This window comes from Pogoniulus pusillus, chromosome Z (genome assembly GCF_015220805.1).
Source record: "Pogoniulus pusillus isolate bPogPus1 chromosome Z, bPogPus1.pri, whole genome shotgun sequence".
Lineage (NCBI taxonomy): Eukaryota > Metazoa > Chordata > Aves > Piciformes > Lybiidae > Pogoniulus > Pogoniulus pusillus.
Window position 1 is genome coordinate 88,233,816 of NC_087309.1, and position 284,198 is coordinate 88,518,013.

General features: G+C 48.8%; 2 protein-coding genes across 2 annotated transcripts; both read left to right on the forward strand.

The window, feature by feature from the left end:
• Positions 1–2,125: 2,125 nt before the first annotated feature.
• On the forward strand, positions 2,126–210,738 carry MYO5B (myosin VB). Its single transcript, XM_064176833.1, has 40 exons — positions 2,126–2,296; positions 42,544–42,654; positions 49,414–49,585; positions 53,057–53,201; positions 74,534–74,690; positions 76,568–76,711; positions 78,176–78,257; positions 86,126–86,233; positions 89,420–89,529; positions 92,704–92,969; positions 101,760–101,841; positions 104,424–104,564; positions 111,542–111,664; positions 113,940–114,023; positions 120,832–120,981; positions 121,677–121,774; positions 128,367–128,453; positions 141,782–141,893; positions 143,510–143,721; positions 150,423–150,579; positions 154,319–154,558; positions 162,908–163,147; positions 168,889–168,973; positions 171,288–171,436; positions 172,034–172,153; positions 175,329–175,466; positions 176,903–176,965; positions 183,358–183,591; positions 184,417–184,514; positions 192,264–192,341; positions 194,940–195,138; positions 196,672–196,765; positions 199,232–199,375; positions 201,432–201,583; positions 201,692–201,781; positions 203,718–203,868; positions 205,273–205,558; positions 206,873–207,047; positions 208,360–208,440; positions 209,207–210,738. Exons 1-40 carry the CDS (start codon positions 2,270–2,272, stop codon positions 209,357–209,359), a joined length of 5,538 nt encoding a protein of 1,845 aa, XP_064032903.1. The 5' UTR covers positions 2,126–2,269; the 3' UTR covers positions 209,360–210,738.
• Positions 210,739–215,080: 4,342 nt separating this feature from the next.
• On the forward strand, positions 215,081–235,619 carry ACAA2 (acetyl-CoA acyltransferase 2). Its single transcript, XM_064140371.1, has 10 exons — positions 215,081–215,176; positions 219,313–219,479; positions 220,471–220,599; positions 222,331–222,447; positions 223,732–223,879; positions 226,011–226,186; positions 228,081–228,210; positions 231,784–231,854; positions 233,282–233,436; positions 234,993–235,619. Exons 1-10 carry the CDS (start codon positions 215,161–215,163, stop codon positions 235,075–235,077), a joined length of 1,194 nt encoding a protein of 397 aa, XP_063996441.1. The 5' UTR covers positions 215,081–215,160; the 3' UTR covers positions 235,078–235,619.
• The last annotated feature ends 48,579 nt before the right edge of the window (positions 235,620–284,198 follow it).

Here is a 284,198-nt window from a genome sequence, read left to right on the forward strand (position 1 = left end):
GGTAATGCCAGTCCCCAGTCTCACCACCCCAGAACTACACTGGGTTTGAACCCCCCCAGCACTTGCCAAGGCTTTAAGACCTTTCTGCACCCACCCATCTGCTCACAGGGGCTTTTATACTGGTCCCAGGAGTTCCCAAAGTAATGCTTTTGGCCACCAGGCCCCAAGCTGGAAAGTGATTTCTGGTGCCCTGTGGTGCAGTGCCGGTTTGATCCACACTGTCTGAGGCTGGGTTGCAGGAGCACCTTGGGGCTGGGGGCTCACTGCAAAGCCACATCCACCCTGGGACAAATATCACGTTTACCTGCAGGAAAATCTTTCTCAGTTACTGATTAATTTATTTAACACCTTCATTAATTAACAGATAGGAACACTTGTTGCAGAAGCAGCCAGTGCCCAGAGTATGGTAACACCACAGCCCCATCCAGACCTGAGGATCATGCCCAAATGTAGCGTGTGGTGAATTCTAAACAGCACAGGAGGTGGCAAGTCCAGCTTAGAGGCCTTTGGGACAACTCCCTGTGCAAAATATTTAGGACCTATATTGTGTTTAGCAACAGCCACCTTGGTCCTGATGACTTTTGTCAGTGTCAGCACTGATGCTCTAAACCTTTCCTTGCAAACCCCCATACAGATGCAGAGAGCTTGAAGATTTCACTGCAGATATGCTGGTTTGTACTTCCCTTCTCAATTCAGTGGCAAACTTCACTGCTGCTATGCCTACGTACAATTCCAAAGCTGATGCACAATGATGGGGTGCCTGTTGCACAAAAGGTAACTGCTCCCAGCCTCTAGCACTGGCACCCTACCTACCATGCTGAGTCCCCCAGAGCCCTTCACTGCTCCATGGCCTCACCCATCCTATCCACCCACACCTGAGGTTTCCATGTGTTGTCACAACATGGGAAGAAGTCTGGGGCTTGTGAGGAGCACCCAGGATCCCAGCAGGAGAAGGGGTGGAAAGGAGATCATCTAGTCCAAGTCACCTGCTAAAGCAGGGATATCCACAGCAGCTTGCCCAGCATCATAATGGCCAGCTGGGGTTGGAAGCTTTCCACAGAAGGAAACTCCATAGTCTCTCCGGTCAGGCTGATCCAGGCCCCTAGCACCCTCACAACAAACAAGTTTCTCCCCATTCAGGTGGAACCTCCTGGCTTCTAGTTTGTGCCCATTGCCCCTTGTCCTGGGCACCACCGACAAAGAGTCTGGTCCCATCCTCTCGCACCTCTGCCCTTTATCTCTTGCTGAGCATTGATCAGATCCCTTCTCAGGCTGCTCTTCTCCAGGCTCAACAAGCCCCAGGGCTCTCAGCCTTTCCCATGTCAGAGAGATGCTTCATCCCTCTCAGCACCTTTAGAGCCCACACACCCCAATGCCTATTGTTTTTCTTGAATAACTTTCTGGTGTGTTCATGTGGGCAACACTGTCACCTCAGACACAGGCAAAGGCCACCCCATTGAAACAATTTCTTGCACCCCAATATATGTGTCATCTTCAATGGCTTGGGGGCCGGTGGGAATGACAGAGCCCCAAAGCATCGAGGGACATCACCTTGGGCTTAGTCTTCCGCGGGAAAGGCAGAAGAATAGGAGAACAGAAGGCAACCCGCCAAAAAAAAATACAACAACAAACACATTGAGTTCGAGTGCCGCGGGTGGAGGAACCAAGGTGGCTCACTCAGGGCGCTCCCCAGAGATGAGGGCAGGAGCCGAGGCTGCTACTGAGAAATCCTGGGGAAGTGCCTGGGAAGCAGGAGAGGAAGCAAAAAAAATGTATAAAAAGGACTTTTTTTAAATTTTAAAGAACTAAACGAAAATGAAATAAGGCGACGCAGACAGTGGAGCAAAGCGCTGCCCCAAGCCCCGCCACTGGCCCCGCGGCGGAGGGAGAACGGACGGCTCTTGGCGGGCAACCGAGCCGAGTTCAGCCGAACCGAGCTGAACTGAGCCGAGCTGAAGAAGAGTCCAGCCGGGCTAAGCCGACTCCGGCCGTGCCGTGCCGTGCCGAACCCAGCCCAAGCCCAGACGACCCGAGCCGAACTGAGCCGAGCGCAGCTGAGCCTCCCCATACCTGAGCGGGGCGCGGCGGGGGCGGAGCGGTTCTGCCTCCTCCTCCTGCACCCCCCACCCGTGCCGCGCCGCTCCCTTCCCGGTGCCCCGGCCGGCAGCAGCGGCGGGTGTAAAGGTCGCTCGGTCGGTTGCTGTGTCCAGCGGCGTCGCTCGCTGGCTGCCGGCCTCATGCCCCGAGCCTAGCGCTGCCCGCCCCGGCCATGTCTGCCGCGGAGCTCTACACCAAGGTGAGTGGGGAGGGGGCGCGGAGAGGGACGTGTGTGGGGTTTCCGCATGTGTTGAGGGAGGTTGTTTCGCAGTCGTAGGAGAGACCTTGCAACTTTCCCCGCAGACCCCGGGACGGTACTCACGAAGCAGAGGGGACCCTTTCCCAGCCGCCCGCGAGTCGCCTTCCCGCCGGTATCGGCCTGCCTCGGGAAGCCGGGACGGGTCTCCCCTCGTCCTCTGCCCCTCTGGGTGAACGGTCTCTTCCGGGGCTCCAGGCAGAGCGACGCGGCCGGTTTCGTGCGGGGAAGGGGGAACTTCGCCGGTGGGTCGGGGCGTTGTGACAGCTTTGGCCTCGTCCTTCTTGAGGTCTGCCACCTGAGCGGAGAAGCACTCTCGAGCTTCCCCAGACCCCCCGCATATATTCTGAAATAAGAAGGTAGAGGGAGAGGAGAAAACAGTGCTTAGAACCGCCGTAACTAACCGCAGTGCTCTTAAGGTGCCCGGTTTCCGGAGCCCTGTTTTGTTCCCCAACTCCCCCGTGCAGTCCCTGGGCAGGTGTAGGGCTGGACTCGCTGCTTCCTCATGGCAGGCGGGGAAGGGAACATGGCTGGTGACCTGGCAAGGGTGCTGCGCACCTTGGTGTGCCGGCCAGGTGGCATCTGGCTCCCCTCCCGTCGCTTCCCGGGGAGAAGCCCAGATTTCCTCTGAAAAAGTGGAGGATAGCAAGCTTGGGTGCTGATTTTTAAGCACAGCCTGTTACTTAGGCAAGGTAATACCTTTTTTTTTTTTTTTTTCCCGCCCCTTTCCTTTTGTTATTAAATTATTTGGTGGCTGTGGGGTACTTGGAGCTCAGGGTATAGGAGTACCGTGGCCAAAGTGAGCTGGGAATGGACTCCACATGGCTTGCGGTTTTATGTCCTCATCCCAGTGAGAGGTTCGTGTGGAGAGATCTCTGCTGTTTGACTCGGCTTGATGCAATTGCTCCTCGCACACAGCGGGAGATCCACAGCAATAAGCGATAGGGAGAGAGCCCTCTCCCTGCACTCCGCATCTTCCCGAGGCTTTCCGGGAGCGCTGCGGGCAGCCGGGATCCAGGGAATGTGCTCAGTAAAAGCCATCAGTGATGCTAGGCAGAGGCTCATCAAGAAAAGTGCTTGGGCTTCAGAACGGGCTTTGCCGAAAGGCTGTAAAATGCCAGCATCATCTACTGTAATATCGAGAATTTTAGTGTTCTAAATTTTAGTGTTCTAATGGAGATGCTGCCAGGTTGGCACTGGCCCTCTTGGTGCCAGTCTCCCAGGCTGAACTTTGCTGCAGATTCCTCCTTCTGTAGCTCGTTTTCCAGACAGGTTTTATGTAATACTGGGGGCTGAAACTTGTTTCTTTGGCTGCCAAAATCAAATGGATGCAGGATGAAGTGTGAATCTGCTTTGAACCTCTGGGAATTTAGGAAGCCCTTGTCCATGAGCAGGCTGACCTCAGTCCTTTTTGGGAGTGCTTCAAAAGCAAGGGCTCAGGTCTGGAAAATCTTTTCCCTTGACAAACTGAATGAGAGCACAAGGAAAACTGTGGCTGAGCAGCTTTGAGGTGCCAACCACAGCATCTCATCAGATGAGCACATGGAAGCGATGGGTAGCTTCCCTGGGGAGGAGAGAGGCAGCCTGTAAGTGCTGAGTTATCCCTATCAATGGGCTGATTGTAACAGCCAGGTTAACTGATTCTTAACTTGATGATCAAGTAATTGACCTGTGTCATGTGTTTGTGTGACCTTGGATGGGTTTATATTCCTGTTCCTTTGTTGAATGGGTATAAGATATCCTATTCTTGTGCCGGTACTTGTGGGTGAGAGGCTTTTGGGAAGCAATCAGGACTGGTGACGATCTGTGTATATCATTATTTTTTAGTACCAGCAAATATTGATGAGAGATGGTGTTTTAGCACTGGTCCTTCTTCTGGTGTCATCCTGTCTTGCAAGGACATTTTAGGGACACAGCTGGTAGAATAGATGGTAGGGCCATGGATGGTGCATTCAACCCATATAGGTCATAGTTGGGGCTGAGCACTGGTGTTGCATTGAAATTTAGGACTGTCCTGCTGATTTTTTCTTCTGCATGGGGCTTCTGTGCCACCTTTGGGCTTTGAAGCAGTAGGAAAATTAAAAAAACCCAACACAACAAACCCAGTGGCCCTCATAGAGTCAGGGAGTCATGTTGGTTGGAAGAGACCTTTAAGATCAAGTCTAACTCTACCAAATCTGTTGCTAAACCGTGTTGCTCAGCACCACACCTGTGTGTTTTGAGCACCTTCAGGGATGGGGATTCAACCACCTCACTGGAGAGTCTGTTCCAGTGTTTAAGAACCCTTTCAGGGAAGAAACTTCTTCAGATGTCCAACTTAAACCTCCCCTGGTGCAACTTGAGGCAGTTTTCTCTTGTCCTGTCTCTTCTTTGGGAGAAGAGACCAAGCCCCTACATTTTCAGAGAGCTGTAGAGAGCCAGAATGTCTCCCCTCAACCTCTTCTCCAGGCTAAACAACCCTAATTCCCTTAGTTGCTCCTTGTAAGACCTGTTCTGCAGACCCTCAGCTGATAAACCTGATGGTGCCAGTTGCTGCTGGAGATCACTAAGATGAAGCAGACTTGTTCCTCTCTAGCCTAGTTTTGCAAGGCATTAAGGAGGATCCTGGTGCTTACTTGGACATCACCTTTGGGTATGTGGTTGCTGGGCCTTGTGGCCTGCACTCTGCACTTGCATCTCATACTGGGTGGAGAGCACAGTGCGGAGAAGATAACCTGCTGCAGAGGGCTGCCCTGCCCTGAGCAGTTGGATGTTGAGGCACTCTCTGCACACTGGTGCCAGAAGATGATATCACAAAGTGACTCGGCATGATGATGAGTTGGGGAGAGGAGTGGAGAAGAGCAGGAGAGCCTCAGTGGGGTGTTATTGTTCGGAAGATGACTTTCCACGAGCACAGGTGGGGTTTCCTGGCTCACCTTGTCGGCAGGATGAGGCTTTCTGAGGGAGGATGCAGAGGGAGAGAGGGCGGATGATCCGGCTACCCAGAATCAATACAGCTGTCTTGCTAAAAGCATATTGATCTGATGTGCAAATGTTGCATTAGCACAGCCACAACAATACCTCTGTTGGGGCCCTTCCTCCTGCTTGAACCATCCTGGATCAAGCACCTCAAAGTGCTGAGGAGCTGCTTTGGCTGCAGTGGAAGCTGCTGTGTGTTACGTAGATGGCCCTTCACTTGATGCAAAAGATCTCCTGAATCCTTGCAGGGCACGTAGTATTTTCTTGGATGCTTAAGTTCATGCTTGTTAGGTCATGCTGATGAATTTGCTACGTTAAACTCCACACCACCCTGAGGAGCACTTAAACTGGAGAGGAACCCACCATGCAAACACCAGCAGCTGTGAGTTGCTGGTCTGCACCATGGGATGGCTCCCTCCATGGGATGTCTCATCTGGGCCACTTTAAGAGCAGGCATGACTGGTGTTTAATAGCTTGCTTGACAGGGGGTGGGGGTTAATTAATGTCAGTGCCTAATTATGAACATGAGAATAGTTGCAAAGCTGCATCAACCTTCAAGCATGTAGGCTGTAAATAGTTATGGGGAGACCACTGTAATTCTCTTGGAATCAGACTGGTTTGGGTTGGAAAGGACCTTTAAAGGTCACCTAGTCCAAACTCCTTGCAGTCAGCAGGGACATCTGCAACTAGGGCAGGTCATTCAGAGCCTCATCCAACCTCACTTGGAATGGTTCCAGGGATGTGCCATCTTCCACCTATCTGGGCAACTCTTCCCATTTCTGATGCAGCTCCTGAGGACTTGGGGATTGTCTGGCTGTGGATTTTATTTCGTTACAGAAGTGGACGGGAGTTTGGTGTGACTTCTGTCCCAGCAGAAGAGCAGTTGTATGGTGAAGGGTGGTTCTGGGTCCATTGACACATGCAAGAGGACTAGGGGATATTGTGGCATGGACTACTCTATCTTCCAAAAGCCTCTTCCAGATGGAGAAGTGGTGGAGCATTCCTTAATGTGTGCACCACAAGCAACTTGGGGCCAGTTCTACTTCTGCCATCAACTTGAGGTTCCAGCTGGAGTGTGGCAGTGGTGGGATGTGCCCAACTGAATTGGTTGCAGCTGGGCAGGGAAATTTCTTTAGGTGCAGCAGGAGGTAAAGGCAGCTGCCTGCTTACCATGCTCCAGAGCCCTCCAAAGAAACCTATTGCTGATGCAACTGAACTTATAGCCAAGGTAGCCACAGTCCAATGCTTGTAAGCCTGTGCAGATGCCATCAGTAAGAAAATAATGGAGCTGCCCTGATCCTGTGACTCGAGTGCTGGGCAGCATGAAGAGAGGATGCAGCCTCATGCCATCTCCAAGCAATGATTTCATTTACAGCATTGAAGTGGAGTTTAGACTGGTTTACATGAGTAGCCTTCATTGTGGAGAGGTGAAGCTCCAGCTCTGTAGCTCCCCACACAAAATAGATGTGGCTCTTTTGGAGAGGGTCCAGAGGAGGCTATGGAGATAGTCAAAGGGACAGAGCACCTCCCACATGGGGACAGTCTGAGAGACCTGTGGCTGTTCAGACTGGAGTAGAGAGGGCTTTGGGGTGACCTTAGACTTCCTTCTTATACTTGAAGGTGGCTACAAGAAAGCTGGGAAGGGACTTTTAACAAGGGCTTGTAGTGACAGGATGAGAGGCAATGCCTTTGAGCTGAAAAAGGGGAGACTGAGACTGGAGATTAGGGGGAAATTCTTTACAGTGAGCGTGGTAAGACGCTGGAATGGGTTTCCCAGACAAAGCATGGATGTGATCCCTGGAAGTGTTTAAGACCAAGCTGATTGAGATCTTGAGCAACCTGGTTTAACAGGAGATGCCCCTGCCCATGGCAGGTGCATTGGAAATAGACGATGAGCTTTAAAATCCCCTCCACCTCATGATTCTTCATGTTGCTATACCAGATAAAATTATCTTCTGGATAATTCTCTCTTAAAGGTGCTTTATAAAATATGTCAACTGCTCATTTAAGTAAGGGAAAAGTGCTTCTGCCACTGTGGGAAACAAGCTGTGCCTTTTTTTTTTTTGTCTGCTTCTGGGGTGTTGTGCAGCTCGAGATAGACTCCCCAGAAGGCTGCAAGCTCTGGAAGAGTGAGAAACCTGAGTATTTATTTCTGATTTTATTTCTTTTCCTCTCATAGCGCAAAGTAGCTGGTGTGGTGTGTGGGTGGGTTTTGTTTTGTTTTTATTAAGGATTTTTTGATAGGCTCTAGGACCTAATGCATTAAAAAAAAAATCCTTTTCTTTAGCATTGGGTGTAGAAAAACTCTGGATTTCACTTGAAGTTGTGTTAAATAAAGTAGGTGGAATGAATTGGTGGTTTCTGGCCCCGGGGAGAAGCTTTTCAAAAGCAAATAAATATTGCCAGTGCGATCCACTTGCTGAATGAGTCAATGAATTGGCAGAAACCTTCTGGCATAAAACCTTCTGAGAATGATTTATTCACGGCTCAGGGAGGATTCATCCTTAGCCTGTGTGCTGGTTTGGGGTCGAGCAGCAACTAGGAAGGAAAGAGATTTTCTGAGCATTGTGTAGAAAAAAAGTGGTGAGGGTAAGTGTAGGGGAGAGTGAAAGTTTGGGATTCAGTCACAACGTCCATGGGAGCTCTGCCCCAAAGCTCCTGAAACCTTGTTAAGAAAAGCAGGCTGTACTTGAAGGTTTTTGGGCTGGTTTTCCCCTTGATTTTAGATTATGGGAACATGTCTAGATCACACCACAATGGGCAGGGACAGCTCAGAACCCATGCTGGGATTTTTATTTAAGGATGGAACTGCCTTGCTGAGGGAGCTGGATCTGTTGGTGTACTTCAGTCTCCTCCTGATCTTGCCTTGTTATTATCTGTAGTGGCAGAGAGGGAAAAAAAAATCACTGAAATGTAAAATAATGATTGCTCCAGCCTTCTCTCTGCAGCTGGGGACTGTGCCAAGGGCATGGCTACCTCCACAGCAGCTTGGAGACTTTCTTAGCTTCCAAGACAGCATGGAGGAGAGAAAAACAAAGCCAAAGTTGGGGGTTTAAATACTCCTCTGGTTATAAGGCTTTGAGTAGATAGGAGAGGGCCTGGCAGACATGTGTCCACCTTGGTGGGCAGGAGATGTCTGAAGCCACCCCCATGCTGTCCTGCTGCAGTGCAGGTGCACATCCTGCTGCAGGGCTTTGTGTTGGAAAGAATTCCTGCCTTGTTCCTGCTTTAGGAATGTGAAATTGTGTGCGTGAAACCCCGATGCACACACCCTGGGTTGCAGACATCTGTTGGGGTAACTCCAGGGTGAAGGACCAGTAGGGCCTGGCTCTTCTGGAGTGGGATGGGGTGAGTCATTCTTAGTCTTTTTTTACTTAAACGAAGGAGTTTGACTGAGGGAATTTGTCGTGTGCTGACTGCTGTTGAGGAATTTATTTACAAGAGGGAGTTTTTGATTCATTATTCACCTCTGCCACCAAATAACTAGGTCTAGGAAGTAATGACCCTAAATGTGTTCTTCTGCATCCCTCTGGTGACCAAGGAAGAGAAGGCTGCATGTGTTAGTATTTAATCTGTACTCACATTTAAAGCTGATCTTGGTCATCACAGTGCAACAAGGGCACGTTGGACTTGCAGTTTACACCAGTTGATAGCTCTGTTGAAAACAGGAGTAGTTTACCCTCACAGTCATAGTTGTCCGTGAAGGAAGGCACAGGAGTAGCCTGAGTTTAGCACGAAGGTGGACTCTGGACCTTCTGGGTTAGATGGCAGTGTAGCATAGGTGAAGCCCTGAGCTGGGTTTTCTTTTTTTTTTCCTGTCGTGTTATGGGCTGTTCTTTGACCTGTTCTGCAAACAGGGACGTTTTGAAGTGGTTAAAGGAATATCAGCATGAACTGCAGCCCAGGTCAGGAAGATGACTTGTTTTTGTTGCAGCAAGACCTCCAGCTCCAGCAGACACCTGAAACATTTGCAAAACATCTTGGTGAAGAATTTGCTCTTCAGCAAATGGAGATTAAAAAAAACTCCCTGTGAGCTTTATGTGGTGTGAGGTTGTTGTGTAAAGCAATGCCCTTGTGTGCCTCCCAAGACACATCTTGTGAGGTTGGGTTTGGACTTAGCCTAGTTCTCGAGAAGGAACTAAGACTTGTTAGGAGTTTGCGGCAAGGGTGGGAAAGACCAGAGGTTGCTGAGTGATGGACTTCATGTAGCCTGTAGTTTCAAATGGTCTTTGGTACCTGGGTCGTGGTAAACTAATTTTACTAATGAGCCTATTAGGGATTTGACCTACCTGCTTTTTACCTTTCCTGGAGAGGAACATCCCTACAGGAGAGGGCTTGCAGTCTGGGAATGGGACTTTTTTCTCCATCTGTGCTTTCCTTTTGCTGTTCATTTGCCTGTGTCCAGAGTATTCTCCAGCCGATTGAAACCTGTGAGCTGTCAGAGTGGTGAGACGCTGTAACAAGTTGCCCAGAGGAGTTGTGGGGGCTCCAAGCCTGGATGTGTTCAAAGCCAGGCTGAATGGGGTGTGGAGTAACTTAATGTAGCAGGAGGTGTGCCTGCCTACGAGGCGTGGCTGAGGAGCTGGAGTTGTTTAGCCTGGAGAAGAGGAGGCTCTGGGGGGGACCTTATCACTGTCTACAAGTACCTGAAAGGAGGTTGCAGCCAGATGGGGGTTTGGTCCCTTCTCCCAGGCAACCAGTGATGGAATGAGGGGACATAGTCTAAAGCTGTGCCAGGAAAGCTTTAGGCTGGATATTAGGAAGAAGTTCTTTACAGAGAGAGTGATTGGCCATTGGAATGGGCTTCCCACGGAGGTGGTGGAGTCACAGTCCCTGGAGGTGTTCAAGAAAAGCCTGGATGAGGCACTTAGTGCCATGGTTTAGTTGACTAGATAATATTGGGCGGTAGGTTGGACTTGATGATCTACAAGATCTTTTCCAACCTGATTAATTCTGTGATTCTGTGCTCATGGTGGGAGGGTTGGAACTAGATGCTCTTTAAGGTCTTTTCCAACTCAAACCATTCTGAGATTCTGTCAGATGAATTGAATTTGTCTAAGGCTGTATTGTAGGACAACAAGAACTATAAGCAACAGAGGTCTACAAGCCCTTACTATAAGGAGTATTCAAGCTCGTAGTTGCAAGGTATGGCCAAACCTGTGGCTGGTGCAGGATGGTGGGATGGTGGTGCAGCTCCTCCAGCAGTATGTTCTTCTGATCTGCTATGCCATATTTCTTCACCACTTTTAACCAAATCCAATTTGATTGTTTAAAAATGTGTTTATCTCTTTATTTTCTCCTCCACAAGATGGGTTTTGTTTAGGCTTCTGTGCTTGTGTATCTGAAGCAAATGGTGCTGTTAGTACTTTAAGAACCTGCTCTGGACCACTGATGCTGTGTAATAAGTCTCTGTGCCTGCCCTACCAATAGTTTTGGTTGGAAAAGACTTTTAAGATTGAGTCCAACTTAATCTGGTGTGGAGCAGGTTGCAGGATATCCTGACCCTGTCCTCCTTACTGCACACTCATTGCCACCTCCTTTACTCTATATTTCCTGGTCCCTTATGGTCATCGGTGGTGGTACCAGTGGGGTGGTTTTGTGTGGTCTGGATGTTAGGTGCAGATGTGCTTCAAGCATTGGGTGCTGATATGACTTGGCTCCCCAGTAGGAGATAAGTGCTATGTCTACCTGTCTATCCTGTATTTTGGATGTTCCCACTGGGTCTCACACATCCTTCTGCCCTTGAGTCTCTGCCAGCTTAGTTCCTCCTTGAGAACATTTTTTTGTGTGCTTGAGGTTGACTAAATCCTGTCAGTGTATGCTCACTTCCCATCCTGCTCAGCACTGGGCAGCCCCGTGGGGCTGGCAGGCTTTGCAAAGAGATGTGTTTCGCTTGGTGCCTCCACTGAAGTGTGGAACCAGCACTTAAACCTAGCTACTCCACGCCTTCACCCTCCTGTGAGTCATTACTAAGGCTCCCTTATCATGGTGCTTCTGAGGTGTGAGGTGCTGGTAGGATGTGCCAACCACCAGTTTGCAGGGCTGTTGAGGGCAGGATGTGTTGCGGATGAATCACGGCCACTACTCATTAAAATGACATGTTACATTTCAGGGACGTGTCCTGGCGAGTCACCACTCTTCAAGGCAAAAAAGACCCTTAAATAATTTAAAGATGGCTCTTAAAAAGCATGGGGGACAGTGAAGGGAACGTCTGGTTTCTTCTGAAAGCCCCGCAGGGATGATCTGAGGTGGCTCAGGCAAACCTTCAACTGCCAAGTCCTCGAGCACACTGGGCACGGGAAGGCAGCTGAGGGTGCCAATGTGTGTCTCAATAAATCAGTGCTGAAAACTGTTTGAAATAAACCAACCTCCCCCCACAAAAAGAAAAAAAAAAACAACAACCAACCAGAAACCCTGACTGGTGTGACTCATGCCTGGTGTGAAGCTGGTCCTTGGTGCTACACCCCAAGCAAGCAGAAAGCCAGTGTAAGCATATCTCAGTGAGTGGACTCAGACACTGAGATGATGTACGCTCTCATTTTCAGTCTAATTAAGTTGAGTAACTCCCTCCTGGATTTATGCTTCTTAATTACTTTGAGCTCAGATAACATGGCTTTCACGTGACAGCACTGTAGTACTGTGATGTTGGATTGGTCCCACATCTCCTAGTAGGACCATGTGTACTGTTTTAGAGATAAGGTGGAGGAGAGCATCCATCTCCAGATTGACACAGACCTCAAAGGGAAGTAGATGTGTGTGTATTGGTGTGGCACTTGCCAGCCTTCCCTGTGCTTGTGGAGTGTCCATTTCTTGTAACCTACCTTTACTACCACGTTCAAAGGTTGGAAGTAGTGAAGGAAATAAAAGGCCAAGTCCCCTTCATGCAGTTGGTGTCTTAACATTGCTGTGCTGTCCCCTACTGTGCTATCTCTACCTGGCCTGTGAAGAGGTCAGCTTGCTACTGGAATAGACCATGAACACCTGCACTACCACAGACTGGTTTGGAGGGGCCCTTTAAAGGTCACCCCTGCAGTGAGCAGGAGCATCTTCCACTAGATCAGGTTGCTCAGAGCCCTGTCCAACCTGACCTGGGGTGTTTTCAGGGATGGGGTACTGCCCATCTTGTAGTTAATGATACCAACAAGTCAAGTTTTGGCTGAAGCAAGACCTTCAACAGCGCTGAATGCTCTATTTTTGGAAACCATATCTACTCAAAGTGTGAACATCTCACCTGTGAGCTGGTGAGGAGCTGCCCTCAGGAGTGTCTGCTAAGACTTCCCTCCTCAAATATTGGGATTTTCTCTCCCAGATGATGTTGTGGCCAAGAAGCAATTTGCTCCTCTTCTGCCTGGTCATGGGAGCTGGAACACATTGTTTGTGGCTAATTCACTTTCAGAGCATGGAGGTCTTTGGTTGAAGGACTTGCTTTTGAGCTGGACCTGCCTTTGGCTCTCTCATGGACTAATTTATGGCCGGGTTGTTATAAAGATCCAGGCCAGAGAGACAGAAAGTTCATGGCTGGCTTCTGTAGAGCCTCAAATTACCAGATCTGAAATCTTTCTCTCTGTTTGTTGCCTTTTTCTTTTCTAAAGCCTTTGATTTTGTTTGGACCTGGCCAGTAAGTCTGAATTTCAGAAAATACTGATGGTCAAGATTAAAGGTGCATTGGTGCAGGTGGTGACAAGAGCAGCTGTGGATTCCAGCCTCACACCCCCCACCCCTGGGGCTGATTTCTGCCACCCAGCCCCTTGCTTTCTGGCTGGGAGCTGCTTTGAAGCTTGTGTGCTCTTTTGGTGCCAAAATAAACTCTTGAGTTGAGGCTGTCGGAGCTAATCTTCATCCTTTCATGTTCTGCCCTCCTTGCTGCTGCTGCTGCTGTGGTGGGTGATGACTGTGTTCACACCTGCTTTGGAGTTCTGTCCCCAGCATGGAGACTGTCCCCATGCTGCCAGATGGACCAGAGCAGTGCTGTCCACCTTTGAGAAGCATGAAATACTCCTTTCCTTGACCATGGAGGTGGGCTTAAATCATATTTAGGAGCAAAATGTGCTTCAATTTAGCTTTCAGCAGTTCACACTCCATGCTGAAGAGGGTGGGAAGGATGAAGCTGCTTCATGTTGCACAGCTCCACACAGTCCTCAAAGAGTGAGCCACCTGAGCATGAGTGCACTGATGTTTGCACCCCCTAGTCCACTGTCAGCCAGAAAAAAAAACCACTGGTTTACCCAAAAGCAGCTTCCCTGAGCCTCCTTTTTTTTTGTGTCCTAGAAACAATGTGGTGCCCACATTGATATATATTTTAAACCAGTCTGTTCTCAGAATATTCACTTTGGCAATTGCTGAAAGTCTCAACTCTCCATGATTTCACTATCCTTTGTTTGTTGTTTTTGTTTTGTTTGGGTTTTTATAGATATATATTTTTTATGTTTCCCTTTTTTTTTTTTTTTTACTGAAAAAGAGGTGCTATTTTCTGTCAGCCTTTGCTCCAGTACAAAGTGTCAGTGCTGGAAGATCATGTGAAGTAAATCAGCAGAATGCAAACCCTGCTCTTGCTAAACTTTGCCCTAGACTCACTGACCACTGACCTGAGAAGTTCTTAAGCTCTTCATCTGTTTTTCCTGCAAGAATGGATCTCAGTCTCAGATGGGTGTCCTCCCTTGGCATCCTCCTGCTCCGAGGGATGATAGTTGTGAATGCTGGTTCTTAGGAAGGTGTTCTTCAGTATGAGGGTGATGAGACTCTGGTGTAGGTTGCACAGGGAGGTTGTGGATGTCCCTTCCTGGGGGGTATTCGAGACCAAGCTGGATGAGGCCTTGAAAACCTAAGTCTAGTTGGGATGTGTCCCTGCCTGTGATAGGGAGGTTGGAGGAGGTGATCTCTGAAGTCATAGTAGTATCATAGTATCATCAGGGTTGGAAGGGACCTCACAGATCATCAAGTCCAACCCTTCACCACAGAGCTCAAGGCTAGACCATGGCACCAAGTGCCACGTCCAACCTTGCCTTAAAGTGCCCCAGGGACGGCGACTCCACCACCTCCCCGGGCAGCCCATTCCAGTGCCCAATGACTCTCTCAGTGAAGAACTTTCTCCTCACCTCGAGCCTAAATCTCCCCTGGCGCAGCCTAAGGCTGTGTCCTCTTGTTCTGGTGCTGGCCACCTGAGAGAAGAGAGCAACCTCCTCCTGGCCACAACCACCCCTCAGGTAGTTGTCCCTTCCAACCTAAGCCATCCTGTGCTTTGGATGTAAGTTATATCTGCAGCCTACTCTGGGTGATTCTGCCTCTACAATTCTGTGATTAAATTGGTATTTTCTTTTCTGAATATCAGGCTTACTGGTTTTTATCCTTTTTCTTTTTAGTTTCAGAGGAATCCACTTATTAATATTTGATCATTTGCAAGGCATTACCTAAGTCTAAGCTGTTGTTGATCACAGAATCCCAGCATGGTGGGCATTGGAAAGGACCTCTGGAGATCATCCATTCCAACTCCCCTGCTAAAGCAGGGGCACCCACAGCAGCTTGTCCAGCATCACAATGGCCAGCTGGTGCTGGAAGCTTTCCGCAGAAGGAGACTTTGCAGCCTCTCTGGCCAGCCTGCTACAGGCCTGCAACACCCTCACAACAAACAAGTTTCTCCTCCTGTTTAGGTGGAACCTCCTGGTTTCCACTTTGTGTCTGCTGCCCCTTGTCCTGTCCCTAGGCACCACTGAACAAGAGTAGTTTCTTGTCTCTCTTCAACAGGGATGCACAGAACCCAGGGCTCCAAATGTGGCCTCCTAGAGCCAAATAGAGGGGGAGCCACACTCTTCATGCAGCCCAAGAGACCACTTGTCTTCTTGGCCATGAGGACACATTGCTGGCTTATGGTGACTTGTCATCCACCAGCACTTCCAGGTTGTTCTCTACATAGCTGCTTTCCAACAGCTCAACACCTGAGTTGGTCAGTTTTTAAACAGATGTAAACTACAGCACAGGAAGCTCTACCTTGACATGAGGAGGAACTCACAGTATCACAGTGTCATCAGGGTTGGAAGAGACCTCACAGATCAAGTCCAACCCTTTACCACAGAGCTCAAGGCTAGACCATGGCACCAAGTGCCACGTCCAATCCTGCCTTGAACAGCCCCAGGGACGGCGACTCCACCACCTCCCCGGGCAGCCCATTCCAGTGTCCAATGACTCTCTCAGTGAAGAACTTTCTCCTCACCTCAAGCCTAAATCTCCTCTGGCGTAGCTTGAGGCTGTGTCCTCTTGTTCTGGTGCTGGCCACCTGAGAGAAGAGAGCAACCTCCTCCTGGCCACAACCACCCCTCAGGTAGTTGTAGACAGCAATAAGGTCCCTCCTTTACTGTAAGGGTCACAGAGCACTGCAACAGGCTCCCCAGAGAGGTTGTGGAGTCTCCTTCTCTGGAGACTTTCAAGACTCATCTGGATATGTTCCTGTGTGACCTGTGCTACATTCTATGGCCCTTCTCTGGCAGGGGCTTGGACTCAATCTCCAGAGGTCCCTTCCAATGCATCCTGGGATCCTGTGAATCTCCAACATGGTGGCTATGGCCATTCCTGTGTGAAGAGCAGGCTGGATGTTGCGGCTGATGCAGCATCTCTGGGATTTTGGTGCACGGAAATGTTTTTGCCCCTCAGTCCATAAGTTAGTGTGGTTTCATCCTTTTTAGCCCGTCTGGAGGCAGTTTGTAATCTCCCCATGTTCAGTGATAAGGGCTGAATGTTTCTGATGGGAATTAAAAGAACAATGTCTTCCAAATATTTTTAATTCTCCCCAGCAGCGCTTTGGGGACAATCTGTTGGTGACCATTTTATCTGGCATTCTGTCTCTTGCCTTATAAGCACTCTTTGATGTGGCTCATTCAGGGAAGAAATGGCATTACCCACTGCCTCCATCACTCAGATGTCAGCTGGGAGATCACCTTTGACTAATCAGGGGAAATTTGGGAAGATTTAGTAATGCCAGGAGACATGACCCACTTTCAGATAAATGCTTTTCAGACAATAGAGGTTAGAATGTGGTGGGGGAGGGGGAAACCTTCACAGGGTGGAGAGAATTAATTTTTTTTTTTTTGGTAATTTTAAAGTGTTCCTTTGTCTTGGTAACTCTTTCTTGGGTTCAAGATAGATTTGTTTTGTTTTCTGGTGAAACAGAAGACACTGGTACTTGCAGCACAGGGGTGGCTGAGGGGTGGTGTGGTACTAAATGTTGTGCTGTAGTTTTGGTACACCTGTGCTGTGGTCCACCTGTGACCATTCTGCTGTGGCTTTGGTCTACCTGTTGGCAACCAACACAAGCTGAGGAAGCCATGAGTTTGCTTTAAGTGTCCTAGCTCGTGAAGGTATCCACTTTGTGCAGTACATCTAAGAGAAGAATATGAATCCATGAAGCCAGGTTTCTGTGTGTTCTTCATACCACAAACCTTACATATGGTTGATCCCTGTTCCAGGGCTCTTGGGGGAGGGCTCTGACTGAAACAGCAACAGAAGCTGCAGAATTGAAGCACTGTGATGAGGGCACAGAGTCTGCTCAGCAAGTTTGCTGATGGTACCAAACCAGGAGGCTTGGCTGAGACACCTGAAGGCTCTGCAACCATTCAGTGAGACTTGGACAGACTGGAGAGCTGGGCAAAGAGGAAATTATTGAGGCTCAACAAGGATGAGTGCAGAGTCCTGCATCTGAGGAGGAATAATAAACTGCACCTGTACAGGTTAGGAGGGGATCTGATGGAGAGCAGCCCAGTGAAGACCTGGGAGTCCTGGTGTGCGCAACAAGTTCTCCATAGGACAGCAATGTGCCCCTGTGGCCAAGAAAGCCAATGGAGTCCTAGGGTGCACTAAGAGGAGTGTGCCCAGCAAATGGAAGGAGCTTCTCCTCCCCCTCTACTCTGCCCTAATGAGGCCTCACCTGGAATATTGCATCTAGTTCTGGGCTCACCAGTTTAGGAGGGACAGGGATCTGCTGCAGAGAGTCCAACAGAAGGCTACGAAGATGGGGGACTGGAGCACTGCCTGATGGGGAGAGGTTGGGAGCCCTGGGGCTGTTTAGTCTGGAGAGAAGGCTGAGAGAGGATCTAATCAATGTCTATAAATATATGAGGGGTGGAGATCAGGAAGGGACAGACACTGCTCACTTGTGCCCTGTGATAGGACACGGGGCAGTGGATGTAAACTACAGCACAGGGACTTCCACCTCAACATGGAGAAGAACTTCTTTACTATAAGGGTCCCAGAGCACTGGAACAGACTGCCCAGAGGGGTTGTGGAGTCTCCTTCTCTGGAGACTTTTAAGACCAGTTTGGATGTGTTCCTGTGTGACCCATGCTAAATTCTATGGTCCTGCTCTGGCAAGGGTGTTGGACTTGAAGATCTCCAGAGGTCCCTTCCAACCCCTGCTACCCTATGATCCTTTGAGTCTGTGATGTTACACAGCTGTGAGAAAGCCAGACTGATGCTTAGCTTTGTCATGCACAACCTTTTTGTTCTTCAAAGACAAGACAAGAGAACATTCTTCCAGTAGTAGCCACTTAATTTGCAGCACTGCAAGTTCTGTCAAGCATCTTGAGGCCGTTCTTTTGTGCAGTGTTATGCCTTTGCTGAGCCATACCAGCTCCAGCTTAAAACTTCTTGTAACCCCTTATTAAAAACAACTTTGTCATCTTTCCAGAGTATGGCAGAAACACTTGCCTCTTAATTTCACTTCGGAGCTAAACTGTCTCTTGCAATTTGCCTTGCTGGTATCAATGTCCAATGTGATGGAGCAGTGTCAGAGCCCTCATCAAAATGGGAAGATGCTGCATGGAAACTCTTTTGTGGGGAAAAACTCCACTTCAGAGGTGTGTTGAAACTTCTGCTGGATCCTGGAAGGTTGTCCAGGGTTTCAGCCTGTTACTGTTACTTGGAACACAATCTTTTTGAGTGATCATTCAGCTGTAGGTGTTTTCTGATGTTCTGCTTTTGCTTCTGGTCATCGACTCCACTGCTTCTTACCATACTAAAAAAACCCAACCTACTCTTGTTTTCTGAGTGGTTTCCCAAATTCTGTCCTTGTAAGAGACACATTTATAATAAGCTTCAGGTACTTTTTCCATTTGTCTCACAATGAGGTCTTGCATCTTCTGCCTTGAAGCTTTGAAGGTTGTAGACTGACAGGTTTTTTGAGTGCATCTCTGCTGGCAAACATTACTTTCACACGCTGTTAGTGATAGATGGAAGATGAGTATCCCTGGTTGCTTGTCTAGATAAATCCATTTCCTTTGAACCTTCCCCTGGGTGAATTGGTCGCTGGGGTGGCAGACAGGTTGTCCAGAGAGGTGCAAATGCCCCATCCCTGGAACTATTCCTGGTGCGGTTGTTTGGGGTTGTGAGCAAACTGCTCTAGTTGCAAATGTCCCTGCTGATTGCAGTGGGGTTGGAGTAGATGGCCTTTAAAAGTCACTCCCACCCAAAATATTCTGTGTATCTGTGTTTATGTGGTCTCTGAACTCCAAATTATCTATGTGTCCTGTGAAATACTCAAGTGGAATTTGAGGCATTAGCAGTGGATGTTGAAGCCCTGATTGAAATGTGATGCTGAGAGCTGCTGTGATCTTTGGATGACTCAGGAGTGATGGTGTGCTAGTTTGAAGCAGGCTAGAATGTTTTGGTGAGAAGAACTAGATTACAGTCTGTGGAAAGAAAACAATGGTGATGTCTACTTCGCTCACAGGCTTGCTGAGAAGTATAGGAACAAGAAATAAAAACATTAGATAATCACTCTCACTCTCGACATCGCTCTCACTGGGGCTGCTGGCTGAGCTGCATCTCTCTAACCTCACCCTCCACTTTGGACTAATCTACTTTGCTTCCTAACCCCCTGGCCGAACCTCTGTTCTTCCTTGGGACTGAGGTAAGGTTGAGAGAGGCAGGGGGAAGGTGCAGGGGTGGTTGAGAGCCCCTCCTGGGGACTCAGGTTTCTGAGAGGGCTGTTGTGTTTCTATATTACCTTTTACCTTGTATATTTCTGTCTATAACTATATATACTGTAAATATCTGCTTGTATATTGTGCTAGCTCTAGCTATAAATAAAAGCTTCATTCATATTTCCAGAGCCGGCTGAGTCTAGTCTGGGCGACTTCTAAAGTGTGGAGGGGGAGGAAGGTGGTCTTGCCTGCTTGCTCTCACGTGCTGAGGAAGCAGCTGGAAAAGTTGGGAAGAGCTTATAATATATCTGGGATATTGCCAAACCTGTCCTGCAGTCAGACAAAACTTCAATGTATTTAGTTTGTCTGGGAGTGAAGAGGCCATTTTGGGAGGACTTGGCTTCACTCCTGCTGCTAGCACAAAGCTTTTGTAATTTAGCAAGTCAGGACAGAGCAAAATGCAGTGGCCAGAACTTGAAAGAGCCAGCCCCAGCCCAACAGCTAGATGTGCTGGACGTGAATGTAGATCTGAACCATGGCTCATTGTGTGAGCAACACCCAAGAGATGTTTCAAGAGGAGGCTCTGTCTACATCCACTTTATCTATTTTAACCCCTTAAACAGCAGTCTCCTTGTGTCTTACAGGCTTTGTAGACCACAGAATCATTTTGGTTGGTAAATGACTTTTAACATTGTTGAGTCCAACTGTTAACCCAGCTCTGACGGGTCACAACTAAACCATGTCCTGCAGCACCACATCTGCATGGCTTTGAAAGGGGAGGACTTTCAAAGCCTTGTAGATGTGATGCTGAGGAATGTGGTTGAGTGCTGACCTGGCCATCTATGTCTGCTCTAAACGTTGGCTGCTGCATTAAGACAGTTGTCCAGTGTCCATGAGTCAGGCTTGGAGGAGGCTCTTGGGAGTCACAGCATCCATCTAAAGGATTCACGTCACTGGTTGAGTTGAGTGTGTTAAGGACATTGTTTTATGGAAGGGGGCCAGTTTAAAAATGGAGAGTTGGCTGCTTTTTCAGCCTTGTTTCCAGGCAGAGATTAAGAAAAGCTGAAGCAATCAGAGAATCATCATAGAATCATGGAATCATAGAATGTTTAGGCTTGGAAGAGACCTCTTAAGCTCTTTTAGTCCAACACCTCTACACTCACCAGGGACATCTGCAACCAGAGCAAGTTGCTGAGTGCCCCATCAGACCTGACCTGGAATGGTTCCAGAGATGAAGTGTCTCCTGCCTCCCTGGGCAACCTGGAACAGGCTCTCACCTCTCTCAATGTCAAACATTTCTTCCTTCAATCCAGTCTAGTTTTTCCCCTTCAAATGAAACCAAACCTTTTGACATTGGAAAGTGGATGAGAAGGTTTTTTTTTAGAGCAGGCTGAAATACTCTTTCAAACAAGTTAAGCAGCTTTGCTCTGAAAAGAGCTGTTGTGAATACCAATCCCCTGGGGTTTCTCACTGGGATGTCAGTGCTGGCACCTGAAGTGAGCTCTTTTTGTGTCTGTGCTGTGCCTATCCTGGTGACAGACACATTATCCCCTGCCCCTGTGTTGCTTGCAGACCTTGCAAAAACTTAGGGTTTAACTGAGATGGCCTCTCTGAAGTGCAGTAGGCTGGAGCTCAGATCCATTTTCCTGTGGCTGGACATATCTGAAGGGGACCTACAGGAAGACTGGGGAGGGACTATTCAGAAGAGTTTGTAAAGCCAGGATCATAGAATCCTAGAATGCCTTAGGATGGGGTGATCCTCAGAGATCATCTACTCCAACCTCCCTGCCATGGACAGGGACACTTCTCAACTAGATTCAGCCTTCCCCAAGGAGGAGGCATCCACAGCATCCCTGGACAGCCTATTCCAGAGTCTCATCACCCTCGCACTGAAGAGCATCTCCCTAAGCTCCAGTCTAACCCTGCTCTGGCTCAGCTTCAAACCGTTTGCCCTTGCCCTGCCTCTAGACACCCTCATGGAAAGGTTCCTCTGAAGCCTTCCTGCGGCATCCCTTCAGCTATTGGAAGGCAGCTCTAAGGTACCCCTGGAGTCTTCTCCAGGCTGGACAACTCCAGCTGCCTCAGCCTGTCTTCATAGCAGAAGTGCTCCAGGCCTTGGTTCATCTCCTCTGGACTCCCTCCAACAGCTCTGTGTCCTCCTTCTGCTGGGGACAGCAGTGCTGGAGCCAGCATTGGAGGTGTGGCCTCAGCAGAGCAGGGCCAAGGGGCAGAATCCCCTCTTGTCCTGCTGCCCACACTCCTTTCTGTTTGGCCTAGGATGAGGGGCACTGGACCAGGGTAGATTTAGATTGGACCTCAGGAGGAAGTTCTGCACAATAAGGGTGTGAAATACTGGATGGGGTTGCCCAGTGATGTGGTGGAGGCCTTGTCCCTGGAAATGTTGAAGATCAGACTGGAAGTGTCCCTGGGCAGCCTGATCTACTTGCAGATGTCCCTGCTCACTGAAAGGGGGGGTTGGACAAGATGACCTTTGAGGGTCCCTTCAAAATTGGCGCAGTCTGTGTATCTGAAATGCCATCAGTGAAGGGTCAAGGAGATAATAGAACAAGGGGACACAGTCTCAAGTTGTGCCAGGGAAAGTACAGGCTGGATGTTAGGAGGAAGTTCTTGCCAGAGAGAGTGATTTGCCATTGGAATGGGCTGCCCAGGGAGGTGGTGGAGTCACCATCCCTGGAGGTGTTCAAGAAAAGCCTGGATGAGGCACTTAGTGCCATGGTCTAGGTGACTGGATAGGGCTGGGTGCTAGGTTGGACTGGATGATCTTGGAGGTCTCTTCCAACCTGGTTGATTCTATGATTCTATGATAGGGGAACGATTGAAAGCATCAAGGACAGGTGACCAGCAGATTGCCTGGGTGTTAGGCTGAGCTAGTCTTACTCTGCAGGGTAGCTTGGCTTGTGGCTTTCCAGTTGATACTGGGGACATCCTTCAGCTTTGCTCCTGGAGTGACCCCAGTTTGCAAATACAAATCAGGGGGAGAGCAAGGAGAGCAAATATTTGCATTTATCTTGGTGAATGCATCTTGCCCTAATAGGCCCTATTCCCCTCTCTTCTGAGTCTCTGCACTTGCTGAGGTGTTTCTGCATGTCCTCTTTGTTGACAGAAAGCTGGTTTTATCCCCAGCGTGGGTGGGAACAGGAAAGCTGTGCTTTGGCAATAGCTTTAGTAAACGTTCTGATAAGGGCTTGCAGCCCTCCAGCTCAGTGGGGAGCAGCAGGGTGAGAGGTGCTATGGAGAGGATGGCAGCAATAGTGGCTAGGACTGGTTGGTGTTTATCATCCTGCTTGGCTGTGGATGGGAGAGGTGAAGAGGCTAGTCAAAGAGTTGGGTTAAGGATGCAACTACACAGAATTCATCTCAGTTTCCTGGCAGAAGGAGAGGCAAGGAGGCGACTCCTGATCATGGATGAAACTCAGTGGCTGTTGTATTCTTCAATCAGTAGTTTGAGGTTGCTTTACTCCTCAAGTGCTAAAGCAGAGCTGAAATTGCTCCAGGTGTTTTCACAGAGTTGCCTAAACTCTGGGGATTGTGGGGGCTTGGAGAGAAGAGTAGCAGAATCTCTTTAAGCCAAACTGCTAGTGGAGTGTAAATGTCCAGGAATGGAGGAGTCATTCAGGCTCAGCGTATAGGGAAGAAGATACCTTTTGTTCTCCCAGGGAGCTTAGTGACATTACCACAGAAAACAGCCTCAAGTTGCACCAGTGGAAGTTTAGGTTAGACATGAGGAACAATTTCTTCCCCCAAAGGGTTGTCGAGGCCTGGAAGAAGCTGCCCAAAGCAGTCAGTGCTGGAGTCCCCATCTGTAGAGGGGTTTCAAAGCTGTGTAGCTGTGCTGCTGAGGGACATGGTTTAGTGCAGACCTGGCCACGCTGGGTTAATGGTTGGGCTCAATGATATTTGGAAATCTGCTTTATTTTGTCCTTCTGTGTTGTGTTTTTTTTTTGCTGTGTGGACACTTCCTTGTTTCGTGGGAGCTGTGTTTGAGCTGCATGGGAGTGTGTGTTTGTGTGCTGCTGTGGCAACCACCCATCTGAGTGGAAGAGATAAACTTGGATTTGCCTAACTCATGGGGGATGTTGCCAAGTCATGGATGAAATTCAAGCCCTAGAGGTAATGGCTAGAGAGAATGAATTGAGCCCTTCCTGTAGAACACAAACAATCTTTAGGTGTAGAGGAGACTAAAGCTTACAAAAGGCAGGATACTGGAAGACACATCTCCATCAGTCCCTGAATTTTGAGTTGCAGGAGAACATTAAGAAGAATTTCTTCCCTGAAAGGGTTGTCAATGCTTGGACCAGGCTGCCCAGGGCAGTGGTGGAGTTCCCATCCCTGGAGGGGTTTCAAAGTCGTTTAGATATGGTACTGAGGGATGTGGCTCAGTGGTGACCTGGTAGTGGTGGATTCATGTCTGGACTTGATGATCTTTTCCAGCCAAAATGATTCTGTGATTGAGGGGATGGTTTTCTAGGGAGCTGCTGTGAGGTATTGATGAGAGGCTGCAGGATATCAGTTCTAGAAGAAGTGGAAAGTCACAATCTCAGTACTTTAACTGGACAGCTGTTAAGGACGTAAGGAGGAAAATGTGGCCACCTGCCTGTGCTGTATCCCCTGTTTTCTACAGTGAAAAAGAATCCTTCCTCAGTGAGTTTCCTCAGCTGTGTGACACTGGGCTTTGTGATGCTGGGCAACCTGCTGTGGGTGACCTTGCTTTAGAAGGAAGGTTGGACTGGGTGATCTTCAGAGGTCCATTCCCATCCTTGCTCTTCTGAGTTTTGAACCAATTTCAGCTTCTTTTGCTTGTTGTCTTTGTCTCACTGGAGAGAAGAGACAAAATATGTATATTAATATAAAGTAACTCGTCAGATAAGTCCACATCTGTAGTCTGACACATAGATGGTCCTGGGAGAAGTGGAGCCAAGCTCAAGTCACATTCCCAGTGACCTGGAGATTATTGCAATATCCTAACCCAAAGCTACCCTGCAGGAGACCCTATCTCAGCCCCCCATTCCTGAGCAAATAATGGTGTGTGAAGATTTGTTCACTGCTTCAAATACTTCATTTATTCCAATGAAGGAAAAGTACAAAATCAAAGGATACTGGTGAAGGACCCCTTAAGTTTCACAAATACAGGGCAAAACAGACCAGATGCACATTCTTGGTTAAGGTGTAAGAAGGTATTTGTAGTAAACAGTTATATTATGTAACCATAAATATCAAGCTTTGTAGAAGTGGTTATAGCAATTAATTGGAGGTTTGTAGCAGATAACCTTGAAAAGTCCAGGCTTGGATTTTTTTTTTTTTTTTTATGGCTAAAAAAAGCAGTGCAGAGATAAAGAGGAGCTGAAACATCTTGACTAAAATCTAAGGAAACAATTAAGGGAAGCCAGCTGCAAAGTCTGACTGAGGGTGAAAAGTATGCTGTGAGGAAGACTGCTGGCCTTCATCTCAGGCGACCACCAGAAGACCACCAAGAGGGTGGAACTGGGGCAGAGAATGGGAGGACACCTGTGTTAATGAGCTCCAGGAACTAATTTTAATAATCATCACACCTATTGTAAGAAATCATTGTAATAACCCTACCTCTTACCATGAGTGTATATGCTTTTCTAACACAAATTATGGCATCTGCAGGCTTGGTGTAGCTATCCTCTCTGTACCCAACATTGCAATCATAGAATCAACTAGGTTGGAAGAGACCTTCAAGCTCATCGAGTCCAACCTAGCACCCAGCCCTATCCAGTCAACTAGACCATGGCACTAAGTGCCTCATCCAGGCTTTTCTTGAACACCTCCAGGGATGGTGACTCCACTACCTCCCTGGGCAGCCCATTCCAATGCCAATCACTCTCTCTGGGAAGAACTTCCTCCTAACATCCAGCCTATACCTCCCCCAGCACAACTTGAGACTGTGTCTTCTTGTTCTGTTGCTGGTTGCTTGGGAGAAGAAAGCAACCCCCACCTGGCTACAGCCTCCCTTCAGGTAGTTGTAGACAGCAATGAGGTCTGCCCTGAGCCTCCTCTTCTCCAGGCTAAACAACCCCAGCTCCCTCAGCCTCTCCTCATAGGATTTGTGCTCCAGGCCCCTCACCAGCCTTGTCGCCCTTCTCTGGACACGTTCCAGTACCTCAACATCTCTCTTGAATTGAGGAGCCCAGAACTGGACACAATACTCAAGGTGTAGCCTGACCAGTGCTGAGTACAGGAGCAGAATAACCTCCCTTGTCCTACTGGCCACACTGTTCCTGATGCAGGCCAGGATGCCATTGGCTCTCTTGGCCACCTGGGCACACTGCTGGCTCATCTTCAGCCTACTACCTACCAGTACCCCCAGGTCCCTTTCCTCCTGGCTGCTCTCCAGCCACTCTGTCCCCAGCCTGTAGAGTTGCTTGGGGTTGTTGTGGTCAAAGTGCAGGACCCTGCAATAAACATGCTTGCTTCACAACTCCCTATGAGTTGTGAGATAGATTCTTTTCCACAGATCAGTTCTAGCTTTGTCTCTTGGCCACTGTTGCTGTTCTCCAGGCAACTAAAATCTCACTGACAAACTTTAGTGTAGGAATTTTTTAATTACAACCAAAAAACCGTTGCTTGCTTATATCCTTGGTAATCAGTTTGTTTTCCTTCAGTTCCTTAGAAATGAAGAGGACAGGGAGGTAGCCCTAGAGGGTCTTGCCCACACACCCCTCTGCTTAGAAAGTGCTGAAGAAACATCCCATAAATCAAAGTCTAGGTGTGATGGTTTGGGTGTTCCCCACCTCCCCACACTTTATAAATCACCCAGACTAGACTCAGCCAGCTCTGGAAACATGAATGAAGCTTTTATTTACAGCTAGCACAATATACAAGCAGATATTTACAGTATACACAGTTATAGACAGAAATATACAAGGTAAAAGGTAATACAGAAACACAACTCCCCTCCCAGAAACCCGAGTCCCCAGAAGGGGCTCTCAACCACCTCTTCACCTTCCCCCTACCCCTCTCAACCTTACCCCAGTCCCAAGGAAGATTAGAGGTTCAGCCAGGGGGTTAGGAAGCAAAGTGGATTAGTCCAAAATGGAGGGTGAGGTTAGAGAGATGCAGCTCAGCCAGCAGCCTGAGTGAGAGCAGTGCCAAGTGTCTTATCTATGTTTTGACTTATGTTTTTATACATCTCAGCAAGCCTGTGAGCAAAGTAGACATCACCACTGTTTTCTTTCCACAGCCTGCAATCTAGTTCTCACCAAAACATTCTAGCCTGCTTCAAACTAGCACACTAGGTCAAAAGCCCTTTGAATTAAGCATGCACAGAGTGGTGCTCCACAAGGGTTTTTGATGCTCGAGTTCTGGCTAGGTGAGGACTAACTGTACAGTTTGATTTATCTACTTCTTTCTACTAAGGGTGAAAATCCAGCTGTGGATGTCTTCCTCTGCTATTAAAGGGAGATTTAGATGGTGGTGTTTAGGCATAGCAATGTCTGGTAGGGAGGACGACTTGATCTCTTGAGCAGCAGGTGAGATAATATCTACTCTGAATTTCAGAAGGTGTATGTGACTCAAGAGATGCTACTTCTGTTGTCACAGTTATGGACTAGGAGTGGATCCTGACTTTCACTTTTCCAGGTGAAATCGCTGCTTTTCTCCTTCCTGCATCCCATGGCTGTGGCAGCCTTCTGCTACTGATCCTCACTCCTCCCAGGATTATTTTAATCTTAAATAATATATGTTGATGTCAGTGATCTCAATGCTTAACAATATCTGATGGACAGGTGTGAAGAGTATGGGACCAGATGCTAATTATTGCGGCCCAGTGACAGGACAAGGGGCTATGGACAAAACTGGAACCCAGGAGGTTCCATCTGAACAGAAGGAGAAACTTATTTGGTGTCAGAGTGCTGGAGGCCTGGAGCAGGCTGCCCAGAGAGATTGTGGAGTCTCCTTCTCTGGAGAGCCTCCAACCCCAGCTGGCCGTTGTGATGCTGGGCAAGCTGCTGTGGGTGCCCCTGCTTTAACAGGGGGGTTGGAGCAGATGGTTTGCAAAGGTCTCGCCCTACAAGGGAGGCTATTCTTCCCCTGTACTCAACACTGGTCAGGCCAAACCTTGAGTATTGCATCCAGTTCTGGCCTCCTCAATTCAAGAGAGAAGTTGAGATACTGGAACATGTCCAGAGAAGGGCAACGAAGCTGGTGAGGGGCCTGGAACACAGCCCTGTGAGGAGAGGCTGGGGGAGCTGGGAGTGTTTAGCCTGGAGAAGAGGAGGCTCAGGGGTGACCTCATTGATGTCTACAACTACTTGAAGGGAAGTTGTAGCCAGGTGGGGGTTGGTCTCTTCTCCCAGGCAACCAGCAATAGGACTAGGGGACACAGTCTCAAGTTGTGCCAGGGAAAGTACAGGCTGGATGTTAGGAGGAAGTTCTTCCCAGAGACAGTGATTTGCCATTGGAATGGGCTGCCCAGGGAGGTGGTGGAGTTACCATCCCTGGAGGTGTTCAAGAAAAGCCTGGATGAGGCACTTAGTGCCATGGTCTAGTTGACTGGATAGGGCTGGGTGCTAGGTTGGACTGGATGATCTTGGAGGTCTCTTCCAACCTGATTGATTCTGTGATACACCCACTAGTCTGTGATTCTGTGATAAAGTCATTTAATAGAGGGTGGTGACATCACTGTAGAAGGGATGTGATCATTAGTCTCCCTAAAGCATCACAAGGCTGCATTATAGATAGAAGACTGAGAAAACCTGGGATAAAAGGGCATTTTTAACTGCTTAACTGAAACCCAAAGGGCCTTTTAAAACTGCTTTGTTGGTAATCAAATGTACATGATGTATACTGAGCATGTTTTTGAGCCAGCTTCTGTTCATCAATATGCTTATGTGTAATTCAGCTGATAAACAGGGCTGCAAAGACAAGATGCCACCAGAGCACTGCTCAAGGTTTTGTTTAATTGAGAATTAGGCTAGAGAAGAGTAATTAGTGCCAATCAACCAGGATTTGAAGAAGGTAACCTGGAAGGAATTAACTTCTGCAGTATGACTGACTGGTGAAAGTCATATTCTGCAGGCACCTGACCCCTGTGCAGGGGTTTTAATTAAAAAAGGGAAAAAAACCAAGTCTGTAAAACCCCAGTAGCACTGGGAAAGGAAAAGGTGTCTCCATAGTGGAGTTAGGACTGTGGATCTCATCCTGGTTCCCCTTGAAGATTGTGTCAAGGGTTTTTTTTTCTTCATCCTGTATAATGCAGAAACTTCTTAATCAATGATTTGTTAAAATGATAACAAGCACAGGAAGAGCTGGATCAGGTAGGTGGTGCTGGACTGTGGCTGTGAGTGTCCCCTGTTTTCTGGACACGGGGAAGTTGCTTGGGAAGGGGGTGTCTAGTCCTCTGCTCCAAATTGTTGCTTCCCTGATGTCTGCAGTTCTTGTAGGAGCAACTGCAATCAAGTGCCTAGTTAGGGCTTTTCAGTACTTAAAACAGCCTGTAAGAAAGCTGGGGACAATCTGTTCATTGGGGCCTATGTTGACAGAGCAAGGGATGAGGTCTTAAAAACATAAAAGAAGGAGATTCAGACTGGGGAGAAGGAAATGCTTGAGACTGAGGGCAGCGAGAGCCTGTCCCAGGATGGCCAGAAAGGTGGGAGATGCCCCATCCCTGGCAGCATTCCAGGTGAGGTTCTTTGGAGCTGGGAGCAACCTGCTGTGGTTGCACGTGTCCCTGCTGAGTGCAGAGGGGTTGGACTGGATGAGCTTTAAAGGTTCTGTTCTGTGATTGTGTTGGCTTTAGCACCAGACTTTCTGTGCTTCAGTAGGGACTTTGCAGGAGTTCATGGATGTGTAGAGCTTCTGTCTTTCTGGCAGCATGGCAGAGGCTGAGTGGTGATGGTGAGTGTCTTGAGGAGCAAATGGTGAGTTTAGTGACATGGTTTACTGGGGGACTTGGCAGTGCTGGCTTAATGGTTGAACTTGACGATTTTAAATGTATTTTCCAACCTTAACTATTCTACGGTTCTGTCCTGTAGAGATGACCCATGATGGATAGAGGATGATTGGTGCTTGGTGGGACAGGGCATCGAGTCAGTCATCAGCAAGTTTGCAGATGACACCAAGCTAGGGGCAGATGTGGCTGGGTTGGAGGGCAGAAGGGCTCTGCAGCGGGACCTTGACCGCCTGCACAGATGGGCAGAGTCCAATGGGATGGGGTTCAATAGCTCCAAGTGCAGGGTGCTGCACTTTGGCCACAACAACCCCATGCAGAGATACAGGCTGGGGTCGGAGTGGCTGGAGAGCAGCCAGACAGAGAGGGATCTGGGGGTGCTGATTGATACCTGCCTGAACATGAGCCAGCAGTGTGCCCAGGTGGCCAAGAGAGCCAATGGCATCCTGGCCTGCATCAGGAATGGTGTGGTCAGCAGGAGCAGGGAGGTCATTCTGCCCCTGTACTCTGCACTGGTTAGACCACACCTTGAGTCCTGTGTTCAGTTCTGGGCCCCCCAGTTTAGGAAGGACATTGAGATGCTTGAGCGTGTCCAGAGAAGGGCAACGAGGCTGATGAGAGGCCTTGAGCACAGCCCTATGAGGAGAGGCTGAGGGAGCTGGGACTGTTTAGCCTGGAGAAGAGGAGGCTCAGGGGTGACCTTATTGCTGTCTACAACTACCTGAAGGGTGGTTGTGGCCAGGAGGAGGTTGCTCTCTTCTCTCAGGTGGCCAGCGCCAGAACGAGAGGACACAGCCTCAGGCTGCGCCAGGGGAGATTTAGGCTGGAGGTGAGGAGAAAGTTCTTCACTGAGAGAGTCATTGGACACTGGAATGGGCTGCCCGGGGAGGTGGTGGAGTCGCCGTCCCTGGGGCTGTTCAAGGCAAGTTTGGACGTGGCACTTGGTGCCATGGTCTAGCCTTGAGCTCTGTGGTAAAGGGTTGGACTTGATGATCTGTGAGGTCTCTTCCAACCCTGATGATACTGTGATACTGTGACAGGACCTAAAGAAAAGTCTCTTACACAGCAGACTGGTGGTGTCTTATGGCACAGATCTCCAGTTCTGTTGGAGGGTTTGGCGGGGCCTTTGTCAGGGTTTGTTACAAATCAGTGGAACACATGCTTCAAATTTGGCTTTAGACATCCATCCCTGCCTTGTACCCCATGATTTTATCCCAGTTGCACCCTCACAGCAGGCAGCCTGTCCACTTGGCTTCAAAGCAAGCAAAGGTTCTAGTGCTCAGCCTGTAAAGGCACTGCTGGAGGAGGAGTCAGGCAGCCAGACCCCAAGTGCTGCCAGTTCTGATTAAAGAGGCACAGCTCTCCTGCTGTAGCATCTCAGGCTGCTGTGTGATGGTTCGTTAGCGCAGCCGCAGCATTTGTAACCCTCTTGGATAGGTCTGGATCTGTTGTGTTGAGAGAGCAAAGGAGCAAAGTGACAACCTAAGGTTTCTTGCACTGCCCAGAGCAAATCCTGTTCTCTCAGCCCGTGAGGAAATTTCTCTCCATCCCAGGACAAGCTTTTCCTAGGTGGTTTGTGCCATCCCAAGGTGCTCTACCTGTTTTTGAAAACTGGGGTTACTGCAAGAGGAGTTTTGCTTCCCAGTCCGTTGCTGTGTGGAGAACAGGACTGTGTGTGCCCAAGACCTTGGCTCTGAACCTGTCAGTCTTAATTAAGCCTGCAGTAATGAGCACTGCTGGGATGTGACGGAGAAAGGATAGAGGAGAGAGTGGAAAGACAGGAGTTGGCTGTTAGGTATGTGTGAGACTATTGATTAGTTCTGAGCCAGCAATGTGTCCTTGTGGCCAAGAAGGGCAGTGGTCTCCTGGGGTGCATTCAGAAGAGTGTGGCCAGCAGATGAAAGGTTCTTGTACCCCTCTACTCTGTCCTAGGGAGGCTATACCTAGAGACTTGGATTCAGTTCTGGGCTCCCCAGTTCAAGAGACACATAAAACTACTGGAGAGAGTCCAGCAGAAGCTACAAAGACGCTGAGGGGCCTGAAGCATCTCTGTGATGAGGAAAGGATGAGAGCCCTGGGGCTGTTGAGCCTGGAGAAGAACAGCCCCAGAGAGGTGATCAGTGCTCAGCAAGAGATAAAGGAGCTGAGGGGTGAAAGAGGATGAGGATGGTGCCAGACTCTTGTCAGTGGTGCTCAGTGACAGGCCAAGGTGCAAGGGGCACAAAGTGGAAGCCAGGAGGTTCCATCTGAGCAGGAGGACACCTGTTTGTTGTGAGGGTGCTGGGGACCTGGAGCAGACTGCCCAGAGAGGTTGTGGAGTCTCCTTCTGTGGAGAGCTTCCAACCCCAGCTGGCCATTGTGATGCTGGGCAAGCTGCTGTGGATGTCCCTGCTTTAGCAGGGGGATTGGGGTGGACGATCTCCAGAGGCCCTTTCCAACCCCTAGAATCCTGGGATTCTGTGAAATCACTCTGGAAATCACATTTGTTTAAAGCCTTCAAGCGTATCTCCAGTGTTTGTATCCTTATATTGAAACTCCTGGCACCTTGCCTGGCACCAGTTTTACCTCTACCCATGGTGACTGGAAGCTGGTGCAGTGATGAACCAAAGCCATTTAAACCCCTACTTGATTAGAACTGCTGCTAGCAAGGCAGCACATAAATGCTGCAGATTCTGCTTGTCCGAGTCACTGCTGTGACACTTTATGCAAATCATCATTGGAGTTAATTTGAGCACTGGGAATAAAACTCAGTAATGAGAAATAGAGCAGATTTAGTGCTGGTGGGAGATGTGGAGTCATCCGTCAGTGTCATAGCTCTTCTGGGCAGGCGGAGGAAATTATCCCTGGACCTTGGAGGCACCAGCAAGGCGTGTGCTTTGCTAGCACAAATCTAGGATGTGTCTGGATGAGCAGAGATGCTCCCCCATATTTAGGAGCCCCAACTTGACAGGGTCATGGTCTGGGGGTGTGTTTGTGTGCGTTCCCTGGATCTGTCACTGAAAGTGTGAGGAGGGTGGGGACTGTGAGGCATGATGTAGATGAACTCCTCTGCCTTGGCTGTTTGGCTTTGTATGTTTTTATCAGCCCTGGGCAGCACAGAAATTGCTTCTCCTCTCACTGAGGAACTGGAGATGTTTCTGCAGTGTGCTGTGGTCTTTCCTTTTGTATTTAGCACTCTGTGAGCTACATTTGCATTCTGTGGCTCTAAACAATGGTTTGGTTTTTTTTAGCATGGAACAACTCAAACATAATACTTGATTTTGTTTTTGCCATGCTCCTTGAGTGTGTTTGTGTCACATATGTCTCTTGTTGGCTGTTGAAGTGTTGATCTGCCAATCACAGCCTCTCCCTTCAGCATTTTTTGGTGTGGTTTTTTTTTTTGAGGGGAGAAATAATTGGTCTTTTCCTATTAGAGATCTTTGTGGGTATATACTCTGGGGCTAGGCTGGAGCTTCTGGGCTCTCACAAACATCCCAGTGTTGCGTTCCAGTGCAGCAGTATTAGGGGTTGTAGAGATGAGAGAGCTGACCTGCTGGAAAGCATCCTCATGGAGAAGGCCTTTGGAGTCTGGGTGGACAGAAGTGTAGTCTTGTGGCTAAAAGGGCCAGTGATATCCTGGGGTACCTTCAGCAGAGTGTGGCCAGCAAGTCAAGGGAGGTTCTCCTGCCCCTGCACTCTGTCACAGTGAGGTGACACATGGAAGACTGGGTCCAGTTCTCGGCTCTGCAGTTCAGGTGGGACAGAGGGACTACCTGGAGGGGGTCCAGCAGAGGCTACAAGGATGACCAAAGGGCTGGAACATCTGCCTGATGAGGAAAGACTGAGAGACCTGGGGCTATTGAGTCTGGAGAAGGGCAGATCTGACCAATGTTTGTAAATATCAGCAGGGTGGGCGTCAGGAAGTGGCCAGGCTCTTGTCAGTGGTGTCCTGTGATAAAGCAAGGAGCAGTGGGCACAAACTGTAACCCAGAAAATTCTGCTTCAACATGAGTAGAAATTTTTTTACTGTGAGGCTGCTGGAGCCCTGGAGCAGGCTGCCTGGAGAGGTTCTGGAATCTCCTTCGCTGGAGATTTTCAAGATTTGTCTGGATGTGTCCCTGTGTGACCTGCCCTGGGTGATCCTGCTCTGGCAGAGGAGGTTGGACTCCATGGTGTCTGGAGGTCCCTTCTGCTGCTCCTGTGTTTCTGTGATTGAGGCAGTAGAGGTACATGCAGCACTGGAATGTTCCTGCCTGCTCTGTCCCAAGCAGTGAAACCCTCTGCCATCCCCTTCTGACCCTTGTGAAGGTTTGGTACCCAAAGAGAACAGCCAGCTTAGGGTTAGATGCAGGGGTCAGTGGGTCTTGGGGTCACGGCACAGCCTGGGGAGCTCTGACCTGAATATGAGCTTTCCTTGTCTGTCAGACAGACACTGCTGGGATGAAGATTTCATTCAGAGTATGGGAGGGGGAGGCGGGGGGGATTATGATTTGACATCTGCCCTGATCCTTTATACTGTGAGCAGTAATATCAAGGTTAAAAGCTCACAGGTCCCTTAGAAAAGGATGGTCAAGCACCTCGCCTGTGCCTTGCTGCATCACAAAGATATTTTTTTCTCCTGAGTCACTGCCAAGTGGGGCAGAAGGGATTTTTAAGGCTGCAGGAGCCTAGGAAAACCCTGCAGCTGATGCTTTTCCATGCCCTGCTGTTGACAGCACCCATGGAGCAGCTTTTCCTGGCACAAGCAAACTTGGTGGATGGCACAGCTCAGTAACTCCATCACTAACTGCCTGCTAGTCGTGAGGGCATGGAAAAAGAGAAGTAACATCCAAATTCTCAAGTGTGTGGTCAGGTGTGGTCTTCTGATTTGAAGCAGAGCTAGTGTTTCACTCCTTTTACTTGGGAAAGGGCAAATTTTGGAGCACTGTAACTGTGGTAGGAGATGGTTTGTGAGAGCTGTTGGGTAATTGTTGGCCTGGTTCAGATTAAGCTGGTGAACCATTCCTATGCTGTATATAGAATGTAAATAATCTTGGTAAGCCAGGACTGAAGCTCATGATCTCTCCTCTTCTATATGTATTTTTGTCCTCTTCAAGAGCATGCAGCAGTACTGCACCATGTTATGACTCTGAAGAGGTTGGAAACAAACCCACTGCACAAAGCAGGGAGAAAAACGCACAGGTTTGTCCCAGTCTTCTCCTGGTTTTTAGCTGATAGGTGTTCACTTGGATTTCTAAGGTGCACATCACCATCTCTAGGAAACGTGGTTAAGACAGTGAGGTTGAGACCTGGCTGAAGGACAAAGCTCAGAGGGTTGTGGTCAGCAGTGTAGGGTTTAATTGGAGGCCTATAGCTCGTGGTGTTCCCTAGGGGTCAGGACTTGGTACAGTCTTGTTCAACATCTCCAGACAGTGACCTGGATGTAGGGACAGAGTGGACCCTCAGCCAGTTTGCTGATGGTGCAGAACTGGGAGCAGTGGCTGACACCTCCTCAGGCTGAGCTGCCATTCCCTGAGATCTGGGCAGGCTGAGAGCTGGGTGAAGTTCAACAAGGGCAAGTGTAAGATCCTGCACCAGTACAGGTGTGAGGGATTGAGGTGCTGGAAAGCAGCTCTGTGCAGAAGGACCTGAGAGTGCTGCTGAACAACAAGTTCATCATAAGCCAGTAATGACTTCTTATGCCCAAGGAGGCTAGTGGTGTCCTGGGGTCTACTAAGAAGAGTGTGGCCAGCAGGTTGGGGAAGATTCTTGTACCCCTCTACTCTGACCTAGGGAGGCCATACCTGAAGTCCTGGATGCAGTTCTGGGCTCCCCAGTTCAAGAGAGACAGGCAACTACTGGAGATAATCCAGCAGAGGCAATGAAGATGCTGAGAGGCCTGTAGCATCTCTGTGAGGAGGAAAGGCTGAGAGCCCTGGGGCTGTTAGAATCAGAGAATCAGCCAGGTTGGAAGAAATCTCCAAGATCATCCAGTCCAACCTAGCACCCAGCCCTAGCCAATCAACTAGACCATGGCACTAAGTAAGTCTTTTCTTGAACACCTCCAGGGATGGCAACTCCATCATCTAACTCCCTGGGCAGCCCATTCCAATGGCAAATCATTCTCTGGGAAGAACTTCCTCCTAACATCCAGCCTATACCTCCCCCAGCACAACTTGAGACTATGTCCTCTTGTTCTGTTGCTGGTTGCTTGGGAGAAGAAACCAACCCCCACCTGGCTACAGCCTCCCTTCAGGTAGTTGTAGACAGCAATGAGATCACCCCTGAGCCTCCTCTTCTCCAGGCTAAACAACCCCAGCTCCCTCAGCCTCTCCTCATAGGGTCTGTGTTCCAGGCCTTTCACCAGCTTTGTCTCCCTTCTCTGGACACCTTCGAGCACCTCAACATCACTCTTGAATTGAGGAGCCCAGAACTGGACACAGTACTCAAGCTGTGGCCTGAGCAGTGCTGAGTACAGGGAAAGAATAACCTCCCTTGTCTTACTGGCCGCATTGTTCCTGATCCAGGCCAGGATGCTATTGGCTCTCTTGGCCACCTGGCCACACTGCTGGCTCATCTTCAGCCTACCAGTACCCCCAGGTCGCTTTCTGCCTGGCTGCTCTCCAGCCACTCTGTCCCCAGCCTGTAGTGCTGCTTGGGGTTGTTGAACCTGGAGGAGATCTGATCAATGTTCATCAAGAGGATGGTGCCAGACTCTTGTCAGTGGTGCCCAGTGGCAGAACAAGGGGCAATGGGCACAAACTGGAACCTAGGAGGTTCCATCTCAATACTTCTTTGGTGCGAGGATGCTGGAGGCCTGAAGCAGGCTGCCCAGAAAGGTTGTGGAGTCTTCTTCTTTGGAGAGCTTTCAGACCCATCTGGCTGTTGTGATTCTGGGCAAGCTGTTGTGGGTACCCTTGCTTTAGCAGAGGAGTTAGAGTGGATGATCTCCAGAGGTCACTCCCAGCCTCCACCATCCTGGGGGTCTGTCTCTTATTGTGCTCAATTTCTTTCTGAAGTTTTCCTTTAGCTGTGTGGAAGAGTCTTGGTTGTGAGATACTGAATCTTCATTACTGAATCCTTGATTGCTGGGCAGTTGGTGCTGTTTTATTGACAGTACTTGTGGGGTTTCTGCCCAGCAGTCCACTTTGAAGGATGCTCCTAGAGAAGGGACATTGTAGCCAGGTGGGGGGTGGCCTCTCCTCCCAGGCAACCAGCAATAGGACAAGGGGACACAGTCTCAAGTTGTGCCAGGGGAAGTATAGGCTGGATGTTAGGAAGAAGTTCTTCACAGAGAGAGTGATTGGCATTGGAATGGGCTGCCCAGGGAGGTGGTCAAGAAAAGCCTGGATGAGGCACTTAGTGCCATGGTCTAGTTGACTGGCTAGGGCTGGGTGCTAGGTTGGACTGGATGATCTTGGAGGTCTCTTCCAACCTGGCTGATTCTATGATTCTAAGTGCCCCTCAGCCAGGAGCTATGAAAACTTTCTGGGGTCAGTTATGAGCGTCGTCATTCCTGAAATAACTTTGGAGATTAAAACCCAACAAATGATAAAGGTGGATCTACTGACCTCCAGCTTGCCACAAAAACCTGGAACCAGCAAACAGCCCAGGATAAACTGGGGTGGAATAATTTATGCTATTGATTTAGTGGTTATTTGGCGTAACTCGTTCCATGCAGGCCACCAGCATCTCCTGCCATGAAGGAGCACCCACTGGGCACATTGCCTGGAGTTTGCTGGGAGTGCCTGAGAGCTTTTGGACAGCAAAAGAGAACCTGCCTCTTCTCATTTAGTGTTGGTTTTAATCTGCGTCTGTTAACATCCAAATCAAAGCAGGAGGGGGAGATTGACTTTATTTAGCTTCTGCTTAAGCTAGGTGAAATAAAGCAAGGAGCTTGGAGAGGACTGAATCACTTTGGTTCTACTGGGAATCTGGTTTGGAAAAAAAAACAACCTAACAACCCAAAAAAACAAACCCAACTCCAAACCCAGATTTGTTTATTTTTCTCTTGAGAGGCTGAGCATGTGGGACTCTTTTGGATTAGGGCTAACACATCATTGAAAAGTGTCCTTGAGGATCAAGGAGGTGAAACTTTGAGAGCAGGCCCAAAGGAGGTCACAGCAGTACTGTGAGGCGAGGCTGAGAGAGTTGGGCTTTTTCAGCCTGGAGAAGAGAATGTTCCAGGGAGACCTTCTGGCCACCTCTTAGGCTTTGAAGTGGCCTACAGGAGGGCTGGGAAGGGACTTTTTGCAAGGCGTGTACTTAGCAGGGTGAGGAGTGATGGCTTCAAACTGGTTGAAGACAGATGTAGATTAGGAAGAAATTCTTCCCCATGAGGGTGGTGAGGCAGTGGAACAGGCTGCCCAAAGAAGTTTTGAAGACTCCAAGCCTGGAAGCGCTCAAAACCATGTTGGATGGGCCCTGGAGCAACCTGGTCTAGTGGAAAGTGTCCCTGCCTGTGGCAGGGAGCGGGTGGAATTAGGAGATCTTTAAGGTCCTTTCCCCCAGCTCTCTCAGCCTGTCCTCATAGCAGAGGTGCTCCAGCGCTTGGATCATCTTTGTGGCCTCCTGGACTCCCTCCAACAGCTGTGTCCTCCTTCTGCTGGAGACACCAGGACTGGAAGCAAGATTAGAGGTGGGATCTCAGCAGAATCAAGGGGCAGAACCTCTCTGTCTGTTGAGTGCCTGGGGACTTGATGTCAGTGGCCTGGTGGCTCTCGCCTGTCATGAATTTAATCTGCAAACAGCACATGCAGCTGCTTTGGAGGAAGCAGGTTGCAGAGGCTGGAGGCAGGTAAGGCAGGCAGTATGAAGATGGTTCTCCAGCATGCCTCCACCACCAGCTGCCTCCAAACCTCACTGAGATTTAATTAACGCTTGCCTCATAAAGGCCTGAGAATGACTAAGTGCTTTTTAGTTCAGCCCTGTGTGGTTTGACATGTGTAAGATTTATGAACGAAAGGAAAGGGTCAGATGCAGGTTTGTGCAGCAGCCTGCCCTGCCTGGGAGGTTTGCTTCTCTGCTGGAGCAGGACATGGAGAGGAGGAGGAGGATGGTGAAGATGCAAGGCAGAAATAATGGCGATCTCCTTTTTGGATGCGTGCGTGTGTGCACACACATGAGAGGACAGCATTATGGATGCTCCAGGAGATGCATTCATCACAGCCTGTCCTAAGAGCCCACAGCTATCTGGCAGGGTGGGAAGCACTTGGTGCTGGGAGCACTGAGCTTGGAGTGGTGGTTTGATTCAGGGTCTCCCAGGTGAGGAACAAGCTATGCTGAGGGCTCCTGAGACTTCCTCTTTGTCTTACTGCCCTCTGTACTGCATGATCCCCTGCACGTGTGTGTGTGTGTGTGTGCAGAGAGCCTTGGGAGATCAGATTTAATAATAAACAAATTGTATTAAATTTATGTTAAGATAAATTCTGTAATTTTGTGCTCAGGGTAGCTGGTGGAATATGAAGTCTTCCTCCAACAGGTTGAAAATCCATCCCTGGGTGATGGTTGCCAGTGGTACCTTCCGCCAACAGTTCCCACCTCTCACCAGCCTGGCAGGCGGCTTCTGGCCACGGTTGGTGGTGAGTTGCTGGAAAGGGTTGATGTGACCTCTTACTGCTGCAAGAGGTGGATGCAAATTTATTTTACCAAAGCATGCACAAGCACCACCATGATTTTTACAGACCCATAAAACTGTTGTGATTGGAAGAGACCTTCAGCGTCTTCAAACATTAACCCAGTGCTGCCAGGTCACCGCTAAATCAAGTCCCACAGCACTACCTCTACAGAGCTTTGAAATCTCTGCAGGGGTATCCAACCTAAACCTCATCTGGCACAACTCAAGGCCATTTCCTCTCATCTCGATGGTTGTTCCTTGGGAGAAGAGAGCAAAACCCTACCTGGCTCCAACCTCCTTTCAGGGAGCTGTAGAGAGCAATAACGTCTCCCCTCACCCTCCTTTTCTCCAGGCTGAATAACTTCAGGTCCCTTAGCTGCTCCTCACCAGGACTCTGCTCTAGCCCTTTCACTCTCCTTTGGACACCACTGTGGGTAGCTTTGGGGTCAGTGTGCCTCTCTCTCTATCTGTTTGTCCAGGCAGATCCACAGCTCAGCTCAGCGCTGTGTGCAGGTGGAGACTTTGTAGGACTCCAGACACAACCAGCAACATCTTGTTTTTGAGGCTCCCTTTAGCTGGGTACTTCCTGATCCCTGGCTATTTCAGGCATTTCTAGAGCATGTTTGATCTCTTTTGTGCCAGGAGAGCTGGCACTGGATGAAACCATGGTGGTGGGGATGAAAAGGCAGGCAGAGCTGCAGCAGTGCTTCATAAAGTCCTTCCCATAGTGTTGGAACTTGGAGAAACTGGGACAAGATGCAGGGTGAAAGGAGAGCCGGGTGTTGCATTGCCATCTCACCATCTGCACCTACTCATTGCATGGTCCAGCCAAATTTGGGATTCCTGTGCGTGCTGCAGGGAGGTTTCATCTCTTCTTGCTTGCTGGTGGGGACAGAGGAGATCATAGAATGGTTTAGGTTGGAAGAGACCTCAAAGGTCATCCAGTTCTAACCCTCCACCACAAGCAGGGACATCTCCCAGTAGAATAGGTCTCTCAAGGCCTCATCCAACCTGGCCTTGAACACCTCCAGGGAGGGAGGATCCACAACGTCCCTGGGCAACCCCTGCCAGTGCCTCACCATCTTCACTGCAAAGAACTTCCTAGTATCTAGTTTAGATCTCCCCTCTTCCAGTTTAAACCCATTCCTCCTCATCCTGTCATTACAAGACCTTGTAAATAGTCATTCCCTAGCCCTCCTGTAGGCCTCCTTCAGATACTGGAAGGCCACTACAAGGTCTCCTTGAAGCCTTGTTTTCCCCAGGCTGAAGAGCCCCAACTCTTGTAGCCTGTCCTTGTAGGAGACAGGGCTGGGGAGATGAACCAGCCCCTTCCACATTGTATCTTCCTTTCTTCATGACATGGGAAGTGCTGAAGACTTGTGGTGTGCTGGAAGAAGAACCTTCTGTTTCCCCTGCCTTATAAAACTGCTGCTCTGGCAGTACCTTTGTGTAGCCCCATTAACATCTAAAGGGTCCCACTGCTGGAGCTACTGAGCAGCTCTGCACATAATTAGAGATGGTGCATCTAAGAATATGTTGTTCTTTGTCTGCAGAACAGGCTATTAGATAGTTTCTGATGCAACCCTTGGGTTCCTTTGTGTATTAATTGGCCAAGGGATGGGTTTTAAGATGAGGACGCAACCCATCCTTGGTTCCACAGTGCTGGTGTCATGCGGGTTTGCTGGGATTTCAACCATCCCCTTCTGTTTTGTCTGGGATGGCTCTTACCTCCATCAATAGAAAGGGTTGAGGGGGAACATGAGCCCCCAGATACTGATAAGTGATTAATGAAGGGTTGCTATTGACTCTGTGTTGACCAGCTGAATGCAGCATCAGGCTGGCATGGGTCCATGTCTGGGAAGAAAAGCTTGACTCAGGGTCAGAGATTGAGGCATTTTGTAGATTGAAGGTTTGGAGTTCTTAGGACCATACCCTGGAAGTCCCATGAGTAGAGAATCAGAATCAGACACTGGTTTGAGTTGTAAGGGACCTTTGAGGATGATCTAGTTCGACACCCCTGCACTCAGCAGGGACATTTTCAGGAGAAGTGGTACCTGCTCCAGCAGGAGGTAGAGGTTGAGTAAGCCATACATGGAGGTTGCAATATGTCCCAACTCCTGAGAGCAAGTACTGGAGATATCAATGCAGCAAGAGTGACTTGCAGTCATAGAATCATTCAATAGTTAGGGTTGGAAGGAACCTTAAAAGCTCATGCAGTCCAACTCCCCTGCACTCAGCAGAAACATCTGCAACACAGCAGGTGTCATAGCCCCAAACAACCTCATCTGAAATGCTGCCAGAGACAAGGCATCTCTCACCTCTCTGGGAAACCTGCAACAGACTCTCACCACCCTCAGGCTCAAACATTTCTCCCTTCTCTCCACTCTCAATCTTCCTTCTTTACTTCAAAATCATCACCCCTTGTCCTGTCACAATAGACCCTCAGAAAAAGTCCCCAGCTTTCTTCTAGACCCCTTGAAGCCCTGAAATGCCACCAGAAGGTCACCCTGGAGCCTTCTCTTCTGCAGGCTGAACAAGCCCAACTCTCTCAGCCTGGCCTCCCAGCAGAGCCCTTCCAGCCCTGCCAGCATAGCTGTAGCCTGTTCTGGCTCTACTTCGACAGAACCCTGCCTGTGCTGTACTGAGGGCTTCAGAGCTGTCCCCAGCACTGCGGGGGTGGTGGTCTCAGCAGAGCACAGCAGAGGGGCAGAATCCCTTCTCTGCCCCTGCTGCCCATGCTCCTGGGGATTGGCCCAGAACAGCGCAGTGCTCAGTGCTGGCTCATGTTCAGCTCTGCACCTCCCAGAACCCCCAAGTTCCTGTCCACAAGGCTGCTATCCTGCCCTTCAACTCCAGCCTGGGCTGATAGTGGGGAGTTGCCCTGCCTCAGGTGCAGGACTTTGCACTTGGACTTGTTGAACCTCATCAGCTTTGCAAGAGCCTTTTTCTCAGGCTTCTCCAGGTCCCTGTAGATGGATCCCTTTCCTCAAGTGTGTCAACCACACTACTCAAGTTGGTGTCATCTGTCAGATTGCTGAGGGTGTATTGCACTGGTCTTATCCCATCATAAAAGGAGCTATCTGAGTAACAGGTGTGACTGACATGATGTTGTCCTATGTGAGCAGTGCTGCTTGCTTTGATCCCTTCATGGACAGTTGAACTGGGCTGGGCTGTGCAGATCCACCTTTGGGATTTCCCATTGGAGCCATGAAAGTGACCTGAACTTTGGAGATGCTAAAAGCTTTTAATATCTCATCTGAACATTTTTTTCAAGACCACTGAAGCCTGTTTGCATGTTCACCTCCAACCATGGTGGTGGGTTTGAGTTAGGGCTGGCTCTGTGGGCAGCAAACTCTTGTTGCTTTGTGCAAATGACAAACATTTTGATGTATGCTCTGCTGGGAGGGAGATATAAGCTTCTAGAAAGATTCTATAAGCTGTTGTGTGATATAAGCTTCTAGAAAGGTGTTTTCTTTTTTAATCCAGGGAAATCAAACTTCACATTTACCTTGAGTCTGTATCAAGGCAACAAACTGGCGTACACATTGTCCAGAAGAAGCCTGATTGAAAGTCTGATTGAAAATCAAACTTCTGCTCTATAATTTACCCCAAACCCTCAAATTAGAACATGTTTGGAGTTTGGGTTGTTTTGTTGGTTTTTTTTGGGTTTTTTTGACTGAAATGAGTGGTTTCTGCTGCACCAACTTTACAGTGAGCGTGGGATTGTAGCCATGGTGAATTAATCTATTTCTGATTTAATTCCCTGAGGTTTCCTGGTGTTTAAGATTTTTTTCTCTTTCTTTCTTCTCTCCCTCTCCAGTACTCTAGAGTTTGGATTCCTGACACTGATGAAGTTTGGAGATCGGCAGAAATTACCAAGGATTATAAAGAAGGAGATAAAAGCCTTCATCTGAAACTTGAAGATGAAACTGTAAGCTTTTTGAATGCTGTTATTCTTTTCAGTCATTTTCAGGCTTTGAAATAATGCACGAAGAAGCTGGAGCAATCTCAGATATTTTAGGAAGTATTTTTGATGTGGTTTATTGCCTTTACACTTCCATCTTCTCCCTGCCTTCTCTTTCCCCAGACACTTGAGTTATTAAAGTAGGTTGTGAGAAAAGCCCTTGACCCCTCTCAGCTCTTCTCATCCTGCTGGCAAAGCTGAAGTAGTCTGTGATACCAGAATGAGAGGAGTTTGGAGCAGCACTGTGTTAGAATTACCAAGTTTGTGGGTTTTGTTGCTGAACAAATTGGAAAGAGATGATGACGTCTGGAGAACAGGGCTGGTGAAGGGGCAGCTGAGGGCCCTGGGGCTGTTTAGCTTGGAGAAAAGGAGGCTGACGGGGAGATCTCTCTACAGCTCCCTGAGAAGAGGCTGGAGACAGGTGGGGATTGGTTCCTTCTCCCAAGTGACAAGTGATAGGACAAAAGGAAACTGCCTCAAGCTGCACCAGGAGAACTTCAGCTTGGATGTTAGATGAAATTGCTGCACTGAAAGGGTTCTCACACACTCGAACAGGCTGCCCAGATTGGTGGTTGAATCCCCATATCTGGAGGTGTTTAAAAGCTGCTGAGATGTAATGCTGAGGGACATGGTTTAGCACCAGATTTGTTGAGTTAGAGTGGTTTGACTTGATGGTGTTAAAGGACTTTTCCAAGCAGATTGATTCTATGGATCGATGGTTTGCTACTCGTAGAAAAATCACAGTGCACAGAATTTGCTGCTCTGCAGCAGCTTTCTCCACGCCTTAGTTTTTCTCTTTAAGTCTGATCTTCTCAAAACTCCTCTGTTTGTTTGTTTTTTTCCCCCCACAGATTAAAAAAGGTATAAAAGCCAAAAAGGAGAAAGTCATTTAAATGTAGATGTTTCTTAGCAAGTGCTGTTTACAAATGCACGAGCAGTCAGACCCTGTGCAGCTGGTGATAAATCATCCCCAAAGCAGCATGGAGGCTGGCAAAGTGCAGCTACCTTCTGTCCAGCACATAAGTCCCATGGATGAGGTTGTCAGGTGGCAGGGTGGGATTGCAGATGAAGTTAAGGGTGGCATTTGCATCAGCTGCAGAATTTGGGTGGTTAATGGGGAATGGCTGTGCTGTGTGCCCACCGTGAAGTGCACTTACTGTGTGTGATGCCTGCTGTAGGAAGAGTCACAAAACCCAACTGTCTTACACTGTCAGGCTGTTCTGCCAGTCAGACCTGAACAGGCTGAGAGCTGGGTAGAGAAGAACCTCATGAACTTCAACAAGGGCAGCTGGGGAGGAACAACCACCTGCACCAGGACAGGTGAGGGGGTAGGTGGTAAGCTGCTGGAAAACAGTGGTGTAGAGAAGGACCTGGGAGCGCTGGTGGATGACAAAGGCACTGTGAGCCAGCAATGTGCTTTGTGGCCAAGAAGGACTATGGTGTCCTGGGTTGTATGAAGAAGAGTATAGCCAGCAGCTGAAGGGAGGTTCTCCTCCCCTTCTGCTCTGCTCTCAGAAGGCCACCTCTGGAGTCTTGAGTCTAATTTTGAGCTCCCCAGTTCAAGAGAGACAAGGAACTACTGGAGAGAGTCCAGCAGAGGCTGCAAAGATGCTGAGGGGCCTGGAGCATCGTTGTCAGGAGGAAAGGCTGAGAGCCCTGGGGCTGTTGAGATTGGAAAAGAGCAGCCCCAAAGGGGATCTGATCAATGCTCATCAGGAGATAAAGGAGAGGAGGGAGGAAAGAGGATGGAACCAGACTCTTGTCAGTGGTGCCCAGTTACAGGACAAGGTGCAATGGTCACAAAGTGGAAGCCAGGAAGTTCCATCTGAACAGGAGGAGAAACTTCTTTGGTGTGAGGGTGCTGGAGGCCTGGAGAGGCTGCTCAGAGAGGTTGTGGAGTCTCCTTCTGTGGAGAGCTTCCAACCCCAGCTGGCCATTGTGATGCTGGGCAAGCTGCTGTGGATGTTCCTGCTTTAGCAGGGCAGTTGGGGTGGACGATCTGCAAGGTTCCCTTCCCACCCACACCATGCTGGGATTCTGTGATTGTTCACTCAGCAGGTAAGGTTCCCTTGGCTCTCTAGACTGCAAACTGCTCAGTTGCTTAAAACAGTTAATAGCAGCCACTTTATCCAAATTCCAAATGCTCCCAGGAGAGTGAGTAATTCACATCAGTGGGCAGCCAGCCCTTTCCATACTGCAGGGTGGCTTTTTCCCCCCATTAGTGAATGGGAAGATGGAGCAGAGGAATGAGACATGCTTGATTAAGCTGTTCATCAAAAGAATTCTTCTCTCAGAGCAGTACAAACACAGCCCTTTTGCAGCAAATGAATGTGCCAGGCTGGGCCAGAAATTCATTCATGTTGACATCTGCACCCACTTCATGATGCTGCTGACCCTTCCTCAGGCAGCCCTACCTGCCTTTATTGTCCTCCTCAGTTTGCCATTTCAGCAAAGGGTAGATCTTTGAGGAGGGTTAAGGATGGATGGTGCTCCTCTTAGAGATGTGTTTTTTTTTCCCCTCCATCATGATGAATCTGGATGAGGTGATGCACAGATACAACCTCACTATCCCTTGGAAGTACTCAACATGTTCCTGTAGGACCATGAATCACTCTGTCCTTTGCTGCTTGGTGGGATCTTTGCCTGGTAGCCATTTGGCTGGACCTCCTGGATTCACCATTCTATGTCATGTCAAATCATTGTCTGAGCTTATCTTTCATGATGTGAGACTTTGTGTTCATGATGCTCACAAGGGGCATCTTCCTACCTTTCCTCTCTTTGCGTGCTTCAGCTTGTCCCTGCCTAGGAACAGCACTGGGTGCCACAGAAGTGACCCTTGTTGCAGGTTTTTTACATGCTTTTTCTCTTGCTTCTGCTTGGAGAATCCAAACAGCAATCACAGCATCTCAGCATGGTGGGCATTGCAAGGGACTTCCAGAGGTCATATACTCCAACACTCCAACAACCAAGCATGCTCAAGCCTTTGCTGAAGGCTGGTAGTGGGTTGGAAAAGCACTACAGGCTTCAACTCTAGGGCAGGCTTCACAAGCAGCACTAATGGGTGCCCTCTTTTGGGATGCCTGAGTGCAGCTGGGTGCCCATCTCATGCACAGTACATCCTTCCTCCCTCTAAAGTGCATCTGCACATATTGCTGAGCACTTCAAACTCCATCTGGCTTTTCTAGTTGAGGTGTTCAGCAGTTTTAAGGTTTGGTGGAGAATGAGGGGATCTTTTTTCTTTTTAATCTGGATATTTCCCTGGAATCCAAGGAAGTTAAGAAGTCCTGCAGAGCTTTTGTCAAGCTGAGCTTAGGGTCAGCAACATGAAAGTGGAAAGAGATTAAAAGATTGTTGGAGCATGTGCAAAGAATGAGAAGGAAGCTGGTGAAGGATCTGGAGAACAGGGCTGGTGAGGAGAAGCTGAGGGACTTGGGGTTCTTCAGCCTGGAGAAAAGGAGGCTAAGGGAAGACCTCATTGCTCTCTACAGCTCCCTGAAAGGAGGTTGGAGTCAGATGGGAATTTGATCTCTTCTCCCAGGTCACAAGTGACAGGATGAGAGGAAGCGGCCTTGAGTTGTGCCAGAGTAGGTTTAGGTTGGACATGAAGAAGAACATCTTTGCTGAAGGAGTGGTTAAGCCCTGGCCCAGGCTGCCCAGGGCAGTGGGCCATCACTGAAGGGTTTTTAAAGTCATGTGGATGTGGTGGTGCTGATGGGTTAGTGGTGGAGTTGGTGGTGCTTGGTTACTGGTTGGACTCTGATGATCTTGGAGACCTTTTCCAACCTTCGTGATTCTATTCTGTGACTCCATTCTATCCTGTGATTATGAGGTGATGTAGCTGGTAGCTTAATAACCATGTCACTGTCATGCTGAAACACAGGAGCAGCTCACAGAGCACTGCTTAGTGCAGATGCTCCCCTAGACCTCTGCTTGATGCTCTTCTGAGCAAAAACCCTGCCCAGACCCAAGTCACGTTGGGCTGAAAAGCTTCAGTGAAGGGGAACGGCACACGTGTGCATCAGATGGAGACACCAAGCACTCATATCTTCAGGGGACTGAAAGCTGTTGAAAGCCTATTGTTCTCAGCAGCCAGCATGCATTATCCAGCTGCTCAGTGCCTCTCTTTTGTCCTTGTGCTTTCAGTGAACTTTCACGGGGTTTGTGGTTCCTGGCTGCACTCTGTATGCAAGAGCAGGCTTCTGTGTGAAGAGACAGTTTTTAAATATCAGAAGGGATCCCTGGTGTGTCTGCCATTAAGATGTGGGAATGAGAGCAACCTCTTGGAAATTGGTGTTTGGAATGTGGATCTGGAGCGGGAAAAAGGCCTAAGGTTGTCAGACTTGCCCTATGTGAGTCTGCCCCTGTGTCATTTGGTCAGCTTTTCTTGTGCTGCTTGCACAGGCAGTGATCCGCTCATGCAGTGGTCATGGAAACTGGGATTCACCGAATCACAGACTGCTAAGAGCTGTAAAGAACCTCTGTAGATTGTCCAGCCCAACCCTCTGCTAAAGCAGAGGTACCCACAGCATCTTGCCCGCGTCACAATGGCCATGGGGAGCTGGAAGCTTTCCACATAACAGGACTCCGCAACCTCTGAGCAGCCTGATTCAGGCCCTTAGCACCCTCACAGCAGACAAGTTTCTCCTTCTGCTCAGGAAAAAATCCTGGGTTCTGGCTTGTGCCCCTTGCCCCTTGTTCTGTCACTGGGCACCACTGACAAGAGTCTGGTACCATCCTGTTGCCCCCTCACAAGTCTTCTAGCTCTTGCTGAGCACTGATCAGATCCCCTGTAGGGCTGCTCTTCGGCATCAATGGCCCAGGGTTCCCAGCCTTTACTCCTGAGAGAGGTGCTCCAGTGTCCTCAGTGTCTTTGTAGCAGAGCAACTTTTTAGCCTCTGCTGGACTCTCTCCAGTAGTTCCCTGTCTCTCTTGAACTGAGAAGCCCAGAACTTGACACAGTACTACAGATGTGACCTCACCAGAGCAGAATAGAGGGGGAAGAAAAGCCTCCTTCAGCCTGCTGGCCACACTCTTCTTCATGCACCCCAGGAGACCACTGCCCTTCTTGTCCACGAGGGCACCTTGCTTACTCCTGGTGATCTTACTGCCCACCAAGACAATTCTTCCATTCTACTGGGAGCTGATTGTCATGACCTGTTAGAGACACCCTATTGGAATCAACATCTGAGGGATTTTTTTGTCCCCTCCATTATGAAGGAAGCAAATTCTGCTTCTCCTGTAGTTGGTGGCTCTACCACTGGTTTGGGGATGAGTCAGACACAGCATATGGACATCTGTCTGCTCCAGCGACATAACCTGGCAGAACAGCAGGGTCTCTGTGCTTCTCCTTGCCCTTCTCTGCCTGAAGAGGCTGCAAGAGTTCGAATATAAAAGTATCTTGCATTAAAAATTAGTTGATATATTGCTCTGATGGGAAGAATCTGGTCTCATTTGAAATGAGGCTGCTCTTCAGAGAGCTGGAAGCTTGGCAGGTCAGGTGAAGCTGTGGTTTTCTGCATGGTACCTGTTAATGCTCAGGCCTGGCTAAAGCTTATCTGCCTCTGGAAACAGCTTCAGTGTGCTAAGATTGACATGTGTATGTATCTTCAGTGTCCACCAGGACCATCCACTGACCAGTTCAAAGCTATGTCCCATCTTTTGGCAGTGTGGGACAGCAGGATCATTGGGGCCCATATAGAATTTAGTCTAAGGGGACTACAGAAGGCTCAGCAACTCAAAGTGCAAGGTAATGCATCTAGATTAGGCTAGCCCCAGGCACAAATCCAGGCTGGGTATGGAGTGGGTTGAGAGCAGCCTTGAGGAAAGAGACTTGGGAGTGTTGGGTGCTGAGAAATTCCCCAGCAGTGCTTTCATGCAGCCCAAAAGGCAGCTGTGTGCTGGGCTGCATCCAGAAGAGTGTGGGCAACAGGGCAATAGAGGGGATTCTGCACCTTGTCTCTGCTCAGTTGAGACTCCACCTCCAATCCTGCCTCCAGTTCTGGTATCCACATTAGAGATATTGGAAAGAGTCCAGAGGAAGCCTCAAAGATGATCCAAGAGCTGGAGCGTCTCTCCTATGAGGACAGGCTGATGGAGCTGAGGAAAAAGTCCTTAAATATCACTGAATTACAACCCCCCCTGCCATGGGCAGGGACACTTTCCCACTAGATCAGGTTGCTCAAGGGCAGCTCTGCTATGAGGACAGGCTGTGGGAACTGGGGTTGTCCAGCCTGGAGAAGAAAAGACTCCAGAGGTACCTTAGAGCTGCCTTCCAACAGCTGAAGAGGTCCTCCAGGAAGGCTGCAGAAGAGCTCTTCATGAGGATGTCTAGAGACAGGACAGGAGTTTAAGTGCTGGAATGGTTTGAAGCTGAGGGAGAGCAGAGTCAGACTGGAGCTTAAGACACATTTCTTCAGTAGGAGGGTGGTGAGACACTGGAATAGGCTGCTCTGGATGCCTCCACCCTGGATGTTTTCAAAGCCAGGCTGGATGAGGCCTTGAACAGCTGAGTCTAGTTGAGAGATGTCCCTGCCCTTGTGAAAGAGGTTGAAGTAGATGATCTGTGAGGTCCTTTCCAACCTGAGCCATTCTGGAATTCTGTGAGTTTACTCCAGATAGAGCAGGAAGTGCCAGTGTTGGCTGTATCAAGCTGAAGATATCCTTGGTTTATGAGACATTAAAGGAGCTGTTTTTGTGTTCTCACCTTTCTCATGTGTGTCTCTTCAGCTCTATGAATATCCCCTTGACCTCCAAGGGAAGGAGCTGCCTTTCCTGCGCAATCCAGATATCCTGGTGGGAGAGAATGACCTGACGGCCCTGAGCTACCTACATGAGCCTGCAGTCCTCCACAACCTCAAAGTCAGGTTCCTCGAGTCCAACCACATCTACACGTACTGTGGTGAGTGCCTAGGCCGCACATTCAGCTCCTGGAAAGCAGTGGGTTAGAGCATGTCCATACAGAAACCCTTTGAGACTACTAACGTGGGGAAGGTCCAGGGCCTGTGAGTTTCAGGGTTGGTGGGAGACACAGATGTGTACCAACAAGCTTTTGGTTGCAAATTAAGAGGTGGATTTAAAGGGTTGGCATCCTGTAGACCTCTCAAGTTCGTGATCCCCTTGGTGGAAATGCCTCAACAGATAAGTTTGAAGACAGCTTTGATATGGTCTTGATGGTGTGAAGCAAAAAACATAGGACCTAGCAAACCACTGCAGGACAGCAGCATGCCAGAAAGATGCAATCCAGCTGAGAAGTGTCCATAGCAGGGGTATATCCTGAAAAAAATCTTGCTATACTGTTCTTCCCTGCCTTTTCTTAATGACTTTGGAGTCATCTGCCTCTTAAATTCAAACCAGGGCAGTTTGAGTTTGTCATTCCTGGGGCAGGTGAGCTCCTCACCAGCATCCTGGCTTGGATCAGCAATGGTATGGCCAGAAGCAGGACAGGGATTGTTCCCCTGAACTTGGTACTGGTGAGGCCACACCTAGAGTCCTAGCTTTAGTTTTGGGCCTCTCACTCCAAGAAGGGTGTTGAGGGGCTGGAAGGTGTCCAGAGAAGGGCAACAAAGCCAGTGAAGGGCTTGGAGCATAAGTCTTGTGGGATCTGAGGTTATTTGGCCTGGAGAAAAGGAGACTGAAGGGAGCCTTCTGGCTGTCTACAACTCCCTGAAAGGAGGCTGGAACCAGGTGGAGGTTTGTCTCTTCCTTCAGGCAGCAAGTGACTGGGTAAGAGGAAACAGCCTCAGTTGCCCTAAGGGAGGTTTCGATTGGACATGAGGAAGAATTTCTTCCCCAAAATGGTTGTCAAGACCTGGCCCAGTCTGCCCAGGACAGTGTTGGAGTCCCCTTCCCTGGAGAGATTTCAAAGCTGTGTAGCTGTGGTGTTGAGGGACATCATTTAGTGGTGACCTGGCAGTGCTGGGTTAATGGCTGGACTTGATGGTCTGAAAGGTCTCTTCCAACCAAAACGATTCTGTGATTCTGTGTTGCTTCCAAACCCTTTTGAGACAGCTGCTACTTAGGAGTGGATGTCAACAAGCTGCAACCTAAGAACAAGGCAGTGGCACTTCAGCCACTCCTGTTCCATTCCATTGGAGAACATCATTGAACAGGGAACCCTCTTGCTGGTGCTCAGGCTGACCTTGCTAGCAATGGTGCAGACAGATGGTTCCCTCACTGAGCAGCTGCAACACTGCAGTGAAGTGCATGAGATTACTTGTGTGGCTGGTGGGCACACCTGTCAGGAAGCATTGCAACTGTTCCTGAGGACAGGCTTGGCAGGGGGAGACTCTTAAATGCCTGTGACATCCATGGCTGTAGGAGCTGTTAATGATGGTGACTTTCCTTTGGGTTTGGAGTGATGTGTAGTGTTAGAGTGTGGTGTGACTTGCAGCCTTCTACAGCTGCATATGTGCTGCCAGTCAGCTGCAAGCCTGTTTTCATCCCAAACCCATCATGTTCCATTAGTGCAGGTTCTCGTGAAGGTTTGTGGTCATCCTGAGCATGGCATCATGCTGATGAAGATACACAGGTTTGGGCTTAGCAAGAGTGAGCTGCAGAGCTCTGCATGGATGCGTCAGTCACAGCTTCTGCTTTGGTTACAGCCTAGCCAGGAAGGAGAAGAGTGCTGACCTGGCAGCAGGTCTTGAGGCACGCAGAGACCTTCAGCATTGTGGCTGCAAGGTGTGGTTTTAGTGGCAGAAGAGATTCATGACCCTGAAAGAACCAAGATGTGAACAGATAGGGGTAAGGCTCAGTGAAGTGGAGTTGCTGGGTTGATATCCTGTGGAGGTAGGTGATGAGGCTTAGCTGACCTTTGGTTTTTCACATGGGTTAGGTTATGTGTTAGGTTTGGTTATTATGGAGCACTGGAACAGGTTGCTCAGGGAGGTGGTTGGGACCTCATCCCTGAAATATTCAAGGTGAGGCTCAACTGGGCTCTGGACAGCCTGATTTAGTTGAGGATGACTCTGCAAGGGGGGTTGGACTGGGTGAGCTTTGTAGCTCCCTTCCAACCCAGGCCATTCTATGATTCTGTGTGTCCTGGTGTTTGCTGTCAGGCTGAGAGGTGTTTTGCTGTGATTTGAGCATGTCTGATCCCTGACTTGGTGACTGGGAGCACAGCACCCACTTCCACCAGCCACAAGCACTCCAGAGCTCCTCGTAATAGAGTCATAGAATTTTGCTTGGAAGAGACCTTAAATATCATTGAGTCTAACCATTAACCCAGCACTGCCAGGTCAAACTGGGTCTCTCAGCACCACAGCTACATGGCCTTAAAATCTGTCCAGGGATGGGGACTTCACCATGGCCCTGGGAAGCCTGGACCAAGCCTTGACAGCCCTTCTGGGGAGCAAATTGTTCTTCATGTCCAGCCTAAACCTCCTCTGGTGCAAACTGAGGCTGTTTCCTTTTGTCCTTTCACTTGTTCCTTGGAGGAGGAGACCAACCCTGACCTGGCTCCATTGTCCTTTCAGGGAGCTGTAAAGACCAAGAAGGTGTGAACACCCCTCAGGTACCCTAGCTGCTTATCACCAGCCCTGCTGCCCAGACCCTTTCCCAGCTTTGCCCTTCTCTGGATGCCCTCCAGCACTTCATGTCTTTCTTGGAGTGAGGGGCCCAAAACTGAACCCAGAATTTAAGGTGTGGCATAACCAATGCTGAGTAGAGTGGGACAGTCACTTTCCCTTTCAAACCTTCAAAGCCAGAAGGTACTTTTGAGGTGAAACTTGTGAGTGCTTCAGTTTTGCAGGGTGCAGAGCAGCTCCCTCAAGCTCAGGGGTAGTACCGTGTGTGGTCTTGCCTCACGTTAATTCAATGCCTCATCCAGGCAGATGGAGCCTTCTTAGGGCTGATGAGGAAAGGATCTTTAAAGCTTTCCTGCAGGCCCTGGCATTCCTTTCCTGTGATTGATGCCTTTCATTCTGATTTGAGTGCATGCTTTGTTAGGAGCTTTTACTCAGAATTTAAGCCAGGGAAAAAATCCAGGATATTTGTTTGGGTCTTGCAGGGCTTTGCTTAAAAAGAAATTGCTTTTCTGAAGTGGTGGCTCAGGCACTGTTTCGCTCTTCTCTCCCCTCCTGCAAAATCCAGCTTCACACAATGAAGATTAATGAATTTTTGCTCTTCTCACTGATTCTATTTCCCCTCTCTGTAACTGTACAGGATCTTATTGCCATCTATCCAAATACAGTGCTTTGAAGGAGATGCTGAGATAAGAATTGAGTCCTTCCCCATTCTCCTCTCATCTTTTTTTTCTCCCTCCAAGCATCATATTTAAAAGAATTGATCGAAACAGCTAATATGAGTCCTGAAAAGCCTGAAATATTAACTTTGCTTGGTTTGTAACCTCTCTCTCTTTATCTCTTTGAAGGTATTGTGCTTGTTGCCATCAATCCTTACGAGCAGCTGCCCATCTATGAACAAGATGTCATCTATGCCTACAGTGGCCAAAATGTGGGGGACATGGATCCCCATATCTTTGCTGTGGCAGAGGAAGCCTACAAGCAGATGGCCAGGTGAGCAGGCACTCAGTCAACAAGGTCAGATGGAACCATCAGATATGGCAAAGAGCCAGTTAAATATTGCAAATTGTGGTTGGACTTGATCTCAAAGGTCTCTTCCAAGCAAAATGATTCTAAATAAGTAATTGAAATGAAATTGCAGAAAGGACTCTGAAGATTCCTGATACTTTTCTATGCTGGCTAAGCGAGATTGTCTGTCATGCTTTTCATCCTCAGATTGGTTTGGAATCCTCTCATCGTGGTGGTTATCTTCATCTGTGATTGCTGTAAGCAATCTGCAAGGCTTGGCTCCTGCAGCAACCTGCCTTGCAGGGTGCAAAATTATTTCACGCTGAAATGAACTTGAACTGGGCTCCCCAGTTCAGTAGAGACAAAGAATACTGGAGAGAGTCCAGCAGAGGCTGCAAAGATGCTGAGTGGCCTAGAGCATCTCTGTGAGGAGCAAAGGCTAAAAGCCCTGGGGCTGTTGAGCCTGGAGAAGAGCAGCTTCAGAGGAGATCTGATCAATGCTCAGCAAGAGATACAAAGTTGGGAGGTGAGAAGATAGGGCCAGACTCTTGTCAGCAGTGCCCAGGGACAGGACAAGGGGCAGTGGGCACAAACTGGAACCCAGAAGGTTTCATCTGAACAGGAATAGAAACTTGTTTGTTTTGAGGGTGCTGGAGGCCTGGAGCAGGCTGCCCAGAGAGGTTGTGGAGTCTCCTGTGGAGAGCTTCCAACCTCAGCTGGCCATTGTGATGCTGGGCAAGCTGCTGCAGGTGTCCCTGCTTTAGCAGGAGTGTTGGACCGGATGGTCTGCAGAGCCCCCTTCCAACCTCCTCCTTGCTGGGATTCTGTGAAATGTCTTTGAGGTCAGGTGTTTCTAATTAATTCTGCTTTATGACTTGATGCTGTTATGAGCTGCTGAGACTGCTGGGCAGGCTGGGCTGATAAGGATCTCTCTGGTCCTCAGAGAGCTGCAGTGGGTTGAGTGCAACTGTGATTCAAACCGGGATCCTTCTCCTGTTGCTGCTTGGATGAGTTTCCTGGAAGCAATTCAAACTACTCTGCAAATGTCATGTTTAATAGCTTGGAGGAAACCATGTTTCAGATAAGTTGGTGAGATAATCAGACTGAACCCAGAAACTAATGTTAGCCATTTTTATGAAGACACTGACTTGAGGTAGTGATTGGCAAGTATTTGAAGGTATTTATGGGTCTTTCAAAGCATTGTCTTCACCAGAGTGTGAGTTTTACTTCTCTTTGTTGTGTTATTGAAGACAGATACAGGATTTTGTTCTTACCAGATAGTACATGATCTACAAAAGAATGTGAGAGGAAGCTCTGAATTGTTTTATTGTAACTCTGTGGCCTCTCACAGTGTGCTTGGAGTAGCTGCGACTTCTGTACAGCTCTGTCTTTTCCCAGCAGGAGTAAACCCTGAACCACTTATGAGAGAGTTGCAGCCTCTCTTCTGCTGTGTCTTGGCTTAAAGTGATGAGTTAAGATCCATTTCTAATCAAATGTGAGCCAGAGTTCAATCCAGAAATGCGTCTAGAGGAGCACTGCCATGGATTGAGATCAGATGGATTCTACCCAAGCTGCTTCCAGGATGTAGTTGAGACCTTTAGCAAGTGCTTCAGGTTTGAGAAGGATGTGGAGGGCTGTCCAGAGACAAGAGGGTGGCTTAAGACTGTGTACTGTTTCATGGATCCAGGCTAAACAGCAAGCTGGACATTTTTTTGTCAGCAGATATGATCGTTTTGCTGGCCACTGTGGACAGAACCCGTGGGTTTTCCTGGGCACATGTCTGAAACACCAGGCAGTTACTTTTCTGATGAAGTCTGTGGTGGTTTCCCACGTCCCTGTGTCACTTTGCAGGCAGTAGGTTAACAGACAGCTCTAGCCAGAGATGCTCAACTCAGTTCTCCTTTTACATCTGAGTGGAGCAGTTGACACACCTGAGAGATGGGATCCATGCAGAGGGACCTAAGCAAGCTGGAGAAGTGAGATGGTATCAAACTCATTATGTTTAAGAAGGCCAGGTGTAAAGTCCTGCACCTGAATTGGAACAATTCCTTTACCAACAAAATTTGGAGAATGAAGGGCAGGATAGCCCTGTGGAGAAGGCTTTGGGAACACTTTTGGGTGCAGAGATGGACATGAGCCATCACTGACCACTGCCAGCCCAGAGCCAGTGATATCCTGGGCTGATCCCCAGCAGCGTGGGCAGCAGGGGCAGGGAGGGGATTCTGCCCTTCTGCTGTGCTCCACTGAGACCCCTCCTGCAGTGCTGGGGACAGCTCAGGAGTCCTCAGCACAGCACAGAGAGGGACCTGTTGGAGCAAGGCCAGAGGAGGCCACAGCAATGCTGGCAGGGCTGGAAGGGCTCTGCTGGGAGGCCAGGCTGAGAGTGCTGGGCTTATTTAGCCTGCAGAAGAGAAGGCTCCAGGGAGACCTTCTGGTGGTCTTGCAGTGCTTCAAGAGACCTAGAAGAAAGCTGTGGACAGACTCTTTCTGAGAACCTATAGTGACAGGCCACAACAAGGATGATGGTTTGAACAGATTTAGGATTGGCAGGCAGGTCCTGCTTGACCAACTTGATCTCTTTTTATAACCAGGTGATCCACCTGGTGGATGTGGCGAAGGCTATGGATGTAATCTACCTGGACTTCAGCAAGGCCTTTGACACTGTCTGCCATAGCAAATTCCTAGCCAAGCTGGCAGCTCTTGGCTTGGACAGGGGCACTCTGTGCTGGGTCAAGAACTGGCTGGAGGGCCAGGCCCAGAGAGTGGTGGTGAATGGTGCCACATCCAGCTGGCATCCAGTCTCTAGTGGTGTGCCCCAGGGATCAGTGCTGGGCCCAGTCCTGTTTAATATCTTCACTGGATGAGGAGATTGAGTCCAGCATCAGTAAGTTGCAGACAACACCAACTTGGGAGCATCTGTGGGTCTGTTAGAGGGCAGAAGGGCTCTGCAGAGGGACCTGGACAGGCTGGGCAGATGGGCACAGTCCAATGCCTGAGTTCTCCGCAAGGCCAATTTCTCCAATTTGGCCACAACAACCCCTTGCAGCACTACAGGCTGGGGACAGAGTGGCTGGAGAGCAGCCAGGCAGAGAGGGACCCAGGAGTGCTGGTTGACAGCTGACTGAACATGAGCCAGCAGTGTGCCCAGGTGGCCAAGAAGGCCAATGGTATCCTGGCCCAGATCAGGAACAGTGTGGCCAGCAGGACCAGGGAAATCATTCTGCCCCTGTACTCCGTGCTGCTCAGGCCACACCTTGAGTCCTGTGTCCAGTTCTTGGCCCCTCAGTTCAAGAGAGATGTTGAGGTGCTTGAGCATGTCCAGAGAGGGGCAGCAAGGCTGATGAGGGGCCTGGAGCACAGCACTACAAGGGGCAGCTGAGGGAGCTGCAGTTGTTCAGCCTGGAGAAGAGGAGACTCATGGGAGACCTTATTGTTGTCTACAACTACCTGAAAGGTGATTGTAGCCAGGTGGGGTTGGTCTCTTCTTCCAGGCACCCAGTGACAGAAGCAGAGGACACAGTCTCAAACTATGCCAGGGCAGGGTTATGCTGTATGTTAGGAAGAAATTTTTCATGGAAAGAGTGATTTCTCATTGGAATGGGCTGCCCAGGGACATGGTGGAGTCACCATCCCTTGAAGTGTTTAAGAGGCAACTCGATGAGGCATTTAGTGCCATGGTTTAATTGATTAGATAGGGTGATCCTGGAGGTCTTTTCCAACCTGGTTAATTCTGTGTGATTCTGAACTGAAAGAGGGAGATTGAGAGTGGAGAGGAGGAGGAAATGTTTGAGAGTGAGCATGGTGAGAGCCTGTTGCAGGTTGCCCAGAAAGGTGGGAGATGCCCCATCCCTGGCTGTATTCCAGGTGAGGTTGTTTGGGGCTGTGAGCAACCTGCTGTAGTTGCAGATGTGCTGGCTGGCTGCAGAAGTGCTGGACTAGATGAGCATTAAAGATACTTTCCCAAGCTAAAGCATTCTGTGTTTCTTTGAAATCTACTCTCAACAGCCACCTATAATTGATAACTCTTGTCCCAGGCGATTAGCAGTGCTGTACTTGCACAGGGACATGGAAATAACCACCTTCAAAGCTCTTACACAAGAAGCTGGTTGTTCAGCCCTGCTCTTGTGCTTTCTGGGGCTGGTATTATGGTAATTGCAGGCTTGGGCACAAAAGAGTGATTCAGAGGGACTGAGAGAAGATTGGAACCTGATTATAGGGATCTGCTGGGTTATTTGAAGTGTACCTTAAAATGCAGAACACTGTATTTAAAATCTTAAAGCTTCTGGGTGGACTTTGTGTTCTCTGCAGCTTGATCCAGGCTTTTTCCTCTACAGGGCAGGAGGAGGTGGAGCGGTGCAGCTCCTGAGGCAAGGCATGTGAATGGTGTCTCTCTCCTGCCTGATGGAAGGTAGTGCATTGAGCAGGACCTTTTTTAATAAAAGTTTAGCTACTTTCTCACAGCATTCTTCTGGAGAAATTGGCTACTTGTGGCTTGGATGGGTGGCTGCTTCTCTGGGCAAAAACTGGCTGGCTGGCCAGCCCAGAGAGTGGTGGGGAATAGAGTTAAATCTGGTTGGTGGATGGTCACCAGTGGTGTTTCCCAGGGCTCAGGGCTGGGACCAGTTCTGTTTAACATCTTTATCAGTGATTGGGATGAGGGGACCAAGGCACCTTCAGTAAGACTGCAGATGACACCGAATTGGGCAGGAGTGCTGATCTGCTTGAGGGTGAGGAAACTCTATAGAGGGATATGTATGGCCAGACTGGATCATGGGCCAAGGCCAATGGGATGAGATTCAACAAGGCCAAGTACTGGGTCCTACGCGTTGTTACAGCAGCCCTGTGAATGCTCCAGGCTTGGGGCAGAGTGGCTGGAAACTGCCCAGCAGAAAAGGACCTGGGAGTATTAGCTGGCAGCCAGATGACGACGATCCAGCAGTGTGCCCAGGTGGCCAAGAAGGACACCAGTGTCCTGTATTGGATCAGCAACGGTGTGGCCAGCAGGAGCAGGGCAGAGATTGTGCCCCTGTACTGGCGCGGCCACATCTCAAATCCAGTCTTTACGTTTGGGCTCCTCACTCCAAGAAAGACATTGAGGGGCTGAAGGGTGTCCAGAGAGGGTCAACAAAGCTGGGGAAAGGTCTAGAGATCAGAACTGGTGAGGAACAGCTCAGGGACCTGGAGTTGTTCAGCCTGAAGAAAAGGAGGCTAAGGGGAGGTCTTCTGATTCTCTACAACTTCCTGAATGGAGGTTGGAGCCAGGTGGGGATTGGTCTCTTCTCTGGGGATCAAGTGATAGGATAAGAGGAAATGCTCTCAAGTTGCATCAGGGGAAGTTTGATTTGGACACTAGGAATAATTTCTTCCCCTAAAAGGTTGCCGAGTCCTGGAGCAGGCTGCTGAGGACAGGGGTGGAGTCACCGCATGTGATTGCACACATGGCCAAGAGAAACTGCCCAAAATTTCTGTATGAAATGAGGAGAGTGGGAGAGTGTTAGGTTCTTTAGTTCTCCAGGCTCTAGTACACCATTGCCATGTGGGGACAGAGTGTCACCGTAGAGCTTGGGATGTTTGCTAGTGTGCCAGTGTTAGAGAAGTCGTCCTGTGCTTTCTCACCTGCCTCAAGCTGATAGTGTCCATGAGGTGGGAATGGAGACATCTCCACAGGTGGCTGTAAATCTCCACCAGATCCTGTATCTGCTGTTATCCCGTCGTCAGGGAATGTCAGTTTAAAAGGGGGAGGGAAAAGAACAATGGGGGAGAAAAAAGCTGTGAATCAGCTGGGCAAGAGGCTGCAGAGGGTGTGCGACAACATCTGGTCCCTTTTTTGGAACAAAATAGTTCACAAAGCATCAAAACATCTACTGTGATTTGGACAGAAGTTCAAACTCTGCTTTGGATGGAAGCTTTTCCTAAAGTGGGTGCTTTGCAGAGAGTTGCTTTGCATGTCAAACAGCTTGAAAGGGGGCAAGTGATTAAAATTCATATGTGACAGCCTCTCATTGTTACTCTGGCCAGCAATTCTGAAGCTCTCAGCAATAGGCAGTGTTGGACTTGGAACACGTGGTTAACTGGCTCCAAGTGCTGCTACCAGAGATGATGGAGTCAGGTGTTGAGGTGGTGGATAGCTGGCATTTCCTGATGGACCACTAAGTGAGGACCAGGGGGGTAAAGTCCCTCCCACTGTAAGGTAAGATCATGTTCAGGACCAGCTGAGGAAGCTGAACATTACACAAGTCTAGATGACCTGATAGGGTGCATCCCAGGACCCTGAAGGAATTAGCTGGTGGAGTTGCCAAGCCACTCTCCCTATCTGAAGAATCCTGGCAGCCAGGTGAGGTCCCTGGAGATTGGAAGAAGGGAACTTCTGTGACCATTTTTAAAAAAGGTGGATAGGAGGAACCTGGGGACTACCAACTTGTCAGCCTCCTCTCTGTGCCTGGGGAGACTGTGGGACAGATCCTTCTGAAAGTTCAGATAAGGCACATGGAGGACAGGAAGGAGATTTGAGCCTGCCTGACCAACCTAGTGGGTTTCTACAATGGAATGACTACATCAAGTGGACATGGGGAGACCAACAGATGTCATCTGTCTGGGCTTCTGCAAGGCCACAGCCACCACACCATCCTTCTCTCCAAGGTGGAAAGAAATGGATTTGATGGGTAGGCTGTCCAGTGGATAAGGAATTGACTGGATGGTTGCATCCAGACGGTAGTAGTCAACAGCTCAGCGTTCAGATGGAGATGGGTGACAGGTGGTGTCCCTCAGGGATCTATACTGGGACCATTGCTGTTCAGTATCTTCTACAGTGCTATAGACAGTGGGATTGAGGCACTCTCAGCAAGTCTGCAGATGATACTGGGCTGAGTGGTGTGGTGGGTTGGGAACTTCACCTCCACTCCTGCAATTAAAACTTACCAGACCAGCTCAGATGGGTTGGAAGTAAGGTAAAGCTGTATCTTAGAGCAAAGCTAAGTTTACAGGCATCATACATACACAACATATTTGCATGAATTGACAATTAAACACAATTTATCAATAACACAGAAATCCAGTCTTGCCCCTTGAACAAAGAGCCCAGAAGGGGCCAACACCACCCTCTCTCCCCCCCAGGTAAAAAACAAACAGCAAAGCTTACATGTTAAGGTTAGTGGAAGAGATTAGAGTGACAAGTGAAGAGAGACAGTGCCCAAGAGCTGAGAAGGAGGAATTGTTCATACATTGGCTTGTTATACCTCCTAGCAAACCAGTGAATGACATAGACTTTATCATTATTATTCTTTTACAACAAATGATCTGATTTACTCAGATTCTGCACTGTGCTTTTACAAAAGTACCAGTTTTGCTTGTTAGAATATTTCAGTAAGCCTTAAACCACTACAAGGTGACAAGACTGAGGAACAGGATCCATCCATAGGGAACTGGACTGACTGGACAAGAGAGCTGAGGAGAACCTCATGAAGTTCAATCAGGCAAACTGCAAATTCCTGTGCCTGGGTTGGGGAAATCCTGAATATCAATCCAGACTAGGGGATTATGAAATTGAGATTAGCCCCGCAGAGAAGGACTTGTGGGTGCTGTTGGTTGAGAAGCTGGACAGGAGCCAGCAGTGGGCACTGGCAGCTCAGAAAGCTAATGGCAGCCTGATCTGCTTTCAAAGCAGCATGGCCAGAGGTCGAAGAGAGGGGATCCTGCCTCTCTGCTCTACTGTAGGGAGACCTCACCTGCAGTGTTGTGTCCATCTATGGGGTGCTGGACATTAGAGAGATAGACCTGATGGAGCAGGTCCAGAGGAGGCCACAAAGATGATCAGAGGGCTGGAGAGCCCCTGCTATGGGGACAGGCTGGTCTCTTCAGCCTGGAGAGGACTCCAGGAAGGTGCTAGAGCAGCCCTCCAGTACGTAACGCGGACCTACAAGAAAGCTGACAAGGGAGTGTTAGGATGAGGGGCAGTGGTTTGAAACTGGAACAGAGTAGATTTAAATTGGACTAAGAAGCTCTTTACTATGAGGATGGTGGAACACTGGAACCGGTTGCCTGATCTGCTTGGGGATGTCCCTGCTCTCTGCAGGAGAGTTGGACAAGATGACCTTCCAACCTGATATAGGCCATGATTTTGTGACAGAGCAGTGCAACCATCTCCTGCTCTGATCTTGGTCTCCACTGGCCTGATGTTACCTGATGAGGTGCTTTGTGTGTCAATATCTTTTTGTGCTGCAGAATCCCAGCATGGTGGGGTTTGGAAGGGACCTTCAGGATATCACCCAGTCCAACCCACTTGCTAAAGTAGGGGCACCCACAGCAGCTTGCCCAGCATCACATCCAGTCAGTTTTGGAATCTCTCCAGAGAAGGAGATTCCACAGCCTCTCTGGCAGCCTGCTCTAGTTCTATCACACTCACAGCCAAGAAGGTTCTCCTCATAGAACCTCCTGCATTCCACTTTGTGCTGTTGTCCCCTTGCTGTGCAGCACTGCCAGGATCTGTACCCATTCTGTTGCACCCCCCACCTTTTAGATACTGATGGGCATTGTGCTACCCTAAGTGAACTAAAAGCCTAGAGGGAAAGTCCAGGTTGCCTGGAGAGCCAGCACAGCTGCTGATGCCCTGGCTGATTAATTCTTGCTTTTCTTCTAGCGGAACAAAAGGTCCCTTGTGTGCCCAAATCCCGATGGTGGCTCTGATTTCCTTCTGTGTCATCACTCTGTGCAGAAGGCTGAAGTCTGGCAGAGATTCCCCTTTCCAGCTTTATTTCTGATGAAGTCAGCCTAACCAGCAGCTTTCCAAACAGGAGGAGGGATTGCTTCTCACTTCTCTCCCCGACTCATGCTTTTCTTGATGAATTTGTCCCATCAGTTGGGTGATGGGGCAGGAAGATGAGCCCTCCAGAAGCTTTCAGAAGCCCTCAGTGGGCACTCAAAACACCTTTCAGAAATGAGGAGCAAGACTCAAAGGTGGTCTGATATCATGAATCATATCTTGAAAGCGTCTGCCTCGGTTCTAATTTAAATTTCCAGAGACTCAGATAAATTTGATAGAACCAATAACAATTTTATAAAGTGCCCTTCCCTCTTCCCCTTCTTTCCCAAAATAAAGGGATTAGATGGAGAGAGAGAAGTAAGCACACCCAAAATAGATCAATCTCACTCGATTTGGAAGTAAAAAAAGAAAAAAGTTTAACAATAACTTAAAAAGGTATCTGAGGTAGGGAAGTTACAAAAGGTTAGGGAAGGGAAAATAGCAAATACAAACTGTATAAATACAACCCAATTGTGGTGGTGATGGCTTTGTCCCCCTCGTGGGTGATGGCTGCCTGGTGAAACAAAGAGGTGGTGATGGTGGTAAGACCAAGGCAGGGAGCGCAGAGAGTGGTGCAGAGAGAGATGCAGAAAGAGTGAAACAGGAGGCCCCCCTGCTTTTATGGGACAGGAAGGGGGAGTGGGCTAACCATCACCTGGGAGTCTTCAGACCCACCCCTGGGGAGTGGTCAACACCACCTAGGGTCAGGTTCAGGGTTACTCCCCCTGGAGGGTTAACCCTGTACAGTGTCACATATCTCTGGCTAAATATTCTGTTTTCCAGCTGGCACAACTGGATCTCACCATGATAGCAATGTCCTGTCACACATGGGGACTTCCTCACTGGCACGGCATGACAGCAAGCCGTGTCAGCATCTAAAGCCAAAATAGGTTCTGTGCTCAAGTCTAAGAGTGAAAAAGACTTGCAAAAGCCTCTTAAGAAATGCATGGACTGGGTGAAGTGCCACAGTCTTTGCTCACAGGCTGAGGCTGTCCCAGGTGCAGGTGAATCTCCACAAGGATGATCCCAGAGAAGGGCAGTGAAGCTAATGAAGGGTCTGGAGAACTAGGGCTGGTGAGGAGCAGCTGAGGAACCTGGGGTTGTTCACTCTGGAGAAAAGAAGGTTGAAGGGAGATGTTCTGTCTCTATAGTTCCAGGATGGGAGGTTGGAGACAGGTGGAGGTTGTTCTCCAAGTCACAAGAGACAGGACGAGAGGAAACTGCCTCAAGCTGCCCGAGGAGAGGTTTAGCTTGAACGTGAGGAGCAATGGTTAATGGTTAGTGGTTAATTATTGGGCCAGTCTGCCCATGGCAGTAGTGGAGTCCCTGTCCTTGCAGGGGTTTTAAAGCTGTGTAGCTGTGCTGCTGGGGGCTGTGGTTTGGTGGTGGCCTGGCAATGCTCTGTTAACAGTTGGACTTGATCACCTCAAACGTGTCCTCCAACCAAAAGCATTCTGTGATTCTCTGCCTGCAATCTTGTTCCATGTGGCCAGACAAAAATACCTTGCTCTGATCGTGGTGTAAGTCTGCTAAATAAATGTTGCAGAACAAAAATATCTCTGCAGATCTTGACTGACCCTTGCAGTTCTGGTAGAAAAGTAGATGTTCTGGTAACTTGCTGGGTAGACTGAAGCTCCTCCTTGCCATGATCAGGATCATCTTGAAGTGTTGTTGGTAGTTCACTGAGAAGATCTAAATTAAGGCAGCAGGAGTGATTTGGTGGATGGGTGAGTTCAGCTTCTGTCTATCAGGGCTGCTGGCCTTGCCCGCAGCTTGGTGGATACTGGATGATCCCCACAGATGATCTGTGTCCTGATTAAGGTGCTGGTGGGGCTGTAGATGGCCAGAACCATTCTCCATTCTCTGCAGAGTTTGGAAAAGAGCCAAAACTGCTGCATTAACCCTGCCCGTAAGCTAACAGAGGAGAGGAGGAGGGGTGCAGGCACGGTGGGGGATGTCCTTTGGTAGCACTTGAAATTTCAAGCTTTACAAGAGGATTTAGAACTGTACAATGAGAGAGCAGACAGGAGTTGAAAGAGAGATTAACCCCCGACAGAGATGCAAAAGGAATCGGACAGGCTTCATAAATAAGACTGGATGCTGGTCTCCCATGAGAGGCAGGGAAGGGTTTAAGGCTTCTGGGGAAGGAAGCTAGGTTGGGGTGGGGTTTCTGCCGCTCAGCAGGGCTTTGCTGCAGGTTCTATCCTAAAACTAAAGCTCTGGTCAGAAAAAAATGGGTCAGAAGAAACCCCTGATGTCCTTGAATCAATGCAGCCCTGTGGAGAAGGCCTGGGGGATGCTCTGGGGTGCATAGCTGGACATGAGCTAGAACTGCCTGGGGACAGGGGGTTCTGCCCCTCTGCTGTGCTCCACTGAGAACCTCCCTTCAATGCTGAGGCCAGCTCTGGAATCCTGAGCAGAGCACAGACAGGGACCTGTTGGAGCAGAGCCAGAGGAGGCCACAGCAATGCTGGCAGGGCTGGAAAGGCTCTGCTGGAATGCCAGGCTGAGAGAATTGAGCTTGCTCAGCCTGCAGAAGAGAAGACTCCAGAGAGACCTTCTGGTGGCCTTACAGTGCTTAAAGGAGTGTTGTGGGGCAGGAATTAATGTGTCTGAGTCAGGAATTACAAAAATGGAATTATTTTATTTTCCTGAAAACCCTGCCCCCAGACTGTATACAAGACCAGCTGAGGCTTATTTACAGGCTCAGTCTGATTGGGGAAAAACCTCTGCAGGATGCTATGGGCAAATTTAGAGATTTAGGAAGTCAGGAAAATGGAAAAGGCTAAACTACAAACACAGCTTTACCCCACTATCAATCAGGCTGAGCAGAGAATTAAGGTAACAGCAGGCTTTACTCACAGAGGTGAGACAGGTGTTCAGCGATGGTCCCTTGCTGGATTTCTCTGCTGAGTCAGCCTTCTAATGCTGCCAGCAGAATCCAGTAGTCTGGATCCATGTGGCAGAAGTCCAAGGTGGGTGGAAAAAATGCCAAACTCAGACCTGTCTCAGGCACTTCTTCCAGGAGTGAGGTGACTGTGGAACGACAGTGCCTCAGCAGCGGCAGGGGAGAGCTAAACTATTAGCGGCTTCCCCAGGCATATAGCAACCAGTCGGCTGGGATATGGTCTGAGAGTAGCTGGGTCTGGGTGCCACCAGCAGGTCTCTCAAACCCTTCTCTCTGGAGAAGAGAAGGATTCGAGGAGACCTTATAGTGGCCTTCCAGTATCTGAAGGATGCCCACAGAAAGGCTGGGGAGGGACAATTTACAAGGTCTTTTAGTGACAGGACGAGAAGTAATGGGTTTAAGTTGGAAGAGGGGAGATTTAGTCTGGATGTTAGGAGGAAGTTCTTCCCAGTGAGGGTGGTGAGACACTGGAACAGGTTGCACAGGGAGGTTGTGGCTGCTTCCTCCCTGGAGGTGTTCAAGGCCAGGTTGAATGAGGCCTTGAGCAACCTGCTCTAGTGGGAGCTGTCCCTGCCTACAGCGGGGGATTGGAGCTGCATGATCTTTGAGGTCCCTTCCAACCTAAACCATTCTATGATTCTATTCTATAAATGGACCCCAGGACTTGCCAAGCTTGCAAATTTGCACAGAATGGTGCAAAAGTGGGGAGACCCATCCAAAAGCAGGGATGGTGCAAAACTGAGAGCAGTGTAAAAAGGTAGCAGCCATCCAAAAGCAGGGACGGTCCAAAGAGGGAACTCAGTCACGGCAGGAGTTCTATCAAGGCAAGGACCTGTCCTGTCAGGAGCTCTGTGAAGGCAGGAACTCTTTCAAGGTAGAACCCTTTTAAGGCAGGAACTCTTGCAAGACAAGAGCCTTGTGCCTTTCCCCTTTGCTCTATTGATGCTTTTCTAGACAAAGTGTCCATTTGCCATTTTATAGTGGCTGTGAAAACCCAGCCAGCCGCCAGCCCTATTCCAGCGCAGGCTTCCACACCGGTCAGTCCCTGGAGCTGTTCAAGGCAGGACTGGACGTGGCACTTGGTGCCATGGTCTAGCCTTGAGCTCTGCGGTAAAGGGTTGGACTTGATGATCTATGAGGTCTCTTCCAACCTTGGTGATACTGTGTGATACTGTCAAAAGGTGCCTTTTGCTGTTGCTCCTTCAAACCTGTGGCGGGGGGGGAGGGGGAAGAAAGCATTTTTTTGTGCCTCCGTCTCCCCCTCCCCGGTTCAAACCCAGAGTGTGAGGGAGAAGGAAGGAATTTGGGGTGCTTTAGAACAAGGAGCCTAGAAGAAAGCTGTGGACAGAATTTTTCTGAAGGCCAGTTTTGACAGGCCACAACAGGGATGGTGGTTTGAACTGAAAAAGGGAGATTGAGAGAGGAGAGGAGGAAGAAATGTTTGAGAGTGAGGATGGTGAGAGCCTGTCCCAGGTTGCTCAGAAAGGTGGGAGGTGTCCCATCCCTGGCAGCAGTCCAGGTGAGGTTGTCTGGGTCTGTGAGCAACCTGCTGTAGTTGCAGATGTCCCTGCTGAGTGCAAAGAGTTGAAGTAGATAACCTTTGAAGGTGCCTTCCAACTCAAATCAGCTTCTGATTGTGCAAATTTGAGAAGTGGGCAAACCAAGTGGGATTTTTATAGTGAGTTGAGGAGAAGATCTGGAAGAACTGTCCCATAAACGTACCTGTGGTGGAGGTAGACCTCAGGGTTTGCAAAGGCAGCTGGACACAACTTCTCTAGAGGCGATATAAAGGGGAAAAGAAACCAACAGAGAGACTCCAGTTAACACCTCCCAAGAACCAGAGGAGACACCCTCCAGTCTTACTTGCCTTGCTGTGGGTAAGGACAGAGATCCCCTTAGGAAAAGCAACCAACTAAATGTTCCTCTTTTTTTTCCCTCTTTTTGAGAGTTTGGAACGAGGGCAGTGCCATTTGCTAACAGCTTTAATAGTAAATGAGACATCCCTCACAGGAAAAAATCATAAATACTCATAATGGGACAGCGCTGGCAGGGGAGAGCTTAAGGTCCTGGCAGTTCAGCTCGTGGCTCAGAGTAATGATGCTGCATGAAATATCACCAACTTGGCAGTAATTGTGAAAGGCTACATCAGACAGGTAATTACTGCTGCAGGAGAGCTGTCAGGGTTCTGACGTGTGAAGGCCCCAGCACCAAAGGTCATCACACATCACACTCTGCTATGAGCAAAGGCTGAGGGAGCTGGGATTGTTCAGTCTGGAGAAGAGAAGGTTCCAGGGGAACCTTACAGCAGCCTTTCAGTAGCTGAAGGGATCCTCTGGGGATGTTGCAGAGGGACTTTTCCTGAGGGTCTCTAGAGACAGGACAAGGGGGAATGGTTTGAAGCTGAAGGAGAGCAGGGTTAGACTGGAGCTTAGGAAGAAGTTCTTCAGTAGGAGGGTGTTGAGACTCTGGAACAGGCTGCTCTGGGAGTCTGTGGATGCATCCTCCCTGGGGCCGTTCAGGGCTAGGCTGGATGAGGCCTTGAGCAGCTGAGTCCAGTTGAGAGGTGTCCCTGCCCATGGCAGAGAAGTTGGAGTAGATGATCTCCGAGGTCCCTTCCAGCCTGAGCTGTTCTGCTGCTTCTGCCTGTGATGATAATGCTCCTAAACACTGCTGTGAACATCACTGCTGTGAACATCAGGACACAAAGATTTGCAGTTCCTCTCCCGCACCTTCCAGTCTCTGCTTGCCATCCTGTGTCCTCAGTGGACTTTTGTAGAACCCAAAGTGCCCACAGGATGGTCCCACTGGTTTCTGAAAGTCTTTCTATGGTTTTCTTAATGCATATCACCTGTAATTAAGTAGATTATTGTGTATGAGTTTTGAAAGTATGGTGCCAGTGATGGTTCAGTTGATGAAGGATCTTCTGTCTGGGAGAGCCATAGGGTGGAAGAACATCTGACTTGTCCTACTGGTGTCCACAGAGCTGGACTGGTGGTGTAGCATCTCACAAGCTTGGATAGGAGAAAGCTTAACCAGGACCTTGAGCAACCTGTTCCAGTGGAAGATGTCCCTGCCCATGCTACAGGGGGAGTTGGATCTAGATGATCTTGAAGATTCCTTCCAGCCCAAACCATTCTGTGTTTCTTGTCCCTGTGTTTAGAGGGAACACGGGACCAGGCTGCCCAGGGTAGTGGTGGAGTCCCCATCCCTGGAGAGGCTTCAGAGCTGTTTAGACATGATGCTGAGGGGCATGGTTTAGTGGTGATCTGGCAGTGTGGGGTTAACCTTTGGACTCAATGGTCTTCAAGATCTCTTCCAAGCAAAACCATTGTATGATTCAATGACACAGTACAAAGCCTCCTCCCTCTGCAGGGCTTCACAGGGGCCAGCTGCTTGTGGGTGGGTTGGGTGGGAGCCAGGGATTGCAGAAAAGAGCATCAGGGTGCGAGGGAGCTGATAAAATTGGCAGGGTGCTTGTTTTCCCTCCTGCTAGAAATGGCACACAAAGGAATTGCTGACCTTGTTTCACTGTGGCCGAGGAGCTCTCCCTCTCTGAGGAGCTATGCAGAGCATAAATCCTGGGAGAAGGTCATCCATCCTGCTTGCCTGCCCTGAGGAATTGTTGGGGGGGGCTGTAGACAGCTCAAGTGTTTTGCAGGAAGTTTGAGAACAGGCAGGAATTTTCTTCCCTGTTGAAGGGGCATTTCCAGCTGGCTGCACAAAGGCGTTTGGTGAGAAAGTGCCTTAATGAGCTGAGACCAGTGGGACTCCCACTGCTCTTTAAAGGAGAAGAAGCTGGTGTGCTGGAGCATGGCGTAAAACACACTCTGACCTCTGCAGAGACATCTTAATTGCAGCTTGGTATTTGATCTCAGCCTTGGAAACACCAGGTTGATAATGTGTGTTGCACAGGCGGAAGGGAATGCTCTGCGCCGCTGCTCGCTGCCACATAAGAGGTTAATTTGTGTCTTACCCCTGCTCTGTGCACCCTTCTCTCTGCCAATCCTTTCCCATTTAGGGCTAAACTGGTATTTTTAGGCTTTTTTCCCAGTAACTGGAAGATGCAGACTCATGCTTTTCTCTCTGGCTTCTTGCTAAAACCCAAGTGTGTGTGAGCAAATCAACTCTGAAGTTGCACGGAACAGAATCACAAAATTAACCAGGTTGGAAGAGACCTCTAGGATCAGGAAACCTGAGTCCCCAAAAGGGACTCCCAACCACCCTTCCACCTCCTTTCCACCCCTCTACCTTATCCCAGAGTTTGCCTTACATGCAAGGAGAGATTGGAGGACTGCTACAGGGGGCTAAAAAGCAGAAGGGTTAGTTACACAGAAAGCAGGCCCAGGAGAGAAGTACAGGCACCAGCTGCGACACAGACACACTGTGTTATCTGTTTTTATGTTCTTGTTTGTATACATCTCAGCAGCCTATGAGTGAAGTAGACATCACCATTGTTTCCTTTTCACAGCCTGTAATCTAATTTCTTTCACTAAAATATTCCAGTTATCCTCAAACTAGCACAGATGTTCAAGCATCTCAAGATCTTTCTTAAATTGAGGGGCCAAGAACTGGACACAGGACTCAAGGTGTGGCCTGAGCAGCACGGAGTACAGGGGCAGAATGACTTCCCTGGTCCTGCTGGCTGTGCTGTTCCTGATCTGGGCCAGGATGCCATTGGCCTTCTTGGCCACCTGGGCACACTGCTGGCTCATGTTCAGTCAGCTGTCACCCAGCAGTCCTGGGTCCCTCTCTGCCTGGCTGCTCTCCAGCCACTCTGTCCCCAGCCTGTAGTGCTGCAAGGGGTTATTGTAGCCAGAGTGCAGAACTCTGCACTTAGCCTTGTTAAATCTCATGGCACTGGACTGCACCCATCTGCCCAGCCTGTCCAGGTCCTTCTACAGAGCCCTTCTGCCCTCTAACAGACCCACAGATGCTCCCACCTTGGTGTCGTCTGCTGGACTCAATCCCCTCATCCAGATCATCAATTAAGATGGGGCCCAGCACTGATCCCTGGGGCACACCACTAGAGACTGGCTGCCAGCTGGATGTGGCTCCATTCACCACCACTCTCTGGGCCTGGCCCTCCAGCCAGTTCTTGACTCAGCACAGAGTGCCCCTGTCCAAGCCAAGAGCTGTCAGCTTAGCCAGGAGTTTGCTATGGCAGACAGTGTCAAAGGCCTTGCTGAAGTCCAGGGCCTGGGTATACATCACTCAACACAGACAGGGACTTGTTGGAGGCCAGGGCAGTGCTGGGAGGGTTGCAAGCCCTCTGCTGCGAAGCCAGCTGAAAGAGTTAGGTTTGTACAGCCTGCAGAAGAGAAGGCTTCAGGGAGACCTTTTGGTGGCCTTTCAGTAATTCAGGGGTCTTAGAAGAAAGCTGGGGACAGACTTTTTCTGAGGGCCTGTTGTGACAGGACTAGGGGTGATGGTTTGAACTAAAAGGGAGATTGAGAGAAGAGAGAAGGAAGAAATGTTTGAGGGTGCTGAGAGCCTGTTGCAGGTTGCCTGGAAAGGTGGTAGATGCCCCATCTCTGGGGGCATTCCAGGTGAGGTTGAGACTGCGAGCAACCTGCTGTAGTTGCAGATGTCCCTGCTGAGTGCAGGAGGGTTGGAGTAGATGAACATTAAAGGTCTCTTCCAACCCAAAACACTCTGTGATTCTATGATTCCAGGTCTTCTCCAATGCATCCTCTTGACTAAAACCCTGGATGGGCTGTGCAGGGTCTGACACCCCCTGGGGACACCCACAGCAGCTGAGGCTGCACTCGTCTATGCTGCTGGTCGTGTGTTATTCTATACACCCACGTTAAAGCCAACGAGTAAAGCATGCTGCTGCTGGCCTTGTCAGTGGTGCTGCTGCAGACTACAGTTTGAGGGGTGATGCAATCCAGTGCTCATTAAATTCCTGCATTTTGATTTATTGCCAACAAACCCAAGTGCTCGTTTTCAGCCTGCTCAGCGTGGGGCAGCACCAAGCTCAAGCCTGTTGTGCACCAAGGCTTTGTGGCTGTTCTTCATGCATCCAGGCTGAATTCAGGCTGCAGCACTTGAAGCATTTTTAATCTTCAGATGGCTTTATGAACACTAATCCTCCAAGCAGCCAGAAAGAAGTAGGTTAAATATGATTTCCACTCAGGAGAGACTCATTGACTGCATTACATGATGTGGAGAATTAGTGTCGGAGCTGGGATTAGAGCAGGAGTGACCCCTGGTCATTATTCACAGGGTCTGGCTCTTCCTGCATTTGCTTTTATTTTTTTCCTTCTCAGAGGAGCCATGGCTTTAGTGCAGCTGATTTTGCTTTTGCTGCTGAGGTCAGGATGAAGTTGCATAGTAGTTTAAGCTGATGATGACTGTGATGGTTTTCTGAAAGAGGTGATGCTGGAAATAAGTCCTGTAGCTTCCGAGTACCTTCCTGTGGGCTTGAGGTTACTGCTTTGAAGAAAGTTGACTTTGGAGGACATCTGGCTGCACTTAGATCTGGAGAATGGTTGGGGTCTGTTTGTCTTCAAGTACTTCTGCTTTCAGTCAGTGCTGGTGAAGACTTAAGGGATTTGGGTACCTACAGGTGCGCTCAGATGTCCTGCATCTCCTCTTGATGTACAGAGGGGTTGTGTGAACTGGTGATGAGAACCATCACTGTCATAGAATCATAAAATCATTGAGGTTGAAAAGACCTCTAAGATCATCAACTCCAACCTTCTACCTACCACTTCCATGACCACTAGACCATATCCTGAAGTACCACATTTACTTGTCTATTGAACATCTCCAGGGTGTGACTCCACTACGTCCCTGGGCAGCCTGTTTCAGTGCCTGACCAAATGGCTGTTATTGGGTTCAATCCTGTCTCAACTTCACAGGATCACAGGATATTAGGGGTTGGAAGGGACCCAAGGAGATCATTGAGTCCAACCCCTCTGCCAGAGCAGGACAGTACTATCTAACTATTGGAGCTGGTGCTAGTTTTCCTCTGTTGGATTCATTCATCTGGTGTCTCGTGCTGCAAAAAGAGCCTTGTCACACCTCCGTGGAAGCCTATAGGTGTGAGACTGCCACATTGGCAGCCCTGTGCCAGGATCCTGCCAACTGTCTGCCTGCAGGTGATTCTTGGTGGCTTTGCCAAGATGTGTGGAGAGCATGCAGCTGTGACTTAGCAAGTCCTGGGTGAGCTGTGGAGACTGCCCCACCTGAGATGAGTCACGGGGAGCACTGGCTTGTGGTTGTTGGCTGTCTAGGTAAGGTTGTGCTGGGTTCAAAGCTGGTATTTCTGTATTAACTATCTGATAGGTGGAGCAACTGGAGCTACCTCTTGCCTTCCTCCTGATGGATGCCCAGGAAAGCAGTGAAGCTGCATTAAGATGTACTTTATGGATCAGTTCCTGAAGAATATAAATGTGGCTGGACGTTAGCTCACCAGTCCTCTCCTGCTGGAGCTATCACAAAGCTGTGTTTTGCACCAAACTGTTACATGTTTTCTAACTGTGCAAGGCAGTGGTGGAGTCCCCATCCCTCCAGGGACTTAAAAGCCATGTAGATGTGGTGCTGAGGGTCATAGTTGAGTGGTGACCTGTTGGTGCTGGGTTAATGCTTTGGACTTGATGATCTCTTAAAGGCTTCTTCCAACCAAAGTGGTTCTTTGATTCTCAAATTTGAATAGCTCAGCACTAGACTGGTTGAGCAAGTTTCACAACCAATTGCTCATGTTTTGTTGAGAAAACCCTCAAGCTCTTCAGGGAGAGCTTTGGAAGGGAAGTTAAATATAAAATACTAGCAGCTGATGTTCAGCTGAAGCCTGCTCGTGGTTCTGCAGGCAAATACGAAGCAGCAGAGGTTTGTTTTTGCAGTGCCATGAGGAATAGGTACAAGGAACAGGCTTGCCAATGCAGGACTGCATGCTCCAGTGGTGAGGAGAGCAGCATGTGTTCATTTCCTGCTATCTCTGCAAGCCCTTGGAGATGTTCTGGAGATGTTCAGTGTGTCCTTTATGTTTGAGATGAGCTCTATCACAGTTGTGTGTTATTCATCTTTGCTAAGGTAGAGTCTGGAACAAATCCAGCATCACCTCACCAAGATGCTGGATGCAGTCACAGGAACAAATGCAAGGTCCTGCATCTGGGTCGAGGCAGTCCCAAGTACCAATATAGGCAGGGCAGTGACTGGCTTGAGAGCAGCCCTGAGGAGAGGGACTTGGGGGTGATGGTGGACAAGAAACTAAATATGAGCCATCAGTGTGCTCTTGCAGACCAGAAAGCCAACCAGATCCTGGGATGCATCAGCAGAAGTGTGGCCAGCAGATCGAGGGAAGTAATCCTCCCCCTCTACTCTGCACCTGGAATACTGCATCCAGTTCTGGAGCCACTATTACAAGAGGGATGTGAATGTGCTGGAACATGTCCAGAGAAGGGCCACAAGGATGCTCAGAGGGCTGGAGCTCCTCTGCTATGAGGAGAGACTGAAAGAGTTGGGGCTGTTCAGTGTGGAGAAGAGAAGGCTCCAAAGTGACCTTATTGTGGCCTTTCAATATCTGAAGGAGGCCTGCAAGAAAGCTGGGGAGGGACTCTTTAGCCTCACAGTATCACAGTATCACCAAGGTTGGAAGAGACCTCACAGATCATCAAGTCCAACCCTTTACCACAGAGCTCAAGGCTAGACCATGGCACCAAGTGCCACATCCAATCTTGCCTTGAACAGCCCCAGGGACGGCGACTCCACCACCTCCCCGGGCAGCCCATTCCAGTGTCCAATGACTCTCTCAGGGAAGAACTTTCTCCTCACCTCCAGCCTAAATCTCCCCTGGCGCAGCCTGAGGCTGTGTCCTCTTGTTCTGGCGCTGGCCACCTGAGAGAAGAGAGCAACCTCCTCCTGGCCACAACCACCCCTCAGGTAGTTGTAGACAGCAATAAGGTCACCCCTGAGCCTCCTCTTCTCCAGGCTAAACAATCCCAGCTCCCTCAGCCTCTCCTCGTAGGGCTGTGCTCAAGGCCTCTCACCAGCCTCATCGCCCTTCTCTGGACACGCTCAAGCATCTCAGTGTCCTTCCTAAACTGGGGGGCCCAGAACTGAACACAGTACTCAAGGTGTGGTCTGACCAGTGCAGAGTACAGGGGCAGAATGACCTCCCTGCTCCTGCTGACCACACCATTCCTGATGCAGGCCAGGATGCCACTGGCTCTCTTGGCCACCTGGGCACACTGCTGGCTCATGTTCAGGCGGGTATCAATCAGCACCCCCAGATCCCTCTCTGTCTGGCTGCTCTCCAGCCACTCTGACCCCAGCCTGTATCTCTGCATGGGGTTGTTGTGGCCAAAGTGCAGCACCCTGCACTTGGAGCTATTGAACCCCATCTCAACATCCCTGGAGATGTTTAAGGCCAGGCTGGATGAGGCTCTAGACAGCCTGATCTAGTGTGAGCTGTCCCTGCCCATGGCAGGGGGTTTGAAACTAGATGATCCTTGTGGTCCCTTCCAACCTTGACTAAATCTACGATTCTATGATCACAGTGTCAGTGAGGGCAACAGTCGTGTGAAGGTGGAAGGTTGTGTGATATGAATGAGCTGTTAGCAAGGAAATGGATCAGTGTTCCAAAGGCTTTCTTCTCTGGCACAACAGGGATGAGAAGAACCAGTCCATCATCGTGAGCGGGGAGTCAGGTGCCGGGAAGACGGTGTCAGCCAAGTACGCCATGCGCTTCTTTGCAACCGTCGGGGGCTCTGCCAGTGAGACCAACATCGAGGCCAAAGTCCTTGCATCCAGCCCCATCATGGAGGTAAAGGCTGCATGTTTTACTTTGTCCTGCTTGCAGTGATTGCCCTGTGTCTCCAGAAGCTGCTATGAAGTCCATCCCCCGCCCCGAACCTTCTCTTCTCCATGCCGAACAGCCCCAAGCCCTTCCTCTTGTCCTTGTAGCAGAGGTGCTCCAGCTTCACTGCAGTCCTGGGCTGGACTGAAAATGCAAAACTGATAGTCCCTGCTTAGCCCACCTTGATTGCTCTTCTTTTTGATGGTATTGAAACCAAACCATGCTTCAAGAGCAGCCCCAGCGTGGCTTGGTGAGCTGGGCTTTGACAGGACTCCAGAGTGAAGAGCCTGAGGCCAGCAGTGCTGTTGTAGTGGAGCATAGCACTGTCCTATGCTCAGCCTGTCCTGGCTTAACCTGCAGGGAGGCTTCCCAACACATGCCCTTGTGGCTGAATAGTCTAATAGACATGGATGTGGTGGCTGATCCAGGATGAACATTGAGGTGCTGGAGCACGTCCAAAGGGCAAAGAAACCTGATAAAAGGTCTAGAGCACAGGTCTTGTGAGGAGTGGCCAAGGCACCTGGGCTTGTTTAGTCTGGAGAAGGAGGCCAAAAGGAGTCCTTTTGACTCAGTACAATTCCCTGAGAGGAGACTGGATCCAGGGGAGGATTGGTCTCTTGTCCCAAGTCTAAATAGACAGTACAAGAGGAAACTGACTCAAGTTGCCCCAGGGGAGGTTTAGGTTTGAACATGAGAAACAATTTTGTCATGGGAAGGGTTGTCAAGGCCTGGCCCAGGCTGCCCAAGACAGTGGTGGTGTCTCAATCCCTGGAGAGATTTCAGAGCTGTGTAGGTGTGATGCTGGGGGACCTGGCATTGCTGAGCTAATGATTGGACTTGATGACTTCTAAGGTCCTTTCCAACCAAAGCAATGCTATGAAACCCAAACCCACCATAGCCCAAAGTATTCCAGCGTCATTCTGCCTGATGTGCAGTGCAGGCTGGAACAGTACAGAGTTGGTGCAGGTGAGCAGTAAGAAAAACTATGCAGGCACAGGGCTGGCAGAAGACACTTAGTGGGCTTCATGCTGCTATTACTCCTTTGTTCACTTACCTCCTGTGCCCCTGTGAAATGTGGCTGCAATACCTGGAACACTCAGTAGTGCTTGCTCTTCTGTATGACCTGCTTTGATTTTCTTGTGTTCTGTTCTGGGTGTAGTATCCATTCCCTTCCATCACTCTCCTGCACTTGTTTGAGGCTCATCATCAGGACAATGGTGGTAGAAAGTAAGGCTGATGTAGTCGCACAGAGAAATGTTGTCCTCTGGCCCTCCTGCATCACCATGTATCACTCCATGGGCTGCTTGATGGATTCCCATGTTTGCAGTACTGCATCCCAGATGCTTGCACATCAGCTGGATTCTCTCCTCTCCTTTCTGCCGCTGCATGTGGCAGCATTACCTACCCAAGAGGTAGTGAGGTTCAGACAGGCTTTAATCTTATCTCCAAATCTGTGCACTGGGGCCTGAGCATCTGGTGATGAACTGCAGCTGGTTCCTCTCCTCTCAAAGGAGAAATCTGGCAGTTCAGACTGCTCTTGGACAAAGGTGAGGGCATCCTTTGAGAGAAGGGAGGAGAGCTGTGGTTGTTGGGATGTAAGTGCTCCAATTGTAGTAACAATGTAGCTGTTAAAATGTGTTTTTCTTCTCTGAAAATACTAGAGAAATCAAGTTGTCACTGAAGAGTCCTCCCCAAAGTCAAGTTGTTGCTCTGCTTTCTGCACCTGTGAAAGGCTTTTCCTCACATCCTCCCATGACTGGTTTCTCTCACACTGATGTCAAATGTAAAAATGCCAAATGAACCCTAATTAGAATTAAATTAATGTTTATTTTTGTTTCATGCAGGCAATTGGAAATGCAAAAACAACAAGGAATGACAACAGCAGTCGCTTTGGGAAGTACATTCAGATTGGGTTTGATAAGAGGTACCACATCATTGGGGCCAACATGAGGACCTACCTGCTGGAAAAATCACGAGTTGTATTCCAGGTGAGGAGCTGCCACAGAATCCCAGAATGGTGAGAGTGGGAAGGGACCTCTGGACATCATCCAGCCCAATCTCCCTGCTAAAGCAGGGGTACCCACCCAGCATCACAATGGCCAGCTGGGGTGGTAATCAAGGAGGAAACTCCACAACCTCTCTAGGCAGCCTGATCGAGGCCTGCAGCACCCTCAGAACAAACAAGTTTCTCCTCCTGTTCAGATGGAATCCCCTGGCTTCCAGTTCGTGCCCATTGCCTCTTGTCCTTTCACTGGGGACCACTAACAAGAGTCTGGCCCCATCCTCTTGCCCCTCCCCACCCTTTATCTCTTGCCGAACACTGATCAGATCCCTTCTCAGGCTGCTCTTCTCCAGGCTCTACAGCCCCAGGGCTCTCAGCCTTTCCTCCTCACAGAGATGCTCCAGGCCCCTCAGCATCTTTGTAGCCTCTGTGGACTCTCTCCAGTATTTCCCTGTCTCTCTTGAACTGGAGGAGTCCAGATGTGACACAGCAGTCCAGCTGTGGCCTCATTAGGACAGAGTAGTGCTATTTTCAGTACTTCTTTTGGGTGCATACTCCAAGATTATCATAGGCTGAGCTTGTCTGTGGATTAAAAATTAATCACTTTAAGTGAGCGGAGAAGTGTGTTGAGTTTTGAAGATGGAAGAGAGAGGCAGGAAAAGGGCTGAGGAACCTGATTCAAGAACACTCTCCAAGAAGGACTTTGAGGTGCTGGGGGATGTCCAAATAAGGCCAGTGAAGGTGGGGATTGGTGCAGAGAACAGATCTGCTGAGCATCAGCTGAAGGAACTTGGGTTGTTTAGTCTGGAGAAAAGTTTGGACTGGACACGAGGAACGATTTCTTCATGGGAAGGGTTGTCAAGGCCTGGCCCAGGCTGCCCAGGGCAGTAGTGGAGTTCCCCTCCCTGGAGGGTTTTCAAGCTGTCTGGCTGTGCTGCTGAGGGACATGGTTTAGTGGTGACTTTCTAGTGCTGAGATAAGGGTTGGCCTTGATGATCTTAAAGGTCTCTTCCAACCTAAGCAATCTGATGTCTGTTCTGCAGCACATCCTGTGTGTTTCTTGTGCAGGCCTCAGGACAGAGCTTCTTGGTTTGTGCTGGAGGTCTGTTCAGAAGCACCTGCAAAACTTTTGTCCTTACACCAAAACACTCCCACCTGCAAAAGTTCTGGAACCAACCAACCATGAGAAACCACGAGTGTAGACCTTCTATTTTACATTACTGTCAGTTTGCTACCTGGTGCAGACTTAGAAGGACAGTGTACACTGGTCAGGGCAAGGCTTAGCACCTCCTTTCTTCAGGGTGGCAAAAGCTCCCCATCTTCTAGGTGGCACCAACAGGGTCTTGATAGTGGAAGGCAGCAGGTGGAGTCAGGGTGGCCCTGGATCAGTGAGCACTGGAGGTGGGAGAACTGATGTAACCTTTTCTTGCGTCTGTGTTTAACTTCACAGGCAGAAGATGAGCGCAACTACCACATCTTCTATCAGCTTTGTGCCTCTGCAAGTCTTCCAGAATTCAAGGATCTTGGATTAAGTAAGTGCTTCTACCTCCCTGCATGCTGGTGACCACCTCCTGCGTTTGATAAACACGGAGTTGTTTTGGTTGGAAAAGATCTCCAAGGTCATCCAATCCAACCATTGACCTAAGACCATTGTGGCCATCAAACCCTGTCCCCAGGTGTTATGTCCACAGGTTTCTTGAAACCTCAGGGACAGCGACTCCACCACCTCCCTGGGCAGCCTGTTCCAATCCCTGACTGCTCTTGCAGCAAAGAAATTTTTTCTAATCTCCAACTTAATCCTTCTCTGTCACAATTTCAGGCCATTTCCTCTCATCCTGTCACCTCAGGGTAGGGAAGAGAGACTAACTCCCACCTCTCTGCAATCTTCTTTTCAGGGAGCTGTAGAAACCAATGAGGTCTCCCCTCTATCTCCTCTTTTCCAGACTAAACAATTCCAGGTTTCTCAGCTGCTCCTCACCAGCCCTTCACCAGCTTTGTTGCACTTCTCTGGACACACATAATGTCCTTCTTGGAGTGAGGGTCATTGATGAGGCCATGTGCAGCTGTTTAGTGAGAAGAAGTAAAGGGAGGTGAGCTTGAAGGGCTGCTTCTCAGTGGCACACATCTGAAGGGATGTGGCACTTTGGATGAGACAGAGCCCTCCTCAGCTCTGCTCTGCTGCATACAGTGTGTTGAGTTTGTGATGCACTGGTAGGTGCTGCTGATGGGTAGGAGATGCTGCTAGAGGTAAACCATGGTACATAAAACCTGTGTGTATGTTGTAGAAGCTGCCTGCAGAACCACAGTGAACCACATGCTATGGTGGATGCCAGCTGATGTGGGGAGATTGTGTGTTAGGGTAGAATAAAGCCTTGCGTAAAGATTCATCTTTGACACAAAGTGGGAGTATGTCTGACCATAGAATCATAGAATCAACCAGGTTGGAAGAGACCTCCAAGATCACCCAGTCCAGCCTATCCCCCAGCCCTATCCAGTCAACTAGACCATGGCACTAAGTGCCTCATCCAGTCTCTTCTTGAACACCTTCAGGGACAGTGCCTCCACCACCTCTCTGGGCAGCCCATTCCAATGCCAATCACTCTCTCTGGGAAGAACTTCCTCCTAACATCCAGCCTATGCTTCCCCTGACACAACTTGAGACTGTGTCCCCTTGTTCTATTGCTGCTTGCCTGGGAGAAGAGACCAAGCTCCACCTGGCTACAGCCTCTCTTCAGGTAGTTGTAGACAGCAATGAGGTCACCCCTGAGCCTCCTCTTCTCTAGGCTGCACACCCCCAGCTCCCTCAGCCTCTCCTCATAGGATTTGTGTTCCAGGCCCCTCACCAGCTTTGTTGCCCTTCTCTGAACACATTCCAGCACCTCAACATCTCTCTTGAATTGAGGAGCCCAGAACTGGACACAGGACTCAAGGTGTGGCCTGACCAGTGCTGAGTACAGGGGAAGAATAACCTCCCTTGTCCTACTGGCCACACTGTTCCTGATGCAGGCCAGGATGCCACTGGCTCTCTTGGCCACTTGGGCACAGTGCTGGCTCATCTTCAGCCTACCAGTACCCCCAGGTCCCTTTCTTCCTGGCTGCTCTCCAGCCACTCAGTCCCCAGCCTGTAGCGCTGCTTGGGGTTGTTGTGGCCAAAGTGCAGAACTCTGCACTTGGCCTTGTTAAATCTCATCCCATTGGCCTCTGCCCACCCATCCAGCCTGTCCAGGTCCCTCTGCAGGGCTCTCCTACCTTCCAACAGATCCACACCTGCTCCTAGCTTGGTGTCATCTGCAAACTTACTGATGCTGGACTCATCCCCTCATCCAGATCATCAATAAAGATATTGACCAGGACTGGGCCCAGCACTGATCCTTGGGGCACACCACTGGTGACAGCTGCCAACTGGATGTGGCACCATTCACCACCACTCTCTGTGCTCAGCCTTCCAGCCAGTTCTTGATCCAGCACAGAGTGAATCTGTCCAAACCATGAGCTGCCAGTGTCAAAGGCTTTGCTGAAGTCCAGGTAGACTACATCCACAGCCTTTTCCACATCCACCAGACAAGTAACCTGATCATAAAAGGAGATCAGGTTGGTGAGACAGGACCTGCCCTTCCTAAACCCATAAACCAGAGTCTCGACAGGACCGGTTGTGTCCTCTCAATCTGTTTGTGGGTTTTTTTTTAGTAGATAACTCCCAGAAATGTATCTCAAGTTGTTGTATTTTTTTGCTTAAGATGTGCAGCAAAGTCTCTGTGAGATACCTGCGTAAGAGGCTTTTACCTTGCAGCAGGGAGTGCAGGGATGTGGTGTTACTGATTTTTTTTTTTTACCTGAAATATTTGTTGGTCCTTAAAAAGAGAAGTGAGGCTTATAACAGGATGTGAAGTGTTTAAGGTGGTGAGGAGAGCAGGTTGTGACTCCAACACGGAGCATCTGGCTGCTGCAGTCTCACACAGGTTTCCGTCATGGCCACAGAGCAGTGGCAAGCTGAGAGAGAGATTCATAGAATCACTGAAAGGTTTAGGATGGAAGAGACATCAGACATCCTCTGCTCCAACTTCCCTGCCATGGGCAGGGACACTTCTCAACTAGACACAGCTGCTCAAGGCCTCATCTAACCTGGCCTTGAAAATATCCAGGCTGAGGGCATCCATAGCCACCCTGGGCAGCCTATTCCTGTGTCTCACCACCCTCCTACTGAAGAACTTTGTCCTAAGCTCCAGTCTAACACTGCTCTCCCTCAGCTTCAAACCATTCCCCTGTGTCCTGTCTAGAGACACCCTTATAAAAAGTCCCTCTGCAACCTTTCTGAAGGATCCCTTCAGCAATTGGAAGGTAGCTCCAAGGTCTCCCCAGAGCCTTCTCCATGCTGAACAACCCCAGCTCCCTCAGCCTGTTCTCACAGCAGAGATGCTCTAGCCCTTGGGTCATCCCTGTGGCCTCATCTGGACTCTCTCCAACAGTTCTGTGTCCTTCTTCTGCTGGGGACACCAGAACTGGAGGCAAGATTGAAGGTGGGGTCTCAGCAGAGCAGAGTCAAGGTTCTTGGTTTCTGGGTGATTCTGGGCTTGTGTGAATGACTTTTTGAGACAGATTAGCCATATTTGCCACACTTACTGAGTGTTGCTGCTGAAGTGGAAGCACTTCTGTTCTTGTCCCCTTGTCACCAGCAGGCTTCAGTGCCCAGCTGGGTGTGCATACTCAGCCCAGTGGCACCAAACCACACAACCACACTGATGAGATTGGTGAAGGTGTAAGATAACTTCTAAGACTGCCTATGGCCATCCCAGGACACTTGGGTGATAAATGAGGGTTTTGCATGTGTACCAGCTGCAGTATGAAACCTGGCTCTGTAGGTCAGGGGTTGTGATGGACCTGGGGTTCCTTTTGTCTCTGAAAGTCCAAAAATTACTATGAAATGGAATCATTGACTTGTTTACATCAGGGAAGACCTTTAAGATCATTGAGTCCAACCATTAACCCAGCACTGCATGGTTGCCACTGAACCATTGCCCTCAGCACCACATCTGCATGAATTTGAAAGCCCTCAAGGGAGAGGGATTCTGCCACTACCCTGCGAAGCTTGGTTCAAGGCTTATCTGCTCTTTCAGTGAAGAAATGGTCCCTCATGCCCAATCAGAGTCTCCCGTGGCACAACTTGAGGCCAGTGGGCCTCCTCCCAAGGGCTTCTTGGGAGAAGAGACCAACCCCCAACTCACCCCAGCCTCCTTCTGGCTGTAGAGAGCCAGAAGGTCTTCCCTTAGCCTCCTTTTCTCCAGGCTGAACAACCTCAGGTCCCTTAGCTGCTCTTCATAACACTTGTGCTCTAGGCCGTTCAACAGCTTCACTGCCCTCCTCTGGGCACACTCAATGTTGTACTTGTAGGGTAGCTTCAGACGTTACCCAACCATGTGAAGGAAAGGAATTGGTCCTCCTCTTAAAACAGAAATTAAAATTAGCTGACTCACGACCTGGGTCTGTTTAGCCTGGAGAAGAGCAGGCTGAGTGTTGTCCTTATCAATGCTAACTAATATCCAAAGAGTGGGAATCAAAAGGACAGTGCCAGACACTTGTCAGTGGTGCAAAGTAACAGAACACAGGGCAGTGGGCACAAAGTGGAGCCCAGGAGGTTCCGTTTGAATGGGAGGAGAAACTTGTTTGTTGTGAGCGTGCTGGAGGCCTGAAAGCGGCTGCCCAGATTGGTTGTGGAGTGTCTTTCTTTGGACAGCTTCCAACCCCCATTGTGATGCTGGGCAAGCTGCTGTGGGTGCCCCTGCTTTATCAGGGGGAGTTGGACTGGATGAGCTGCAGAAGCCCCTTCCCACCCCACTGTGGGGGCATTCTGTGGTGTCTTGGGTTCAAATGAAGGTTCCCAGAGACTCTAATAAATTTAATAGACCCAATGACAATTTATAGAATTTATAGAGTGCCCTCCCCTCTTTACCCCCTCCCTTCCCAGAGGTAGGGAATTAGATGTAGAGAGGGAGAGGTGAGCACACCCAAATAAATCAATCTCACTCGATTTGGAAGTTAAAAAGGAAAAGTTTAACAATAACTTAGAAAAGGTATTGGAGGTAGGGGAGTTTACAAAGGATAAGGAAGGGAAAAAAAAACAGCAAAAGACAACAAGGGATGGATACAACCCGAGTAATGTGATGGTGTCTCTGCCTCGTGGCTGCCACGTGGTGTGCTGGTTTGCAGTATGAGTGTGTGGGTCAAGAGGGAGCGCAGGAAAAAGAGGAAGAGACAGGGAGCTCCTGTCTCTTTTATACCACAGGAAGTGGGGGGAGTGGGCTAACCATCACCTGGAGTGTGGCCCACCCCTGGGGAGGGGCCAAGACCCCTAGGGTCAGGTTCAGGGTTACTCCCCCAGGAGTGTTAACCCTATACATGTGGTCTCATGACACTCCATTTCTGTGGCAGCCATGTTTCCCCAGTTCCAAGTGTAGAAAGGTCTCATAAATGGAAGTCATGTTTCATCCACCTGAAAAAAGATGGCAATGGTAGCCAAGAGTTACAACTGCAGAACCGTTCTAGTATCATCCACTATTGCCAGCCTGGGCTACATCTTCCAGTGTGATGTGCAGCAACATCAAGCTATTGAGCATGTGCTCCATCACAGGCTGTCTGAGCTGTGCTGTGCTGAGGGGACCAGGATGGGCATCAGCTTTCACAGTATCACAGTATCATCAGGGTTGGAAGAGACCTCACAGTTCATCAAGTCCAACCCTTTACCACAGAGATCAAGGCTAGACCATGGCACCAAGTGCCACGTCCAACCTTGCCTTGAACAGCCCCAGGGACAGCGACTCCACCACCTCCCCGGGCAGCCCATTCCAGTGTCCAATGACTCTCTCAGTGAAGAACTTTCTCCTCACCTCCAGCCTAAATTTCCCCTGGTGCAGCCTGAGGCTGTGTCCTCTCGTTCTGGTGCTGGCCACTTGAGAGAAGAGAGCAACCTCCTCCTGGCCACAACCACCTCTCAGGTAGTTGCAGACAGCAATGAGGTCACCCCTGAGCCTCCTCTTCTCCAGGCTAAGCAATCCCAGCTCCCTCAGCCTCTCCTCGTAGGGCTTGTGCTTGAGGCCTCTCACCAGCCTCATTGCCCTTCTCTGGACACGAAGTCAACAGTTTCTACTTTTTCTTCCCAGTGCTCCAGTGAGGAGCAGAGTTAATGAAACCTCCTGGTCCCAAAGCTTTGCATGTGAGAAAAAAAAATTCAATGTTCTTCTTACAGCCAATGAAAAAGCTTGCAGGAGGGCTAGGAAGGGCTAGGGACCTTCTGGTGGTGACACGAGTCCAAAAGAAGTGCAGATCACAGTGATTTTAAAGGTTAGCAGCAGGCTGATGTGGAAGGCACAGTAGGCTGTTTTTCTCATTATTTTCCTGGTGCTTGGAAAATATGTTTGTGCATGTTAATGATCTTTCTGAGCTTTTCTTGCCGACTTGCTCCTGTCTGGTTTGCAGCCAGCTGAAGCTGGTGCTGAGAATCACTTCTGAGAGTGATGAAGAGGCTGTCCGCCTCCTGGGTTCCTCCATCCCTCCCTGAGACTCAGCCTGCTATGGGCACAACTTAATGGTTTTGGCCTGAACAAAGGGATGGATAGAGGAGATACCTGGTATCAGTACATGCTGGGGATGCAGTACATGCTGGAGAGCAGACCTATGGAGAATTCCTTGGGGGATTGGGGGGTTCAGAGTTGGCCATGAGCTGACACCAAACACTGCCAGCCCAGAGCCAATTTTGTCCTGGGTGGATCCCCAGCAGTGTGGGTAGCAGGGGCAGGGAGGGGATTCTGCCCCTCTGCTGTGCTCTGCTGAGATGCCCCCTGCAGTGCTAGGGTCAGCTCTGGAGTCCTCAGCATAGCACAAAACAGGGATCTGTTGGATCAGAGCCAGAGGAGGCCACAGCAATGCTGGCAGGGCTGGAAGGGCTCTGCTGGGAGGCCAGGCTGAGAGAGTTGGGCTTGTTCAGCCTGCAGAAGAGAAGGCTTCAGGGAGACCTTCTGGTGGCCTTTCAGGAGTTCAAGGGGTCTAAAAGAAAGCTGCAGTCTTTTTTCTCAGGACCAGTTGTGACAGGACAAGGGGTGATGCTGTGCTAGTTTGAAGCAGGCTAGAATGTTTTGATGAGAAGAACCAGATTACAGGCTGTGAAAGGAAAACAATGGTGATGTCTACTTCGCTCGCAGACTTGCTGAGGTGTATAGGAACAAGAAATAAAAACATAGATAACCACTCTCACGTGGGCTGCTGCTGGGGAACTGGCTGAGCTGCATCTCACTCTCTAACCTCACCCTCCATTTTGGGCTAATCCACTTTGCTTCCTAACCCCCTGGCTGAACCACCATTCTCCCCTGGGACTGGGGTAAGATTGAGAGGGGTAAGGGGAAGGTGAAGGAGTGGTTGAGTGCTCCTTCTGGGAACTCAGGTTTCTGGGAGGGGAGTTGTGTTTCTGTATAACCTTTTACCTTGTATATTTCTGCATATACTGCAAATATCTGCTTGTATATTGTGCCAGCTGTAAATATAAGCTTCATTCATATTTCCAGAGCCAGCTGAGTCTAGTCTGGGTAATTTCAAAAAGTGGGGGGGGGGCAGGGAACACCCAAACCACTACATATTGTTTGAAGCTAAAAGGGAGATTGAGAGAGGAGAGATAAGAAAGAAGTGTTTGAGGGTGTTGAGAGCCTGTCTCAGGCGGCCTAGAGAAGTGAGGTTGTCTGGGGCTGTGAGCAGCCTGCTGTAGTTGCAGATGTCCCTGCTAAATGCAGGGGAGTTGGACTGGATGACCTTTAGAGGTCTCTCCCACCCAAGACTGCTCCATAAGGCTTGTTTTGGGAGGCACAATTGCATGTGAAGCTTTTTACAGTGGGTTCAGATCCTGCAATCTCTTCTTGTGGTGCCTGCATGTGAAAGGCCTCTTGGATTCTATGGAATTTTAACTTAGTGTTGTCCTGAAATAACTTTGCGACAGCAAGGATGTTTAAGTGGTGTAATGCTGGCACTGTGAGTCATTCTCCATTCCCTTTGCTCCTGGGATTAAAAGCCTGGGGTAGCAAAAGCATAAAAATATCCAAAGTGGTCATGGGTGTGTAAAACAGGATAAAAAAGTGGGAAGTAGTAACATCACAGCCTCTGCCCATGCAATGGAGCAGGTACTGAAATCCCAAATCCACCACAGATGTGTCCTGGTTGAACTTGTTTTGTGTGTGGAAGAGGTTTCAGTGCTGCAGAAGGTAGTTACAGTCACTTACGAAGGTAATGCTTCGTCCATTTAGAAGGAAAACAGGGTTTAAAAGAGGTGGGAACCCTTCAGGGGTGGGCAGGATGAGGAGACAGGGCATGCTCTGGGAAACCACTGTTTGCTGATGTGTTTCCTCCTTTCCTTCTCTCCTAGCATGTGCGGAAGACTTTTTCTACGCTTCTCAGGGAGGTGAAACGTCAATCGATGGCGTGGATGATGCTGATGACTTTGAGAAAACCAGGCACGCTTTCACCCTGCTTGGTAAGGCCTTGCTCTGCCTTCCCAGCAGAGGTCTCTTCCAAATGTTTTCGGTGTTTTGCCTGAATTATCTGTCTCCTCTGAAGCACCAACAGGTGTCGACCCCTGTTGCTGTTGCCCTAGGAGGTTTTACCTCGTTCTTTAGCGTAAGCTGCAGCAGAGCTTCTCGCAGCTGTCAGCAGAGCAGCGGTGAAAGGAAGGAAGATGATGAATTTAAAAGATAAATAAAGGAGGGGATTCTGCCTCTCTGATGGGTTCTGGTGAGACTCCCCCTGCAATGCTGGGAACAGCTTTGGAGTCCTCAGCACTGCACAAATCAGGGATCTGTTGGAGCGGGGCCAGAGGAGGCCACAGCAATGCTGGCAGGGCTGGAAGGGCTCTGCTGGGAGGCCAGGCTGAGGGAGTTGGGTTTGTTCAGCCTGCAGAAGAGAAGGCTTCTGGGAGACCTTCTGGTGGCCTTGCAGGGCTTCAAGGGGCCTACAAGAAAGCTGGGGACAGAGTTTTGGATGGGGCCTGCTGTGACAGGCCAAGGGGTGATGGTTTGAATTAAAGAGAGAGATTGAGAAAGGAGAGGTAAGGAAGAAATGTTTGAGGGTAGTGAGAGCCTGTCCCAGGCTTCCCAGAGAGGTGGGAGATGCCCCATCCCTGGCAGCATTCCAGGAGAGGTTGTTTGGGTCTGTGAGCAACGTGATGTAGTTGCAGATGTCCCTGCTGAGTGCAGGGGGATTGGAACAGACGACTTTTAAAGGTCCTTTCCAACCCAAATAAACCTGTGATTCTTGCTGTGCGGCAGCTTTGAGTTGCTGGTTTTCACCCTATTTACAAGCCTATTTACAAACTATATTTGGGTTGAGGGTGGTTTCTCAGGCCATCATCATACCGTACAGAGTATCTGATTCCTGGAATAATGAGCTGAGATCAGCCCTGCTGTGCCCTGCATGCAGCACAATCTGCTGCTGCAGCAACCTCCTGTGCATGCTGCAGTTAAGCAGTTCTACATCTAGCCTGCAGCAGCAACCATTTGAAAGGAACCCCCATTTTTGAAGGAGAAAACTTTCCCAGTTTCTTAATATTCATTAGAAACCACATTTTTTAGCCCTGGTAAGTCTCAGTGCATCTCCATTGCATTTCCTGTGTTGGGAGAGGGGCTCGTGGTGATCACAGGCAGCTGTGAAGTGTCTCTGAGCAGCTGTGTCACTGTGCTAGTGGTGACCAGAGGGACTCATTATAAATGTCATAGCTGCAAATGTTTCCTCCATATCAGTCTTCTTTTTATTTGAAGTGGGCTTAGTCCCTTTTAATTTGAGGTGATAGATGGGCCTCTGCCCTCCTCCTCTCTAGCCTGTGTGTCCTTTCTAACTTTTAACTACTCAAAACCACCCCAGTGTTTACTCCAAGCTTGTCCGTGGGACTGTGTTCCCCAGGGAACTCTCTCCTCATCCACTTGGCACACATAGGCTCTCTTTAGACCTCTTTTCAGCCTCCTCAGCGGACCCCCTGTCTCCTTGCTGGTCTCTGTGAAGCACTACATGACCACTTTCCTCCACTGCCAGTTTGATGATGGTTTCCTGCTCTTCACAAGCTTGCCTCATTTTCCTTCACTGTTTCCCAGCTTTGTCTGTTTCTATTCATGGCCTGGTGAATTCACTGTTAAACTTCCTAGTCTTGCCTGTTTCATGTGTAAGAAAGGGAAGTCAGATTTGCCTGCAAATCCCCATGCTAGCTAGACTTAACTCCAATTAAGAGTGCCAAGTACCAGCAGAGCATTGCTCCTTTTAGTAACCTTGAAATGTAAGAATACTGTGCTGATAACAGAAAAGTCCCGAGAGAGGTGGAGAGAGAAAGGAAAGCTCTTGATAATTCAGAAGCCAGCAGGTGATGTCTCAGACCTTGGGTGGATAATTAGGACACCAGCACTGAACAAAAAAAAAAAGGGACATGGGAACCCAGTTGGGATGTGAAACTGCAAGATAGGGCAAGAAGGCCATGTGCAGCAGAGCTCCTGCTGAGAATGCCTGCACAAGCCTGTGGAAAAAATGCATCAAGTGATAATATCTTACAGCTCCAGTGCAGATCCACGACACCTAGCTGCTGGTGAGGCACTGGGGAGCAGGAGGCAGAGCTTCACCCCACCTCCCTGGTGACCTGCTGTAGCATCAGGCTGGAGGCGATGTGCACCTGGGTTTTAATTTTCTCTTCTGTTTGTGTGGCACTGGCAAGAGGTTGTAATTTATCTGCTTGAGTTGTCAGCAAGATCATCTTGTTGAGCTGTGATCACAGAGGAGCAACTCCTTGTTTTGCAAAAGCTGCAGAACCGCTATGGGTCTGCTCCCATGTGAGAGTTATACAACCCCTTTGGTTTGGAAGAGTCCTTTATAATCATCATGTCCAACCACTAACCCAGCACTGCCAGGTCACCACTAAACCATGCCTCTCAGCATCACATCTGCACAGCTTCGAAACCCCTCATGAGATGGGGACTTCACCACTGCCCTCAGCAGCCTGGTCCAGGCCTTGACAGCCCCTTTTTGGGAAGAAATTGTTCCTCATATCCAAGCAAAGCCTCCCTTGGCACAACTTGAGGCTTCTGCCTCTTGTGCAGTCACTTGTTCCTTGGGAGAAGAGACCAATCCCCACCTGGTTCCAACCTCCTTTCAGGGAATTGTAGAGAACTAGCTTTCTCTTCTCCAGACTAAGCAACTCCAGATCCCTCAGCTGCTCCTCACCAGCCCTGTTCTCCAGACCCTTTACCATCTTGGTTGCCCTTCTCTGGACATGTTGCAGCCCCTCAATGTCCTTCTTGGAGTGAGTGGCACAAAACTGAACACAGGATGCAAGTGTGGTCTCACCAGTGCCAGTGCAGAGACACAATCCCTGCCCTAGTCCTGCTAGTCATACTATTGCTGGGCCAGAATGCTGGAGGCCTCAGTCCTCTCTTCTCCAGACTAAACAGCCCCAGGTTTTTCCATCTCTCTTTGTAGGGGAGATGCTCAACTCCTCCAGTCATTCTTGTGGCTCTCTGCCGGACTCTCTCCAGCAGGTCCCTGTCTCTCTTGAACCAGGGAGGCCAAAACTGGGCACAGTATTCCAGGTGTGGTCTCAGCAGGGCGGAGTAGAGGGGGAGAAGAAGCTCAAGCCCGCAGGTTTGTTTTTCCTGTTCTGACAATCAGCTATCAATTCTTCCTGCAGGAGTGAAGGACTCTCATCAGACTACCATTTTTAGGATCATTGCTGCCATTCTGCACCTGGGGAATGTGGAAATCCAAGCGGAGCGAGATGGTGATGCCTGCAGCGTGTCGGTAGGTCTCCAGCAAGAGTGGGCTGTGAAGAGGGCTTTGTGTTCTCATAAATCAGGCCACAGAACCTTTTAGATTGGAGGAGAACTTTCAAACCATCAAGTCCAACCACTAACCTGGCACTGCCAGGCCACTACTATGCTGTGTCCCTCAGCACCACATCTCCACAGCTTTAAACCCCTCCAAGGGATGGGAACTTCCCTGGGCAGCCTCTTCCAGGCCAATCTTTTTGGGAAAGAAATTGCTCCTCCTGTCTAACCTAAACCTTCTCTGGTACGACTTGAGACCATTTCCTCTTGTTGTATTGCTTTTTATTTGGAAAAAAAGACCAATCTCCACCTGGCTGCAACCTTCCTTCAGGGAGCTGCAGAGAGTGAGGGCCCTGAATAAATTTTCCCATGGGTTACTGCTATGAAGCACATCCTTTGGTAGGAAAACCTTTTCCTCTATGCTTGCTTTGAGAGCACTTTATAATTTCCTGGTAGTTTCCCTGCCCCACCCTCTGGAAGGTGAGGTGTGTTTTTTCTCCTCTCTACCCAGCCCATCAGCAGGATGATTTGGTGGTTGATTACTTCCTCTAGTCCCAACCCACCTTTAACTGCTTTCTTCAAAGACTTGTCAGACAGATTTTGGGGAGGAACAGTGAGTCCCACGCAGCCAAAAGGCATGGTGCTCTACAACCACTCTGCTACAAGCTAAGCCATTGCTCTGTTGCTTTAATGTGGCAAATCACATATATGAAGAAGCACCACACAGTTAATTACCAGCAATAAATAACAGTAAAAATGCCTTGGTGGTGGTTTTTTTTCTGTTTCTTTCTTTGTTCAGAAGGGGAAAAAAAAAGTGTGATGATATGGAAAATACTGTCCTGTCAGTTATCTCTTGAGTCCCAGGCTGGCCTGGTTGCTCCTAATTAAAATATTACAGTGGGTTGTGTGCACACTTCTAGTGGTACCTTTGAGATAATGTGATGTGCAATTAGTAGATACTGGGGGTAATTTGCTTGATTTTTGGCAACACAGTCTGCTCTGATAAGGCTGAGTTCTGTAATGGAGGTCACATTTAATTACCCTCAGGTGGAAATGCATGGTACTAAATCAATCCTGTTATGACTGGATCCCTGGTCAAAAAGTTCTCCTAGCAATAAAGCATCACAGAGGGCCTTTTTGTGGCTTTGTTACTCAAAATGAAGCTAGTTTCCTGAAGACACCTGGAGGGCAGAAGGGCTCTGCAGCGGGACCTTGACCGCCTGGACAGATGGGCAGAGGCCAATGGGATGGCATTCAATAGCTCCAAGTGCAGGGTGCTGCACTTTGGCCACAACAACCCCATGCAGAGATACAGGCTGGGGTCGGAGTGGCTGGAGAGCAGCCAGACAGAGAGGGATCTGGGGGTACTGATTGATACCTGCCTGAACATGAGCCAGCAGTGTGCCCAGGTGGCCAAGAGGGCCAGTGGCATCCTGGCCTGCATCAGGAATGGTGTGGTCAGCAGGAGCAGGGAGGTCATTCTGCCCCTGTACTCTGCACTGGTTAGACCACACCTCGAGTACTGCGTTCAGTTCTGGGCCCCCCAGTTTAGGAGGGACATCGAAATGCTTGAGCGTGTCCAGAGAAGGGCGACGAGGCTGGTGAGAGACCTCGAGCACAAGCCCTACGAGGAGAGGCTGAGGGAGCTGGGGTTGTTTAGCCTGGAGAAGAGGAGGCTCAGGGGTGACCTTATTGCTGTCTACAACTACCTGAAGGGTGGTTGTGGCCAGGAGGAGGTTGCTCTCTTCTCTCAGGTGGCCAGCTCCAGAACAAGGGGACACAGCCTCAGGCTGCGCCAGGGGAAATTTCGGCTCGAGGTGAGGAGAAAGTTCTTCACTGAGAGAGTCATTGGACACTGGAATGGGCTGCCCGGGGAGGTGGTGGAGTCGTCGTCCCTGGGGCAGTTCAAGGCAAGGTTGGATGTGGCACTTGGTGCCATGGTCTAGCCTTGGGCACTGTGGTAAAGGGTTGGACTTGATGATCTGTGAGGTCTCTTCCAACCTTGGTGATACTGTGATACTGTGATACTGTGATCCCAAGATTATAGCCTGGTCAAGGAGCTTGCAGTTGCAGCTCAAGTGGAATAAAGGAAGGTGGTGAGACACTGGAACGGGTTGTGGACGTCCTCTTGCTGCAGGTGTTCAAGGCCAGGTTGGATGAGTCTTAGAAAAACCTAGATCTAGTGGGAGGTGTCCCTGCCCATGGTAGGAGATGGGAACTGGATGATCTCTGGGGTCTTTTCCAACCCAAACCATCCTATGAATCTAAGAAGCTGGAGTCACTTTGCTGTCAGCAGTCTCTATAGAAAACTGCTCTGTGTGGAAATCAAGCACAAAGTACCACAGTATTTCCTTGGAGAGCTGGCCATGCTTCTCATTTCTTGCACTGATTTGGAAAGCCTCCCTCACTATTCTGTCCTAGTGAGGTTCCCCAGAGGGGATCTGGTCAATGCTCTGCAAGAGGTAAAGGGTGGGGGGGCAAGAGGATGTGGACAGACTCTTGTGAGTGGTGCCCAGTGACAGAACCAGGGGCAACAGGCACACACTAGAGCCCAGAAGGTTCCACCTGGGCAGGAAGAGAAACTCGTTTGGTGTGAGGGTGCTGGAGGGCTGGAGCAGGCTGCCCAGAGGTTGTGGAGTCTCCTTCTCTGGACACCTTCCATCCCCTCTGGCCATTGTGATGCTGGGCAAGCTGCTGTGGATGCCCCTGCTTTTAGCAGGGGATTTGGACTGGATCATAGAATCAACCAGGTTGGAAGAGACCTCCAAGGTCATCCAGTCCAACCTATCACCCAGCCCTATCCAGTCAATTAGACCATGGCACTAAGTGCCTCAGCCAGTCTTTCTTGAACACCTCCAGAAATGTGCCCTAACTCCCTGGGCAGCCCATTCCAATGGCAAGTCACTCTCTGGGAAGAACTTCCTCCTAACATCCAGCCTATACTTCCCCCAGCACAACTTGAGACTGTGTCCCCTTGTTCTGTTGCTGGTTGCCTGGGAGAAGAGACCAACCCCCACCTGGCTACAGTGTCCTTTCAGGTAGTTGTAGACAGCAATGAGGTCACCCCTGCTGTTCTATGGACCTGTTGTGAAAACTCCTGTTTCAGAGTGTCCCCAACCTGCTGACTTGACATCTTTTTTCTCCCCAGAGTGAAGACAAGCACTTGAACCACTTCTGTGGCCTGCTGGGTGTGGAGCTCAGCCAAATGCAGCACTGGCTCTGCCATCGCAAGCTTGTCACTGCCACTGAGACCTATGTGAAGAGCATGTCTGTGCAGCAGGTGGTGAATGCCAGGAATGCCCTGGCCAAGCACATCTATGCCCAACTCTTCAACTGGATTGTGCAGCACATCAACAAGGCCCTGCACACCACTGTCAAGCAGCACTCCTTCATCGGTGTGCTCGACATCTATGGGTAGGCTTGGGTCTTGCTTGTCAAGATTAGCCCTTCCTCTTTGAACTTTTGGTCTTGGCTTGTGGGAGGTGGTAGGAGTGGTAGAAAGGGATGCCAAAAATTACTGTCAGGTGTGGTTTGCAGTTTTGGTCCTTCTTTAGATAGGATGACCTTGACCTTGAAATGGTGCACACAGGTCTGTTTGAGCACTGGCCTTTGGCTTTTGGGTTAAGTGACCTGTACCTGGGGACTAACTAGCACAATGAACCCCAGTACAGGTTAGGGGTTGGTCTGCTGGAAAGCATCTCCATGGAGAAGGACCTGCAAGTGCTGGTGGACAGTAAGTTATGCATGAGCCAACAATGTATCCTTGTGGCCAAAGGGGCCAATTGTGTCCTAGGGCTCATTAAGAAGAGTGTGGCCAGCAGGTTGAGAGAGGTCCTCCCATGGTGAGGCCACATCTGGAGTATTGTGTCCAGTTCTGGGCTCCTCAGTTCAAGAGAGACAGGGATATACTGAGGAGAGTCCAGCAGAGGCAACAAGGATGACCAAGGGACTGGAACATGCATCCTGTGAGGAAAGGCTGAGTGACCTGGGACTAATTAGTCTGGAGAAGAGCAGCCTGGGAGGAGACCTTACTAATGTTTACAGGTATCTGAAGGGTGGGTGTCAAGAAGGAGCCAGACCCTTTCCAATGCTGTCCTGAGACAGGACAAAGGACAATGGATACAAACTGGAAGATAGGAATTTCCACCTCTGCATGAGAAAAAGCTTCTTAACTGTGAGAGCCTTGGAGTAGGCTGCCAAGAGAAGCTGTGGAGTCTTCTTTCCTGGAGACTTTTAAGGCCCATCTGGATATGTTCCTATGTGACCTTCCCTGGGTGATCCTGCTTTGGTAGGCAGTTGGACCTGATCTCTGGAGGTCCCTTCCAATCCCTACTGTTCTATGATTTACCTGCCATGCTGTCCCCTTTTGAGATTTCTGTCCCTCGTGCTGTTTAAAGCATCAAGCTTGAAGCTGATGTAAAGGTAAAGGTGCTGATGTGGAGGATAAACCTTGCTTGTGTACCAGGAGCTTTCTTTGGAACTCTGTGGCAGTGGGGTAAAGCTCAGAAAGCTTTGCCATAAGCAGGGGGAAGGCTTGAGGTCTGCATCCTCGGGAGCAATGGAGTGCTTTAAAATACAAGTTGCCCAGGGTTGCCCTGACACTTGAGTACTAGTTTATGAGGAGAGGTTGAGGGAGCTGGGCCTGTTTAGCCTGGAGAAGAGGAGGCTCAGGGGTGATCTTATTACTGTCTACAACTACCTGAAAGGGCATTGTAGCCAGGTGGGGAGTGGCCTCTTCTCCCAGGCAACCAGCAATAGAACAAGGGGACACAGTCTCAAGTTGTGCCAGGGTAGGTATAGGCTGGATATGAGGAAGAAGTTCTTCCCAGAGAGAGTGATTTCCCATTGGAATGGGCTGCCCAGGGAGGTGGTGGAGGCACCGTCCCTGGGGGTCTTCAAGAAAAGACTGGATGAGGCACTTAGTGCCATGGTCTGGTTGATTGGATAGGGCTGGGTGCTAGGTTGGCCTGGATGATCTTGGAGGTCTCTTCCAACCTGTTTGATTCTATGATTCTATGAAGAGGGATGTGAGACTTGTATGTTAAGAGTTTGTTTTAGCTAAGTATTACAAATAAGTAGAGAGTGGAGGAGAAGGGAAGGAGTTCTGTCAGTTGTGAGGTGGAAAAGGAAAGAGGTCTTCCAAGACTTGGGTTTCCCCTTCACTCCTTCAGCACCATCCTGTTTCTGTTTCTGTTTCTCTGGGGAGCAGGAACAATGGAGATGTCATAGGTTGCCCAGGGGGGCAGTAGATGCCCCATCTCTGGAACCACTCCAGATGAGGTGGTCTGGGGCTCTGAACAAGCTGCTCTAGCTGAAGAGTGTAGGGGAGCTGGTCTAGATGAACTTTATAGGTCTCTTCCAACACAAACCATTCTATGATTCTGTGGTCCTGACTGTGACAGCAGTGACCTGCTGTGCTCTCTTAGTGCATGAAGTTGCTCTTTGAGTGCAGGAGGTGTGATGGACAAGTTGCATCACTCCAGGAACTGGCCCTTGACCCAATGCAGTTGCTGAAGTTGCTCAACCCCAAATCCCATGTAATAGCAGACTGCTTATAAGCTCTGTTAGCTCCAGGTGAACCCGAAGTCCAGCTTGAAACCCTGCCAAGTGGTCCTGGGTCAGCTTCAAGAAGCTTTTGTGACTCTAATGACTACACAGTTACTGAAATTTGGTCTCATGTATAGAACCTCTTGTGGGGTTTCTACAGCTTCTGGTGTTGGGGATGTTGATTTTAAAGTCTACTAGGTAGGCACAGCAGCATAAAGGGTGAGAGGAGTCCAGTGCCTGCTCATCTAAGTCAGAAACTGCTACTACAGGAAAGGTTTACAGGGGCACTTGTATCAAGGAAGATGAAAATACAGTCCTCTTTGTTTTGGGATATTGATGGGATGGCTCAAGTTGGAGAGGTTGCTCTCAGAGGTTTGCAGATGTCTGGGCTCTCCTTGGTAATGTAACACAAGACCTGGAACATCTTAAATCATTATCTGGAAGTGGCAGAGTCTGATGTGAAGACTTTGAGGTGGAAAAGCTGTTTCTGATCATTATCTCTGCAGACAGAGACTCCTGCAGGCTGGGATGTGATAAATAAAGCTTTGGGATGGAGCTATGGACAATACTGGGTCACTGCAGAAAATTGGATGTCTGAGAAAACCAGACATGGGCTTTCAGAAATCGGAATCAAAGGAGACTTGAGGATAACACTCATGAAAGATTAAGCTGGGCTTGAAAACCTGTTAGTGTGGAAGGGAAAAAACCTCCCTGAGCTGCAGGTCTGTGCGTCATGTCCAGTGCGTGGGCCAGCAGATGCTTTTATAACGCTGCTGTCACCAAGGAGCACAGCATCTCATTTGTCACAGGGACCTGCAGCTCCTGAGGAGAGGCAGGTTTGCAGTGGAAGGGTGTCCCTGCTCCAGGCTGTAGCGTTTGTGTGTGACTCTGATGCTGTAAAGAGACCATAAATCTCGTTCAGAAGGAGTGTCACTGTCTGAGTGCTGAGTAGTTAACCGTCACAGAATCGTTCTGGGTGGAAGAGACCTTTCAGATTATCAAGTCCAACTGGTAACCCAGCACTGCCAGTCACCACTAAACCATGTCCTTCAGCACCACATCTTCATGGCTTTGAAACCCCTCCAGGAAAGGAGACCCCACCACTGCCCTGGGCAGCCTGGTCCAGGCCTTGACACCCCTTTTGGGGAAGTCATTTTTCCTCACATCAATCCTAAACTTCCTCTGGTGCAACTTGAGCACATTTCCTCTTGTCCTGTCACTTGTTTATTGGGAGATGAGATCAACACCCACCTGGCTTCATCCTCTTTTCAGGGAGTTGTCGAGAGACAGAAGGTCCCACCTGAGCCTACTTTTCTTCAGGAGGACAATTTAGGGACCTTGAGCACTAAGCTGGAAAGGCAGGGAGTTTACAGGCATCCTTCACTATGCATCCTGTCATCCAGAGAGCACCTCAGTTATGGCACATCTGTGGCAGGACTGTCCCCATGGGTGGGACTTCTAAGGACGAGATCTAAATGAAGTGTACAGAGGCTGTGAGGTTTGTCTCCTGTTTCTCTCCTGCTCAATTCCATATCCTTAATTCTCTCTTAAACTGTGGTGAGAGGCTGCAGCATTAAAGAGCTATTTTTGTACTCATGTCCAGAGAAGGGCAATGAAGCTGATGAAGGGTCTGAAGAACAGGTCTGGTAAGAAGCAACTGAGGGACCTGGGGTTATTCAGTCTGGAGGAGAGGAGGCTGAGGGGAGACCTTCTGGCTCTCTACAACTCCCTGAAAGGAGAATGGAGCCAGGTAGGGTTGGTCTCATCTTCTGGGGAACAAATGACAGAATAAGAGGAAACAGCCTCAAGTTGTGTCATGGGAGGTTTAGGTTGGACATTAGAAAAACTGTCCTCCTCAGAAGGGTTGCCAAGGCTGCTGAGGGCAGTGGTGGAGTCCCCATCCCCAGAGGGCTTTCGAAGCTCTGTAGCTGTTGTGCTGAGGGTCATGGATTAATGGTGACCTAACAGTGCTGGGTTACCAGTTGGACTGGATGAGCTGAAAGGTCTCTTCCAACCAGAGTGATTCTGCGATGGAAACTCTGTCATCTGCTGTAGCAGCAGCACTGAAATCCACCAGGACTGTGTATCCATGTGGATTCCTGGCCTGGGAGAGGACAGTGTGTTTTGCTTGTTTTGCCCTGTGAAGGGAAGTCTGAGCACCCAGGCAGCCAGCTGTGTGCTGGACGTATTTGTGAACTGAAGAATGCCAGAGCCGCCGCAGGTTTAGGAGGGTCATGCAGCAAAATGAAGAAGAGGAGAAAAGCCAAAGTACAGCTTTAACCTCCTGACACGGGCTCACAAGAGCTGTCCCTGAGCTGGGATGTGCCTTCCTGGGAGCTATGGTGGTGGGATCAAATGCTGAATCCAGGACCTGCTGGAAAGGGCATGTGTGTAGCTGGTGACCAAACCACCACCTTCAGTTAACAAATTTAGCTGCTGGGATCCCCTTAATTCGTGACTTAATGGTGTTTCCCTTGGAGTTGATGTTGTTCAGCTGCTTTACCCTCACTGGCACTCACTGGGAGGGTTCATAAATGACATCTGGTGTCTCTGCAGTGAAAAAGAATGGAGTTTCCACTCCCATATCTTCTCATGTATCACCTTCTTCCATTGTGTTTTCCTGCCTAGCTTGCTTTGCCTCTCCAATGTGAATTAAAGCTTTTCTTGCCCCACTGCTCTGGTCATGAACCTGAAGGAATTGTTATTTCCGAGGAGTCCTGGGAAAATCATGGCCCTTGAATTGTCAGAGCTGAAGGTGCTGATCTGCTCAGTGCCATGGCCATGCAACCAAGATCAAGCACAGTGGGAGTTCTTCAGGGGTGCATTCAACACTGAGGCTCTGGCCATGTGTTTCATACAAGCATTCCCTATCTCCAGATACTGGATTTTGTTGTGTCAGACACTGTAAAGCTCAGTTGCTGTGGTGGATTGAACATTCCTAAGTACTGATATAGGCTGAGCAGTGACTGGCTTGAGGGCAGCCCTGAGGAAAGGGACCTGGGGGTACTGGTGGACATAAGGCACCGATGTGCACTTGCAGCCCAGAGAGCCAACCAGATCCTGGGCTACATCAAGAGAAGTGTGGCCAGCAGGTTGAAGGAGGTGATTCTCCCCCTCTGCTCCACTCTGGTGAGACCTCACCTGGAGCACTGTGTCCAGTTCTGGAGCCCCTGTTACAGGAAGGACATGGACATACTGGAGCGTGGCTAGAGAAGGACCACAAGGATGATGGGAGGGCTGGAGCTTCTCTGCTATAGAGACAGACTGGGGAGCTGGGGCTGTTCAGTCTTCTCAGAGGAGAAGGCTCCGAGGAGACCTTATTGTGGACTTCCAGTATCTGAAGAAAGCTGATAATGGAGTTCTTAGGCTGCTGGGTAGTGATAGGACTGGGGGGAGTGGAGCAAAACTAGACATGTGTGTTTTCAGATTGGATGTTATGAAGGGACTCTTCTCCAAGATGCTGCTGAGACACTGGAACAGGTTGCCCAGGGAGGTGGTGGAAGCCCCATCCCTATGAGTTTTTAAGGTTCGGCTGCATGTGGCTCTGAGCAACCTGATGTAGTGTGAGGTGTCCCTGCTCATGGCAGGGAGATTGAACCTAGGTGATCCTTGGGGTGCCTTCCAGCCCTGACAATTCTGTGATTCTTTGATTCTCTGCTTGACACGGGCTGCACAGGCTCCAAAAGCAGCACCCCCAGGGCAGGTCAAGTGAAAGCAGTCCCAGGTCACCTGGAGCACAAAAGTTGCTCCTCCGTCCCAGTCTCCTTTTCCCCTTGCATTTTTACATCATGTTTGCCCAAAGGCTCAGGGATTTTGTATGGTGAAGGCCTTAGCACTCTGCAGTGCCTGAAGAGTAACTGCGTCACATTCAGCTTTAAACCATCATGGTCCATTTGTGGCCATGATGGTCTTAGGCTGAAGGTTGGACTCAAAGATCTTAAAGGTCTCTCCAATCTGAAAAAATTCTGTGATTCTATGATTCATAACAGCCAGACAGTTCTCAGAAAGTACCAGAAATTCTGATCTGTTTCTTTGTAGAGGGGGGAGGAAAGGGCTTTATATCATAGAATCACATAATGGTTGAAGTTGGAAGAGGCTTTGAAAAATCATCTAGTCTAACTCCCCCTTTAAAGGTCCTTTCCAACCCAAACCTTTGTATGATTCTCTTCTATGGAGATGAAAATGTTGCTTGATACTGGAAGCAAATGGTTTATGCTAGGGCTTAGTGGTGGTGTTGAACAAAGAGATGGTTTTCAGGTGTTTTTTTTTCCCCTCTGTGTAGTCTTAATGCTAATCCAGAATCTGGGCGGTCATGTGCTGACTTGGGTGCCAAAGCCCTTGAGCAGGCTGCCCAGAGAGATCATGGAGACTCCTTCTCTGAGGAAATTCCAAACCCACCTGGATGAGTTCCTGTGCAACATGCCCCAAGTAGGGGATGCTGCTTTGGCAGGGGGTTTGGACTCAGTGAGCTGCAGAGGACCCTTCTAATTTCCTCCATCCTGTGATTCTGAGTCCTGGTTTCCAGTGTGGGTGGAAATGTGCTCACTGAGTGTGATTTAAACCTCTTCAAGGAAAACACTTTATTGATGGTAGAATCACAGAATGGTTTGGGTTTGGAGTGGCCTCTACAGGTCGTCTAGACCAACCTCCCCTGCACTGACCAAGGACATCTTCATCTAGAGCAGGCTGCTCAGAGCCCCAGGCAGTCTGATGCTGAGCATTTCCAGGGAGGGAGCATCCACAATCACTCTGGGCAGCCTGGGACAGGGTGTCACCACTTTCAGTCTCAAAATTTTCTCCCTTCTTTCCACTCACAATCTCCCTCTTTCAGTTTCAAACCATCACCCCTTGGCCTCACACAGCAGGCCCTGCTCAAAACTCTGTCTGCAGCTTTCTTCTGGAACACTTTAAGTCCTGAACAGCCACCAAAAGGTCTCTCTGGAGCCTTCTCTTCTGCAGGCTGGACAAGCCCAACTCTCTCAGCCTGGCCTCCCAGCAGAGCCTTTTGAGCCTGGCCAGCATTGCTGTGGCCTTCTCTGGTCCCTCTCCAACAGGTCCCTGTCTGTGCTGTGCTGAGAGCTCCAGAGCTGTCCCCAGCACTGCAGGGTGGGTCTCAGCAGAGCGGCAGAATCCCCCTGCTGGGGATCAGCCCAGGACACAGCTGGCTGTGGGTTGTAGCAGACCTTTGTTGGTGCCATGAAGCTGCTATCTCAGCTCCAACAGCAGCCATTGCCCCAGCAATTATTTCACTGCTCTTTTTTCATTCCAGCAGTCTATTCCTTAAGCACAGAGAGCCTTGCCACTTCTTCTGTTAGTTTAATCCTTAACAGTCATGTGTCAAAGACTTTTTTTTCCCCCTCAGTGTTCCAACACCGTCTTAAAAATAGAATTCTAAGTAACATAATTCCCTATGGTAGTTGAAAAATGTTCCTTCTTTGAAGAACAAGCCTGACTCTGTAGGTGTGATGTGCTTCAGCCCTGGGGGCTCCACTGGTTCCTTGCTGCTTGCCTGGAGTTTGTGTTATTAAAGCTGCCTACTTTTCCCATTCTGATCACAACTAGGGAGCCAGTTTTGAGCTTGGTCTGGAGCTGGCCAAGTGACCTGTGGAAGAGTGGGACAGTATTTTGGTGAGGAGAGCTTGGCAAGTGCTCAGATCTCCTAGACCAACACCAACCTCCCTCTAAGGAAGGTGTTGGGAGCACCATTTCTCCCTCTGCCTTCCAGAAGTCACTTGCTTCCAGACATGCATCTAATTTTGGTGCTAGCAGGCATGTGATATGGAGACTGTAATTACAAATTTGGTATCTTCTTTTTCTGCTCTATTAAACTACATTGGTAGTATTGGGCATGGATCTTCTAAGACAGCAGTGATTGTTTCTCCAACACCTTTGCAGTGAATCATAGAATGGGTTGGGAGGGACCTTTAAGATCATTTAGTTCCAACCCCCCTGCTATGGGCAGGTCACCTCTTATTAGACCAGGCTGCTCAAGGCCTCATCCGACCTGGCTTTGAAAACGTCCATGCTCGGAGCCTTCACAGCTTCTACAGATAACCTGTTCCAGTACATCACCCACCCTCACAGGGAAGAATTTGCTCCCAATGTTTGATCTAAGTCCATCTTCTCCCAGCTAGAAGCCATTGCCCCTCATTCAGTCACTCCATGCCTTTGTAGTAAGTGCCTTTCCAGCTCTTCTGCAGCTCCCTTCAAATGCTGGAAGGCTTCTCTAAGGTCTCTTTACAGCCTTCTCTTCCCCAGGCTGAGTTCTCTTAGCCTGCCTTCTTAGCATGGTGTTCAGTCCTTTGCATCTTTGTGGTCCAAATACCTGTAGACTTGTTACTCATTGTATTTTACCCTGAGAGAGGCTGTTGTGTTTCTCATCTCAGTCATCACAAGCTCCTGCTTGGGGGGCAGCTACAGTTGTACCAACTACCTCATTCACACCTGGCAGAGGAGACCTCTTGAGTCACTTGGGTTGTGACCAGAAAATACAGGTATTTTGGGGAAAGGGGAATAAAGTGTACATCTGGGATAGCAGGAGCACAGAGAGGTGGTTGAATAGCTGCTGTTCCCTGTCATGCAGGTGACACCATTGCAGAGGAAAGGAGATTCTGAGATGAAGCAGTGCTTAATGCTGATTTATTCATTGCTTTGCAGGTTTGAGACTTTTGAAGTGAATAGCTTTGAACAGTTTTGTATCAACTATGCCAACGAGAAGCTCCAGCAGCAGTTCAACTCGGTAAGGTCAGCTTGGAAACGTTCCACAGAGCTTAGCAAAAACCGTAGCAGGGCTGGATTGGGCTATGTTGTGCTCCTGCTTAGAAAGGCTTTTGCCTGCAGCCTGGCCAGCATGAGCGCAGGATTTGGGACCATCTCTCCCCATCAGTGACTGTGTCTTGCAGTTGAAACAAATATTTCTGTCAAGACCAGCCCTGTGGAGAAGGCCTTGGAAATGCTATGGGGTGCAGAACTGGCCATGAGCTGACACAGAGTGCTGCCAGCCCAGAGCCAGCTGTGTCCTTGGCTGATCCCCATCAGTGTGGGCAGTAGGGGCTGGCAGGTCTGGAAGGGCTGTGCTGTAAGGCCACGTTGAGAGAGTTGGGTTTGTTCAGCCTGCAGAAGAGAAGGCTCCTGGGAGACCTTCTGGTGGCCATTTAGTGCTTCAAGAGGCCTCTAAGAAAGCTGGGGACAGATGTTTTCTAAGGGCCTATTGTGACAGGCCAGGAGGTGGTGGTTTGAAACTAAAAGAGGGAGACTGGAGAGAAGAAGCATTTCGTGATAAGACTGGTGAGACACTGGCCTGTGTCTCCCAGAGAAATTGTGGATGCTCCCTCCACTGAAGTGTCAAGGTGAGATTGTTTGGGGCTCTGAGCAACCTGCTCGAGTTGCAGATGTCCCTGCTTACTGCAGGGGCGTTGGACTAGTTCCAGCACTTGAATCATTGCTGTCACCTCCTATGGCCCCACTCCAACAGGTCCCTGTCGGTGCTGTGATGAGGGCTCCACAGCCGGCCCCAGCACTGCAGGGGTGCCTCAGCAGAGCACAGCACATGAAGGTGCTGAAGAGAGATGATGCACAACTCAGGTCAGAGCACATCAGAGGGGCAGAATCTCCTCCCTGCCCCTGCAGCCCATGCTGCCGGGGACAGCCCAGGTGTGATGGTTTGGGTGTTACCTGGCCCCCCCTCCCCCCCCCTTTATGAAATCACCCAGACTAGACTCAGCTGGCTGGAAATTAAGGAATGAAGCTTTATTATTAACAGTTTAGCACAATATACAAGCAGATAGTTACAACATATCACAAATATATACAGAAACATACAACTTAAAAGTGATACTGAAACCCAGCAGCCCTCCCAGAAACCAGAGTCCCCAGGAGGAGCTCCCAGCCACCCTTCCACCTCCTTTCCACCCCTCTACCTTATCTCAAACTTTGCCTTATGTGCAAGGTGAGTTTGGAGGATCGGCCAGGGGGATTAGAAAGCAGAAGGGTTAGTTACACAGAAAGCAGGCCAGGGAGAAAAGTACAGGCACCAGCTGCAACAGAGACACACTGTGTCATCTATGTTTTGTGTTCTTGTTTTTGTGCATCTCAGCAAGCCTATGAGTGAAGTAGACATCACCACTGTTTTCCTTTTCACAGCCTGTAATCTAATTGTTCTCACTGAAATATTGCAGCTAGCCTCAAATTAGCACACCAGGTCATGGCTGGCTCTGGGCATGTCATGTCAGCTCATGTCCTGCTTTCTACCCACCAGGACTGGACACACTCCCCATTTTACCCTTGAGCGTGCCTCACAAAAGCCTGAATTTCTTTAGTATTGTTAAATCCAAGCACTTAACTATGGTGGAAATGAAACCAGCAGGAGGCTGTCTTCTGCTTTTATTGTTACCAGGGAAAAATTCCTTAGTTTCAGGTTAGAAGGGAAAACTTGTTAAATCTGAGCAGCTAAATACCTTGGCTCTCTGAGACCAGCTCGTATGCACGGAGATGAACATTTACAGTCTATCTACTGTGTCAGATTGCTGCTGCTAGAAATGAAAAGTAAGTTATGGATTGTGTTGGCACTCTTCATATCTTTCTTAGTTTGTCCAGCTATCACTTCTGAGGCTTCTCAATTCAAACTCAGAGATGGCAAGTTTGAAGAAATTAAAAAGAAAAAAAAATCTCTCTTTGAAGTGGAAAAAGTGTGTTTGAAAAACTGTTTTTTGAATATGCTTAGAGGATCCCAGAAATAGCCAGAGGCAATTTATCTCCTAGGGCAGAGGTCTGAGATCTATAAGCCGTGCAAAGATTTATGTCTTTTAATCAGGATCTGCACTAGAAGAGTTCCTAAGCCAGACAGAATCTTCTTCTGTTTGCCCTTCTGGGACACTGAGTGTTCTTTGGGAAGCTCTGCTTGCAGATGGGGATGCAGAAGACCAGCCCTGGCTGGCTCCAAGCTTGTGACTCTGCTGCAGGTCGCTGCTTTATTCAGCAGAGCGCTAAAGGAGAGAGGGATTTTTCTCAGCCCGAGAGACAGATATGTCATTGCCATTTCAATTTGTGTCTTCCCCCTAGATGGGTTGACAGCTTCACTCATTTTCAGCTGAAAGTCATTTTAAAGCCTTATTTTTTTTTTTAATCTCCTAGTGTAAAGCTTTTATTATCCTTGCCAGAGGCCTGGTGGTACACAGCAGGGCCTGAACAAAGATGTACATGAGGGCACCTGAAGTTCTATGGCTTCCGGATGTGATCTGCTCCAGTGGGTGAATGGGAAAGGGGCTGGTGCTGTGCTGGATTGAGTCACAGTCATTAACTCTGCTCTTTTCCTACTCTCAGCATGTGTTTAAGCTGGAACAAGAAGAGTACATGAAAGAGGAAATCCCTTGGACTCTGATAGACTTCTGCGATAACCAACCCTGCATAGACCTCATTGAGGCAAAACTTGGTATCTTGGACCTCCTGGATGAAGAGTGCAAGGTAAAGAGGACCAGCCATCTTTTTATGCCTTTCATTTTTTATGCATTTCAGTTTCTGTAGAAGGGCAAAGAATGGGATTTAACCTTGCAGGAGAGTGAACATCTCCTTCACATCCATTGCTGGAGTGCTCATGGCAAGGATGAGCTATTGGTGTTTGCGCTAGGACCACTCAGAGCCTCCTTGGGTGATGTTTTCTACCAGCCTCGGTATCTGCTTTCAACATGTTTTTGCCAGAGTTCATGTTTCTGTCTTGAGTCTACGTAGGGATGGTCATTGCTTACAAGTTTTGATTTCTTCAGTGTTATCCAGCAGCTGGAGTTCCTCCTTGTCCCACAGGAAGCCGAAGTCCTCTTGCTACTGCTGCTACTGCCAGATAGCTACTGCTACTTTGGCTAAAGTTGATTGTGTTTAGTGTACAAACTTCAGATGTTTGTGCCACTGGGGAGTAGTTTACTGTCTTTTACCTTCTATCTCATACCAGACTAAGTTAAATCCTGCTTAAAAGCTGAGAAGTAAGGCCAGAACTGCAAACCTTCATGAGAATCCAGAAGAAAAGTTAGACTCCTTCACTCATGAAGGAGTTCAGTCCTGAATTACCAAATGCCATGAATCCCAGACTATTTGGTTTGGAAAAGATACTTAAAGCTCATCTAGTCCAACTCCCTGGCAGGCTGCAGGGACATCTGCAACTAGAGCAGGCTGCTCACAGCCCCTGACAACCCAGTCTGGAGTGGTGCCAGGGATAGGACATCTACAACCCCTCTGGGCAATCTGGGCTGGGCTCTCACCACTCTCGGTGTCAAACATTTCTTCCATCTCTCTGCTCTGAATCTCCCTATTTTAGTTCAAACCATCACACCTGAATGTGGCTACCTGGTGGAGCCTCAGACTGGTTTTGCCATGGCATGTTCAGCAAGTTGTCTTTGGGAAGAGTTTCCACCAAGTTGTGGATATATTCTGTGTCAGCCAATGTCTTTCTGTTTGGGATTTGAGGGTTTGTAAATGAGAACAGGGAAGGGTGAGGCAAGGAGTGGGGGAGAAGGATGAAGCAGGGATGGGGCCCTTCACCATGATAGCCAAGGTGTTGAGAAGGATTCTTGTTGGCACTGAGGGATCCACAGGGATGGGACAGACCTGGTGGCCTGAGGACAGGAGTGTCATGTTGCATCAGAGAGAAAGATTTTGGATCCATTATTTAGATTAATCCCCTTGATGGGATTTAAGGAGATGTATGACTTGTCCTTGCCTGTGAGGTGGCTTGTCAAGTGGCTTCTCTCCTCATTGCAACAGGGCCATCTTCTAGATGTGACAGAGCTGCCCCAACTCAAGAGCTCAACCTTCATCTGAGGTGGAGACACTCCAACAGTCTCCTTGTCATGAGCTGGAGTTGGGGCTTCTCAAATCCAGTCTTGGGAAGATTCATTAGTAAGAAATTAAACTACATTTGATGGCCTCTAAATCAGCATCTTGGCCAGTGCCAGCTCAGAAGGAGGTCAGATTATTTGCATGATATTCAGCACCATTTAATTTTGTCTTTGTGCTATTAAGACTTCAGGCTTAAACCAGCTCCTAGGTGTTGTGAGTGCTATACAGAAGGTTCCCTTCATGCCAAATTGGCTGATAAAGTCCTTTGCCCCTCTCTGAAGACCTGGCACTGTTTGCTACTGGTGGTAACTGGATAGAGCAATTCCCATTGATCTGCCTGGTGCTACTTCCTTCATCTGTGGGGTTTTTTTTTGACCAAGAAAATGGAACACAAGGTCTGTTCCCCTGTTGACATCAAGCTCTAATGAAAGTCATAGAATCATAGAGTGGTTTGGGCTCTAAAGGACCTCCAAAGTTCATTCTGTCCAAGCTCTGTGCAATCATCAGGGGCATCCTCCACCAGATTAGGTTGCCCAGAGCTGTGCTGACCCTGACCATGAACATCAGCAGGCAGGAGGCCTCAGCTACCTCCCTGGACAATCTGTTGTAGTGTTCCATCACCCTCATGGTGCAGAACTTGTTCCTGCTGTCCAATCTAGATCTACTCTTCTCTGATTTCAAACCATCATCCTTCATCCTATGTCTTGACACCACTGAGACAAGAAGGGGATAAGGCAGGGTTGAAGTGGGACTCAGCAATAAAGTCAAGAAGGCTCTTGAGTTGAGGTTGGATTTTTAAGGGCTGAACCTGTCTCAAAAAGGCAAATGATAAAGCCCCAAGCTCTGAAAAAAAAAAAAAAAAGAGATTTTAGGGTATATTTGGGTGGTTTTGGACAGCTCTGAGGTCTTAGGAGTTGGAAGCTGTTGTGCAACTTACTGAGGTCAGAGAGGCCTTCTGGAGTGGTCCAATGCCCAGCACATGTGGTCCAACCTCCACTTATGTTCCTGGTCTGGCTAGGAAGTCTTACAATGTTCATGAGGCTGTAATCTTGGAGCATTCAAAGGACTCTTATTCCCTTTTCTCTTTTTCCCCCATTTTCTCCCCCCATTCATTTTATTTTCCTCCACCACCCATTTTATTCCCCCCCAATTGTATTTTTCTTTCTTCCCCATTTCCTTTTAATTCTCACCTCCATTTTTTCTCCCCCTCCATTTTATCTTCCTTTTTCCTCCTCATTTTCTTTCTCCCTCCCCATTTTATTTTCCTTCCCCTCCCCATTTTCTTCCCCCTCACCCTTTTTTTTTCCCTTTCCCCCCCTCATTTTTACTTTTCCTTTTTTCCCTGACCTTCTCCTTTCGTCTCCCATTTCCTGCACCAGAATGAGACCTCTTAGTTTTATTTTAGCATACAAAGATGCTGGAGGAACACCAAGAGTTCATGTCTCATGCAAGGAGGTTTTGCTGGCCCAAACCAAGGCCACCATGACAGGCACAACTCTGAAGTGTAGCACAAGCTACAAGTGTAGCTTCAAGCCTGAAGTGGAGGGAAAGAGGTGGAGAGCATCCAAGAGAACTGTGAGCTGTGAAATGTGGAGTGAGTCAGCACAGGACAAACAATGATGGTAGGAAATAGTCTGGGGTAAGAGCAGAGCCCTTGAGAGCAAGGAGAGCAATGTAGAGCCCATCAGGACAGAGGTGCCTTAAAATGAGATGCTGTCTTATGACAATCCACTAGTAGGAAGTCGGGAGCACACATGGAGGATGTCTAGGATAGCTTTGGGATATGGTTGGCCTTGTGGAAGGAATTACTTTGTCAGAAGGGACAGCAGACTTCCTAGGAAGACTTTTGAATGCTTTGTGTTGGAGAGAATACAAGAAGAGAACTTCAGTACTTTGGAGAGAAGGAGCCAGTAGGGGTTGAATTTTCAAGGGACTTTAATTGTCCTCTCAGGTTATCTTCATTTGGGATGGGAGTGGGAATGGACAAACTAGTGAAAAACTGTCTCCATTGCCATGAAGCACACCCACAAGTGTTTGATGAAGGGCAGGCTGGTTGGATCAGTCACATCTCTGTCCAAGTGGATGTGATTATTACAGATCTCAATGAAATTCTTTCTGCCAGGGAGCAATGTGACCCTGTGGCTGCCAAAGTAAGATATGTCTAAGCAAACCCACAAACTCCCTCATCTCCTTAAGCTCTCCTGTGGAAACATCTTGTCTTTCGTGGCACGTTGCCATCGTGTCATGCTGCTGATGTGCCAAAAGCCTTTACTAATGCTGTTCGAAAGGCACTCTTTCACCTTTCCTGTGTCCTTCTGTCAAGTGCCAGGAACACCCCACTCTGCTTTGAGCAGGCCCATGCTCAGTCCCCACTTCTCTCCACACATGGCTGTGCACTTGGGTATCCAAGCAAATGTGTTTTCATTGTCTGGATTTGTTAGTTTTGTGAACACCAGAAATCAGCACACTGTTTTCCTGTGCCGCCTGGTCCTATCCAGGGGCATTTCTTCTCTGTGAGCAGACACATGGAGGCTGGACCTCTGGGCTTTCCTTTCAGCCCAACTGCCTCATCCTCCAGCAGAATAACCTTGCCTATATCATGCTGTCAGCTTGTATGACTTTAAAGCCTGGCATATCACTTGCAGGGGAACGTGTCTGTGGAGCATGGAGGAAGCCCAGGCTCTGTTCAGGCTTTAACATGTGTGGGAATGATGAGGAGAAATGAAAATGTCAGTAACTCCTATTGTGATTGCAGAAGGTTGACTTGTATAGAATCGTGGAGTTGTTTTGGTTGGAAGAGACCTCCAAGATCATCAAGTCCAACCATGAACCCAGCACTGCCAGGTCACCACTAAACCCCTCCCTCAATACCACAACTGCACAGCTTTGAACCTCTCCAGGGATGGGGACTCCACCACTTCCCTGGGCAGCCTGAACCAGGCCTTGACAACTCTTTCAGGGAATAAGTTGTTCCTCAGGTCCAACATAAAACCCCCCTGGCACAACTTGAGGCCATTGCCTCTTGTGCTATTTCTTGTTCTGTGGTAGAATAGACCAGCCCTCACCTGCTCCAGCCTCCTTTCAGGTAGAAAGCCTTTCTGGTAGAGAGCCAGAAGGTCTCCCCTCAGCCTCCTTTTCTCCAGGCTGAACAACCCCAGACCCTTCAGCTGCTCCTCACAACACTTATGCTCCAGATCCTTCACCATCTTAGCTGCTCTTCTCTGGACATGCTGCAGCACCTCATGTCCTTCTTGGAGTGAGGGGCCCTTACATCATGACACTTCAATTTAGCTTTGTTGCTTTTTATCAATTGTCCTACTCTTGAATGTGATAGTGGAGAGAATCTCACCCTTAAGTCCAAGGAGCTCTAACATCTCCTTGGCTGTCTGGTAATTGCTGTGGGCTCTTGACCTTGGGATGCTTCTTGGACTTGAGCCTAGCAGGTGATGTTGGCCATGCTGGGTAGGTTTGATTTTGGTTTCAGTAGCTCCTGGCATCTAGGAGGACGGTGTATGGAGATGGGAGATGCTGCTGGCCTCTTCCTGACCTATTTTATGTGGAGGTATGATGAAGGCAGAGGAGCAGAAGCAGTGACCTGATGAAATTACTGCTGTGAGGTTTTCCCTGTGTGGAGATTTCCATACAATACTTGCAGAGAGTCAATTTCCTCTTCCCCATCCCCTAGTGAAGTCGTCTGCTGATGAGATAGTCTCTAAATAACTTTTTCAGGGGCAATAAAGGCCTTAATCTCCTAAGTCAGTACCAGAAGCTCTTCTAACAGCACAGATAACAGCCCTGTGTTAGGTCTTATCTCCAGGACCTGGTCCTTATCAGGTGCTTCTCAGGCAGATAAAAATACCCTGGCAGCACAACAGCGGGCAGGGAGCAGAGCAGGTAGGGACAAACTTTCTGGGAGACAGGACTGTGATAGCTTTGAAGTTCAGCTGGGAGATAAGCAGGTTTTTCAGCAGAAATTTGGGCTGGGAGACAGCATAAATCTGCTCTCTGCAGCATCTGGATGCTCAAGTGGTTGTGGTGCTTCTGCTCTGCAGCTTGGTCCTGAGCAGAAGACACTTAATGATAGCTCCAGATAGGATGTTTTTACATCTAAATATGAAATACAACTGATGGGACTAAACCCATCTGCATTTATCTAACTCTGTAATTTAAACATGCATGTCTGTCTCCCATAAACAAATGTTGTACATAATGCATAAATAAATGCCTTTTAATATTTAACTCTAGTCCTGTTTCTGTGTGGATGCATAACTGACTGCACTTAGCCAGCAAAATACAAGTAGAATCATAAAATGATTGGGTTGGAAGGGACCTCTAAAGGTCATCTAGTCCAACCCCTCCTGCAGTCAGCAGGGATGCCTCCAACTAGAGCAAGTTACAGCCCCAAACAACCTCACCCAGGATGTTGCCAGGGATGGGGCATCTCCCACCTCTCTGGGAAACCTGGGACAGGCTCTCATCACCCTCACTCTTAAACATTTCTTCCTTCTGTCCACTCTCAATCTTCCTCTTTGAGTTGAAACCATCACCCCTTGGCCTGTCACAACAGGCCCTTAGAAAACATCTGTCCACAGCTTTCTTAGAGGCCCTTGGAAGCACTGCAAGGCCACCAGAAGGTCTCCCTGGAGCCTTCTCTTCTGCAGGCTGAACAAACCCAACTCCCTCAGCCTGGCCTCCCAGCAGAGCCCTTCCAGCCCTGCCAGCATTGCTGTGGCCTCCTCTGGCCCCGCTCCAACAGGTCCCTCTCTGTGCTATGCTGAGGAGTTCAGAGCTGTCCCCAGCACTGCAGGGAGATGTCTCAGCAGAGCCACACAGGTGTATCTGGGACATTGCTGCTTCATTTACTTGAACAATTCTTCCAGTGACAGGATGTGCTGGAGTTGCTTATCCCCGTGTCTGTAACCTTTGTGATATATTTTGGGTTGCTGTCATGAAATCAAAGGCTGTTTTGTAGCCTTTCAGTGCTGTTGGAGAAATATTTCTCAGCTACCTCAAGTTTTCCTTCTTACTGTTTGCTGCCCCTGATTCCTCTGTCACTTTTCATCTAAAGGCCTATGTAAAGACCTGACAAATGATCATAGAATGACAGAAACATTTGGTTGTGTCTTTTTTATTGCTGTACCATGGCCAGATTCTTCCAAGGCCAGGCCCATGTCAGTCTTCTCCCTCTGATTTTAGTGGAAATAAGATGCAGAAGCATAGTTTGGCATCCAGAAGATAAGGCAAAGAGTACCTGGAAATCATTTGACTCTGGTAGGAGAAGGATGTGCATGGAAAGCCCAAGCTTGAGGTTAATGCATCTTGCATTTGGAATCCAAGCAATCCCACTCCAGCCTGCTGAGGTGCAGAAGTTCTACCACTTTATTGCTATTTTAGTATTGCTATTTTAGAATTGCCCTTTTATTACCATGGTTAGTTTCATAGAATACATCAGCACACTCTCCAGGTGATGGGAGATGGTCTTTGTTCCTCAAATATTCCTGTAGCCCACACAGACTCCAGGAAGCCCACAAGGATGGTTCCTCCAAAAACCACACCAACCTCCTTTTTCATGCCTGACCATGACTTTCTGGTCCCATTTTCTTCCCATCCAGGTTCCCAAAGGCACTGACCAGAACTGGGCACAGAAGCTGTACGACAGGCACACCAGCAGCCAGCACTTCCAGAAGCCCCGCATGTCCAACACCTCCTTCATCATCTTGCACTTTGCTGATAAGGTAACTGGGCAGGTGTCATGTGAACTAGAAATGGGAAATGCCTCTGTGGGATTAAAAGGGAAGATGCAGTTGTGTCCAGAGGAGGGTCATGAGGATGATCAGAAGGCTGGAGCACTTCTCCTCTGACAACAGGCTGAGAGAGTTGGGGTTATTCAGTCTGGAGAGGAGAAGGCTCTGAGGAGACCTTATTGTGGCCTTCCAATATCTGAAGGAGGCTACAAGAAAGCTGGTGAGAGACTTTTTAGAGAGTTGAGTAGTGATAGGACTTGGGGGGAATGGATCAAAGCTAGAGGAGGGGAGATTTAGATTACACATTAGGAAGATGTTCCTTACCATAAGGGTGGTGAGAGACTAGAACAGGTTGCCGAGGGAGGTGGTGAAATCCCCATCCTTGGATGTTATTAAGGTCAGGCTGGATGTGACTCTGGGCAACCTCATCTAGTGGAAGGTGTCCATGCCCATAGCAGAGAGGTTGGAACTGGATGATCCTTTGGTCCCTTCCACCTTCCAACCTTGTCAGTTCTGAGTTTGTAGCAACAGTGAACTGCTTTTTGGTGATAAGGGTGGCTGGTTGTGGTTCAGTGCTTACATCTAGATCAACTTGGAGGACTTTGTGCTGAACTTGAAATAGTTGTGCTTTCCAGAGGAGAGGAAAATCCTCTTTCTCAAAGCTGTGGCAAAATGACCTTCTGACTGAAAATACATTGGAAGAGGGAATGACTTTTTGAAGAGCAGGGGCTGTGAGTGTCAGCAAGGCATGTGTGGAGTGGAGCATGTGAGACGTGCCCTGGGCTGATCCTACCCAACTGAGGGAGCAGACACTGATAGTGAGGCTCTCAGTGTAGGTGTCTGGTGCTGTGGGATCTTGTTCATGGGCTCCAGCTTCATTGAAACTCTAAGGTGACAGGCATCACTGACAGCAAAAAAAGAATGTTGAAAACTTGCAGTTAACCAAAATGTCTTTATTAGAAAGGAAAATATGAGACCAACCTGGAAATGTGTCCGAGGATCCTGAAACGTGGAATCATAGAATTGCTTTGATTGGAAGACAGCTTTAAGATCAAGTCCAATCATTAACCCATCACTGCCATGTCACCACTAAACCATGTCACTCATCACCACAGCTCCACAGCTTTGAAATCCCTCCAAGGGTGGTGACTCCACCACTCTTCTGGGCAGCCTGGTCCAGGCCTAGAGAGCCCCTTCAGGGAAGAAGCTGTTTCTCATGTCCAGACTAAACTTCCCCTGGCACAACTTGAGGCTGTTTCTTCTTGTCCTGTCATCTGCATTTCCAGCCTCTCTGCCTCAAGCCTGGAGCCTTCATGGTGGTGTTGTGACCAAAGTGCAGGACCCAGCACTTGAGCTTCATCCCATTGACCTCGACATATAGCTCCACCCTGGCCAGATCCTTTTGTAGAGCCTCCCTACTCTCCAGCAGACCAACTCTCACTCTCAGCTTAGTGCCATCTGCACACTTAGTGGTGGTGCCTCAATCCCCTTGTCCAGATCACTGATAAAGATGTTGGACACAACCGTCCCCAGCACTGAACCCTGGGGGACACCAGTGGGGACCAGTCACCGACTGGACTTCACTGCATTGCCCACAACTCTCTGGGCCTGGCCTTTCAGGTGGCTTTTTACCCAAATGAGAGTACATCTGCCCAGGCCATGAGGAGTCAGTTTCTCCTTGAGTTTGCTGTGGGAAACGTGTCTAAAGTTTCACTGAAGTCCTTGTAAGCACCATCCACATGCAGGTTCTATGAAGCTGTGAAGGTACTTTTTCTAACCAGGCTTGCCTTGGATGTGAACATCACTTCACGTGGCAAATTTGTCTTCTGTCCTCTCTCAGTTCTTCTACATCCCAGCTCTCTGTAATTTCAAGTCCACAAGATCTATAAGACACCAAGCCAGGGCATGTGTTGAGGTATGTTGGTTAGCTTACAAGATGCTCAGGAGGGAATAAAAGAGTGTTTAGAGGTACTGATGATCTTTGTATTTTCACCCCTTCCCTCCCCGAAGTGTGGCTGATGCCCATACAGAGCAGTTTGATCACCAAGAAACAATCTGTGTTTGCAGGAAGGATTTTGCTTTCATACAGATCCACTTTCTTCGATAAAAAGTGACCTTTAAATTCAAGGGTTTTTTTCACCCCTTTTTTTCCTCTCAGTTTTTTTTCAGGCATGCTCCTGACAGTAGGGGAAGGGTGGGACACAGCAGCTCATCCCTGTGCAGTTGGGCTTTACCCTTTGAGTTTCTTCCTTTGTCTCCCTGCCAGGTGGAATATCAGAGTGATGGATTTCTGGAGAAGAACAGGGACACTGTGTATGAAGAACAGATCAACATCTTGAAAGCTAGCAAGGTAAGAGCAGTACACAGGGAGATAATAAGCACTGCTGCTGCTTTCCAAAGTGGGATCTTCATCCTTGTGTTCCTCAGTTGTGCCACAGCAGGTTGTGTCTGTTGGAGACACTCATGTGAACAGCAGCAAAAATGGAAATTCAGTGGGATATGGAGGGTGGAAATAACAGAGAAGAGAGGGGACAAGCCTACTGAGGGTTGTGGTTGTACCCAGGTGTGGTTGTGCATGGTCCTCTGATTTCATCCACCCTGGTGTTGGTATCCTGTCATGGAATTCTTCACTGCAAGGGCAGCATACTGTGGAATGGATTGTCCATTTGTGGATGCCCCCTCCCTGGAGATGTTCAAGGCCAAGTTGAATGGGATGTTGAGTAACCTAGTCCAGTTGAGAGGCATCTCTCCCTGTGGCAGGGAGGGTGGATTAGATGATCTCTAAGGTCTTTTCCAGCCTACACAGTTCTGTGATTCTATGATACTTGATAAAAGCCCTTTCCAAACCTGCTGATCCTCTTTTTGTTTTGGTGACTGAGAGCTAAAATCAGTAACAGCTAGTTAGGGAGCAGCATAAATCCCACTGAACTCTTGCTCAGAGCTCCTCGCCCATCACTTGACACTAAAGGTGTCCACAAGTGATCCTGGGATGAATAGCTGTGGTCAGCAGTCCAGTTTGTGTATTGTGACTTGTCTTGCTGATACTTCCACCTTTTGTTCCACTTATCTGCAGCCCATCACACTTAGCTCTGTGAGTTTAATTACTGTAGTAATTAATATGCAAAGAACAGAGTTAATGCTGGAAATGGTAACACAAACTCTGAGATATTCCAGCTGCTGTAGAGCGGTTTTTACACTGCTGCCAGTATGTATTGTCATCAGATTAACACACTGATGGTCATCCTATGCTGTCACCCCTGTGTGACAAGATTTTATCCCATGTTCCTTTCCCTTGTCACCCCTGTGTGACAACAGTTTGTCTCCTGTTCTTTTTCTCTCCTGAGTATTGTGAACAATTTGTTGACACCTCATTGCATCAATGCCAACAGAAATATGTTGATTATCAAGACTCTTGGTGATGAGCGTGTTGGCACCTGGAGTTCAATCTCCATTGCTGTAGATTTGGTGTGCTGTTGGAAGCAGAAGAGTAGCTTTGGGGCTCTGTAGGCTTTGGTGTGGGTTGTGCCTGCAATAAATGAGTGTTTGGCAAGTGGGCTTCAGGTTGGAGACTCTCCTCTTGCATGTGTGATTGGAGATGTTTTTGTGCTGCCGTTGCATCCCTGTGAGCGTGCATATGCACCTGGGTTGGGTTAGAACTGTCATTTCAAGCTTTTGTTGTTTAAAAACAGACCAAACATTTCCACTCCAGCCTTGAGTCTTTCACTCCCTGTTAAAAAAGTTGAGACTTTAAGCAACCTTGACCCCTCCAGGGGCAGCTTGAAAACCCAAGCCCTGCAAAGCCCAACACACCACCTATCAGCCACAATGAAGTGTCCGCACTCTGGGCACTGATCTTCCACCATTGTGTGTGGTGCAGAGAATGAGCAGAGCAGGGCAGAGTAGAGGTGCAGGAGAACCTCCCCCTGTGACATGCTGGACACACTTGTCCTCATGTGCTGTGGGAGACCATTTGCCTTCATGGCCATGAAGGCATGTTGCTGGCTTGTTGCAAACTTACTGTTCACCAGCACTCCCAGGTCCTTCTCCATGGGTCTGCTTTCTCGTAGCTCAGCGTCTCACGTGACCTGGTGCAGGGAGTTGTTCCTCCCCAAATGCAGGGTGCTACCACTTGCCCTTGTTGAACTTTATAAGGTTTCTCTCCTGCCAACTCTCTAACATGTGGCATGTCCAGATTTCTCCTCTCTGTGCCACTCCTCCTTTGCATTTGCAGCTGGGTGTGACCTTTCAAATGCAACCCTAAATAACCAACCTGATGAGAAGAGGAGGAGGAAGTGTTACATGTTAGGAGTATTTTAAACAGGAGTTGGTTCTTGTCAAAAGGAGAGTTGAGAAGAGGAAATCAACTGAACATTGTCAGTGAGCAATGAATCCATCTGTGATTTTCATGAGTGAAGTTGTGAGTCTAAGAACCATGGAGCTGGGCTTTAATAAGACCTCAGTCGAGATCTCTGTGGTTGGGAAGCTCACAGATTTCTCAAGGTGAAAACTGGGCATGATTTGAGCTTATTAGAAATGCCAGGTAACCTGCAGTAGTAATTGGTGCTGTGTGATGAATTATTTAGGTGGTGCTGAAGCTGCTGTTGGAGGTAGTACTGCTGAGCTGGCAATGTCTGATAGGGATTTCTGCTTCTACTTCCCTCCTCAGGTACAGAAGAGAGATGGAACTCATTGGAGGAGTGTGGTGTGGAGTGGGTGGAGGTAGCTCCACTGCAACTCAGTCCTTAAAAAAAGAAATGAGAAAATAATGCTGAAATGGCTTTATTAACAACATCTCCTTCTCTTCTCTCCCTGCTATATAGGGACCATAGAACAACATCAGAGCAAGCTGGGCTTTGGGTTAGCAGCAAGAAAAAAAATGCTCTGCTCCTTGTAGCTGGTTAGCTTGACCTAGAAAGCCACTAATGCAGGTTCCTAAGAAACCAAAGTGTTGGGTGTTCCTGGCCTGCAAACTAAGCTTTTTTTTCAGTCTCTTTTCACTGATGCCCAGTCACAGGACAAGGGGCACTGGGCACAACCTGGAACCCAGGAGGTTCCAGCTGAACTGGAGGAGAAACTGCTTTGTTGTGAGAGTCCTGGAGGCCTGGAGCAGGAGCAAGGAGCTACTGGAGAGGGCTCAGCAAAAGTTACAAAGATGCTGGAGGCCTGGAGCAGACTGCCCAGAGAGGTTGTGGAGTTTCCTTCTCTGGAGAGCTTCCAGGCCACCCTGGCTATTGTGATGCTGGGCAAGCTGCTGTGAGTGGCCCTGCTTTAGTAGGTGGGGGGACTGGATGATCTCCAGAGGTGCCTTCCAACCCTCACCATGGTGTCATTCTGTGATTCCTTGGAATCAGGCATTCAGACATTGTGAATTCATGGTAGTAGCTCTGTGGGTGACACCAACATCCCTTTTTGAGATCTGGCTTAAAAACACTCCAGTGTGCTTTGCTCTGAGAATCCTTGGAACATAGTTTGATGAAGTTCTGCCTTTGATGCATGTCTTCATTGGCATTGGAGCAGTGGCTGCCATCAGCCCATGCTTACAGTATTCACTGTTTTCTGGTTTGGATTCCTCCCTTCAAGTAGTTGTAGACAGCAATGAGGTCACCCCGAGCCTCCTCTTCTCCAGGCTAAACAATCCCAGCTCACTCATCCTCTCCTCACAGGGCTGTGTTCCAGGCCCCTCACCAGCTTCATCACCCTTCTCTGGACACATTCCAGCACCTCAACATCTCTCTTGAATTGGGAGGCCCCGAACTGGACACAATACTCAAGGTGTGGTCTGACCAGTGCTGAGTACAGGAGCAGAATAACCTCCCTTGTCCTACTGGCCACACTGTTCCTGATGCAGGCCAGGATGCCACTGGCTCTTTTAGCCACCTGGGCACACTGCTGGCTCATGTTCAGTTACTGTCTATCTACAAGTACCCCCAGGTCCCTTTCTTCCTGGCTGCTCTCCAGCCACTCTGTCCCCAGCCTGTAGCGCTGCTTGGGGTTGTTGTGGCCAAAGTGCAGAACCCTGCACTTGGCCTTGTTAAATCTCATCCCATTGGCCTCTGCCCATCCAGCCAGCCAGTCAAAGTCCCTCTGCAGGGCTTTCCCACCTTCCAATAGATCAGCACCTGTCCTCCTCACATAATCTCCAACATCCTTGGAATACATCTGAGGCTGCTACAGATTTATAGAATGGTTTGGGTTAGATGGGATCTTAAAGACCACCTAGTTCAGAACCACCCTCCCAATAGCCCAGGTTGCTCAGGGCCTCATCCAGCCTGGCCTTGAACACCTCCAGGGAGGAAGCATCCACAACCTTCCTGGGCAGCCTGTTCCAGTGTCTCCCTAGCCTCACTGTCAAAGGTTTTTTTCCTAATCTCCAGCCTCAATCTCCCCTCTTCCATCTCAAAGCCATTACTCTTCATTCTAGCACCAAAAGTCCTTATTTTCTTGGAGTGGAAGATGGTCCTAGATGGTCCCAGTTGCACATGCTCTGCTTTAAGCAAGCTGAAAACTTCTGAGATTCTTGTCAAACATTTCTACAGGAGCAATCATGGAATCGTGGAATGGTTTGGGTTGGAAGGGGCCTTTAAATCTCATCTAGTCCTCAATGCCTGCACTCAGCAGGGATATCAGGTTGCTCAGAGACCCAAATAACCTCAACTGGGATATTGCCAGGGATGGGGCATCTCCCACCTCTCTGGGCCACCTAGCACAGGCTCTCACTGCCCTCAGTCTCAAACATTTTTTCCTTCTTTCCACTCTCAGTCTCCCTCTTTGAGTTCAAACCATCACCCCTTGACCTGTCACAACTGTCCCTGAGAAAATGTCTGTCCCCAGCTTTCTTTTGGACCCCTTGAAGTCCTTAAATGCCACCAGAAGGTCTCCCTGAAGCCTTCTCTTCCCCAGTCTGAATAAGCCCAAGCACTGCTGCAACTAAAAGCAAGCAGGTGCAGAGGGGTAGACAGATGGAGCCTTTCTTGGATGTCTTCAGCATCAAGCACGTGCTGTGTTAGCTGGACTCAAAGCACCCAGGACAGGGACATGACCTCAGAGCACAATAGCTGTCTGGATGCCTTTTTTTGGGCTGGAGGATTAGGCAAAGAAGGCATGAGCCCTTATGCTGGTAGCAGCTGGTGGAGCTGGAGATATCAGAAAAAAAAAAGCTCTATGAGGCTGAGCTTTTGCAGGGGCTGTCCTGCAGCTTGTGAGCAATTTGCTTGTGTGATGGCAAACAATTTCCTTTCCACAGTGGTATTTAGGCTGCTGTGCTAGCAAGCAGTTTCCAGCTGGAGCTGGAAGTGTTGCTGTTTTGATCCAGGGATGTGGCAGAGAGCCAGGCAGCCCTTTACAGCACAGAGCTGTCAGTTAATGCCTATAAAGTGGTAAACCCCTGGACTCTTCTTAGCATCCTAGTGGAAATAAGCCAGGTTTGGCTTTTGGAAGAGCTCTGTGCAGTGCGCCACTGCATCATGTTGGTGTTTCAGTGCTGGGCACAGTGTGCCATGGATGAGGGATGTGTGACGCTGGTGCTGGTTTCCATGGATGCTGCAGAGTGGGCATTGCTGGTGGCCTCATGTTGGCAGAGGTGGCATTGTGGATGCTGTGGCAGTGTCACTGGGATGGAGGACAGCTCAGCTTGATGATAAGCAAAATCGTACCTGGTGACAGTGGCTTTCCTTATGTTTAAGCATTTGCTATCCTAATATAACTGGGGCTGTACTGAAGGCTGGTGTGGGGGCATCAGCCCTGGTGCACAGACCAGATTTATTGTGACTTAGAGTGATAAAATTGTTTAGCTTGGATGACACCTCCAAGGTCATTAAATGCAACCTTTCACCCAGCACTGCCAGGTCACCACTAATTCATGTCCCTCAGCGCCACAGCTACACAGCTTTGAAACACCTCCTGGAGTGGGGACTCCACCACTGCCCTGGGCAGAATGACCCTGGTGTTGACAACACTTTTAGGGAAGAAATTCTTCCTCATGTGCAACTTAATCCTTACCTAGGGCAACCTGAAGCCACTTCCTCTTGACTTATTTCTTGGCAGAAGAGACCAACTGCTACCTCCTTTCAGGTGGCTGTAGAGAGCCAGAAGGTCTCCCCTCAGCCTCCTTTTCTCCAGGCTGAACAGCCCCAGGTCCCTCAGCTGCTCCTCACCGGCCCTGTTCTCCAGACCTTTCACCAGCTCCATTGCCCTTCTCTGGACCTGCTCCAGCCCCTCCATGTCCTTTTAGGAGTGAGGACCCCAAAACTGAACCCAGGATTTGAGGTGTAGCCTCCCCAGTGCTGAGCACAGGGGGACAATCCCTGCCCTGGTCCTGGTGGCCTTTTCAAGTTCCCCAGCCTAATGCAAGTTTGAAGATCCTGCCCCTTAAAGGAATAAGATGAAACACATTAACTGCATCTGCCAGCTCACCTGTTCTGCTCCTGTTCATGAAGCAGAAATATTGCTGCTGGTTTGCCAGGAACCTCTGGCTTGAGGTATCCGAGGAGCTAAATGTGGTGCTTTCAGGGCTGCCCTTGCCGTGTTTGTTCATGCTGAATTGCAGGTAATTAATGAGGAAGTGCTGCTGTCTCCTAATTGTTTGGAAAAACGAGGATGCCTCTGGGGCCGTGGTCGAAGCGGGCTGCTGCCTGTCCTCATAGAGTCATTTTGGGTTGGAAGAGAGCTTTAAGATCATCCAGTCCAACTGTTAACCCAGCGCTGCCAGGTCACCACTAATCCATGTCCCTCAGCACCACAGCAGCAAGAGATTATCAAGGGGAGGCTCTGCTCCTGCAGGACACGCTGTGTGAGGCAGCATCCTTGCTGCTGTGAGGACTGCATGAGTAGCTCGAAACAAAGCCCGGGAGCCAGAATCACTTCGCATTCAGAAGGCTTTATGCCTTGGACGAGCCCTCAGCAGTGCAGCCCTTCAGCTCGGCCCCCTCTTTCTTTCGCTTGCTTGATTCAATGTGCACATTTCAAGGCTTGACAGCGGCCGGGGGTGCTGCGGGCGTGGTTTGTGCGGGCAGCGCTCTTTGGCTGCGCTTCAGTGACCCTTTTGTTCCCTTCTTGCTTGAAGGAGTGGGGCAAAAAAGTGGCGGTAGAAATGCAACTTGAGTAGCTTCGTTCAGCAGAAAGCAGGGCCAGAAGTGCTCAGACGTTGCCTTTCCTTTCAGTATCAGATGGTAGCAGACTTATTCCAGGATGAGAAGGATACTGCAACCACCACTGCCGTGGGAAAGGGAACATCCAAGATCAGCGTCCGCTCTGCCAGACCAGTGATCAAAGCTGCCAATAAGGAGCACAAGAAAACAGTGGGGCACCAGGTATGGTATGAGCCAGCGGGTCCACAGCAGGAGAACAGGACAGGTGAATCCAGGAGCATTTTTAGAGTTAATGTCTTGTTAGGTCAGTTTGAAATAAGAATGAATAAGATGATAAGGGTCTGGAGTGGGAAAGTGATGAGACATTCCTGTGCCTCGTGTTGTAGGATGGGAACAGTTAGGCAGTTGCATTTTGGGTACCTTCCAGTAGTGCCTCTGAAAGAGCCAGACTCAAGGAGTCATGACTGGAAACAGATGAGACCTGGTCTGAGGAGAGTGGATGTCACTGTGGAATTCACTGGGTTGTATCTCAGTGTGCTACGGCGGTCTTAATTTGAAACAACTGGATAAAAAAGAGCATTTTTGCCCCTGTTTGGACAGTTAAGCCATGCAAGACAGAATCCCAATATGGTGGGGTTTGGAAGTGAACTCTGGGAATCATCTGTTCTGAATGCCTGCTAAGGCAGGTCCAAACATAGGCCCAAAGAGATTGTGCTGTCTCCACCCTTGGAGAGTTCTCAAGGACCAGCTGGGTGGAATCCCACACAATTGCTTGTTGCTCCTGTACCTGACTGAGCTGCAAGCCTTCCACACACCAGCACCACCTCTGAATTGCTGTTGCTGTCAGTCTCTGGGCTGATGGGGAGGTCCACATTTCTTCATCCCTGCTCAAGAGGAGTGCTTTTCTGTCTTCTCAGTTCCGCAACTCTCTGCATTTGCTCATGGAGACTCTGAATGCCACCACCCCGCACTACGTGCGCTGCATCAAGCCAAATGATGAGAAGCTGCCTTTCAGGTAGGTAAACGTTCAGATCTTGGAATCATAGGATGGTTTGGGGTGGAAGAGACCTTTAAAGCTTGTCTAGTCCAATCCCCTTGCAGTCAGCAGGGACATCTAAAACTAGGGGACACAATCTCAAGTTGTGCTGGGGTAGGTCTAGGCTGGATGTTAGGAGGAAGTTCTTGCCAGAGAGAGTGATTGGCATTGGAATGGGCTGCCCAGGGAGGTGGTGGAGGCACCGTCCCTGGAGGTCTTCAAGAAGGGATGGGATGAGGCACTTAGTGCCATGGCCTAGTTGACTGGTTAGGGCTGGGTGCTAGGTTGGACTGGATGAGCTTGGAGGTCTCTTCCAACCTGGTTGATTCTATGATTCTAGAGCAGGTTGCTCACAGCCCCAAACAACCTCACCTGGAATGGTGCCACATCTCTCACCACTCTGGGCCACCTGGGACAGGCTCTCACCACCCTCAATCTCCAACATTTCTTCCTTCTCTCCTCTCTCAATCTCCCTTTTTTAGTTTCAAACCATCAACCCTTGTCCTGTCACAACTGACCCTGAGAAAAAAGATTGCAGCTTTCTTTTAGACACCTTGAAGACCTGAAAGGCCACCAGAAGGTTTCCCCGGAGCCTCCAGGCTGTGCAGCCCCAATTCTCTCAGCCTGGCCTTACAGTGAGGGTGTGAGCAAAGGTGTTCAGTGTTATACCAACAAAGCATGCTTTGGAGTTTTCCACTTGATAAATAGATTGCCACATTCATAATCATAGCCTTGTTTTGAATGGAAGAGACCTTTAACGTTGTCAGGTCCAACCAGTAGCCCAGCACTGCCAGGTCACCACTAAGCCATGTCCCTCATTACTACATCCACATGGCTTTGAAATCCCTCCAGGGATGGGGGACTCCAAGTTTAGGTTTAGGCCCTGGGCAGCTTGGGCCTAAATCTGAACCTCCAGTGGTGCAACTTGAGGCCATTTCCTCTTGTCCTGTCTTTGTACCCTGTGAAAAGAGACCAACTCCCACTTGGCTTCAGCTGCTTTTCAAGGAGTTATTCCTGTAGCATTCCCATAACTGGAGCAGTTTGCTGCAATCACTGCTGCTGGGTTTCACTGTGTGGTTTCTTTGCCCCTGACATGAAGACTAGTGCAGGTCCTTGTAGTCCATAGACACACTCTGCTGTTACTGAACATCCTTGCTTTGCAGTCACAGTCTTTGCCCATCTTCATCTTGGAAGCACTGTGATTTAAATAGTTAGAGCACCAGGCAGTGAAAAGCAGCAGAGCACAGGACAAAAAAACAGAGATAAGTAACATGCTTGGGAAATGAACAAAAATGTTTTGGTGCCTCCAAAACACATCTGGAAAGAGTGAAGATGTCACTTGTGTCATGCCAGGCAGGTTTCCAGGTGAGTGAATAGTGGAAGCAAAAAGCCAGAGTGGATCTTTCTCTGTTGTTCAGGGATGTATTGCAAACTCTGAGCGTGGTGAGCAAGTAGCTGCTGGCCTTGTTTGACCTCTTGGTGGTGTAGCTGTACCCAGCTCCTTTCCCCAAAGAGCTAACTCAAAAAAACTTGGCTTCGTTATGCAGGGACCTCACAGCTCTGCTTGTGATCTCTTCTGGCATAAGCTGGAGGTGGTGACATTTCGGAAAGCTGTGTTGCTATTGTAACCTTTCCCAGGAAAGTGCTGTCCCCCAACGCAGCCTGAGTGCTCCCTGTGTGCCTGGTGCCTCTTCAAAGAGCAGTGACAGCACCAACGGCGTCCTGCACGGGAGGCCAAGCATCTGCAAACAGGCTTCTCACCCCTGGTCATGTTCTGCTGCTGGATATCCAGCAGGAATTTTCCTTGCCTTGACTCTTCTCCCCTACAAAGAGTATTAATCATAGAATCATAGAATCAACCAGGTTGGAAGAGACCTCCAAGCTCATCCAGTCCAACCTAGCACCCAGCCCTAACCAATCAACTAGACCATGGCACTAAGTGCCTCATCCAGGCTTTTCTTGAAGACCCCCAGGGACGGTGCCTCCACCACCTCCCTGGGCAGCCCATTCCAATGGGAAATCACTGTCTCTGTGAAGAACTTCTTCCTAATATCCAGCCTATACCTACCCTGGCACAACTTGAGACTGTGTCCCCTTGTTCTATTGCTGGTTGCCTGGGAGAAGAGGCCACCCCCCACCTGGCTACAATGCCCCTTCAGGTAGTTGTAGACAGTAATAAGATCACCCCTGAGCCTCCTCTTCTCCAGGCTAAACAGGCCCAGCTCCCTCAGCCTCTCCTCATAGGATTTGTGCTCCAGGCCCCTCACCAGCTTTGTTGCCCTTCAGGAACTGGCATATATTTATCTTAATTCATGAGATTAGTTAACAGCTCTGGAGAAGGCTGGCATGGTGAGAGGAAATGGCCTCAAGTGGCATCAAGGGAGGTTTAGGTTGGACATTAGAAGGGATTTCACTTTTTCTGTAGAAGAACTGAAGATGTACTGTAAAAGAAACTCAGTTTGTCCCATGAAGATGAGGGTGGTAAGACCCTGGAATGGGTTGCCCAGGGAGGTGGCCAAAGCCCCATCACTGGAGGTGTTTTAAGGCTAGGATGGATGTGGCTCTAGACAGCCTGATCTAGTGTGAGGTGTTCCCACCCATGGCAGGGGATTTGGAACTAGATGATCCTAGTGGTTCCTTACAAACCTGACTGATTCTGTGATTCTAAGATGTTTTGGGTGGCAAATGTCAAGAGTCTGAGTGTCTACAGAATCCCACACTGCTAGGATTTGGTAGGGACCTCTGGAGATCGTGCAGTCCAGCACCCCTGGTAAAGCAGGGACACCCTCAGCAGCTTGTCCAGCATCACAACAGCAAGGTGGAGTGAGAGACTCCACAACCTCTCTGGGCAGCCTGCCTCAGCCCTCAGCAGCCTCAGAACAAAGTTTCTCCTCCTCTTCAAATGCAACCTCCTGGGCTCCAGTTTGTGGCCATTGCACTTTGTCCTGTCCCTGGGCAAAACTGATGAGAGTCCGGCCCCACCCTCTTGCCCCCTCCCCGCTTTATCTCTCACTGAGCACTGATCAGATCCTCTATCAGGCTTAATAGTCCCAGGGCTCTCACCCTTTCCTCCTCACAGAGATGCTCCAGGCCCCTCAGCATCTTCGTACTCTGCACTGGACTCTTTCCAATAGTTTCTTGTCTCTCTTGAACTGAGGAGCCCAGAACTGGACCCAGGACTCCAGAGGTGGCATCACTAAGTCAGAGTAGAGGGGCAGGAAAACCTCACTCAACCTGCAGGCCACACTCTTCTGAATGCACTTGCATCACCTGCTGTGATGCTGCCCATTTGGTGAATATCAAAGTTGTCAAAGGTGAGCATTTTGGCTGTGAGGGCAAACCAAAATAGACACAAGAGTGGTTCTGGAGAAGCAACTATCAGATGTCTGCCACCAGCAGCGCTGCAGGAGCCCTGGAAACAGGAGGGTGCTTTGGGTTGGGAGTTGCTGCTGCACCCCCACCTACAAGGCTGGAAGCACAGGTTGAAGTGTTTTTTACTGGGGGTTCTTTCTCCCTCCTCCTCCATCATGGGCTGCTTGATTAAAGATTGTAACCTGGGAATCTTGATCAGTGTTTATCTTACTACCACCACCTTGAGGAATTTTTATCACAGAATGTGTTGGAAGGGACCCTTAAAGGTCATCTAGTGGAACACACAATCTGTGGTGTCTCCCAAATAAAATATCTTTGCTTCTGTGCAAAATTCTGGCCTGGGGAGCACTGGGGTGGTTGTGAAGAGTCTGCATATCAGAGGCACTTGCACTGAAAAATACTCTGTGCCAGAAGAGATAAGTGAAATGAAGCATCAATGACAGTGCTTTGGGCTAGCACTAAGATGGTGTCTTGCGTCCTGTAGAGCCCTCAGTGTTATGTTCGTTGTTCAGTGAAGAAGCACAGAGCTTTTTCTCTTCCTGAAACACAACATTTTTCAGCTCACAGTAACACATCAGCTCATGTTTTGCTTAAAAGAGATGTTGAGCCTGGTTTAATAGTCCAGTACTTACAAGAGCTACCAGGAGGGCTAAGCACAACAGTGTGTGGTAGGAGGACAGGAATCAATGCCCACAAATTGACATGAGAGGTTCAGACTTCAGATAAAGAAATGTCTTATTTCTGCATGAGGACAGTCTGTCAGTGTAGCTGGCTGTCCAGAGAGGTTGTGGAGTCCCTTCCTCTGAAGAGATTCCAGACATGCCTGTACAAGTTTCTGGACAACTTGCTATAGGTACTTTAGCAGGGTAGTTGTACTAGGATGAGATCATCTAGGGGTCCCTTTCAACCCCTACCATTCTGTGGCTCTATGATTTTCCATAAGGACAGGCTATCAGTGTAGTGAGCTGCCCAGAAAGGTTGTACAAGCTCCATCTTTGCTGATTTTCAGCTTCTTGATGGGATAAAGCCTTGAGCTATGGGTGTACCCCCCATAGCTACCCCAACTTTTGACTGTAGGCAGTTGGACTAGAGACCTCCTGAGGTCTGCAACAACCTGCATCACTCATTCATTTACACCTTGGTGCTTTACACCTTGGTGCAAATACAAACTTTGTTTCTTATGAGGGTGAGAAGTGTCAGACTTCCAGCCTAGAGGAAGTGTAGTATTTGCTGTGTCTGAGGTTGGTCTCTCATGGAGAAGACTTTAAAGAGAGAAGTGAAACTGACTCAAGCTTATACCTTGGACAATTTTCCTTGCAAATTCTCATTCAGGCACAGGGTTTAGGATCTCTTTATTTGGGTTCCAGGCGAGAACCAAAAACCTGTCGTGTTCTTCTACCTGGCACAATGAAGAAAAGAAGTCCATTTTAAGCTTTGTCCTACTTTTAAGCTCTTAATTTCAGCCTCAGCTCAGAGCTGGAGTTGTTTCTAGAGAAAGAGTCCTGACTTTCCATGCTGATAAATGTCTTCAGCTGATTTGGTTACTGCGTTTCACTCCCGGTGAGCAGAGCTTGGCCACGTTGCACACAGCTCCCCTCATGTACATTGCCCTGGGGTCTTCCAGGACTGCAGCTTCCCTGTCCATCCACCAGTCCTCTTCGTTATTTAGTGTTATGGAAATCATCCTCCTGTGGATTCCTTCTTGAAGCAAGTGACTGATTTCCCCCCACACACACACACTGCATGGTGTTTGTAGTGTTGTGGTGGGTAACTTGCTGTAGACTTGTCAGGTCCAGGAGGTTTAAAAATGCAGAAAGCAGCAGGAAACCCTTTCTTGTGCTGGTTTTGCACAGTGGAGGCCAAGCAGAATTATTCATGCTGTTTTGACCCGAGAGTCTGAGTACTTCATGCTTTCAGGCAAGAACAAGCAGGTACCTGGAAGCCTTTGTTCCTCACCCGTGTTCTGGAAACCTACCATAGCTACAGACATCCATGGGCATACAGCACTACAGGTTAAGGTCTGACCTCTTGCAGAGCAGCAATGTGGCGAAGGACCTGGCATTGCTTGTGGGTGACACATTCACCATGAGCCAGCAAGGTACCCTCATGGCCAGGAAGGCAAATGGAGTGCATGAAGAGGAAGGAGACCAAGAGACCGAGTGAGACTCTTCTCTCCTTCTCTCACTTAGTGAGGCTGTATCTGGAGTCCTGTGTACAGTTCTGGGCTCCCCAGTTCAGGAGGGACAGGGAACTACTGGGAAGAGTTCAAAGAGGTTATAGAGATGCTGAGGGGCCTGGAGCATCTCTGTCAGGAGGAAAGACTGAGAAACCTGCATCTGCTTAGCTTGCAGAAGAGCAGCCTGAAAGGAGATCTGATCAGCACTCAGTAAGAGCTAAAGGGAAGGGTCAAGAGGAATGGACCAGGTTCTTTGGAGTGTTTCCCAGTGACAGGATAATGAGCAATGGGCACAGACAACCTGGAACTCAGGGGGTTCCTTCTAAAGATGATGTAGGGATTTCTTTAGCCTCTGCACTAATGACTGTCTCGGTTCTAATTCAGATTTCTCAGAGACTCAAATGTAGTTGATAGAACCAATCACTATTTATAGGATGCCCTTCCCTCGTCCCCTTTCTTTCCCAAAAGAACAGGAATTAGATGGAGAGAGAGGAAAGGTAGGCAGACCCAAATAAATAATCTCACTGTGATTTGGAAGTTAAAAGAAGGAAAGATTAACAGTAAATAAAAGGTATATGAGGTAGGGAAGTTACAAAGGTATAGGGAAGGCAAAACAAGGTACAAAACATGTAAATATACAACCAGATTTGATGGCAGTGGGTTTTGTCTGCCTCGTGGGTGATGGCCACGTGGTGAAACAAAGAGAACAGGATGGTGGTTGCTGTTGAGCAGGGATGCAGGGGGAGAGAGTGTGCAAACAGGAAGTCCTGCTTTTATGGATCTTAGACAGGAAGGGGGAGTGGGCTAACCACCATCACCTGGTAGTGTTCAGACCCACCCCTGGGGAGGGGTCAAGACCACCTGGGGTCAGGTTCTCAGTCCCGCAGGAAGGTTAACCCTGTACAATGACAAACTTCCACAACTTCAGAGCTAATCTCTGTTCCTCAAAGAGTCCCTTTCAGGTGGGTCAGTGATGTGGGTTCCTCCTCAACTGTACTAACCTGGTCCTGAATCTAATTGCAGATTTGATCCAAAGAGAGTGGTGCAGCAGCTGAGAGCCTGTGGAGTGCTGGAGACCATTCGCATCAGCGCTGCTGGCTTCCCATCCAGGTACTGTGTTGGTTGCTCAGAGTAGCCTTATGCTGTTGCTGGGATTTACTCAGCAAGTTCATCTTCTGGGTATGGCAAGAAGAAGAACACAGTAGTGTTGTCAGGACTAACAGAGTTTTTTTCCTTGTTTTCATATTGCAAAATTACCATTAGATCCTGGGATTGTTTTTGGGTAAAGAGCTACGAGCTGAGGCTACTGGAGGGTGTGTTGCACTTTGTCTTCAGCTGGTCCTTTCCCTGTGGTCCTGAGAAGTAATTTGGTGTGATGAGACCTCTGAAAAATGCTGGGACATGGCAGATGAAGGAATCTAGTGGTGATCCTGCACAGAGATCAATAGCAAGCAGCATAATAATGGCTCTAGCTCCTCTGCATCCAGCTTGCCTGGGACCTAGCGTTGTGCTATCAAAGAAACATTGGGTTGGAGAAGACCTTTCAGACCACCAAATCCAGCCATTAACCCAGCACTGCCAGGTCACCACTAAACCGTGTCCCTGAGCACCACACTACATGGTGCTGAAATCTCTCTGGGGATGGAGACTCCACCACTGCCCTGGGCAGCCTAGGCCAGGCCTTGACAATGCTTTGGGAGAAGAAATTGTTCCTCATGTCCAACCTAAACCACCTCTGATGCAACCTGAGACCATTTCCTCTTGTCCTGTAGCTTATTCCTTGGGAGAAGAGGCCAGCCTCAACCTGGCTCCAGTGTCCTTTCAGGGAGCTGTAGAGAGCCAGAAAGTCTCCCCTCAGTCTCCTTTTCACCAGGCTGAACATCTCCAGGTTCCTTAGCTGCTCCTCACCGGCCCTCTTCTCAGCCTTCCCCATCTTTTTTACCCTTCTCTGAATCTGCTCCAGTCCCTCCATGTCCTTCTTAGAGTGAGGGGCCCAAAACTACAGGACTTCTTTCCTGCTTTCCCAAAGCTCCCCATAAAATAAAAGCTTCTTGCACTGTAGTTTAGTTTTTTACATGTTGTCTTTTCTGGCTTCAGGAATAGTTATTTCAGCTGTGGAAAAACCTGTGATTATACTTGGAGAGAAGGAAAACAAGGGTTGTAAATTGTTATTGCAGCATTTCACACTGCACATCCAAAGCTTACCAGGCTTCGATCTCCTGCACCTTAAAAAGGAAAGGTTATGGGTGGTGTAGCCCTTGCTGATCGTGATACAAAATTCAGAAGAGGTTTTGAGGGCCTAATGAATCTGAAAACATAAACTATAAATAAGCCCTGAAGATGACAAGGGCAACTAATTCTGAAAATGCATCAGTTGCATTTTAGTGCCAAGCAGCTTTGTGTTAATGTCAGCAAGAACCATCAGGCTTTGGTAGGGAACAAAGGGGCTATAAATACACTCAGTGAAGAGTTGGCTGAGCCTGCTGCTGCACCCCATGAGAAACTCTCTGTCCTGGTTCTCAGGAGGAGTGTGCTGCCCTGAGCAGTGACTCACATCTCCTGCAAAGCAGCAAAGAGCCTTTGATAATCACAGAGCCTCAGCCAACGTGGTGAAGATTGGGACCTCTGGAGGTCATCCAGTCCAACCCCCCTGCTAAAGCAGGCACACACCCACAGCAGCTTGCCCAGGATCACAGTGGCCCACTGGGGTTGGAAGCTCTCCAGAGAAGGAGACTCCACAACCTCTCTGAGCAGCCTGCTCCAGGCCTCCAGCACCCTCACACCAAGCAAGTTTCTCATCCTGTTCAGGTGGAACCTCCTGGGTTCCAGTTTGTGCCCTCTGCCTCTTGTCCTGTCACTGGGCATCAGTAGGACAGGGCCCCATTCTCTTGCCACCCACCCTTTATCTCTTGCAGAGCATTGATCAGATCCCTTCTGGGGCTGCTCTTCCCCAGGCTCAACAGCCCCAAGGCTCTCAGCTTTTTCTGCACACAGAGCTGCTCCAGGGCTCTCACCATCTTTGTACCCTGCTTTCTGATACCCTGCTTCGTACCTGTCTTTCCAGTAGTTTCTTGTCCCTTTTGAACTGAGGAGCCCAGAACTAGACCCAGGACTCCAGATGTGGCTTCACTATGTCAGAGTAGAGGGGGAGGAGAACCTCCCTCAACCTGCAAGCCACACTCTTCTGAATGCACTCCAGGACACCATTGGCCTTCCTGGCCATGAGGGCACATAGCTGGCTCATGGTGAACTTGCAGTCTAGCAGCACTCCCAGCTCTTTCTCCACAGAGCTGCTTTCCAGCAACTCACCTCCTCGCTGGTATTGGTGCAGGAGGTTATTCCTCCTCAGCTGTAGAACCTTGAACTTGCCTTTTTTGAAGCTCTTGGTCTTCCTCTCCACCCAAGCTTTCCAGCCTGTCCAGTTCTCGCTGAATGGCCTCACAGCCTGGTGGTCTGCCAGCCACTCCCAGTTGGATAGCATCATTGATGATACAAACTGGTGGCACTGTTGTTGTGTCCACACGAGGTGGATCATTAGCTTAAACCCCTTAACAATGGAAAACTTGATCCTTATGAATTTTTCTTCCCTCAAGTGTAGGCAATTTCTGGCAGAGCAACAAGGGAATCTTCAAAACGTTTTGTTTCAAGAGCAGTTTTGTTACAGATATGTTTTGTTTTAGCCTGTAGTTTTTACATCTGACTAGTTACATCTGACTAGTTACATCAAAGTGTAACTGGGCAAAGAGGAAATTAATCATAGAATCACAAAATCAACCAGGCTGGAAGAGACCTCCAGGGTCATCCAGTCCAACCTATTCCCCAGCCCTATCCAATCAACCAGACCATGGCACCAAGTGCCTCATCCAGTCTTATCTTGAAGACCTCCAGGGATGGTGCCTCCACCACCTCCCTGGGCAGCCCACTCCAATGGCAAATCACTCTCTCTGGGAAGAACTTCCTCCTAATCAAGAAGGTTGGAAAAGACCTTGAAGGTCATCAAATCCAACCATCACCCAGCTACCAGGAATGAGGTTCAACAAGGATAAGTGCAGAGTTCTGCAGCTGGGAATGAATAATAAACTGCACCAGTACAGGTTAGAAGGTGATCTGCTGGAGAGCAGCTCTTTGGAAAAGGACCTGGAAGTCCTGGTGGACAACAAGTTCTCCATGGGACAGCAATGTGCCCTTGTGCCAAGAAGGCCAGTGGAGTGCTGGGATGCAATGAGAAGAGTGTGTCCAGCAGACTGAGGAAGTTCTCCAACCCCTCTACTCTGCCATAGTGAGGCCTCACCTGGAATATTGCATCCAGTTCTGGGCTCCCCAGTTCAGGTGCAGAGTCCAACAGAGGGCTACGAGGATGATGAAGAGACTGGAGCACTGCCTGATGAGGAAAGGCTGAGAGCCCTGGGACTGTTTAGTCTGCAGAGGAGAAGGCTGGGAGTATCTACTGAGGGCTAGAGATCAGGAAGGAAAGGATAGGGACAGCCTCTGCTCACTTGAGATAGGACAAAGGGCAGTGGGAGGGACATGAGGAAGAACTTCTTTACTGTAAAGGTCCCAGAGCACTGGAACAGGCTCCGCAGAGAGGTTGTGCAACTCCTCTGGAGATTTTCAAGACCAGACCCATCTGGATGTGTTCCTGTGTGACCTGCTCTAGCTTCTGTTGACCTGCTTTAGCTTCTGTGGTCCTGCTCTGGCAATGGGGTTGGACTCAAAGATCTCTGGAGGTCCCTTCCAACCCCTGCCATCCCGTGACCCTCTGAATGTTTGTTTCCCAGCATTCTGTCATGAGAGTAGTTAGTGAGAACAGCTTTGGGTCAGAGACCTGTGGATGAAGCCCCCTCCTGCTGCTCCTTCATGCTTCGGCGTCATGCTTAACTTCACGAGCTGAAGAACTGACTTCTTTTGGTTCTCCCATCATTTTATTACCTGGTTCCTTTAAGGGAAAAAGAAAGAAGTTCTAATAGAATTTTTAGTGCTCTTCAGCCCGTGGAAGCCACGATGTATTCCTGCTGAGCCGCCTGGCTTCATTTTATCCTTTCCACGCTACGCTGCACTCTGCCACTGTCTGAAGTAAACTGAAAATGTATCATTTGGTTTGAAATGTTCCTGCAGTGGTTGAGGGATGTATTTCCTTGCCTGCTCATAAATGACTGTGATGAATGGACTGCCTGAGATGCGTAGATAGTAAATCTATCATCAGCTTCTGTGAGGGAAAGCAGAGGAGATGTCTCTTGTGCTATAAGCCCATTCGTCTTCTGGCTGCGTAAAGATTAGTCTGTGGAGAATTAATTGGTGCTGATCCCTGTTATTAACAAAACACTCTCTAAACCAAGTTTTTAATTTGCATCTTGTCAAAGCTCCACATTTTTTTTTTTCCTGCTGATCCTGGGGGTTTCCAGTCAGTGGGACCATGACAGTGATCCCCCACCGTGCAGTTGCTCTGAGTAACGCAGTCGCAGCAGCTGCTCCAAAATGCTTTTACTGGAGCTGTTATGCATGAAATTTGTTGTTGAGGGATTCTTGGTGTTTGGCTGCTTCCTCTGGTTGCTGGAGCTGTCAGATGCAGCATCTTTGGATCAGTTCAGGGTGAAATCACAGCTGCTCAACTCTATTAGAAACATGAAACATTTATGATTGAAGTGTATCGTGAGCATCCCTGGATACAGGATCATGGAATTTTAGCTCTTTTTTTCCTCAGTCCTTTCAGGGAAACAAAACCTATAAATGAGTTTTGCTGCTGATACTTCCTGTTTGCTCCCTCCCAGAAAAGGTATTATGTAAATAGAGAGGGTTTGAGGGGTGGCTTATTTGTTTGGTTCTTTTCCCCATTCATTCTACTCTTTGAGTATATTCCAGCTAATTTCAAGCTGTGACAGCCTGCCTGTTTCTGAGCTAATTGAGAGGCAGGTCTGTTGCGCTGCACTAAACAAGGCAAGAGAAATATTCTCCCTGAACTGCAGTTTTTATAATAATTTGATGTCAAACCTTGGCTGAAACATTCAGCCTTCATGTTCCCAGACAGGTTTGAGCTCCTCTGGAAAGACACATAGAGTCCAGCTCCTTACTGCTTTAAATATTGGTCCCTGCAGGGGGACAACACGACATGGTGCTGGCAGGATTCCTTACACAAAGTTGGGTTTGCTCAGCACATTGTCTCTGGAGTGGTCCCGGATGGTGGAGGGTGATTGAATTTATTTACCCTTAATTTATCCATGGCAGGGAGGTTGAAGTAGATATCTCCAAGGTCCTCTCCAACCTAAGCTATTCTATGACTAATGGAAAGATTTTTGCATTCAGTTATTTTGGGCCACTTGAAAAAAATAAAAGTGCAATGGTTCAGTTATAAAAGCTTCAAGCTCTTAACTGTACCCCTCTCAGCTATTCATTCAGTGCTGCTGAAAATAGCATTGCTGTGATCACCCCAAAACAATAGGCTCGAGCTATTTTGGGCAGCTGCTGCCTTCTTGAAGAGATGCTTTAGAGTCAAGAGGCTTCATCAGGAGTCAGAATTTCACCCCGGTTTTAGTAATGGGGACAACAATGTGCCCTTGTGGCCAAGAGGGACAAGGGCATCCTGGGGCCTATCAAGGAAAGTGTGGCCAGCAGGTCTAGGGAGGTTGTTCTCCCCCTCAACTCTGCCCTGGTGAGACCACACCTGGAATATTGTGCCCAGGGATCTGATGGAGAGAGTCCAGTGTAGGCTACAGGAATGACTGGGGAAGTTGAGCATCTTTGCTGTGAAGAAAGACTGAGAGAGACCAGAGGCTGTTTAGTCCAGAGAGAAGACTGAGAGGGGATCTGATCAATGTCTATAAATAGCTGAGGGGTGTGTGTCAGGATGACAGTGCTATTTGGTGGTGTCCAGTGATAGGACAAGGAACAAGCTAGAACACAGGAGATTCCCCCTCAACATGAGAAAAAAACTTCTGTGCTGTGAGGGTGCTGGAGGCCTGGAGCAGGCTGCCCAGAGAGATTGTATAATCTCCCTCTTAGAGACTTTCAAAACCCACCTGGATGTGTTCCTGTGTGACCTGCCCTTGGTAACAGTGCTTTGTCAGGGGGGTTGGACTGAATAATCTCTGGAAGTCCCCTGTAACATTCTGTGATTCTTTCTTGAGCCCTTCATTTTATTAGAATTACAGAATCACAGAATGCTTTGGGTGGGAAAGGACCTATAAATGTCCCTAGGAAGTTCTTCCCAGAGAGAGTGATTTCCCATTGGAGTGGGCTGCCCAGGGAGGTGGTGGAGGCACCGTCCCTGGAGGTGTTCAAGAAAAGCCTGGATGAGGCACTTAGTGCCATGGTCTAGTTGACTGCATAGGGCTGGGTGCTAGGTTGGACTGGATGATCTTGGAGGTCTCTTCCAACCTGGTTGATTCTATGATTCTATAAGCCCCTGCAGTTAGCAGAGACATCACAGTATCCCAGTATCATCAGGGCTGGAAGAGACCTCACAGATCATCAAGTCCAACCCTTTACCACAGAGCTCAAGGCTAGACCATGGCACCAAGTGCCACGTCCAATCCTGCCTTGAACAGCTCCAGGGACGGCGACTCCACCACCTCCCCGGGCAGCCCATTCCAGTGTCCAGTGACTCTCTCAGTGAAGAACTTTCTCCTCACCTCAAGCCTAAATTTCCCCTGGTGCAGCCTGAGGCTGTGTCCTCTCGTTCTGGTGCTGGCCACCTGAGAGAAGAGAGCAACCTCCTCCTGTCCACAACCACCCCTCGTCTGCAACTAGAGCAGGTTGCTCAGCGACCCAAACAACCTGGAATGTTATCAGGGATGGGACACCTACTATCTCTCTGGACAAACTGGGGCAGGGTGTCACCACCCTCACAGTAAGCAATTTCTTCCTTCTCCACTCTGAATCTCTCTCTTGTAGTTTTAAACCATCACCCCTTGTTCCTGTCACAACAGACCCTGAGATAAAAGTCTGTCCACAGTGTTCTTTTAGGCCCTTTGAAGCTCTGCAAGGTCACCAGAAGGTCTCCCTGGAGCCTTCTCTTCTGCAGGCTGAATGAATCCAGCTCCCTCAGCCTGCAGCCCTACCAGCACTGCTGTGGCCTCCTCTGGCCTCACTCCAGCCAGTCCCTGTGTGTGCTGTGCTGACTCCAGAGCTGGCCCCAGCACTGCAGAGAGGACTAGAAGATGCAGATGTTGAACCTTAACATGACATATTTGTGCAGAGGAGCAAAACAAATGATGTGCATCAGATTCTTGAGCTTCAGTGTTCCTTCACCAGGGATATCTCCCTTGTAGAGGTGAGGGATCATGTTTGCTCCTCTCACAGCATGCAATTGTTAGGTAATTGTATCCTGCTTGAGCTAGAAGTGATTTACCCAGGCAGTTACATGAAGCTCACCTGCTTTAATTGTGCTTTTCTCTGGGGAGGGTCCTGTGGCAGCACCTATGAATCTCTGCAGCTTTCTTCGACTTGTGAGCTGAGGCTGCAGTGAAACTCCTGATGGCCCAGATGAGTCCCAGCATGGCAGTGCTTCTACCTTGATGGTCTGTGGACCATCCACAGTGATTTCAGGAGTGTGATCTCTTGCTGCATCAGTAATGTTGGATAGCTGCCTAGCCTACCATGGGACAGGAAGGCAAGCTGATTTACTAGCTTCAGGACCAAAGTCTAACCTGATAGCCACCTGCAAAGGCATGACCATCTCCTTCACGATACAGAAATGTCTCCTCTTGTTGAAGTGGAACCTCCCACGTTCCAGCTTGTACCCACTGTTCTTTGTCCTACCACTGAGCACCAGCACACAGAGCCTGGCACCTTCATCCTGATACTCGCCCCTCAAATATTTATAGACATCAAGGTCCCCTCTCAGCTTTCTCTTCTCCAGAGTGAAGCAGCTGTGGGATGTCCACCTCTGCCTTAGTTCAGGAAGATGATGGATTTTGCTGCTTTCTGCCCAGCTTGGAGCCAAGTCCTCAGTTAGGGCTGTTACCTCTTCACCATCTGCTCTTTGGGGGAGCCTATGTGGCACTTCCAGGACAGATTGTTTTTTTCCCTCCAAATAGCAACAGTTAATAATATCAATCTCTAAACTGACCATGCAGGTTGATGAGAATACTCCCTCCTGTTTCCTTCCTCCTACCAAGCTGTCCTTAGCTTGAGGAACATCTAAGCTAGGCAGGAGGTCTCCAGAATCACACGCTTGGCTGTGTGCCTCAGGCGCTGCATGCTCGGCTTCTCCTATCAGGTCTGATTTGGAGCTGCATAAAGCCTCAAATGTGCTTTCAATGAAAAGGGGCTTCCTCTGCACCCAGCAAAAGGAGTGAGATGGAAAAGGTGATTATAGAACAAAGGCACCTGGGGAGCCAGGTTGGTCTTAAACACTGTGTGACACAAGTCTGTAATCCTGCCTGATCTTTGTGTTTGGTTTTGCTGCACCTCCCCCCAGACAGAGTTCCCATAGCAGGTATCTGATTTATTTTAGTGATAATCCAGTTCTTTTGGTATTGGCACTGTGCCCAGATGGCCAAGAAGGCCACCAGCATTCTGGCTCGGATCAGCAAGAGTGTGGCCACCAGGACAAGGGCAAGGATTGTCCTCCTGTACTGGAACTGGTGAGACCAGACCTTGAATCCTGTTTTCAAGTGTGGCACCCTTCACTCCGAGAAGGACATTGAGGGGCTGGAGCATGTCCAGAGAAGGACAACAAAGCTGATGAAGTATCTGGAGAGCAGGTCTGATGAGGAGCAGCTGAGGGACCTGGGGTTGTTAAGCCTTGAGAAAAGGAGGCTGAAGGGAGACCTTCTGGCTCTCTACAACTCCCTGAAAGGAAAATGGAGGCAGGTGGGGGGTGTTTTCTTCTCCTTGGTATCAGGTGACAGAATGAGAGGAAATAGCCTTAAATTATGCCAGAGGAAGTGTAGGTTAGAGATTGCTGCAAGAATGGCCAGGCACTGAAACAGGCTGCCCAGGGAGGAGTGGAGTCCCCATCCCTGGAGGTGTTCAAGAGATGTGTGGCCATGGCACTCTGGGCCATGGTTTAGTAGCCATGGTGGTGTTGAGTTGATGGATGGACTGGATGATACTGGAGGTCTTTTCCAACCACAACAGTTCTGTGATCATATGATTGGAGTGTGGGTGGGCCCCAGGGCTGGCCCATGTATCTTTCTTCACTGAAAGAGTTGTCAAGTCCTGGACCAGACTGCCCAGGGCAGCAGTGGAGTCCCTGTCCCTGGAGGCGTTTCAAAGCTGTGGTGTTGAGAAACATGATTTAGTGATGACCTGGCAGTGCTGGGTTAACAGCTGGACTCAGTGATCTTAAAGTTCTCTTTCAACACAAGTGGTTCTTCCGTGGCAGGAGTGAAACATTCTCTACATCTTGCTTCTCCAGAGCTACTCTGTGCAATCTGAGCATGGGAAGTCCTCTCATCACAACTCCCTTCTTGCTTCTGTCTCCAGAGGCTCTCCATTCTAGCTTTCCCATCAGTAACAGCACTAAGGACCATCTCTAGCTTTTGCCATTTCCATATTCCTTGCAGAAGATGTTCTGGGTGTAATATATCTATGCTGGAATTCTCAATGGTTTGGGCATTTTTTTTCTCTCCATTCTACATTTTCTTCTACTGTGCTCTTCTAATTAGAATATCACTTTAAATCCAGTTGACTTCCCTCCCCTGATGCCTCTTTGGAACTGATGGGAAGCTGCTGGCCATGTATTTTGAAATATGTGTTGTATTTCTGATATGTTGATCTAATTAAATGTCCCAGCATCCAGCCTTCAAGAACTGCCATTAGTGATGAAGTATTTTCTAGAGTCTTGAACATAAAAGGTGCTCAGGTGGTGTGGTCTCACCCAGGAAGAATTTAGTGTAACACATGAAATAAAGCCACACATGGGGCCTGCTGGGTAGAGGAGGGATGTATCTGTGGGTCTGCTTCTCATACAGTGACATCTCATATTGGCTGCTGGGACATCCATGTTGGTGAGGATCAGACTTGCAGATGGTGTCTTGGCATCCTGGCTTGTGTTAGAAACATGGTGGCCCACAGGGACTGGGAAGTGATCATCCACCTGTGCTCAGCACTGGTGAGGCCACACCTGAGTGCTGCGTTCAGTTCTTGTCCCCTCACTACACAAAGGACATTGAGGTGTTGCAGTGTATCCAAAGAGGGCAACAAGGCTGGAGAAGGGCCTGTGCTGTAAGGAGCGTTGGAGTGAACTGGGTGTGTTCACTATGGAGAAGAGGAGGCTGAAGGGAGGCCTCATTGCTCTCTACAGCTCCCTGAAGGGAGGTTGGAGCAAGAAGAGGACAGCCTCTTCTCCTTGGTGGCAACGGACAGGACCTGAGGAAATGGTTTCAAGCTGCACCAAAGGAGGTTCAAGCTGAATGCTAGGAAATATTTCTTCACTGAAAGGGTTCTCAAACATTGGAATGGTCTGCCCAGGGCAGTGGTGGGCTCATTATCTCTGAGGGTGTTAAGAGCTGTGTAGACCTGGTGCTTAGGGACATGGTTTACTGTTGACCCTCCAGCGCTGGGTCAAGAGTTTGTCTATGTGATCTTGGAGGTCTCTTCCAACCAGATCTGTTCTGTGATTTATCAGATAGCTGGACAAGAGGATCCAGTACTTTTGATTGCCTAAAGGCAGACCCCAGGCCTGACTCATGCAGATTTCTTCCCTGAAATGTTTGTCAAGACCTGGCACAGGCTGCCCAGGGCAGTGGTAGAGTCCCTATCCCTGGAGGGGTTTCAAGCTGTGTAGCCATGGTGCTGAGGGACATGGTTTAGTGGTGACGTGGCAGTGCTGCATTCATGGTTTGACTGGAACTTAAAGGTCTGTTCCAACCAAAATGATTCTGGGATTCTGTTGCTTCTCTGAGAGAGAGCAGGAATCAAAATCTCTACAGTCCGTTCTCCCTCTTCCCCCACTCTCCTTCCTTTGATGTTTGTTACGCCTGGGGTTTTGTTGAAACAATGATTGCCACACTTGACCTTGCTGAAGATTCCTGATGTTTTAATTAAAACCTCAAGTTTTGAGGGGTCCTTAACTTGCTGCCTTAATTTGGAGAAAGCAGAGACTTGGCAGGTGCTGAAGCAGTTTCAGGAGCCAGTCTCCAGCCTCTAGATCTAACAGCAGCAGGAGATAATATTTCTTAGCAGTAAGATGTAGTGCTCTAATTCCTTCAATTAGTATGACGTGTTTGGAACCTTTTGTGCTGGTGACAATGAGCAATCTTCAAGTGGCTGCTTTGCCTTTTAAGAGTCCAAGGATTCTGGGCCTTGGCCACAGAGCAGGGTGTTGACTCAAAGTCATGTTTAATAGAGTTTTAAAAGCAAAATAGGGAAGACTTTCTGTTTGAGTCATTCTCTATCATCTTACCAAGATTGGTTTGTTCATTTTTTTTTTCTTGGCCAAATCAGGAGATCCATGACCTCTTCAGAACTAACATATCATTTCCAAAGGGAATAGCATCACTAAGGTGCCAGGCTCTAGTGGTGCTCAGTGATAGGATGAGGAACAGTGAGTACAAGCTGGAGCACAGGACATTCCCCCTCAACATGAGAAAAAACTTCCTGTGCTGTGAGGGTGCTGGAGGCCTGGAGCAGGCAGCCAAGAGAGATTGTGTAATCTTTTTCTCTGGAGACTTTCAAAACCCACCTGGATGTCTTCCTGTGTGACCTGCTCTAGGTGACCCTGCTTTGCCAGGGAGGTTGGCCTGGATGATCTCTGAAGGTCACTTCCAACCCCTACCATTCTGTGATCCTGTGAGTTGATGGATAAATTCACTTGGGAATCACATAATCAGAGAGATATCCAGGTTGGAAAGGCCCCTCAGCATCACCAAGTCCAACCTATAACCTTACTCTACTTAAACCATATCCTCAAATACCACATCCAAATGACCCTTAAATACTATCAGGGTCGGTAACTGAACCACCTCTCTGGGCAGCTCATTCCGGTGCCTGACCACTCTCTCCATGAAAAACTCTTTCTTACTGTTCAGTGTAAACCTACCCAGTCTCAGCTTGAGGCCATTCCCCCTAGTCCTGTCTCCAGTTACCTGTGAGAAGAGCCCAGCAGCAGCCTCTCCACAATGTCCCTTCAGGTAGTTGCAGACAGCAATGAGGTCTCCCTTCAGTCTCCTCTTCTTCAAACTAAACAGCCTCAGCTCCTTTAGTTGATCCTCATAAGATTTATTCTCTAGGCCCTTCCCCAGCTTTGTTGCCCTCCTCTGGACCCACTCCAGCACCTCCACATCTCTCTTGTATTGTGGTGCTCAAAACTGAGCACAATACTCGAGGTGTAGCCTCACCAAAGCTAAGTGCAAGGGGACAATGACCTCCCTACTCCTGCTGGCCACAGCATTTTTAGTACAAGCCAGGATGCCATTGGGCTTCTTGGCCCCCTGGGCACACTGCTGGCTCACATTCAGCTGCCTGTCATTTACAACCCCCAGATCCCTTTCTGCCAGGCAGCTCTCCAGCCACACTGCCCCGAGCCTGTAGCACTGCTTGGGGTAAAGAAGCACATCAGAAGGGAAAGCAATTTGCGCTAAGTAGAAATGCACAAAGGTCATTCAGTGGAAGGAGAGAGCTGAGACTCAGGGTCGAGTTTGTGGTGATCTCACTTCTTTCAAGTAGTTCTGAAAGAATATTCTTCATCAGCAGACACATTTAAGGTACATCTGCCCATCTTATCCAGATCATGCTTTTGCCAAGAAAGGCTGGGGCAGGTGATCCTTGAGGTCTCTTCCAACCCAGGATTCTATGATTTTATGTTCTATGCTCAGAGTAGTGTGAGAGTTCCATATTTGAACTTGTCTGTGATTCCAGAAGGAGTCACAGGAATTTAAGGAGATGGTGTCTAACATAAACTGGGGTCAGACTGGCTGGAGAGCAGCCAAACAGAAAGGGATCTGGGGGTGCTGATCGATACACGCCTGAACATGAGCCAGCAGTGTGCCCAGGTGGCCAAGAGAGCCAGTGGCATCCTGGCCTGCATCAGGAATGGTGTGGTCAGCAGGAGCAGGGAGGTCATTCTGCCCCTGTACTCTGCACTAGTTAGACCTCACCTTGAGTACTGTGTTCAGTTCTGGGCCCCCCAGTTTAGGAGGGACATTGAGATGCTTGAGCGTGTCCAGAGAAGGGCGATGAGGCTGGTGAGAGGCCTTGAGCACAGCCCTACGAGGAGAGGCTGAGGGAGCTGGGACTGTTTAGCCTGGAGAATTTAGGCTGGAGGTGAGGAGAAAGTTCTTCACTGAGAGAGTCATTGGACACTGGAATGGGCTGCCCGGGGAGGTGGTGGAGTCGCCGTCCCTGGAGCTGTTCAAGGCAAGGTTGGATGTGGCACTTGGTGCCATGGTCTAGCCTTGATCTCTGTGGTAAAGGGTTGGACTTGATGACCTGTGAGGTCTCTTCCAACCTTGGTGATACTGTGATAAAGACTAATCCTGTCTGTGCTTTGCTTTCAGGTGGTCCTACCACGACTTTTTCAATAGGTATCGTGTCCTTATGAAAAAGAGAGACCACTCTAAGAATGACAAGAAGCAGATCTGCCAGACTCTGTTGGAAGAACTTATTAAGGTGGGCTGGGATCAGATCTTATGGCAATGATTCTTTCAATGTGAAAGCTTATGGCTTTGTTATGAACTGAATTGCTCTTCCTGCCCCTTCTTCATCTGCTGCTCATGTAGATGCTTTTTCAGCCTAGGCAACCTGGGGCTTGCTCCAAAATGAGACAGTCTTGCAAGGAGGTAGAGAGAGCAAGCATGCCATGGGATCTCTTGATTGCAGTCAAGCTGAACATGCCATTTCATACCAGCATACCATTGGAGGGCCACAATGATGAAGTGGGAGCTGGAACCCCTCTGCTATGAGGCCAAACTAAGAGTTGAGGTTGTTCAGCCTGAAATAGAGAAGGCTCCATTGAGACCTTCTGATGGCCTTTCAGGACTTGAAGGTGCCTGGAAGTAAAATGGGGACAGAGTTTTAAAAAGAGCTTGTTGTGACGGGGCAAGGGATGATGATCTGAAACTGAAAGAGGAAGATTCAGGCTGGAAAGAAGGAAGAAACAGTTTGCACTGGGGGGGGTGGCTGCAGGAGAGTTGGACTAGATGTCCTCTAAGGGTTCTTCCCAGCCCAGTCCATGGTCTTTAGTCAAACATTAAATGCCTCTTCACACAAATGAGTGAGAGTAGAACACATTAAATGCCCTATCTTGGTGTGTGGGAGACTTTTAAGAGACACTAATATGTAGAAAAAGCATCTCATAGATGGGACTTGATTCCCTTTAAGCAAGCAAGAAGTTTGTACGACCTCTCCTCACCAAGACCTTGCTACCCAGACTCGTATGTAATGTTTAAGTCACAATTTTTTACAGAAAGGGTAGATTCAGATTAGATATGAGAAAGAAATTCTTCACTATGAGCGTGGTGAAACACTGAAACAGGTTGCATGGGATGCCACATCCCTGGAAAAGTTCCAGAATGGGGCTCTGAGTAACCTGCTCTAGCTGAAGCTATTTCTGCCCATGGCAAGGGAGTGGAATTAGATGGTCTTCAAGATCCATTCCAATCCAAACCATTCTACGATATCCCTTCCAACCCCAAACCACTTGATGGTTCTGTGGAAGTTTTCTTCCTGTTGTCTTGCTGTTGAGCAGCCCAGAATGTGCACAGCACCCAGGCATATTTCAGTCTTTTAGTCTCTGTTTTCCTTGTGGGATTTTGAGGAATTTCCTCAGCTGGGCTCCCCTCAGCAAAAACCTTGTTCTTCTTGTGCACCAAGCATTTCCCTTAGCTGCAGAACCATTTGCAGTGCATCTGTGACTTTGCAGATGGAAGCCTTATTTTATTTGGAACCAGGCCTTTCCTTAAAGGCTTCTGGGGTTGTGCTGCTCTATTTAACTTCAGAAAACAGCCCCAAAAGCTCCCCAAATGCAACCCCACAACCAAATAAACCGTTCCAGATTTGTGTAAACAAATGGAATTGTAGACTAAACCTTAGCATTGAATTCCTCAGTGGGTATGAAGTAGCTCAAGTAATTTGGAGTCTGATAGTATCTTTGTCACCCCATTAAGAAGAGCTGCTAAATGTGATTGAAAGTGGGGGGGGGGTGTGTTTAATAGCTATTGAGTTGAAAGGGAAAAAATAAAATGTTTGCCTTAATTAAATTTAGTTTCCTTTATGCTTTTGCAAAGGATCCAGACAAGTTCCAGTTTGGACGTACCAAGATCTTTTTCCGTGCAGGCCAGGTGGCATATCTGGAGAAGCTACGAGCAGATAAGTTCAGAGCTGCCACTATCATGATCCAGAAGACAGTGCGAGGCTGGCTGCAGAGGCTCAAGTACCAAAGGCTGAGGCAAGCTGCAGTCATCCTCCAGCGCTACGCACGTGGGCGCATGGCACGGAGGTGAGTCCTAGGATGCCCTCTGAGGATGGGTTGGGTGGGAAGGCAGGTGGGAAAGCACTTAGGGGCACGTTCATTCCCAGGTTGTTCCATTTTGTAGGCATTCTCACTGCATGAGAAGCTTTGAAAATACACTTCATGAGGGCATTTCAGCCCTGTGAGAACATGACCCATATTATGCATGCAGATGTCTCTGTGTTGAAGGTGTCTGTGCTAAAGTCAAGACGCATTCCTGGCCTGTCTCCAGCATTATTCAAGGGCAAGAGATCAAAGATCTCAGTTTGATTTTGTAGTGCATTGATTCAATTTGTAAGTGCTGAGCCAGCACCTGGACATGAGAGCAACTGACCCACTGAAAGGTAGTTCTGCTGAGAAGAACCTGGGAGTGCTGGTGGAAAATAAGTTCATCATGAGCCAGCAATGTGATTTTGTGGACAAGAGGGTCAGTGGTCTCCTGGGGTGCATCAGGAAAAGTGTGGCCAGCAGGTCACAGAGGGAAGTTCTCCTCCTCCACTCTGTCCCAGGGGGTCATACCAGTTGTAACCACTTTTGGGCTCATCAGTTCAAGAGAGACACCAGTGGAGGCTACAAAGATGCTGAGGGTCCTGAAGCAGCTCTGTGAGGAGGAAAGCCTGAGAGCTTGGAGAAGAGCAGCCCCAGTGGAGATCTGTTCAATTCTCAGCAAGCGATAAAGGGTGGGGGGAAAGAGGATGGGGCCAGACTCTTTGCTAGTCATGCCCAGGGACAGGATAAGGGGCAGTGGGCACAAAACAAGGAACAAGAAATACAGAGTGGAACCAAGAAGGCTCCACCTGAATAGGAGGAGAAACATGTTTGTTGTGAGGGTGCTGGAGGCCTGAGAGGCTGTGGAGTCTCCTTCTCTGCAGAGCTTCCAAACTCCACTGGCCATTGTGATTGTCAGCAAGCTACTGTGGGTGTGCCCCTGCTTTAGCAGGGGGGTTGGACTGGATGATCTCTAGAGGTCTCTTCCAGCCTCCACCATGCTAGGGTTCCGTGGCTGCATGATAGGTAACTAGGTTATAATCACTGAGGCATACTGGGTGGAAGTGTTTCACAGAACTAGTATTTTTCTGGTGTTTGGATTGGCCAGGGAGTTCTTTGCTCGCTGCTGTTCACTCCACTTCTGCAGGCATCATGTTTGCATCTCTTTGATATCCAATAATTGATTTTCTGAATGCTTTGTAGTGAGGAAAATCACTCCAAATCACTGGCAGTGGGCTCATTTACAGGACAGAGCCTAATGTTTAACTCTCCATGTGGAGAACCATCAAGATTCCTCCTGCTGGTGGCTTGCTGGGGTTTTTGTAGGTACTGCTGTGCTGGAGCAGATGTGGATTGGGAAGGAAGCACCAGTTAAACAATGTGAAAGCATCTCAACACACAGGTCATCTTGCATCCTGCACTCCATGTCAAATGCTGCTGTTTCTCTGCATCTAGCCAAGGTGGCTTCAGGCACTTCACAGAAAAGAACAAGGAGTAGATTTAGATCCTTTCAGCTTTGTTTCCTTTCTGGTTTTCTGCTTAGAGAAGCTGTGGTGTGCTAGCTGTGTTCTTTGTCTTTGAGCATCAGTGTTCTCCCTGGTTCTGAGTTAACACCTACAAATCAGAAGTGCCTAATCTGCAGTCCAGCAAATCCTGCTTGCACATGGGCAGCATGAGATGTCACCTCTGTGGTACAAAGCTCCTGAACAGTCACTTTGTCACGCCTGGTCATAGAATCATTGAGTGGTTTGGGTTGCAAAGGACCTTTAAAGGCCGCCTAGTCTAACTATCCCATAGTGAGCAGGGACACCTGCAACTAGAGCAGGTTGCACAGAGCTCCAAACTGCCTCATGCAGAATGGTTCCATGGATGGGGCATCTGCCACCTCTCTGAGCACCCTGAGACAGGTTCTCAGCACAGCCAGTGTAAAAAATGTCTTCATTTGACCTAGGCTACATCTTCCCTCTTTGAGTTCAAACCATCACCTCTTGGCCTGTCACAACAGGCCCTGCAAAGCTCTGTCCCCAGCTTTCTCAGAGGACTCTCTGAGCACTGCAAGGCCACCAGAAGGTCTCCCTGGAGCCTTCTCTTCTGCAGGCTGAACAAACCCTACTCTCTCAGCCTGGCCTCCCAGCAGAGCCCTTCCAGCCCTGCCAGCATTGCTGTGGCCTCATCTGGCCCCACTCCAGCAGGTCACAGTCTGTGCTGTGCTGAGGACTCCAGAGCTGGCTCCACGTCTCAGCAGAGCAGAGGGGCAAAATGGCCACACAGGTGTATCTGAGACATTGCTGCTTGTGCAGTGGCTGCTTCATTTACTTGAACAGTTCTTCCAGTAACAGATCAGGATGTGCTGGAGATGCTTATCCCCATGGCTGTAACTCTTCTCAGCCTGGCCTCAGAGCAGAGCCCTTCCAGCCCTGCCAACATTGCTGTTGCCACCTACTCTGTGAGCCTAGAGAACTACAACAGCTTCTAAAGGGAAGAAAAAAAAAACTGCTCAGTTTTAAGTAAGCCACGAAAGAGCTCCACTTTGCTTATTTGAGCCCTTCTCATCCCAGGACTCTCCACAATGCCAGTCTCTTTCAGAAGCACAGCTAACACCAGAAAGTCCACTAGGAAGTATGATGTTCTTCCAAAACATAGTATGCTTTAGAGCAACATGGAAGTTCTTCAGCATTAGCTGCTTGAGTAATTGATAGAAATTGACATTCATGCAGCAATTCAGCTGGGGAGACCCTTGTAGTCTTCCATTACAGGTGAGTTTACTCTGAGCACCCCGTTCTAGTTGCAGGTGTCCCTGCTCAGGGGGATGAGCTAGATGATCTTTAAAAGGTCCCTAATCAACCCAAACCATTCTATGATTCTGTGGCTTTACTTTGCATCAGTTAATGACCCCTGTGAGGAGAAGACAAGGAAACCCTGGTGATGTCAAGGTGACAGGCTACGATCTAAAAGAGAGGCCATGAAGCAGGTATGCAAAAAACCAGCTGCTGCAGAGCTTCTTTAGCACAGTTTTTGAGTTCACCTCTTGGTGTAAGTTTCACAGACAGGGATGTTGTCTGAATTACTTCTTTTTCTTCTTTTTTTGGGGGGGAAACAAACCGTCCCTCATCCTCTCTAGTATGCTGTGTTTGAGTGGGTCCTAATGAGAAACCATCACCCTCGACAAAAACAATGTGTAAGCCAATTCCCGTATGGCTCTCCTAGTTCTGGTAATACTTTCCATAAAATACAGCAGTGGATCAAGTGTCTGTGCAATGCTTTGTGCTGGGAGCAAAAAAAGAAGTCATAAATTGAGCCCTCAAGTGAGGTAATTATCGAATTTAATGGAGGCTTTGATGGGCGTTTGTTTTAACTGCGCAACAGCAAATTGAATGTGAGTTCTGCTGGAGAATGACAGCAACGTGGCACAGAGCTGGCCACATCCCTCACTATTCACTCTCTGTGAACTGCTGGAGGCCCTGCTAATGAATGTTGCCAAACCAGTGCACACCAGTTTAAATGTCAACTCGATTCGCTGCTGCTGTCGCTGAGTCAGTAGGTAGCCTGTGCAATGCTTATTTGCTCGAGGTAGCAGGGAGACGGAGCCAACCTGTGCCTTGGTTGGCTCAAAGAGAGTCCAAAGCAAGGATTTAAAAAAAAAAAAAAGGGAAAATATTGGGTTTGATGCTGTGTTGGAGTGCTGGAGTGTACATATTCCTGGCTCCAGTGCTGCTGGGTGCCATGGACACTGTCTCGTGATGTACACGTTCCCATTATTCTAAGGGAGACTTGCTATCAGCTGCTCTTTTCTCAGCCCTGCCTCTGGGGTGCTCTTTGTTAGAGCTGTTGAATTGTTTAGGTTGAAAGAGACCTTTAAGGTCATCACCCAGCACTGCCAAGTCACCACTAAACCGTGTTCCTCAGCACCCCATCTACACAGCTTTGAGGGGTCCAAAACTGAACACAGGATCTGAGATGTGGTCTCATCAGTTCCCAGCGCAGGAGGACAATCCCTGCCATGGTCCTGCTGGCCACACCATTGCTGATCCAGGCCAGGATGCTCTTGGCTTTCTTGACCACCAGGGCACACCCTGGCTTATCTTCAGTAGGCTGTTGACCAGCACCCCAGATCTTTTTCTACTGGCAGTTTTCTAGCCACTTGGCCACAGACGTGGAGCATTCATGCAGTAGTTGTGACTCAGGTGCAGGACCCAGCACTTGGCCTTGTTGAACCTCATCCCATTGACCTCAGCTGTCCCTCTGTAGAGCTTCCCAACCCTCAAGCAGATTAGCACTTCTCCCTGACTTGGTATCATCTGCAAACTCACTAAGGGAGCCTTGCTCCCCTCATCCAGATTATTGATGAAGACATTAATGGGGCAGATGTGACTGGGTTGGAGGGCAGAAGGGCTCTGCAGCAGGACCTTGACCGCCTGGACAGTTGGGCAGAGTCCAATGGGATGGGGTTCAATAGCTCCAAGTGCAGGGTGCTGCACTTTGGCCACAACAACCCCATGCAGAGATACAGGCTGGGGTCGGAGTGGCTGGAGAGCAGCCAGACAGAGAGGGATCTGGGGGTGCTGATTGATACCTGCCTGAACATGAGCCAGCAGTGTGCCCAGGTGGCCAAGAGAGCCAGTGGCATCCTGGGCTGCATCAGGAATGGTGTGGTCAGCAGGAGCAGGGAGGTCATTCTGCCCCTGTACTCTGCACTGGTTAGACCTCACCTTGAGTACTGTGTTCAGTTCTGGGCCCCCCAGTTTAGGAGGGACATTGAGATGCTTGAGCGTGTCCAGAGAAGGGCGATGAGGCTGGTGAGAGGCCTTGAGCACAGCCCTACGAGGAGAAGCTGAGGGAGCTGGGATTGTTTAGCCTGGAGAAGAGGAGGCTCAGGGGTGACCTTATTGCTGTCTACAACTACCTGAGGGGTGGTTGTGGCCAGGAGGAGGTTGCTCTCTTCTCTCAGGTGGCCAGCACCAGAACAAGAGGACACAGCCTCAGGCTGTGCCAGGGGAAATTTAGGCTGGAGGTGAGGAGAAAGTTCTTCACTGAGAGAGTCATTGGACACTGGAATGGGCTGCCCGGGGAGGTGGTGGAGTCGCCGTCCCTGGGGCTGTTCAAGGCAGGATTGGACGTGGCACTTGGTGCCACGCTCTAGCCTTGAGCTCTGTGGTAAAGGGTTGGACTTGATGATCTGTGAGGTCTCTTCCAGCCCTGATGATACTGTGATACTGTGATTAAAGAGAACAGTCCTCACCCCAGAGGAACAGAAGACTGTGAGATGTTCCTGAATACCATCAATCTTCTTCTGGACGAAAGGGAGTGTCTCGGTTCTAATTTGAATTCCCAGAGACTCTAATAAAATTTTTGATAGAACCAATAACAATTTGTAGAGTGCCCTTCCCTCACCTCCCTCCCTTCCCAAAAGAAAGGAGTTAGAAGTAGAGAGGGAAGGTAAGCACACCCCAATAAATCAATCTCACTCGATTTGGAAGTTAAAAGGAAAAAGTTTAACAATAACTTAGAAAGGTATCTGAGGTAGGGAAGTTTACAAAAGGTATAGAGAAGGAAAAATAGCAAAAATACAAAGTGTATAAGTACAGCCCGAGTTGTGTGATGGTGATGGCTTTGTCTGCTTCGTGGGTGATGGCCACATGGTATGCAGGGAGCAGAGTGATGCGGAGAGATGCAGAGAGAGAGAGGAACAGGAAGTCCCCCTGCTTTTATGGGACAGGAAGGAGGAGTGGGCTAACCTGCAGAGGGACCTGGACAGGCTGGATGGGTGGGCAGAGGCCAATGGGATGAGATTTAACAAGGCCAAGTGCAGGATTCTGCACTTTGGCCACAACAACCCCAAGCAGCACTATAGGCTGGGGACAGAGTGGCTGGAGAGCAGCCAGGAAGAAAGGGACCTGGGGGTACTGATAGACAGTAAGCTGAAGATGAGCCAGCAGTGTGCCCAGGTGGCCAAGAGAGCCAATGGCATCCTGGCCTGCATCAGGAACAGTGTGGCCAGTAGGACAAGGGAGGTTATTCTTGCCCTGTACTCAGCACTGGTCAGGCCACACCTTGAGTCCTGTGTCCAGTTCTGGGCCCCTCAATTCAAGAGAGATGTTGAGGTGCTGGAACGAGTCCAGAGAAGGGCAACAAAGCTGGTGAGGGGCCTGGAACACAAATCCTATGAGGAGAGGCTGAGGGAGCTGGGGTTGTTCAGCCTAGAGAAGAGGAGGCTCAGGGGTGACCTCATTGCTGTCTACACCTACCTGAAGGGACATAGTAGCCAGGTGGGGGGTGGCCTCTTCTCCCAGGCAAGCAGCAATAGAACAAGGGGACACAGTCTCAAGTTGTGCCAGGGTAGGTCTAGGCTGGATGTTAGGAGGAAGTTCTTGCCAGAGAGAGTGATTGGCATTGGAATGGGCTGCCCAGGGAGGTGGTGGAGGCACAATCCCTGGAGGTCTTCAAGAGGGGACTGGATGAGGCACTTAGCGCCATGGTCTAGTTGACTGGCTAGGGCTGGGTGCTAGTTTGGCCTGGATGATCTTGGAGGTCTCTTCCAACCTGGTTGATTCTATGATTCTGTGATCACCTGGGGGTGTTCAGACCCACCCCTGCGGAGGGGTCAAGACCCCTAGGGTCAGGTTCAGGGTTACTCCTCCTGGAGGGTTAACCCTATACAGGGAGTTTGGTTTTCTTCCTAACCTTCTTCCTGTGCTGTGCAGGCTTGCTGAGCACCTGAGGAGGACGAGAGCTGCCATCACCCTTCAGAAGCAGTACCGAATGCTGCGGATCTTCCGCGCTTTCCAGCGGCTGCGCAGCGCCACCCTCACCATCCAGGCCTTTGCTCGGGGCATGTTTGTCAGGAGGGTGTATCGCCAGGTACGGCTCCGCGGCACGTCTGCTTTGGCAAAGAGTTGGGAGAGCTTTCATCTTCACTTCCAGAGCAAGCCATGAAAATGGTCACAGGCCTGGAGCACCTCCCCTGTGGGGACAGGCTGAGAGAGTTGGGGCTGTGCAGCCTGCGGAAGAGAAGGTGCTAGGGAAGACCTTAAAGCAGCCTTCCAGTACCTGAAGGGGCCTACAGGAGAGCTGGAGAGGGACTTCTGACAAGCTCTGGGAGTGACAAGATGAGGGGGAATGGATTGAAGCTGGAGAAGGGCAGGTTTAGACTGGAGATTAGGAAGAAGCTCTTTACAGTGAGGCTGGTAAGACACTGGAACAGGTTGCCCAGGGAGATTGTGGATGCCCTCTCTCTGGAGGTGTTCAAGGCCAGGTTGGATGATGCCTTGAACACCCTGAGCTAGAGGAAGGTGTCCCTGCCCATGGCAGGCAGGTTGGAACCAGATGATCTCTAAGGCCCCTTCCAACCCAGACCATTCAGTGATTGCACTGGCACAGCACAGTGATGTGCCTACTGTGGTGGCCCTTTTGATGTTTTCTGAAGCCAACTGTCTCTGGTGCTTCTGGAGAGCCCACAGTGATGGCCAACATTGCCATTTAGAGACAGGTAAGCAAAAATGATTCTGTCTGCAGCACATCAGTGGAACAGCTAAATGAAGTTAGTACTGTGGGTGCTGGGAGGCGTGGTGGAAATCTGGAAATGTCATTTGAGCTAACCCAGACTCTGCAGAAACCTCCCTGGCAAACCCAATTTGTGTCTGAGCTGTGTTGCAGGTGCCATTTCCAGCATGGCTAGAAGACCAGTAGGGTCTGCCATAGGCAGCTTCAAGTAGTTTATTGATATAAATCCCTTTTTAGTTAGTTCTCCTCATTAGCTTTCTGTGCCAGGCCAGGAGCTGAGAGCAAGGAAGTAAAGATTCAATGGCAGCAAAAGGTAGAGTGGGAAATCATCTATCAGGAAACTGAGAGCAGCTTTGGGCAATCTTCCTTGGGCTCCTTAGATCCAGCCTTACTTTGGTAGTCACCTAAGGTATGCCTAGTGGTGGTCACAGGAATACTCTGTGCTGTGGTTCAGCTCAGTCTTTTCCAGCCTAAATGATTCTATGATGCTTAAAGAAGTCAGCCTTGATGAGCTAGGTAGGTCTGCTCTAGTTGATGATGGAGTTTATCTGGACACCTGGTGACAGCCAGAGAAATCAGGGCAGTGCTGGATGCTGGTGATCAGGAATTTGTGCTGCCACTGCTTTGTCACATCTGTTTTTCAAATCAGAAACCTTTGCAGGGGAGGCAGCAGGTCCATCATTTCAGCTCTGTGGAGATTCAAGGCAACCCAAAACCTTCATAAAATGTAGAATCTGGTTGAAGGTCAGGCCTCTCAAATCTGAACAGCCTGAATGCCTGGAGCACCTGGATATAGGTATTGGATTCACAGATTCACAGAATGGTTTGGGTTGGAAGGGACCTTGAAGATCACCTGATTCCAACCCCCTCCCATGGGCAGGGGCACCTTCCACTAGCCCAGGTTGCTTAAGGCCATCCAGCCTGGCCTTGAACATCTCCAGAGCAGGGGCATCCATGACCTCCTTGGGCAAGCTGGGATATAAGTGTCAGGACAAGTGTGTGCTCAGGCAATGAAGTAGGGTTTCTTCTAGTTCTTTGGGCAACCCCAGCTTCTTTTATATCTAAGAGTGCCAAGGCTGCAAACATAAAAAGCTCATTTCAGGGTAACTCTTGCTGCATCCAAAGTTCAGGTGGTCTCTTTACTCTGGATTAAAATTTGCAAGTGCAAAGGAAGCCTTAGAGTGAAACAGATAGAGTTGTTTTGGATGGAGAAGACCTTCAAGATCATCAAGTCCAACCATTAACCCAGCACTGCCAGGCCATGACTAAACCATGTCCCTCAGCACCCCATCTCCATGGCTTTGAAACACATCCAGAGATGGTGACTCCACCACTGCCCTGGGCAGCCTGAGCTAGGCCTTGACAACCCTTTTGAGGAAGAGATTATTCTTCATGTCCAACCTAAACCTTTCCTGGCACAGGTTGAGGCCATTTCCTCTTGTCCTATCACTTGTTCCTTGGGAGAAGAGACCAAGCCCTGCCTGGCTCCAGCCTCCTTTCAGGGAGCTAAGGACAGCCAGAAGGTCTCCAATCAGCCTTTTCCAGACTAAACAACTCCAGTTCCCTCAGCTGCTCCCTCTTAAGCCCTGTTCTTCACACCCTTCACCAGCTTTATTGCCCTTCTCTGGCCCTGCTCCAGTTCCTCAATGCCCCTCTTGGAGTGAGTGGCATTTGTAAGAGAAGCTGATATGGTGCTTTTTCTGATAGAGCTTGCTCCAGACTAAGTCACAGCAAAACATCTTCTTGCTCTACATTTTTGGGGACAAGTTCAACACAAAAGTGCCTGAAGTTTCACAAAATAAGATAGGAGTTTCTAGAAATCAAGTAATTCAGGAGAACTGGCTGCAGACTAGAGTGAAAGGCTTTTGTTTGAATGTTGTCCACATGATAATGAAGTCCCATCAAGACAGGAGCTGCCTGCAGTAGAATTGATCATAATGCAGGGGTGAGTAGAACACAATGAAACCTGTTCTTCTGTGAGTAACACCTGATGCTGAAGGAACAGTAAGTTTACTGCTAGGTCTTTATGTTTCTTCTGCTAGCTCTGGATCTTCTGGACCTGAGTGCTCTTCTGAGGTGGGTCCATGAGTTCATACTTGAGCCTTCATGTCCCCTGCATCCTCTACTCACCAGCCAGGATTACAGCAGTTCAAATGTCCACATCTAAAAGACCTAAAATATCCCTTCAGTCAACTGTGATCATTTTCCTGTGGTTGCTGAGGAGTCTTGCTTTGTTCTGTGGGCTGCAAAGATACTGAGAGGAGGGCATCTCTCTTATGAGGAATGATTGGGGGAATTGGGACTTTATAGTCTGGAGAAGAGTGGTCTGATCAATACTTCAAGGGTAGGTGTCAGGAGGGTGGGACCAGGCTTTATTCAGCAGTGACCAGTGACAGGACTAGGGGTAATGGGCACAAACTTGAACATAAGAAGTTCCATCTAATCATAAAGAGGAACTTTGTTAATTTAAAGGTGTCAGAGCACTGGAGCAGGCTGCCAGAGAGGTGGTGGAGTCTCCATCTCTGGAGACATTCAAAACCTATCTGGGTATGTTCCTGTGTGACCTTCTCTGGGTGAAGCTGCCTTGGTGTGGGGGTTGGTCTCCATCTTCCAACCCCTGCCATTCTATGATTCTATGTTTTCACTGTCCAAGCAGATCTTGACTTCTGGGCTTGTAAGAGAGGACTGGATATGTCCTACCTGCACCATTTAAGGGCAGTGACTGAATCATAGAAACATAGAACAGCTTAGGACGGAAGAGACCCTAGAGATCATCTCATCCAACCCCCTGCCATGAGCAGGGACACCTTCCACTAGCCCAGGTCGCTCAAGACCACATCCAGCCTGGTCTTGGACACCTCCAGGGAGGGGGCATCTGCAGCCTCTCTGGACAAACCTCTCTGAATAACCCCCCTCTTCAGGAGGTAGGGTTGAAGTCCTCCTCCCCATCTGTGAAAGAAGATGCAGAACAACAGCCTCTGTTTCCGTCCATCGCCCCCTGCACCTCCCAGCCTTCTGGAAAGCAGGTTAGGAGGTGCTGAGTGCCACGCTGCAGCCAGGCTGGGTGACTGTCCTGCTTTTGCCCATGTCTTTGCAGGTCCTTGCAGAGCACAAAGCCACCGTGCTGCAGAAGTACGCCCGCAGCTGGCTGGCCCGCTCGCGCTTCCGCCGGCTCAGGGCGGCCACCATCACCCTGCAGTGCTACTACCGGCGCATGAAAGCCAGGCAGCAGCTGAAGGCTCTGAAGATTGAGGCTCGCTCAGCACAGCACCTCAAGAAGCTCAACATTGGCATGGAGAACAAGGTGGTCCAGCTTCAAAGGAAGATTGATGAGCAGGTACGTGCTGGGTTGTGCTGGGACATGTCTAATCCTGCTTCTGCTTTGCTTCTCGTGTGTTGCCCTTCCCGGGAAAGATTTGATCTTTCCACGATGCCTAGGAAGGACATTGCAGTGGTGGCAGCCTTCTGCTGGTGCAGAGGAGTAGGACACCACCAGGAAAATGCAGGTGCATTGAATCTTGAGTCTCCACCTGCTATCTGAAGAGCCTGCTCATTAAGCTGCAAAAGATGTGTTGTGATTGTTGTGAGATCTTCCCAGAAGGACTTGGAGGAGGAAGACAAAGTGGACATTTTGAAAGCTGCTGCTTGAAACCCCAAACCAGCTCCATGTGAGATCCCTGTGTCAAACAGGCTTTGGGCTGCGTTCTTCCTTGCAGGCACTGAGGAGGCAGAGTGTCTGCCACAGTTTGTTGTACTCAACCACGTCTGATGAGTCACCTAGGAGGTAAAGAGTACATTGGGTAGATACTCACTGTGCAAAGCAGTTGGAGCATGTTTGTGTTCCTGGGTGTAACAGCAGTTGAGAGATGTAAGAGCCGTGATGAGGCGTGATGTGATAGATGCCTGCGTGGATGGTTTGAAGGTCTCACTGTGACAGCCTGATCACAGAGAGGTCTTTGTCAAATGCCACTTGTCATTAATGAGCTGCAGGGTAGTAGTTTGACTGCACACTTAAAAGGAAGGAAACCCTCAGAATCAGAGAACTACAGAAAGGTTTGGGTTGGAAGTGATCTCTAAAGCTCATCTAGTCCAACTCCTGCAGTCAGCAGGAACATCTGCAACTAGAGCAGGTTGCTCACTGCTCCAAACAACATCCCCTGGAATGCTGCCAGGGATGGGGCATCTCCCACCTCTCTGGTCAGCCTGGGACAGGGTCTTGTCACCCTGAGGGTCAAAGATTTCTTCCTTCTCTCTACTCTTAATCTCTGTCTTTTAGTTCAGACCATCACCTGTCACAACAAGCCCTGTCCAAAACTCTGTTCCCAGCTTTCTTAGAGGACTCTTGAAGCACCGCAAGGCCACCAGAAGGTCTCCCTGGGGCCTTCTCTTCTGCAGGTTGAACAAGCCCAACTCTCTCAGCCTGGCCTCCCAGCAGAGCCCTTCCAGTCCTGCCAGCATTGCTGTGGCCTTCCCTGGCCCTGCTCCAACAGGTCCCTGTATGTGCTGTGCTGAGGACTCCAGAGCTGCCCCCAGCACTGCAGAGATGGTGTCTCAGAAGACCATAGCAGAGAGGCAGAATCCCTTCACTGTCCCTGCTGCGTGGATCAACCCAGGACGGTGCTGCCACTGGGCTGGCAGTGCTCAGTGCCAGCTCATGTCCAGGTCTGCACCCACCAGCACCCCAAATTCCTTCTCCACTGGGCTGCTTTCCAGCCCTTCATCACCCAGCCCAGGTTGATACTGGAGGTTTCTCAGACCCAGGTGTGGCACCTTGCACCCTGTTGAACATCACGATGTTTCTTATCCATCTGTATCCTTAAAATGCCCTTTTACAGGTAGGAGACACATTCTTTGGTGGTTGGGATGCCTACTTAATGATAGAATGGTTTGGGCTGGAAGGGACCTTAAACATCAACTCCTTGCAATTCCCCTGTACTCAGTAACAGCAGTTTGTGTTTGGGATGATGTCAGAAATAACTCACACATCAGACATGGTTTCTTTGCCACTGTAAATATCTCCCTGCATGATACCAGAGGACCTTTGTTCATGAAGATGGGGAAGAATGACTGCTTTGGCTCAGATACTGCAGAGTCAAGACATCTGAGGGTTTGCCTTACACTGACCTCTCTCACTCTGGTCATCACTGGCTCCAAAGTGCTCACCCCAGTAGAATCTGCCATAAGTTATGGTGTAAGGTTGTCTGCATATTTGTACAGTAGAAACCTGTCTGTTGTGAATCTTATTCTGGAGGGTGTTTGGTGGAATTAATTTGGGCAAGTCATTTCAGGTCCATGTATTTGTGAGCATAGTGTGACCAGCAGAAGCACAGAACATTAGAGATTGGAAGGGTGTCCAGAGATCATCAAGTCGAACTCCACTGCCAAAGCAGGATCACCCAGGGCAGTCAGGTCACAGGGGAGGTTCTCTGCTTTGACCTAGGGAGGCCACATCTCAAGTATAGTGTCCAGTTCTGGGCTCCCCAGTTCAAGAGAGACAAGGAACTACTGAAGAGGGTCCAGCAGAGGCTGCAAAGATGCTGAGGGGCCTGGAGCATCTCTGCGTGGAGGAAATGAAAGGCTGAGAGCCCTGAGACTGTTGAGCCTGGAGAAGAGCAGCCCCAGAGGGGATCTGATCAATGTCAGCAAGAGATAAAGGGTGAGGGGCAAGAGGATGGGGCCAAACTTTTGTCAGTGATGCCCAGGGGCAGGACAAGGGGCAGTGGGCACAAAGTGGAAGCCAGGAGGTTGCACCTGAACGGGAGGAGAAACTTGTTTGTTGTGAGGGTGCTGGAGGCCTGGGGCAGGCTGCCCAGAGAGGTTGTGGAGTCTCCTTCTCTGGAGAGCTTCCAACCCCCAGTGGCCAATGTGATTGTCTGCAAGCTGCTGTGTGTGCCCCGTTTTAGCAGCGGGGTTGGACTGGATGAGCTGCAGAGATCCTTGCCAACCTCATCCGTTGTGCGGCTCTGTGGTTTGGGCTGGACTTGTGCAGTGAGCATGAACATCTGCAGTAGGTCTTGTGAACCAATCCTTCTGCTAGAAGTGTGGGTATAGAACAATGAAGAAACTCCAATTTTTGGATAATGTTAACTTTCCTGTTAACAGGATTATGAAGTATAAGCAAGGTCTCCTCTGGGGAAGGAGACATGGAGAGCTTTTAGGTAGGCAGAAATAATAAGCTGGATCTCATTTTGATCTCACTCCAACTCAGTGCAGTGCCTCTTGAAGGAGGTACTTTGATGTTTTCTGTGTGACTTTTGGAGTGATGAACCACTGCTGCCTGCTACTCCTGGTAGCACCTCCAGTGAGCTAATTTTAACCATCCTTTCAGGTCTGGGGTGCTTTGGATGTGCTCATGAGCACCATTCCAGTGGACTTTCTTCTCAGTACACTGGAGCAGCGAGTTTGTCACCATCCTATTTTCCCTGCAGTGTCCCTTCTAGTCCTGGCTCGTCCATGAACACCACCTTCCAAAAACCCAGTTAAGCCTTTAAGATAAGAAATAATCACAGCTAACCTGCAGTGGTACCATTTTCTGACTAATTGTGGAAGAAAATGGGTTTTTTCTATTTCTGCTACTTCAGCTCAGGCATGAGCGGAGAGATGCAGCATTCCCTGTGCTCCTAAGGAAGAGAAGATCTTTCTATGAAAGCATTCAAACCTCTGGTTGTACATCAGCCTCAGCACACTCACTGCAGCATCTGCATTTGAGGCTATTTAGTTCTGTTTCCAAATCAGCTGAGGGATATTTTTGTTTTCTGTGAAAGAATCTGCACTGGACCACTTTTTTTCCTGGCCTCATAGGACAAATTATCTTCTTTTTGTTGTACTTTTCAGTCAAGGTTTTGGGTTTTTTTTATTTTCAGTGTACATATTTTAACTGCCTGAGACTCTTTCAAGTCTGGTAGCTAATTCAGTGGTCATGCAATTCACAGAGATATTTGTGAACTGTGAGCAGCAGGATCCCTCTGAGTGTTTATTGGGAATAAAACCAGACCCTTCATTAGCTTCTCTGGTCTTGCCTCAGCCCCTCAATGTCCTTCTTTGAGTCAGAGGTCTCACATTTTAGCCCAGGATTCCAGCTGTAGCCCCACCAGTGCCCAGTACAGCGGCATAATCCCTGCCCTGATCCTGCTGACCACACCACTGCTGATCCAAGCTAGGATGCTAGTGGCCTTCTTGGCCACTTTGGCACACCTTGCTCCATCTTCTGCCTGTCAACCAACACCCCCAGATGCTTCCATGTTGGGCAGTTTCCAGCCACTCTGCCCCATGCCTGGAGCATTGCATGGGGTTGATGTGACCTAAGTGCAGGACCCAGCACTTGGCCTTGATGAACCTCATCCCAGTGGCCTTGGCCCAGTGATCCAGCCTGGCCAGATCTCTCTGCAGACCTTCTCTACCCTCAGTCAGATCAACACTCCTACTGAACTTGAATTTGCACTCCTCTGCAAACTTACTGAAGCAGCATTCAGTTCTCTTATCCAGATCATTGATAAAGATGTTAAACAGAACTGTCCCCAGCTCTGAGCCTGGGGAACACCATTGGAGACCAGCTGCCAACTAGATCTAACTCCATTCACCATCATTTTTTGGGCCTGGACAGACAGACTTTTCTTTTTTTCTAATTAGTGGGAGCTACATTGTGACTAAAAAACCATCAACACCATTAACCAGCCCCAGAAAGGACCATGAGTTCACAAGAGCTTCAGTAAGGAGTCTACCACACAGCTTTGCTAATGCTAGGTAGATAACCACAAAAGCAGAAGAACCATTTTGAAACTCAAAATGTGTTTTGGTTTTTTAAAGGTTGCTTTTTGAAGGCTTTCAATTCTGATTTAAAGATCTGGACTCCTAATCCTCAGTCTAGGCTTTCCTCAGTAGGACTTTGTGGCTCACAGGATGTTAGGGGTTGGAAGGGACCCAAGGAGATCATGGAGTCCAGCCCCTCTACCAGAGCAGGACAATACTGTCTGACACAGATCACAGAGGAACACATCCAGACAGGCCTTGAAAGTCTTCAGAGAAGAAGGTTCCATAACCTCTCTGGGAAGCCTGTTGCAGTGCTCTGTGACCCTTACAGTGTCTCCCTTGTGTTGAGGTGGAACCTCTTTTGCTGCAACTTACACCCATTGCTCCTTGTCCTATCACAGGGAGCAAGTGAGCAGAGCCTGTCCCCCACTCCTGGCCAGCCCTCAGATACTTATAAACATTTATCAAATCCCCTCTAAGTCTTCTTTGCTCCAGACTAAAAGGCCCCAGGTCCCTCATCCTCTCCTCATAAGCCATGCCCTCCAGTCCCCTAATCACCCTCATAGCCCTCTGCTGGACCCTCTCTAGCAGATCCCTGTCCCTTTTCAATTGGGGAGCCCAAAACTGAACACAGTATTCAAGAGGAGGTCTCACCAGGGCAGACTAGAGGGGGAGGAGAACCTCCTTTGATCTGCTGGACACACTCTCCCTAATACCCCCCAGGGTCCCATTGGCCTTCTTGGCCACAAGGGCACATTGCTGTGCCATGGGTATCTTTGGTCTTTCCTGGTCTTGCTGAATAACATTTGTCAAAGGGTCGTTGTCTTGGTAGTCTGCAGCTCAGCTTTCTTCTGCTTCTTAGAGCTTCCACCAGCTCAGGAGAAACTGCTCCTTAGTGTGCAGAAGTGTTTATTTGATATAGAGGCTAAGGATAGCTTGAAGTGCTAAAAAAAGGAAGACAGAAGTATTAAAAGACAGGAAGGTGTCATTAAAAAGGTCAGACAAGTCCCCATATACAACTATTCCCTGGTCAGAGTAAGGCATAAAGATGCAAAGTCACAGATCCTGAGGTGCAGCTTCTTCTTTCAAGGTGGTCACTGGAGTTAGGTCACTGAGAACAAAAACTCCCTTAAAAAAACAGTTCTATATATCAAATATCATTATTGGCTCCAGTGCAACAGAACTTTCAGAGTGCTTAAAGGAAAACACCCATGAAAGCAGAGAAGTTTACCCACTAGATCTTCACAGCTTCTTCCAGACCAGAGAGGCTCCTCTAGAGCGAGTTGTTGGATCCTTGCTGTTCGAGTGAGTCCAGAGGAGGCCATGGAGATGACCTAATGGCTGGAGCATCTCTGCTATGAGGACAGGCTGAGGAAGCCAGGGTCATTCAGCCTGGAGAAGAGAAGGCCTCCAGGAGGACCTTAGAGCTGCCTTCCAATGCCTGAAGGAATCCTGCAGGAAGGTTGCAAAGGGACTTTTCCTAAGGTTGTGTAGAAACAGGACAAGGGGAAATGGTTTGAAGCTGAGGGAGAGCAGGGTTAGACTGGAGCTTGGGAAGAAGTTCTTCAGTAGGAGAGTGGTGAGACACTGGAATAGGCTGCCCAGGGAAGCTGTGGATGCCTCCTTGCTGGAGGTGTTTAAGGCCAGGTTGTATGAGGCCTTGAGCAGCTAAATCTGGTTGAGAGGTGCCCCTGCCCATGTGAGAGAGGTTGGAGTGCCTGATCTCTGAGGTCCCTTCCAGCCTAAGACATTCTATCTGTGATATTGCTCACAGATATTTTAGATTCCCAGTGTGGCTTGTAGGGTCATTTCTTCTGCCATTGCTTTGACAATCCTTTTTGGCCCCTCTCTAGGTGGCTTTTTTTGTTATTATCTACTAGAGTCGTGAGAGAACATTTCCTAGTTTTGCTGGAAGGGCTGATCCCCCCTGCAGTTGTAGGTTGCTCAACAGACCCCCTGACACTGGAACTTCCTTTATTAGTTGCTACCCCATGACAGTCCAGGTTTCACCCAGCCTCTCTGCACCAATCTAGAGTTTGGTTTGTTACCAGTGGCAGAGACAACAACTCCTAGAGCACAGATCTAGGTGAGGAGCAGCTGAAGGACCTGGGGTTGTTTAGTCTGGAGAAGAGGAAGCTGAGGGAAGACCTTCTGGCTCTCTACAGCTCCCTGAATGGAGGCTCCCCCCAGGAAGGGTTTGGTCTCTTCTCCCAGGGAACAAGTGACAGGATGAAAGGAAATGGCCTCAGGCTGTGCAGAGGAGGTGTAATTGGGCATGAGGAAAAAGTGCCTTCCCCAGAAGGGCTGTCAAGACCTGGTGGAGTCTCCATACCCAGAGAGGGGTTTCAAAGCTGTGTAGCTGTTGTGCTGAAGGACATGGTTTAGTGGTGGCCTGGCAGTGCTGGGTTAACAGTTAGACTCAGTGGTCTTAAAGGTCTCTTCCAACCAAGCAATTCTTTTCGCTGCTCTACAACCACAAAAATAAAATGTGGTTGCTGAATTGGTTTGCAGGTTTGGACTCTTAAGTTTGGAGTCCTGAGAAGCTCTCCAGACTTTGGAACAGATCATTGCTTAGTGCTATGAAAGAGAAAATCTGAGCAAATTAGAAGATGGTTGAGGGGTTCATGTGACTTATAGTTGGGATTTTGGGAACTCAGGGCTGAAGTTGTGCTACAGTGCATGGTCCACTCAGGTTCCTGTGGACATAGGATTCAGGAATAAAAGGATAAGCTGCAAACTTACGGAACCATAGAACTGTTGAGGTTGGAAGAGACTTTTGAAATCATCAAACCCAACTGCTCCTCTGGAGCTTGCACTCCTACCATGCTGCCAATCTACTGCCACTAAACCATGTCCCTCAGCACAACACTCATGTGGCTTTTCAGTACCTCCAGGGATGGGGACTGCACCACAGAATCACAGAACGCTAGAGGCTGGAAGGAATGTCCAAAGATCATTGAGTCTAAATCCCCTGTCAAAGCAAGATCACCCAAGGTATTCCACACAGGGATGCATCCAGGTGGGGTTTGAAAGTCTCCAGAGGAGACTCCACAACATCTCTGGGCAGCCTGCTCCAGGTCTTGACAACCCTTTTGGGGAAGAAATTATTCCTCACCTCCATCCTAAACATCCCCTGCTGCAACTTGAGGCTGTTTCCTCTTGTCCTGTGTGTCAGTCCTTGGCAGAAGAGACCAAGCCCCATCTGGCTCCAGGCTTCTTTCAGGGCGTTGTAGAGAGCCAGAAGGTCTGTCCTCAGCCTCCTTTTCTCCAGGATGAACAACTCCAGGTCTCTCAGCTGCTCCTCACCAGCCCTGTTCTCCGGACCTTTCACCAGCTTTGTTGCCCTTCTCTGAATCTGCTCCAGCTCCTTAGTGTCCTTCTTGGAGGGTTCCAAAACTGAACACAGGACTCAAGATGTGGCCTTACCATTGCTAAGCAGATGGAGACAATCACATTCCCTAGACCTGCTGGCCACACTCTTCCTGATGCAAGCCAGAATGCCACTGGTCTTCCTGGCCACCTGGGTACATGCTGGATCACCTTCAGCTGGCTGACAGTCAACACCTCAGGTCCTTCTCTGGTATGCAGCTCTCCAGCCACTCTGCCCCATGCCTGTAACACTGTATGAGGTTGTTGTGGCCCAAGTGCAGCACCCAACACTTGACTTTTTTGAATCTCCTACCTTTGGCCTCAGCTCTTCGACCAGGCCTGTCCAGATCTCAATGTTACAGCCCAAAAAATACTACAAAGAAACTGCTTTAAGCAACACTGTCTGGAACCTAAATTGATTAATGATTAGCACATGCATGGAAGTATTAATTATCAAAAGTCTGCCACCCACCATGCTCCAGTGTTTTTAATGGTTACTTTTGTAGGGCCTCAGTGTTGATCTCATTAATGGTCTTATTTTTCTTCTTTTTTGGCTTGTTTGCTGCAGAACAAGGAATACAAACTTCTGAATGAGCAGCTCTCTACGCTCACATCAGCCCACTCCTCTGAGGTGGAAAAGCTGAAGAAGGAACTGGTGCAGTACCAGCAGAGCCACCAGGGTGATGGCAACCAGCTCGTCACCTTGCAAGAAGAGGTGGAGCACCTCCAGTTGGAGCTTCAGAAAGCTCATGGTGAGAGGAAGGTGATGGAAGACAGCTACTTTAAGGAGAAAGACCTGCTGAGGAAGGTATGTCCATTTGTCATGGCTCATGCTGTGTAGGTGATCATGCTGTTGAATCACAGAATTGTTTCAGACCTCTAAAATGACCCAGTCCAACCATCAGCCCAACACCACCATGGCCATTAAACCATGTCCACAGATGCCATGTCCACAGGTTTCTTGAACACCTTCAGGGATGGTGACTCCACCACCTCCCTGGGCAGCCTGCTCCAAACCTTGACCACTCCTGCAGCAAAGAAAATTTTCCTACTCTCCAACCTAACTCTCCACTGGCACAATTTCAGGCCACTTCCTCTCCTTCTGTCACCTGATGCTAAGAAGAAGAGACCAAACCCCATCTGGATCCAGCCTCCTTTCAGGGAGCTGTAGAGAACAATGAGATCTCCCCTCAGCCTTCTTTTTCCAGGCTGAACAACCCCAGGTCCCTCAGCTGCTCCTCTTAACAGCTGTTCTCTAGACCCTTCACTAACTTTGTGGGAAAGAATTAGTTTCTACTCTTTACTCACTTTTTTTAACCTTTTGGCACACTGATTACCTATAGAATTTGCTTTTTAACCAGGTCATAGGGCAGGTGGACATCCCTGTAGGAGCAGGGACTGACTCTTGTCAGGAGGATGCCCCATTTTGATGCTTTTTGCACTGCCAGTCATCAAGAACCTCCCTGAATGCAGAGTCCTCTGGGAATAAGGAACCATAAAAAGCATGGAGATGCCAGAGCTTCTTGTCCATAGAGTGGTTCCTCCTGGCATGTAATGAGAAACACTGGAAAGGCTGTTGTAGGCTGTAAATATTAGGTGTCCCTCCTCAGCTCTGGCACATGAGGGCATGTTTCCTACCTTGCAGTGGCTGGCCTGGCAGGTATCACAGACTGGTTTGGGTTGGAACAGACTTTTAAGAGGTCATCTAGCCCAACCTCCCTGCTGTGAGCCGTGCCTCTTCCACTAGACCAGGTTGTTCAAAGCCCCATCCACCCTGGGCTTTGAACTCTTCCAGGGAAGGAGTATCCATAACTTCTCTCGGCAACCTGTGCTAGTGTCTCACCACCCTCACAGAAGAGCTTCTTCCCTTGTATCCAGTCTGAATCTCCCTTCTTTTAGTTTCAATCTGTTACCCGTTGTTCTATCACTACATGCCCTTGTAAAAAGTCCCTCCTCAACTTTCAGAGTACGACCTGTGTGGGGACCAGTTTGTCCCTCCTTGGCAGAGGCGTTGCTGCAGCAGGATCTGAGCTGGTTATTGTGAGTGTTCATATTGTCTGGAGCTGCCATGTAGACTAAACTCTCATGCTTTCTGGATCTTGAAGTGGAGGTGGTCCAGTGCTGCCACCAATATACCAAAACTGGGGAGAAAGAATCTAGAAAGGCTCTTGCTGTGTGACAGCCTGAACTTGAGTCACTTCTGGAGTTCTTTTCCTTTATTAATATGGAGTTAGCTGAGTTTTTATTATAGTGGAAGAGTGCATGGATGAGGATAAGAGTGCACGGATGAGGATTTTCTGGGGCACTTCACTCAGCACCACCTGCCCTGGCCAACTTCCCACTAGGGATAGCCTCAGATAGTAGGGTTGAGTGATAAGCTCCTGAGGCTGTGGAGAAGCCCTTGGGAGTGCTGGGTGGTGCAGAGCTGGCCATGAGCACTGCCAGCCCTGTCCTGGGCTGGTCCTGGGCAGTGTGGGCAGCAGGGACAGGGAGGAGATGATTCTGTCCCTCTGCTGTGCTCTACTGAGACCCTACCTGCAGTGCTGGGGCCAGCTCTGGAGCCCTTAGCACAGCACAGACAGGGACCTGTTGGAGCAGGGCCAGAGGAGGCTACATTGATGCTGGCAGGGCTGGAAGCACTCTGCTGGGAGGCCAGGCTGAGAGAGTTGGGCTTGTTCAGTCTGGAGACGAGAAGACTCCAGGGAGACCTTCTGGTGGCCTTTCAGTGCTTCAAGGGGCCTCTAAGAAAGCTGAGGACAGACTTTTTCTGAGTGTCTTTTGTGACAGGCCAAGGGGTGATGGTTTGAACTAAAAGAGGGAGATTGAACACAGAGAAAGGGGATAAATGGTTTAGGCTGAGGGTGGTGAGAGCCTGTTGCGGGTTTCCCAGAGATGTAGTAGATGCCTCATCCCTGGCAGCATTCCATGTGAGGTCACAGTATCACAGTATCACCAAGGTTGGAAGAGACCTCACAGATCATCAAGTCCAACCCTTTACCACAGTGCCCAAGGCTAGACCATGGCACCAAGTGCCACATCCAACCTTGCCTTGAACTGCCCCAGGGATGACGACTCCACCACCTCCCCAGGCAGCCCATTCCAGGTCGTTTGGGTCTGTGATCAACCTGCTCTAGGAGCTTTGGTCTAGATGAGTTTTAAAGGCCCCTTCCTACCTAAATCATTCAATGATTCTATGACTGTGTGCTCAGGATGCTTATCCCTGAGCAACTCACTCAGCTGCAATGTGATTTTTTTGGCTGGACTTCTTAGAAGGGTGATCAGCCTGTACATGTGTTGTCTTTTGGCTGGACCAAGAGCTGCCCAAAAGCAGTTACTCTGCTCTTTGCTCATATGTTGCCCCCACACAGAGACATGAAATCAGTGATTTTCCTTTCTCCAGCCCGAAATGAGAAGATCGTTTTTGGCACAGGGCAGGTTCGTTTGCTGGTTGCAGCAGAGGCTTTCAGAGCCTGACGGGAAGCTTGTTTTTGAAGGTGATGCAGGTAGGGGGGGAACTGCTTCTCTTTGTTCCTGATTGGAACTCTGCTGTGAGCACTCAGGAGAAGGGTTGATTTAACGACCAGTGAAATGCCTTCAAGAGGCAAGAAAACAAAACGAAGGCTTCCCCTTGCTGCAGAAGTGCCTAGAGCAGAGCACAGGCTGTGTGCTCCACTGAGGCAGTAAATGCTGTAATTATAAAACAATTCTACTGAGCAGGGCAGGCTCCCATTTTAGATTGCTTCCTTCCATTCCTTGCCAGCAGGAGCACGGAGAAGACCTCTTTCATAGAATTCTAGAGTCATTTTAGTTGGAAAAGACCTTTAAGATCATGAGTTCAAACAGTTATCTGATTCTGCCAAGGCTGAGGCCAAACCATGTCCCTCAGCACCACATCTCTGTGTCCCTTGAACACCTCCACGGACAGGGGTTCAATGGCTTCCCTGGTCAGCCTGTTCTGGTGTTTTAGAATCCTTTCAGGGGATTAGCTTCTTCTAATGTCCAACCTAAACCTCCTCTGGTGCAACCTGAGGCCACTTCCTCTCCTTCTATCAGTTGTTTCTCTGGAGAACAGACCAAGCCCCACCTGGCTCCAGCCTCCTTTCTGAGAGCTGAAGAGAGCCAGGAGGTCTCCCCTCAGCCTCCTCTTTTCCAGACTAAATAACCCAGGTCCCTCAGCTGCTCCTCACCAGCCCTGTTCTCCAGATACTTCAAAAGCTTTGTTGCCCTTCTCTTGAATCTGCTCCAGCTCCTCAATGTCCTTCTTGGAGTGAGGAACCCAAAACTGAGTGCAGGATTTGAGGTGTGTGCTCACCAGTGCCTAGTACAGGGGGACAAACCCTGTCCTACTCCTGCTGGCTGGCCACACTATTGCTGATCTAAGCCAAGATGCTGGTGGCCTCCTTGGCCACCTTGGCTCATTTTTGGATGGCTGTTAGGTATTTTTCTACTGGAAACTTTCCAGTCACTCTTACCCAGGCCTGGGAGCATTCATGGGGTTGTGACCCAAGTGTGGGACCCAGCGCTTGGCCTTGTGGAACCTCATACAACTGACCTCAGCACACTGATCCAGCCTGGCCAGATGCCTCTGTAGAGCTTCGCTACCCTCAATCAGATCAACACTGCTGCCCAACTTGGTGTCATCTGCAAACTCACTGAGGATGCCCTTGGTCTTCTCACCCAGGTCATTGATAAAGATATTGAGGGAGCAGTGGGATGTAGTTGGTCTTGGTGCACGTTAAAACCACGTCTCAGTTGCACACATTGAAAGCACCACTGGCTCTGCATACCTCAAACCATGAGGTGTTCTGTATTTCCACACTCCCAGCTTTCTATCATTCCTGGGCACTTGGAATTATTCTGGTTTTCACAGTGTTGATAATTTTTGGTGCCCTGAGATTCTGTGTGTTTTGAGCTGGTTTGTTTTCGAGTCCTGGGGTGAAGGACGTGAGGGAGCAAGCACCGTGAGTGACATTCAGCTGGAGTGATGTGTCAGTTTGTTCTCTTACCTGACAGCAGCAGAATCTTCCTCCCTAGCAGCAGCAGACTGTTTCACTTGGTGATGTGGTGGTTTTGGGTTCTGAGGTAACAGCACAGTTCCTATGAACAAAATTACGGGCTCAGTTGCTGTCATTGTCACTCCAGCCTTCTTCTTGTGGCAAGTGGCCTGGCTTCCTTTATTTTTAATAAAGAGGTAGTTAAATAAAAAATACCTAACAAACAAAACCCCAACAAGCTATTTAGCAGGGTTTGGTTTCTGTTTGCATTAATTGGTGTGTCTGTCAGTTGCTGTATTTGCTCCTGTTGGGTTATCAAAGGCCCTGGTAAGCTCCATGTGTCACTGTCCCAGAGGTTCTGCACTGTTGTGAAGTGATAAAGTGTTGATAATTTAATTACCTGAAGCTAGAAAAGCCTCAGCTGTTTAGCATTGGTGCTTCACGTTCCACTGTGTACCCAGGTGGCCAAGAAAGCCACCAGCATCCCGACTTGGATCAGCAAGTGGCCAGCAGGAGTAGGACAGGGTTTGTCCCCCTGTACTAGGCACTGGTGAGCACACACCTCAAATCCTGTGTTCAGTTTTGGGTTCCTCACTCCAAGAAGGACATTGAGGAGCTGGAGCAGATTCAAGAGAAGGGCAACAAAGCTTTTGAAGTATCTGGAGAGCAGGGCTGGTGAGGAGCAGACGGGGTTGTTTACCTTGGAACAAAGGATGCTGAGCCTTCTGGCTCTCTTCATCTCCCTGAAAGGAGGCTGGAGCCAGGTAGGGGTTGGTCTCTTTTCCCAAGGAACAGTCAACAGGACAAGAAGAAATGGCCTCAACTTGCAGCAGGCAAGGTTTAAGTTGGACATGAGGAGCAATTTCTTCCCCAGAAGGGTTGTCAAGGCCTGGAAGAGGCTGCCCAGGACAGTGGTGGAGTCCTCATCCCTGGAGAGATTTCAAATTTATGTAGCTGTGGTACTGTGGGACATGGATTAGCAAGTGACCTGTCAGTGCTGGGTTAGTGGTTGGACTGAATGATCTTAACAACCTCTTCCAGCCAAACCCCAAGTCCTATGATTCTGTTCTGTGATTTAACTGCTTCAGTGCCACATTGCTTGAAAAAAACCCAGCAGCAGCCTTTTAACCTCCCAACAGCAGTTCAGGGCTGAGACTACAGGATAGTGATGAAACTCATGGAGCTGTGGAAATAAACTTCTGATCTGATGAGTCTTTAGGAGTCTCCCACCTGCTGATTGTTGTCCAGCTGCTCAGTATTTTGTAAGATTCTACTGAAAACATTAACTTAAGGAGGAAATGGTTCAGCAAAAGGCAAGTTAGCCTCAGCAAAAGGCAAGTTAGCTTCAGGAAAAAGCAAGTTAGTCTCTGTTGTTGCAGTACTGATCTCCGAGGCTTGAACTCAGAGAAGTACAAAGGCAAAGCACAAGGGGACAGATCTTTCAAACAGCAAAGAAAGCCTCAACAAAGCTGCCTGTTTGGATCCAGGTGAAACGTAATCCCCCTGCAGAGACCCTGCCCTGCAGCAATCTCTGACTCTGTGCCTTGTTTCGCAGCGCATATCCGACTTGGAAGAGGAAAACACTCTCCTGAAGCAGGAGAAAGAGGAGTTGAACAGCAGGATCCTGGGTCAGTCTGAAGGTAAGGAAAATTGCTTAGAGCAGAACAAAGTCCCCACTCAAAGAGCAGTTCTCCCCTGAAATTTGTTTTTCCTGTTTGCTTTCCCTGCCTTGGAAAGTGTTCATCTCCTGGCTGTTTGTGTCATTGTTGTGTTGTGTAGGTAGTGTCAGTGCTGTCCTTCTGGTGGATGGCAAAACAGAGACTGGGATGACTGTGTTCAGTTTTGAGGCACTCACTTCAAGAAAGATATTGAGGGGCTAGAGTTAGTCCATAGAGGGACAATGAAGCTGGGGAAGGGTCTGCAGAACAGGGCTGGTGAGGAACAGCGGAAGGACCTGAGGTGGTTTAGACTGGAAAAAAGGAGGCGGAGGGCAGACCTTTTGGCTCTCTAAAGCTCCCTGAAAGAGGCTGGACCCAGGTAGTAGTTGGTCTCTTCTCTCAAGGAACAAGTGATAGGTTGAAAAGCAATGGCCTCAAGATGCACCATGGGAAATTTCTTTTGGATTCCACTGAACAGGCTGCCCAGGGAGATGGTCTAATCCCCATGCCTGGGGGTGCTTCAGAGAGCCAGAGATGTGGTGCTAAGGGACATTGTTTAGCACCAGCCTTGGTAGAATGAAAGAATGGTTGGACTCTATGATCTTAAAGGTCTTTTCCAATCAAACCAATTTGATGATTCTGTGAATTACTAAGTTATGGAACAACCCTTGATGATACTGTGATACTGAAAGTTCCTGCAGGGGCTTTTTAGTGCAGTTTTGTTGCAGCATTTACTGTAGGAGCTGCTTTGAGTGGAGGGCAGAGAATGGCAGTGTCCAGAGTCTGATGGATAAAGTTTCCAAGCAACAGCACAGGTAAGGACACTGATCTGGGACAAAGGATTTCTCTCATGTGATGAGACTCTGAGTGCTCTTTAAAGCAGAGACTTAGATGGTGAGACACAGAGGAGAAGCAATGTGGGAAAATCCTAAGCCATGAAGGCAACTCTCAGACATGTCCTGGGTGTTTTTATTTCTTGTCATCCTTTCCAGCTGTGATTTTAATCCAGAAAGAATATGATGCCTCCTTCTATGATGTACCTGATACTGATCTGTGGTGCCCTTGGAGGAACATTTGCTCTCAGCCCAATGTCAAACAAAGGAATGAAAATAAGATTAAAAAGAAACTTGCTGAAAATATCTCTCATGGGATGCTCTTAGGGCATCAAAGCATGGGTAAAGCAGGTGATCCAAATGGCAAAGAGTCAGATCTCAGTTATAATGGTCTCTAAATATTAGAGGATGATTTATGTATGCTGGGTTAGGAATCTGTACTGGGCCTATTCTGATTGAACATCTTCATCAGTGACCTGGATGAGGGACAGAGTGGACCCTCATGGTACAGAACTGGGAGCAGTGGCTGACACCCACTCAGGCTGAACTGCCATTCAGTGAGATCTGAACAGGCTAAGAGCTGGGTAGAGAGTAACCTCATGAAGTTCAACCACAGCAAGTGTAGGGTCCTGCACCAGCACAGGTGTGAGAGCTTGAGGTGCTGGAAAGTAGCTCTTTGCAGAAGGACCTGGAAGTGCTGGTGGACAGCAAGATCACCACAATCCTGCAATGTGCCCTCATTGCCAATGGTGTTCTGGGGTACCTGAAGAAGAGTGTAGCAAGCAGGTTGAGGGAGCTTCTCCTCTGCCCTAGTGAAGCTACATCTAGGGGATTTTATCCAGTTCTGGACTCCTCAGTTCAAGAGAAACAAGGAACTACTGGAGATAGTCCAGCAGAGGCCACAAAGATGCTGAAGGGCCTGGAGCATCTCTGTGAGGAGGAGAGGCTGAGAGCCCTGGGAATGGTGAGCCTGTAGAAGAGCAGCCCTACGGGGGATCTGATCAGTGCTCAGCAAGAGCTAATGGGTGGGGGGGCAAGAAGATGGAGCCAGACTCTTGGCAGTGTTACCCAGTGACAGGACAAGGGGCAATGGGCGCAAAGTGGAACCCAGGAGGTTCCACCTGAACAAGAGGAGAAAATTATTTGTTGTGAGGGTGTTGGAGGCCTGAAACAGACTGTCCAGAGTAGTCATGGAGTCTCCTTCTCTGGAGACATTCCAGCCCCAGCTGACCATTGTGATGCTGGGTAAGCTGCTGTGTGTGGCCCTGCTGTAGCATGGGGGTTGGACTAGATGACCTCCAGAAGTCCCTTTGAACTCCTCCATGCTGGGTTCTGTGATTCTGAAAGTTCTTGGCCGAGAGCATTTTGATAGTTGTTGCACATGTTTACAAGAAGTTCGTTTCAGGTATAACAATCACAGTTTATTTTGTTGTGGTTTTTCTTCTTCTTCTTTTGTTTTGAAGATGAGTTTGCAAGAAACACAGCTGAGGAAAATATCCAGATGAAGAAGGAGCTGGAAGAGGAGAGATCTCGTTATCAGAACCTGGTAAAAGAGTACTCGAGGTTGGAGCAGCGATATGACAACCTGCGGGACGAGATGAGCATTATCAAGGTAATGGCACCAGAATTATCCCTGCTCTGCTGTGACCTGCAGCTGGTGTTGGTGACTGCAGAAAGTGTCTCACTCACTCCCACAACACTCACAAGTGTCATGCAGTCTGTGCTTGATGTTTCTACCAGTGAATTTCAACCCCCAAAAACCCCAAAACCCAGCAATGTGGGCTCAGAATTTCATCAGCCAAAGTTTTTAGGTTGAGCTCGGCTAAGTTCTAAGAAGAACTGCTTGAAAATTGGATATTAGAGTGCTGCTGCATTAGGTGGAAACTTGAGCATTTAAAGGGAGCCTCAGAGCAGGCTGTGAAGGGCATAATCTTGAGCTCAAATTTGCATGTTCTCACTTCACAGGTACCAAGTGTCATGAAAAGCCTTTACTTCATGCAGGGTTTTTAAACTGAGCTGGACAGTTTATTTTCAACTGTTCCCCTGTGTCCTTATTACTGTAAAGCAAAGGGAGAAGAATTCACTGTAAGGTGATAGCCAAACCTTTTGTAAAGCTGAGCTTAATGTGTAGACACAAAAAAATGATGCTTTGTGAGCAATCATTCCTCAAAGACTGAATGTATTCTATGTCTGCATTGCTCCTTGGCAGCAATCACCAGGGCACAGAAGAAGCCCATCCAACCAGAGCAGCTTGGAGTCTGATTCCAACTATCCATCCATATCAACCTCTGAGATAGGAGACACTGAGGAGGTGATACAACAAGTGGAGGTACTGTAAATGGGGCAGAATCAGGGGGAGGAGGAGAGCTCTGCTTCATGGGGGTGATTGACGTGGGTCTGGGGGCATGTGGGAGGAATGCAGGTTGGATTATGAAGTGTGAAGGACTATACTGATTAAATTTGATAGGACAAGGGAAAATGGCCTCAAGTTGCAGCAGGCAAGGTTTAGGTTGGACACAAGAAGCAATTTCTTCCCCAAAAGGGTTGTCAAGGCCTGGCCCAGGCTGCCCAGGGCAGTGGTTTAGTCCCCATCCCCAGAGGGCTCTCAGAGCTGTAGTGCTGAGGGACGTGGTTCAGTGGTTGTCGCGGAGGGGGATTCTGCTGCTTACGCCGATTGTGGCGGAGGGGAGAAATTAATTGGTGCGAGATAATGTTATATAAAAGTATATGGTTATTAACTTCAATATCCTGAACTCTTGCCACCCCCAACCGCTGTATTTTAACATTAAAAGGATCTTACACGGTCATGAAAGATATTCTAGGATTAATACCAAACCACAATTTATTAATAACTAGCAAACGGTTCAAACTACAAACAGAGAGAGGGTTTTTCCCCGTGGCAAATACCACTTGGGGTCTATATGCTACTTGCCCAGCAGGTGGGCTGAAGGCTCTTTCTGCTCTATGGTAGGAGGCAATAGAAATTACAGAGGCATTAAAGCATTTACTCACAATTCTTGCTAATTATCAATCACAGCCTATGCCAGGAGAGTCTTTGCCCGTGGACTTTGAGGCTGAAATCCTCCCGGCTTCAGGGGAAAGGAGAATCTTCCTGGCTTCTGTAGAAGGACAGTCTCTGACCTTGTTCTCCTGGTGACAGATGCAATCTCTGCCCTTGTCTCCTGGCTTCTCCAGGACGCTCAGTCCAGGGCCTCAGGTGCAGGAGGAGTATGATGCCGTGCAGTGTCAGCACGGTCTCATGCTGGCTACATAGGCCAGTCACGCTCAGACAAGCGGAGTCTGCTCCTGGTTAACTCAGTGGCAATGGTGCTTAGCAGGCGTGCAGTAGGATGCACGTGGTTGCATGGGAGTCTGAGCTCTGTAGGTAATGGCAGGCAATACAGGATCTAATTCTGGTAACTCACCGCAAGTGTGCACAGCTGGCTGGGAGATTCTGTTTCCGTAATAACAGCAAAACAAATAGGCATGCAGGCAGGCAGGCATAAGCAAAAAGCAGTGCTGGTGAGTCTAAGCGAGCAAGAGAGCCTGAGCAAGTGAGCCTGAACAAGTGACCCTGAGCAAGTGAGCAATCAGGGGAGCCTGAACAAGTGAGCGATCATGGGAGCCTGAGCAAGTGAGCCTAAGCAAGTGAGCCTGAACAAGTGAGTGATCAGGGGAGCCTGAGCAAGTGAGCCTGAACAAGTGAGTGATCAGGGGAGCCTGAGCAAGTGAGCCTGAACAAGTGAGTGATCGGGGGAGCCTGAGCAAGTGAGCCTGAACAAGTGAGTGATCAGGGGAGCCTGAGCAAGTGAGCCTGAACAAGTGAGTGATCGGGGGAGCCTGAGCAAGTGAGCCTGAACAAGTGAGTGATCAGGGGAGCCTGAGCAAGTGAGCCTGAACAAGTGAGTGATCAGGGGAGCCTGAGCAAGTGAGCCTGAACAAGTGAGTGATTGGGAGAGCCTGAGCAAGTGAGCAATCGATGCGGGGGAGCCTGAGCACTTTGTTTACCTGTGTACCCCCATTTATTAAATATGGGCCAAGACTAATGGCCCCTTGGCTACTAGAATGACTAATCAGGTTGGCAGTCAGCCAAACCTTACCATAATAGGCAAAAGCCACAGGCCTGGACCTCCCAAATATGGGAATCACACGGGCCTTACACTAGGCAGACATGAGCTGGGCGTGTGGGGGCTTACACAACCACCTTACACAATCAGGGGTCCTGGGCAGGCCAGACTTTATGGCACCAGGTCTGTTGTGCCCCTTTGTGCTCGTTATGTGCTTACCTCTGGTTTGGGCAGAAAAACATGTCCAGGCAAGGCATAAATAAGCCTATTTTTGGGCCTACAGGCCCTCCACGACAGTGGTGACCTGGCAGCGCTGGGTTAGTGACTGGACTTGATGACCTTAAAGCTTAATTCCAAACAAAACAATTCTGTACTGCTGTGATTTCATGGTACAGGAAAACCTGATTAATTTTGAGAGTCATTGCAGGGCTGTGGTGCAGCTGCAAATGCTTGTCCATTTGTGAGCTCAGACTTAAAAAAAGCTCTAAAATAATGAAGTGTTGATTTTTGGCCATACCAGCTTAAAGGCTGATGACAACCCATCAAAGCAGGCAGCACTGTTGCATCAAGTTACTCCTAGCAGCAATGGCAGTGACTCTGAGACCTTCTCTGCAGGGATACCAGAGTTCATTACCCTCTTTGCCCCAAGCCTTTCCATTTCCCTGCATCGTGGTGGATGCTTTGCACATCCCCTGTAACCAATAACCTCTTCATGCAGGCAAGAGCAGCAGAAATTATTTCCTGGCTGTCAAGCATCACGTGGAAAAGGGAAATGTGAGGTGTACTTGCATGTGCTTTTTAAGCTGAAGAGTCTACTTGGATGGTGGGTGTTCCTAAGACCTGCCAGCCCTCTGACAGAGTCCTTCAGAAACCCCCACTTCCCTTTGCTAGCTGCTGTGTTATTTTGTTTTAGGATTTCTGAGCAGCTCTGAGAGTATTTGTGGACATCAAATTAACCAATATTGGCAGTACTGTAATAGAAAATATTCAAGGTGAAGGACATTGAAAAACATCTAATAAATACTTGACTGGAAGGGCCTCAGTAGGGCACTTTTTTATGTTCTTAGCTGTAGTTCCAACTGACCCAGTTATTCATTGGCCTGTTAAACACTCAGTGGTTTATTAAACATGTTTATTTGCTTTAAAAATAGCTGCTTAAAGTAGGGTTTGGTGTTGGAAACTCTGTGCCTTTGATGGGATGCTTCTTTTACCAGCTGGTGGGGTCTCCATCCCTGCAGGGATTTCAAAGCCATCTGGATGTGGTGCTGAGGGACATGGTCCAGCAGTGGACTTGTCAGCGCTGAGTTAACTCTCAGACATGATGACCTTAAAGGTCTCTTCCAATTCTATGGTCCACAGTCAGGGTGTATCTGGCATTCTGCATGGTTACAAAATGTGACTGAGGTCTTCTTTTTGCTCTGCCCTGTTCTTCTCCAGGAGGTTGGGGTGGAGAAGGCTGCCATGGACATGACCCTCTTCCTAAAGCTACAGAAGAGAGTAAGGGAGCTGGAGCAGGAGAGGAAGAAGCTGCAAACCCAGATGGAGAAAAAGGAGCAGGAGAGTAAGAAATCCCAGGTAAGAGATGTGTTTCACTGATACCAATACTTCATGTTGCTGACTGGCTTTCTTTGGTTGCATGAGGACACATGCTGGAGGAACTGAAGTTCGAGTGTGACAAGATACAACTCAGAGGCAGCAAGTCCATTTGGGAAATTCAAAGCAAACCTTTTTTGTCAGCTAAGGACAATTGGATAGGAGAACCAATGGATTTACTGTTTGTTTTTTCATAAACTGGTCATAACAGGACAGCATCTCAAGTGTGTTGAAAGCAGTCAAAGGTAGAATTAATCTTGCTGCATTTTGTTCTGCTGCACTGATTCCATTCCCTCTCTTTTCAGAAGAATGAAATCAGTTCTGTTAATGAAGGTCAGAATGAGGAAGGGGAAAATGAAGGTAGGAAGGCTTTGTAGAGGGATCTGGCCAGGCTGGATCAATGGGTGAGGTCAATGAGATGAGGTTCAACAGGGCAAAGTGCTGGGCCTGGCACCTGGGTCACAACAACCCCATGAAGGCTCCGGGCTTGTGGCAGAGTGGCTGGAAACTGCCCAGCAGAAAAGGCCTCAAGGGTGTCATTTGACAGCTGGACAAGATGAGCCAACAGTGTGCTCAGGTGGCCAAGATGGTCAGCAGCATCCTGGCCTGGATCAGCAATGGTATGGACAGCAGGACACTTGTAAGGCCACACCCCTCCCCTCTCCAAGAAGGACACTGAGGTGCTGGAGCATGTCCAGAGAAGGGCAATGAAGCTGGGGAAGGTTAACAGGGCTGGTGAGGAGCAGCCAAGAGTCCTGGGATTGTTCAGTCTGGAGAAAAGGAGGCTGAGGGAAGACCTTCTGGCTCTCTAAAACTCACTGAAATCAGGCCGGAGCCAGGTGACATCAGTCTCTTCTCCCAGGGAATAAGAGCTAGGATGAGAGGAAATGCCCTCAAGTTGCAGCAGGGAAGGTTTAGATTGGCCATGAGGCACAACTTCCTCCCTGAAAACATGGTCAAGGTCTGGATCAGGGCAAGAAGGTCTCATCTGACCTTTCACAAGCAACAAAGAAGTTATTGGCAATAATGGTTTAGTTTCTTCAGCAGATGTTCTTACTGATCACCTCCAGCCATTTGCAGGAAACACAGTGATGCAGGAAGCTTCCCCAGCCTCATCCTAGCTACAGAAACAGCCTGAACACCTGTTCACAGCCACTCTGTTCCCCTAATGTCTGTCATTGTTTGAAAGCTGCAGTGAGCCACATCTGTCAACGTTTTAGTGAGACATCAAACTGTTTTCTAGTGAAGCAGCCCCTGCCCTGCTATGTGTTGCTGTCTAATGCCATGTTATGGTGGAGTTGGCTAGCAGAGCCACAGCAGGGCTGGCTGTTGGTGGAGACATGCCTAAGCCACCCTGTGTCATATGCCAGTTCCTCTGGATGCTTGTAAATGTAAATTCATCTCTTTAATCCACACAGGTAATTGAAACGAAGCCTGAAGCGACTTCAGGCCATGAAGATTCTGCATACAACAGTCTGAAGGTGAGTGAGGAGGTTCTGCTTCGTGCTGTCACCTATTGCATGGCTCCAGAACCCCTAACAGTAACCCAAAACCTCAAGGTGCCCATGAAAAGCTGGAAAGCTGCAGCACTCTGTCAGCTGCTTGGCCTGGGATGGGCTCTTTGGAGTAACATCAATTCTGCTATGATCTACCCACCTGAGTCATGCCCATGTATGGTGAAGGACTTTCTTGGGTGTCCTCAGACACTGCAGGTTTCAGCATTTGTTGTGCAGTAGGTGTGAATTCTCATGGCTGAAAGCCAACATGTTTCTTGTTCTGAACTGATGTGCTTCTTTCCTACTCTGCATGCATTCCCTAGGTGCCATTCAGGTTGAGCACAACTAAATCTGCTGCAGGGACTGCAGTAGTACCCTCCACCTCTCACCACAGTCACCCTGTGTCCTTGCAGCTGTTAACTTACCCTGCAACTCACCTTGTTCCCAGTCTCCAAATCCTTTCAGTTCTACCTCCTTCATATTCTCCCTGTAACATACAGAATGCCCCAAACCTGCTAGGCTCCTGTTGTGGCTTGTGTGGTCAATGTCATTGTGCTTTAACTGCACCCAGATGCTTCTGGTCTTGACTGTTAGGTCAGTTCTTCTGTCCTGCTCGTCTGTGGAAAAGCAATTTCCTGGGACAGGCTTTGTAAGGCAGCTTTTTGGCGGTGATGGTTTGGTTTTCAGTAGTGCAGACCTACATTACAGATGCTGCTTCTGTCCCTGCTGCCTCATCATATTTCCTAGATTGATGGAATGGGTTGGGTTGGAAGTGACCTCAAAGATTATCAAGTTCCAATCTCCTGCCATGGGCAGCAACACCTTCCACTAGCCCAGGTTGCTCAAGGACTCACCCAGCCTGTCTCAATCTCCCCTCTTCCAGCTCAAAGCCATTATCCCCCATCCTGTAACTCCCGTCCCTTGTCACAAGTCCCTCCCCAGCATACCTGTAGCCCTTTCAGGTACTGGAAGGCAGCTCTGCAGTCTCCCTGGAGCCTTCTCTTCTCCAGGCTGAACAGCCCCAACTCTGCCAGCCTGTCCCCACAGGCAAGGTGCTCCAGCATGTGTGTGAGATTCTCCTCCCTTTCCAGTTGCCTCTATTGTGATACAAATGAAGAATCCCAGAGGAACGTGTGTTAGCCAAGATAACCATCTGAGAGCAGTAATGGCATAGCTACTACTATGTCATAGGATATCTTGAGCTGGAAAGGGCCCGTAAGGATCATCATCAACTCCTCAGAAGAAAGTAAAAAGGCAGAAACTAGAGGCAGAGAAGATGTGTTTGAACCTGTCCAAGAGCATATCTCTAGCAGTAGCTTTTTCTGGCACTAAGGCTACCCGATTTTAAGTCTCTAAACACGTTATTCTTTCTGCTAGACTTGCAGTTTGTGAGTGAGGGAAGCCCTGCTGAGTTTCATTAGTGCCTCTGCACAGCCCATTGGAGTAGAAGCCTGGCAGGAACTTTTAAGAGTGTTGCCCAGCTGTCTTCCAGATGGCTAAAGTTGGAAGTTTTAAGTTTCTTGGCCCTTTATACAACCAAGTGAAGTTGTAGTTCGGAAGGGGAAAACCCAGCAGATGAGAACCACCACCTTCCTTTTGGAGTTCTGATCTCTGCCTGAGTTCACAAGTGGTGTTTTCTGTAAGCTCTAACCCAGAAAGTTCGGAATGGAAATACTGGGTTTGGATTTTCCCACTTTGTACATTCCTGCCATAGTCCCAGATATCTAACAAACCTTCGTGACCCCCTGTTAACACTACCTCATCACAGCTGGTAGTGTATGCTTCAAAACAGAAAAAAAAGGCAAGGTCCTTTAACTTTGAGCTTAAAATAGGTGATAAAATCAACTTGGAAGAAAACACATCTTAGAGTTTTTTAGTGACGTTGCACTGTTCAAGGCCAGGTTGGAGATGGAGCTTTGAGCACCGAGATGCAGTGAAAGATGTCCCTGCCCATGGCAGGGAGATTGGAGCTAGATGACCTTTAAAGGTGCCTTACAACCCAAACCAGTCTATGACCCTCTGATAGAAGGCTGTTAGACTGAAACAGGGTAGATTTAGGTTGGACATGAGGATGTTCTTCACAATGAAAGTGGTGAGTGATAGAATGATCTGGGTTGGAAGGGCCATCCAAAGGTCACCTCGAGGGGGTTCCCTCTGCAGTAAGCAGTGAAATATTGGAACAGATTGCCCAGAGATATGGTTGTGGCCCCACCTCTGGAGATATTCAAGATCAGACTTGATGGGGCCCTGAGTAACCTGATCTAGTTATCAGTTATCCCTGCTGACTGCAGAGGGGCTGGACAGGATGACCTCTAAAGCTCCCTTCCAACCTGATGCATTCTGCATGGGATATGAAAGCTCCCTGGTGGGAGATAGTTCCCTGAATCGTGCCTGTACAAGAGGAACTTCCCCACTGAAAAATGTGTTTTCTGGTTTGTTTTTTCAAGCTGGGAAATTGGGAGTGGGAAGGAAAGCACCAAGGAGCCCTTCCTTGGCTGTGTTCTGAGCAGGAGCACAATGCATGACTTCATTTCTCTCTCTTTGCATAGCTGGGATGCTTGTTTCATCCCTTGGCCTTCAGAACTCGTCACAAAGTTAACTTCTGGAGGAGTTTATTTTCTTATCCTACCTAGAAATAGAAGAGAGGGCAAATTCCTTTCATGACAGTGCTAACCTCTGATTGGCACAGGCTCAACCCTGCTGCTATATGAGCCCCTTCCTAAAGAGTGAGGCTATTTCCATCCCTGTTAGCCCTTCCACACCTCCATCGTGTTGGGACAAGTGTGAGTCCAAGGTCAGGATGTTCTGACCCTGTGAGCTGTCAAACACATCATGACTGTTGGGCTGCTGAATAAAGAGTGTTTCTCACAGCACAGGTGGAAATCTTCATCTTCTCAGTGTTTCATTTTAGCTTCTTCACTGATGCTGGTGGACAAAGGATGTAGGGGACAGCAGGCTGCTCACACATGCCTGTAGGTGTTGTAATGTTGCTCCATGAAATCTACCAAGGAGGTGGGGCTGTGTTTAAATGTAGACTCTGAAAGCAGCCCAGGATATGTGAGCTCTTGAGGCAGGGCTGTTGGTCGTTGCTTTTTTTTCCTGATCATCCTGGCTTCATTTCAAGATTAAAATGGGCAGTTCCTGGGGTAAGAAGTGTGGCTGAGAGAAAATGCAGGGAAGAAGGAGGAAAAACCTGAACAAAAAAAGGAGGAAAAAAATCAGAACAATGAGAACAGAAACAAATAAAAAAAACCTCAGGAAAACAAAACAAAATATCACAAAACCAGGAGGATAAATGAACAGAAGAGAGAGGAAAAGGAAGAGGGTAAAAAGGAGGGGAAAAGAAAATAGGAAACAAGAGAAAACAATGAGGAGAAAAAGAGGTGGAAAAAAAGAAAAAAAGGGGAGAAAAAAGCCCCCACCAAAAAATCAACCAAACAAAAAATAGAACCTCCACAAAACAAAAAAGAGGAAAGAAAAAGGGGGAAAAAGAGAAAGAAAAAAACAAACAGGTGACGGGGGAGGGGGGGGAGAACAGAACAAAAAAAGAAAGGGAGCAAAGAACAAAGAGCAAAGATGGAGAAGAAGGAAAAAGAAGGGGGAAAAACACAAGGAAAAAGAGAATAAAACTGTAAAGAAAAGGAGAACAAAGGGGGAGAGAGGGAAAAAAGAAAGGAAAAGGAGAATTACAAGGAGGAAAAAGAAAAAAAAGGAAAGCAAAGGAAAAGGAGAGAAAACAAGGGAAAGGGGAAAAAAGGGAAGAAAAAAGAAGAAAAAAGGGAAGGAAAAGAAGAGAGAAAAAAAAAAAAGTAGTTCTCTAATCCAGCAAATACAAGCCATGGAAGAGACATTTGTCTCAAAAAGCACCAAACTGCTGTTGTCTTTCCCTTCACTTTGAACATCACCAGAAGATGTCTGAGCATGACTGGAGCCCATGCTGTAGCCATAGCTGCACCCAGTTTGGTATGGATTTTCCACCAATGGCCAGGGTCTTGATCTAAAACTCCATTACAGACCCCAAAGTCAGACCCATTCCTGTGGATAAGGTGGTGGCTTTGCTGCCTGGCAGCATCTCTTACTCTTACTGCTTGTTTTAATGACAGATGGTGGAAAGCACCTGAGTGTTCTCTTAGAGACAAAGTGGAGCAGAGAGGAACCTCACAATGCTCAACAAGGGCAAATGTAGGGTCCTGCACCTAGGCAGGAACAACCCCAGGCACCAGGACAGGTGAGGGGCTGAGCTGCTGGAAAGCAGCTCTGCAGAGAAGGACCTGGGAGTTCTGGCAAGTTCACCATGAGCCAGCAATGTACCCTGGTGCCTAAGAAGGCAAATGGTGTCAGAGAGTGTTACAAAGAATGTGGCCAGCAGGTTCTCCTCCACGCTTCCCCAGGAAGGTCATATCTGGAGTCCTGGGTCCAGTTCTGGGCTCCCCAATTCAAGAGAGACAGGGAAGTCACTGGAGAGAGTCCAGTGGAGGCTAGAAGGATGCTGAGGGGCCTGGATGCTCCTCCTCTGCGAGGCTGAGACCCCTGGGGCTGTTGAGCAGCCCTACAGGGGATCTGATCAGTGCTCTGCATGAGCTAACGGGTGGGGGCCAGAGGATGGGGCCAGGCTCTCTCCAGTGTTGCCCAGTGACAAGACAGAGGGCAATGGGCACATACTAGAACTCAGGAGGTTCCACCTGAGCAGGAGGAGAAACTTACTTCTTGTGAGGGTGCTGGAGCCCTGGAGGAGGCTGCCCAGAGAGGTTGTGGAGTCTCCTTCTCTGGAGAACTTCCAACTCCAGCTGGCCATTGTGATGCTGGGCAAGCTGCTGTGGGTGTCCCTGCAGACCTCCAGAGGTCCATTCCAAGCCCACCAGGCTGGATTCTGTGATTTTGCTGGTATATTTTCAGCTGGGGGCACCCTGGCTGCTCCAGATGCCAGCTCAGCAATCCTGCTCACACCCCTGCTGTGAGCCAATGTGCTCTGCTGTTTGTCATCTGTAAGGATTTATACCTCTTCTTCCCCGTGGAAATAAGGTTTGCTAGGGATCTATAAGTTGCACTCATTGTGACCTCTTCCCCACCAGACATTTTGTAGTTTAACTCAGCTCACCCAAAGCTGATACTGAGTCAGGTGGATAATAGGGACTGTGCAAGAAAGTTGTGGGAAGGGTCAAAACAAGGCCAAGTACTGGCTGCTGCACTTGGGTCACAAAAACCCCATGAAATGTCCAAGCCTGGGGCAGAGTGGCTGGAAATTGCCCAGCAGGAAAGCACCTGGGATGTTGGTCAGCAGCTAACTGAAGATAAGCAGGTGGCCCAAGAAGGACAGCAGCATCCTGTCCTGGATCAGCAATGGTGTGACCATCAGGACCAGAGCAGGGATTGTCCCTCTGGACTGGGCACTGTTTTATCAGTTGAATGTGTTTTTAAACACAAAGGCAAACCATTGAAGAAGCCAAACACATCTGTTTCTTCTCCACTCATCAAGAAATCCCCACAAGCCCCATGGTGTTTAGCTTATCTCCCATATTCATTAGGTAAGGCAGAAGGAGCCAGCCCACATGATCCCTCATCTGGGCAGACAGCAAATTCAGAGAGTTTCGTTTACAGATGAAGGATTGTCTTGCTCTGACATCTTGTCAGCTGCTGGTATCTGACAGGCAAGGGCAACACTGTTTGACATTCACTGCTGCTCCTGAATAAAGATGAACGGCACTCAGGCTCCTCCTGCTCATAGCCTGAATCCCAGCAGCCCACCTTTCTGCACACCATCACTTCCATCACTAGCTGCTGAGTGGTGGCACCCAGGACTGATCCCATCTCCAGGCACCCAGGTGTCTTGGGGCGATAATGAAACCCAAGTGGAGCATCATCCAACTATACAGGGCAAAACCAGAGATGCCTGCAAGAGAGCTTGCAAAGCCTGGTGTCTGACTGATCTAGGGGCAGCTCTTCCCTAGGGATAGGTGCCCATCCATATGGATTTTCCAGTGTCCACAATAGCACAAACATTTTCCCCACTGTGATCCATAAGCTTTCTCTCTCCTTGCTGCCTTTTGTAGAATCACAGAATTTCTTAGGCTGGAAGAGACCTTTAAGATCTTCGAGTCCAATCCAGCACTGCCAGGTCACCACTGAACCATGTCCCTGAGCACCACAAATACACAGCTTTGAAACCACTTCAGGAATGAGGATTCCAGCACTGCCCTGGGCAGCCTGGTCCAGGCATTGACAGCCCTTTCAAGGAAGGGCTTATGAGGTTCACAAAGGCCCATTTCTCCAGCTTGTCCAGGCCCCTCTGGGTGGATCCCATCCCTCAGCCATGTCCCTTAGTTTGAGGCACTGTGGGACAGTTTATCTAAACTGTTTATGGGTTTGGTGTTTTCCAGAGGCAAGAGCTGGAGTCGGAGAACAAGAAGCTGAAAAATGAACTGAATGAGCTGAGGATAGCTATTGCAGACCGGGCAACCCAGAACAACTCCTCCAACGATGTCCAGGACAGTTACAACCTGCTCCTGAACCAGCTGAAAGCAGCCAATGAGGAGCTGGAGGTGCGCAAGGAGGAGGTGCTCATCCTGAGGGCACAAATTATGAAGGCAGCCCAGCAGAAAGAGAAAAACATGGTAACTAAGAGGGTAATGAATCTTCTTTTCCTTTTCCTGTTCTCTTGCTGGAAATTCACTGACTCCTTCAGGCATGACATTCCTGCTCTGGTATGCTGTGGGTGGCAGGATGGGGAAGGGAGGTTACTAGGAGGGTCCGAAGGGTGCTAAGAGGTTCTGCTGATGGATGAGATAATCCATAACACCATCCCAGACAGCTCAAGGCTGTATGTCCCACAATCCTTTGTGTTGCTGTAAGGTGTTCAACCCTATGCCACGTACCACACCAAAGAACAGTATCTCCAGCCCTGCACAGAGATGTGGTGGTTTGAGGTGTTCCTGGTGATGCTTTGTGGCATTTGGTTTATCCTGCAAAAAATGTAATGGGCAAAAAGAGCTTCTGGACCAGGTTCTGCTCACCTGATGGTGGTGTAGCTGTAACATGTTTCTACTGCAGCTGTAGTGTCACTCTACTCTTGCAAGAGGAGAGTCTGTCCCATCACATTTGTTCGAGGGCTCTTGTTTAGAGCCCATTCTGACTGAAGAGCATACCTTCTGAACACTCTCACTTTGGCTTTCTAACTCCCTGACTCTCAGGGGTTTGGGTTGTGCTTCAGACCACACTCTCCTGTTATCTCCCTCTCAGTTTCACTGCATCCTTCCATCTCCTAATCTCTGCTGCTCTCTGTTTGCACACATATGAATTCATGGACACTCTCTAGTCTGATGGACACCCCTGGGCAACTCTGTTAAGGGCGGTTGGGAGTTGCTGGTTATCAGGAGCTCTGGGAAGCAAGAGGAGATGTGCAGGATGTCATGCTGCTGTGTTCTGCATGTCAAATTTAGGAGAGCATCACCACCAATGCCAGCTGGCCCAACAGTGACAAGCACATTGACCAGGAGGATGCCATTGAAGCCTACCAGGGGATGTGTGAGACAAACCGGTAAGCATGGCCCAAATTTCTCCAGCTGTAGAAGATGATGACCAAAGTGTTAGAGGTGGGATCCTGACCAAAACTGACACGTTTTAGAGAACTGCCAGCTTCTGCATTGTGTTCAGGACCTTGGGTCAAAGATAGGCCATAAAGGTGGGACCAAAGATGTGTACAATGGGTGAGGAGCCATTGCTGAGCCATTGTGTCCTCAAGAGAATGGAAATACCCAGCCCCAGGCACAAATCCAGCCTGGGTGCAGAGTGGGTTGAGAGTGGCCCTGAAGAAAGAGACTTGGGGCTGTTGGGTGCTAAGAAGCTACCCAGGAGCCAGCAGTGCCCTCATGCAGCCTAGAAGGCAGCTGTGTGCTGGCTGCATCCAGAGGAGTGTGGGCAGCAGGGCAAGAAATGGGATTCTGGCCCTTGACTCTGCTCTGCTGAGACCTCACCTCCAATCCTGCCTCCAGTTCTGGTGTCCCCAGCAGAAGGACATAGAGATGTTGGAGAGTCCAGAGGAGGCCACAAAGGTGATCCAAGGGCTGGAGCATCTCTGCTGTGAGGACAGGATGATGGAGCCGGGGTTGTTCAGCCTGGAGAAGAGAAGGCTCTGGGGAGACCTTGGAGCTGCCTTCCAATAGCTGAAGGGATCCTGCAGGAAGACTGCAGGGGGACTTTTCGTAAGGGTGTCTAGAGACAGGAGGAGGGGGGATGGTTTAAGGGTGGAGAGACTCTAGAATAGGTTGTCCTGAGGGTATTCAAGGCCAGGTTAGATGAGGCCTTGAGCAGCTGAGTCTAGTGGAGATGTGTCCCTGCCCATGTGAGGGAGGTTGGAGTAGGTGAGCTTTTAAGTCTCTTCCAACCTGAGCCATTCTATTATATTGGGCAGGTGGAAAGAAGTGAGCAAAAGTGGGCTTTATTGCTTTGTTTCTAGTACTGGTCTGGGAATGTATTTAAGAGTTTGATTTTAAGAGTTAAGTCCTCACACTGTGCTGGGAAGGAATGCAGTGAGGTTGTCCTCTCATTTTCCCAGAGGGAAAAGCCCATGGTGAAGCCACACTGGATTCTGTGGCAACAAACCAAATCATTGTCCTATTTGTATCCAGGGTTTATATGGTGAACCTGCTTGTGATGTTTTGCAAGGTGGAGGCACCGTCCCTTGAGGTCTTCAAGAAAAGACTGGATGAAGCACTTGGTGCCATGGTCTAGTTGACTGGATAGGGCTGGGTGCTAGGTTGGACTGGATGATCTTGGAGGTCTCTTCCAACCTGGTTGATTCTATGATTCTATGATTCTGTGATCGAAGAAAAGGCTAGTGTCTTGCAAGAAGACCAAATAACATGGACTGAAGAGCAAGGTAATATGTAAAGTAACAATTTAGAAGGAAATGAAATGTTCATTTTGACAAATAGAGATGTTTGAGGCTTTTTTCCCCTCAAGGATTTGCCTTCATCAAGGTGCTCAGAAGACCTAAGAATTGTAGATGAAAAGCTTTCAGTAGCCTTTGCCTCCTTGTAAACTGGTTGCAGGAGGTTGTCTGCAGTCCAGGCCAGGAAGGACCATGCCTTAATTTGGAGTTGGTCCATTCGTGTATGAATATGAGCACATTGCCTTTGGATGCAGCAGGACAAAGTGTGAAGAGCTGCTTAACTCTTTCAGAACTGGATGGCCAAGAAAGTGTGATGGGAAGTCCACGTGCCTTGATTGATGTGCAGTGATTCAGTGCATGGGTAGCTGTGAGACCAGCTTTGGTCATCATGTCTGTGCTGGATGACTCCAAAATTCCTGCCCCAGTAGGGGCTGGACTGTTTGAGTTTGTACCTGGTTTACTTCTTGGAGAAGCCTTAAGAAGCAGTGGAGGTCTCTCTACTTAACTTGTCTATGAGTATAAAGTTGGGGAAGCATTAGGAGTACCTGTGGAGATCCCTCTGTGGTACCAAGCTGGGGAAGCCCTAGGAGGACCTGTGGAGATCTAGTGTGTGAGCACAGAGGTGGGCATGCTGGAAGGGCTGGGTGCCTCACACATTGCATTTAAACATAGCTTAAGACCCTGAGGGCTGTTAGATCTGCCCTAACTAGTTCTGCCAGCTTTAACTTCAGTCTAGTGGCCTTGAGGAGTGGGAATTGTTAGGGTCCAGGCCTCCCAATGACAGTAGCTTCTCCCCTGGACATCACTTCTGGCTGGGTCAGGACCAGTGTCTGGGATTTTTTTAATTTGTTACCATGAAATATTTGCTCACCTGAGGTGAACTTTGTGAAATTACTGCCCCTCCTGCAGTAGAGGTGATGAGATGGGTTTAACCATCTGCTTTCTGGCAGTCAATCAGCGGAGCTCTGCATCCTTGCTTCTTCAGGGAGTGGGGTTTGGCTACCTAATCACCTGCTATCTGTCCATCTTCTTCTGGAGCTCTAGGATATGAAAACCCATCATCAGGCACAGCTTTCACAGAGTCCCAGCGTGATGGGAGTTGGAAGGGACCTCTGGAGGTCATTCAGTCCAGCACCTCTGCTAAAGCAGGGGCAGCCACAGCAGCTTGCCCAGCATCACAATGGCCAGCTGGGATTGGAAGTTCTCCAGAGAAGGAGACTCCACAATGTCTCTGGACAGCCTGCTTCAGGCCTCTAGCACCCTCACACTAAGAATTTTCTCCTCCTGTTCAGGTGGAACCTCCTGGGTTCCAGTTTGTGCCTGTTGCCCTTTGTTCTGTCCCTGGGCACCACTGAAGAGAGCCTGGCCCCATCCTTTTGCCCCCCACAGCCTATTTATTTCTTGCAGAGCACCGATCAGATGCCCTCTGGGAATACTCTTCTCCAGACTCAATAGCCACAGGGCTGTCAGCCATTTCTCCTCACAGAGATGCTCCAGGTCCCTCAGCATCTTTGTAGCCTCCATTGGACTCAGTAGTTCCCTTTCTCTTGACCTGGGGAGCCCAGAACTGGATCCAGGACTCCAAATGTGGCCCTGCTAGGTCAGAGTAGAGGTGGAGAATCTCTCTCTGTGACCTGCTGGCCACACTCTTCATGTACCCCAGAACATCATTTGCCTTCTTAGCCATGAGGGCACATTGCTGGATCATGGTGATCTTGCTGTCTACCAGCACTCCCAGGTTCTTCCCCAAAGAGTTGCTTTCCAGCTGCTGACCCCTTCTCCTGTCCTGTGCAATAGGTTGCTTGTCCCCAGCTGCAGGGCCCTACACTTGCCATGGTTGAACTTCATGAGGTTACTCTCCTGGGTGTCAGCCACTGCTCCCAGTTCTATACCATCAGCAAACTGGCTGAGGGTCCACTGTGTCCTTCATACAGGTTGTTGATGAAGATGTTGAGCAAGACTGGGCCCAGTCCTGACCACTAGGGAATACCACCAGCCTTAATTACTCTCTAAACTGCATTTTCCCATGTGCAGCTGCAAGGATGGTTGGTTGGTTTCTGCTCAGGTGTTGGAGAAAGAGCTAAAGTCAGGCTGAGAGCTTAGTTTTCACAGCACCTGTGCCTAAGCTCTGCAGGGTTGTGTGACTGGTCTCCAGTAGCAATCAATACTTGGCCATCCAGGAGCACACGTCTGTTTTCACTCAGCCTGCTAAGGGACTCGGGTTCTTCTTCACCATCCCGGTTTCTAGAGGCTATATTGGAGCTCATCTTCTGTGTAACAGCAGCTTAAGCTCTGCAATCACCCTGCTTTTCTGCAGTGATTAATCCAGTGGGCTGTTAATCACCACCAGCTTCCCCTTTATACAGATCCCCCTGCATTCAGTTTGCATTTTGGGTTGTTTTGTCAGCTGTAGACCACTCGATGGCAAGCAACCAGATGAAAACAATGCTTGGGGAGCATTGATCTCTCTTCTGGTCAATATCAATTAACATTCCCTCCCCTCCACACAAACGTGCATTCGGGCTTAGGCAGCTCTATCCTCATGAGGAATGAAACTGCTTTCTCCTTCTAATCGTGATCAATAAACGTTTTCATGGAGAGCTTTTCTGGTGGGGTTGCAGTTCTAAAGTAAGATTAGTAAGCAAGGGCCACTTTCTGCTCCCAGCTGTGCTGCAAGAAGCACTCCTGTTTCCTCTTACCTTGATACCTGTCCTTCTGTGGGTGTTTTCTAACCAGGGTGGATGCCCTTCTATCAGGCCAGTCTGACCCATGAGGTAAAGCCGTGTTCTAGCCATGGGCCACTCCTGGATTGGAGTCATCATGTCATAAAATCATACAATAGTTTGGACTGGGAGAAACCTTAAAGATCCTATAGTCTAACCCACTTGAATTAGCAGGGACATCAGTAGCTAGAGCAGGTTGCTCCATCCTGGAATGTTGCCAGGGATGGGGCATCTCCTGCCTCTCTGGGAACCTGCCAGGGACAGGTTCTCACTACCCTCAGTCTCAAACATTTCTTCCTTCTCTCCACTCTCAATATTCCTTTTTTGGTTTCAAAACATCACCCCAGTTCCTCTCACAGCAGGCTCAGAAGTATGTCCCCAGATTTCTTCTGGACTACTTCAAGTCCTGGAGGGCCACCAGAAGGTGTCCCTGGAGCCTTTTCTTCTGCAGGTTGAACAAGCCCAACTCTCTCAGCCTGGCCTCCCAGCAGAGCCCTTCCAGCCCTGCCAGCATTGCTGTGGCCTCCTCTGGTCCCTGTCTGTGCTGAGAGCTCCAGAGCTGTCCCCAGCACTTCAGGCGGGTCTCAGCAGAGTGCAGAAGAGGGACAGAATCCCCTCCCTGCCCCTGCTGCTCATGCTGCTGGGGATCAGCCCAGGACAGAGCTGGCTATGGGCTGGCAGCACTCAGTGATGCCTCATGACCAGCTCTGCACTGCCAGCACCCCCAGGTCCTTCTGCACAAGACTGCTCTCCAGCCCTACATCCCCCAGCTTGTGCTGATACCAGGCATTGCCCTAATTAGGTGCAGGACCTTGCTGTTGTCCTTGTTGAACTCATGGAGTTCACACAGGCGCAGCTCTCAAGCTTGTTGAGGTACCTCTGGATGGATCCTGTGTCAGTGTCACCACTCAGCTTGGTGTCATTTGCAGACTTGCTGAGGGTACACTTGGATATCTTAGGAGGTTGGCTGTATTTTGGTGGGAGCTAGACCTTCTGTTCCCTCTGTGTATCTATAAGCTAGAGCTTTTAATACAGCAGGAGGAAATCAGGGATAAGTGCCAGATGCTGCTAACCCTGCCCGCCTAGTGAGTCCTCTTCTCTCGTGGAAAGCCCTTTGATGCCAGGTCAATGGAAATTAGAATTCAAAGCAGCCTCTTCAGGATAAGATGAACTCAGCTTTTTTTATTTTTTTCTTTTTTTTTTCCCCTTTTTTCCCTCTTGCTGCATTTCAGCTGCCAGAGGGAAAAGCATCAAGTTACTTTCCAGCTAATTTTCTGCTTCACTAACTGAATGTAAAGCTTTGTTGCCCCATTCAGGTCTTGGGATATTTTTTCCAAGCCTATTTGATCTTGGTGGAAATGTAAAGTCAACGAAAGAGGAGGTGATGATGTTGGAGATAATCGCCTGGCAGCTCTAAGCAGATCAGGCTTTGGCTTTGAAATTAACTCCTGTGATTAATTTCCAAGTGATTTGTGTAGAGTGCCTGGCTCCTGGACTGTTTTCATTTTTCTCCTGAGTCAATCCCACCTGCAGCTGCAAATTGAATGACTGACACTGGCTTTGCATGGGGTATGCGTTTTCAACTGCCACTTCTGCAGGAGGTTGCATGAAGAAGAGTGCAGACAGCAGATGACAGAGGGAAGATCTCTTCCTCCTCTACTCTGCCCTAGAGAAGCCACATCTGGAGCCCTGTGTCCAATTCTGCTGAGAGGCTTGGAGCATCTTTGTGAGGAGGAAAGGCTGAGAGCCCTGGAATAACTGAGCCTGGAGAAGAGCAGCTCCAGAGGGGACCTGATCAATGCTCAGCAAGAAACAGAGAAGCTGTGGGGGCAATAGGATGGGGCTAGGCTCTCTTCAGTGGTGCCTAGGGACAGGAAAAGGGCCAGTGGACACAAACTGGAACCCAGCATGATCCACCTGAACAGGGGGAGAAAATTGCTGGTGTGAGAGTGCTGGAGGCCTGCAACAGGCTGCCCAGAGAGGTTGTGGAGTCTCCTTCTCTGGAGAACTTCCAACCCCACCTGACCATTGTAATGCTGGGCAAGCTGCTGTGGGTATTGGACTGGATGATCTGCAGAGGTCCCTTCCAACCTGGGATTTTGTGAAAAGGCCATCTCAAGGAAAGGGTTCTTATCTCTCTCACCACTCTCCAGTGTGGTTGCTCTTATCACTGCTTCCCACTCCATCCTGTATCTAATCTGTGATGTGCATTAGATTGGTTTCTTTTCATTAATTGATGAGAAATACCATGCATATGCTTTGAAAATGAAATACACCTTTTTCTTTATGAAGAGCTGATTATTATCTAAAGATACTAAAATTAACATCCCTGAGGTTTGGTGTACCTACACCTCTTTTAAGTTATTTGGAAGAGGGGAGGAAGGGCTTTGGGTTGGAATTACTCAGATTTGTGAAAGGACTCAGCCACGTGCTCTAGTTGCAGATGTCCCTGCTGACTGCAGGGGGGTTTAGATTAGATGAGCTGTAGGAGTCCCTTCCAACCCAAATGATTCCACAATGCCAGTTTCAGTGAAGGCAGTTTGCCAGCTGCAGGTCACCAGCTGCTCTGCTAGTCCTGTACTTCCAAGATAAGCAGAAAGGAGAGAGGAGGCTGTGAGCCATGTCCTCTCAACTCCCTTCAGCCTTAATTGAGATAAAGACTTAGCCAGCATTTTAGGAAATTATCTTGGCACATAGTAATTAATCTAATTAGCTAAGAAGAGCTCCTGTTGACTTCTGATGTCTTGGTCAATATGAAAACTGGGAGAAGGGGACCTCGATGATTTCTGAGTCAGTGCTTTAGTCAGGTGAACACAGACTGGATGCTTATTTCCCAGGGTGGTTTTATTTTAGGATACTGGCACCTTCTCGAGCTGCTCTCCTCATTTACCACAAGACATATGATGGAAAGAGAGCTGTCATTCCAAGATTATCCAGGACAAAATGCTGCTCATCTTGTGAGGTTTCTCTGGTTACTTTTATGTCATGAATAGTGAGGATCAAGTTGTGCCAGGGCAGGGGTAAGTTGGGCATTAGGAACAAAAATCTCCATGGCAAGGATAGTCAAGGCCTGGAAGAGGCTTACCAGCGTAGTGGTGGAGTCCCCATCCCCTGGAGGGCTTTCACAGTCATGTAGCTCAACTGCTGAGGGACATGGCTTAGTGGTGACCTGGTAATGCTGGGTTTTTGGTTGGGTCTAATGGAGACCACTTGAAACAAGAACGATTCTGTGATTCTAAATGGGAAAGAGTTGAGCCACACAAGAAATAAAAAGTCAGGTTCTGGCTCCCAGGAGCTGGCCTTCTTGGTTAACACAGGAACACATCTCAGGGATGATGTTAACCTGCCAGGAGGTTGGCCTGAGTAATCTGTGATGGTTCCTTCCAGTCTGAAAGATTTTGGCTTCTCATGCTGGTGTGGTGAGTCTGGGAGGAAAAAAACTACGCAAGGGTACATGTCACAGCTGAGGAGGAGCTCCACAAGTCAGGGTTGTCCTTCAGGGTGTGACCAGGGCTTGGCTTCCCTTCACTATGGTGGAAAATGCAGTGAAGATGTGCTTTAAAGAAATGAAAACTCTATTTTATATCAGTTCTTCACCTTTCCCCCTTCTTTTGCAGCTGACCTTTTGTCTTTCTCTGTCGTCTTGTTTCCTCCTTCTGTCCTTTATTTCTAGCAAGACTGAGGACTGGGGGTACCTCAATGAAGATGGGGAGCTCGGGCTGGCTTATCAAGGTCTAAAGCAAGTTGCCAGGTCAAACACTCTGTTTTTTACTCACTGCTTGCCTCTTTTTGCTTGCCTTTGGCTTCTTTTTTTTCCTCTGCCACTGTCCTGTTGTCCTCTCTAGGACCCTTTGTCCTCCGTAGGGCCTATTGTCTCCTCTCTGGGAGCACCTGGAGCAAACAGGGGATTTGAGACCCTCACTAATACTCAAGAGTTGTTGTGATGCTAATTGGGCATTGCTGTTGGCCACCGCGCCTGGGCTGTTATGTTACTACATGATAATGATGTTGAGAAGCTGTAAACTCCAGGAAGCTCCACAAAAGGCTATTTCAATTGTACTAAGATATGACGTCCCCCTACAGTATTTTCTCTTAATCCTCAACATAGCAGAAAGGCAGTCCCCTGTGCTTGTGATGCTGCTTGCTTTGCACGCTCGCATTTTGCATGCTTCTAGGCATAAGGAGAAAAGTGCATGGTGGATGCCCAGTGCCATCCTGCCACAGCATGGTCTGGTGGGCAGGTAGTCCAGTGGGACACACTGGGACCATATCTGCAACCTCCATATCTTCTGGAGATGTTGGTCATTCCATAATGATGTCTTATCTCGAAGCTCATGAACGCTCAGAAACACAAAGTGATGAAAGCAAGGCAGAAGACTCTTGGATTCTTCTCATGGCTCAACTTGGTGCATGAAAGAGCAGATCTTTAAATGTTAATCAGCCTGTGCTCTGCTGCAGAGTGGTTATAAACCTGGAATATATATGATTTTAATAAAAACTGCAAAATGAGCTGGCTGAGGACACTGCAGAGAGGACGAGTGAAAATGAACCTTGGTAGAAAGTCACCTAAAGTGGTCAGAGTAAAACCAGCAATAACAGGAAAGGGTACCAGAGATGACTCATTTGTTTTTTCAAAGCAGTGTAGGAAGCCAAGTTCTTAGAAGGACTGTGTTTTTCTGAGGGTGGCTCACAGTTCATCCTGAACCCACATGAGGAAATAAAATGAAAATTAAGTACTTATTTCATGCTGAGCTTGTGTTTTCCAAACCTGTTAAGAACACAATTCTTGTCAAGATGATTACCAGGCTGGCTCTGTTATTGCCCACGTTGCCATAGCTGGGAAAGTTGCTTTTCTGTCTCCTGCTGGAAAATGGGGGTACAGATGGAGCTGTTTGGGTCTTAAAAGAACAGCAACAGAAAAAAAAACAACGTTTTTCATCCAGAAATCTTCCACAGAAAGCATGTGGGGTTTTGTACAAGCCTTATAATCCCCCGTGCTTAGTTGTACCTGCAGGGAAGCAGTTTGCAGATGTAAATCTCCATGAATTTCCCAGTGGACTTACTGGAGCTGTAGACTTTTTCCACACTGAATCAAATGGTTTGAGTTGGACAGGACCTTTGAAGGTCATCTAGTCTAGCCTCCCTGCAGTCAGCAGGGACATCTCACCTGGAATGCTACTAGGGATGAGGCATCTCACGCCTCTCTGGGCGACCTGGAACAGACTCACCACCCTCAGTCTCCAGCATTTCTCCCTTCTCTCCACTCTCAATCTCCATTTTTCAGTTCAAACCATCACCCCCTGGCCTGTCACAACAGGCCTTGTCCAAAACTATGTCCCCAACTCTCTTAGAGGACTCTTGAAGCACTGAAAGCCACCAGAAGGTCTCTCTGGAGCCTTCACTTCTGCAGGCTGAACAAACCCAACTGTCAGTCTGGTCTCCCAGCAGAGCCCTTCCAACCCTCCCAGCATAGCTGTGGCGTCCTCTGGCCCCACTCCAACACCTGTCCCCAGCAGTGCAGGGGGGATCTCAGCAGAGCACAGCAGAGGGGCAGAGGTACAAGAGGGTAACAGGAGAAATTTTTGGAGAAAAAGTTGAGTAGCCATCTCAGAGCAGGAGATGGGCCATGTTTGGTGACTTCTGTCAGCTCTGTATCACAACATTGCTATTTTATGAAGAGTCCTGATGAGGTCATCAGTGATGATAAAGGAAGGAGCTGATCAAGATGACAGCAAATGCCTTCTGTATAGGTCTCTGCAGGTAGTTCATAAAATAAAATTGAGGTAGACATGAATATCCTTCTTTTTAAGCAAAGATCAGCTGTACAAACAGCTAGAAGGAAGAAACGTGTTTTCAACTTCTGCCTGTTTGGGAACTCCCAGCAGTAGCAAATGGAGCCTGTGGCAGTCCAGCCCAGTGGGGCTCTCTGCAAGATACACAGCTCAGTTTTCAGGAGTCCCAGAACTGATGTCTGGTAGGAGATGAGCACAAGAACAAATGCTACAGGCATTGATCTGCACCACTTCCTTCCCATCCATTTGCTTGGGAAGAGTCAAGCAACCCAAATTTGTGGTGCAGTTGCAGGAGGAAAAAGTCCTTGTATGTTTGGGGTTTTTTTCCTCTGGTCTTTTACCTAAAACAGTCTCATGTCTCTGTTTTCAGAAGTATTTAATCTACAATTGATTAACCAACAGTCTAACATGGCAATAATAGCCACAGAAATTCTTTGCTGGTGTCAAGTTGACAGGGAGGTTGCCCAGGAACCCAAGCTGGCTGGCTTTGGAGCATCTAAAATCAAACAGTTGTTACTACCAGGATGTTGAGCTCACAGGTCTGGTCCTTTTCTCAGGTTGCTGGAGGCACAGCTCCAGGAGCAGAGAAGAGAGCATGAGGAGGAGATGGAAGCTCTGAGAAACCAGGTGGATGTAATGCAAGAAGAGCTGGAGAAACAGCAGCAGGCTTTCCTGCAGACGCTGCAGTTGTCTCCAGAGGTCCAGGTGGAATTTGGACTTCAGCAAGAAATCACACGTCTCACCAATGAAAATCTGGTAAGAAGCTGCGGGGAAAACACTGCCAAAGGAAGAGATTGAAAAAGGAGAGGAAGGAGATAGGAAATGTGAAGGGGAGAAGGTACTGGGGCTTCTGTCACCCCTCTTCAACTCTCTGCAAGATCCTTCAGCATCTTGTGGTTCAGTGGTGGGCCTGGTTGGACTTAAGGATCTTAAAGCTCTTTTCCAACCAGAATGACTCTGTGATTCCCCCTGGTGGATCTGGGAGCGTTGGTACTTGAACTGCTGTTTGGCCGCTCTGGAACTCCTGTGACAACACAGAGACTTTAGTTTAGATTTTTCATCCTTTATGAAGCCTAATTTGTGGCACTGCCTCCCAGAGGAGCTCACTTGGGACCACTGACCTCTGTAATTCCAAACACAACACAATCCTTTCTTCCTGATAACCTTTACTGGGAGTGGGCTGGGCATTTGCCATTCCCAAAAGGAGAGCTGGGTGATCATAACTTTCCCTCTTCTCACATGCTGTATGTGTGTGCAAAGTCTGGAGTGAACCTTGTGCTGGAACTGTTTATCTGTGACTAAAAGCCAGGAGTAAAATGCTTTGGGCAGTCTGTTGCGAGCAGTGCCTGCTGCAGGGTGCATCTAGAAGAAGCAGGCACACAGCCTCCAGAGAATCATAGAATTGTTTTGTTTGGAGGAGACCTTTAGGATCAGAGGCTAGCCATGAATCCAGCGTTAAACATGTCCCTCAGCACGACACTACATGGCTTTGAAATCCCTCCAGGCCTCCATCACTGCCCTGGGCAGCCTCTTCCAGGCCTTGACAACCCTTTTGAGGAAGAAGTTGTTCCTCACATCCAACCTAAACCTCCCCTGGAACAACTTCAGACCATTCCTTCTTATCCTATAACTTGATAGATGGGAGAAGAGACCAAGCCCCACGTAACTCCAACCTCCTTCCAGGGAACTGTAGAGCCAGAAGGTCTCCCCTTAGCCTTCCCTTTTTCCAGGCTGAACAACCCCAGGTCCCTCAGCTGCTCCTCACCAGTCCTGTTCTCCAGATCGTTTCCCATCTTTGTTGCCCTTCTCTGGTCCTTCTCCAGCTACTCAATGTCTTTCTTGGAGTGAGAAGCCCAAAACTGAACCCAGTACTCAAGGCACTCACCAGTGTCTACCACAAGGGGGCAATCTCTCCTCTGGTCCCACTTGCCACAGTATTGCTGATCCAAGCCAGGATGTTGGTGATGTACCCGGGCACACACCGGCTTATTTTCAGCTGCTGTCAGCCAGTACTCCAGGGTTTTTTTTCCACCAAGCTTCTTTCCAGCCACTCTGCCCCACGCCTGGAGCATTGCAGAGGGTTGTTGTGACCCGATCTTTGTGGTGTAAGTAAGGGTGTCTCTGAGCAACTCAGAAATAACATGGCTGTTCTTTGGCCAAGATGCTGACACCATGCCACAGCGGTGCATGAACAAGGTCGTTGCTTGACTCCAGCCTCAAACTCACCCCAGGTGAATTGTTGCTGGGTTTAACTGTCTTCTTAGTCCTATGCATCCTTCTATTTTTCAGGATCTTAAAGAATTGCTGGAGAAGTTAGAAAAGAATGAAAAGAAGCTGAAGAAGCAGCTGAAGATTTATATGAAGAAGGTCCAAGATTTTGAAGGTGACTTGGCTTTTGGTAGACATTTGGGTGGGGAAGAGCACTCTGGTTTGGCTCCTTTGGGTAGCTGCAGGTTTTCCTTTTCTGCTTTCTGTTGAAGAAAGATTTTGGTCATGGTGGCCTTTAACTAGCACTGAGCTCATCACTGGTGTGACAGCAGGGAACTGAAAGTCCAGGATGAAGCTGCTGAGTCATGCTCAAGGTGTGTTTGAGGAAGCGGAGCTGTGCTGCTGTAGTTTTAGCTTGTGGAAGTGGTCGAACTTGGCAAGCCTGGAAGAAGGTCCATGATGTGGTGAAGGACACGTTCTTGCTGGAGCTATCAGACTGATGTGTGGTACACCAACTATGGGAGAGTGTTGCAAGAAGCCTTTTTCATTTTCACCCAAGCAGAGAATCATAGAAATGCATTGGTTGAAAGACATTCAAGATCATTCAGTCCAGCTGTTAACCCAGCACTGCCAGGTCACCCCCTAGTCCATGTACCTCAGCACCACATCCACATGGCTTTGAGAACCCTCAAGGAATGGGTACTCCACCACTGGTCCTGGGCAGCCTGGGCCAGGCCTTGACAATCCTTTCCGTGAAGAAAGTGCTCCTCATATCCAGCCTAAACGTCCCATGGAGCAACTTGAGGCCATTTCCTCTTGTCCTATCCCTTGTTTCTTGGGGAAAGAGACCAACACCCACTTGTCTCCAACATCCTTTCAGGGAGCTGTAGAGATCCAGAAGGTCTCCCCTCAGCTTCCTTTTTACCAGGCTGAACGACTCCAAGTCCCTCAGCTGCTCACAGGATGTTCTAATAGAACTATGCCAGCTTATCTGGATGTGCTCCAGCCCCTCAATGCCCTTCTTGGAGTGAGGGGCCTAACTCTGAACCCAGGATTGAAGGTGTGGCCTCACCACACCAGTGTGAAGTACAGGTGGACAGCCTCTGTTCTGGTCCTATTGGCCATACCATTGCTGATCAAGGCAGGATGCTGCTGGCCTTTTTGGCCACCTGGGCACACTGCTGGCTCATTTTCATCTGGCTGTTTACCATCACCCTCAGGTCCTTTTCTGTTGGGCAGTTTCCAGACACTCTGCACCAAGCTTGGAGCACTGTGATCCAGATGCAGGACCCAGTACTCAAGCCAGTGGAACCTCATCCCACTAGCTTTGGTCCTTCAATTCAGACTGTCCAGATCAGAGACAGAAAATCAGCAGCTCACAGACAACTGCTCTGATCTGGCTTTTTTGGAAGGAATTAAACCAAATTAGCAATAAAATATATTCTATGCTCTCTGTGATCACAGAACACCACAGCTGTGACATCTGTGCTGCATAGAAGGAGCTTCCCTTTCTCTGGAGACTCCCTGACTAAACCACAACACCTTGTCCTTGTGAGCTAATTTCTGCAAATGAGGCATTATGTGAAATTAAGCTGAATAACTGGAGGGTTTCCATGGCCAGCACAGCCAGTCCCAGTGTCATTTGCATGCAGCAGGCTGCTGAACACTGCAGTCAGTCCCTGTGTGCTGGTCTCTTCTGTTTCATTAAACTTTAATGGAAGCAGAAGGCTCCACGGTGTGCCACTGCAGATCTTCAGCTTAGCAGCCAGACAGAAGATGGGATGCTGAGGAGTTGGTCCACTGCCTGGCTGGTGTTTCATCCCCACTGTGAAAATCATGCACTGAAAACCTTCAGAGAATCATAGAATCACAGAATGGTTTGTGCTGGAAGGGGCTCTCACCACTCTTAGTCTCAAACATTTCTTCCACCTCTCTACTCTCAGTCTCCCTCTTTTAGTTCAGACCATCACCCCTTGGCCTGTCACAACAGGCCCTGTCCAAAAGTCTGTCCCTACCTTTCACAGAGGCTTCTTGAAGCACTGAAAGGCCACCAGAAGGTCTCCCTGGAGCCTCCTTTCCTCTGGGCTGAACAAGCCCAACTCTTAGCTTGGCCTCACTATAGAGCCTTTCCAGCCCTCCTAGCATTGCTGTGGTGCTCTGATAACTCTTCTAGTCTGTAGTCCTTAGAAGATGAAAAGTCACAGAATCCCAGCATAGTGGAGGTCAGAAAACACCTCTGGAGATCATGCAGTCCAACCCCTCTCCTAAATCAGAGGTACCTACAGCAGTTTGCCCAGGATCACAGTGTCAAGGTGGGTTTAGAACCTATCCAGGGAAGGAGACTCCATAACTTCTCTAGGCAACCTGCTCCAGACCTCCAGCACCCTCGCAGCAATGACTTTTTTTTCCCTTATGACTTCATCTTCTTCTCTTAAGGTCCAATTTTTGCACTCTTTCCTTCATTCCCAGTCAGAACTACTGCTGACCCTTAATTCAGGACCTGAGTTTCACGGGTTTATACGTCTATGGAGTCTGGTGACGTTACTAGAGATATAAATGCTTTGACCTTTTGTCTGTTCTAAAAGCCAGCAGAAGGTGTGAACGGTTCTTGATCACCAGGTACCACTTCATCTCTCCACAGCATTCCAAGCCACAGTGCCAGCAGAGAGGAGGCAGCACGAGCGTAACATGCAGGTCACTGTCCAGAGGAAGGAGAAGGACTTCCAGGGCATGTTGGAGTATTATAAAGAAGATGAGCCCCTCCTCATCCGAAACCTCATCACAGGTAAGGAACTTGCTCTGCTCCTGTGCCTGGCCCTTCTTTCACTTGCCTGGTAGAGTTTGTTAACATGAGATCTTGAGACAGGCAACAATTAAACCCTGTGGGTGTAGTGGGTTGAGAAACTCCACCTGCCCCACATTTAGAGTTTACCAGACCAGCTCAGATCATAGGATCAACCAGGTTGGAAGAGACCTCCAAGATCATCCAGTCCAACCTAGCACCCAGCCCTAGCCAGTCAACTAGACCGTGGCACTAAATGCCTCAGGCAGGCTTTCCTTGAACACCTCCAGGGATGGCTTGTAAGAAAGATGAAGTTGTATTTACAGCAGAGCTAAACTTAGAAGCATACATACACAACATATTTACAAGTACTTACTGTTATATACAATTGAGACATAACACAGAAATCCAAACTCCCCTCCTAGACAAAGAAAAGAAGCCCAGAAGGGTCTCAAAGCCACCCTCTCTCTCTCCCAAACAGAAGGAAAAGCAATCAGCAAAGCTTACTTGTTATCTGTTAGCCAAGGTTAGTGGAAGACAGCAGAGAGAAGAGATCCAAAGGGAACAAGTGCTCTGAGACAAAGAGGACAAATTCTTTACACTTGGTGTTTTTAACCCTTTTAGCAAACCAATGAATGATAGAGACTTTATCATTATTATTCTTTTATAACCAATGATCTAATTTCTGTTATTAGACTATTCCAATTACCCTCAAACCAGCACAGTGGGGCTGCAAGCTAGTGGTGAAAGCAGTTAGGGTAGGTAAATAGCACAGCACTAAGCAGGTAGACCAGCATGGACGTAATGATAAAAACACTGAATTGTTTTGGCTGGGGAAGACATTTGAGATCATCCAGTCCAGCTGTTAACCCAGCACTGCCAGTTCACCACTAATCCATTTCCTTCAGCACCAAGTCTTTGAAAATCCTCAAGGGATGAGGACTCCACCACTGGCCTGGGCAGCCTGGACCAGGCCTTGACAACCCTTTCCAGGAAGAAATTATTTCTCATGTCCAACCTAAACCTCCTCTGGAGCAACCTGAGGCCATTTCCTCTTTCTCCGTTGCTTGTTCCCTCACAGCTTCACTGCCCTTCTCTGGCCCTGCTCCACTACCTCAACGTCCAACTTGGAGTAAGGGGCCCAAAACTGAACCCAGTACTCAAGCTGTCGCCTCACCCAGGCACAGTACATGGAGACAACCCCTGCCCTAGTCCTGCTGGCCTCACTGTTGCTGATCCAAGCCAGGATCCAAGCCTTCTTGGCCACCTGAGTACACCCTTGCTTATTTTCAGCCAGCTGTTGACCAACACTCTCAAGTTCTTTCCTACTGAGCCGTTTCCAGCCACTCTGCCCCAAGCCTGGAGCCTTCATGGGGTTTTTGCAACACAAGTACAAGGCCCAGCACTTGGCCTTGTTGAACCTCATCCCACTGGCCTCAGCCCATGAATCCAGCCTGTCCAGATCCCTCTGCAGAGCCTCCCTACCCTCAAGGAGATCAACACTCTTGCCCAACTTGATGTCTTCTGCAAACATACTCACGGTGCCTCAATCCCTTCATTTGGATCATTAAGATATTAAATCTTAATGGATAGCAAAGAGTGGAAACCAAAGAGAGGCAACAGAGCATTTAAAAAGAGTTCATTGAGCAATGCTAGGCCAATGCTGTGGGCTTTGAAGTCCCCTTGGTCCCCTTGGTCAGACAAGCTCTTCCCTTAGAGGCTGCAACTTCCCACTGTCACCATTAGGATTCATTATCTTGGTGGAACATCATCTACCAGATTATTAATGCAGAGTTCAGTGCAACTAGTGCTACTCTTCTGAGCCCTGGTGCTGTGACTCTTTTGCTTTGGCCATCTCCAGGAGGTCTGGTTCCACAGATGGACCTCTGGTTATGTGTGCATGCTGCAGAGAGGGAAGGGAGTTGCAGAGCTGAAAACTCATCTACCCCAGGGCTGGGGATAGAGGGTTTTGCCTGTGACCTTCTCTGGTGTTACCTGCTTCACCTAGAAGTTGTTGAGTTTTAAAGAGGATTTTAAAAACAAACCCCAAACCTTCTAGATCTGAAGCCCCAGACAGTGTCTGCTACAGTTCCTTGCCTCCCTGCCTACATCCTCTACATGTGCATCAGGCACGCGGATTACATCAACGACGACCAGAAAGTGCATTCTCTGCTCACCTCCACCATCAACGGCATCAAGAAAGTGCTGAGGGTAGGTGTCCACTTTCTCCTCTTTTGGGATTGAGATGATGTAAGATGATTATAACCAGGCCAAAAGTATGTGTGTGGAGACTTACAGGTTTCCATTTTGCTCCTCCAGAAACACAACAATGACTTTGAGATGACATCGTTCTGGCTGGCAAATACCTGTCGCCTGCTGCACTGTTTGAAGCAGTACAGTGGAGATGCGGTAAGAAACTCATTGCTGATCTTGGGTGTGTTGGATCTTCAGGCCTCCTGGGTCTCAGGGCTGCCTGCTGGCTGTGATTTGAGGTCATCTCAGACTTTGCTCTGTTGTTCATTTGGATGTAACTCAAGGTAGCTTGTATGTTCATAGGAACAGGATAGTTTGGGTCCAAGGGAACTTTGAAGGTCACCTGGTTCCACCCACCCTGCAGACAGCAGGGATATCTGCAACTACAGCAGGTTGCTCAGAGCCTCAGCCAACCTGAGTTTGAATGCTTCCAGAGCTGGGTGTCAGCCACCTTTCAAGGCAACCTAGGCCAGTGTCTCACCACTCTGTGTAAAACATTTCTTACTTCTCTCTAGTCTGAACTAGACCACAGGTTCATGGGGTGCATTAAGAGCAGCATGGCTATAGAGCTGAAGGAGGCTCTCCTCACTCTCTCCTCTGCCCTAGTGAGGCCACATCTCAAGTATAGTGTCCAGTTCTGGGCTCCCCAGTTCAAGAGAGACAGGGAACTACTGGAGAGAGTCCAGCAGACGCTGCAAAGATGCTGAGGGGCTTGGACCATCTGTGTGGGGAGGAAAGGCTGAGAGCCCTGGGGATGTTGAGCCTGGAGAAGACCAGCCCCACAGGGGATCTCATCAGTGCTTATCAGTGTCTGAAGTGTGAGTATCAAGAGGATGGGGCCAGATTTTCAGTGGTGCCCAGTGACAGGACAAGGGTCGAGGGGCACAAATTTGAACCCAGGAGATTCCCTCTGAACAGGAGGAGAAACTTGTTTGTTGTGAGGGTACCGGAGGCCTGGAGCAGGCTGCCCAGAGAGGTTGTGGAGTCTCCTTCTCTGGAGAGTTTCCAAAGCCACCTGGCCATTGTGACACTGGGCAAGCTGCTATGGATGCCCCTGCTCTAGTGCTGGGTTTGACAGGATGATCTCCACAGGCTCTTTCCAACCCCCTCTGTGCTGGGATTCAAACAGGGGAAAGCTGTTTCAAATATCACAGTTTTATGCTGCACATTTCTACTTGCTTTTTACCCCTGTCCTGTTAAAAAAATTCAGAATGATAATGTCAGATCTGAGGAGGGAATCCTCTCTCTTCTTGCCCCCTCAAGTGATGTTTCATAAATTGAAGTACCTTTGAAGACAGCAAATCCCTTCTGACAAAAATCAGATCATCATTGTCCTCTTAGTGCACCACATGCTGTCATATGCTCTGGGTATTAGAGTTTTCAGCAGGAGCCAAATTACATCCTTTCTCATTTAATCCTGAGAAATCAATCTGTAAGAATAAAGATGGAGGTCTTCATGGGATCAAACTATTCAGGTCATTCACAGTAGTGTCTAGAACCTTAGTGCTGGCCTTCCAAGTTTTTAATTAGAAAGGAAAAACAATGTAGATCATAATTACTAATCTTTATTGCTCCTGTTTGCCCTCTTCTGCCTGGATAACAACATCACATTTGAAAGGAAATCCTCAGCCAGAAAACCAGAAGGTTTTAAAAAACCCAACCCCACCAACCTTAACTTTGCCATTTTTTGCAGTGATGTTAAGTGAATGTTAAGTGAACCTGCTCTCTGAAAACTCAGCTGATAATTTGGTGCAAAAACCAAAGGGAAAATAAACATTTCTGGGCAGTTTGTAATATACCAGCTATTTTTTACTTGGAAATTATGTCTGAGCACAGAACTTGGGGCTACAGCACCTGCGTGGTAAGAAACCTGCTGTGTCTTCAGGGAGTAAATATACCTACTTGGAGAGATTGCTAAACTTCAGGTCAGTTTAAAATGTTGGATTTATGAGTCATGATCTTTTCCATAATACTCTAAAAAAATGAAGTTTGGTAACATCTGGGTGTACTGTACTCTATTTTAACAGTGTCTGTACTGGAATGTACCTAAGTAGGAAAGCAAAATGAAGTGTTTTCATCTCCTCCTGTTCAGGGTTTCATGACACAAAACACACCTAAGCAGAACGAGCACTGCCTGAAGAACTTTGACCTGACTGAGTACCGCCAGGTGCTGAGCCACCTCTCCATCCAGATCTACCAGCAGCTCATTAAGATAGCAGAGAGCATACTTCAGCCCATGATCGGTGAGTTTATCATAGAATCATAGAATCAACCAGGTTGGAAGAGACCTCCAAGGTCCAGTCCAACCTATCACCCAGCCCTAGCCAGTCAACTAGACCGTGGCACTGAGTGCCTCATCTAGGCTTTTCTTGAAGACCTCCAGGGACGGTGCCTCCACCACCTCCCTGGGCAGCCCATTCCAATGCCAATCACTCTCTCTGGGAAGAACTTCCTCCTAACATCCAGCCTATACCTACCCTGGCACAACTTGAGACTGTGTTCTATTGCTGGTTGCCTGGGAGAAGAGACCAACCCCCACCTGGCTACAACCTCCCTTCAGGTAGTTGTAGACAGCAATAAGGTCAGCCCTGAGCCTCCTCTTCTCCAGGCTAAACAACCCCAGCTCCCTCATCCTCTCCTCATAGGGTTTGTGTTCCAGGCCCTTCACCAGCTTTGTTGCCCTTTATGGCACGTTAACCTATAGGAGAATACTTTTCTGCTGCAAATATCTACTCTGACCTTTGTACGGTGTTAGCATGACCTCTTCCCAAAGGAAGAACCCGCAGTTTGTAGAGAGGTTCACAAGGCCAAGTGGTGGGTGCTGCACTTGAGTCACAACAACCCTATGAATGCTCCAGGCTTGGGGCAGAGTGGCTGCAAACTGCCCAGCAGAAAAGCACCTGGGGGTGTTGGCTGACAGACAGCTGAGGATGTGCCCAGGTAGCCAAGAAGGCCACCAGCATCCTGGCCTGGATTAGCAGTGGCGTGGCCAGCAGGACTAGAGCAGGAATTGTCTCCCTATACCAGGCACTGGTGAAACACCACCTGGATTCCTGGGTTCAGTTTTAGAATCACAGTATCATAGAATGGTCTGAGTAGAAGGGAACCAAAGGTCATCCAGTCCAACCCCCTCTGCAGTAAGCAGGGGCATCCTCAACTAGATCAAGTTGCCCAAAGCCCTGTCTCAAGCCTCACCTGGTAGAGTTTTGGACTCCTCACTCCAAGGACCCTGAGAGGCTGGAGCATGTCCAGAGAAGGACAACAAATCTGGTGAAAGGTGTAGTGCATAAGTCTGGTGAGGAGAAGCTGAGAGACCTGGGGTTGTTCAGCCTGATGAAAAGGAGGCTGGCTGGAGACGTCTTCACTCTCTACACCACCAGCATCCCCAGGTCCTTCTCCTCAGTGTGGCTCTCCATGCCTTCATTCTCCAGCCTGGATTGATACTGGGGGTTGCCTTCCCCCAGGATTATGACAGTAAGTGAGCACTCAATGGTTCTGTCCTTCTTGAAGACCTTCCAGCATCCACTGTGTGGCATCATGAGACTGCTGCATGTCCAGGAGTTCCCACAAGTGGATCAGTTCTTATCTCTAGTGACTAATAGGTGGATTCAGGCTTTTTTAGCTCTTTTTTTTTCCTCCTTTTTCAGTGTTTGCAGTGTTGGAAAATGAGAGTATCCAGGGGCTTTCTGGCATCAAACCAATAGGCTACAGGATTCGCTCCTCCTGCATGGCAGAGGGTGACAGCTCCTACACCTTAGACACAATCATTCGCCAGCTGAACACCTTCCACAGCATTATGTGTGACCAAGGCATGGATCCTGAGATCGTGGAGCAGGTCTTCAAGCAGCTCTTCTACATGATCAATGCAGTTGCCCTCAACAACCTCCTGCTGAGGAAGGATGTCTGCTCATGGAGCACAGGCATGCAGCTGAGGTGGGACCTGGGCTTTGGGTTGGGAAGTAGCTGATCAAGAGAGTTTTGTCCATTTATAAAGTGATGGAAAATAGGAAAATGAAATGCTGACAGGTCTGCTGGTTTTACAACTGATGCAGTCCTGAAGGCTCATTAAAGGATGGAGAGCATCCCTCTGGAGAAGGCCTTGGGGCACTAGGGGGTGCAAAATTGAACATGAGTTGACACCAAGCACTGCCAGCCCAGAGGCAGCCCTGTCCTAGGCAGATCCCCAGCAGCAAGGTAGCAGGGACAGGGAGGGGATTCTGCCCTTCTGCTCTGCTTTGCTGAGACTCTCCCTGAAGGGCTGGGAACAGCTCTAGGGTTCTCAGCACAGCACAGACAGGAATCTGTTGGAGTGGGGCCAGAGGAGGCCACAGCAATGTTGGTAGGGCTGGAAGGGCTCTGCTGGGAGACCAGGCTGAGAGAGTTGGGCCTGATCAGCCTGGAGAAGAGAAGGCTCTAGGGAGACCTTCTGCTGGCCTTTCAGTGTTTCAAGAGTCCTCTAAGAAAACTGGGGACAGACTTTTGGACAGGGCCTGTTGTGACAGGACAAGGAGTGATGGTTTGAACTGAAAGAGAGAGAGTGGAGAGAAGGGAAAAATGCTTGAGACAGAGCGGTGAGAGCCTGTCCCAGGTTGCCTGGAGAGGTGGGAGATGGCCCATACCTGGCAGCATTCCAGGGGAGGTTGGGGCTGTGAGCAACCTGTTGTAGTTGCAGATGTCCCTGCTGATTGCAGTGGAGTTGCACTAGATGACCTTTAAAGGTCCCTTCACACCCAAACCATTCTGGGATGCGATAGAATTTCAAAGGGTAGCTATTGTAAAGCTGCCAGAAAGGAGATATGAATTTTTATCAGCCCTGGCATAAATCTTTCAAGTTACTTCTTACTGTAAATGATTTAAATCTGCCTTTTGCTACTCTCTCCCCTTCCCTTGGTGCATCCTTTCCATGTTCCCCTGGAGCCTTGGAGTGGGCACAGGCAGAGGCTTTTTTTTCATGCAGATATTTTCAAAGGTGCTTGGATACCTTGCAGACTTACCTATTTTTTAGCATTTCAAAGCTTGTTCAAAGCTTGATTTAAATTGTCTTTGGAAACTGGAATGCTGCAGAAAAGCACATCCCTTGTCCTGCTCAGCTGTTGCATGGCTCATCTCCTTCTGAGAAACACAGAATACAAATGTCTCTCGCCTTGCATAGTACATATGATGCTTCACAAAAATCCACACTTAACAGTCTCTTTTTTGAGAGTTTTTTTCTCCCAGCTCACGTTTCATACCTTGGTCCTTGCTCAGATTTAACATAAGCCAGCTGGAAGAATGGCTTCGTGGGAAGAACCTGCAGCAGAGTGGAGCCGCCAAAACTTTAGAGCCCTTGATTCAGGCAGCACAGCTTCTGCAGCTGAAGAAGAAAACCTCAGAAGATGCTGAGGCCATCTGCTCCTTGTGCACATCACTCACAACCCAGCAGGTAGGGAGCAGGGCTGGCAATTAAAGAGGTGGCAATGGGTGGTCTTCTGGTGCCGTATCTACTGTCCAGGCTGAGAGTGTCTTTCCCACAGTAGGGACTGATGTTAGGTCCTGACTCCTGTCAGAGGTGGTCTCCTTGGTGCCTTCTCTCTTACAGTGCCACTGATGGTGCTGGGCTTTCAGAAATCTGTAAAGAGCTAATACAGCCTTGAGGAGTTTGTGGTATAAGTCAGACAAGATTTTAAACCCATTTTGTTGTTTACTGCCTGGCTACATCTGCAAGATGCCCACCGATTCCTATTTGGGGCAGGAGCTTGAGAACTGCCAACCTAGGCTGACTGGATTCAACCTTCATGGATTCTCCATTCCAGGAGGATATAAACACAAGCTTTTGCTGTTGGAGGGAAGGACCATTAGGAGAAGTGTGGTAGAGGTGGTATCTGTGGACTGGTAACCCACGTCATCATGTGGCATCTGGGTTGAGTCCCTGTGTAAATGTCTTGTTCATCTCTGTTCCCAGTTTACAAATGTGACCATAAGAAGTGAGTTTGATAGCTCCATCAAGGCTTAACCATACCTCAGAACAGGCAAAGGAACATCAGGATAGTACTTGCCATAGAATCATAGAAGTGTTTGGATTAGAAGGGGCTTTAAATAGCATCTAGTTACAACCTCTCTGCCATGGGCAGGGATAAGGTCCACTACATCAGGTTATTCAGAGCCCTGTCCAACCCGGGCTTGAACACTTCTAGGAATGGAACATCCAGAACTTCTCTGGGCAATCTGTTCTAGTGTCTCAGCACCCTCATACTGGAGAAATTCCTTCCTTGTATCCAGTCTAAGTCTACTCACTTTAAAATTAAAGCCATTACCCCTTGTCGTATCTCTACACACCCTTTTACTCCCTCTCCAGCTTTCTTGTACACCAGCTTCAGGTATCAAAGGCTGTTAAAAGGTCTCCCTGGAGCCTTCTCATCTCCAGGTTGAAAACCCCCAACTCTCACAGCTTGTCCTCATAGCAGAGGTGCTCCAGCCCCATAATCATCCTTGTGACCCTTCTCTGGATCTGCTCCACGGGTCCTTATGTTGGGGACATCTTCTCCCACGTGTCCGTCTTATGTTGGGGGCCCCAGGCCTGAACACAGAACTCTTGATGATCTCATGAGGGTGGAGTAGAGGGGCAGAATCTCCTCCCTCAACCTGCTGGCCATGAGTGTCTTGTTATGACTATGTCAAGACAAACTTTTACTGATGCTTTATATTCTGGAAAATCTCTTTGACTCTCTGAAATGCTCTTCTGTTCTGTTCAACAGATTGTAAAGATACTGAATCTCTACACTCCTGTGAATGAGTTTGAAGAACGTGTGACTGTAGCCTTCATACGAGATATACAGGTAAATTAAAGGCAGTGCAGGAGATCATTATGATGACATCTGTATGAAGTCATCACTAACTCAGGCATCCTGCAATAGCCACGATGTTGCTTATTGTCCTGAAGTCAATGCTCCACGTGTGCACATGCTTAGCTGCCACCTAGAGCTGCAGGGACGACCAGAGTGTTCATCACACAGACCAATACAACTTCTTAAAGAAGGACAACTCAGAAGTAAGGTTGCAGGAGTCAGTGGAACATGGTTGAGTTATTGCTGTGATAAGAGGCAAAAAGTGACCGCTAATTGAAAAAAAATTTAAACCCAAGGAGGAGGCATGAAAAGGAAACATAAATGAGTTCATCTCCCCCTAGAATGTCTCCTCAACTGAGTGACTAGGTCAAAAGTAGTCTGCTGCTATTGTGCAGTGCTGCTTTTGCTGTGCAAGGGGGTCATGTTTTTCACAAGCTTTTGTGTGGCCATGCAGAAAATGTAGCCAGGTTCTTCTGAAATGGTGTTTCCTACAGTCTGTGTAGAAGTTCCTCTAAATATGTGCTCAGAGGAAGGCTTTTGAAGTAGAAAACTAAGCAATTCTCACCATTTTCTGCAGCATCTCTAAACTCTGTACACTCTTAAACCTCAGTGATGATGAAAAAGATGGTCAAAGCTGTGACGATAATATGGTCAAACCTTTGATGATGATAGTCATGGTCAGACCTTTGGTGATGATAAGCCTGAGAAATGCAAAGAAAAGGTGACAACGAATACTAATTTTTTTTTCTCCTCACAGATGCACCTGCAAGAGCGAAATGACCCCCCACAGCTGCTGTTAGACTTCAAGCACATGTTCCCTGTTTTGTTCCCCTTCAACCCATCCTCCATAACCATGGACTCAATTCATATCCCTGCTGCTCTCAACTTGGAATTCCTCAATAAGGTCTGAAGGAAGGTATGATTAAATCCACATCTCCCACCCAGAGACCTCCAGCAAAGAGAGAAAATATTGCAGATGGAGTTTAAGGAACTCCTTAAATATGGACCAAACAGGTTTCTGGAACAACCAGTATACAGTGCTGAAAGGATGACAAACTGTACAGTCAAGAAGAAGACTACTATCTGTGTGATTTCCTGTACTGACTTTTGTATGTATAACGTACCTCAGGAAAGCACTACTGGGAATAAAAAATAAGATTAAATTAAAAAAAAAAAACAACAAACAAATTTCCACACCCCAAATCACACAAACCCCCATCACAATGAAACCAACACTTGAAACCTGAGGCCAGGCACATGCCCTAACAAGAAGCATCCAGGACAATGCACATGCTTCATTTTCACCTAAAACTTGGGGTTGTTTTTCCTGTCTTTTTTTTTTTTTTTTCTTTATTGGCATTTTGTAGCTTCTCTTTCAGCTGGTAAGGCTGCTGTGGTGGACTGTAGTAAAAAACATTAAACCTTATGGCTGAATTTATGTGTCATAAACAATCTTTTGTCCATGCTCCACTGTGCCAAAAAGGACTTTGTGTGAGTGAGAGGGTAACAAAACGTCAGCATGCTGCAGTGTTGAAGCTGGTCCTGCAACTGACTCTGAAATCACAAGGGTACCAAAAGCCTTTGGAAGATCTGAGCCTCCACTGGTGCAATTTGCAAAGGCTACACTTTGAAACAACAGCTTGTTTTCCTCCATTTTTCAATTCTAAGTGGACAAAATGGTGCAAAATTATTCTTACCCACTGTATTTAACTGAAAAATCAGCACTTTGTCCATTGCATATAAGCATGACCTAATTAAAATCAATTGCGTGAACTAACTTGAGCCTTTTCCCCTAAACTTTACTGATTCACATATATATTGGTCACAAATCACTGAAAGGTGGTTTTTGGTTTTCTATACCCCCTGAAAGAAGTTCTAGCAATGTAAGATGTTGAGAAAAACGATCCAGAGGACAAATTCCCCATTTGATTTCAATGCCAAGTGGACAAGGACTATCAAATTAAGTTGGAATCAGAAGAAAAAATGAATTATCACCAAAAATGTGCAATGCTTATTTTGTTTGTTTTGAGGAGTTTTTTGGGGATTGAAGTCTCATTACCTTAACAAGCAGGAAGTGTAGCTGCTGTTGAAGAAAACTGCTACACGGGAATGAACACCTGTAGATGAGATGCAACTGCTTATAAAATATTTTTCCATTTTGAACAAATCTGTAAACTACACCTTTGTTTATAGGAAAATGCTTGTAATAGTCACTGTAATATTCATCTGGGGATATGAAAACAAAGCAAAACTAAACGAAAATTTGTGAAATAAACACTTTTGAAGAAATTGTGACTTTGGGTCAAGAATGGGAATGTAGAAATACACCTTTTATAGACATATTCCATGTTCATTACATCCTGCATGGTGTAAACTCTAAAATATCGTTAAGTCCATGGAGCTGCTGAGGTTGGAAGAGACACCTTTGAGATCAAGTCCAACTGCTCTTCTAGAGCTTGGAATCCCACCACTGCTGCTAAGACAATGCCACAAAATCACGTCCTTCAGAACCACATCCACACCTCTTTTAAATACTTCCAGGGATGGGGACTCTATCATCTCCCTGGACAGCCCATTCCAATGCCTGATAATCCCTTCTGTTTCCTAATACCCAACCTGAATTTGTCTTGGCACAATTCAAAGCCATTTCCTCTTGTCCTGTGACTCATGTGACAAGAGACTGATCCCCACCTCAATCTAACCTCCTTTAAGGCAGTTGTAGAGGGAGATGATGTCTCCCCTCAGCTAGATGAGACTAAAGAACACCATGTCCCTCATCTGCTCCTTGCAAGACTTGTACTCCAAACTCTTCACCAGCTTTGTTGCTCTTTTCTGGACATGCTCAAGCACCAAAATGTCCTTCTTGGAGTGAGGGGCCCAAAAGTGAACCCAGTACTCAAGCCTTACCAGTATGAAGCAGAAGGGGACAATTAAATCCCTTCTCCTGATGGCCACACTACTGCTGATCCAAATAAGGATGCCCTTGGCCTTCTTTACCACTTGTTGGCTTCTACTCAGATGGCTGTTGACCAACACCCCTTCTACCAGGCTGTTTCCAGACACTCAGCCTCAAGCCTGCGAGGCTGGATGGAGTTCTTGTGACCCAAGCGCAGTGCTCGACCCTTGTCCCTTGTTAAATCTCATCCCGTTGTACTCAGCCTCTCAATCCAGCCTGTGCAGATCACTCTGCAGAGCTTTGATGCCCTCTGGCAGATCAATACACCCACCCAAGTTGGTGTCATATGCAAGCTTACAGAGGGTGCACTCAAGTCCTTCATCTAAATCACTGATAAAGAGAACTGGTCCCAGCATTGAGCCCTGGGGAACACCACCTGTGGCTGGCCACCAACTGAATTTAACTCCATTCACCGCCACTGTCTGGGCCTAGCTACGCAGCCAGTTCTTCACCCAAGATTCCATGTGCCTAGCCAAGATATGAGAGCCAGTTTCCCCAGGAGGATGCTGTGGGAAAAATATGTCAAAGGCCTCACTGAAGTCAAGGTAGATAACGTCGACAGCCTTTTCCTCATCTATCACGCAGGCTATCTTGTCACAGAAGGAGGTCCCATTAGTTAAACAAGATTGCCCTTCATAAATCCTTGTTGAATGGGCCAGATCATCTTCTTGTCCCATGCATGACATGTCACTTAAGATGATCTGCTCTATGTCTTTCCCTGGCACTGAGGCCAAGCTAACAGGCCCGCAGTTTCCTGGATCCTCTTTTGAGCAATTTTTGCAGATGGACATCACATTTGATAACACCAGGACCTCACAGTTAGCTAGAACTGCTGTAAAAATGACGAAGAGTGGCTTCGTGAGCTCTGCTGCCAGCTTGTTTAGCACACAGGTGGATCACAAACATTTGCCTGGCACTGGCCAGGGGGACACATGTCATGGGGGGCCAGTGAGGAACTGAAGATACCAAGGAGACACCAAGACAGAGACAAGACAGCAGTGGGGGCTGGCCTGTGGGGGCTGGCCCGTAGGGGCTGGTTAAGGTCTCCCCTTGCCTAGAGCAACGGTTTCTTATCCCTTCCCACAGAATCCCAGCATGGTAGGGGTTGGAAGGGACCTCTGGAGATCATCCAGTCCAAACCCCCTGTGCTAAAGCAGGGGCACCCACAGCAGCTTGCCCAGCATCACAGCGTCCAGGTCGGGGTTGGAATCTCTGCTGAGAAGGAGACTCCATGACCTCTGTGGGCAGCCTGCTTCAGGACCCTGACAGCAAAGAAGTTTTTCCTTAAGTTCCCAATGGAAATCCAAGTCTTGTGCCTGACTCTGGGCCACAGTGTGGATGCTGGCATAGAAACTCAGAGGGAGCTTGTGCTGGTTGACTCTGCAAGTCCATCAGCAAAGCAACCAAGAGCTCACCTGGCCACGGTGAGCCTGTTCAAGTATTGCTCACTGTAAACATCAGGAGGGGTTGGGTTTTATTGCATGAAATCAGGGGTGGCTGCCCATCCACTCCCATAGACTTGTATGAATGTCAATGGTGTAGCCCACCACAAATTATTTCTCTTTGAAGCATGGGGTCCTTATTCTCTTCCCCTTCTCTGTCTTCCAGCTCAGGAAACTCAGTATTGATACTTACCTCTTGATGTTGGTAATGGCTCTATATGAAAATTGTTGCCCAAATACCTCAGAACTTTTCAGATTTCTCAAAACTTTTACTAAAGACTTTGACAGGTTTGTACATTACATCTTCATTTCAGAGGTGCCGGAATACTGCAAGCTAACTAGAAACCAACTGAGTGTGGAATCCTAGGGCCTTGAAAACAGATGAATAGAGAAGAAAGGATCCAGTGCCAGCCCCCATGTATGTGCTTAAATGAGAGAAATCAATAGCAGAGAGAAAATACAATGAAATAGTGGAAATAGAGTAGGAGAAAATACTGTAAAATACTCTTTTTTTAGGCAAAGTTGTCTTGTCATTGTACGCTTTTTGATCTCTAGATTCATTAAACCAGTGGAATCATAGAATGGTCTGGGTTGAAAGGGACCTCTGAAGGACATCCAGTCCAATCCTCCCTGCAGTACGCAAGGACATCCTCAACTAGATCAGGTTGCACAGAGCCTTGTAGAGCCTTACCTCAAATATCTCCAGGGATGGGGTCTCAACCACCTCCCTGAGCAACCTGTTCCAGGATTCCACTACTGTTGTGGTAAAGAACCTGCTCCTAACATCCAGTCTGAATCTGCTCTTTTCTCACTTCAAATCATTGACCCTCATCCTGTCACTGCAGGCCTTTGTAAACACTCTCATCCTTCCTGTAGCCCCCTTCAGGTACTGGGAAGGTCATTACTGGGTCTCACCAGAGCCTCCTCCTGCAGGCCAGACAACCCCATCTCCCTCAGCCTGTCTTCATAGCAGAGGAGTTACAATGCACAACTTGAGGCCATTTCCTCTTGTCCTATCACTTGTTTCATGAGAGAAGAGGCCAACCCCACCTGGATCCAAACTCCTTTCAGGGAGCTGGAGAGAGCCAAGTCTCCCCTCGGCCTTGTTTTCTGCAGGCTAAGTAAGCCCAGTTCCCCCAGCTGCTTCTCACCAGCCCTGCTCTCCAGACCCTTTGCCAGCTTCGTTGTCCTTCTGGGGACACACTTCAGTCCCTCACTGCACTACCTCGAGTGGCCCAAAACTGAACCCAGGATTTGAGGCGTGCCCTGTACAGATCATAGAATCATAGAATCAAGCAGGTTGGAAGAGACCTCCAAGATCATCCAGTCCAACCTAGCACCCAGCCCTAACCAATCAACTAGATCATGGCACTAAGTGCCTCATCCAGGCTTCTCCTGAAGACCTCCAGGGACGGTGCCTCCACCACCTCCCTGGGCAGCCCATTCCAATGCCAATCACTCTCTCTGGCAAGAACTTCCTCCTAACATTCAGCCTACACCTCCCCCGGCACAACTTGAGACTGTGTCCCCTTGTTCTATTGCTGGTTGCCTGGGAGAAGAGGCCACCCCCCACCTGGCTACAATGCCCCTTCAGGTAGTTGTAGACAGTAATAAGATCACCCCTGAGCCTCCTCTTCTCCAGGCTAAACAGGCCCAGCTCCCTCAGCCTCTCCTCATAAGATTTGTGCTCCAGGCCCCTCACCAGATGGATAATCTAACTCTTGAAAGGCTAAGCCTTGTGGACGCTGGCAGCGCTGTGCCCACCGTGGGCTGTGAAGCCAGTGAAGGCCGCAAACCTCCATGAAAACCCCAGAAGAGGCTCACGGGGAGGCGAGTTCCCTGCCGTGATGATGGGGAGTTGTCCTCCGGGTTCTGGGGGCCGACGACCGCGGGTCTTAGGGGCCTTTTCCAATCCAAACCGTTTTAATAGCCGGTGATTCCGGCGCACAAGCTCCTTCCCCGCTCCTTCCCCGCTCCTGCGTGATTCGGGCGCTCCGCGGCACGGCGGTGAGGGCCGGAGCGGGCCCCACTTTCCCGCCTTCGCTATTGGCCAAGGCCAAGCTGCACCCCCGGCCTGCAGATTCGCCAAAATCCGCACCGCCCTTTCTGGGCGCAGGGCCAGGGAAGAGAAATAAAAAACAAGTAAAAGTGAAATCATTGTCATACTTTTTAAAACGCACTTATTTACATTTTTTTAAACGCAAACTTCGAATGAAAAGCGGCGCCTGCGCGTCCCTGCCCGCCCCGCCCCCGGCGTGGCGAATGTGCGGCGGGTAAGTGGCCGGGATCAGCGGACGGCGGAGGGAAGCAGACATGGCTTTGCTGCGGGGTGAGACTCCAGTTAGCCCTCGGCGGGGCAGGCGGCTTCCCCGCTCCGGGAAGTGGGGATAAGGGGGCCTTTCAGCAGATATGGCCGGTCTCTGAGGGGCAGCGAGCCTGGGCTGGCTCCGGGAGGGCGGTGCGGGGAAGCCAGGCGTGAGGAAAGGTGACCGCCGCGGCAGGCCCTGTTGTAAACACCCATAATCTTGTGTCGTCTCTCAGAAAAGCCGAAGTGGAGCCTCGAAAGCCGTTCCTGGCTCTCCAGGGTGGGAGTCCGTCTCGGCTGCCTGAGTCATCCGTGTGATAAACGCTGGAGACAAAGGCGCCCTTTCCACAAGCTGCCTTAGATGCAGGGGGTGGGGAAGGTCGCAAGCCTCCGGGGTTTCGAGCACTATTTACTGAATGGAGGATGTTTGACTTTCTGTCGTACTTAAGGTAGTTGTAAGGCTGTAAAAGCGTGCCTCTACGTGTCTGAGGACAGGCCATGTTACTCCAAGTGGCACTTCGAGTGTCACTGACAGAGCTTTTTCCTTCACGTCCAGCCCCTACCTGCTCTAGCAGTAGCAGCGCAGAAAAAATTCTAAGTGTTTTGTGTGAAGAAATACTGAATGCTTTATAAGTCTCTTTAAAAATGAGGTCAATAACACCCTTTAATACCAGCTCTTGTTGAAAAACAAAGCTGAAATGCACCAAAAACGGGGGATATTTTTATTTTATCTGGCAGCGCCTTGCTACTTAAATAATATCACTCCTAAATAATAGCATAGGTGTAAGTCACAGTTTGAGCTTTCAGTGCCCAAAGCCTGCCTGGTCTGTGTTGTAGTGGTTCTGTGTGTTGTAGTGGTTCTGTTTTGCTCTGCTGAGCTGGCTAATGCAGGGCAGCTCTGCCCGTACTTGTTTGATGTTCATTTTCTGTGTCTGTCCCAGGATCTTCTCTTACCTGTTGACAGGATGTTTTTCATCTGCTCTTCTTGCTCCTTTTTTTTTTTTTTTTTTTTTTTTTTGTTAACAGTTTTAGACATTAAAAATAGCATCTGGGGAAGAAATATTTTCATTCAATTTGAGAAATATTGGAAAGTCTGAGAATATGCTGACCTATAGTAGCAGATCCCTGTTTGGCAGCAAGTGTTTAACCAAATCAGATTAAATGATGTCTTGAATTGAGTGCTTGATAAGGATTCAGAATGGCCTGTATTTTCTAGCCCTCACAATTTTCATGTCCTTATGCATATGGAAGCATTCTGCTCTAGCCCAGTGTTGATCACCTTGGAAAACTGCAGAAACTATCCAGGTCTTGTCTTGGTCATATTGCACATTAATGGAGACTTTATGGGCTGCCCGGGGAGGTGGTGGAGTCGCTGTCCCTGGGACAGTTCAAGGCAAGGTTGGACGTGGCACTTGGTGCCATGGTCTAGCCTTGAGCTCTGTGGTAAAGGGTTGGGCTTGATGATCTGTGAGGTCTCTTCCAACCCTGATGATACTGTGATACTGTGTGATACTGTGATGCTTTGGAAGAACTGATAGAATTCAGCTACCCTTTGTTACTCCTCCTGAAACTCTGTAGAGGAATTTGTGTTTTAATGTCTGGAACTATATTCTCTTGAGCAGCCATAAGGTGCACTTGGGTGCAGAATTGATCCAAATTAAAATTAACTACTGTCTCCTGGTTAGCCTTCAGCTCCTGCAGTTGTGTGGTCTGCTCTGGTTTACGTTCTGGTCCTGCAGTGCTGGAACAGCCGTGATGTAAGAGAGAGACAAATGATGTTATTGTGAAAGGGAGGCTTAAGGGCAAAGTTCCATCCTTGACCCAGGGTGTATGTGATTCAGCAGATAATGTGGATAACCAACAACCTGGACAACAAGGAGGAGAACAAGGGCTTTTAGCTTGGGCAAGTCCGTAGCAAGGCCTTGTTGGTGCTGTTTTGGAAGAGACAGAGGGACAGAAATCCAGCAGGCAGGAGGAGTGGTGGCAAGATAAGTGTCGAAACCTGCTTTGCCGCAGGGGAGGTGAGTTTAGGAACATGAGATTGTGCGTAAAAGTGTTAAGGGTCTGGTTTTGCAAGCATTAGCATTTAATGAAGACTCAGACAATACCCCATCAATTATATCTACTCTTTGGATAGTTAAATGCAAATTACTGGTCTAAATTTAAATCTGTTACTTGGAACAGTAACAGAATTCTGCAGTGACTGTGTTGAAAACTATAAATCAGTTAAAGTATTCTCACCTTTGTTAAGAACCCTTGTAGTGGTTCTCACCTGGTGTCACTTAGGTGCTTTTTTTTTTTGAAGAAAATATATACTATCAGAGTAAAAACTGTTTAGTCAGTGGGTATCTCAGAAAGAAGCCCACAGGCAGCATCAGGTTTTGAAGGTGTTCCTCTGTTTTGCTATATTTGTGGCTTTCCTGGTGGAAAAGAACTGGGGATGTTCGTAGGCAGCCACTGAAGATAAGCCAGTATGTACCCAGGTGGCCAAGAAGGCCAGCAGCATCCTAGTTTGGATCAGCAGTCGTGTGGCCAACAGGACAAGGGCAAAAATTATCTTGGACTCAGCACTGGTGAGGCCACACTTGCAGTTTTGGGCCCTTCACTCCAAGAAGGATATTGAGGGGCTGGAGCATGTCCAGAGAAGGGCAAAAAAGGTGGTGAAGGGTCTGGAGAGCAGGGCTGATGAGGAGCAGTTTAGGGTCCTGGGGACATTCAGCCTGGAAAAAAGGAGGCTGAGGAGACCTTCTGGCTCTCTGAAAGGGGGCTGGAGGGAGCCAGGTGCATTTTGGTCTCTTCTCCAAGGAGCAAGTGACAGGACAAGAGGAAATAATCTCAAGTTGCTCCAGGTGAAGTTTAGGTTGGACATTAGGAACACTTTTTCTCCAGAAGTGTTGTCAAGGCCTGCACCAGGCTGCTCATAGCTGTGATGGAATCCCCATGCCTGGAGGGATTTCAGAGCCATGTGGTGCTGAGGGCCATGGTTTAGTGGTGACCTGGCAGTGCTGGGTCTGGAAGGTCTTTTCCAAGCAAATGGTTCTATGAAAGCCACATCAGTTTTTGCATTCACCTTTATCCTTTTAGCTGCAATTTTGACTTAGTCTGCTTCAGGCTGTTTAGGGGAGGATCTTCTGAGCATATACATTGCCTGTTTCATATCTCAGCATTATGTTCAAGTCCTTGTTAGTGATGCCATCTTAGCCTTCCCCACTTTGGAAAGTCCTTTTCTGTAAATCAAGCAGCCTGGAATCCAAATTCATACAAGACGGAGGAGCACCCTCTCTCTGAGAAAACAGACAGAGAATATGGCTCATGGGGCCCGAAGAGCAGTTTAATGAAGAGGCATTTTCATTCTTAGATCTATATTTATCCTTCCAGTGGTTCTCAAAATAGCTGTGGATGTTTCATGGCAGCTGTAGAAAAGGGATGTGTGAGCTGTGTTGTTCAACTGGGTGAAAGTTCACAGGCTGCCTCCCACGTATTTCTGCACACAGAAGCAGAGGGCTGCTGCAGCAGGCAGTATGTAGGGGTTGGATTTGGTTCCAAGACACCTTCTGCCACACTGAAGTTCTTGCCATTTCTGGCCCCTGTATTTCTACACATATGCTTGCACATGCTCTCCTGGCTATTGAAAACTAAATTTTCTTCCTCAAAAACTGGGAGACTGATGACAAATGCAGTTTAGGTCACAGAATCCCAACAGAGTAGGGGTTAGAAGGGACCCCTAGAGATCATCTACTCCACTCGTGCTACTGAAGCAGAGGCACGCACAGCAGCTTGTCCAGAGTCACAATGGCCAGGTAGGTTTTGGAAGCTCTCCAGAGAAGGAGACTCTACAACCTCTCTGGGTGGCTTGCTCCAGGCCTTCAGCACCCTCACACCAAAGAAGTTTATCCTCCTGTTCAGTGGCACCCCATGGATTCCAGTTTGTGCCTGTTGTCCCTTGTCCTGTCACTGGGCACCACTGAAAAGAGTTTGCTCCTTCCTTTTGGCATCTTTTGTGGTGTGACAGCCTCTTTTGTCCACGCAGGATTCAAAGTATCTGGTTTGGTTCTGAAAACTCTTTGTTGAAATGAATCTCTAGTCTTCCAGATTTTCATCCTGAATGCTAAGGCTGCCTCCTTCCCTGCCCACTTGGATAATTTTTGCTTCTGTTTTAGGTGTCTTCATTGTTGCAGCAAAACGAACTCCTTTTGGGACCTATGGAGGGTTGCTGAAGGACTTCACAGCAACTGACTTGACAGAACATGCTGCTCGAGCTGCCTTGGCTGCTGGCAAGGTCTCTCCTGAGATTGTTGACAGTGTCATTGTTGGCAATGTCATCCAGGTTGGTAGCATGGAAAGTTTATTTGTCAGGAATTATTTATGTCATCTCCTTGCCCTATAGATTATTTCCCCCTGTATTGCAGCCAAGGGTAAACCAAAGGGCCAGATGAAATAGGTGAGTAGAATCACAGGATAGTTTCCGTTGGAAGGGACCTTTAAAAGTCATCCAGTCCAAGCCCCTTCCAGTCAGCGAGGACATGTTCAATTAGAGCAAGTTACTCTGAGCCTTGTTCAGCCTGGAATATTGCCAAGGATGGAGCATGTCCCACCTCTCTGAGCAGCATGGGTCAGTGTCTCACCACCCATTTCTTCCTATCTAGTCTAGATCTCCCTTTATTAGTTTAAAACAATCACCTGTTGTGTAAAGTAGGGCAGCAAAACTGGTGAAGACTCTTCTCACAGGTCTTGTGAGAAGCAGCAGATGGGACTGGGGTTGTTAAGCCTGGAGACAGGGGGGCTGACAGGATACCTTCTGGCTCTCTACAACTCACTCAAATCAGGTCAGAGCCAGGTGGGGGTTTGTCTGTTCTCTCAAGGAGCCAGGGCAAGAGGAAATGGCCTCAAGTCACACCAGGGGAGGTTTAGGTTGGATATTAGAAAAAAATTCTTCACTGAAGAGGTTCTCAGAACACTGGAACAGGCTCCCCAGGGAAGGAGGTGGTTGAATCCCAGTGCTTGGAGTGGTTTAAAAGCTGTGTAGTTGTGGTGCTGAGGGACATGATTCAGAGGTGACTTGGCAGTGCTGGGTTAACGGTTGGATATAATTTGATTGGAAGAAACCTTTAGGATGATCATTTTGTGTTAATGTATTAAGATATTAATGTATGAGGACATATGTTTTTTGGTTATATAGGAAGATGTGTTTTTGAAGCAATTCTTGAGGCTCAGGATTTCTGTTGAACATACATTGTGGTGCAATAACACTGACTTCCCATCCAGACTTGATATAGACACTGGAATGTAACAGAACCTCCCTTTCATTCTCTTTGCAGACTGCCTCAGACGCCATTTATATTGCACGACATGTTGGTTTACGAGTCGGAGTGCCTGTCCCAGTTCCAGCCCTCACTGTCAACAGACTCTGTGGCTCTGGTTTCCAGTCCATTGCCAATGGATGTCAGGTACAAAGGTTTTTTTTTCTTCACTACTAGTTGTAATCTTTATCAAGCTTTAACATGAGAGAAGACACAGGTAAGAAATATGTACTTGGTGTTTGAGGTGAGCCTTAACATGCATTTTTAGCTCCCACTGTGCTTTTTTCTAATGATTTCTACAAAGGTTTTCCACACTTTCATCCACACTGAAAACATCTGTTGGAGAATTTTCCCACTCAAATCCAATCTGTGGTAGTGAGTTCTGCTCCAGAGGTGTCGTTTCATCACTGCAGCTAATGTTTCTCTTCTTTTCTAGCACACAACAAAGCTGCAGCTTCTCTTCTGAGCTGCCTAAGTGTGCACAAAATTTGCAGTAACTACTGGAAGCATCTCAGCATGTACTGTACAAATGAATCGTAATTATGAACTAATCATCTCAAATGTGTATCAAGATAATTTCATCTGCTTCCATTCCAGTGCTCAAGTTACTGTGTGTCAAGGATCAGGGCTGGGCTGGCCACCAGAGAGGTGACAGTTGCACTTTATGAGCCCTCTGCCTTCCTAAAGAGGAGAGAAAGGAAGGAGAGTGACTGATAGGGTGGAAAAGTAACTAAATCAGCAGAGATGGAAAGGAGACCAATGCCATGAAACAGAGGCAAGAAGACACCAGTGTAGAATCCAGCCCCTGATGACAGTGATGGCACCATTGGCACCACTGATGCTGGGGGCAGGCACTGAGAAAGTCCCAGACTGGAGTCGGTAGCAGATGGGGACTAGATTCGGGAATACATGGATCAGGATGGAAGGCAGAAGGAACAGAGTCCTCCTGGCACAGTGTCCAGTGAAGAGAAGTCTGGACCCTGTGAACCCACAGCTTTCTCCTGAAGATGCCATCCATGGGCTGCAATCCCATGGTGGGCAGTTGAAGGTCTCCTGTCCTGTCCACTACTGCCTACATGTGGCCCCTCTGCCTTCCACCTCCCTCAAGGTGGTGCACAAGGTGTGGCATTGCCCTTGGTGTGCCCAGGAGCAAGCCTCAGCCCCAGAGCCTTTCTGCAGCCAGCCTTTGGCATGAGCTCTCCCCATCAGTGTGGTCTCTGCTAGAAGCAGCCCCTAGCTGTGCAAACCTGCCCTGAACTGCAGAAAGAGCCGTGCTGAGCAGGGCCTGATCTGGGAAGTCACAGCACTGAGCAGAGTTAGCTCCAGTCCTGTCCTAACCAGGACACTGTCCAACTGAGCAAACCATTTTCAGAAAGCAGGATTTTTTAGAACTCTGAAGTTGCATTTAGAATTTGAGGCCTTGGGTTCTCTGTGCTTTGCCACTGAGAGTTTCCTTTGGCCATTTACTGGGCTTATGTCTTTTACAATGATCTGCCATTGTTTTGGAACCACAAGGTTACCTTTCAAGTTTTGACGGGTTTTTTGTGTTCCTTTTCAGAAGTTTGGGAGCTCAGAAAACCCAAACTTCAGTCATCTGGACCTAACCACACAAGCTTGCATATAGACACTTAAAGGCTTTTCTCCATCCTGTCATATGCAGGTCCCTGTGTTCTCTCCTTCCCTCACTATTCTGATCGTTCCTTGCTGAAAGGAGAAAGAGGGAACATATAATGAGACAGACCTCAATGTCAACCAAAGGATGAACCCTACCCAAATGTACTTGTGGCTAAGTGATGAGGTCTTTTTCTAAAACAGGTCTTGCTGTATTACAAAAATGTCAAAATAAATCCTAGTTCTGTTTCGTTTTTCGGTGAACAGGAGATTTGCCTCAATGACTCAGAAGTTGTCCTTTGTGGTGGAGCTGAGAATATGAGCCAGGCTCCTTATGCTGTTCGAAACATTCGTTTTGGAACCAGATTAGGAGCAGAACTCAAGGTCTAGTATTCTCCCTTTCCTTATTTATTTCTTTTCTTTTTGTGTGGGTTTTTTTTTTTTTTTTTCACTGAAAAGAATTATGTTTGTGCAGTAAAAGTAACAGGCATATAGGCACTAAATCCTTGCAAGTGGAGTTATTTGAGCTTAGGGTTCAGAGCATTTATCCACATCCAGGTATTACCCATATGCTCAGACATTACTGGAGTCAAAGATTTGTTTAGGTTGGAAGAGGCCTTTAAGACAATCAATTCCAACCATTAACCTAACACAGACAAATCATCACTAAACCATGTCCCTCAGCACCACATCTACTACACAGCTTTGGAATCCCTCCAGGGATGGGAACTCCAACACTGCCCTGAGCAGCCTGGTCCAGTGGTTCACCACCCTTCAGGGAAGAAATTGTTCTTTATGTCCAACCAAAACCTCCCTCAGCACAACTTGAGACTGTGTATGCTTGTTCTGTCACTTGTTACTTGTGAGAAGAGACCAGCCCTCACCTGGCTCCAGCCTTCTTCCAGAGAGCTCCATAGAGCCAGATGGTCTCCCCTCAGCCCCCTTCTCTCCAGGACGAACAACCGCAGGTCCCTCAGCTGCTCCTCACCAGCCCTGTTCTCCAGACCCTTCATCAGCTTTTTTGGCCTTCTCTGGACATGCTTTAGCCCCTCAGTGTCCTTGGAGCAAGAGGCTCAAAACTGAACTCATTATTCCAGGTCTGGCCTCTCCACTGTCAAATAATAGGAAGATAGTCACTTCTCTGGTCCTGCTGTTCATGCTGCTTCTCATCCAAGCCAGGATGGTGATGGCCTTCTTGGTCATGTGAGCAAGATTACCTGAGTTAAAGTTGGAACAAGATACGAGTTTCCAAGAGGCTACTGAATAATTGAGACCTTCCAGTACCTGAAGGGGACCTACAAGAAGGATGGAGAGAGGCTGTTTACAAATTCCTGCAGTGATAGGATTAGGGGCAGTGGCTTTGAACTAGAGAAGAGCAGATTTAGATTGGATGTTAGGGACAAGTTCTCTACCGTGAGGCTAGTGGAACACTGGAAAAGGTTGCACAGGGAGGCGGTTGAGATCCAATCCCTGGAGATAATGTGAAGTGAGGCTTGACAGGGCTCTGGGCAATCTGATCTAGTTGAGAATGCTCATGCCCACTGCAGAGGGGGTTGGACTGGATGACCTTTGGAGGTCCCTTCCAACCCAGACCATTCTATCAACTGTCATTAGTAAACATTAATATTACTGTGCTTTACTGTTTTCTTTCCATGACGTTCTGTGCAGCTGGAGGACACCCTTTGGGAAGGTCTAACAGATACACATGTTAAGATACCAATGGCAGTTACAGCTGAAAATCTGGCAGCAAAACACAACATCACCCGAGAGGATTGTGACCGCTACGCACTGAAAACGCAGCAGAGGTGCAAAGCTGGTGAGTAGACTTGAGAACAGAAATGCCAATTTGATGCTGGCCCCAAATCCAGTCAGTTTTTAGTATAGATGCAAAGTATTTTTAAACTTTATGTGTCTCATATGTCATGATACAAATCTAAATCCTGTGTCTTTTGCAAATCATATGCCATTTGACAACCTCTGAATAGTTAGAGGAGGTGAAATTTGAAGAGGGGATGTTTGTGTTTAATCTGTTCTCTGCATGCTTTACATGACCAAAGACATAATTGAAAAGTGGAGCCATGTGAACCTTATGAGGTACAACCACAGTGAGTGCAAGGTCCTGTGCCTGGATTGAGTCAACCCCCAGTATCAATTCATGCTGGAGATGAGGGGCTGGAGAGCATCCCTGTGGAGAAGGCCTTGAGGGTGCTGGGGTGTGCAAAGCTGAACATTACCTGACAACACACACTGCCAACTCACAGCCAACCATGTTCTGGGCTGATCCCCAACAGCATGGGCAGAAGGGACAGGGAGAGGATTCTGTCCCTCTGCCATGTTCTGCTGTGAGACTCCCTCTACAAGTGCTGGGGCCAGCTCTGGAGTCCTCTGTACAGCACAGACAGAAACCTGTTGGAGCAGGGCCAAAGGAGGCCACAGCAATGCTGGCAGGGCTGGAAGGATTCTGCTGGGAGGCCAGGCTGATAGAGTTGGGCTTGTTCAGCCTGGAGAAGAGAAGGCTCTACGGAGACCTTCTGGTGGCCTTTCAGGACTTGAAGGGGCCTCTAAGAAGGCTTGGAACAGACTTTTTTCTCAGGGCCTGTTGTGACAAGCCAGGAGGTGATGATTCAGAATAAAATGAAGAGATTGAGAGTGGAGAGAAGGGAGAAATGTTTGAGTGTGGTGAGGACCTGTCCCAGGTTGGCCAGAGACTTGGGAGATGCTCCATTCCTGGCACTATTCCAGGTGAGGTTGTTTGGGTCTCTGAGCCACCTGCTCTAGTTGCAGGTGTTCCTTGCTGAGTACAGGGAGATTGGACTGGATGAGCTTTAGAGGCTTCTTCTGACATAAACCATTCTGCAATTTTGTTGTGATACAGAGGCATTGGGTTGCTGTGAGATTGACAGTAAAGAGGATGGTAGGCCAAAAGCCAGTAGAATATGTAACAGTCATTGTGGGACTTCAACATCCGCTGGAACGCAAAGGGAAACTTAAGGAGCAAAGGTCTGAGCATGGTTTTAGGTTGAAGGAAGATTTTATATTTTTCAAAGGGTGTAGCAGTGCTTTTGGTAGCAACTGAGTTACATGTTACTTTTCCTCCTGCTCATTTAGGTAGTTCCTGCCGTTCTTGGAGCCTTTTCTAGAAACTTTGCCCTTGAAGAGGCTTTTGCTTCTGTCTTGCTTTCTAGGATTTTGCCTTCCTGTTTGTATTTCTGTTATAACCAGTTCGTAGAATCCCAGCATGGTGTGGGTTGAAAGGGCCATCTGGTGATCATCCAGTCCAAGGTCACCCACAGCAGATTGCCTAGCGTCACAATGTCCAGGTGGGTTTGGAATCTCTCCAGGGGAGACTCCACAGCCTTTCTGGGCGGCCTGGTCCAGGCCTCCAGCACCCTTACAGCAAAGAAGTTTCTCTTCGTCCATTCATCTTATTCCACACAAAAGGAAGTCCTGTGGCTAATCAAGACAGAAAAAGATTCTGTGGAATCTGTTGAAAAACTAAATGGCAGTTTCGGTACCTTCAGTTTTAAATCCAAAGATCTGTGGAACAGCTTGAAGTGGCTGAGAGTCTTGGTTTGGAATTTTGGAGATAGGAACTTGTTCGTTTTTAAATCTGCATGTTCACATCAACATTGTGGAGACAGAAGGTAGCCTTCAGCTGCCTGAATATGAGCTAAGTGCAACTGAGTAGTTCAGTTATGTAAAACACTTCTCCAAAGTCTCCTCTCTGAGACTTTGGAGAAGTTTCAGAGCGTATTTGTCAATTTTTTCTCCAGTTTCTCAAAAAACAAACAAGCACTAAAACCCCAAGCATCCTGTTTAAACACAGTAAAGCTGTCCCTGACCTCTTGGTTAAAATAGAGCAAAAGTTGTGTGCACACGAAGGCAGAATTATTGCAATCCTCCTGATACTTGTATCAGAGTTCTTTTATTTTCCTTTCTGCTTGCAGCTCAAGATGCTGGTTACTTCAGTGCTGAAATGGCACCAATTGAAGTGAAAACAAAGAAGGGGAAAGAAAGTATGCAAAAGGACGAGCACCCAAAACCCCAGACCACTCTGGAACAACTGGCAAAACTCCCAGCTGTCTTTAAAAAGAATGGAACAGTCACAGCTGGGAATGCTTCAGTGAGTACGTCAAAGCCTTGGGTTGTGACACCTCTGAGGTTTTCCACTGTTACTGGTGCTGTCTTCATGTTGCACTGAGACACCTTTGGCTGTCAGTGGTGTCTGCTGACCAAAGTGATCTCTAATTCTGCAGCTGACTGCCCCTGGTTGACTCTTCCAATTCCAGAGTAGTAGATAATCCTATCTGCTCCGTTGTCCTACAGTTTGCTTCCACGGGTTGTCACCAATACTGTGGTGAGGCACAGACACCTCCTCATCATCATTCAATTCTGTTTCCTGCAGTGGATGTGTAGAATTAATCGATTGCTTCCTTTTGAGGGCAATTACTAATCATTTACTTCACAGACCATGTGTTGTATTAGCAATGAATCTGCTGCTGCTGCCTGTCTTTGTACCACAATGAGTATCTTCTCTCATCCAAACCACTCTTTGCACTTACCCCATGCTCCTTAAGAGCATGTCATTACAGACACTTCCTCTTAGAGTCGTTTTGTTAACTAGTTAATCAATGTTCTTTGAGCCAGGAGGACCACTCTGAGCATATCATCTGAATTCCTGCCCAGAACAGAGCACAATCACAGTCAGTGTGTAGGATATCTTTTATACTTAATAGCACATACATTGCACCATGTGCTGGTGCTCCCTAGGGATGAGTACTGGGGCCAGTTCTCTTTCAGTATTTTTATCAAAGATCTGGGTGAGGGGATCAGGGCACCCACAGTAAGTTTGTAGGTGACACTGAGATGGGCACCAGTGTGCTTGAGGGTCGGGAAGCTCTTCAGAGGGACGTGGACAGGCTGGATTGACAGGCTAAGGCCAATGGGATGAGGTTCAACAGGGCAAAGTGCCACATCCTGCACTTGAGTGACAACAAGCTTATGAACACTCCAAGCCTGGGTCAGAGTGGTTGGAAAGCTGCCTGGCAAAGAAGGGATCCTGGGAGTTTGCTGTTGAATAGTCAGCTGAAGATGAGCCAGCACGTGCCCAGGTCGCCAGGGAGGCTTGGATCAGCAGTAGTGTGGCCAGCAGGAGCAGACCAGGGTTTGTCCCCGTGTATTTGGCACTGGTGAGGCCACACCTTGAATCCTGGGTAGAGTTTTTGGCTCCTCACTCCAGCAAGGATGTTGAGGGGCTGGAGCACATCCAGAGAAGGGCAGTGAAGGTGGTGAAGGGTCTGGAGAAAATGCTTAGTGAGGAGCAGCTGAGGGACTTGGACTTGTTGAGCTTGGAGAAGGGAAGCTGAGGGGAGCCTTCTGGGTCTCTACAACTCCCTTGAAGGAGGTTGTAGTCAGGTGGGGTTTAGTCTCTTCCAACAAAGGAAAACTGACAAGACAAGAGGAAATAGCCTCAGGTTGCACCAGGGAATGTTTAGGTTGGACATGAACAGTTTCTTCCTCAAGAAGGTTGTCAAGGCCTGGAGGAGACTGCCCAGGGCGGTGATAGAGTCCCCATTCCTGAGAAGGTTTCAAAGCTGTGTGGTTGTGATGCTGAGGACCATGGTTTAGTGGTGATCTGGCACTGCTGGTCTAATGGTTGGCCTTGATCTTAAAGGTCTTTTCCAACCAAATTGATTCTGTGATTCTATTTAGCCAATATTTATAGTGTTCCTTAAAGCCTACAGAATGATATTTTGCAAGCAAAGTGTCAGAATTTGTTTTTACCATCCTAAAAGATCAAAGTTAATTCAATCTGACATTAATTCAACTTCCTTTCGCAGTCTACGGAGGAGTGAAAGGCTGTGGTTGGTTTGAGCAAACACTGATATATTTGTCTGTTAAGAGTATCCTGAAGTCAAGGGGGGTTTCTGAGCAGCATATTTAATTTAAAAAGAAAAAAAAACGTTGGCTTGTTGGTATTTTTCTCTGCTAAGAATGTTTTTCTTCTTTACTGCCAGGGGGTGTGTGATGGAGCTGGTGCAGTCATCATCGCCAGTGAGACAGCACTGAAGAAGCACAGCCTTACTCCTCTGGCAAGAATTGTAGCCTACCACTCATCTGGCTGTGACCCTTCCATCATGGGCATTGGTAAGTCCTCATAAAGCACAATTTAGAGCATCCAGCAGCAGTAAATGGATGCTCTGAAGGAAAGAAAGAGGGCCTGTGCTGAGTCTGGTATCACTGAAGATGTTTGTGTGGCTAAGAGACTGTCGATTCCACTCCACTCTCTCCATGTTTTTTAAAACTGTTTTGTCTCCTAAAACTCATAGTAGTTTGTCAAGGGTCAGGGCTGGGCTGGCCACCAGACAAGTGACAGAGGCTCCATGAGCCCTTCTGCCTTCAAAAGCGGAAGAGAAAGGGAAGGAGAGAAACTGATGGCCTGGAAAAGAAGTTATAAACCAGTTTAGATAGAAAGAACAACAACGCCGTGGAATAGAGACACAATCTGATATGGAACCCAACCCCTGACAGCAGTGGTGGCACCGTTGGCACCACTAATGCTGGTTGCAGGCACTGGGGAAGTCCCAGATTGGACTGGACTCAGAAACACATGGATCAGGATGGAAGACAGAGGGACAGAGTCCTCCTGTTACACCATCCAGTGAATAAGAGACTTGACCCTGGTGATCCCTCAGCTTTCTTCAGAAGATGTCATCCATGGGCTGCAATCCGGTTTTGGGCAGTTGAAGGTCACCTGTCCTGTCCACTACCCACCACAGCTGCCATCTCCCACCTACTGCCCCCCAAGGTTTTGCACAAGTTGTAGCAGTGCCCTTGGTGTGCCCAGGAGCAAATCTCAGCCTCAGAGCCTTTCTGCAGCCAGCCCTTTGGCAGGAGCTGTCCTTATCAGTGTGGTCACTGCTAGGAGCATCCTCTGACCGTGCAAACCTGCCCTGAGCTGCAGGATGTGCCCTTCTGAGTATGAACTGATCTGGGAAGTCACAGCACTGAGCAGAGCTAGCTCTGCTCTAGCTCAAACCAGATATTTCCTGTAAGAAATTACACTATTAAATACGTAGCTATGAGTTGTCCTCCTCACCTCTTGCTGCGGGAGCACTAGCTATTTGTACACCTTTCAGAACTTAGTTGCTCAGTCTAGGATTAGATTTGAGGGTACATCTCTGCAGATATTACTTTGTCAAACCAACTGCTTCTCCTTTGTCCCATATTTTATGCTTCCTAATCAACTCACTGTTAAGGCAAACAAACTCTCAAAGCTAACCCAGACGCCCAGGATTTTCCCCTTCTGTTCGGTTTGTAGACAGCATTGTGTCCCAGAGCTGCTTTTTCTTTGGGCCTTTCTGCGCAGAGAAGTCATTGTTGCCCGGTTACATGTGCCAGTAGAGATGCAAATGAAGCATTGTCGGGTTTGTTTTTCTGATCCGACTATCTGACTGGACACAACCTTCAAAGCAAATGTAAGGGGAGGGATTCTTTCGCTAGACTTCATGCTGTCACTGCCCTTTCTAAACCAGCTCATTCATTGTAGGTCAGGCAACTCTTTTAGCTTGTTTAAAAACTTCATAAATCATATGGAGGAACAGTGAGGATCCATACTCCTTCACACCACAGCTTGTCCCCAGCTGAGATTCGTCGACATGACAGCAACAGATTTGACAACAGGATTTCAGACTGAGCAACTGCCCTTTCACATACTGATAGTGATGGGGAGTGCTGCTTCACAATGTCTGGGGAGAGAATTCTTTATTTGAGAGGGGAAAAAAAAGTCTGCCTGGCTGTCATTAATGGTCTTTCTTTTGTCCACGTGAGGCCCTCCCATTGCTCTCAGGAATGACAGGCATGCCACGACTCATCCGTAATGAGCTGCATTTAGACGGTATTAAGCTGCCCTGGAGCTTTCTAATAACCGACTGAACTTTGAACTGGGCCCTTTCTTTTAACTTCTCTGTCTGTCCTGACACTTACCTATTTTTATGGGGTTTGTTCTTTGAGCTATGAGTTACCAGCACCATTTTTGGATGGTGAGGTAGCATTTAGGATTGTTAAGATTTCAGGTTTAGGGTTTGTTTTGTTTAGCGACCAGCCATCCTTTAACATTTCAATATCTTTGTCCTCCAAGTACACGGTTCATTAACCCTTTGCAGTGTCTCTTTCCTTAGATAGCTGTACTTTGAGATTAATTGCTGCCAGTGGATTATACTAGGTTGTAGATGTCAGCCTTCTTGCTGGCTTCATCTGGCTGGAACCGGGGTCCAAATAAACTTTTGGTTCGTTGGTTTTGTTGGGGGTTGTTTGATATTTTTTTTTTTGGTGGCTTTTTTTTAAATTGAGGAGGTTTTCAAGTAAATTATTGAAGAACAGAGAGTCACTAAACGGTGAGGTTAGAGGAGACCTCTGGTGCTCATCTAGTCCAACACCCCTGGTAAAGCAGGGGTACCCAGCATCGTAATGACCAGGTGGGTTGGGAATCTCTTCAGAGGAGACTCCACAACCTTTCTGGGCAGCCTACTCCAGGCCTCAAACAGCTTCACAACAAACAAGTTTCTGCTGCTCAGATGGCTTTCTGCTGTTCTACTGGCTTCCACTTTGTGCCTGCTGCCCCTTGTCCTGTCCCTAGGTATCACTGACAAGAGCCTGGCCCAATCCTCTTTCCTCCACCCTTTGTCTCTTGTCGGGCATTGATCAGATCCCCTGTAGGGCTGCTTTTCTCCAGACTCAACAACCCCAGGGCTGTCAGCCTTTCCTCCTCACACGCTCCAGTTCTTGCCAACGTCCTTGTAGCCTCCACTGGACTCTCTTCAGTAGTTCCCTGTCTCTCTTGAACTGGGGACCCCAGAACCAGACGTGATACCACAGATGTGGCCTCACAAGAAGAACCTCCTTGAACCTGTGGACCACAGTCTTCTTCATGTCCTCTAGGACACCACTGGCCTTCCATACCGTGAGGCCACATACTGGCTCATGATGAACTTGTCCACCAGAAGTCCCAGGTCTTTCTCTGCAGAGCTGCTTTCTAGCAGATCTCCTCACCTATAGTGACCCTTGTTGAGTTTCATGCAGTTTCTTTCCACCCAGCTCTGTCCAGGTCTCACTGAATGTCAGCACAGCCTGAGCGAGTGTCAGTCACTGCTCAAAGTTTTGTACCATCAGCAAACTGGCCACCCTTTCCTCCAGGTTATTGATGAGGATGCATCTGTGAAGCTGCTAAAGCAAAACTGGACCCAGTCTTGACCCCTGGGGAATTAGCAAAACAAGAACTAACCAGAATAAGATCAGCAAAATCCAGAACAGCCTGCCTCTTTCTTTTGGAAGCTGCAAGCTATGAGGAGAAAATTACCTGAACTAAGAAGAGAAAGAGAATGCCTTTGAACTGTCATGAAGTTTGTCTTAGTAAGCTGTGGAGTGTCAGCTTTCCTGACCTGAGATCTCTGTACCAAGATGGCTGTGCAGCAATCATGACATTGCTGACTTTCTGTGGCAGTGTATGGAAAAGACTGCCTAATAGTTTTGAGGGTTAGGACTTCTCACCACCATAGTAAAGCAGGTCGTATCTATGCTGTTTGCAGAGTTCAGAGGCTGTACAGAAGCTTTTAGGGGTGGATTTCATAAGAGTTTATGAAGCTATCTGATGTGTAATGTGTTATAAGCCTTTATTTATTTGTTTTTACTTAACTAACTGAGCAAAACGTTTCCAAATAGGTCCTGTGCCTGCAATTACTGAGGTTCTGAAGAAAGCCGGCTTGACCCTGAAGGATATGGACTTGATAGAGGTAAGGAGTGTTAACATGAGCTCTTTAGCAGAAACATTCTACTCAAACCTGTAGCCCCTGATCTCAGGGTGGGTGTTTCAGGAGCCTACCTGCCTTAGCTCACATGCCTGACCATTTACTTTCTGCCAGGTGGTTGCACAGTCATGACAAAAGTCTTGGGCAGATGGAAACTGAAAATGCCATAGAATTCCATGGGAAAAAAAAATACCCTCCTGTGACGAGATATTTGACTCTGTTGTCTGGGCTGTTCATGTTATAAGTTCTCCATGTTTCTCTGTTTGTGTACAACACCAGTTTTTGTCAGAGTAGTGTGCGCTTCATCAGCACAATGCATCAGAATATTCCACTCCCCTGTATTCTACACCCTTGCTTTGTGTCATATGCCAGAAGGGTTCGGGCTGGCCTGACAGTTTCTGTGTTCTCTGAGTAAGCTTTTATAAGCAGAATGTTTAGTATTTTTCTCAAGCAGAACAACCTGGATGAAGGGATAGAGTGGACCCTCAGCCAGTTTGCTGATAGTACAGAACTGGGAGGAGTGGCTGATAGCCTGTCAGGCTGCACTGCTGTTCAGTGAGATATGGATGGGCTGGAGAGCTGAGTGGGGAAAACCAATGAAGTTCAGTAAGAGCAAGTGTAGGGTCCTGCACCTGGGGAGGAATGACCTCAGGCACCAGTACAGGTGAGGGGTTGAGCTGCTGGAAAGGACCTGGAAGTGCTGGTGGACAGCAAGTTCACCATGAGCCAGCAGTGTCCCTTCATGGCCTAAAAGGCCAGTGGTGTTCTGGGTTACATGAAGAAGAGATGTCAGCAGGTCGAGCGAGATTCTCTCCACCTACTCTGCTCTTACGAGGCACATCTGGGTTGTGATGTCCAGGTCTGGGCTCCCTGAGTCATTGAGACAGGGAACTACTGGAGAGACTTCAGGGGCAGCTTCACAGATGCTGAGGGGCCTGGAGAGTCTTTGTGAGGAGGAAAGGCTGAGAGCCCTGAGGCTGTTGAGGTTGGAGAAGAGCAGCCCCAGAGGGCTCCTCTGCAAGAGCTAATGGGTGGGGGCAAGAGGATGGGGCCAGACTCTTGTCAGTGCTCCCAGTGACAGGACAAGGGGCAATGGACACCTGAAGAGGAGGAGAAAATTGTTGTTGTGAGGGTGCTGGAAGCCTATAGTAGACTGTCCAGAGAGGTTGTGGAGTCTGCTCAGGAGAGCTTCCTTACCTAACCTGTCCTTGTGATCTGGGCAAGCTGCTGTGGGTGCCCCTGCTTCAGCATGGTGGTAGACTGGATGATCTTCAGAGAGAGATCTCACCATGCTGGGATTCTGTGACCTGGAGAGGAAGCACACCTTGTTTCATCTTGTGTGCACAGACTCCACTGAAAGCTTGTGTGGAAAGTCTGGTGTGAACGACTTTGTTGTTTCTCTTGCATTCTAGGTGAACGAGGCATTTGCACCTCAGTATCTTGCTGTGGAAAAGGTGTTGGGTCTTGACCCTGAGAAGACCAATGTCAATGGAGGTGCCATCGCCATAGGTCATCCTTTGGGTGCTTCAGGGTCACGGATCACAGCTCATCTGGTTCATGAATTAAGGTCTGTATGTAGCTGATAGCTGTTTGTAGTGAGTGTACTGCTGATGAATTTATGCCCACAAAAGATTTTACTGGGAGACTAAGATCATAGAATCATGGAGTTGTTCTGGATGGAAAAGACTTTTACTATCATCAGATCTAACTAACCCAGCACTGGCAGGCCACCACTAAACTATGTCGCTCAGCACCACAGCTACATGGCTTCAAAACCTCTCACAGAATGGAGACTTCACTACTGCCAAGGCCTTGACACCCCTTTAAGGGAAGAAATTGTTCTTCATGCCCAATCCAAAGCTCCCCTGGTGTGACTTGAGGCTGGTTCCTCTTGTTCTGTTGCTGTTGCTGCAGGCAAGAGACAAACCCCTGCCTTGCCACAACATCCTTTTGCAGAGTGGCAGATTGAGACATAAGGTCTGTCCTGTGCCCTTTAAGCCAGTGGACTATCTTAAAGCTCTTCTTATTGAGGTGTACCTCTTTCTGTATGAATTTGAAACCTCTGTGTCCTGGTACCCCAGCTGGCCTCATACGTGGTGATGGGAATATTTCCTTGCTCTAGGTCTGACCTAAGCCCACAGTAGTCAGCAGAAGGCTTCCTTTTCAAATGTCCAGTGTGCAAAGTCTGGTTTTTTCCCTGATGGTGCATTTAAAAGGTATTGCTCTAACCTTCTTTATCCACTTTCAGGAATTTTCACTCTGCGCTTACTTGCTCTGCTTGGCATCATTTTAACATGAATTTTCTGCCCCTCAGGGCAGAGCTCATTGTATCATTTTGCTTATACTTAAAAAACTTCACGAGTATTCAACCAAAAAGCCTCAGTTAATCTGCACCTTATGCATCTTACTGTCAGCTGCTTATTGGAGCATGGCTGTAAAAAGCTTTTAAAATTACTTTGGCAACAAAATTATGTTTTACACACACCAGTTTTGCTGTGTACTGAGAGTACGCCACTAGTATGCTGTAATGTCGTTCCTTGCTGTTTGTATTCCTAAAACCAACATTTCTTAGGTGGTGAAGGGCTCAGACCTGCAATTCCTTGCTCTTCTGCAGCAATATTTTAACCTTACCCGAGGCTTCATGATATTCTAGGAAACTGGGGTTGTTTAGCCTGGAGAAAGGGAGGCTGAGGGGAGCTCCCTGCAGCTTCCTGAAAGGAGGCTGGAGTCAGATGACAGTTGGTCTCTTTTTCCTAGGAGCAAGAGATAGAACAGGAGGAAATGACATCAAGTTGCACCAGGAGAGATTTTGGCTGAGTACAAGGAAAAACATTCTTCCCCAAAAGGGTTGTCAAAGCCTGGAAGAGACTGTTTAGGGCAGTGATGGAGTCCTCATCCCTGAAGGCATTTCAGTGCCATGTAGATGCAGTGCTGAGGGACATGATTTAGTAGGTGACCATCTGTGTTAATGGGTGGGACTCAATGATTTTTTTTTTTCCAGGCTATGTGATTTTAAACTATCATCTTCAATAGTACCTTGTTGATTTAATTCCACAAGATTAAGATAACATCTGGGAGGGTTTCATCAGTGTAAATATCATCTATTGTTACTTCTCCCTGCAGACGTCGTGGTGGGAAATATGCCGTTGGGTCAGCTTGCATTGGAGGTGGACAAGGGATTGCTCTTATCATCGAGAACACAGCCTGAGAGATTCTGGAGTCTGCAGCCTTGCCCAAACTAGTGGTTCTCTGAGAAACTCCTAACTTCTGTGACAGTGTATCATCACCACCTGCCTTTGTTTCGAGCCATTCCTGCAAGGTAAAGGAATAGCTGAGAAGTCTGAATTGTGACCAGAGCAGACTCAGTAATGTCTTTCAGACTAGAAGAAGTGCCACGCCGATGTAATTTCACACTAATGAAGCCTTTTCTAAAGAAGCCTCTTTTCAATCAAAGTTCAGGTATTTCTGTAGGCAAAATTCTTTCCCTTTCCTGAGGAAATGGCCTGTCAAGCCTTCACCAAATCTGCCTTAAAATAGCAGTTTCCTTTAAGCAGATATTGCTTGAACTCTTTTCACTTCAGCAGCTGCTCTTCTCTGCCGCATGTCCGTCTTTTATGATAAGGGGATAAATTAGAGACTTTCTTAAACGTACACTTGATAGTAGATGGAGAGGAAAGTCAATGAGCCAAAGCTGAAATTGCCATTGTGCCTCCCCAAAGAACAATAAATCTCACAGAAAGAAAAGAAAAAGAGGTTTGGTGTGTGTGTTTGTTTTTAAAGTAAATCTGTGTGAGAATTGGTACTTTTTGGTATGTCAGTGGATTTGGAGAGGCTGGTTGTGTGGTTTACTAGGAAGCTTCTAGAGAGCTCCAACAAATCCACTAGCCTTTCAAGCAGAGGGGCAGTTGCATCTAACTGTGTTTCTGCAGTGAGGCTTAACTACTTCTGATAGCACTGTCCATTTATCTTGTGTCACTTAATGTGACCTTTGAGCTCATTTGCGAAGCACACAGCTGAGCAAGTCGTCTTGCCTCTTGTGAGCAGTGGAGTTCCAGTTATGAATCATTCAATATAACGTACATACCTGGCTGAAACAAGATCTCCATTGACTCACTGAAGTCCTCTAGCCTGGTTGCAGTCAGGAGTCATTTGCAGCTTGCTCTGGTGTCCATCTCAAGATCATAGGATCATATAATCGTTTTGGTTAGAAAAGACCTTTGAGATGATTAAATCCAACAATTCTCTAAGTCCACCAAGGCTCATGTGCTGTGTGCTCCAGCACCACATCTCTGTGTCTTTTAAATGCTTCCAGGGATGGGCCTTCGACTACCTCTACAGGGACCTGTTTCAGTGTGTGACCCCCACTCTTTAGCTGTTGATCAGGACTGAGAAGATCCCATCTCAGTCTTCTCTAGGGTAAAGAGCCCAGGATCTCTCACCCTCTCCTTGTAAGAGATGCTCTGGGCCCATCAGCACTCTTACAGCCTCTGCTGGACTCTCTCCAATAGTTCCTTGCCACTCTTGAACTAAGAAGCGCAGAACTGGATGCAGTACTCCAGATCCTCACTGTTGGTTGGACAGATCCCACCTCAGTGACGACCAGGCTTCGCTGTAGCCTGCACGGTGCTACATGGAACAAAACAGTAGCAAAGCCTTTTTGCCCACTGTTGCTTATCTACAGCTTCTCTTGCCGCTCCTCTGGCATGAGTTGTGACAGTTGTGAAAAACAGCAGGTTGTTCAAACCTGGCTGCCTCACCTAGCAAGACATTCAGGTTAAGGTAAGTTTGGATACAGCTGGTGGGTTCCTTGGGTTTGATTGATGCAACGTCTTTGGCAACTGTACAGATATTTAGAGTTGTTTGTGTCCTGGACTGATCCCCAGCAGCATGAGCACAGGGGCGAGGGGGGGATTCTGCCCCTCTGCTGTCTTCTGCTGAGACCCTACCTGCAGTGCTGGGGCCAGCTCTGGGGTCCTCAGCATAGCACAGGCATGGACCTGTTGGAGTGGGGCCAGAGGAGGCCACAGCAGTACTGGCAGGGCTGCAAAGTCTCTGCTGAGAGGCCAGGCTGAAAGAGTTGGGCTTGTTCAGCCTGGAGAAAAGAGGGCTCCAGGGAGACCTTCTGATGGCCTTTCAGAGTTTCAAGGGACCTCTGGGAAAGCTGGGGACAGACTTTTTCTGAGGGCCTGTTGTGACAGGGCAGGGGGTGATGGTTTAAAACTGGAATATGGAGATTGAGATTGGAGGGAAGGAAGAGTTTGACACTGAGGATGGTGAGACTCTATCTCAGGTTGGCCAGAGAGGTGAAAGATCCTGGAACCATTGCAGGTGAGGTTGTTTGATATTGTGAGCAACCTGCTCTAGTTGCAAATGTCCCTGCTTAGTGTCTTGCAACCCAGGTCACTGTGATTCTGAGATAGGGATTAAGCAAAACCCTGGCTGCTGTGAGGCAGCTAAACAGATGTTCACCCAACACAGTATCTGTTTACCTGCTCTTAATAACTTTGGCTTTCTGAGGTTTCACTGTTCAAGATACAGTTGCCACATCAACTTTGCAGAGCAAGATCTTTTCTATTCTGAGTTCTTTCCATAATAACCAATATCTGATTCCCTCATCCTTGACTCTGGATGAGCACAGAACTCTTTTATTTCAGAGAGCTGGCTGCAGTGTTTCCAAGCTCTCATCCCTGCGTAACAGTTCTGTAAGACTTCACCACTGCTTGGGGACTGTAAAACATAACTGCTTCCTGCACTTTATTTGGCACATAACCTTTCATTTCCCCCTCTTACCAGTCTTTCCTTTTTTTTTTTGTTATTGTTGGGTTGGATTTTTTTATGTCCATGTGTAATTCTGTCTGTGTGAGTTGAATATGATCATCCTCAGTGATGGTCTTAAAAGCATCGTGGTGTCCACCTCACTTTGCAGATAACTTAGGAACATGTTAATCAGCACAGATGTTGTACATCCTGTTAGTAACCTTTCTCTGCTGTGTGAGCTAGCTGCTTATTCCCACATCATTCCATTTTTACCCTGTTCATTTCCTCTGATGAGAGGCTTTGCCATTCTGAAGTGAAACAGATACATTCTTTTGCGTGAATATACTGGAGCATGATGAGTTGCACTTCTAATACCTGCAACCTCTTCCACAGCTTTCAGGTTTTCACGATCAGTGTCTGCTTTTGCAGGGGCAGATTGAGCTGGAAGAAATCACTTAAGACCACTAACCCATCACTGCCAGGTCACCACTAAAATGATGTCCCTCAGCACCACACCTACAGTTTTTCATATGTTGCTTTCGTCTTTAGTAGTTAAGCCTAGAGAGTGGTATTCCCAGATCTGCAAATTCTGGTCCTGTGCAAGGCTGTGCAACATGATTGGCTGTGCTTCAGAATATTGGCATTTTCTTACCAAGTTCCTGTTGAAGATGGCTAGCAGTTTGAAGGAGGGGATTCTGCTGCTCTGGTGAGACCCCCTCCTGCAGCTGGAGTACTGCCTCCAGAAGGACCTGGACCTGTTGGTGCAGGGTCACAAAGGTGGTGCGAGGACTAGAAGCTGTTTGCTGTGAGGCCAGACTGAGAGTGGGGCTTGTTAAGCCTGCAGAAGAGAAGGCTCCAGGTGAACCTGATGGCCTTTCAGTGCTTCAAGGGGCTGAGAAGGAAGCTGGGGGCAGACTTTTTCCTGGGGCCTGTTGTGACAGAAGAGGTCATGATTTGAACTAGAAGAGGGAGACTCAAATTATTTTATGCTGAGATTGGTGAGTCACTGTCCCAGAGATAGTAGATGGTGAACACTCCATCCTTGGTAACACTCCCGGTGAGGTTGTTCAGGGCTCTGATCAAGCTGCTGTAGTTAGATGTCACTGCTGACTGATGTGGGTTGGACTAGCTGACCCTAAAGGTCTCTTCCAAACCGAAGCATTGTGTGATTCATGATCGTAGGTATTGAGAACTGACTTCAGAGACAGTCTTCCATGATATGTTGGGCTCCCAAGCCTTGAGGACTTGTCCTGAATCAATTTGCTCAGAAGTTCAATCATTTGACAGACTGGTAGCAGGAACACCTACTCCTTGTACGTTATTCCAAAGCACATTCTCCAGTTTCCCAGATACAACAGTGGTAGAACTGTGCTTCTGGCCTTGGGAAATGAAAACATCTCTGCTATGAGCAGCTGGAATTAGGGGAATTTGACGGTGTCCTTGGAAGGATCAGAAGATAGGGAAGAAATGCGTGGGATTGAGGGGGATGATTGCTTTGTGGTTTACTCCTAAGTGTAGCTGTAGCTTTCTGCCACTGGGTGGGGCGTTTTAAACACCTTGCAGATCTCTGAGGCATTTGTCTTCCTAGAAGTACAGCTTTCCTCCTGAATGCAGGCTGGATTCATCCTGACACTGAAACACTCCAAATTTCAGGTCTCATTTCTCCTTTTAAGGGTTTCTAACAGGCTGGTGCTACCCTTCTTGGCACATCTTGGCTACTGTGCACCCTGGAGCCTCTGGTGCTGCTTGGTTTCAAGTGACTTAGATTCTGATGCTTTACAGAGTGGGTTCCAACTACAATTTGAGAGGAGTTGTTCAGCAACGTGGTGACTGGAGTGCTGTATCAGGCAGAAGAGACAGAGGAGAATAGATTCTGATTCCTTTGGCCAGAAAAAAAAAAAGCTGTTAAACCTTATTCAAGTGAGAGAGAGAAAGAAAGTACAGAAACCTGATGGAGATAGATGCACTGTTGCCCTAATTTCTCCATTAGCAGTTCTGGTTTGCTTCTAGTGGAGCTCAAATAATGAAGGTGGGAGGTTGTGTAGCATTCTGTCTGCCACAAGAAGCTCCTAGCCAAGCTGGCAGCTCATGGTTTGGAAAGATTCACTCTGTGCTGGATCAAGAACTGGCTGGATGGCAGAGCTCAGAGAGTGGTGGTGAATGGTGCCACATCCAGTTGGCAGCTGTCACTAGTGGTGTTCCCCAGGGATCAGTGCTGGGCCCAGTCCTGTTCAGCATCTTTATTGATGACCTGGATGAGGGGATTGAGTCCAGCATCAGTAAGTTTGCAGATGACACCAAGCGAGGAGCAGGTGTGGATCTGTTGGAAGGTAGGAGAGCCCTGCAGAGGGACCTGGACAGGCTGGATGGGTGGGCAGAGGCCAATGGGATGAGATTGAACAAGGCCAAGTGCAGGGTTCTGCACTTTGGCCACAACAACCCCAAGCAGCGCTATGGGCTGGGGACTGAGTGGCTGGAGAGCAGCCAGGAGGAAAGGGACCTGGGGGTACTGATAGATAGTAGGCTGAAGATGAGCCAGCAGTGTGCCCAGGTGGCCAAGAAAGCCAATGGCATCCTGGCCTGCATCAGGAACAGTGTGGCCAGTAGGACAAGGGAGGTTATTCTTCCCCTGTACTCAGCACTGGTCAGGTCACACCTTGAGTGCTGTGTCCAGTTCTGGGCTCCTCAATTCAAGAGAGATGTTGAGGTGCTGGAACATGTCCAGAGAAGGGCAACAAAGCTGGTGAGGGGCCTGGAGCACAAATCTTATGAGGAGATGCTGAGGGAGCTGGGCCTGTTTAGCCTGGAGAAGAGGAGGCTCAGGGGTGATCTTAATTACTGTCTACAACTACCTGAAGAGGCATTGTAGCCAGGTGGGGGTTGGTCTCTTCTGCCAGGCAACCAGCAACAGAACAAGGGGACACAGTCTCAAGTTGTGCCAGGGTAGTTATAGGCTGGATGTTAGGAAGAAATTCTTCCCAGAGAGAGTGATTGGCATTGGAATGGGCTGCCCAGGGAGGTGGTGGAGGCACCGTCCCTGGGGATCTTCAAGCAAAGCCTGGATGAGGCACTTAGTGCCATGGTCTAGTTGATTGGATAGGGCTGGGTGCTAGGTTGGACTGGATGATCTTGGAGGTCTCTTCCAACCTGGTTGATTCTATGATTCAGTTAAAGGAAGATAGATCTTGAAGCTGCTGAAGTACACCATTTCATGCATGTTTCACCTACTTGTGAGTGTATTTCTAGTAAGCTCTTCTTCAATCTGTAAATCCAGACATTTTCCATCTGATGTGATGCTGGGCAGGGCTCTGCCTCGCCTCCCCACCTGGTAAAGTAAGTGTTGTCCAACTGGGTCAACTGGATGCTAGACAAGGGGGCATCAGAGGGAAGATGAATCCTGCTAAAAGCTCACAAGCCAGAGGTTTAGTAACGAGAGTACAGTTCTCCTCATCTGAAAACACCTACAAGGAGCTGGTGCTAGCAATGTCTTTGCTCTCTTGGGTGTATCTCCATGAAGAATCTGATTTAAATGAAGAAGTAGCTTGCATTAGGAGTCGAGTTTGAATGGCACATGTGATTGTTTGGTTTAGTTTTCTGGTGAGTGGGTTAAGTATTTCTCATAGAAGGTGAGTTAGAATGAAAAGGTAACATTTTTGGACCATATTAAAGGCTGCTGATGGATAACAAATGCAGCGGGGGAGCTGGTAATGCTAGGTCAAAAAGCTGGAGCCACAGGAATTGCAGGTGTAAGCTCAGGCTGCTAATACACAGCTATTTGAAATCACTAGCATGAGAAATTCATCCTGTCAGGTATCAAGCCAGAGCAGCTATTGTTTTTCCTCTGGTGCTCACCCTCTTGGTCTGATTCAGCAGAAGCAGGGCTGTACATTCACACCCTGCCTGGGCTGAAGCTGTTTTCTGAGAGCTCAGGAGCTGCCCAAATGTGGCATTAAACCCCGTTGTGAAAGCACAGCTTTAATCTCTCTGAAAATCAGCGAGACAGCAAGCTGTTGCACACAGCTCTCCAGAAGCGAGCTTGGGTCAGGTAACATCCACAGTATCACCAAGGTTGGAAGAGACTTCATAGTACATCAAGTCCAACTCTTTACCACAGAGCTCAAGGCTAGACCATGGCACCAAGTGCCACGTCCAATCCTGCCTTGAACAGCTCCAGGGACGGCGACTCCACCACCTCCCCGGGCAGCCCATTCCAGTGTCCAATGACTCTCTCAGTGAAGAACTTTCTCCTCACCTCCAGCCTAAATCTCCCCTGGCGTAGCTTGAGGCTGTGTCCCCTTGTTCTGGTGCTGGCTACCTGAGAGAAGAGAGCAACCTCCTCCTGGCCACAACCACCCTTCAGGACACCCGAGTCGATAAAGAGGTGATAGTCCCTGGTCTAGGCACAAACAGTGGGCAGCCCATCTCAGGTCCACAGAAAGGCAAGAAAGCTGGTGAAGAGTCTGGAGAACAAGTCTTGTGAGGCATGGCTGAGGGAACTGGGGTTGTTTAACCTGGAGAAAAGGAGACTGTGAGGGAGACCTTCAGGCTCTCTACAACTCCCTGAAAGAAAGCTGGAGCCATGTAGGGGTTGGTCTCTTCTACCAGGTAACAAGTGATAGGACAAGAAGGAATAGCCTCAAGTTGCCCCAGAGGAGGTTTAGGTTGGACGTTAGAAGCAGCTTCTTCACCAAAAGTGTTCTGAGACACTGGACCAGGCTCACCAGCGAGGTGGTTTAATCCCTGTCCCTGGAGGTGTTTAAATGACACAGAGATGTGGTGCTGAGGGACATGGTTTATCAGCATGGTAAAGCTAGAGAATGGTTGGTGATCTTGAAGGTCCTTTCCAACCAAAACCATTCTGTGATTCTGAATTCCAGCCCCTGGTGGTGGTGGAGCAGAACCGTCAGCCTGGATGGTTCATTGCTGTCCCAAACACTTGTGACACCAGAGGTCTTCTGCATTAGCCCAGGCCACTTAGATAGTTCTTCTGGTTTTTTGTGGGTTTTTTTTTGCTTCTGAGAGCTAAAGTCTACAAACTGTGGTGATGGAAGAAGCACAGGGAGAGGAGAAAGATTTTCAGAGTCCCAGCATGGTAGGAATTGAAAGGAACTTCTGGAGATCATCTAGTCCAATCCTGCTGCCAAAGCAGGGTCACAGAGAGCAGGTTGCCCGTGATGGTGTCCAGGTGGGTTTTGAAGATCTCCAGAGAAGGAAACCTCTCTGTTTTGTGCTTTTCCTTCTCTGTTGGTGCCTGCTAACCTATGAGAAAGGTTTATCCTTCCTGCTACTAGTCACTTCATGAAGCTTGGAGGCACCATCTAACTTCATCTCACAGGCAGCCTCCTGCAAGAGGTTTTACTTCAGGAGATCCTAACACTGTCAGCAAGATGGAGCTCAGAATTTTCATGGTGTTAGCTTTTTCTGCAAGTTTCTCACAGTCCTGTATCCAGAGATGTTTCTTCAGTGTTGAGTGGATGTCTTTGATTTCACAGGTTTTGTCTTAGCAATGTATTTATTATAACTGTTGCCAGGGACTAAAGGGTGGGGGGGGAACCCCAAGCCTTAATCCCTTTTTATAAACATGTAGCTCTAGCAGAAGATACACATGATAAAATCATTGGGGTTTGGGGGTTTCTTGTGTGAATATTTTACACTTAACAATGTTTTGGGTTTTGGTGTGGGTTTTTTTATTTCTTTCTCTCTTCCTGTGATGCAGTTATTTATAATTAGAGGTTGATCAGATCCTGAATAGGGATTTGTGAAACCCAGAGTGTGAAGGAGAAGACAAGAAGATTTAAATCCCCACCTCTTCATCTCCAGAAACTTCCACATCACAGAATCATAGAATCACTTGGGTTGGAGGAGTCCTGTAAGGCCACCAAATCCAACAGTTAACATCAAGATAGATCCTAAACGTGTGAGATCCAGCAAACCTACAGCTGGTCAAATGGTGACAAATGGACTGATCTGGAGAAAAGTGTTAAACCTTGTGCTGAACCAGCAGGAGGACTCAGCTTTTATAACTCCTCCTGCAGCAGTGCCCAGTGTCAATCTTCAGATACTTAAGATTGAAGGGAAGGTAATGAGGATGTAGAGTGTGGAGCAGACGGAGTATGGAGTAGGGTATGGAGCAGACAGAGTATGGAGTAGATAGAAGTCAAGGGAAACAACAAGTGTGGATATGAACCAAGAACTCACTATTGGAGCTGCTGAAGACAGAACACAACTGCCCTACGCAAACACCAGTATCTATTTGGTTTTCCTACTTCTAACAAAAAAACCCAACAAACCAAGCCAAAAGAAGAGTGAGAGTCGAGTGCTGTATGCTCTACCAAGGCCCCTGGACCTATGTGCTGGATGCTGGCAACCTGATGCTCTGTGCAGAGTTCTTCCAGGAACATCTTCCTACAGTTACAGTTACGTGGTGACCTAGCACTATAGCTCTCAGAAGCCAGGTTCATAAGAGCCTCATATTGCTCAGTGCTGATGCTCTCTTGAAATGGCTTCCAGCTATACCTCAGTGGTGGCCCTGTGACTCTTGTACTTCAAAGCATGCCTGCTTCTTGCTCAGGTCTGTTTGTTTCCTGTGTTGGATGGTTGGTCACTGTCTTTAACCAACAGCATTTGGCCTTTCTTGCTCTGCCCAGGATTGGAGTGGGAGGGATGGTGATTGAGTGCCATGGAAAAATGCAGTTGCAGCCCTAAAAATAGATGCCCTGAGAATCATTTTAGAGCCAGTAAACACCAAAGAATCTGTGGTATGGGTATGTCACTACCCCCTGTGTGACTCCAGTCTAACTCACTGGCTTCTGAGGTGGGAAGGGTTTCACCATGGCTTTCCTGGGAAGGAAGAATTGTCAGTGACTCCCACCAGGTCACACATGATGGAGGAGCAACAGCCTGGGGCTCTTACCAAGCTGCTCATCCTTCCTTGCTTCCTTTACACCCCTGTTGTCACATCATTCTCAGTACCTGTCAGAGGCTTCAGTGCAATTAGGTTGTACAGCTTCTGGAGGTAGTAAGACCAAAGCTAGACGTGCCACTGCTGGAACAATCTGTATGAGATTGCTCTAAGTGTGCTGTAGAGCCCTGCAACTGGGGAGGAACAACTTGCTGCACCAGGGCAGATGAGGGGTTGACCTACTGGAAAGCAGCTTCATGGAGAAGGAGCTGAGCATGCAGGTGGCCAGCAATGTGTCCTCGTGGCCAAGAAGGCAAATGGTGTCCTAGGGTATATAGCCAGCAGGTCAAGGGAGGTGCTCTACTCTGACTTAATGAACTGACATGTGGAGTCCTGCATCCAGTTCTGGGCCCCCAAGTTCCAAGAGACACAAGGATCTACTGAAGAGAGTGCAGTGGAGGCTACAAAGATGCTGAGGGGCCTGGAGCATCTCAGGGAGGAGGTAAGGCTGAGAGCCCTTGGGCTGTTGAGCCTGGAGAAGGGCAGCCCCAGGAGGGATCTTATCAATGCTCAGCAAGAGCTAAAGGGTGGGGGGAAAGAGAATGGGGCTAGACTCTTTCAAGTGATTCCCAGTGACAAGGAGCAACAGGCACAAGTTGAAACACAGGAAGGTCCACCTAAACACAAGCAGAAACATTACTTAGAAGATGACAGATCATTTCAGCAGGCTCTCAGAGAGATTGTGGAGCCTTCTTCTCTGGAAAGATCGTTAAACTACCCGGCCATTGTGGTGCTGGGCAAGCTGCTGTGGGTGCCCCTGTTTTAGCAGGAAGATTGGACTGGATGATCTCCAGAGCTCCATTCCAACCCCCACCCTTGTGTGGTTCTGTGATTCCATAAAAGAGATGCCAAACCCCAGCATATTTTCAGTAATTCACCAATGCCTGACTTCCACAATCGTGGCCCTACTCTTATTTTCCATTCCAACCCTTACCTTATCCTGGCATCAGGCTTAAGAGATGACTGTTTCCCAACATGGATCTGAGCGATTGGAGTCTGCTGTTGACATTGGCCAAGAAAGAGGTTGCAGATGGTGAGCTGAGTGGTGTGATCCATCACCTGACATTCAAATCAGTCACACGCAGGCATTGCTAGCTGAAGCAGCTCTTGATCTGCTTGTGATAAAGGCTTGCAGGCAACCGAAGGAGGATCCTCATCTCCCCAGAAACATGGGGCTGTGGCTATTGCAATGCAGATTTCAGAGCACATGTTGGTCCTAACTGGTTTTGTGCAACTGCTCGATTCATCCCAACCTGGCACTTGAGCCCTGCTGCACCACTTCACATCATAGAACCGTCTGGTGTCCCAGATGAGGTAAGATAAGGTTGTGTTGGTCTGATTATGAAATGAACACTCAGCAGTTGCTGAGCCAATACTTTTGTAGGCTGTGGTGTTTGTCCTAGGAGAAGTTTTATTTCTTACGTAAACTCACAATTTTTGAGGCCTCTTGTGGCAAACAGGGGTCACCTTGGCCTGTTCTGAAGTGACTATCAGCATGGATTTGATAAGAATAAAGCCCTTCAGCTCAACAACCACCATAAATATGCTGAGGTTTGCCAAGTGGTTTGTTAAAAGGCTTGCAAATGGATCTCCCCCAGCCCCATTTTAGCTATGATAGTTTGTGACTGGAAGACAAAAAGAGGACTCTCCCAAGGGAAAATTATGTTTTAGTGAACATGTTTTGTGGGATTATTGGGGGACAGATGGTGTCCTTCAGAGTAGTGTGCTGGGACCTGTGGTGGTTAATATTTTCATCAGTGATACAGACAATGAGATCAAGTACACCTTCAGCAAGCCTGCAAGTGACACCAATCTGAGTGGTGCAGCTGACATGCCTGAGAGATGGGATCCACCCAAAGGGATCTGGGCAAGCAGAGGTCTCTTCCAACCCGGTTGATTCTATGATCTGTATGATCTATAAATGGGACTATGTGAACCTCGTGAGATTCAGCAAAGCCAAGTGAAAGGTCCTGCACCTCATTTGGGAGAACCCTTGCTATCAACACAGGCTGAGGGATGAAAGGATGGAGAGCAGCCCTTTGGAGTCCTGCAGACAAACCTTAGATCTTTTGGGCCCTCCTATGCCCTTGGTTTAGGGTATGATAGACACTGACCTCTTTGAAAATGTGACCCATACTCAGATTTGGACCTGAGAGCCAAAACCTGCAAGTATCTGGTGGTGTGTTTCTTTTGGTCAAGAACAAAAGTCACAGTGTGGGCTGTACCTGTATCACAATGGGATGGACCTTTTTGATTAAGATCAATCAGAACTGAATGAACATCTAGTTCCATGCCCTCTGCCATGGGCAGGGACATCTTCCTCTAGGAAGGAAGGTTGAGCAAGTAGGTTGCTCAAATTCAGCAACAGGGCAGCCACAGCTTCTCTGGCAGCCTGTTGCAGTGTCTCACCACCTACATAGTGAAGAATTTATTCCTTACACCTGACCTGAATTTGTCCTCTTTCAGTTTAAAGCCATTACCCCTTGTCCTATCACTCCATGCCCTTCTAAAACATCTTTCTCCAATGTGGTGGGGCTCATCCAGTGTGAACCCTGAGGTTACATGGTAGGAGTGCAGTTTAGTACTGCAAAAAGGAGGAAAAATGATGAGGCATTAGGAAAAAAAAAGTCTACTGGAAACATGGTCAGGCACTGGAACCAGCTGGCCAGGGAGGTGGTGGAGTCACCATCCCCGGAGGGAATCAAAAAGACAGCTAGACACAGCAACTGGGGACATGGTTTAATGGCCATGGTGGTGTTAGGTCAGAGGTTGAGTTCTATGATCTTAAGGGTCTTTTCTAACCTAAATGGTTTGATGACTTTATGAAACCACATGATTTTGAGGGACATCTTAAACACCTGAACAACCTGTCTTCTTCCTTGCCTTTCAGGGAGATGTCAGAGCCTGATGTCTCCTCTGGACTAGAATTATACTGTCAATATCAAAGAATCCCAGCATAGTGGGGATTGGAAGGAGCCTCTGGATATCATCTAGTCCAAGCTGCCTCCTCAGTCAGGGGCACCCACAGCAGCTTGCCCAGCATCACAACGGCTGGGAAGGTTTGGAAGCCTCTCCAGACAAGCAGTACTCCACAACCTCTCTGGGCAGCCTGCTCCACGCCTCCATCACCCTCACACCAGAGAAGTTTCTCCTCTCCTTCAGATGGAACCTCCTGGCTTTCAGTTTGTACCCATCACCCCTTGTCACTGGGCACCACTGAAAAGACTCTGTCTCCATCCTCTCAATCCTCACCTTTTAGATGTTGATCAGCTTTGAGAAGATCCTGAGATACCTCCTTGATAAGTGCCTGGAGTCAGATTTGTAGTGGTCCCCTCACAATCAGAGCAAATATGGAAGACCTGGGCCCAGTCTATGGTGTAAGACATGGCCTTTCTCTGAGGTTTGTCTTCTTTGTTCTGCTGTGTAGATGTGCTTCACACCCATGAGTAGCACCCTTCAAGATGCCAGAGGTGCCTGTCAAGATGGTGTCACTCTGCTGTATTGCATTTGAGGCTTCAAGAGCGTGGCCTAGATGAACTGTTCCTCAGAGAACTGGATCTCTCTGTTTATTTTGGACCATGTTTGAGCTTGGGTTTTGGTCTTACTCAGCAGCAAGCTCTTTCGCCTCACACACTGGTTATACCTGCTCCATCACCACCCACAGCTCCTTCTCAACTGGTGGGAGGTCCTCTGCGGGCTGGATGTCTGGGGGCTGTTCATCAAGGGCTGAATGCTCTGGGATTGTTGCCTTCAGCCAAGTGGAGCATCGTGGGAAGGTCAGGATGTGCTAGAGTGTTTTCACAGCAGGCAGACATTCTTTGGGATGCTCTAGAAGAGGTAAGACCTCAGTTCCAGCCCTCAAGATGCCCTGAACTGCTGCTGCAGCTGCTTTTGGAGGGCTGTTCCTGTGCGCCACTGAGGCTAGCAGGTTCATAGCCATCATCTGTCCACATCAGTACTCTCAAAGCTGTCTCTGAGAAGGCCCAGCTGGTATTTGCAGAGGAGATGAGTATCTCCAGGGTACTCTGGGCTCAGGAACACCCTGCGTGTCTCACATGGCTGTATGACCATGTGCAGCACCTATGAAACCTGTGTGTCCATGCAGTCACATCATCTGCCTGATGTTGTGATGGCTTTAGACTCCACTAAAGAGAGCTCTACCTTAAAAGAGGTGTCCTGGTGTCCAGTTGAGCCTTGCCCAAGGTCTTGCTGATGCTTGCAGCAGGACTGGCAGAGCGCTTGTGGCCCGGCACTGATGTCATGTTTCTCCACTCACTTCAGCCAGGCTGTGGTCAGGGTCTTTACAGACTCTGCATGAGCCAGATGCCTCCTGAGACTTCAGAGCTCACAGACTGTCATCCAAGAGATGTATTTTACATCCATGCTCATCTCAGTTCTTCACTGAGAGAGTCATTGGACACTGGAATGGGCTGCCCGGGGAGGTGGTGGAGTCGCCGTCCCTGGAGCTGTTCAAGGCAGGATTGGACGTGGCACTTGGTGCCATGGTCTAGCCTTGAGCTCTGTGGTAAAGGGTTGGACTTGATGATCTGTGAGGTCTCTTCCAACCTTGGTGATACTGTGAAATACTGTGAACCAATGCAATCAGTTCTGCAAATTTCATTCCCACCCACTGGAGATCTCCAGAAGTGGAAGTGAGGGTGAGAAGTGGGTCTGGAGGGACAGGGCTGCCAGGAGCTGGGAGGCCACCTGACAGTGTTGCAATGGACAGTCCTGGGAAGTCTGGTGAGGAGGGATTTTTGCTCATTAAAAACATGCCCTGTGTCAATCTGGCTTAAATTTTGTCAAGGGTGATTTAAGCACTCAGTGAATCAGGATGGCCAAAGAATGATGGAAGTTATGCTCTAATTCCAATGATTGCAATATCATCAAGTCCACTCTTAACCCAGCACTGCCAGGCCCACTGCCAAACCATGTCCCTCTGCACCACGTCTGCATGGCTTTGAAGTATTTACAGGCATGAAGACTCCATCACTGTCCCCTAAGCACCCTGGACCAGGCTCTGGGGAAGCAAATGTTCCTCACATACAACTTAAACCTTCCCTGGCGCTATTTGAGGCCATTTCCTCTTGTCATGATTCTTGTTCCTTGAGAGAAGAGCCCAACCCTCACGAGGCTCCAGTCTCCTTTCAGGGGAGCTTTCTACAGCCAGAAAGTCTCCCCTCAGCCTCCTCTCCTCTAGGCTAAACAACCCCAGGTCCCTCAGCTGCTCCACGCAACACTTGTGCTCCAGACCCTTTCCCAGCTTCATTGCCCTCCTCTGGACCTGCTGCAGCTCCTCGGTGTCCTTCTTGCAGTGAGTGGCCCAAAACTGAACCCAACACTCATGTTGTAGCCTCACAAGTGCCAAGTGCAGGGGGACAATCCCTGTCATGATCCTGCTGGCCACACTCCTGTTGATCCAAGCCAGGATGCTGGTGGCCCTCTTGGCCACGTGGGCACACATTGGCTTATCTTCAGCTGGCTCTTGACCAGCTGCCTCAGGTCCTTTTCTGCCAGACAGAGTTCTAACAGTCACTATGATGTTATTTATTCTAGTCCTTGCTTGTAGCTAATGCACAGTCTTGGAGTGGGGAGTAGGAAGCTGTGGCAAAGACAGAGAACTCTAAAGCTTAGAGGATTTTATAGGTGTTCCCAGTACCACAAAGTTTCTCTACCAAATTGTACTGAATGCCTTAGGCTTCAAAGGAAACCATAGTGGAGAGTCCTGCAGAAGCTGGCCTGGAGCATCTCTGTGAGGAGGAAAGGCTGAAAGCCCTGGGGCTGGTGACTCTGGACAAGAGCAGCCCTATAGGGAATCTGATCAGTGCTCAGCAAGAGATAAAGGACAGGGGGGTAAGAGGATGGGGCCAGACTCTGGTCAGTGGTGCCCAAGGACAGGACAGGACAAAGGGCAGTGAGCACAAACTGGAACCCAGGAGGTTCCATCTGAACAGAAGGAGAAAATTCTTTGCTGTGAGAGTCCTGAAGGCCTGGAGCAGGCTGTCCTGAGAGGCTGTGGAGTTTCCTTCTCTGGAGAGCTTCCAAGGCCACCCTGGCCATTGTGATGCTGGACAAGCTGCTGTGAGTGCCCCTGCTTTAGCAAGGGGGTTGGGCTGGATGATCTGCAGAGGTCCTGTCCAGCTCTCACCATTTTGCATCATTCCTTGAAGACAAGGTCCAGCCAGCTCCTCCAGCTGGCTCTCTGTGCTCAGGCAGTGACACATCCACCCAGAGCCAGATATTCCGTGGCTCACCCCTTTCAGAAGGCCCAGCTGTGGTATTGGTGTCTGGCTCGGGTGTCCTCCATCCAGGCAAGACAAGGCAGAGCTGTGGATCCAGCCGAGGCCACCATGCAGACAGCTCCTCAGTAAGGCTGTCCCCTTTGGTGTGATTTCAATTCGAGTGGGTTTCTTGTGAAAGAGTGCCTTACGGAGGAGACCTCCCTTCGTGCTGCTGGCTCTGTTGCAGCAAGGATGGCTCAGGTTGGGAAATTCAGTGCTGGTCTGGTCAAACAGCTTCCACTCGCCTCTGATTGCAACAGAGGATCCATCACAAGGCGACAGGAAACACAGCACTCCTAACTGGGTGAAGAAAAGCCAAAGCAAGCGCAAGCCGACACGACGCGTGGAGGGGGAAAGAGGAATGTGCAGCTCAGCAGCACTCCCCAGAAGGCGCAGGACCGGGCAGCGGTGCCACGCATCTGGTGCAGCTGAGGTCAGGGCGGCCGGGGCTGCGCTCGGGCTCCCGTGGGATGTGTGCGTCCCTGGCCTCGCCTCCCTCCGGCATCATCCGCAGCCGCCGGCACAGATTGGCTGCCAGCGAGTCAGCCCATATCTCACTAGAGGGAAACCTGAGCCCCGCCAAGCCCAAATGTCAGAGGCTGCTGAGTCAGATGAATAGCAGCAGTCACCAGCAGCCAGCCCAGGCTCTCCCCACCTTCCACGAGGGGCGGGCAGCGTTTTGTGCCCGAGCTTTGTTTCTCCGTGTAGCACGGCGGGGGGAAAGGAAAAGGGAGGGAAAAAAACTTGTGTGGAGCTGGCAGCGTGTGTGGAAAGCTGAAAAAAATCCAGAACAGATGAGCTTCTTCCTCTTCTGCTCCTGGTGCACCTTCTCCTGACAGCTGGATGCTGAGTATGCCGTCTGTAACGGCTGAAGCCCTCTCTTGCCATTGTGAAGTTGAGGGTTGCAGTGAAAGGCTCCAGCAATAAAAACGAGGGCTCCTTCCCACAACCTGGGGGGCTGGAACTACATCACTAAGGCCCCTTCCAACCCAAACCATTCTAGGATTCTATGGCTTCTTAGAATCATAGAATCAACCAGGTTGGAAGAGACCTCCAAGATCATCCAGTCCAACCTAGCACCCAGCCCTATCCAGTCAACTAGACCATGGCACTGAGTGCCTCATCCAGCCTTCTCTTGAACACCTCCAGGGATGGTGCCTCCACCACCTCCCTGGGCAGCCCATTCCAATGCCAATCACTCTCTCCGGGAAGAACTTCCTCCTAACATCCAGCCTAGACCTCCCCCGGCACAACTTGAGACTGTGTCCCCTTGTTCTGTTGCTGGTTGCCTGGGAGAAGAGGCCAACCCCCACCTGGCTACAATGTCCCTTCAGGTAGTTGTAGACAGCAATGAGGTCTTCTTCCCAGATATTACCCCTTCAGCCTCCTCTAGATCTCTAAATGTCTTCTGGACAGGAAGGCTTTTCTGGCAGCTCAGGGCTTGTATTGCTGCTCACCCACTCCCCTGAGCACCGCACACATTTATGCCACCTAGGCTGCCTAGGGAGGTGATGAAGTCACCATGCTTGGAGGTATTTAAAAGCCACGTGGACGTCATGCTGAGGGACATGGTTCAGTGGCAGTGGCTTAGCAGTTGTGCTGGGATTGCAAGCTCTAGAAGAGCAGCTGGACTTGATGACCTCAAAGGTCTCTTCCACTCTCACACTTCAATGGCCTTACGGAAGGGACACCAGTCTGCTCTCCTGGAGCTGCCAGCCAGCATGGCAGGTTGCTCCACTCGTCTGCCACAGCACTTCTGAATCATCCTGACCACCCCAAACCTTTGAGCAGCAGCAGCAGCAGAGGGCTCAACTCCACTTCCAGAATGACAGCTGGGATTCTTCCAGGGAGTCCAGCACTCTTTGGGTTCAGGCTGTGCCTTCAGGAGTCATGCTGAGGGTGGGACACCTCCGGTTTAATTTCAGCCCCCTATTTAAGTTCAGCCCTCCTGTGTCAACACTCAGGTTGCTTTCTGCAGCCTCTGGGGAGAGAGAAAGTGAGACCTGAGCATAGCAGCAAGTTTAATCTGCGTTAAAAAAAGAAGTCAAGATGATTATCAGCCATTTAATGTTTAGATGGCTCATGTTAGGGGAAATTAATCCCTTCCTTTGCCTCTGCCACCTGCAGAACATAGTTGCTAATGTCTGCTAAAGACTTTCGGCTTCTCCTCTCTTCTTCACAGAGTGGGAACATGAGGCAAGCCCCCATTTTTGAAATGTGTCTGCAGTTACAGATTAGTGTTCTGGAGGCTTTTCAGGTGGCTTTTCTGGTGGCATGCCTTACTTTTGCAGAGCTCTGTGTTCAGGATTTGGGTTTGCTAGTTTTTTCTGCATGTTCTCCCCATGGAGTTCGTTCACTGCACACTCATGTTTTGTTTCTAACACCTTATAGGTGTGAAATACCAAATCTTAATTGATGAGGAGCAGCTGAGGGGACTGCAGTTGTTTAGCCTGGCAAAAAGCAGGCTGAGGGGAGACTTTCTGGCTCGCTGCAACTCTCTGAAAGGAGGCTGGAGCCAGGTGGGGCTTGGTCTCTTCTGCCAAGGAACAAGCAACAGCACAAGAGGAAATGGCCTCAAGTTGTGCCAGGAAAGGTTTAGGCTGGACACGAGGAACAATTTTCTTCCCCTAGATGGTTGTCAAGGCCTGGCTCAGGCTACCCAGGACAGTGGTGAAGTTCCCATCCCTGGAGGAGTTTCGAGGCTGTGTGGCTGTGGTGCTGAGGGCTGTGGTTCAGTGGTCACCTGTCAATGCTGAGTTCACAGTTGGACTTGGAAGATCTTAAAGGTCTCTTCCAACCAAAACAATTCTGTGATTCTGTTGTCTCCCATTTAATAATCTCTGCCTTGATTAAAGAAAAATAAATGCAAATGTTTGAGGCTTAAGTGCATGTTTCCAGGGGTCGCATCTTCCTGCACCTGTGGCCTTCAGTTAGAAAGCATCTGGAAAGGGGGAGAGATTTGTGCAGAGGCAGTGCCAGCTCTGATGAGAGTGGCGGCAGACACCAAAGTCTGTGTGGCGAAGTAGGAAGAGAAGGCAATATGTGAGCTGTGTCTTTTGGCATTTGAGCATTGCTGCAATTTGATTGTTGCAGCTGTTGCAACTCACCTTCCCTACTGTTACTTAATATTTGGTCCATTTTCCCACGCAGCCATCTCCTTGGAGAGCCTCCAGGGCTTACACAGAGCAGGAGAACATTTGTGAGCAACTCATTTCCAACATACTGAGAGTTAATCAACACATTCCTCTGGAAAACACCCTGTTAAAAGCCACAGATACTTAGAATCATGGAATCACAGAACCAACCGGGTTGGAAAAGACCTCCAAGATCATCCAGGCCAACCTGCCACTCAGCCCTGTCAAGTCAAATAGGCTGTGGCACTAAGTGCCTTATCCAGGCCTTTCTTGAGCACCTCCAGGGATGGTGCCTCCATCACCTCCCTGGGCAGCCCATTCCAATGCCAATCACTCTCTCTGGGAAGAACTTCCTCCTAACATCCAGCCTATACCTCCCTGGCACAACTTGAGACTGTGTCCCCTTGTTCTGTTGCTGGTTGCCTGGGAGAAGAGACCAACCAATGGAATGGGTTGGGTTGGAAGGCATTTTGAAGGTCATCCAGACTCCATGCCATGGGCAGGGACACCTTTCACTAGACCAGGTTGCTTAGGGCCCTTTATAGAGGAGGATATCGCAGGTTGCTTAGAGGAGGGTTTCACTGTCTTCTCAGTGTGCAGGTCCTCGCTCAGCTGATCAGACACTGATCACTTTTCTTGAGCTGTATTTTTGTATTTGTTAATTTTTGCACAACTTTCTTGAGCCTGAGGATTCACTCTGTCACCAGGAAGCTAAACTTCTGAGGGCTGCATCCTGAAATCCCAGCAAACGTTATCAATTTCAGGCAGCAGCGAGCATGGTGTCTGTATTTAGCCTCCAGCTCTAAGAGCAGCTGGTATGTTTTCCTGCCCTGCAGTGTTCTCCTAGCCTTCAGCCACTGTTTATTCAAAAAATGGCAATGATTGGTAAAATATAAGGAAGCTTTTACGCAGAAAAGAGGGGGGTGGGGGGGGTGGGGGGGGGGGAAAGTGCTGCAACTGGCAATGTAAATAACCCACTCTGTTTCTGGAAATTCAAGTACAAACTGCTGGCATGGAGCCACCAGCTGATGCATAGCCTCCTTGTTTCAAGAAATCAAGAGGAAATAAAAATGCCTGACTTATTGGAAGGAAAAAAATAACTAAGACATGATGGAAAGCTTACAAAAATCGAAATAATCCAACTTATCTCTAGAACTGAGGCATTTTATGTGGGGGAGGTATACACATAAGGTTTCATTCACAGGTTTCAGTAGAGAAGAACTTTTCTCCATCTCTTCATGGAAATGACAGATCACAGAATGGTTTGGGCAGGGAGGGACCTTAAAAACTCATGCAGTCCAACCATCCTGCAGTCAGCAGGGATGTCTGCAAGTAGAGCAGGTTGTTCGGAGGCCAAACCAACCTCATACAGAGTGCTGCCAGGGACTGGGCATATTCCACCTCTCTGAGCAACCTGGGACAGGCTTTCACCACCTTCAGTCTCAAATTTTCTTCCATCTCTCCACTCTGAATCTGTCTCTTTTATTTCAAACCCTCACTTCTTGTCCTGTCGTAACAGTCCCTGAGAAAAAGTCTGCCCCCAGCTTTCTTCTCAGCCCCTTGAAGCACTGAAGGCCAGCGGGAGGTCTCCCCAGAGCCTCCTCTTCTCCAGGCTGCACAAGCTCAACTCTCTCAGCCTGACCTCACAGTAGAGGGTTTCCAGTCCTCAGATCTTTTTTGTGGAAGGAAAATGTCTCAGATAGTTGGAAGCAACATGGAGCAGCAGCATCTGCATTTCAATATTGAGCCCTCCTTTGCTAGGAGCACCACAACTGTTAGTCTGCAGTGGGGAGATCTCCAGTAAACCAGTGAATGAAAAGAGAATTGCTGGGAGATGCTACATACAAAAAAATAGGGTGGGGAACCTCTCATTTATGTGTTTCAGAGGTGTGGTGCATGAGAAAAAACCTTGAGGTGGCAACTCTATCACAGATGAGACTGGTGAACCAAAGAGGGTGGTGAAGCACTGGCAAGGTTGGGCGCAGAGGTGATAGATGCCCCATTCCTGGAACCATGCCATGTGAGGTGGGACAGAGCAATCTGGTTTTGTTGCAGATGTCCCTGCTGACTGCAGAGGATCGTGCTAGATGGCCTTCAAAGGTCACTTCCAACCCAAACCATTCTATCATTCCATGATTCCATGTTTTCCTAACACCGGAATGACGCAGTAGAGCATAGTAGAGCAGTAGAGCCTGGTCTTGCAGTAGACCCTAGAGATAGCACAAGAACCCTGAGCTGATCCCAGGTGCCTTTGTTCATGGATATGAGCCATATCTCTGAAAGGTAGGATTAGAGAGTTGCATCCAGAGGGAAACACTACGAAGACCATTAGATATAAGCGGGGTTGTCCTCGTTACCCTTCACCTGTGTGGAGACATGCATGTGTTCTAAGAGTGACAGCGAAGGAACGTGGATGAAAGCTGAGCCTAGACAAGGTTTCCCAGCTAAAATGAGTTCCAGTCACAGAGAAACAGGAGGTCATCCTGAGTGACAGTCACTCAGCCCAGCCTGGAAACTCTCTGTAATTCTGGACTCCTTCCTGTTTGCTCATTAACACTGATAGTCATGGAGTAACAGAATGGCTTGGGTTGGAAGAGACCTCAGAGACCACCTACTCCAACCTCCTGTCCATGAGCAGGGACACCTCTCAACTAGACTTAACCGCTCGAGGCCTCATCCAGCCTGGCCTTGAACATCCTCAAGGTGGGGGAGCATCCATAGCCTCCCCAGAAACCTATTCCAGAGTCTCACCACCCTCCTACTGAAGAACTTCCTAAGCTCCAGTCCAACCCTGCTCTCCTTCAGCTTCAAACCATTCCCCCCTTCTCCTGTCTCTACACACCCTTAGGAGAAGTCCCACCGCAGCCTTCCTGCAGGGTCCCTTCAGCTACTGGAAGGCAGCTCTAAGGTCCCACTGGAGTCTTCTCCAGGCTGAACAACCCCAGCTCCCTCAGTCTATCCTCATAGCAGAGGAGCTCCAGGCCTCGGATCATCCCTGTGGCCCTCATCTGGACTCGCCTCAACATCTCTGTGTCCTCCTTCTGGGAAGGACAGCACTGGAGGCAATTTTGGAGGTGAGGTCTCAGCAGAGCAGAGCCAAGGGACAGAATCCCCTCTCTTACCTTACTGCCCACACTCCTTTGGATGCAGGCAGCACACAGTGGCCTTGTGGGCTGCATGAGGACACTGCTGGGTCTTCAAGGCATGAACCAAAGAGGAAAACTAGAGTATGAATAACACAGAGATGAAGATCATCACCGATTCCCCCCCACTGGTACAGCTGCCTGTTGCAGATATCTCTGTGAAGTGCAAAGTTGCTGCTTTTGCCAAGACATCTTCTTTTTCCAAATCCCACACAGATTGCAGCCTTTGTGCTTGCTCCATCCTTGCTGAACCTTGTCATTAGTCTCAGGCAGTGCTCTGAGACAGCCACAACTAGGGTTGTGATAATGGTCAGCTTGTTTTTCTTTGTATCAGGATCAAAACTGCTTGGCTCCTGCTACCTCTCAACTCACCCATTGTTCCAGGCTCTTAGAAATAGTCTCTGTTCTTGCAGGAAGGCAGAGAATGAGTGTGTGAATCTGTATATAATGTGGGAAATGTGATGTAAAAAGACCTGAACGGGAAGAACCCCATGGCTAGGTGAGACCTGCCCCTATCTATGTTGGGATCTCATACACTTCCATTTATAGACCTATCCCAGCTGTTCCCAGTCACAGTTAGGGACTACCTCCTTTTTTTTGGCTCCACTAACCACTCTGAAGATAGGTTTGGTCTTGTTGAAGTCTTTTTAGGTCTTGATCGTATCATGGGATGGCAGAGTACATGAAATAAGCCTGGGCATGGGCTGCAACTTCCACCCATCGTACCTTACACCAGTAGAACCTGCTGGTGCACCCCTGCTCCCCGGGGCTGGTTGAGAACCAGTGGAGGCATATTCCCACATAAGGCAACATGGTTCACTGAAGCTGCAATGGAGGAGCTCCAGACTGTGTCAGAAATCCTCTTTGGTGGCTGAAATTGCTGAGGTTATCCTGACAGGTGACAACTGATTTCACACTTCAAATCTGGGGATTGCGATGTCTGTGGGCAGTGGGAGGGTTTGGGTTTTTTCATGCAGCTGTGGGGGAAAAGGCTCTTTGCCCTTTCCTGAGAGGTGCAGAGATGTTTTCAAGTGAGATGAGTTTTACTCTGGACACCACCAAAATTCTTAGTTGTTGTTCTGGTCGTAATGAATGTTGCTAGGATGAGGAACCTCAAGAGAAAGGTCAGCCAGTGCCCTCCAACAATGAGATTTCTGAGTTTCACTTGCCACTGATCAATATACAGCTCCCTGAAAGGAGATTTGGGCCAGGTGGGGTCTGGTGGTCTCTTCTCCCAAGGAATGGCCTCAAGTTGCACCATGTGAGGTTTAGGCTGGACATGAGAAATAATTTCTTCATGGGAAGGGTTACCAAGTCTCTGAAGAGGTTGCTGAGGTCAGTGGTGGAGTCCTCATCCCTGGGGGGACTTCAAAGTCGTGTAGAAGCAGTGCTGAACAGTGTGGGTCAGTGGTGACCAGCCAGCGCTGGGTTAAGGGCTCACTCAGTGATATTAAAAGTGTTTTCCAACCAAAGTGATTCTGTGATACCTTCCTATTCATGAGCATCACAACTTAAGGATCTGAGAGAGAAGCTTTGCCCACAAAGGTTTTACAGCCTCCACCTGTGGAAACTTCCATGACTCCTGGAGCACAGTATCACACAGTATCACAGTATTATCAGTGTTGGAAGAGACCTCACAGATCACCAAGTCCAACCCTTTACCACAGAGCTCAAGGCTAGACCATGGCACCAAGTGCCATGTCCAACCTTGCCTTGAACAGCCCCAGGGACGGCGACTCCACCACCTCCCCGGGCAGCCCATTCCAGTGTCCAATGACTCTCTCAGTGAAGAACTTTCTCCTCACCTCCAGCCTAAATTTCCCCTGGTGTAGCTTGAGGCTGTGTCCTCTCGTTCTGGTGCTGGCCACCTGAGAGAAGAGAGCAACCTCCTCCTGGCCACAACCACCCCTCAGGTAGTTGTAGACAGCAATAAGGTCACCCCTGAGCCTCCTCTTCTCCAGGCTAAACAATCCCAGCTCCCTCAGCCTCACCTCATAGGGCTGTGCTCAAGGCCTCTCACCAGCCTCGTCGCCCTTCTCTGGACACGCTCAAGCATCTCAGTGTCCCTCCTAAACTGGGGAGCCCAGAACTGAACACAGTACTCAAGGTGTGGTCTAACCAGTGCAGAGTACAGAGGCAGAATGACCTCCCTGCCCCTGCTGACCACACCATTCCTGATGCAGGCCAGGATGCCACTGGCTCTCTTGGCCACCTGGGCACACTGCTGGCTCATGTTCAGGTGGGTATCAATCAGCACCCCCAGATCCCTCTCTGTCTGGCTGCTCTGCAGCCACTCCGACCCCAGCCTGTTTCTCTGCATGGGGTTGTTGTGGCCAAAGTGCAGCACCCTGCACTTGGAGCTATTGAACCCCATCCCATTGGACTCTGCCCATCTGTCCAGGCGGTCAAGGTCCTGCTGCAGAGCCCTTCTGCCCTCCAACCCAGCCACATCTGCCCCCAGCTTAGTGTCATCTGCAACTTGGTTTGATGTTATCACTGGCCTTGCTTTGAGCAGGGGTTTGGGCTGGACACCTCCTGAGGTCCATTCCAACCTTAATCATCCTATCAGCTTGATGCCAAGGTTGGTAGACAAGCTTCATGATTGCCTCTGGGTCTTTCCCTGGTGAACAGCTGCTCATTTCAAACTCTTATGACTTAGAAACTCGCTTTCTATTTCTTGTCTGTTGTCCAAAAGAGAGGAAGAACTCTCAGTCCCACAAGCACTGCAGCTAGGAAGCCTGATTGCCTATGAGTGTCTGTCCTGAGGATGATTAACTTTGGCTTTTAAGGAAGTATGAACTGTGATCGAAAGCCTTCTGGTAGATCAGGCACTTTAAGGAGTCCCTGGTGTGTGTTTCTCTAATACCCAGTAAGATATCAAAGAGTCACTGAATGGTGTGAGTTGGAAGGGACCTCGAGATCATCCAGCCCAACCCTACCTGCTACAGCAGGGGCACCCACCTCAGCTTTCCCAGCTACCCTGGGCAGCCTGCTCCAGGCCTCCAGCACCCTCACAACAAACAAGTTTCTCCTCCTGTTCAGGCAGGACCTCCTGGGTTTCAATTTGTGCCCCATGTCCTGTCCCTGGGCACCAGTGACAAGAGTCTGTCCCCAGCCTCTTGCCCCCCATCCTTCAGATCTGGCTGAGCATTTGTCAGATCACCTCTGGGGCTGCTCTTCTCCAGGCTAATGAGCCCCAGGGCTCTCAGCCTTTGCACCTGACAGAGATGCTCCAGGCCCCTCAGCAGCTTTGTCACCTCTGCTGGACTCCCCTGTCTCTGTTGAACTGGAGAGCTCAGTTCAAGTTCATTTTAGTGTGAAACAGTTTTGCACCCTGCAAAGCATCTTTGTAGCTTTCACTGGATTCTCTCCAGTAGCTCCCTGGGGAGCCCAGAGCTGGACCCAGTAATTCATCTGTGGTATCACTAGGTCAGAGCAGAGAGGGAGAAGAACTTCCCTTGACCTTCTGGCCACACTCTTCTCGTCATTCTGCCGGAGACCATCAGCCTTCTTGTCCATGAAGGGATATCCCTGGCTGTAGGTGCACTTGTCCAGCAGTACTCCCAGACCCTTCTCTGCAGAGCTTCTTTCCAACAGGTCAGTGCCTCACCTATCCTGATGCACAGGGTTGCTGCACCCTGTGGCCACACAGGCTGCTTCTTACTCCAAGTGGATACACTTATGGGCTCCTTCTCTCTCTCTTCTCCCCAGGACAAACTTCTGGAAACCTTGTTAAAAAGACAATTTTGGGAGATATTTATTTGTCCAATTCTGTGCTTTCTGTCCAAGCACAGTGGCAGGAGTGGGATCCCAAACTTGTCCTCTACATTCACAGGGAGAACAGAGCTGCAGACAAACCTCTGATCTTTTGGGCCCTCCTATGCCCTTGATTCAGAGTATAACAGACACTGACCTCTTTGAAAATGTGACCCATATTCAGGTTTGGATCTGAGAGTCAGAATCTGCAAATATCTGGTGCTGTGTTTCTTGCAGTTAAGAAAATGTGGGCTGTGACTGTATCAAAGTGGGATAGACCTTCTTGATTAAGGAGATCAAAAAGGAAGCCAAGTGCTTTGTAGGAGGCTCTTGGTGCCCTTTAGCCTCTGATCCTCCTCCCCCTCTGTCTCCTTCCCTTCCTTTTTTTATTTCCTTTGCTTTCTTTGTTGCCTTTTAGTCCTAGGATAAAAAGAAAAAAAGAACCCCATGCAGCTTTGTGGAGTGCAAATAGGCCTGTACAGAGCAAAACTCCGCCTTGCTTTTCCTTCTGGTGGCTCTGCTCAACAGCTTTCTGCCGTGGGACGGTCTTATGATAGCCTGTGGGTCAGTAGGACACTGACATGAAACTCTGTGGTCTGTCTGAGAGCTCCTAGGGCTCCCTTTTGTGTGTATGAATGATTTCAGCATCCCTCAACCAAACCTTCTGTCCACTGACTATGTTGAGCAAAGCATGGGACCAGTCCTGGGCTTCAAGTGATGCCTGTGAGTCAAGATCCAAACACCATGCTCCTCAGCACATGAAGCCCTAGCACGAGCCTGGTAGTATCAATCAGTGTCTGAAAAGAGTGCTTTACCATTGACATAAAAGCTATATGGTGCACGAGGGTCTCTGGTGTCTCCTATCTAAGAGGTCAGAAGATGTCTAAACTTCACCTGGAGTGCCAAGGCGTGATGGGGCCACACCTTCAATACTGGGATTGGTTTGGGGCTTATCACTCCAGGAAGGATATTGGAGTGCTTAAGTGTGTGCAGAGGAGGGCAACAAAGCTGGGGAAGGATCTGGAGAACAGGGCCAATGAGGAGCAGCTGAGGGACCTGTAGTTGTTCAGTCTGGAGAAGAGGAGGCTGAGGGGAAACCTTCTGGATCTCTACAAATCTCTGAAATAAGGTTGGAGCCAGGTGGGAGTTCATCTCTTCTGCCAATGAACAACTGATAGGACAAAAGGAAATGGCCTGAAGTTGTGCCAGGACAGGTTTAGGCTGAATATTAAGAAAAATGTCTTCCTTTGAAAGGGCTGTCAAGGCCTGGCCCAGGCTGCTCAGGCCAGTGGTGGAGTCCCCATTTCGGGACGTATTTAAAGCCACGTAGGAATACTGCTAAGGGCCATGGTTTAGTGGTGACCTGGCAGTGATGGATCAATGGTTGGACTTGATTCTGTGAGATCAAGAAGTCTCCATTCCAAGTCAGGGTGGATGAGGCTGTGAGCTACTTGATCTAGTTGGAGATGTCCCTGGGGGCTTTGAGCGGTTGGATTAGATGACCTCTAAAAGTCTATTCCAACCCAAAGCACTCTATGATTCTGTTATCTGCAAGAAGTCACTGCTCCCTTCTTGTGGAGGTTTCTCATCCATTATCATCACTAGTCACCACGTTGAAGATGCAGAAGAAAAGAATACCAATAAAAGAAGGGTGAAGACCAAGATTTGCTGGGGTCTGCGAGCGCTGCCAGCTTGCAGCTGAGTGACAGCAATCTGGCAGCTCGAGGAGGTGGCATGAAAACCCCGCACCTCCAAGGGCACTCTTGCTCTGCAGAGCATCACACATTGAATTGTTTGGTTTCAGGCAGACAGGTTCCTCTGTGGGGAATGCCAGGGTGGAGGAATGCAGCTTGTGTTTCATGCAGAAGTGTGGGCTCGGTTACGCTCTGTCTTCTGGCACTCAGAGAAGGCCCATACCTGCTGATGGGTCTGAGAGTTTGAGCAGCAACCTGCTCCATTTACATACATTAAAATAAGTGTTTTAACAAAGAAGCCTGTGTTCTGGCTAATTCTCCATTCAGCGCCCAGGTCAGCTCTGAAATGCCATCAAGGAGAAGACTGGCCTTGCCGGGAAGAGGTCAGGACTACAAAGCAGCAGAGGCAAGGAAGAAGGAGCAAGTGCAACAGGATTTCTCTGAGTGCTGCAGATCAGTGGGTTGGTCCCTCCGTGCTTCCCACGCTCTTTAGGTTGCATTCCCAAGAGGAAGACAGTGCAGGAGCGTGGTGAGAGTCCAACTCTGCGGCCTGAAACAGCAGCAGTGTGAACAGGACTCCTGACATTGTGCTCCACCTTCTGCAAACCAGCAGAGAAAGTTCTCAGAGGAGAAGGAAAAGCCACAATTAGTAGGGGAAATTGTGATAATTACATTGGAGTGGTGCCTGGCTCTCACACGTGGTTTTAGTCTCATTGAGAGGCTTCAGAGCACTGCTAGCTAAGTGCTTCTGTGCTCCTGCAGTAGGTAGGGGAACCGAGGCAAGCAGCTTGGCTCTTTACTCCAGGTGAGGAGGCAGCTTGGTGAGAGAGGTGGATGCAAATTTCAGTGCTTTTGTGCTGAGAGCAGCCCAGACAGTGAAAGCCAGAGAGCAGCTGCCCCAGTACAGAGTGTCACTCACCATGGGGCTCGGGTGACTAAGATGAGAATTACAGAATCCCAGCATGGTAGGGGTTAGGAGGGACCTCTGGAGATTACCCAGTGCAGTCCCCCTGCTAAAGCAGGAGCACCCACAGCAGGTTGCCCAGCCACAATGGTCAGGGGGGTTGGAAGCTCTCCAGAGAAGGAGATGTCACAATCTCTGGACAGCCTGCTCCAGGCTTCCAGCACCCTCACAACAAACAGGTTTCTCCTCCTGTTTAGATTGAACCTCCTGGGTTCCACTTGGTGTCTGCTGCCCCTTGTCCTGTCACTGGGCACCAATGGTAGGAGTCTGGCCCCACCCTCTTGCTCCCCAGCCTTTGACACTTGCTAAGCATTGACCAGATTCCCTCTGGGGCTGCTCTTCTCCAGGCTCAACAGCCCCAGGGCTCTCCTCACAGAGATGCTCCAGGCCCCTCAGCATCTTTGTGGCCTCTGCTGGACTCTCTCCAGTAGTTCCCTGTCTATCCAGAACTGGGGATCCCAGAACTGGACCCAAGATTTCATCTGTGATGTCACTAGGTCAGAATGGAAAGGGAGGAGAACCTCCTTCCTCCTGGTCACATTTTTCTTGATACTCCCCAACACCCCATTTTGCTTCTTGTCCACAAGGGCACAGTGCTGAATTTGTCCATGTTCATGACAAGTTCACCATGAACTTGTCCACCAGCACTCCCAGGTTCTTCTCCACAGAGCTGCTTTCCACTAAGTCAAGCTCTCACCTGTACTGTGCAGGGGGTAGTTGTTTCACAGAGGCAGGACCCTGGTAAAGCATCATGAGGTCTGTCTCCACCCACCTCTGCAGCCTGTCCAGGCCTGGCTAAATGGCAGCGTTTTGGTGGAATTCAGACTTGAACTTTATTGTTTTGCCCCCCGCCCCCCCAACCCCAACCTGATGCATAGCACTGTCTTCTGGATCCATCCCACCTTGCTCCAAGCAGGTTCCCTCAATGCACAGGGACTCCTGGAGGCCCTTCAGAGGAATTCCAAATCCCAGCCATGACAAAGCTCTGTCTGCAGACCGGGTTTGCAGGAAGCTTTTTGTGCCTGGCAGAAAGCCCAGGCTGGGATCTGAATACCTCCAAGTTAAGCCTGGTGAAACTCTTTCTCCGTCCTGGGCTGAATCTGCTCTCAGGATGATTTTTTCTTTTCCCTTGGTTTTATGGTCTTGCTTAAATTTTATTGCAAACATAATGACTGGAAAACAGCACTCACCAAGGTCTATTGGAACAGGTGGTGGCTCTCCAAAGAGGTCAGGAGTCAGCCTCACCTGCAGAGCAAATAAACATGCAGGACATGTAACAGGGGTGAAGGTGATGGGGGGAGGTATCTCCTAGCTGAGGTGGGTTTGGCTCTTCCATCCCAAGTGCCATTAAAAGCAAGCCTAAATTAAAAGCAAGCCTAAATTAAAAGCAAGTCCAATGGGATGGGGTTCAATAGCTCCAAGTGCAGAGTGCTGCACTTTGGCCACAACAACCCCATGCAGAGATACAGGCTGGGGTCGGAGTGGCTGCAGAGCAGCCAGACAGAGAGGGATCTGGGGGTGCTGATTGATACCCGCCTGAACATGAGCCAGCAGTGTGCCCAGGTGGCCAAGAGAGCCAGTGGCATCCTGGCCTGCATCAGGAATGGTGTGGTCAGCAGGAGCAGGGAGGTCATTCTGCCCCTGTACTCTGCACTGGTTAGACCTCACCTTGAGTACTGTGTTCAGTTCTGGGCTCCCCAGTTTAGGAGGGACACTGAGATGCTTGAGCGAGTCCAGAGAAGGGCAACGAGGCTGGTGAGAGGCCTCGAGCACAGCCCTACGAGGAGAGGCTGAGGGAGCTGGGATTGTTTAGCCTGGAGAAGAGGAGGCTCAGGGGAGACCTTATTGCTGTCTACAACTACCTGAGGGGTGGTTGTGGCCAGGAGGAGGTTGCTCTCTTCTCTCAGGTGGCCAGCACCAGAACGAGAGGACACAGCCTCAGGCTGTGCCAGGGGAGATTTAGGCTGGAGGTGAGGAGAAAGTTCTTCACTGAGAGAGTCATTGGACACTGGAATGGGCTGCCCGGGGAGGTGGTGGAGTCGCCGTCCCTGGAGCTGTTCAAGGCAAGGTTGGATGTGGCACTTGGTGCCATGGTCTAGCCTTGATCTCTGTGGTAAAGGGTTGGACTTGATGATCTGTGAGGTCTCTTCCAACCTTGGTGATACTGTGATACTGTGATACTGTGATACTGTGGTCCACATTCGGATAATCTATCAGAGTGGAGAGGGAGACCTGAGGCCAGATGGGAAGAATGAAAAGTCTCTGAGTGGGAAGGTCCATCCTTGCTGCTGTGCTAACGCAGAAACCATCTGCATGTCTTGCTGCTGCTAAATTTGATCCTGGCTGATGGAAAAACTTGTCATCCCGTGAAGCAGCCGGCTGGAGAAGCTGGTTGGCAGCCTGCAGTGGGGAGCAGTGTCCAGCCTACATCACGTTTTGGCATGCCCACGGCTGTTTCTAGCTGCCTTGGAAGGGCTCCCGAGGTATTTAGGTTTATGAATAATAACAGAAAATAATCAAGCCTCTGTTGCAGAACATCACTCCATGGCCACCTCCCTGCAGTCAGCTGGAGCGAGGGGCTGGAGCAGGCAAGCAGCTGTCTCCAACAGACACTCGCTCTGTATTTCATCCTGCTCAGCAACAATTATCCCTCCCTGTTTTCTGTGAACACCCCTAAAGATAGATGATCTGACAACAAAATGCCTGCAGGAGGCTTTTATGGACAAGACTGTCTCAGAGAACACCACAGGCTTCTGGGTTAGGCATCCTTGAGCTCTGGGAGGCCTGACCTCCACTGCTTCAGCTTTTCTAACAAGCACCCAGTGATACATCTTTCAGTGTTCTAGCTGTTGAACATGATTTATCTCACAGGTGAGCTGCAGAAAGTGAAAGCTATAACATGGGATTCAGATGCTGGAAGCAGCTCTGTAGGGCAAGACCTGGGAGTGCTGGTGGACGCCACGTTCACCACAAGTCAGCAATGTGCCTTCATGGCCAAGAAGGTCAATGGTCTCCTAAGGGGCATTGAGATGAGTGTGGCCAACAGGTCGAGGGAGGTTCTTCTGGCCCTCTGCTCTGCCCTACCAAAGCCATGTCTAGGGTGTCATGTCCAGTTCTGGGCTTCCCAGTTCAAGAGACAGGGAACTACTGAAGAGAGTCCAGTGGAGGCTACAAAGATGCTGATGGGCCTGGAGCATCTCTGTGAGGAGGAAAGGCTGAGAGCCCTGGGGCTGTTGAGCCTGGAGAAGAGCAGCCCCAGAGGGAATCTGGTCAATGCTCAGCAAGTGTCAAAGGCTGGGGAGCAAGAGGGTGGGTCCAGACTCATACCACTGGTGCCCAGTGACAGGACAAGGGGCAGCAGACACCAAGTGGAACCCAGGAGGTTCAATCTAAACAGGAGGAGAAACCTGTTTGTTGTGAGGGTGCTGGAAGCCTGGAGAAGGCTGTCCAGAGGTTGTGACATCCTGCTCTCTAGAGCTTCCAACCCCCCTGACCATTGTGGCTGGGCAACCTGCTGTGGGTGCTCCTGCTTTAATAGGGGGGTAGGACTGAATGATCTCCAGAGGTCCCTTCCAATGTCCAGCAGTCTGTGGTTCAGTGAGTCCAGATGTTAGTGCTGATGATTGCTTAGGCTCATGGGGTTTTGAGGCTTCTATGGCGACTGGAGGCTGGCCACCTATTGTCAGACCAGCTTTGCACCTCATTTGTTCTCGTGTCACCTCCTCAGACAGCAGATGCACAGTGAGGTTCAGGAGCTGCCCCGCTGACTCTCACACTGCACGAGATGACAGGACCTGGGGGATGCTGGCCCGGAGTCAAAGCACTGCAGCATGTGATGGATGTGGCAGGGTGATGTCTCCCAGCGTTGCCCAACTGCTAACCACACACAGCTGACTGTGATCCCAACGATTTGCAGGCACGTTTGACTTTTCCTTAGTTGGATGATGAAGAGCTTGACGTGAAGATGAGACTGACCTTTGTGTCATGATGACCAAATATGCTTGTTTCTATTTAAGGCTGAGGGGGAGTCTGGGGCTCTTTTAATGGATGAGCACACTGCTAATCTGCAGTAGTTAAGGGTTTTCACCACTCCATGAGCACCACAGACAAACATCCATCTGTGTGTGTCCTGTAGCTCCACAGACACCCTCAAGTAATACATGTGGGGTTTTTTTTTTTTTTGCTTGCATGTTTGTTTGTTTGTTTTCAAATGTCCTTTTGCTGAATGAAAGGGCTGTTTGCAAAAGATGTCAGCACTGGATCGGTGTTTACCAGCACTGACCTCCTCGTAGCTCACTGGGAGGCCAGGTGCATTGTGCAAACACAGGATGGGAGTAGTGATGTGAGTGACCTTTCCTTCATGGCAGGAAGTCCATAGCTTTGTGAGCAGCCTGTTTCAGCCAAAACAGAGAGCTAAAGCACAGCCATCCTTTCATTCTCCATCCATCTATCCTTGGCACCTTCCAGTGCTCTTTGACTCCCAGTACCAACTTCCTTGCAGAGGAGGGAGGAAAAGGGCCTGGAGCATCTCTGTGAGGAGGAAACGCTGAGAGCCCTGGGGCTGTTTAGTCTGGAGAAGGGCAGCCCCACAGGGAATCTGATCAGTGCTCAGCAAGAGATAAAGGGAAGGGGGCAAGAGGATGAGGCCAGACTCTTGTCAGTGGTGCCCAAGGACAGAACAAAGGGCAACGGGCACAAACTGGAACCCAAGAGATTGCATCTGAATAGGAGGAGAAACTTTGTTGTGAGAGTGCTGGAGGCCTGGAGCAGGCTATCCAAAGAGGTTGTGGAGTCTCCTTCTGTGTGGAGCTTCCAATCCCAGCTGGCCATTGTGATGCTGGGCAAGCTGCTGTGGGTGCTTCTGCTTTAGCAGGGGGCTTGGCCTGGATGACTTCTAGAGCTCCCTTCCAACTTCCACCACTTTGTGATTCTGTGAAAAGTAGTCCTTAAGGATGTTTGCTCTGGGTAAATATGTATTGCTAACTTGAGTAACCACCATGAGGTTGGATGAGATGGACTTCAAGGGTGCCTTCCATCCCAAACCATTCCATGATGGACCAAGATGCTGAAGGCCATTGAGAAGCAGGTTAAACAAAAGATATGATTTGAAGTTTAAACTTTTAGTGGACTTCAGGATGCAAGAGTGCTGTTTATTCACCCTGGAATAAATTGGAGGGAATAAATTGCCAATCAGAAAAAAGGTTACCTAATATAATCCAGCATAGTTTTATGAAAGGAACACCCCGGGGAATGTGTGATTGGAAGGTAAAATAACCATATGTATATAATGTTATGGGAAGCTGTCAGCAGGTGGCTGTGTTCCACACAGACATCCAAGATGTTCTTCTTCATGTGCGAGCCAACGCTCCGCTTGGGAAGGACCAGCCATGGTGCTGTTAGCTTTTTATTGTGTCCTGTTCTGGAGTAAAACCAGGGCTTCTCAGAAGCAATTTATGGATGCTTTTACTTCTGGCTCATCTGCTTTACTCTGGACTTCTCTAACAAGCAACTGGTGTGTAAACATGTTACTGAAATGAGCTGAGCCAGGCTGGGAGGGATGATTTCTGTTCCACGGCAATGGTAACCTGGGAGGTTACCTGAAAGGAGCCCTGGTCCTGGTGGGAGATCCATCATGTGGTACCAATAAACACATCCGTAGGAGGCACCTCTCTAGGCTCAGGTATGTGCTGAACTTGAAAACCAGATGCTTTTAAGGAGGTCAGTTTTAAACATCTCTGTGTGCCCCAACCCCGTGGGTAAGCTGGAAGAGGGAAAGTTTAGACTGGGTGCTAGGAAGACTTTCTCAACAGTGAGGGTGGTGATACACTGGAACAGGTCACCCAGGGAGATCATGGATACCCCCTCCCTGGAGGTGTTCAAGGCCAGGTTGGATAAAGCCTTGATCAACCTGAGCTAGTGGGAGGTGTCCCTGCCCATGGCAGCATGGTTGGGACTGGATGGTCTCGAAGGTCCCTCGCAACCCAATCACGATTCCATGGTTCTGTGATATGAATGGTTTCCTCTTGAGCAGCTGACTCCAGTTAGGGTTTGAACTTGACACCTTTGCCAAGTCAGACATTTCCTGGCTCTTTCTAACCAGGAAGTTTCTCCTTTTTCCTTTTCTGGGCTGGGATATGTGATGACATTCCCAAGCCTCTTATCTGCTCTGTGGCTTATGTGTGCAGCACACTGTCCAAGAGCCTGATCTGGGACCCTCCCTGCAGCTCTGGGAAAGGCAGAAGAGCAAGTACTTGAGAGATCTTCATACAATGGAGCAATTCAGTCAGTTTTAATACCTCAGGAGCCCTGGCTCACCTTAAATTGCTAGTTTGTTCTGAGCCATGCAGCACTCATATGTATCACTTCCTTTAGGAATCACTTGCAGAGCCCACGGTTGACTCCAGAAACGTTCTTCAGATTCATTCAGGTCAGCATTTGTCTGCAGCTCAGGCACTGTCTCCTACGTGGGACCTGATGCTGACTTGAAACAGGTTGATGGTTTTCATCATAGTCTTTTTTTTTCCTCTTTTCTCTAAGAGCACTGTGGCAAAGCTGGGTGCATTTAAAGACAATCACCTTTGGGTTATGTTTTTTGGTTTGGGTTGGGTTTTTTGGTTGGGTTTTTATTTCGTGGGGGCTGGTTTGGGGCTTGGGTTTTGTTGGGTTTCTTTTTGGTTTGTTTTGTTTTGTTTGGTAAGGTTTTTTTTTGGGGGGATATATTTGTTTGAGTTTGGTTGGGAGTTTTGGGTTTTTTTTTTCTTTTTTCCTTCCCTTCCCTCCTCTCCCCCCCTTTCCTTTCCTTTCCTTTCCTTTCCTTTCCTTTCCTTTCCTTTCCTTTCCTTTCCTTTCCTTTCCTATCCTTTCCTTTCCTTTCCTTTCCTTTCCTTTCCTTTCCTTTCCTTTCCTCTCCTCTCCTTTCCTTTCCTCTCCTCTCCTCTCCTCTCCTCTCCTCTCCTCTCCTCTCCTCTCCTCTCCTCTCCTCTCCTCTCCTCTCCTCTCCTCTCCTCTCCTCTCCTCTCCTCTCCTCTCCTCTCCTCTCCTCTCCTCTCCTCTCCTCTCCTCTCCTCTCCTCTCCTCTCCTCTCCTCTCCTCTCCTCTCCTCTCCTCTCCTCTCCTCTCCTCTCCTCTCCTCTCCTCTCCTCTCCTCTCCTCTCCTCTCCTCTCCTCTCCTCTCCTCTCCTCTCCTCTCCTCTCCTCTCCTCTCCTCTCCTCTCCTCTCCTCTCCTCTCCTCTCCTCTCCTCTCCTCTCCTCTCCTCTCCTCTCCTCTCCTCTCCTCTCCTCTCCTCTCCTCTCCTCTCCTCTCCTCTCCTCTCCTCTCCTCTCCTCTCCTCTCCTCTCCTCTCCTCTCCTCTCCTCTCCTCTCCTCTCCTCTCCTCTCCTCTCCTCTCCTCTCCTCTCCTCTCCTCTCCTCTCCTCTCCTCTCCTCTCCTCTCCTCTCCTCTCCTCTCCTCTCCTCTCCTCTCCTCTCCTCTCCTCTCCTCTCCTCTCCTCTCCTCTCCTCTCCTCTCCTCTCCTCTCCTCTCCTCTCCTCTCCTCTCCTCTCCTCTCCTCTCCTCTCCTCTCCTCTCCTCTCCTCTCCTCTCCTCTCCTCTCCTCTCCTCTCCTCTCCTCTCCTCTCCTCTCCTCTCCTCTCCTCTCCTCTCCTCTCCTCTCCTCTCCTCTCCTCTCCTCTCCTCTCCTCTCCTCTCCTCTCCTCTCCTCTCCTCTCCTCTCCTCTCCTCTCCTCTCCTCTCCTCTCCTCTCCTCTCCTCTCCTCTCCTCTCCCCCCAGCCTGCAGACAGTTTCACTGCACAGGACACACTCTGGCTGCAGGAGTCGGAAGTGTTGCTGCGCGAAGGGGAATCTCTGCTGGAGGGAGGGCAGCCTTTCTTGTCAGGCTGCTGGAGGATGAATGAATGAGCACAGGGTTGTGTGACAGCAGTATCTGGGGGTTACTCGGAGTCAGTGAACTTCAAGTGCAGCGTAGGTAACACCTCAGTCCCTCTCTTCCAATGGGAAAAGGGGCTCGACGGAGCCAAGTCAGGAGAGTTTGTCAGCCAATGGGCGCTGGCCGTGGGAGTGAGTCACAGGCATACGGAGTTTCAAGTTTGTGGTCTGGCAGATCTGGAGAGGTGATTAAACCCACATAAAAGGCCATTATTAATGCGTCCTCCGCGGCGCTGCGCCTGCCTCAGTTCATTCAGATGGGGCAGCAGAAGTGGGGAGCGGGGGGGTGGGAATAAAGCAGTCCCTGAACCAAGCATGAGTCACTGCAGTCTGGGGTGAAGCCTTCTCTGGGCTCTGCATACCTGCTGGCCCTCTTGTCGTGGAATTCCTATCTTGGACAAAACCAAAAGCTTTGGGAGTTGCAGAGCAACTGGCCCAGAGGCCAATTTTTATCTGAGGTTGCTTTGAAGCAGGCTTTCACCTCCTCCTCCCCCTCCTGGCTGCTCCACAATGCCCTGCCTGCCATCCCAAGCAGTGTTGCCCGGCTGGGATGGTGACCCAGGACCCCATCACAGTTTGGCACTGGGGTAAAATAGAGAGGTAGGTCAGCCCTTAACACCTTAACCAGGCTTTTCTGGAGCAGTACTCACCTCTGCATGGCCTCCTGACAAGATGCTTGTTGTCTCTGCTGTTCCTTCATCCCAACCGACTCACCTATTTCGATTATCACTGTCTTTCATTTCATTCCATAGGCTGGTCTGGGTTGGAAGGGACCTTAAAGACCATCTAGTTCCAACCTCCAGCTGCCATGGGCAGGGACACCTTCCATGAGCCTAGGTTGCTCAGCGCCTCATCCAACCTGGCCTTGAACACCTCCAGGGAGGGGGCATCCACAATGTCCCTGGGCAACATGGGTTGGAATAACTTATCTTGATCTGTAGCTCAGCAGAAGAAGGACTTGGACCTGTTGGAGTGGGGCCAAAGGAGGCCACAGCAATGCTGGCAGGGCTGGGAGGGCTCTGCTGGGAGGCCAGGCTGAGAGAATTGGACTTGTTCAGCCTGCAGAAGAGAAGGCTTCAGGGAGACCTTCTGGTGGCCTCTAAGAAAATTTGGGACAGACTTTTTCTCAGATCCATTTGTGACAAGATGAAGGATGATGTTTTGAACCACAGGAGGGAGATTGAGGCTAGAGAGAAGGAGTATCTTTTTTAGACTGCTAGTGGTGAGAGCCTGTCCCAGGTTTCCCAGGAGGTGGTAGATGTCCCATCCCTGCTGGCATTTCAGGTGAGGTTGTTTAGGGCTGTGGACAGCCTGCTCTAGTTGCGGATGTCCCTTCTGACTGCAGGGGGTTGACTGGATAAGCCTTGAAGGTCCCTCCCAACCAAAACCATTCTTTGATTTTATGGTTCTTGGCATCAATGTGATTCCTCTAATGTTTCTATCCCTGGAAGCCTTCTGTTAGAGGAAATGTTTGTCATTGTCAGCTACAAGGTTGCTGAGCCTGGGAAGTGTTTCTGCTCTGCATTACTCTCTAAATTCCTCATGGTGTACCTGAGACATCCTAGAACCAAACATTCTGAGATCCCTGTTTTTTCTGCAGGAAAATGATGTCACAGATTAAAGGCAATTGCAGGCCTACCCATGGTACTCCCACCAAATGCCACAGTCCTGCCTCTGCCCTCAGACTTCCCTGCAGCTCAGTCTCAGACATCCTCTTGACCTACAATTCCTCACTGCAGGAGAGGTGTGGGTGCTGTTCTGACACACCTTTGCTACCACAGCTGCCAGGGGAAGTGCAGGAGGTAATGATGGAGAGGATGAGAAGATGGGAAAGTTAAGGAGCATACCTCCTGATATCAGACCAGAAGTGCCCTAATGGGAAAGACAAGAGGGGGACACAGATAGCATTTGGCTGGATGTTGGAACTGACTCCTTTGTCTGATCGAGATAATTTCCCAACAGAATTTGATCAAAACTTTGTCAGAAAGTGAAATCATTCACCAGGGCTGTAACCCAGATCTAATCAACAGCCTCTGGTTAAATCTTCAGATGGACTCTTCTCGACTTGGTGGAGGTACCTCGAAGGCAGGAGGTATCTGTGGTCCTAATATGCTCATATTAAAGAGCAGGATAGTGATTTTTCCACTCCATAGTCTCTGGCCTTTGAAAGACTCTTACCTTTGTCTGAAATTGGTGTTTTTCTCCTAATCCCATGTGAGAGTCACAGGCTGAGTAACACAGAGGGATGCCACAGGACACATTAAAGGTCAGGTTGGCCAAAGTTCTGAGAATCTTGATCTAGTTACAGATGTGCCTGCTCACTTCAAGGGGTTTGGGCTAGATGAACCTTCAAAGGGCCCAAACCGGTCTATGGGTCAATGATATCAGGTCCCTGCACTCATGGGGGAAGTGTGGGCAAAACTGCCTTCATCTTCTCCCCCTGCTCAGCGACACTGCGAGGAGCTGCAAGATCTTCTACTTTGAATCCACCTCCAGAGGAGGAGGGTAAAGGACTACTCTGTCACATTGCCTAGGGACCATATCAGATCCTGCCTGAGCTCAAGCTATTCCTATCTGATTTACACCCTGCAACTTTCTGCCTAGGAGAATAATCCCACACCAGCTTCAGGAAGGGCAGATCCAGGCTAAGTAAGCATTTCCACAAGTAGATACCTCTCTAGTAATTTTAGAATGAGGCCTAATAAATAAACAAATCAGCTGTTCATCAGGACCTTGTCCACCTCTCTTCTGCTGCCATGCCAGGCTGGGTGTTATCCTGAGCTTTGCTAACACTGAGCCAAGTCGTTTCCCATCACATAGATGTGTCAGGAATGATAGAACTGTTTCAGCTGTAAACGACCTTCAAGATCATTGAGTCCAACCATTACCTTACTCTACAAAGTGTGGTGCCAAACCTGACTGTTCTCATGACAGCTTCCCTGAATGTCTAGGGGAGCTGGGAGCACTTACCTGGCTAAGGTTCAGCCAATGGATTTAGCTAATCTCCATGTTGTTACCTCTTCCCCTTATTTATCGCTCCGTGGCTGACACATGTGTTTTGCATTAGCTGGTAGAGGCTTGGGGCAGGGTCTCCAAAGTACCTGCCTCTTACTTGCCAGGCTCATGAGAAGGAGCTTTGGTTGGAAATGACAACCAGGCAGGTCATTGTCAGGATCTGTCTGATGAAAGCTTCATTTTGTGGTCCACAGAAAGCCTACTCTGTGTGGTCCTAAAGCACCACATATGCATGTCTTTGAGGGAGGAAACAGGTTGCATGGAGAGGTGGTCAGTGGTCCATCCCTGGAACCATTCCACGTGAGGTTATGTGCAGCTTTGAGCAGCTTACTCTGGATGCAGATATCCCTGCTGACTGCAGGGGGGGTTGGACAGGATGAGCTTTAGAAGTCCTTTCCAACCTAAGCCATTCTATGAATGGCTGCTGAAGGTCTGTACCATGCCCCAGAGGGTGGGAAGGATCCGAGTGAGAAGATGAGCCAAATTTGGCACCCGGTAACAAGGAACTGCCCATCCCCAAGCCGTGCTGAGCTGTGTTTTACCCAACAGGTTCTTGCTGTTTGCATAAGCTGGGTGTTACAGGAACATGGCAGCCTGTAAAAGCCCCAGGTGCTGCTAAAGCATCCTGCCCTGCAAGCTGGGAAGGGCTGGTGGGATCCCTGTTTCCTCTGCAGATCGTTGGAGAAGAAAAGCCTTTCATTACACAAGGATTTGAAAGTAAAACCCAGCAAATCCTCAAGCAAATTCTGAGAAGCTCTCTTTGTTGTTTTTAGGTAGGTTCTGGTTTTAGGGTGTTGGTTTTTTTTTTTTCCCAGCAAATTTCTGCTTCTGCCAGGCAGAAGCAGTTTCTCACTCTGGAGCAAGCTGTGATGTTTCATCTTCTAAGAAAGTTCCAGAGCGCTTGCTAGAGAGGGGGATTTCTGCAGCAGTAATTCAGTGGATATGTTCAGGCTGCCCAGCGACAGAAGAGGCTTTCAACAGTGGCTGAGGTGCTTCTCATTTCCTCGAAACGATAGCTGGGGAATTTGGTTGGCTGCCACCAGCTGCTGCTCTTCAAAGAAAAACCCCTCAGTGCAATCTCATACCGAGAAAACATAAACCCAAAGCCTCTGCTGAGCTCTAGTTCCACGCCTGGATCACTTGCCTGGGAGGGAGGCACAGCTCTGGGGAGAACCAGCTAGATCACTCCTGCCTATGAATGTTCAGAGAACACAGATTTTAAACCCTCTTACTGTCAGTTAATTTTGCTGATGGAAGCTTATTAGTACACTGCTTAATTTTGCCATTCTGAGGAAATTCATCTCCTCGATCTTGATATTTAACCCCTTTCTTTTTTTCTTTCCCTTTTCCCTCACAGCAATGCACATTCCTATGTAGGTGCCTTTTACTTTTCACATGTAGCTGATGTTGGTGGGACCCTCTGACAGCACAGCAGCTCCTTCTGATGGCTTGCTTGATTTTTCTTTTTTTATCACAGAATAATTTGGGTTGGAAAGGACTTGGCAAAGCTCATCTAATCCAACTCACCTTGCACTCAGCAGGGGTGTTTGCAACTAGAAGTTGCTCGCAGCCTCAAACAACCTTACCTGGGATGCTATCACGGATGAAGCATCTCCCATCTCTCTGGGCAACCAGGGGAATGTTCTTACCACCCTCAGACTCAAACATTTCTCCCTTCTCTCCAGTCTCAATCTCCCTCTTTTACTTCAAACCATCACCCCTTGTCCTGTCACAACAGGCCCTGAAATCAAGTCTATATCTCTCTTTCTTGAATCACTGAAAGACCACTAAGAAGGTCTCCCTGGAGCCTCCTCCCACCTCTCTCAGCCTGACCTCCCAGCAGAGCCCTTCCAGCCCTGCCTGCATTGCTGTGGCCTCCTCTGGCCCCACTCCAACAGGTCCCTGTCTGTGATGTGCTGAGAACTCCAGAGATGGATGCAATAGTCCAGGGGACTTCACAGCAGAGTAGAGTAGGGTGACAGTTTAGCATCTCCGTAGCCCAGTCCTCAAATAACAAAGCATCAGAAGCTATTATTTTTGCAGAAATAAGTACTTTACAACATTTTTTTTCCCCCAAAATGTCTTGGAAAATGGATTTATTTTAATACTCTATGGAGGCAGACCCATTCCTGGGCAGTGGTGCTATTAGTTTCTTATTTTACTCACTATCAGAATTCAGACTAAAAAAAAAAAAAGATTTCTGTAAAAAAAAAAAACCAAACCAAAACTGTTGACAATAAATTATTTTCTAGTTGTTGTGTTGTTGGGTTTTGGGGTTATTTTTGTTTGTTTGTTTGTTTGTTTGTTTTGGTTTGTTTTTTTTTCCCTAGGGAAGTAACTGTTGTATGGTCAAGTTCAAAAGAGAATCTGAAAAGCTTTTCTTCCCCAAGTAGTTTATTCTGGTTTTGCACTGTGGCATTGTGGAATAATGTGATAAAAGTAGGGCCAGAGATAGGGAGGAAAAAAGCTCAATTAATTGCAGAAATGCTTAGAGATCTTGAGCTGGACTAGGAACCTATTCCAGAAAGAAAGATGTCTTCTCTAACCTGTCCTACTCACCTCTGTCTCATAAAGACATTTGAATCCAGCGTCAGTGTTTAGCTCTGACTCTCTCCCTTACACCAATTAGAAGTTAATCACTTCCCTGTCTCTTCTTCTGAAGACAGAAAATTGCTCGAAATCACACTGGCTTCTTTGAAACCATGCATTCAGTGAGGTTGGTTCACCTTCTCATTTCTGAGCTTTCTCATCATTGTTTTGCCAGCATCCACAAGAAAGAAGGTTTGGGTTTCTGCTGGTGACAGTGAAACTTTTCCTGTAAGCGCAGGAGCCAGGAGCTAAGATTTTAAAGGAACCACTAAATGCCACAAACCTCAGAGAGTGGTAAGAATCACAGAGTCATCAAATAGTTTGAGTTGGAAAGGGTTTTTTAAGGGTCATCTAGTCCAATCCCTCTGCCATGGGCAGGGACCTCTTCTGGCAAAGCAGCTTGTTTAGAGCCTCATCCAACATCACCTGGAATGCTGCCAGGGATGGGGCATCTCCCACCTATCTAGGAAACTTGGGACAGGCTCTCAGCCTCAAATATTTCTTGCTTCTCTCCAATCTCTATCATCATATTTTAGTTCAAAACCTCACCTCTTGTCCTGTCACAACAGGCTCTTGGGGAAAAGTCTGTCCTCAGATTTCTTAGAGGCCCCTTGAAGCACTGAAAGGCCACCAGAAGGTCTCCCTGGAGCCTTTTCTTCTGCAGGCTGAACAAGCCCAACTCTCTCAGCCTGGCCTCCCCGCAGAGCCCTTCCAGCCCTGCCAGCATTGCTGTGGCCTCCTCTGGCCCTGCTCCAACAGGTCCCTGTGTGTGCTGCACTGAGGACTCCAGAGCTGCCCCCAGCACTGCAGGAGGGGTCTCAGCAGAGCTAAGCAGAGGGGCAGAATCCCCTCCCTGCCCCTGCTACCTACGCTGCTGGGGATCAGCCCAGGTCATAGCTGGATCTGGGCTGTGAGCACACAGCAGCTGTTGATGTTCACCCTTTCACCCACCAGAGTGAAGCAAGAGCAAGGCAGCTCTGATTTTTTTAGTATCCCATCATGAAAAGTACCACCCTGCTTTGGACAGACAAGGCTCAGGTTATCTGTAATTCCACCACTTAGTTGTGCTTTTAATCTCTGAAGAAGACCCACAATGGAAACAGTGCTCTTTCCTCATGCTGTTTGATGCCCACTAAATGATCATGAAAGTTCTTTGGGCATGCTTGCAAGTCTGTGAAGAAGTACAATGGTGCTGATGATTTTCAGCACTTGAAGCCATAAACTCTGGTTTCCATGTGGAGCTGAGTGCTTGTTCTAATATCCTCTCAGGAGGGGAAATCTTCGGCCCCACGCAGAGCAGCTCTTCCTTAGTCTTGTACCACCTTTGATGAACAAACACAGAAGTGTTTGGATTTCCAGGACAGTGCTTCAATCAGTTATTTATCTGTAATTTGAGTTCCAGAGAAAGCAGAATCACAGGGTTGGAAAAGAACTCTGTCAACCCAACAACCACCATGCCCACTAAACCCTGTCCCATGTTGTTTTAGTAGCTCCAGGGAAGGTGACTCCAGCACTTCCCAGGACAACCTGTTACCAGAAAAGCTGGCATTTAAAATCACAGTTAGGACTCAAGGAACTAAGCTTATTATCTTGCAACTCATGGATTCATGAAGCCTCAACCCAACAGCTGAAAAGGAGATCTCAAAGGCTGAAGGTATCTGACAGGAAGTGGCTTATTGCTTAAGAAGCTCTCCAGGACATGAATCAGTTTAGAAATTAACTACTGACATCTCAGTATGTTCAACCCCATTTTGTGTTCTTGAGCCCAGCTGGTGAAAAGAAAGTGTGAGGGGGAGGTGGCTGCCCTGAGCTGTGGTCATTGAAGACTAAGGGGTGACTCTGGGGAGGAGATAGGGAATAGATCCCCTGGGTGGCTTCATAAGAGCACACTGGTTTAGAAAAGCAAAGCACAAGCAGCTTGACCAGATGACAAATGAAAGGTTTGTACACAAAGTTGCCCATTGTGGCTTGGTGGTGCTGCAAGGCCTTATGTGTGGCAGATGCCTCATGTCGAGACAGATGGCAGTGGGGGAGCTGAACCAAAAATAACGTCTTTAAATGTTGAAGAACACTTCTGACCAGCACCAGCTCATGCCAGACAATACAGGCCTTTACAGGGTCACAGAACAGCGGGGGTTGGAAGGCACCCTTGGAGATAATCCACTCCAACCACCTTGCTAAAGTAGGGGCACCTACAGAAGCTTGCCCAAGATCACAACAGGCAGGTGGGATTGGGAGCTCTCCAGAGGAGACACCACAACCTCTCTGGGTTTCCTGGTCTAGTGCTCTGATGCCCTCAAAAGAAAGCAGATTCTTCTCATGTTACTTGACTTAGACAGAACCATTTTGGAGAGATGCCTGAGCCGAGGAGAATGCCAAGGTATGAGTGACCAGTGATGATGTTCCTGCTGAGCAATGGGCAGTTATTAGGTGGAAAGTACTGCATGTTTCTTAAGGGCCACAAGGTCACACACTTGTTCCACTACCTTGCCAGAGACACTTGAGGGTTTACTGTCACCAAATGCACTTTTTTCCCTCCCACATCTGAGCAGCAGCCATGGTGACCCAGGTGATGTGTGACCTAAACCATTGCTTTGAGGAGGCAGCACTGCTTTGAGGAGGCAGCACTGTAGGATCACGTCCTTCTATCTCCATTTGAAGCACTGCCAACCCCAGAGGAGAATACCTTGTTGTGTCTCAGCTTACGCTCACCCAGCTGTACCACTAGACAAGACAAATCAAAGAGTACATGAGGCTAAAAACCTAGATTTGGAGTAAAGGAACAAAGATAAAAGAAGATGAAACAACAAATTCTCTCCTAACGGTTGTGCCTAAATACAGAGATGGTGCTTAGCTATCTCAGCATTTTGGCTGGTACATGTTGTTCCCTCTCCTGGAAAGAAGCTAGAGTCACCTCCTCTCTCCTGCAGTAAGACAGCTCTCACACCTGTGTTTCTTCTCCTCTGGAAAGGGAAAAGCCCCAGGCCCTTCCTGTTAACAAGCCCAACCTCAAGTATCCCTAGCTCTGTGTGCCTGCTCTACACCTTGTTGTCTGTGACTGGACAGTAGGAGAGTGCACAGACTTGGGAGAGAGGAAGTCCTCCCCTCCCAAAGCCTCCTGTGAACGTTTGTGTCTTAGCACTTCACTGGCTTCTGCCTTCTTTCTCCCTATGCAGCCTAGAGACATATCAGTAAAACTCTTTATATTTTGAGAATATCCTGACTTCTCCAACTGAGTTTGTCCTCTGTTGGTTTGGGGTTTTTTTGGTTTTGGTTTTTTTGGTTTTTTTTTTTTTTTGGGGGGGGGGGGGGGTGTTGTTGTTGTTGTTGTTTCTTTTTTCACTAGAAGCACTGCATAATGAAGTCCATGGGTACTTTTCTGGGGGCCTGTGCAAGGAAATGTCCTGCCAGTTCCCATACACGAGGCCAAACCTTCCATGGGAATAAAAGCCAGAGGCTCAGGAAGTAATAAGAGCTGAAAATGCTGGCCTTAGGGTTCAGACCCATTATGTTAAAAATTAACAGACATGTGAAAGCCTCAGTCCAGATCTGTAGTTGGTTTACAGCTGACTGGATGACTGATGGAGTCCACTGAACTCACTGAATTCACTGTACTTGTGGTAGGTCTCTTAAAAGCTGCTTTTGCTTCTCAGCATTTCTCCACATGAGGTACCAGCAAGCACCAACACCAACGTTCTGAGGAAATGCAGCCTTGTCCTCTCTTGGCACCTTCGTGGCTTGCAAAACACGTGGTGCAGCCCGCCTGACAGTGACGCCACACGCTGTGACTGCTGCTAACTCCTTTTATTAGAGAGTAATGAGGTCTGTGATGGAAAACAAGTGCTGGGTCTGTGGGTGAAGACCAGCAGCAAGATAGAAGTGCCTAGGATAGCCTCGTGATCATTACCAGGTGCATCTGCTTGTGCTGGCTTTGCAGCCAAAACCAAGCGAGAGCTTGGTGGCTGCACGCTGAGCCTTGTGTCTAGCCAGGAGGTGGCTGCTCAGCTATCAGGTGGAGAAGCTGTGGAAATGTATGAGCTTGTTTATAATGCCTCATCTGGAGTTTCTGAATGAAGGCAGGATGTCCTCAAGGAAGGCTTCACCCAACCTTCTCTGAGGGTTGTGCCATTGGGATGGCTGAACTGAAGCCCTCAGTGCTGACGGGGGCTGCTTTGGGGAGGACCGTGGCACGAGAACTGATTTGTTCCAGATGAGAGGGAGCGTTTCACCCTTCCAACTTTGCAGTCATTAATCTGTAGAACAACTCTTTCTATACCATCTGAATTCCTAGGGAATTCCCCAAAGCATTCAGGTTTGCTGGAATCTGCTCAGCACCCAGAGCTTTCTCATGTCATGCTAGCTTCATTCTTTTCTCCTACCATCCATTATCCAGTACGTGCTCAGCTGCCTTCATGCTTTGCCTCCCAACGTTGTTTACATAAGAGTAAAATTAGCAGCTTGAGTAATTATGAATAAGTCACTCTAGACAAAGAGGCCTTTAGGCTGAATGTGGGAAGCCAAAATGTCTGGCATTGCCAACCTTCAACACACCCAATGGCAGGGAAAACATCTCTTTTGGAGTTTCCCAGAAATTCCAAGGGGCTTAGGAACCCAAATCCCATTGATGCTGAGCAGTGGGCTGATGCAGACACGGGGGGATGATGAAGATGAAAACCTTCAAGCTGCCCAAACTGTGGCCTTTGTTCTAGCTCCACTGTGTAGGCCTCATCTCTGTAGACCAGCCATGTGTAACACCCAGACATGAGCATCACTCCACATCTGCATCCCTCTGGGTGATTCTGCTGTGGTGCTGAATGTCACTGAGATGAAATCCTAAAAGTTGGAGAAGACCTCCAAGATCCAACACATTAACCCAACACTGCCAAGTCCACAACTCAACCACATCACTAAAACCCACATCTATGGAGCTCTGGAACACTTACAGGGATGGTGAAGCCACAGCTTCCCCTGGCAGCCTGCTCCTGGGCTTGACCACACTTTCAGTGAGGAAGATTTTCCTAATATCCAACCTAAGAAAATCTGAGGACATTTCCTCTCATCAGAGAGGAGTGAGAGGTACTTCAGGCTGCTTCTGAGAGCAAGTGGCTGATCTTGAGCCAACTCATCCATGGTTGAGGCCTGAGCAAGCAAAATTGCACATAATTTAAAGGCAAAAAGAGAAAAGATCAGAGTCTGGGTTTGTCATTTTCCAGACTGAAGGACCTACAGCCACATTTGAGAAGGAGAAGGGGTGCTTTGGAGCTCAGGCGAAGACACCAGCTGTTGTTAGTGCAAGGTTCTGCACTTTGGCCACAGCAACGCCAAGCAGCACTACAGGCTGGGGACTGAGTGGCTGGAAAGCAGCCAGGAGGAAAGGGACCTGGGGGTACTGGTAGGTTGTAGGCTGAAGATGAGGCAGCAGTGTGCCCAGGTGGCCAAGAGAGCCAATGGCATCCTGGCCTGCATCAGGAACAGTGTGGCCAGTAGGACAAGGGAGGTTATTCTTCCCCTGTACTCAGCACTGGTCAGGCCACACCTTGAGTCCTGTGTCCAGTTCTGGGCTCCTCAATTCAAGAGAGATGTTGAGGTGCTGGAACATGTCCAGAGAAGGGCAACAAGGCTGGTGAGGGGCCTGAAACACAAACCCTATGAGGAGAGGCTGAGGGAGCTGGGGGTGTTTAGCCTGGAGAAGAGGAGGCTCAGAGGTGACCTCATTGCTGTCTACAACTACCCGAAGGGAGGTTGTAGCCAGGTGGGGATTGATCTCTTTTGCCAGGCAACCAGCAACAGAACAAGGGGACACAGTCTCAAGTTGTGCCAGGGGAGGTCTAGGCTGGATGTTAGGAGGAAGTTCTTCTTGGAGAGAGTGATTGGCATTGGAATGGGCTGCCCAGGGAGGTGGTGGAGGCACTGTCCCTGGAGGTGTTCAAGAAGAGACTGGATGAGGCACTTAGTGCCATGGTCTAGTTGACTGGCTAGGGCTGGGTGCTAGGTTGGCCTGGATGATCTTGGAGGTCTCTTCCAACCTGCTTGATTCTGTGATTCTGTGATTCTATGAAAATAACGATTCTTTTGACCAGGAAAGAAATGCTCACCAGCAACAGAGGGAGTTTCATTTGAGTAGGAACTGCAGGCCTGCCTCTTCCTAGCCATATGCATGAAGAAGAAGTCTCAAAAGGACTTGGACAGAGCTAGCAGTGTCATCTCCGAGGCTTGATGAAAAGCAAGGGTGCTGTTTCTGAGGTTTTTGGTATGCATTTGGACACTTCTTGGCATGAAAAGCATCTTGTTTAAAAATATTAAAACAGATATAACAAAACCATGAGGCTTATGGACAGCTCTCCAAAGAGAACCACCACAGCCACCCTAGGAGTAACCATACCCACACCACAACAAACTTCACTGCTTCCAGCCTCCCCCACTCCCCACCCTGCCCTGAGTTACAGAGCTGATTTGCATCTGAGGTTTTGAGCTGAGCACTGGAAGTCCACTTTTGAAATGCAAACCCCAGAGATGACACCAGGACACATAGGCCTGGCCTGCACAGACCCACTGTTGGGATGCCAGCAGAAGCAGACTGATAGGGGCATCCACCTGACCATTGGGTGTCCATCGCTGCCAGCCTACTGTTTGCGTGGTGCTGGTTTTATTTGTGTCCTGCCATAAGAAGGACCTAGGGCTGCCCTCATCCTTTATGTATGGGAAAGGTCTGGTTCTGAAGCCATACTCTTCCCACTAGGAAGCAGACAACTGGTTTACAGCTTGTTGGTTTTCAGTATTACTCCTCCAAAAACGTGCTGTAAGATGACACATTTCAAGAGTGTGATATTTTGTTTTCCATGCTCCACAAGGCCTATCTGCATTTAACTGGAAGTTGTGGTTTTTTTTTTTTTTTTTGTTCCAGTTCTGGCCTCTGATTGTTTCCTGTTCCCTCAAAACTGTCTTCTTTCTTTTATTTTTCCCCCTGTTAATGTTTTGTTTCATTTTGATATATTTGCTCTGCCAGGGTTTTGTTTTATCCCAGCTGTCGTGTCTCTTCAGGATTTCAGTCAGCCTGGCCAGCTACAACACATAGAGGGCAGAATAAAAGCTTTATTTGGCAGAGGTG

What these genes read in the sequence shown, in the direction of transcription:
- ACAA2 (XM_064140371.1), top strand. An exon ending in CCATTGCCAATGGATGTCAG is followed by an intron (nt 220,600 to 222,330) that starts GTACAAAGGTTT and finishes TTCGGTGAACAG; the next exon opens with GAGATTTGCCTCAATGACTC. An exon ending in GATTAGGAGCAGAACTCAAG is followed by an intron (nt 222,448 to 223,731) that starts GTCTAGTATTCT and finishes CGTTCTGTGCAG; the next exon opens with CTGGAGGACACCCTTTGGGA.
- MYO5B (XM_064176833.1), top strand. Translation starts at nt 2,270, where the DNA reads ATGTCTGCCGCGGAGCTCTACACCAAG. An exon ending in TGTTGGAAGAACTTATTAAG is followed by an intron (nt 141,894 to 143,509) that starts GTGGGCTGGGAT and finishes GCTTTTGCAAAG; the next exon opens with GATCCAGACAAGTTCCAGTT. An exon ending in AGCAGAAAGAGAAAAACATG is followed by an intron (nt 183,592 to 184,416) that starts GTAACTAAGAGG and finishes TGTCAAATTTAG; the next exon opens with GAGAGCATCACCACCAATGC.